A 288,358-nucleotide genomic window follows, 5' to 3' on the forward strand; every position below is an offset into this window, starting at 1 on the left:
ATAATGCCACTTTCTGCTTACATCCCTTCAGCAGTTCCCCTGTTTGCTTTCAGGATTAAGTTCAAACTCTTCATCAGGTTTGAAATGTGGCTGACCAAACTGATGTTATCAAGTGCCAGTGAGGGTGTGGAGCAACTGGAACTCTCTTACATAGCTGGTAGCAAAGAAAACCAATATAGCCACTTTGGGAAACAGTCTGGGAGTTTTGTTTGAATTCACATACATTTACCATATGACCCAACATCCTATCCCTACATGATTACCTTCAGAAAAATGAAAATCTGCATTCACACAGAAGTCTGTATACAAATGTTTATCACTCATGATTGCCAGAACCTGAAACAAGCCAAAGTCCCTTCACTGGTGAATAGATCTCAAACTGTGGGACACCTGTAAAATGGAATACTCCTTAGCAATAAAAAGAAACACATTTTTTAAATAAATATTTTATTTATTTGTGAGAGAGAGGGGGAGAGAGAGCGAGCACAGACAGACAGAATGGCAGGCAGAGGCAGAGGGAGAGGGAGAAGCAGGCTCCCCACCGAGCAAGGAGCCCGATGTGGGACTCCATCCCAGGACACTGGAATCATGACCTGAGCCGAAGGCAGCTGCTTAACCAACTGAGCCACCCAGGCGTCCCAAAAGAAACACATTTTTGACAGAAGTAATAACATGTATGAATTTTATATGCACTGTGCTAAGAAGTCAGGTTCAAAAAGCTACATACTTGGTGAATCCATTTATTCACGTTCTTGCAAAGACAAGAAGGGACAGAAAGATCACTGATTGCCAGGGACTGAGCTGGGAGAGGGGTTGATTACAAAGGGCATGGGGCATGTGGGGAGAAGTGTGGAACTGTATCCATATCTTGATTGTGGGGTGATGGTTACGTAAATGTATGTATGGGTTAAAATTCACAGAACTGTCTACTGAAAAGAACGAGTTTTACTGTGTGTAAACAGTTCCTTAATTTTCAAAAGTGAGAAAACAAAAGTATTACCCATATGTTCTGATGAGCCTGGTATAGTTCAGTTTTATGCTTGTTGTCCCAAGGTAATTTATTCTAGTTTCTTCCTTTTACTCTAAAAAATGTCCCAAAATTGCATAATCACAGGTGCCCAGGATAAACCTAGAAAGCAGCCCCTCAACTGAGGATTTGTGGATAGACACTTTGTTTTGGGAAGTGATTCCATGGAATAGAAATGGAAACTGGGAAAGAGTGAAACTGGGAAAGAGTGAAACAGGGAAAGAGGCAGAGCTAACACTAAAGGGTGTCCCTCTATCCTGTGTATAGCGGGGGCTTGTCTCCACAGGTTCTTAACCCTGTGTGGTTTGGAAAAGAAGAGCCTCTCTCCCCTGCTTTTCTCCTGCATTGGTCCAGCATGGCCCATGGAAGGCCATCTTTGAGGTTGTGCATCCTGCAGAGCAGGTGGGTTGATGCTGGCCTCCTATTTGGCATCAGAGAAGCCCTAGGAGGCAAAGGGAAGGTACAAGCAGAAGCTGAGACATGGTTCTATTAGGCTACATCTGAGTAAAGGCAGTCACTGCAGCAGTTGTTGGTGTAAAGAGTAGGCTGAGTGGACATGAGGTGGGATGCAAGAGATGTCTGATTCAGACATCTTCCTTAGAAGGCCCCTGAGCACTGGGTCCCTGATTTCTTTTCTGACCTGACCTCAAGCTAGTCCCTCACATGATCCCATTGCAAGCACCTGATCCTAGACACGCTGTGCTCTTCCTGGCCTGTGAGACCCCAAGCTATTTCTTCTTTAGGGCTGCCACCCACGAAGATACAGGTTGTACACTCTCCAAGGGCTTCTGGTGCAGGGGGCAAGTTAGGACTGACATCCAGCCCAGTCTCCACTTACTGAGCCAGTGTCTACAGAGCACCTGTGTTATTCCCAGAGAGAATAACGTTTTATGACCGGCACCAAGGCACCCTCTGGTCTGGAAACAAGCCCACTCCACATGGAATGTACCCTCTCGTTTCCACATGTCTCATTCCTCATGACTCATGTCCTTCTCTGCCTGCCTACTATCTATCCTCCCATAAATAAATAAATAAATAAATACATACATACATACATACATACATACATAAATATCTCCTCTGGGAAGTCTTTCCAGATCCTCCTCCACCTCAGCTTTAAATACCCCTTGTTATGGGTTGAATTCTGTTCTCTCAAAATTCATATGGGACTCTATTTGGAGATAGGTCCTTTAAAGAAGTGATTACATTAAAATAAGTCCCCCCCAGGGGGGGCTCTAATCCTTATAAGGATTATAAGGAGGAGGAGACACCAGACATGCAGGTGCAGAGTGAAGGCCACGTGATCCTACCGGGGGAATGTGACCTACAAGCTCAGGAGAGAGGCTTCAGGAGAAACCAACCCTGCCGACACCTGGATCTTGGGCCTCCAGCCTCCTAGACTGTGAGAAAACAGCTTGTGGGGTTTTGTTATGGCCACCTGAGCTGACAAATTCAACCCTGTTCTGCGCCCTTGTGATACCTTGAGCATATATCTATTAGCTTGTATTCCAGAGTTTGAAAATGCCTGGTGTCCCAGCTTCCTCTCCCCACTGGATCAATGGGCTCCTTGAGGGTGGTGTGATCTTGTTAGCATTCATTCCCTATCACCCAGTGCAGTGCTCCACATCAATATTTGTAGAATGAATGACTAGGCAGAAAAATCCTTATCTCATTTGGCATCCTGAGAAGACAGTAGCTGCTGGTGCCATTAGAGGCTCAAATGAAAGAAGCCAATTTTATGAAAAACATATTCAGAAACACAGTTTCATTCCATAAAATGTGTACAATATAGATAATACGGTGTCAGCAGCAGGAAATTATGGCTTCCCATTAGCGATGGGCTTGACTTCTATCTGTGTTCCAAATTTAACTCCTCTCATTCTTTACCTGGGTCACTGTGCTGTAACAAAGATAAACATTTTGCTGCTTCTCTCCCTGCCTCTCTCCCCAGCCACTGCTGTCCACCTACCACTCACTTCCTCAGCATGCTGGGTCAGATTACTTGCTGCTGCCTTGTGCTGCCCTTCTGGCTGGTTTCCCACTTCATTCTGACAGCTCTCATTCTCCTCCTAAGACTGTGCCAAGGTTCATCTCCTCCAAGAACTCTCCCATGACTGCTTCAGGCTAGATCAAACACTTCTGGATGCTGTCTTTACACCCAAGAATACAGCTTTCATATCTTTACCACAGTATATCACAGATACCCATTTCCACGGCTGTCTCCCCAATATACCATAAATTCCTTGAAAGCAAGGACCTTGTTCTCTTTCATTGAAAAATCCTTGGTGCCTGGCAGTATGTCCAGTTTATGTCACTCAACACGGGATCGCTGCTATGATCATTTCTAATAAAATAGTAGTAAATCATGGGAAGGACAGTTAGGTATCATAAAAGTTAGTATGAATTATTTATAAACTACATTTTTTTTCTTCTCAGTTTCGCTTCTTTTTCTTCAAATTGCTTTTTAACATAAGTTTTTTCTAACTACTGATCTTTAAGATTAGTGAGTAAAAATAGGAGAAAGAAAAGACAAAGTTAAAGAGAGTGAGGGAAAACATACGTAGACACACACACACACACACACACAAGTACAATTGAGCACAAGGATTTTATGTGCTTAAATACCCAGACTGTAGCACTGATTCCCTCAATACCCTAAGATAAGTTTATATAGTCCATAGTCTCCAAACTAGAGATGCAAAACGTATCTCTTTTAACAAGGGGCTGAACGGATTAATAAATGCTTACAAAGTTCTTTAAAAATGAAAATTGGCACACAAATCCTTATTAGTATTATTTATGCTCTGTGTAATAAGGCTTAGATGTGAAATTTATGTAAAAAAATCAAATAACATGGCTCAAAAGTAGGAAAGCATGTACAAAATACACATTCAGCATCCACATTAATCACCTAATCAACAACTCCCAAACGCTCCTTCCTGACTGAGCTACCAATTAATCCTTTGTGTACTTTCCAATGTGATTATTGGCAGTGTTGAGCTTTTTGAAGTATATTTCAATGTACTTTTAGAAGATTTCCCTTTTTTGTGTGGTAGATACATTAGAAAGACCCCATTCTGATCTTTCTTTTTTTCCCCCCAGTGGAGGAAAAAATCAACAGCACTACGAAAATTCATATATTTTATTTGATAAGATTTGAAATGCTGGGTTTTGCCATTATGCCTCTATTGTGCAGGAGACAACCAAGCCATTATAATGATAATGATTTCTTCTGTCACTTTTCTTCAGTTTGGATGAGAGTCCTTAAGCTCTTTATAAGAAAGAGCTACTTTTCACCACTCTGAAACAGGGAGATCCTTATAGGTGATGATACTCCTGTTTTATGGTAATTGCTTATTTAATGTCTGTCTTCTCCCTCAGATGGTAGCCTCACAAAGCAAGGAACTATGCCTGCCTTCTCACATGATATTTGGCACAGCAGGTGTTCAGTAAACATCCTCTACAAAGTGGAGAAGGTAGGTGCGGAGAAAGGGAGCATAGATATTAGTGATATCAATATTATCTAAGAGAGAGAGAAAGACATGGAAGAAGGGAGAGACTAATGGAAAGGACACCGTCTAGAAGGCTACAGAACAACGTTTTGAGATTGAGTAGAAGGTCCCAGTTTGCTAAGGTGATAAATCTGGATTCAAACTACTCAATTATGTACATATGGTTTTGCTAATACTTAAGCCTTATGATCTGAAGGAAAAAAAAAGATAACATGGTTTTCTCTGAAATTGCTTGCTCTAAAAGGCAGGTATATGCCTTATGATAAGTCAGGTAAAAGGTCGAGCTCTCTGGAATTCAGTCTTGCTCATTTGGTTGTGCCAACAGCACTTTGGTGGTATTTTGCCCAGAACTATTTCTCTGTGAGGTATGTGGACTGACTGTTGATGTTATCATTAGCTATCATTTATGGAACCCTTCCTCTTTGTCAGGTTGGGCTCAGAAATTCTCATTGTTCATCTCCGATTTTCACTGCTGTGCATCAGGAACCTCCTTAGAGCTATTTTACAGAATAAGGAAGCCAGAGCCCAAATTACACACAGATATTAAGAAGCAGAGTGTGGATTTGAACCCCCTTACTCTAATGATCTTTTCCCTACATTGTGCCGTGTTCGGGGGAAAGACTGCTTTCAGGACTTAAGCGTGTCATTTGAACATGTCATTTAACTTTTATGAGCATCCATTTCCTTGTCTGTAGTGAAGGTGTGAAAATAGTTAATCATTCAGGTCTGTTTTCCTCTAAAACTCTACAAGCAAAAGGAGGCAGGGAAGATACTCCCTGCTGTGTTGGAGCTGTCCACGGTCCTGACAAGACTGGAACCAATAAAGCCATAATCACCTTATCAAAGGAAGAAGCACAACAGGCCAGGAACGCCTCCATTAATAAAGATCTTACTCTTATTCTCTGGGTCTCTTAAGTAATTAAGCATGCTCTCTCTTACTGCTGAGCGTATGGATTATGCCAGGAGCCAAGCCACCGCAAATTAAAGATGCAGGTAAACATGCATACCCTCTTCCCCCCGTACACACACAACTGAAATAGTCCATGAGTTCCAGCCAAATGAGCTATGGGCTATCTTGTCTCCATTTTTTATTTTTTATTTTTTGCTTGGAATTACAGATTCTTTTGCTGGGCAACAGATGTTCTTGAGCCTGATTTTCCAAGCTTAGCCACCCTAAGAACCAAGTGAGATTAATTGAAGGAGTTATTTAAGAAACCAAGTAGGTTCATTTGTTTTAGTATATTTTCATTCTTTTTTTCCATTTATTCATAAGGATATGTATCTCACATGTATTTGTGTCAAGGGACATATATTTATTGTGTAAGCAGTAATTTGAAAAAAAAATGTGGTGGATACAAGGATGTGAAAACACAAGATGAGTACCCACTGGTATGTTTTCTCTGTTGATCATGGCTAGTCACTGAATTTTATATCATCACTTTTCATCATTTACAAGTTAACCCGAATGTATAATGTAACCTGTAAAATAGCATTAATAATAAACCTCTGGTATTTTGAAATCTTTTTACTCTCTGATGGCTTTGCAAGGTTTTTTTTTTTTTAAAGCTATATTTAAAGGCATAAGGAGTTCTCTCCAAACACAGTGTGTCCCATTGAGGATTAATTATAAGCTAGAACTGTGTTAATAAAGGTATATTGGGCCACAGTAAAAGTAAAATTCTAAAAACAACAAGAGGTAAAATTATAGCTAGGCACTACTTTTAGTGGCTGCTTGAGTCCCTTTTTGAAATCTGTGTTCATTCATATATCTGCATATATAAATATGGTTTTACATTTTCAAATACACACACATATATTTCCTTACACTCATGTATTAGTAAATATATATGGTAAATCTAAGCCATTTCCATATAAGGCCAGTGAGGATTCATTGTTTTCTCTTGCAAATTACCTTCCTGAGGGATTTGCAAGAGGAAGAGGGTCTTCAAAGGGAAAGTTTTTTAAGGTCCTTGAAGCAAATAATGAACAGGTAAATTCCTAAATTAAGCCAAAGGAAGGAGTCAAAGAGCCTGGAGCCAATATGGTGCTCATCCCAGCCTCAAAGACTAAGATAAATCTTAGGGAGAGGAGCGTTTCTCCCAATCCATGCATAGAAAGACAGACTCTAGCGCTGGGAGGTAGGAGGGGAACTGAAGTCTATCTGGGCTCCTAGAGAGTTTGCAGCTTTGGGGGTGTTGGAAGCAGCTGCCAGGGGCAGGGGCAGCATCACCCCCCAAGGCTTGGCAGAAATAACTACCAGTGATGAAGTTCTAGAACATAGGTGAGGTTCGGTAGGGTGAGGTCTGGAACCAATGGCCAAGAAGGAATTGTTGAGACATCTTTGGTGCAACATGGTGGCTTATTAAAGCACAGGGACAGGACCCATGGGCAGGAAGGGCTGCTGCCCTGGTATCCTGAGGAGCGGCTGATTATATACCCAGGAGTTGGGTAGGTGAGGACAAAGGGGGTGTTCAGAAGGGCTGTCACAGTAAAGAAGACTGTCAGGATACTGGAGGCCTGGTTATTGTCAAGCTGATGAAGTTCTAGAACATAGGTGAGGTTCGGTGGGATGAGGTCCAGGGCTGATGACCAAGAAAAAATTCTTGAGACATCTTTGGTGCAAAATGGTGGATTATTAAAGCACGGGGACAGGACCCGTGAGCAGGAAGAGCTGCTGCTCTGGGGATGTCAGGAGTGGTCTATTATATATCTGTAAGTTAGGGAGGGGATTAGGGATGGTGTAAGTCTCTAAGGAATTTTGGAAGCAAGGTTCCCTTGAGGGGCTAGCTATTGTCTGGGGAAAAGGTTATTCATCACCAGTAATAAATCCTTCTCATGAGACCCTTTAGATGTAGATCAGTGGGTCACATGCTTGGGAATGATTGTCGACACTATCTTGGAGGTTTAGAGATATAAAGCTTCCTAAAGGAATTGTTAAAGTAGACTTACAGGATCCTGGTTGGGGGTAGGGGTCAGTCAGGCTAGGATTGTCCTTTGCCCTTAGCAAAGCCTTAAGGTGGGGGTAGTTGAGTCCCTACAGGAGAGTCACTTGGCCAGTTTTAAGGGCTTGTCAGTAGGTAAGGAAATTTAATAATTATTCTTCTGCCTCTGTTTCTCACATCACCAAGACATGGCGAGTGGCCATCACCCAGGTGGCTGTGCGCAGGCCTGGCCAAGCAACAGCAACAGAGCGTGTACAGGCTGAGCGAATTCCTCAGTATGCAGCAAGGATCTAGGGAAGGCATCCATTCAGCTGTGTCTGGGGGAATCAATAGCAACCTCCAAATCAGTTCTGACATGTTTTTGCCACATTATTGTCTATACTTATTTAAATTTAATTTTTAAGTAAATTAGTAATGCACAAATATATGCATCCTTGGAAAATATTCACAAATAGAGAAAGGCTAAAATCTCATTAACCATCACCCCTAAACCTGGTTTCCTCTTCCTTTTTTAAAGAAAAATCATGATTTGGTCCTGCCATATTAATATCTATCCAGAAGAAAAATTATAGACCAGAAGTCAATGAGAATACGGGTTTTAATACTGTCTTTTTTTTTTTAAACTAAAAAAGACATGAAACATGAAAAAGAATATAGGGAATACAAACAGGGGAAGGGAAAAAAAAAAAGAGCTTCTGATAAGATGTTGGAGATATTTACCTCTGTTAGCCCAGCCTTACAAATACAACATTTCTCAAGGGGAAGGAAAATGTAGTGAAAGGTTTGGGCCCACATTGATTAATGTACCCCTCCAGTGTGTTTCTGGAGAGAAAAAAAAGAAGGAAGGGAGGGAGGAAGGAAGGAAGAAAGAAAGGGAGGGAGGGAGGGAGGGAAGGAGGGAGGGAGGGAGGAAGGAAAAAAACATATTACCGAGGTTGTAGCTACATAGGGCAAGCCTCTGCTGGCAATGTCTAATCATCTTCCTCAAAGCTGCCTCATCTTCCACGTTGATGATTCAAGGTAGTTAAGAGGTAAGAGGTTAGGCAGCCTTTCAGAGTGGCCTATTAACAATTTATTAAGCAAAATTCCCTGATTTGACATGTTTCATGGAGTAGACAGGATTCCTAAGGCACCAAATAAATAGTCAAGGCCTCCATGTGCTAGTTAATTTCTTATTCACATGTTTTAATGGAGCCATGTGATTATCATTATTTAATTTAATGAGGCAGGTGCTCTGATTACTGTGAAATAGTAATCTGGTAAATGGCACTTTCATGGCCTCCTAGAGTTAATGCTGGTTCCCTCTGGCTTACTGTCCAGGGGCAGAGTCCCCGCCTCTGGAGCATTCTGTTCTCTATCAACATGGCACATAACTGATGACAGATGACTTGGCGGTCCTCTGAAGTATCAGGCAGGTGAGGCAGGAGTCCTGTCCCATCTAGAGGAGATAAGTTGAAGATGAGTGAGCTGGATGCCCATGACCAATACATCCCTAGTTATGGGACATCTCCTGCCTTTGCAGCCAGCATCTCAAGATCACCTTGCAGGACACAAGGACGACCAAATCTTCACGGTCATCCCTTTCTGCAGGAAAATACTCTGTGGGCCTCTAAAGAAGAGGTCACCCTTGCTTTCTTTCCCAGTAACCGATGCCCAGGCAATGGTGTCATAACCCAGCTTATGATAAATGTGAGCAAGGTATTTTGTAGAAGTTATTTGGGAGCTGTGGCTTTTTGAGCTGATAGAATTTCAGCCCAAAGGGTTGATTCAAAGAGAGGATAAATTGGGGATTGTGATGGCCACACAGCTTGGGGGGAAATGGGTCCATGGCCTGTTGCCCTGAGTCTATTCTGGATTGCTCAGTTGTGTGTGGGCATCACAAATGATTTGGGAAGAAGAACCCCCCCACATACACACACACAACTTGGGTGAACCCACAAAGCTGGGGAGTGGGTCCCTGGGTGGGTGAACACTTTCCTAACCATTAGCCTTCAGACTGAGAATCAGGTCTATCTATTCAACAGCTGAGAGACTGTGAAGGATGAGGGAGGTCAACAAAGGAATAACCCAGTCCCTGCCCTTGAGGGAGTGACAGTTATGTATCCAAGCAGTCAGAGATGAATTGTTCACCTTGCTGTCACGTGCACACCACACAAGCCTAGCCAACACCAGGTACTCAGTACAGTTGTGCTCACAGCTGTAAGTATGACCAGGATGCTGTGAAGGTGGGCAGGCTGAAGCCAGAGTGTGCCCGCACATGACGGGTAGAGGTGATGGGATCGAGGATTCCATGTGCGGTGAGGAAGTGTGGGTAGTGTCTGAAGTGCAATTTGGCCCCGTGGACAGTTCATGTTTGAGAGCACTGGCATGGGAGTCAGGCAGGCCTGATCCAAATTCTGACTGCCACTTACTGGCTCTGTGACCCTGGGCAGATTCCTGTGTATTTCTGAGGCTCCGTTTCCTCATCTCTGAAATGGGATCAATGATACCTACTTTGAAGCATTGTTCTACAAGTGAAGAAAGATGACATATGGTGAGCTTTTAACCCAGTGCCTGGTTACAGTCGATAAATAGAAGTGCTTACTCTTCTGGGGAAGGTATCAAAGAGCGATGTGTGGAGGGAACAACCAGTAACTTAGTCAGGGTGGACCTGGACACAGCCAAGAGGGAGGAGCTGGAAGCAGCCATCCTGAGAGAACGCTGTAGGTCAGAGTGTGGGCTACGTGCAGAGAAGTGGTGGAAGGTTGAGTTAGGACAGGGGTGAGGTGTGGACTGACAGCCGGGGTAGTCAGGTGGTGGAACAGAGAAGGGAAGAGGGGTCTCAAGAAGTCCATCTCCACAGGCGCCTGGGTGGCCCAGTTGTTTAAGTGTCTACCTTCGGCTCAGGTCATGATCCCAAGGTCCTGGGATCGAGCCCCGTTTCAAGCCCCACATCACGCTCCCTGATCAGCAGGAAGCCTGCTTCTCTTTCTCCCACTATCCCTGCTTGTGCTCCCTCTCTTGCTGCGTCTCTCTCTGTCAAATAAATAAATAAAATCTTAAAAAAAAAAAGCCCATCTCCACCCATTACCCCTCAACTGATTGGAAGAGAGAAGCCAACAAGCCCAGAAATCCTTGCTGCCCAGTGTGTTGGCAGCGCCACAAGAACTCACAAACTTCTCTAAGCTCCTTGTATCGTAGCTTAACAACCAAGGGTATTTTCTTGTGCCGCGTTTTGATTAAATGCACAGAGTGAAGATCGGGCATATGGGAAGCTGGCCCGGAGCTGGGCACACGGTGGGCTGTCCTTTAATTGGACTCATCTCCTTACTCTGATTCTCCGACTTGCTCTCAAGAAGAGACATGGAGACACTAATTTTCTACTTACAAAGGTCCTGTAATCTTTTAAGATAACTAAAGAAATTGTGGGGAATATGAATATTGATCCCAGGCAGGGAGAAAAAGAACTTTTCAAAACGGGACTTCACCACTTATCAGCTCTTTGATCCTAGAGGAGTTTCCAGACCTCAGTGTCTCCGTCTGTAAAATAGGGATGATAGTGTCTACCTCACTGGGGCTCCTGGGAGGACTCAGGAGAGCAACAGCCTGGAGCTCCTGGCACCTCAGAAGCCTTCGGTAAACGGTAAGGGAGCAGGCCTGCCGTCCCGCGTAGGATGGTGATGGCGACAGACTCAGACACCTACCAAATGAGGATTCAGAGATGGGAGCTCCAGAATAGAAAAGCAATGACTACAACACATCTCTCCCTTCTGTTTCTGAAAAAGAAAGAAAGAAAGAAAGAAAGAAAGAAAGAAAGAAAGGAAGGAAGGAAGGAAGGAAGGAAAAAACAAAACAAAAAACCCCACAAAAACAGCAACAACAACAACCAAACCAAAAATAAAACGACAAAATATCATTCAGGGCCTGCTCAGTGCAAAATTTCAAAATGGGCAAATTTTATCTTTGGCTTTCACTACCCTTAACTTAAAAAAGAAACTGTAACAAAATACACCTAATGTAAAATTTATCTTCTTAACCCCTTTCAAGTGTATAGTTCAGTAGTCTTTTTTTTTTTAAGATTTTATTTATTTATTTGACAGAGAGATAGTGAGAGAGGGAACACAAGCAGGGGGAGTGGGAGAGGGAGAAGCAGGCTTCCGGCTGAGCAGGGATCCCAATGCGGGGCTCAGTCTCGGGACCCTGGGATCATGACCTGGGCCAAAGGCAGACGCTGAACGTCTGAGCCACCCAGGCGCCCTGATATTTGTCTTTTTTATCACTGGCTTATTTTACGTAGCATAATGTCTTCAACGTTCATCACCATAGTAGCCTGTGGACTGAAAAATCTCTCCTTGCGCATACAGACTTCATTTTGTTTATCCATTCACCTCTCAATAGATATCTGGGTGGTTTCCTCCTTTTGGCTATTGTGAATAATGCTGCCAGGAACGTGGGAAGACCCATAAGTCCCCTTCTTTCTCTCTCCCTCTCTCCGTTTCATAATCCAACCTTCGGATCGCACCCTATTCAACATTCTGCCGTCAGGAAAGAAGATGTGAGAAATCATTAACACCTTGCTGCAAATGTGCTTGATGTGTTACCTCTAAATGAAAGCATCTGAATTTTAAAAAGAGGACCAAAGGGAAAGGAACATAAGGGAATGAATATCAAATGGTAGAGTCCCTGGGTGGGCGCTCTGTGGGCTTATGGGCCTCCCAGCACATCTCAGAACCCATGGGAATTCTCTACCAATAGAAGCAGGACTCTGTTCCCGTTAGCCCAGAACTTTCTCGTCTTGGGAGCCAGCTCCAAACTGAGTCCATCTTTACCATGAAACGCACGGAGGAAATAGAAAAATTCAGCATACTCTCATCTTCAACTGTAATCATTTCATGTCGTGCTGGAAGAGAAAGTCCTTACACCGTGCTGGGGAAAGCTCATTCCTCACACTGTGGTTTCCTTCAGATCCCAGAACATGCCTTCCCACCGAGCCGTTCTTCTTCGCTCCAGAGTCTCTGCGGCCACAGCTTCTGCACAGCTGTAATCCTCCCCGGTGAGGGTTTACTAATCTCTATTATCTTTTCCTTATGACAGGCTCTTGCTCTGCTTTGCCACACCTGCCAATTCATTCTCCTCTCCAAGTTCACCACCACGCTCACACTGTTGCCGGAAACGCAAGTCCTCCCACATCTAAAGATATGCAACCTAGGAAATCTTTTTCTTCCTACAGACTTTACCCACTGCATTCTCAGAAAATGTTACTAAAGCTGCAAGAATGCGTGGCGGGTTGAATGGAATCTCTCTATTCTTTTCTTCCGCTGTAATGACGACAACCATGTCCTGTCACATCCACTCCGTTGCCCAGACCTATGTGCTTCCTTTCTGCAATGCTTCCAGCCTCTTAGCGGCTGGACACAGAAAGGGGGCTTGAAGCGGGACAATAGGGAAATACTGAGGCTGGTCTGGAAGGTTGATGCAGAGTTTGGAACCAAGCGGGATGCCTGGGTGGCTCAGTCCATTAGGCGTCTGCCTTGGTCTCAGGTCATGATCCCAGAGTCCTAGGATCAAATCCCATGTTGGTCCCCTTTCTCAGTGAGGAGCTACTTCTCCCTCTCCCTCTGCCACTCCCCCTGCTTCTGCTCTCTCTCTGACAAATAAATAAAGTCTTTAAAAAAAAGAATTTGGAACCCTAACCAAGGTTAATTTGTGAGCATTGCACTGAGAGACCGGGACTTAGGTGAGCGGGAGTAGCCAGCTGTAAGCAGGGGCAGAAGTGGAAGGGGAGAGGGATGGATGCCAGAGTAGTGGACCTGAATTCTGGAACTGCACAGAAGTGAGAGGGCAGGAACCAAAGAGCTAAGGAGGGTATGGAGAAATGAATTTAATCCTGGAAATAGCTTTTCACTGGCTGCTTTTCTTTTTTATTTTTTGTTAAGCGGGCTCTCACCCAACCTGGGGCTTGAGCTCATGACCCCAAGATCAGCAGTCCCATGCTCTACCTAGGGAGCCAGCCAGGCACTCCTTGATGACTGCATTTAAAAGATTAGGTATACCACTCAGCTATGCTTTGAGGGAATTTCCTTTCTTTAGGACTTCCAATTCCCACTTAAAACTCTCATGGTATTTTAAAAATATCTTCCTTCCTGAGTTAAATCAGAGTCTCTGAAGCCAGGCCTTAGGTATTAAATAACAAAACAGCAATTTCCCGGGTGATTTTAAAGAAGCCAGAATGAACTACTGCTTTATTTTTTTTTTAATTTTTTAAAAAATATGTATTTTATTTATTTGAGAGAGAGGGAGAGGGACAAGCAGGATCTCCGCTGAGCAAGGAGCCCAGTGTGGAACTCGATCCCAGGACTCGAGATCATGACCTGAGCTGAAGGCAGCCGCTTAACTGACTGAGCCACCCAGGCGCCCTGATCCACTGCTTTGGCCTCTCCCCAAGTATGCCTTTCCTCTACACTGCCTCTAGATAAATCTTTCAAAGTCTGGTGCTTTGGAACCCTTCATTTTCTCTCCATTTACTTCTGACATTGATCGGGTTCCCTGGCCTGTCTTTGGAGACACTTTGTGTTGTGGCAGCCCATAGCAGCCTTAGCGCTGTGACTTGCTTGCCTTCTTATTATGCCTCACGGCCTGGTTATCTCTCCTGGGTATCTCCTGGTCTCCTCCAGGGGCCCTGGAAGGGACAGGCCTGGGTACAGGTGTGGGAGGGAAATTCCATCTGGCAGGCAGAATGGGTATCTGCAGGCCATGCGTGCAAACATGAGGGAAGCCCACTGCATGGACGGGAGGGGTCACATGAGGCTGGGTAGTCATATTCAGAGGCTCAAGCAGACAGGAAAATCACAGACCAAAGCAGGCTCCCAGCCATGGATTTGTGGTCCTAGAGCCCTAGAAGGAAAGCTTATCAAACCCAGCTGGGCAATAAGATAGAATGTCAAGCCCAGCCCCAGTGCAGCTCTGTCCCCACTGTTCACAATAATGATCTGGAAATCTGTCATTCCTGTCCCTTCTCCAAGGCAACAGCATCTGCCCAGGATGGCCCCTAATCAGCAGGATAGGCACTGTCCTTGGTTGCCGGACTCGGGAGGCCCGGAGCCCAGAAGACCGGTGGGAAGACCAAGCCAGCCACCCATCTGGGCATGCTCTCCTGCCTCATTCCTGGCAGCCTCATTTCCTGGGCTCGGCCTGCCTCCTGCTTTCCCGCACCTCCACGGCCTGGAGCCCTGGGCTCTGACCCGGCTCTGCGTCTGCCCCTCCCATGTGCTCTGCTCTGCCCTTCTGAAGTCTCAGCTTAGCGGTAAGCCCTAGCAGAGTCCCCCCACCCCCACCCCCATCCCAGAAGGGTGGGGGCTTCTGTACCGTCTGGGAAACAGGTTGAACGGGTCATGTTCCCACTGCTCACCTGAGCTAGGTTTGTCTTTGTGATCCCTTTCCAAAGCTACCACTCGCTCCTACTTCAGCCTGCGTTCAGCTCCACCGCCTTCTTGCTTGGATCAGACCCCAAATGGCCCCTCCCCGACCTGTATGCTTTGCATCCAACTCCCTATCAGAGGGTAACGCTTAGAGGGAACAATTTAAAATCATGCTACAAAGAAATGTTTATCCATGTTGGTGTTGGTGTTAAGTGAAAAAAAAAAAACAGACTTTCAGTGTGCATTTTTTGTGTTCAGCCCAGCTATGGGGTTAGACCATGCACAGAGCAAGGGTATTCAGTGATGTGAATACTACAAGGGTACAAGGGTACAGTCTACGTGGGTATTCAGCAATGTGTTAAGAGTGGTTGTCTTTGGGGTGGAATTATGGAAGTCTTCCTGTTGTCTCCTTTTTGTTTATCTCTATCATCTAATTACTCTATAGTAAATGAATTGTTTTTTAGTAAGGAAAACAGTAAGAATTTTTTTTTAAGAATTTTTTACTTATTTGTCAGACAGAGATCACAAGTAGGCAGAGAGGCAGGCAGAGAGAAAGGAGGAAGCAGGCACCCTGCTGAGCAGAGAGCACAATACGGGACTGGATCCCAGGACCCTGAGATCATGACCTGAGCCAAAGGCAGAGGCTTAACCCACTGAGCCAACCAGGCCCCCCCCCCTTTTTTTTACAAATAAAAAACACAAGGTAACTTCATGGATCCTGGTTTTCAGAACACCGTCCAGCACCAGCCCAAAAGCAGAGTTCAGTTTAAGGACTAGAGGTTGCAGCTGAATCCCAAAGTGTGGGACCCACAATCCTGAGGGCAGGTGCTTAAGACTTAAGCTTAACACTGCTTAACACTGCTACTACTAGTATCTTGCTTGGGTTTGTATTCCAGCTCACCACCTGATAGCTGTGCAACTCTAGGCAAATTGCTTAACCTCTCTGTGCCTTGCTTTTCTGATACTGAAAATGAGATAAGACAGTTTCATGGACAAGCTTATAGGAGTATTTTGGAGCCAAAATGATCATATCATGTCACAAGTACTTCAAAAGGTGCCTGGTACACAGTTAGTGCACAATCAACGTTAGCTATTACTGGAAGGCCAACAGGGAGGTTGAGGGAGGTTGAGGGTTGAGGGGGGAGTAACACAGTTGCGTGTGTACTTGTTTCATTCCCTTTTTAGAACCAGACACCAGGAACCAGTGTCGTCCCTCCGTGCTGTCGCACACGTTCACTCTTTGAGTCGTACCACACGTTTTGAAGACGATGCATTTGTCCTGCCAAAATGCTAACTGCGACCTCTCACCTGGGCCCCTGGGAAGTGCTGAGATTTACCGCTTTAGTGGAATACTTATTGCTTGACACGTAGAAGGAAGAGTAACTGCACATTTAAAATGGTGAACTTCGGTGACATGGAAAGGCTGACTGTACCCAAGAGTGCACCCATTCCCATCTGTGTTATTTGCAAAGTAGGTGGCAAATAAGATCTCAGGTTGTTGGAGGAAACCAGTATCTGGCCACAAAGTTGCAAATGTCTGCGATGGCATCCAAGTGCTGAAGAGGAATGGCATCTCGTTCCCAGCCAATTTTAAAGGAGGAACTGTGCAAGGCTGTGTAGTTGGCCTATAGTCAGCAACATTCTATTTGGAAAAGAAAAATGCTAAACTTGCAAGAGTTTTGTTTTATATTTACCTCCTACATGTCTTGGCAAATAAACTACATACGTTGTTTGTTATTTGCCATCTAGACCATACTTCCTTCTCAAATGTTTCTCTATTACCTTTGCGGGGCAGCCCCAGTATCTGAACTGTAGTGTTGCATCAGCATCTGTCAGTGGGAAGCAGTTAGAGGGTTGAGCACCTCCTCGAACACAGCTGTATGTTAGCGGCGTACACCGAAGTGACGTGGCTACAAATGAGAGTTCAATGTCACAACACATTTGATCTGTGTTCAACGGCACGCCACACCACCTCCTGTTCCAAGCCCACTGAAAATTGATTAGCAAGCACTGTTGTTGCTTTGGATGTGGAATAGGCTCTCAATAAATGCTTATCGATGGGTTGCCTCGCAACGCTTGTTTAATGCCAATTTTTGAAAGACAGTGATTGTAGAAATGGTGTCTGCCCATAAGGAACCTGCCGTGTTCACCGGACAAAGAATTCCTGAATTGGGCTAGGGCGGTGGGAAAATACAGAGTACGTAAAGAGAATTAAAGGCAATGGTGGGTAGCACAGAGCTTTGGGACATTGTGTCCACTGATGTCCTGCCTTGAAAGGTTGAGACCTATCTCTCTAAGACTTTTCTGAGCAGCAGGATGTTGGGGTGAGGAGGAGGTAGTGGGAATGTAATCTGCCCCAGCTTTGACCTCAGGGTCTTTGTTTATCCAGAAGCATTCCTGCTTTTCTCCTTGGCTCTTGGGACTTCCTCTGCATGCGTGGGAGGGAGTTAGGCATGAATGGATAGATGGATGTCTGTTGAGTTTGAAAACCTGGGACATAATGTGGGCCAAAATGGGCCACGTTATTGGGAGGAGACATGTATTATTTATTGATTCAGAAAGATTTCAGCTTTCATTTATGATTTTAAAAATACAGCGGGGATCATTTTAAAAGAGAAAATGACTTCATTTTGAATCATTTGAAGAGAAATGTTACTATTACTATGGCATGTGGGGACAAGGTGGGGAGAGTGACAGATCAATGTTCTGTTGTTTCAGATCTAAAGACCCAATTCTAGGAAAAGGAAGAGAGGAAGACATGTGGGCACATGGAGGGGAGACAGGACAATGCTAAGCGAGCATAACTGCCCAGCACCCAGTGCCCTCACAGCCTTCACAGTACATGGACAACATATCTGTTGTGCTGTAAGTTTCATGGTGCTAGGCTGAAGGTTCTTTATCTTTCAGAAAACTGAAATTACAGAAAGATTGTGGGGCACTGTTAGTCTCCCTAGCCTGGTTGAGCTTGACCTCTTCTGGTTTCCACTGACAATAGAGTGGGAAACCGCTTTTAGCAAGGCTTCACAGCAAATCCATAAGTCATTAACTGTAGCTATATTTAAACCTACAAGAATCAATCTCTACGATCCCAGCAATTGTTATTGACATAAAGACAGGTTTCTCAAAAACTCCTTTAAAAACAATGATTTCAGATCTGGGGGCGGGGATTTGCACTACCCTGTCTTCCAGTCATCTTTGATTTGTTCCCTGGGGCTGGGATGCACACTTCCTCATGTTCTTAAGAGTACCTATCATTGGGAGGTCTCACAAGCAGGACTGCGATGTATCTTGTGTGTTGGGGCAGATGCAAAGTTAGAAACCACTGTATAAATATAAGTCAAAGCCAGTGTTTTCCAGGGAGGCTTTATTAATAATGCTGTTATGTGTTTAATTGTGCTCCCCCATTCATATGTTGAAGTCCCAAACCCCAGGCCCTCAAAGTGTATCCACGCTGGAAGATGAGGTTTTTAATGAGACAATTTAGTCAAAATGAGGCTTTTAGGGTGGGGCCCTAATCTGGTATGACTGCAGTCCTGATAAGAAGAGAATGAGACACCAGTGGGTGTGTGCCCAGAAGGAACACCAGTGAAGACATAGCCAGAGGGTGGCCATCTATAAGCCAAGGAAAGAGGTCTCAGGAGAAGCCTTGCTGGCACCATGACCTTGGACCTGCAGCCTCCTGAATAGTGAGAAATAAATTTAAGGCCCCAAGCCCATGGCACGTTGTTGGCACTTTTGTGTAATACCTCTAGCAAACTCATACAAAGGCTAAGTCACTTCTGGGTATGTTTATAGCTAAGTATTAGACATCATCTCATGATACTTATTTTGGACAGAAGCATATCAGGAAGTGTTTCAGATATAGTACTGTTAGAAGGAGATGGTTCACTCCGAGGATGTCATTGTTGAGTTTAAGGAAGGGATGATTTCCAGACGTGTGCGCAAGGTGGAAGGGACAGAGGAGGATGGGGTAAACCAGGGACTGGCAAACAGTGGGATGCCATTAGTATACGTGACCTGAGGGACAAGGGGAAGAAAGTGTTGCTGGAGCCCCTGGCTGAACAGGAGCTGTGGAAGAGAGGCAGCTGAATGGAAACAGTAAGCATAGTATGGCAGGGGTTGGTGGGGGTAGAGGGTAGATAAATAAGCTGCCCACTCTGTCCTCCTGGTCTCTTAACCTCTGCCAATGCCTCCCATTGCCTGAACTGTGCATTGATACAGCCCTTCAAGGTCAGGCAGAGAAGGGCAGGAACAGAGGAGGGTGAGCGCAGAGAATAGTTATTCCTCTCTCAGAACACCCACCCCAGAGAACCTGCAGCATTTAGAGTGACGCTCCTTCACCCTGTGTTTCTTTGCTTTCTCCTTCTTCTCTCACTTTTGGTATTTTTCTTAGTTGCAGTTTCTTCATTTTTTTAAAAGATTTTATTTATTTATTTGACAGACAGAGATCACAGGTAAGCAGAGAGAGGAAAGGAAGCAGACTCCGGGCTGAGCAGAGAGCCCGATGCGGGGCTCGATCCCAGGACCCTGGGATCATGACCTGAGCCAAAGGCAGAGGCTTTAACCCACTGAGCCACCCAGGCACCCCAGCAGTTTCTTCATTTTTAAAAGGGGGAGGTATAAATACCTTCTTCATGAAATTGTCATGAACGAAACAACCTATAAACTTATTGAAAGCCCTTGGCATAGAGGAGGTCCTCTGTTAATCTCATCCATTCTCTTTCACCCCAACTAGCTCCCTTTCCCACTTGTATCTTTTCCATGATCTTCTTTAAACCTTCCAGAGATCCACGCTAGATTCTCCTAGAATGGCTCTATCAGCAGGTCAGTGAACGCTACAAAAATGGGACAGGAATAGGAAAGGAATAAGTAAGAAAGCACTTTTGTGTAGTGGCCAGAATAGAGATAAAATAAATGTCCATTAAAGAAATGGAGAAAGAAGAAAAAGTGCAGAAGATCCATCACAAGAGAAGAAACAGGTGCTCTCTGGTTCTTTTTCTTTCCAAGGTCTGAAATCTCACTCCTATTGAGGGAGAAGGGGAAAGAGAGTTGGGTGGATGGCTGGGTAGATTGGTGTTTGGAAAGATAGACTGGTGGATGGATGGATGGATGGATGGATGGATGGATGGATAGATGGCTGGGTGTTTAGATGGATGGATGGTTGGTGGATAGATAGATGGTTGCATGGGTGAATAGATGGATGGATGGGTAGATGGATGGATGGGTGGATGGATGGATGGGTGGATGGATGGGTTGGTTGGTTGGATAGATAGGTGGATGGTTGGTTGGATAGACAGATGGATGCATGGGTGAATAGATGGATGGGTGGATGGATGGATAGATAGATAAGTAGATGGAAGCTTGGGTTCCTGCATAACATAAATGCTCTGTTCCAATAACAACATTATGATTTGGGAAGCACAGAAAAAAGTGCTAAAGATCCTAAGCCAGAGTTAAGAAGGAAATTTTTACAAGGGTATCTGGATACTGTTTTGCCAGGTAATCTAGTTGTCAAGAGTGGATGGGAGAGTGACAGGGGTGATAATATTAAAAAGAGATGTAAGGTGCCTGGCTGGCTCAGTTGGTAGAGCATATGACCCTTGGTTGCAGGGTCATGAGTCTGAGCCCCAGGATTGGCTATAGAGATTACTTAAAAATAAAATCTTTTTTAAAAAAGTCACAAAAAGAGATACAAAAACATAAGGTGAATTTTAGCTCTTGGTTTTATTTTTGAAATGAGAACCATAAATAGCCACAATCTTACCCAGTCTTCATCCTTCTTGGCTTTTCATAGGGAACTCTTACCTAAGTGCAAAAGATGCATAGTCAGATCTAAGCTTCAAATAAATTTCATATCAAGAATTAGGAAAACTAGCAAGAATGCTTCTCACTTAGCATGATGTCTTTCTTAGGCTATCCCACACAAAGGGGCATTTCCTGTCCAGGAGAATGTAACCCCATAGTGGGTATCCTTTGGTATCATCAAAAGAGTTAAGTGAACCTCAGTTCTCAATAAAAATGCCAAAATGTGGCTACTAGCAAGAGAAATTATGCTAAGGTCTCATTAGTTTTAACATGTCTAAGGTAATGTCATAACACAATTGTTTTTTCCCTAAGAATCTGCCATTGTTGGTCTGTGTTATGTTGCTGAGAGCAAGCAAGCATAACCATGTCCATTGGGTTGAGCATGCTACCCTGGGGACTGCCAGTTGCTTGATGATGTAAGCCCATGAATGAGGTCTCCAGTCTGTCAAGAGGAAGACCATATTCTGGAGCAGAGGCATCCCAGCACACAGTGAGTGTCCAGTGAAGCTCTGCTTTCTCTGTATGTTCTTCTGCTTGTTTTCATTTCTCAAGGGCAACCTGGTTATGCACAAATTCTACGCAGTTTAGACTAAGTGGTGTGTCTTCCACTGACAAGTGTAAATAACTGAAGGATGATTTCTGAGATTGAATTAGGCACCCTATAGGTGTTTGAGTTAAAGAGGCAAACCACCCCTGATTTCATATAGCACCCAAGAAGAGTCATGACTGTCAGGGAGAGGAGATCTTGTATGGGAGGTAATGATCATGGCCTTGCTCAGAGTCCTTCATCTTTTATATTTTCTACCATTGCATTTTTATTTTTTACTTTTCTAGATTTTATTTTTTAGATTTTATTTATTTATTTGACAGAGAGAGAGACAGCGAGAGAGGGAACACAAGTAGGGAGAGTGGGAGAGGGAGAAGCAGGCTTCCTGCTGAGCAGGGAGCCAGATGCGGGACTCCATCCCAGGACCCCAGGATCATGACCTGAGCCGAAGGCAGACGCTTAATGACTGAGCCACCCAGGTGCCCTACTTTTCTAGATTTTAAACCTAAATTATATTTACCTGATCTCTATTTCATTGTTTATACTTTTTTGACTTTCAGTCTTGATATGGCTTAATTAATTCTCTTAAAATGTTTAATTGATGTTTTAAAGTACCATGAATTAATCCTAACTGATTAGATTTATTCTTCTCTTAAACAGCTGCCTTCCCTTTTATTCTTTCCTTTCTTTTCTCTGATATTTTAAATACTTTGTGATTTCATTTTAGGGATCATGCATAGTTCAGAATTTGATTTGGGGGATCACAGGACCCCAGAAAGGAAACAGAAATATGTGACTTAAGCCAGATGGAAGACGACAGGGGGATTGATGGCACAGGTCCCTGGAGAGAGCACTTCCTGACTAGAAGATCCAAATATAGAAAAGCAACATGGATGCAAATATCGTGGATGAAAAGCAGGAGTTAATGGTGCTAGTTCTTGAGCAGGATTATAGTTTGGTTTTTTCCTTTTGGTTTGTCTATGTTTTCAACATCTTACAAATGTCAATTACAATAATAATGAGGGGAGAGTAAAAACAAAAGCAAAAGACAACATAACGGAAACACTATTCCAGCCAGATAAACACATCCGCTGGCTGTATATGGCCTGCAGGCTCCATGTGTGACCTTGATTTATTTTCCTAATGGCAGGACAGAAACTCACATTACAGAGGGGAGGCTGGAGGAGCTGCTTCTCATTGCAGCTACCCTCCTGCCCTCCTCCTCGGGTTCCATGCCTCTCAAGGAGAGTTCTCCCCAAATCTTTACTTGTCAGGTCTCCAAGCTCCCATCAGTAAAACTTCTTACTAGTGAAACTTAAGGAGTATTTTGTACATTCCAGTGCTCCTCTTTCTTCTGAGCAACTAAATTCTTTTTATTTAATAACTATCGGACATCGAATTTCATTCTTTGGGTTGGCAGCTAGCTCGGAACCAAATAGGACAGTTGCTGTTCATGATTTTAGTATTATCTCGCAAATATCCAACTCACATGTTTGTTCTTTGATTTTCTCATTAATCTGTAATCCTGTTTTTGTTGTCAGACACTTTAAATCTTTTTTGTAATAATATAGTGTATTCACAAAGTAACTAAATGAACATGTACTGCCTCATTCACTTCCTCAGTCTCATTTCTGTAAAAGTATTTTCACACTGCTCTTTTATACACACCACACATTAACACACACACACACACACACACACACACACACACACACACCCATATGCAGGGCTATCCAGAATTAATAGAGATATCTACCTGAACACACCGTACATCCTTCCTGCTTTGCATTTGGTATCGCTTTACCCCCGAGTTGGACCTTTGCTTACTTTACTGATTCCCACTCATTCTTTCAGAGTTTGAATCTCCTCCTTCAGTTTCCCTCTCCTGCCTTTCCACTTATGATACTGCTCTCAACGCTCATAGAACCCTCTAGAATAGTGTGTATCTTGACTGTAATAATCTCTTTGCTTCTCTTGATCTTCTCCACTAAACTAAAAATTCCCTGGGGGCTGGGACTTTCATTTTTTTGAACATTCCCTTTAAGTAAGTGCAAGTAAATGTTCTCCGGACACACGCCCACATTGAAATGAGTGATGAAACGTAAAATGGAAAGCAGTGAGGACACTTTCGGAGGTATGGGCCTTAGTTTGGGTGGATACATCTAGTCTATGTAGATTTGATCTCGTCATTTCATCATGCATCAATGTCAATGGATGACATTACCTTAAATTGCCTGGATCCCCCTGGAGAGAAAGGTTTCACTCACTCTATTAATATCTGTCATGATAGATCACTTGGTTTGCTACACACTGACCTTGCATTCAATTGTGTAGAGAGATGGTTCAGGTTTTCAGACTCTAAACCTTCACACAGCTAGTGTTTGTGCATTTCTATCTCTTCTTTTATACAGTACCCAGTACATTTCCTTAGCATTCACCATCCAGCTCCAGATGTTTTCCTTCAAACCTGCTCTTTCTCCGGTCTACCCTGTAAAAACATCCTCTTGCTCTACCCACCCCCACCCCCCAAAGCCTGAAAACTTGAAATTGGCTGACATTTTAATCTTCTCCTCTTCCAGTGCAGGGTCAAACCCTGCAGATCACTCTAGAACACACCCCCTGGGAACACGCCCCCTGTGTGCCCTTGCCCGTCCTCTCAGTTGGCACCTTCATCGCCTGTCACATACTCCTCTTTCTTCCGTGATCCACTGCAACTGGGTAAAAGGAATCTTCAAAAGCGCTGCCCCCCTGCCCAGCTCCCCGGCTCTCTGCACTCTTGTCACAGTGCTGGGCCCAGCCACCGGGCTCACACACCTTGTTGAATGGACAAATTGTCTTCAGGGATGCCTCACCATCTTTGTCTGAATTCTGTACAAGACTCTAGTGACCCCACAGAGGTACAACCTAATCTCTTCTTCCAGCTTCTCTGCAACTTTCTTGGCATTTCCCAGTTCTGCAGTTTCTCTCAACTCTGCCATTTCATACCCTGGGGGCTCTCATCCAGTTATCTCTGCTCACGCCAAGTGACATCTGTCCTTGAAGCTCAACTTGGTTGGTACTTCTTTCATGCTTCCACTTGGATGGATATTTTTTCCCTCTCCATGATATTCCAGTGGGATTCAATTTATAATTTACTTCTCTCCTAGAATCTACTACATTTTTTCCCTTGACTTACATTTTTGTTTGTTTGTTTTTGCATTTGAAAACATACTGAGTTTCCCTTTCTGTGCTGGAGGGATTCTCTTTGATGGCAAGAAAAACCATTATTCTTGGCTTGGCATCCTCCAAAACATCTTGCAACATATATCTCCTTTTAGGAATGCTTACTGAACATAATTAGTCCTTTGCATGTAGTAACTAAGAAAGCCTAATTATCTCTTAAGAGTGCTATAGGATAGGACATGGGGATCACAAAGACGAATAAAACATCCCCTCCCCCCCAGCAGAATGACTCCAACTGGGATCTAAGGTAATCAGGAAATCTGGGATTTGTTAAAATAAAAATTGTCTGAGGCCCAAGGCAAGTCATTTAACTTCCTTGTATCTCAGATAACTGATCTGTCAAATATCGCATCTTCAAGGGCTTTTCCAAGGAAAACAAACTTTTCAAAACTGCCCAAATCTGTTAAGATCTTCAAATTTTATAGGAAAAGTCTTTGCATAAATAACCCCCATATAAATGGGTTTGGTGTGTTTAACCAGCAAAATTTGGCGCCGATGGCCAGGGGGAACGACTGATAATGAAGGCAAGTTCTTCAGGTAGCTTCAGCCTGGGAGTTACTGCCCCGTTTGGTTTATGTAACTCTACCTGACCACAGCACAGAGATAAAAGCCGTCCTGGGCAATTGCAGCAGGTAATTCTGAAAACCATGCATTGCAAGACAGTGTTGTACGTCCATTTCAGGAGCAAATTAGGAACAGTAATAACCCAAGCAGTAGAATAAAGACTCTGTATTTTAATAACTGAATTTGGAGCAATTGCTCTTCAATTTCTGTAATAATCTGAAGGTAGGGTACATGTGGGTCTTAAAGCCGCAGAGCTCTCAGACAGGGATGAGCAAATCAGAGGAGGCTCTCTTTGGGATGGGCACAGGGCCATTCCTCTGACAATATCAGGCAACAGGGTTTGCTTTTAAAAATGTCCTATTGCAGTAGATCGGTGTATCCTATAGCCTACTGGCCATTTGCTTAAATGTGTAGAGTGAACTTCAGTTCACTTCCTATGCTCTGGGTTAGTCAGTAAACTTTCTGCATTGTTTGTAAAATACTGATTCAAAACAGATTTCCTTCAGGTGGTGAAGGACATGGATCTCATTCATCGACAAGCGCAGTCTGGAGAGGGAAAGGGTTGAACATCATTAATGTTTTCTGGACATCGGCAATTGCACAGGGACTTTTAGGTTCATGTTATGTGAGGGAAATGGACGGGGGCTCAGAGGCATTAAGTTCCCTTCCTAAGGAAATGGTGGATATGGAGCGTGAATCCGCAGTGGTTTCATTCAAGGGCTCATGCCCTTTGCATCCTTTCCCCGTGCCTCCTAAGGTTCTGGGCTTCAGAGTAAGCAGACAATGAATGGTGTCTACTTATGGCCCATGTTCATCTTGCTCTAACACTCTCTGCAGCCAGGACACTTCGGGTCCTGGAGTTCTTCTTCCCCTCTTCCCCCAGCAAGGTCAGGACTGTGTGTCTATTGGAGGAGGGTCAAGCAAAATGGACAAGTGTCACGTGGGGCTAGGGCAGTGTGGAAACAGGCAGCTTACACAGGCCATGGTGTTTGGGGCTGTGCCCGCTGCCCGGCCCACCATCACCGGGGCACCTTTGTTCTTCCTGATGCTATTGTCATCAGCTTCATGATAATAAGAAGCCCATGGAAATTTCTGAGCCTGATGCCTTGGAGCCCTCTGTCTTTAAGTGCTGTTTGGATTGCTTGCATATTAGTTTTCCCTATGATATCATGAAAATCCATTCAACAAATATTAACTATGTGCCTGGCATGTGTTAGGAGCTAGGAGTTCAAGATGAGTAAGTCTCTGCTCTCCGGGAATTGCCTGCCTGGTGGCGGACAATGAGATGTGGTAGGAGAGGAGGGCGAAGGAGGTAAGGGGAGTCCAGGCGCCGGTGTGAAGATCTGCACCGAGGCTCTGGAGAGGGTGGCATTTGAATTGCGCTGTGAAAAACGAGATTCCCCAGTGGAGAAAGGCAGGGACGGTATTCAGACAGAAAATGTCCAGGCACACGGGAAGGCAGGGGTGTGGGAGGCTTTGGGGAAATTAGTTGGAGCTGGGCATTATTAAGGGTTTTATTTGACTTACCTCGTAGACGGTAGGAGCCTCTGAGGTTTTGAGCAGTGGAGACATGCAATTAGATCTGCGTTTTAAAAATCGCCCATGAGGGGCGACTGGGTGGCTCAGTGGGTTAAAGCCTCTGCCTTCGGCTCAGGTCATGAGAATCTGCTTCTGCCTCTGCCTACCACTCCCCCTGCCTGTGCACATGCTCTCTCTCTCTGAAAAATAAATACATAAAGTATTAAAAAAAAAAAAGACCATGAAATAATGCAAAGACAGACAAGAGGGGAATGAAGCCATGGGAAATGTATTAGGAATGCTATTCCAGCACAGAAGATGATGGCAACACTCTCGGCCTGAGTGGTAGCAACATGAAAGGAGTGGGGGGACCAGACTAAGTGAAGTCCCAGCTGCGGCGTCAGAATGGTGTAGACACATCGTCCTGCTGACTCATTTAGCGACTTTCAGAGCTGTCCTGTCCACTGCAAAAACAGCCTTCCTGTGATAGTATCCCTTGAGCAGCCCTGATAAATAACAAACTTTCTCCATGTCTTATCTGTAAAATGGGCATAACACCATATATCCTACAGATATTGTATTAAATATAACAAGTAAAACCATATGGCAAGTAGTAAATTCTCAATTCACGTTCGTTATATTCACCTTCCCATTTTTTTTTCTCACTTAAAAATAAAGTTAGTACCAATAGACTGCCCTGCCCTCATGAGATAATTGGGCGAATATTCCAAGTTAAGAGGAAGTTCCTCATTTTTCCCAGGCAGACTTTATTCTTGGAAGATGTGGGTATGTAGATGTGTGTATTTATTTCACTCTGGTGTCATGATAAAAATAGATACTCTCCTTCAAAAGGAAGCTAGACTGAGTGAAGCATGTTTATAAAGATTTATGTATGGAGGGGCGCCTGGGTGGCTCAGTGTGTTGGGCCGCTGCCTTTGGCTCGGGTCATGATCTCAGGGTCCTGGGATCGAGCCCCGCATCGGGCTCTCTGCTCAGCGGGGAGCCTGCTTCCTCCTCTCTCTCTGCCTGCCTCTCTGCCTGCTTGTGATCTCTCTCTGTCAAATAAATAAATAAAAAATCTTAAAAAAAAAAGATTTAATTATGGAGCTAAATTAATTCTTGAAAACCGAGGTATTTGTACTCAGCATTTCACTTCATTCTGAGAACAAGTACAAACGAACATGTCGAAAGTATGACAGTTATTAGGCTTTTAATTTGGTTTCTTACATATTCTAATTATACTCTTTTAATCAGTAATCACTCTGGTTCTTTAGCTTCCCCAAAGTAGGACTGAACTCAGTTCCTAATGCAAAAGAGTTTGTAATTTTTATGTGCTATGACACGCTATTAGGTAAAAAGAACGGCAATTGTTTTTTCACCGAAGAATTTGGAATGGTAAAGGAGAACTTAAGCTAATCACTGGGCAAGTATCTAGTTTATAGAGCCTCTTGAAAAAGACAATGCATCATCACTACCCACGTCATCTGATTAACGTAAAGATGACACTAGGACCACTTTTTAACTGTGGGAACTTATCCAAGAGCTTGACCAGGCAAGGGTAAACAGGAACAAAGATGACACATTTCAAGAGGTTTTTAAAATATCGTTGGGAAGATCTTAGGAACACGTTTGAGAGCTTGTTCAGTTGTCACAATAACACTAGACATCAGGCATTCAGCTCGCTGGTGGATCCAGAACTGGCTGCACCTTGGGCTTCATGCAAATCGTTTCACGAAAACACGAATGATGGCTCACTCACCTAACAGCACCAGAAATCTCTTAGTGTGGTGCCTTACCACCAGCCTCCCTTGCCCCTGAGTTTGATTTTCCTATTTCCTCATGATACCGGTTCATGGGGATAAAGACATTCTATGTCAGACTGGACAGTTACTTACAGAAAACAAAAAGGGGAACAATGCGTCTTGAGTAATTAGACACACCTCATTTCCGTGGTCCCATTTGATATGCTCTGCTTGTCTTTTTTTATATACTAGAGCAATCAAGACATTTTTGCTCTTGGAGATATGTACTGAAGTATTTAAAGTGTCTTGGTGTCTGCAGTTTGCTTCAGTGGTTGAGTGAAGAAAAGTCATGTACACAGAGAGACAGAGACTCAATGAAGAATGAAGAAGCAAATATGGTGGTGCCTAGACATTCGGTGAATCCGGGTACAAGGTAGATAGGAGTTCATTGTACCGGTCCTTACATTTGAAAATTTTCAATGTAAAAATTGGGGGGAACCCCTAAATTGAAAAAATATATATGTAATAAACTTTTTAAGATTTAGACTTTTTAAGATTTAAATCTTTTAAGATTTAGCAATAGCTGAAGGGCAATAGAATTTGCCTGTAAATCCATTAAAAGCCTATAAATAAAATGAAGGTGACTTCTCCAAAAACAAACCTTATTTCCTTTTTATTATGTTAACTTCTGTTATTAACACATCTTCTGTTATTAACAGAAGTTAATTTTATTATGTTAACTTCTGTTATTAACTTCTTCTGTTATTAACACTTCGCATTTTTGTGGTTATAATTAATGAACCAATATTAACACGTTTTTATTAACTAAAGCCCATAGTTTACCTTAAAGTTCCCTTTTGTGTTGTATATGCTATGGATTTTGGCAAATATATAATGTCATGTATTCACCATTGTAGTATCATATAGAATAGTTTCCCTGCCCTAAAAATCCTCTGTGCTCTGCCTATCTATTGCTCCTCCCCCCAACCCCTGGCAACCACTGATCTTTTTAGTCTTCACAGCTTTGCCTTTTCCAGAATCTCATAGTTGGAATCTACAGAATGAAGCCTTTTCAGATTGGCTTCTTTCACTTAGCAATACACATTTATGATTCCTCCATGTTTTTTCATGGCCTAATAGCTCATTCTTTTTATCACTGAATAATATCCTATTGTCTGGATGACAACAGTTTGCTTATACATTCACCTACTGAAGGATTGGCTGCTTCCAGTGTTTGGTGATTATAAATACACATTTGTGTGCAAGTTTTTGTGTGGACATAAGTTTTCAACTCATTTGGGTAAATATGAAGGAGTATGATTACTAGATTGTATGGTAAGGCTATGCTTGGCTTTGTGAAAAACTGCCACATTATCTTCCAAAATGTCTATACCATTTTGCATTCCCATCAACAGTGAATGAACATTCCCATTGCCCCACATCCTTACCAGAATTTGATATTATTAGTTTTTTGAATTTTAGCTATTCTAGAAGATGTGCTATTTCATTGTTGTTTTAGTTTGCAATTCTCTGACATATGCTATAGAGGATATCCTTATTTGCCATCTGTATATTGCCATCTCTACCTCAGTGAGATGTCTGTTCAGATCTTTGGCTCAATTTTAAACTGGGTTGTTGGTTTTCTTATTAAGATTTGAATGACTTTTTTTTTTTAAAGTGTGTCATCTCATGAATAGAGTGAGTGTCCAATCACATATTCATTTATGCCACAACTATGGCAGAAACTGCATTCCCCTTCTCCTTTACTAACAAAAACCTGACATTGTTGCAGATAAGGTCCCTGGCCTTAAATGCTTAGTATTTCAGACTGGCATTGAGTGGAGGTCAGGGGCAGGTGGTGGGTAAACGGTCAGTGTGGCACAGTGCAGCCAGTAAGTGCTGGATGGGGCTTCCCAGAAAAATAGTTAAAAAGGAAGACCCAGCTGCCATGCACTTCTTTGAACTTTTGCCCTTTACCCATATCCCTGCCATTTTCCAGGATGTGCTACAGTACCCAGAATGGGAACAATCATCTTGTGAGGAGACAAAGTCACCTGACAAGGACAGCAGAACCGATGGATAGAAAGAATCGGAGGTACAATGACACCATGGAGGTGTTGCAGAAGCCCAGGGTTGTCGCTAGACTTCTTGCTGTGTGATGAGAAGCACCCTCTATTTGGTAAGAATTTAGTCAAGTTTCTGTTACAGGCAACCAATTCACTCCTGATATGGCAACGTTTTTTAAGCACTGTTAAGTGTGAGACGCTATCTCCCTAACAAGACTATTCTGAGCAATTTTTATTTAAAGGACTGGTTCACAGAAGTACCACATTTGAAAAAATTTCTGTATATTATAGACACAGTGCTAGGATGGAGTTATATTTACATGTTCAGCACTGCATTAGACATTATGGGGAAAGGAAGCAAGAGTATAAAATAAGGACCATACCCTCATGGAACTTACAACCTAGTTAGAGATAAGACCGACCTATGTGAAACAATCCTGAACGCTTCAGGACAATAAGATTAAGGGTTAATAGTGGATATAAACTGAGTGTAGCAGCAGTCACGTAAGGTGGGCTCACTGAAGAGGGAAGGAGCATGGGAAATGTGATTAGTAACTCTGAAAACATACTTTTTGTATCCTACAGCTTCCTATTTTTGAGTTTTTAAGTCAGTGACCTAAATACAGACATGGAAGCTATTGCCGGGGTAAGTGAAGACAAAATGAAGGAAAGTCATTTTAATTTGTATACCAATTCAGCTTTGAATTCAGAAGAAATTTATCACTCTAGTATCAATATTTCAAACACAGAACACTGTAAGAATTCACTACAGTTCTATTTACGTTATTAATTGTCAGTATATTTCATGTTGACATGAAATGGAAACTAAGTACATGTTACCTTAAAATAGGGCTTTTGAAATCGTTCCTTTGGAAGTAAGGTGGGTTAACAGATTAACATGAAGAGGGGCTGGGGATTTTTCTTTGGCACCTCTGGTGTTGCAAACATTGCTAATATTGTTAGCAACTGCTATTCATTTTTCCTAGCTGGTAGTTGCTGTAACTAGCTGTAACAGATGTGAACCATTATCACACGTCTGTACAGTCAAGAGCAAGACAACCTGAATTAGTTTTTTCTGGACTCTTCATTGGGATTTGAACTTTTTTCTTAAGTTTTTTAATTTAGTGATTTTACTTGTAAATCAAAAAGAATAAAAGCATGCAAACCAAAATATAGATAACATTTCTATCTAATGTTTTTAACCTTTCCTTCAGGACCTAGGAGAACATTCTAGGCTTTTCTTTCTTTTCTTCTCTTCCTTTCCTTTCCTCTTCCATTCTTAAGTTTACGCCTGAGTCATCAAGTACCACCTGGCTGCGTTTCATTGCTACGGGGTTTAGTTTCAATGTTATGTCATGTTTAATAGGCATTGTGAATTTTCTCACATGTGGGGTGGAGGGAGACTGGAGACAGGATGATTAAAAACGGAAGACTCTGCAGAAGGATATGAGGATAGGCAGAAACGCTAAGGGATTTGAGAAGGGCATAAAACCATCAGATGACAATGGCTATAATCCTCTCAAGGTTGCCTGAACCCTTAACCCCGCAGGACCTCTGACTACCTACAGGTAGATGGACGTTTTTGCAGGAGCCCTCAAAACCCAGGTAAGGTTTGGGAACGGGTGGAAACTCAAAGGGACTGCAATGGGTATATCGTCAGCAAAGGTGATGGAAGGGCCCCTTAAAATAAACTCGGCCCAAAGTATCCCTGCCTCTCCACTCCGGAGGCACTAGGGCCGAAGCCTCACCCGGAATGGGGGGCGGAGGACCGATCGTGAGAGCCACCTCCTCCGCAATCCCCCGCCCTTCGGCGCCGACGCTCCGCTCTCCTTCCGTTTTCCCATTGGCTGAGGCGCTCGCCAATCCTGGTGAAGCGGCTTGGTGAGAGGCCTCTGGTTGGTGGAGCCAGCGCTGAGTCCCCCTCTTGCTCCGGCCGGGCCCCCAGCCGAGAGGGGGCGTGGCCGCGGCCGTGGCCGGGCCGGAGGCGGCGTCGCTGGCGCCGCTGCGTGCGGTGTGCTGCGGAGCGGGGGCGCCGGGCGGCCGCGGTGCGGCGGGACCATGGAGCTCGGAGCGCAGCCCCGGGGCCGGCGGCGGAATCGCGGACCGGTGAGTGCGGGTTGCGGCCGGCCGGACTCCTCGGTCCTGGCCCCTTCGCTGCTTGGCGCCGGGCCGAGCGGCTGCCCCGGGGGAGGGGCGGGCGCGGGCCGGGCCCCCGCAGCCCCGTGGCTAAGTGAAGTTGCTGCATCGCGCCGGGCGCTCTCGGGCGGGCAGCGGGGCCCACTGCGGGCCGCGGCGCCGCCCCGCGCCTTGCCCTGCAGCCCAGCCGCATCCTCCGCGCTGGCTCCCGCGCCGGCTGGGGCTTCCCGCCGTCGCAGCGCGGCCCGGCGGCCGCTCTTGCCAGCGCCGTCCCCCCCAGTCCTCGGCCCCGGCGCTGCCCGGTGCGCGCTCCCCGGGCTGCGGGGCAGGCGCCCGCCATCCCGGCCGCAGGTGGCGCCCAGGCCTCCACTCGCGCCCCACGCACAGTGCCCAGGGCTACCCCGTGTCCGGGACTTTAACATCCCTCGGTACCGCGCGCCCTGCCCGCATGTGGCCCAGTCCCCGCATGCCCATCGCCCTGGGTCGGGCCCGCTCCATGGCTTCGCCCTCCCCAAGCCTCTGCGCCGGGTGCCCCCTCCCCGGGGGTGCGGGCCCGCGGGGCTCCCGGCCTCCGCAGCCAGGCTCGGCTCCCCGAGCGCAGGGCAGGTGGTCGTACAGCGGGCGAGGGGCGCGCTGCAGGGCGAGGGGAGAGGGCTGCGCGCCCGGGAGCCGCTTCGCCGGCATGGATCATCCCCGGGAGACTTTTCCTGCGCGGCAGGCGGGGGCCGCTGCGCCTGGCCTCTCGCCCTCCGCGCCGGAGCTCCAGCGAGTGGAAAACCTTCCCCTCTCCGTCTGTGGTACTTACAGGCAATGGCGATTTCTTCTTGGTTTAGCCTCTCTGCAAGGGATAGTTTCGTGGCGGAGAGTAGAGTTCTTAATTATTAAGAAGCTAACCGATGGGCTTACGAATGAATGGGAGCATCTCATTTTCTTAGCTGCTGTTACGCGTATTAGGAATTCTTTCTCATGTGGGGATCAATTTTAAATTCGCACTTAGTACCAGTAATAATTTTGAAGTTTTTAAAACACCGAGAATTAAAAGGTTTTTTTTTTTTTTTTTTTTTTTTTTTTGCTTTGTGATTGTCCAAATCAAATGCATGCTGGGGCATGAAATTTTAAGATTCAGGGCCCACATTTTATGAGGGGAGGGGCTAAGTATTTGAAATATTTTTTCATTTTATAAAAATTAGGTTTGTCTTAACTTAAAATGTCTCCGTCTCTATCAAAACTAAGTTTAGAGTGTTTTAATTGACTTATTTTTCTGTTGCCTCTAGGGCACATTCTGCTGAACCTTGGTTGCTTCTTTTTTGTATATGCTTTACTCAACTTTCCTTTTCTTGCAGTGAAACAATGCAGTGATTCTTGAAAGCAAGTTCTTTTATCTACGTGAGAGGTTAAACAAAGGAAAGCGAGATTTGACCTTTCCCATAGGCAGTTTTTATTGTGTCTGGTCTCCTTTCTAATAGGGTCCCCATAGTGCTCATTTTTCTTCATTTTTGAAGATCTTAATTTGTATTCTCTAAAGTCGTGTCCTTTTGGATGTTTAAAACTCACTAGGTTTGGGAAGTTTGACTTTATATATTTACAATCTGACCTATATTCACTGTTGTCTTCTAGCAGGGAAAAGAAGCTTGTTCTGGAACTATCCACCTATAAAAATTATTCTTGCTACTTCCAGTTGTTGACATGGAGTTTCTTTATAGCATTGTTTTATCTCTTTCCTTAAAATTTATGACTTTATAGTCAATGTTGTGCTACAGTCTTTTTAAAAATTCTGAAAATAAAGGTGGAATGCACTTGGCTAAGTGGTCATGCCAACGCTGTAGACTTCTGTCTATTCTAGCGGGTCTTTGTAGGTCTTCTTTACACTTCCTGTAGTAACCTGCATGTGGAAGTCACCTTTTGGTTTTTGGAATGTTCCACTAAAACAGTTGCTTAATATAAGTATTAAAAGAATTGTCTGCTCTGGCTGGCCAGTACAAGTTGTCTTCTTTTAGAGTTCCCAGAACTTTCTTTGAAGAATAATCACAGGTTATATTTTCCACTTATATACTGTTGTCATTCCTTATATTTTCTTGGGACTGCCTCCACACTGCTGTACAGATGTAGATGCTCACCTTCTCAGTCCTTTTTTTCTTAGAAGCCGGTTTTCCTCTTTAAGGTCAAGTTTTCTCGGGACCTGCTCTAGGGTGCATGGAGCCAAACGCTGCTTGCAAGTGTATGCGTTCTTCAGGACTGGTTCTTTACACAGGATACATTTTATGCTGGCAATACAGGAATAGTATATGGCAGTCATACTTAAATAAGGCATATTATAAAATCAGTGGAGTATCACTATAGAGATACATGGAGTAACAAATCTCAGTTCTCTTTACCTCCTCTTATTGGTGCCCTGCCCTGTTTCTTTCTCCAGAGGTAGCCACCCCTAATCCGATGGGGTGGGGGCATCCAGAATTTTTTCAGTCGGCTTTTTTCTTTAGAAGCCGTTTCGTGGATGCTTGCTAAGTACCTGTACTATTTTGATACAGGCATAGCAGAAATAAGAGAGAAAAGCTCTCAAGATGTTGATAGTCTGCCGAGACACACAGTTTCAGCATGGTGCAATCAGTGCTGTGATGGCGTTAGTAAGCAGAGAAGGATGTGAAGCATCACATGAATGACCTAGTCAGTTCATTCGCTTGCTTTATTGCAGAGTTGATCCTATGTGCTGGGGATACTAAGATAAGCAAGGCAGATACCTCTTGCAAAGCCTGTTCAGCTGGGTTCTCTTGGACAGTTTTAACCATCGGTTACAGTGCAGCATATGGTACGTGCCCTGAAAGGGGTCAGCTAGAGGAGCTCACAGGATGACCGCAAACCCAAGCTTTGGGACGATTCAGAGAGATGAGAAAGGCTTCCCAGAGCAGTAAGAGAGAAGGAAATTGGTCCGAGTCAGGGCTGAGGAGAGGCTTGATAAAGGCTGTCAGAGAGAGGGTGCATTGGGGCAACTGGAAACGTATGTGGCTCGGCCAATTGCAGAAGGGCAGGGAAGTGGCAAGAAACAGAGACACAGGTGACTAGGGGCCGAGCCATGGGGGGCGGTCTTGTGATTCTTGTTGTAAGGAGTTTGGACTCCTCTATAAGCAAAAGGAAACAGTTGCAGAATTCTGAAGCAAAAGGGCATGATCCGATTGCCCTTTACAGAATGGATGGAGGGGAGCAAGCGTGGAAGGCAAGAAGGTCAAGGAGGTGGAATTGCTGGGACTTGGTTCTTGGCTGGGGCTTGTATGTGCGGTGGGGGAGTTGGGAGAGGGAGGAGTTCAGGGCGGTGCTGAATCCTAGCTGGCCAGTTGGGTGGGTAATGATGCCTTTCTTATGGAGCAACAGCCATTTGGAGGAAAAAAAGACAGGTGCATTTGGCCTTGTTAAGTTTCAGGTGGCTATGGGACACAGTGTTTTAGGGATCTGGGTGTTGGGGGTGTCTGGACTAGAGACAGACATCTAAGAGTCCTTAGCACCACAGTTCCTAAACTGTGTGCTGATGTGGTGCAGTGAACTCACAGGGAGATGGCAGGATATTGAATTGTAGAAGGAAGCTCAGGGGTGGATAACATTTGTCCAACCCTGTGGGAAATGCTAGCTCAAAGTCATCAACAGTTTCTACTGTCTGTTGCGCTACCTTCCTTTTGATGATAAGTTTGTAAGGCTGGGTGTTCAGTGGTTGCATTTCCTATGAAAATCAGTGTGGAACAGGAAATGAACGAGGTGATGTCCAGTCCAGCTCCAAGGTTTGAGAAATTGTACCTGTGGTTTATTTAGTAATGACAGAAAGAGACTGATTTTTTTCTCAGTTGAAGTGTGCTTTTAAAAAATGGGTAATAAGTTGTTAGGGCAAAAAATACTTAAAATATTTGAACTTATCCAGTGTTTCAATTACTCAGGCATTCCTTTTGGAATGAACAGAGTGCAATGAACAGAGAAAGTCTCTTCTAGAGAAAGTTCCAGAACTTTCTGGAATCTCTGCCTTTGCCTGTATTTGTTAATGGAGGCTGTTGGAGTGGATGAAGTTATTCAAGAAGTATGTACAGAGTGAGAAAAGGAGTGGTGGAGAATGTGATCTGAGGAGCTTTTGTGTTAGAAAGATACGCAGTAGAGAATAGGCTCCTACATTGAGACTGAAGAGGGCAGTTGTGTGGTGGGGGAGGGGTCCATGAAGAGTGTCTTAGAAGCCATGGTCCAAGGGAACATCACTAAAGAGGGATGCTAAACCAGGAAGTTACTAGTAATATAGGTGGTGTCAGTGGTGACATGGTGATGGGGACATGGGCGGGATGGCCAGGGGTTTAATAGTGGGAGCCAGGAAGTGGTGCCAGAGTGTGCGCTAGCCAGAGATCCAGATAGAGAGTTGTTCCAAAGTTTCCATTGGATTTAGCCCTAGGATCAAATTACTGGTTTTCACAGGAGGAGTTTCAGGGGAGCCTTACTTCTGTGGACTAAGGAGTGAATGGCACTCAGGCAGGGAAGCTAATCAGGGTGTGCAGTGCTTTCTAAAACTTGGTTATGAGGAGGAAAGAAGGGCATTCACTAGAGAGGGACATCTGGTACAGAGTGAATTTTTTTTTTTTCTAACAACGACTTTATTTTATTAACTTCTTTTTAAAAAAGGATGCTTTTTTTCTTCTTTAAGACATGCTTTTCTTGGGACTCATGGGTCCTTGTCAGGGTGGGGTGCTCTGGGCAAGGCCGTGCCTCTTGCCAGCTCCTGGCGTCCCCTGAAGGTCGTATTGTCTGTGACTGTGCTGTCCTGTTTTCCTTTCTGAGTGGACGCTTTCTGCTGTCAGTGTTCAAGGTCAGTTTTGTTTTGCGTAAGAGCCTATCCTCCCATCTTAGCAGATGTCCTTAGATTAGAATAATTTTTCCGTACTCAGATTTCGCCCTTAATCTTTGGAGCCACCCTGTTTTGTTTCTTTTCCCTGGATCTGTGTCTCTCCTCTTCTCTTTCAGGTTAGCTCTTTTCTTCTGTTGATTTTTTTTTTTTTAAACTTTAAACATCTCAAATATCCCAGGGTAATTTCTCCTCTTTCAGGTCTGGTAGGAGCTTCTGGACCTCAACTCTGAGCTCAGTATCTGGGATCATTTCTCAGAGACTTTTTGCTTACGGAGTTTTCCCTTGGGCCTGTTCTTAAGGTACCCTCTGACCTCTCGGAAGCAATGGCCTTGAAATTGATCTGAAGATGTCTTCTGCTGTATTGTATGTTCTTGCATTATTGCAGAGTTTTATTTATTTTGTTATTTTTCTTTTATATTTTGCTTTACGGTTCTTTGCAGCAGTCCACATATTTGAATGCCTACCACAGATCACTCTGGTTACCAGTGATAATAGCGTTGCTAGGACCAAGCTCCTGTCCTCCACACCTAGAGAGAGAAAGCAGAGGTAAATTGTCTTGCTTACTGTAAACTCATTGTGGGCAGGCACCAGACAGTACGGTGCCTTGTATATAGCTAGCACTTAGTAGATGTGTTCCAGCTCTGTTAAGTAACCTTTTAAGCAGGTGGTCATGTGCACACTGTTGTTTGGGTCACAACCTTTGTGGCTAGGGGTAACACCCAGTGCCTCCTTCGCTCCAACTGGCCATTTTCCCATAGACTTTGTGATCTCTGGTACTTGAGTACTTCCTTTTACTAGTGACTGAAAGCCGTATTGGATTTTTAAAGTTGTGCTCCGGTGCATGCTGAAGATTTTATTACCATTCTGCTGCGGTTCCATTTTAGCTCATCTGGCTCCTCTCATTGCGTGCTGTTATCCATTTCGTGCACACGAGCGGTTTAGAGAAATTATATTGCAACAGAAGAGTATGGATGTGATTGACTGAACTACGAATCCATGTGGCCATTTTTTTATCAGCTAAATGGAAGAAATGGTCTATTCTTTGCACATAGTAGATACTCAACAAATACTTTTTCATCATCTGAACGTGTCCAGTGTTTTGATTCAGGACCATAGAATATAATAAGCAGAACACAGTCACTACTGGGTAATTTTTAAAAACCTGGCCTGAGTCACTAGGCCCTGTAAATATCACACTTTTGTTTTCAGCCCCTCAAAACATGTACAGGACACCCCCAGTCCCTGTTTTGTAATTCAGTCCTGCGTTAAAATTGTCGGCTCAGTTCAGCTCTGAACTGACTTTGTAACGTTTTGCCGGGCCATATTCTGTGCTGTTCAGAATGAACACTTACGGAGGAGTTCGCGGATTTAATCGCTCCCTTTGGAACATGGAAGGACCAATGTCTACACACTTAGGGGGTAACGTATCTAGTCCAGGAGGGGGATGACATTAACCAGAAGAGTGGCAGGAGAGAGAGGAGAGAGGGAGCAGCTTCTGTTATATTTGTATCATTCTGACATTCTGGGAGAGTCTTTTCACAGCTTACAATGAGGAGGAACAGGCGGACGTGACTTCCATCCCTTCAAAAGTAAGATATTAATTTTGTGGGGAAAGATTGTAGTTTTTCAATATAAGATTCATCCCCATTTTTGATAGAAGTAGAAAAATACATTTTGTTTATAACCAAACCTAGAGAATTTAAAACATATCTCAGTTCTTGGTTTTCCATAGTATTTCTTTCCTGTTCTGTACATCTTTTAGAATTAATTATTTTGGTTTTTGATTTAAAAACCAGAAATGCACAGAAACCCCTAAATTCCCCAGTCACCTGTCTTCAGATTTTAATTACACACTGCAAACAACCTTGTTTCCAAAGGCTTTACTAAAATGTGAATTGTCCTTTGAGATATGCCAGGGGGCAAGGTTATTAAAACATTACCTTTTTTTTTTTGAAGGGGCATGGAGCCCAACACAGGGGCTTGGACTCACAACCCTGAGATCAGGACCTGCACTGAGATCAAGAGATCACTTAACTGACTGAGCCACCCAGGCTCCCCAAAACATTACTACTTTTTAAAAGCTGTTATTGTAATATTGAATGATTGCGAGGCTTATCAATGATAATGAAGTTCATACCTGAGTTATAGTTAAAAATTTCATAGCTCATACGCTGTTTGTCTTTTACATTACATAGACTAATTAAAAAGTTCTTCCATTTCTGACATGTCTAGTTTTTTCCATACTACTTCTCAAAAAAAAAAAGCAGAAACAACATAGCTTCATTGCGTCACTTGATAGAATTATATAGGGATTAGGTATTACAGAGGTTAGAACATTTTTTCTTTTACGCTACATTTATGGTTACTTAGTCGCCCTAGATAGGAGTTTAGAAATGTATTGTTCCATTTCCTAGGCTATTTGGTTTCTAATGATTGTCCAATTCCATTTGAGACAAAATATATTGCCCTGCATTTTAGTATTTACCGAGTCTTCTTTCTTTCTGGACCCTGATACAGTTTATTCAACTGTTTATAAGTGAAAGTTACAAATAAGGTTTTCTTTGAATGTTTATATTTATCCAAATATATGTTTATCCAACTTTATTTTTTGAGATTTTTGTTGTTGGAGATGCTTACGGTTTTACTGAACACAAACAGTGGAGGTTTGTCCCTTGTCCCTCATTACATAAAGATTTGAATCAGCTGATAGGAAATACCCGTGACAATGAAGCTGAATATAAGTAATGAGAATTAAAGGTGTGCGAAGATCATGACTGAAAACAATAAAACCTATTCTTTCAACAAGGTTCCAGCCTCCCAGGTCAGTGTTTTAGTCCTAGAGAGCTAAGTGCTTTACTCATGAAAGATTTCAGTGACTCAGCACAAAAAAGCTTTGGGGTCCTTCTGGGGTGGTCTTCCACAGGGCCCTTCTGGTAGTCAGGCTTTTTCCACTTGTGACTCAGCCTCCAATAGGAAGTGGGAACTTCCTCCTGCTCAATTCAGCGGGTGGGTAGGGAGAGAGCCAAGTCCTGTGGGAGGTTTTATTGGCCAGCACACACCACTTGTCATCCCACTGGCTGTACTCAAACGTAGGCTGGCTCTGAACCCCCGAGATACTGGTGACATAACCAGTTTGCAGACTGGAACTTGGCTGAGTGTCCTGATGGCCAAAAAGAAGGGAAAACATCCTTAGTTCTGTGCTGTAGTTTCATCACCCACAGAAAACATACCAGTTTCCTTTCCTTAATATGTTCTCTGAACTCACACTTAAGGTTTTGTATTGGTTACATTGAAAGCTGAAGTGAGTGACATACAGCACAGAGAACATGTTTTTATTTTTATTTTTTTGAAGTAGGCTCCCCGTGCAGCACAGAGCCCATTGCGGGCTTGAAATCACTATTCTGAGATCAAGACCTGAGCTGAGATCAAGAGTTGGACACTTGGGGCACCTCAGTGGCTCACTCTGGTAAGCCACTGCCTTGGGCTCAGGTCATGATCCCAAGGTTCTGGGATCGAGTCCCATGTCAGGGGGCACCCTGCTCAGCGGGGAGTCTGCTTCTCCCTCTCCCCCTGCTCATGCTGTTTCTCACTCACTCTCTCTTTCAAATAATGAATAAAACATTAAGAAAAAAAAAAGAGTTGGACACTTATCCAGTTGAGCCACGGACCCCTAGGACATGGTTTATGAGGCTGATTCTTCTCTGGTTTTAAATGAATTGAAACACAACTTATTTAAAACGTTTCTGCAGAGGGTCAAACTAACTTTTATGTACTTTCTAGTCGTAAGAATAAAGGCATTGCATATCTGTCAAAGTAGCCATTCAGGACTATATATTAGCTTCAAGTGGATTTTTTGGTAAAAGATTTATAGAAGCTGGTTTGGAGTTACCTTTTCTGATGAGGTTGGAATGCTGGTATTTTATTTTGTCAATTAAAGGTAGCCTTAGAGACCAAGAACAGAAATGATTGATTAATTCAAAGTCAATGTACTGCATGCAAAGATTATTCTAGGACCGGGGTTGGTAAACAGTAGCATTTGGGCCAAACCTGGTCTTTTGCCTGATTTTGTAAAGAAAATTTTATTGGAGCATGGGCTTGCCAACTCGTTTATATATTCTCTGGGGCTGCTTTCGTGCTGGAAGGTAGAGCTGAGTAGTTGCGACAGGGATGGTCTAAACTACAGAGTACAAAATATTCACTATCTCTTTAGAGCAAAACATCCCAAAACACCCCAACCGCTGTTCTAGAGGGTGAGGTTCTGCCCTTTCTTACTGAGATCACATTCTAGTGTGGAGGTGGGGGATAATAAGTAAATAACATGAATATATGTAATGATGAGGGCTGTAGAGAAAATAATAAAGCAAGAGGATAGAGTATCAGGGACTGCTATTTGTCGTAATGTGGTCAGGGAAGTGGTCAGGAAAGGCATCCCTCAGATGACAGTTGACAGAGGTGTGATGAAGGTGAAGGAGTATACCAGGCAGGCAATTATTTTGGCAGCGAGCCTTGTGGAAGGAGGAACAGTAAGTGCAAAGGCCCTTGAGGTGGTAGGAAGGTAGTATGAGTAAGTGGTGTGTGTGTATGTGTTGGCGGGGTGGGGGGTGTTCAAAGGTAATAAAGGGCCAGATCCTGTAGGGTCCATGAGACTATGGTGGCACTTTGGATTTTATTCTGAGTGAGTTGGAAAGCCATTGCAAGTTTTTGAGCAAGGAAACAATATCATTTGACTTAGATTTTAAAAGGATCACTAGGTATACAGTGTAGAGAATAGATTGTAGGGGACAAGAAAGAGTATGAAGGAGTGTCTGCCTGCTAGGTATTGGTATGCTGAGGATATCAAGATGAATCAAATGCTTCCTTTCCTTGAGGGGCGATAGTGTAACAGCTGAGAAAAACATGTAAAAAGATCACCGTGGTATACAGCTTTGGATGGGAAAGCCAAAAGTGCCCTGGGATTGCATGGGAGGGGTGCTTGGTCCAAGTGGGAGATGACACCCTGACCTGAGAAAATGGGAGGACACTGATGAAGACTAATTTGTATAGTTGCCCATTCTGTACCCTAGCTTGGAGAGTCTTGGAAAGACTGCACAGACAGACCGTCAGAAATTTGACCATCAAGCAGAGGTGGCAGTGGGTTTTGGATTGTAACGATTGCTGTCTGGAGCACTGTGGGAGAGTGATTCTAAGATTGCATTGGGCCTCAATGGGATACCATGCAGTGGGCACTGAAGGAGCAGGGCTGATCTTAGCCTTCTTTTCCAGAGAGCAAGACCAAGGTAATTTTGGTTCAGAAAAATGGAAGAGAAGTCATACACTATGGAGTGTATTGTGGCACATTGCTAACCTTTCCCATGAACCAAGCAGTGTGAATTAGTTGCAGAATATACCTCTGAGTAATTAAACAAGTTGATCTGCTGTCTGGTGTTATTGGATCTGACCCAGGGAAATCTTGGAGGATGTCTATAATGATGATTTTTGAGATAGGTGCTATGAACTCATTTTGGATAATAATTGGCTGAAAAAATTGCTGCCGTTTTTACTGGCGTTAAGAAAGTTATTCACCTTTCTTTTCTCTTTTGTAGTGTGTCTAGATCATCTGAAGAGAATTTTAGTGATTATAATATAGGTTTTAATAGAAATAGGGAGATGAAAGAGATTCATTCATAATCATAGAGGGAGTTACTAATTTTTTTTTTTAAGATTTTATTTTATTTATTTGACACAGAGAGAGATATCACAAGTAAGCGGAGAGGCAGACAGAGAGAGAGGAGGAAGCAGGCTCTCCGCTGAGCAGAGAGCCTGATGCGGGGCTTGATCCTAGGACCCTGGGATCATGACCTGAGCCGAAGGCAGAGGCTTTAACCCACTGAGCCACCCAGGCGCCCCACTAATTTTTTTTTTTTACACAACGCTTGTATCAGAGTGAACAAACTTTAGTAAGGGTGTAGAAGATTTGAACAGCACAATTAATAAATTTGCCTTGCATGGCTAGATGTTGCCCCTAACAACTGCAGAATACAAAATATATACTAGTGTTTGGACATTCACCCAGGCTGTCAGCTTGTGGGACAAAAGCAAGTCTCAGGATACTTCAAAGGATTCGAGTCAAACAGAACAGTATAAGTTAAACTAAAATCAATAGCAAAAAGCAAACTGGTTTCTAAATAACCCATGAATCATAGAAGATATGTTAATTACCATGGGAATTTTAAAAGATTGACAAAATATTTTGATCAGAATTAACATAAAAATACTGCATACCAAAATTGGTCGGGGGCAGCTAAAGTTGTATTTAGAGGGAAGTTTATAGCTGTAGATATATATTAGGAAAGAAGAAAGACTGAAAAAAATTTAGTGATCTGTGCAGCCATCTCAAGAAGTTACGAAAAGAACAGCAGACTAAACCCAGAGGAAGTACAGTTGACCCTTAACATGGGGGTTAGCGGTGCCAATCCCTGGGCAGTCAAAAATTCACATATAACTTTTGGGTATGGATTTTAGGTCAGGGTCAGAAAACCTTTCCTTACACAAATGATTTCTTTAAGAACTTGGATAGTTTTCATTTTTTACATTTAGATTTCTGCTGTACTTGGAGTTTATTCTGATAAGTGATATTAAGAATGGGTTCAGTTGTCCCAACATTTCTGAAATCTATCTTTGCTCAAGTCATTTGAGGTGCCACTATTGTTATATATTAGATTTCTAAATAGTAGGTTGGGTCTATTTTTGGGATTTTGGTTGCATTTTTGGGGTGTGTCTGCCTATTCAGCTGCTACTACCACAGTTTTAATCATGGAGCTTTGTTCTAATATTTGGTGGAGCTAGTTCTCCTTCAATAGCTCCTCCTAGTCAGTGTTAATTGAGTGTCAACTTGTGTAGCTCCATAAAGAAACTTCTGAGTAATTTTTGTTGGAATTGCATTCTATTTATAAATTAATTTAGGGAGAACTGACAACCTGATAAAGTTGTGGTGTCTTGACCAAGAATAGTGAATTCTGGAGTCTCATTTTGTGTGCCTTTTAGGAATGTGTGAATCTATAGATTTCTTCATGTAAGTCTTGAACACTTCTTGTTAAGTTTATGTTCCTTTTTTGTTGCTGTTTTAAATGGGGTTTTCTCTTCCATTGTACATTCTAACCAGTTATTATTTGTGTATATGAAAGCTATTATTATTTGTGTATATGAAGGTTTTGTTTTTTATATCCTGCTGCCTTGCTGAATTCTCTTTCTTGAGTTATTTTCATCATTAATTTTTTTGGTTTTCCAGGTTTACTATCCTGTCATCAGCCAGTAAAGAATTTTATTTCTCCTTTTCCATTGTTTGCGTCTTTGTTTCCTCTTATCTGACTGTATTGGTGAATGCCTCCAGAACAGTATTAAATCATAGAAGAGGTAGTGGGCATCCTTGCTTGGTTCTTGGCCTTTGTGGGCATGCCTCTGGTTTTAGCCCAGTAGGATGTTGGTGTTCCTACTCATTCATTCCCTCTCCATTTCTCTCTTTCTCTCTCGGTAAAGTCATGTTAAGGATTATTCCTCCATTCCTGTTCATCCAAGAGAAGTTTTTTTTCAAAATTAGGAATGGATGTTGAATTTTGCCAGGGGCTTCTTCAGCCTTTTTGGAGGTAATTGTGTATTTTATTTCCTTCTCCTCCTCCCCCCGCTCCATCTCCCCCATCCCCTCCCCCCTTGGTAATTAGGTATTTTCATCTCCCCCTACCAAAATTCTGTACCAACTGATTACTCCCCATTGTTTTCTTCCCCCAGCTCCTGGCAGCCACCGTTCTCCTTTCTGTCTATGATTTTGACTACTGTGGGTACTTTAAAAAAAAAAAAAAACTTTATTTTTTTATTTGCGAGGGAGAAAGAGAGAGCTCTCAGGCACACAAGTGGGGGGAGGGGCAGAGGCAGAGGGAGAAGCAGGCTCACCTCTGAGCAAGGAGTCTGATGCTGGGCTCCGCTGGATCCCAGGACCCTGGGATCATGACCTCAGTGGAAGGCACAGGCTTAACCAACTGAGCCACCCAGGTGCTTCTAGATCTTTTACTTTTAGTCCTTATTTTTCTCCCCTTGACCTGTTTTATGTATTAAGTGGTGCCTGTCTCTTATTTATAGAGAGTTTCTATTTCTTTCTTCTTGGATTGGTTATAGTTTCTGTTACTAGGTTTACAGATGTTAATAAGATTTTTTTCATTGTGAAATAATAGCTTTTAGGATTTATCCATTCGAATACTTTTTGTCTTGAATTTTATTTTATCTGGTATGATTGCAACCTAATTGTCTTCCATTTGTCTGATAAGTTCTTGTGTGTCCCTTTATTTTTAACCTTTTTTGAATCATTGCATTTTATTTTTTTAAAAAGATTTTATTTATTTATTTGACAGAGACACAGCGAGAGGGAACACAAGCAGGGGGAGTGGGAGAAGGAGAAGGAGAAGGAGAAGGAGGCTTCCTGCTGAGCAGGGAGCCTGATGAGGGGCTTGATCCCAGAACCCTGGGATCCTCACCAGAGCTGAAGACAGAGGCTTAACTGAGTGAGCCACCCAGGTGCTGAATGACTATATGCTTTCTACAGTAGTTGTGGATGGATATTTGAGATTTTGATCCCTAGTTTTGATCATTAAGAATAATTGTTCTGTATACACTTTTGATGTAATGGTTAAAGGAATGGGATCTGGAGTCCCATGACTTAACTTCAGATCCTAATTTCAAAACATATTAACTGTGTGATCTTGAACAAGTTATTTAGCTATATTTGCCTCGTTTCTTCATCTGTATAATGGGTGATTATACTCACACTATTGGTTAATCTGTTTATTATGTTAAAGAATACAAAGTCACTGACACAGGGCCTAGCCCATAGTAAGAACTCAGTATCTGTGTTTATTTTCCAGTTACTTTTTTTTTTTTTTTGCCTTGAATTGTATTATCATTGTTGCCATTTCTATATAGGCCATTATTATTTCTGTAGTGCATTTTTGTCTGCTCCCTTTCTTTAACCAATTCTGTGTTCATCTTTTAAAATTTTGCGGGAGTATTTAGATGTGGAATTCTTTCAGAAGTTTTATGAATCATTGCATTTTAAATATGTCTTCTCATATGTACAGCATAGAGTTGGCCTTTGGTCTCTAAGCGAGTTTGAAGAATTTTCAAGTAGACAAGTTCATTCACATTTACTGTTATAACTGATATATTTGTTTTTACATCAGTTATTTATGATATAATTACTTACTGTTTCACTCATTATTAGGTGTATTTTCCTTGAGTTTAATAAAAAAAACTTCATATCTAGGAAGGACTAAATTTGTTCTAGTGGTTACTTCTCAATTATATATATTTGTAGTACCTTTAATCCCCTTCCCAGTTTTTAACCTATTCTTCTACTACCTTCTATATCACCTTTAAATGGCATCTTTTGATTTTCACCTGTAACCTATATAATAGTGACTTTATTCTGTTTTTTTTCTTTCTCTTTTATCTTCCCATTATTTCAGTCACAGTTTTCTACTTTGTCATAACATAGGTTTATATACCATTCATCTGCCCATGACCCCAGTTTTGTTTTTAGTTTTAGTTCTATAATTGAATACATAAACTGTTCACTTCTTCATCAGTCCTTTTGTGTAAACTTCTTCAGTCATTCTGTTACCCATGGGAGAGTCTGCATTGTGTGAATGGATGTCTCATTTCTTAGATTCCCTGTGTGAGATTTACGTTATGATCCACACAGTCGTGCTTGAATAAAGACAGCCAGAAGGAAAGTAGCAAGCACAAAGCAGTTTATTAAGGACAGTATACTCTCAAAATGAGAGAGTGGACAGGCCCAGAAGTGGCAACTGCACTGGGGTGAGTGGTGTCTCTTCATGTTTGCATAGGTTGTGGGTCATAGTGAGGTTGGTCTCTGACCGAAATTGATTCTAATCATCCACGGGACTCCTCCTACTGGTTAGGAGGGGGAGTTTTTGGCTCTACAAGGTTCTTGTCATAACTGTCATGGCCATCTTCCCCCATGGGGAGTTGAAACCACAATGTAACTATGCTATAATGAAGCTCTGGGTTACCCTGGGGCAGAAGTTGGAGAGAAGAGTGCATGTTCTGCACCTGCAGCTCTTGGTCTCTCAGCCCTGGGTGTTGGCAGCCATAAGGCAAGGGTATTGAAAGCCTCAAAATCAGATGTTGTGCCTTCAAGCTTCTACCTGTCACCTGTTTATGACCATCTTTGCCTCCAGCCCTGTCTAACTGCCTTGTTTAGATGGTTCAAGCCATAATGCATCCATTGACTGTAACAGATTAACTTCTTTCCTGTGCATCTAGAAGGGTATTAGTTGTGTATCTTTGGAAGAACTGAAAAAACAGTCTCTCAGATTGTTCTGGGGTGTACTGTGATTCAGATGATGAGCCTGAGTTGAGAAGGGTGATCAGGATGGGTGCACATACAAGTATTTTGTGAGTTCTTGCTTGTTCAAGTAGTTTTCAAGGCCTTGATACTTAAATGACAGTTTGGCTGGGTATAAAAACCTTGTTTTTGCTCATTTCCCTTACGTTTCTTGAAAATGATTTGCTACTTTTATGTAAGTCTGACATTCTGATATTGTAAGTTATCTTTTTTGTATCTTAAAGTCTGGCAGTTTATTAGGGTACATTTTATTTTATTTATTTATTTATTTTAGATTTTAATTTGACAGAGAGAGGCACAGCAAGAGAGGGAACACAAGCAGAGGGAGTGGGAGTGGGAGATGGAGAAGCAGACTTCCTGCAGAGCAGGGAGCCCGATGTGGGGCTCCATCCCAGGACCCTGAGATCATGACCTGAGCCAAAGGCAGATGCTTAACGACTGAGCCACCCAGGAGCCCCTATTTATAGAGTACATTTTAGAGTTACTTGTTCTTTTCAGTTTTCACTAATTGGCTCTTTTAATGTGTAGCTTCAAGTCTTTTTTAATTTCCAGAAAAGTATCTCTGATTATTGTTTTAAATACTCTCTTTCAGTATGTTAAATATCTTTTCCCAGAGTCTGGAGTATAAGTATCTTAGAATATATGTATCTTCAGTTACATGATGTTTGACTTTCTTTGCCTATTTTCTGTTTCATTCACTTCCTTTCTGCATACTCATTTCTTTATCTTTTTCTTTTGGTGGTTTTCTCATTTTTTATCAATGCCTTTCATTAAATTTTCATTTGTATTTATTCTCCTTTGGGCACCTTTTAATTCAGTCTTTTTTAATAAGATTTTTAAAAATCTCTTTTCTAAATGAGTTCATTTTGCTTTTGTTTCACTTCTTTTTCACACCATTTCTGATCTCAGTTTCTGTATTAGATTCGTATGTGCCTGTTGGAGGCTGTTCAGTTCCCTTTTGAGTGTTGTGTTACAGATTTCTTTGGTTTCCTGGCTGCTTTCGGGGTGGAGGGAGAAGTTTTATTAGTGAAATGCTTTGATTTACATTTTGTTTTCTTATAGCAGTTTTGTGTGGGTATGGGCTTTATTTTCTTTGAACCCCTGTTTATTTTATGAGTAGGTTTTTTGGTTGGAGAGCTTCTTTCCAGTTGTTTCTTCCCCAGCATTCCTTTTCAGTGATGTTGGTTTTGATGGGTGGATGATTTGTCTTCTTTTGCTTTTGTTTCTGCAGTTCCTTAATTTTTCTCTTATTTCTTTGTTTCCATTTTCTGTCATGTCTCCCAAGAAGTGCCACTCTCTCTAAATAATGACCCTCCCTCACAAACAGTGCTTCTTCAAGGCTGAAACTTCTGGTTTCATGCACTTTCATGCCCCTTTCCTATACCCAGTTCTGTGAACTTATTAAGCAGTGTAGTATTAACATGTATAAGTATAGCCAAACATGATTAATGAAACCGAGTAGAAAGCTCTGAAGCAGGCCTACACAGGTAGATGTTTGATTATGTTAAGTGTAAGGATGTAAAGGATGGTCTTTTTGATAATTGGTGTGTGATTGTTAAGATGGGTATCCATAAATTACATTTGACCCCTACCTTATATCACACACAAAAATCAATTCCAGATAGACTGTAGGTCTGAAGGTGAAAGGTGAAAAATAATATAGAAAAGTCTCTTGGCCTAAGAGTAAGAGAACCTTTCTTTAACAGAACACAGACTAATTAAATGACTAGATGCTAAGTTGAACTCAGTTAATATTAAGAACTTCTGTTTATTAAAACATACAACTGAGATTATAAAAATAATCTACAGGCTAGGAAAGAATGTTTGAATCACATGTGAACCGACATGTATCCTACCTAGAAAATTTAAAGAACTGGCAGAAATCAGTAAGACAGCCAGATAATCTAATAGTTAAATGGGTAAGAGACTTGAACTTGCAGTTTTGAAGAAGATGCACAAATAGCCAATGAAGATATGAAAAGAAGTTTAAACTCAGTAATCAGGAAGTGCAGATTAAATAGTAATGAGATATCAGCGCAGTCTTCAGATCAGCTAAAATTGAAAAGACTGGCAGTGCACAGTGTGGAGAATGTGGAGCAGCTGGAAGGCATACCCTAACCGATGGGGGTGTAAGTTGGTACAGACATGTTGCAGAACTGGTGGGGCTTGTATTGAAGTTGAAGATACCTTATGAACTAGAATTGGTCTTCTGCATATACACTCAATAGCTGTGCAGGCACGACGGTGCCAGGATATGTGTATGGTGGTGTGCATGGTAGCATTATTTGTAATAGCCCCATGTAGATAGAACCCAAATGTTCATCAACCATGGAGTGATTGTGTAAGTTGCGTTGTATTCGTACATTATTCAGTGGTGGAAATGAAGAAATGGAAGCTGCGTGCAACAGTAGTAATAATCTCACAAACTTAATGTTGAGTGGAAGATGCTAGACATAGCAAAATCCAAGCCGTATAGTTTTGCTTAAATAAAATTTTCAAGGGGTGTCAGGAACAAGGAAAGTGATTATTTTGTTGGGACAAGAAGGGATTCATAATTGACAAGGGAGCATGAAGGGCACTTCCAAGGGTGCTGACCTTGCCCTATTTCATGACCCTGTTGGTGGCTCCCTGGATTGGTCCAGTTTGCAATAATCCTTCAAGTTGGAATTTCTTTTAATCACTGGATTTATTTTATATATCACTTTTATACCAGTGTTTGGATGTAGTGTTCCTTTTCAGCTAGTGTCTGGTTTTTATCCAATTCGCTTTTAAGTGTTAATCTTTTCAGTGAAAATCAACGTGGTTTTTGAGCCAGCTCTCCCCCGCCTTCCCGTCTGATTTTTCTAGTGGAAGTCCTGCCTTTCTGGAAAGCCTCTGACAGCTGCAGACCTCATTAGTCCTCGTTTCTTTTATGCTTTATACCACCAGTTCTCTAAGTGTAGTACGGGGACTCCTGGGGGTCTCCAGGACCTTTTAAGGGGCCATTGAGGTCATACTTATTTTCATAATTACACTAAAACATTATCTGCCCTTTTTACTATCATTATTTCAGAGCATACAATGGGTTTTTCAGAGGCTACGTGACAGAGCCACAGTTACCTCAAAAGACTGTTAAAACACTTCTCTTTCCTACTAAGTATCTGTGTAAGACTGAATTGTCTTCATACACTGCAGTCAAAACAACATATCACAGTGGAATGAATTCAGAAAGCAGATAGGAAAATCCAGCTTCCTTCTTTTAAGCCAGACATTGAAGGAACTTGTAAGAATATAATGGTGCTGATAGTTTTTTGTCTTGAGAAAAAGAGTTAGTTTTTTTGAAGATACATTTGTTAACACATAATGAATTTATTTTGTCGTTTTCAGTGATATAATAAATATTGAAAATGTTTCTGTCTTAATTTCTAGTATTTGGTGAATATTGATAAGCAGTGCTTTGGAATTTTACCCAGTTTATAGTTTGGAATAGTTGTATATCATATGTTTATGTAACTTCTGTTCTTGAGGTCTTGAAAACAAATATAAGGTGGAGGGCCCCAAATGTGTACAAAAGAATCATCTTGGGGATCTTAATTTCATCATTGATTGTTGCTCTTATGTAGAAAAATTGATTTGTTTTTTTAAAAGATAACCTTTTGTTTTGAAACAGTTGTAGACTTGGAAGTCGTAGAAGTAGCACAGAAAGGTCCTGTGGACTTCACCCAGATTTACCCCCATGGTGACATTCTGTGTAAGTGCAGAATGTCTCCAGAAAATTGATATGGTACTATCTGTAGACCTTTTTCTGATTCCACCACTTTTTACATGCACTCATTTGTGTGTTTTGTATGATCACCTGTGTAGATTCGTGGAACCACCACATCAAGGCACATGACTGTTTCATCACTATGAAGGAGCTCATTATGCTTCTCTCTCTCTCTCTCTCTTTTTTTTTTTTTTTTAGAGAGTGAAAGGATGTGCGTGCATACAAGCCAGGCAGGGGGGAGTGCATGGCAGAGGAGAGAGAGAAAGAGAATATATCCCAAGCAGGCTCCAGGCCCAATGTGGAGCCAGATGCAGGGCTGGATCTCATGACCCTGAGATCATGACCTGAGCTGAAATCAAGAGTCAACCACTTGACTGAGCCACCCAGGCATCCCCCACACCTCATGCCTCTTCTTTTGGTCATTGTGGTTGATTTTGGTATATTGATTTGTATCATGTGACCTTGCTGAGCTTGTGTTTTCGTTCTAGTTTTACTGTGGATTCCTTAGGATTTTCTGGGTATAGGATTATTATATGTTCTAGTGATGAAATTGTTTAGCCAGTTTACTTCCTTTCCAATGTGGATGGTTTTTCTTCCTCTCTTTTTTGCTTTATGGCCTCGGGTGGAATAGAAGTGCTAAGAGTGGGCATTATTGCCTTGTTCCTGATTTTAGGGGAAAAGCATTCAATCCTTTACCATTAAGTGTGATGTTAGTTGTAGTTTTTTTGTAGATCACCTTTGTCAGGTTGAGGAAGTTTGTTGGGAGTTTTTAATCGCAAATGAGTGTTGGATTTTGTGAAACATTTTTTTCTGCATCTATTGAGATGGTCATGTAGTTTTTTCCTTTATTAATATTCTGTATTGCCCTAATTGATTTTTGGAGGTTAAATCAACTTTGCATTCCCATGATAAGTCGCATTTGCTCATGGTATATAGTCCTTTTTATATGTTCCTAGATTTGTTGTGTTTGTTGAGGATTTTTGCATCTGTATTCATGAGTGATACTGATCTGTAGGTTTTTTGTAATGTTTTTATCTTGGTCAGTGTGAAGGTTTGTCAGTTTTTTTGATCTGCTTCCCTCTAGGTAGGATTTAACCTCAAAGTTGTTTAAAAAATAACAATTATCTGATGTCTATGATTGTGTTTGGATGGTGGAATTTTAGGATGATGATTGTCTGGGACTGTCATTTGAATGTGAAATGGATATTTAATCCCTCTAAAAACATCGAGAGAGAAACTAGATTAAAATAAAAAAGTAAATAAAATACCCAAGCTAGAGAAAGGGGAAGGATACTGATGATTCATTATCAGTGAATTAACTATAATCATTTTTTTGGCTTATCTTTTATTGAGCAATTTTGGATGCTAGACAAGTGACACTCAAATATTTTAATGTTCCATAGATTATGTAGGTGAGTATCTAGGTCTCGACAAATGTTGAATTGAAGTGCCAAGGGTCGGAAATAAGGTTGAAAATAATATTTCTCCTGTACTGAGGAGACATTTGTATTTTGGGTTGTTTTGCACAACAAAATCTCACATACATTGTCTCCTTGTCCATTTTACCATTATTGTTTTTGGCTCTGTGAATTCCTGAAAAAAAAAAAAAAAGAAAGAAAAAGAAAAACAGCACTATCTTGCAACTCACCCCCACTGATTTACAGACCTGATACATACCCTTGCAATGACCCTCTTCTGCTGGGAGGTGACATTCCTCATTGGTGAGTGTGAACGCTGATTATGCATGCACGGTCATCAGAAATGAATGAACTGGCAATGCAAAGGCATGAATGAATCCAGAAAAAAATGAAACCAACTCATGGTGAAAAGCAGATGATTTCTAGATTGACTGCATTTCTGAAACCTTAGTTGCTGAAAACTGGCGATGTCTGCATTTCCAGTAATTACTTACTGTGTATTTTTGGCTTTCCGGTATATAAGATTTCATTTAAAAAACAAAATAGTCTCTTAAACTTTTCCTTTTAGAAGACTATTGGGACAGTTTCATTAATATGAATGTGTCTACCAGCGGGCTTTCTCAGAGGTGCTGTAGCATAACATGGGTTAAAAATATGTTCATTTTCCATTTCTGTCAGTAACGTTGGAAAGACTCTCAGTGAATGGCATTTATACTCTCCATGGGCTTTATATAAAACTGGCCGAGCATTAGATTTCATGTTCTTTTGTAGGTCTAATTAGCATTCAAATATTATTTCTTAACTGTCAGATTTCATATAGTTTAGTGCTTCTTGACATTTCCCCCCCTAATTTTCTAATGTCAGCCTCAAATTATTTCTAGTAATTTTGTAATTTCTTTTCTTACAGATGGCGTTTGTTTTTGCAGGCATTGTTAATGAAATGAGGAACCCTTATCTGGGAGGAATGGAATGTGATTTCTCTTCCTAAATTGAGTAGAATTTGATTTATCCTAGTCTTCTCACCAAAGTGCTAAAACAAATGATAAGATTTAGCAAATTACATTTAAATTTAAGTTCCTAGAATTTCTGAAGTGGTACAGATATGAACAATTAACTAGTTACAGCAAATTTGTGAAAAGTTGAATGACTGGAAGCCTAGGGTGGCTTGAGTTGACCAAAGCATTTTGATCTGTTTCCTTTCCCTCTCCCCCAGATGCAGAAATGATAAATACTACATCTTCAGATTTTATTTTAAAGCTTGCTTTCTGGTTGTAGGATACTGAAGTCAATTTAGCATAATTCTATAACTTTTTTGAGTCACTTATATTTTCTTGCTGCTGTTTATAAGTTGCCTCATTAGCTTCAGTTTTCTTAATTTGCAATTTTTCCTTTCTAGTGAGATTTCCTGTATGCATTTGTTCAATAGCTTTATTATCCAGAGTTTTCTTTTCGCCGATAATTGTTCCTTTAGGGAGGAAAGTAAGGGGCAAGCTTGATAAATTTATCTTGTGGTAGAAGAAAGCAGTAGGAGATGGGTTAGCTCTAAATGTCAGAGGACAAGCATTAGTGATGAGTCTTGTCTGGTTTCAGACCGGTTAGGGTGGAGAAATCACTTGGAACCCTTCCACTCTCATTCCCTTTGTAGCTGCTTGGCACTCTCATGGAAAGTTACTGTTAGCCTAAAAGAATGAAAACAGCGTTATTTTACCACCTAGATGGGTTTATTCGGGAGTAGCAGAGAATTGCCATTTGGGACCTGCAACCCGTGGCAGGCAAGTCCCACAAATGAAGGAGAGAAATGTTAGTTTATGGAGGAGGAAGTTGGGAGGGGTTGTTTGGAACCAAAGTTCCTTGGAGAGAAGCAAGAGTTCAGGGTGATGATGATTTCTCTTTGGCTGAGTTGCAGGCTGGCTGATTCCTTGTAGGAGATGCAATGTCCGTCTTTTCAGTTGGGGCCTGTAATTGGCAGTTCTTCCTGTAATTGATGTTGGGTGGACCGGGCTCTTCTTGCTGGCCTCCCTACTCTGTTTTAGTGAGGTTTCCTGTTACTCGTTTTCACATTACAGAACCACTGCTTTTGTGGGTAAGGGGCCCCAAGTTATGTTGTCAGTGGGCGAGAATCAGAACTTTCTGGCTTTTTGTTTTTTATTACCTCTTCCCAGAGGGTCTTTGACAATCATTTGCTACAGACCAGCCTTTTGTATTAGAAGAACAGATGGGGCTGTTAGGGATATTGAGGAGGAAGGAATATGTATTGGTGCTTTGGGATAAGGTGTTAGCAGGTGTGGACGGAAATATGTTTGCTTTGGGGACTTAGAATCAGAAGTAAAGGCATTGTCTCTGAGTATTTGGTAGGTTTGTGGCCGATAGACATGGAATTCTGTAGTATTTCAGATTCCCCTTTACAAGTTCTTCAATTAAATTTGTGTTTCACCTGTAGCAGATGTGTAGGGTGTAAGGGATGCTTTTTGCTCTTAACTCATTTCTAGCTCACTTAATGCTGCTAGACTTTTTTTTTTTTTTTTTTTTTTAAACTGACTCGCAACAAAGGAACACTATCTTTTTGGAACAGTGGGAGGTACATAAATGCAATCACATGTGGACGGCTCCTGATTAGACCTCCTTCTTTGCATGTTTCAGGCTCAGGGCCGGATGATTGATTGCCTCTGAGACTGGATGGGACAGAATGGCAGCTCAATCAAGAGCAGGGGCTCTGGGGCCAGACTGATTGGGGTTCAGGTCTTGGCTTTGCTGTCAGCAGTGTGGATTGGGGGGGCATTTGTCGACTACAGTGAGCCGTGCTCTAAGACAGTACCTACTACATAGAGTTATAAGGAGTAAAGGAGAGCATATAAATAATCAATAAAGGGTTGAGAGTAATGTGTCAAAACTAGAAAATGCCCAGTAGCCAGCAGACAAAGGACAACAGCAAGAGTAAGAAAATTCTTGAGAAAGTTTCAGATCTTTGTGTTTCAGATACTTTTGAAGAGAGGGACAAAACAGCCTAGGTGTCCTTTTTGCTATTAGAAGTAATAGGATAGAATTCTGAGGGCATAATTCATCAATAAGAAAGAGGATGACAGGCACCTCTGTGGATGTTCAAAACAGGACAGAAAGAAATTAATGCTGAGTTAGTCATTTGGGGTCTTGGGGCCAAGAGAGTGACAAACTCTGTGTTGTGGTTTGGGCAGAGTTAGCATGGGTAATTTGTGTTAGTTTTCATAAGACTGCCTTCCTGTGTGATGATTTATGGTGTCAAGAGTCTTAGTGATATGGTTGAATTTGATGTTTCCAGCTCAGAAGGTAACTTATTATTCAGATGATTCTGGTTTGCATGGGGGCAAGTTCCAGAGGGTGGGGGGGGGGAGCAAGCAAGGATGAGAAGTACAATTATTTTCCTTAAATGAGTGAGACACAGAAAGGTTCACATAGTCACACAGTAAGTCAGTGCATCAGGCTGGTAGAGAATAGGTGCTTGTAGTGCAGGGCTCTTTCTTCTAGAGCTTGTGTTGTTGTTCTCTCTGCGCCCAACATGGGAGTGCTGAAGGATGGAGAATAGTCACGGAGTAGACGAGGTTGAAGCGGGACCCCAGCTATCCTTAAACCCAAGTGGGAATTCCTTTCTGCCCGGCAGTATTTTCGTAGAAAATTCCTTACTCTATTTAAAATGTTTATTTTTTAAATTATGGATTTGGTTATATTCCTTGTGTTTGTGGTTTCTTTAGACAGCTTTCCAGAAAAGTGACCCTGAACACATTTATCCTGTGGGGTTTGAACTAGCTTTAGTTTTTTTTCATTGATTTTATTAATTTTTAAAAATTCCTTAATCTTTGCATGAGTCCCGTGTTTTCATTTTGCCTTTTCTTTCATTTGTTTGGTCTTATAGTTTATTTTTTTCCCATCATGTTAAGTGTGCTTTAATCCTCATCTCTTATTTCCCCCATTTTCCCACCCCCACACCCCTTTCTGGTAACTGTCAGTTTGTTCTGTATAGTTAAGAGTCTGTTTCTTGTTTCGTCTCTTTTTTCCTTTGCTAGTTTTATTTTGTTTTTTAAAATCCACATATGAATGAGATCATATGGTTTTTGTCTTTTCTGACTTATTTTGCTTAGCATTATACTCTCTAGATCCATCCTGTGTTGTTGCATATGGCAAAAGTTCCTTCTTTTTTATGGCTGAGTAATATTCCTGTGTGTGTGTGTGTGTGTGTGTGTGTGTGTGTGTGTGTGTACCACTTCTTTATCCATTCATCTGTTGAAGGACACCTGGGCTACTTCCATGGCTTGGCAGTTGTAAATAAAGCTTTATTAAACATGGGGGTGCATGTTTCCCTTTGAATTAGTGTTTTTATATTTTTGAGGTAAACACCCAGTAGTGCAATTACTGGGTTGTAGGGTAGTTCTACTTTTAACTTTTTGAGGAGCCCCCATATTGTTTTCCACAGTGGCTGCACCAGTTTGCATTCCCACCAACAGTGCAAGAGGGTTCCCCTTTCTCTGCATCCTTGCCAACACCTGTTGTTTCTTGCATGTTTACTTTTAGCCATTCTGACAGGTATGAGGTAATATCTCATTGTAGTTTTGATTTACATTCCTCTGACGATGAATGATGTTGAGCATCTTTTCATGTGTCTTTTTAGTCATCTGTAAGTCTTTGGAGAAAAGTCTGTTTGTATCTTCCACCCATTTTTAATTGGATTATCTGTTTTTGGGGGGCATTGAGTTTTATCAGTTCTTTTTATATTTGGGGGTATTAACCCTCTATTACATATGTCATTTGCAAGTATCTTTTCCCATCTAGTAGGTTGGCTTTTAGTTTTGTTGATTGCTTCTTTCTCTGTGCAGAAGCTTTTTATTTTGATGTAGTCCCGGTAGTTTACTTTTGCTTCATTTTCCTTGTCCCAGGAGACATAGCGAGAAAATGTTGCTATGGCCAGTGTCAGAGAGATTACTGTTTGTGCTCTCTTCAAGGGTTTTTATGGTTTCAGGTCTCACTCTTAGGTCTTTAATCTATTTTGAGTTTTTGTGTATGGTGTAAGAAAATGGTCCACTTTCATTCTTTTGCATGTGGCTGTCTGGTTTCCCTAATACCATTTGTTATAGACACTTTTTTCCTGTTGTATATTCATTCCTCTTTTGTAGAAGATTAATTGACCATATAATTGTGGTCTTATTTCTTGGTTTTCTGTTTTATTCCATTGATCTGTGTGTCTTTTTTTGTGCCAGTACCATACTGTTTTAATTAAGACTGCTTTGTAATATAACTTGAAATCCAGAATTACGATATCTCCAGTATTGTTTTTCTTTTTCAAGATTGCTTTGGCTATTTGAGATCTTTTGTGATTCCGTACAAATTTTAGGATTGTTTGTTCACCTCTGTGAAAAATTTGGTGGTGTTTTGACAGGAATTGCATCAAATGTGTGGATTGCTTTGAGTAGTATAGACATTTTAGCAAGAGTTGTTCTTCCCACAGTTTGGATTGTCTTTAAATTACGTTTCTGTATTACATTTATACATAAGTATCCTCTTTCTTCTTCTTAAAGCCTTGGCAGTCTTTTGAAGCCACTCTAGCTTTGTTGTAGTTTGCTTTTGTGATTAGGAGGGTGCATAAAAACCAGTTCTGTCTCTTCCAATAACCAGGTAGTAATAGGAGTCGCCACTTATGTAACCTGAAAGGTTTGGAGTGCAGAAGCCAGAAGGCTTACCAGAGACTTAATGTGCTCCAAAAGGTCCTGAAAACTCAATTCAGTAAAGTACATTTTGGGCTCATTGCATTGAATCTGTGACCTCCTGTGAGATACTGCCATTTTTGCTTAATGTTTACTTAAACCTCTAACTTTTAAGAGGTACCCCTTGTGCCCTCCCACCATCTCCACTTCTTCCTCCAAAAACACTCACTTGGTTTGGCAGGATTATGGAGATAATAATCCAGCAAACAGTTTAACAAAGGCATTTCCTTCTAGGTGCCTCTTTCTCTGGCATCATAGATGAGTTACTTAGTTGTAAGGGGCCAATAAATTAGAATGCTATTTTTTTTTTTTTCTGTTGCTTTTTCTTGAGGGCTGATGGTTTCTGCTGGAATGCAAATGACACATCTCGGAATTTTATGGATCTTTACTATGAAAATCCCTGGCTGTGGCAAATTGAGAATGTTTTATTAATTCCTGGGAAATACCTGCTAAGAGTACTTCTCTAGAGTGCTTATGTGTAGAGTAAAAGTGTGATTTTAATTTCCATTACTATGCAGTGAACATAATTTTTATATGAAACAGTAGTAGGATCTGGAATTAACACTATCTGGCCTCTGTTCACCTAATCTGTATTTGATACATTTAATGCAATTTATTGAGAGTTCTGGTTGTTAACCAGTGGAATTATTTGTTAGAGCAATTTATTAAGGACAGCTCATTGGAGTTGACTTATAATTTCATTCATTTTTTTCCATAATTAAGCAGGTAAAAAGATAATGTATTTTGAGTTCGATCACTTTTTAAAAAGACTTTATTTATTTAAGGGTGCCTGGGTGGCTCAGTGGGTTAAGCCTCTGCCTTTGGCTCACGTCGTGATCTCGGGGTCCTGGGATCGAGTCCTGCATCGGGCTCTTTCCTTGGCGGGGAGCCTGCTTCCTCCTCTCTCTCTGCCTGCCTCTCTGCCTAATTATGGTCTCTCTTTGCCAAATAAATAAATACAATCTTTAAAAAAAAGATTGTATTTATTTATTAGAGAGAGGGAGATTGAGTAAGCATGAGCAGGGGAACAGCAGGCAAAGGGAGAAGCAGGCTCCTCACTGAGCAAGGAGACTGATGAGCAACTCAGTCCCAGGACCCTGGGATCACAACCTGAGCTGAAGGCAGATGCTTAACTGTCTGAGCCACCCAAGTGCCCAGTTCAGTCTTTTTTTTTTTTTTTTTTTAATTTAAATAAGGAACTTGTGAAATATTCTTCAAAGTATTATGTTCAGTTATGTAGAGCACATTCACGGACAGCAAAGAAATGAATAATTATCCAGGAATTTCAGTTGCTTGTATTTGTGCATTGAAGGTACATAGGGGAATAAGAGGTTTTGTAATCTCTTTGTAAAGTCATTATTGCCTTGTAGACTGACCTTACAGAGAAAGTCGTAACCGTTTCAGAGTCTTTTAAGTGAAAAGATGAAAACAGTTATTACTCCTTTGGTAGTTGTGATAGCTCATGCATAAAGGCCAAGGGAATGGAGGAACACCACCATTCTGTACTACAAGTAAAGATTGTAGGATGGTGGCTACCTCCCTGCAAATGGGAGCTTCCATCATAAAAGCCATAATATAATTCTCCGAAGCAGTATTTTGGGAAGCAAAAAAGGAAGAAAAGCTTTCAAACAAATGGACTGAAGTGAGCTAGTGTATAATTATAATAAGTAATATGTCTAGGTCAAAAAGGAAAAATGAATTGATAAGAACTTGGAGAAATACCAGATATGGATAAAGGCAGGGGGAACTGCATGGAAACAAAAATAACCTGGTTTCTGGATCAAGGTAATATGTTAACTAATGACCTGAAATTTTATTTTATTTTATTTCATTTTATTTTATTTTTTGAAAGCAAACATGCAGGAGGTAGGGGTGCAGAGGGAGAGAGAAAGAATCTTTTTTTTTTTAAGGTTTTATTTATTTGTCAGAGAGAGAGAGTGAGTGCACAAGCAGGGGGAACGGGAGAGGGAGAAGCAGACTCCCCACTGAGCAGGGAGCCCAACATGGGACTTGATTCTGGGACCCTGAGATCATAACCTGAGCCAAAGGCAGATGCTTAACTGACTGAGCCACCCAGGTGTCCCAAGAAAGAGAGAAACTTAAGTAGGCTCCAGGTTCAGAGTGTAGCCCGACTTGGAGCTTGATCTCACGACCCCAAGATCATGACCTCAGCTGAAATCAAGAGCCAGACACTTAGGTGCCCCTATTAATCTGAATTTAAAGAGCAGCTGTTTACCCACCCCTGCAGGTGGCGTACCTCACTTAGCTGATACGCTGTTGCAGTAGTGCCTTCAGGTTTTGAGCTGAGTCATTTAGGTATACCTATAACTAGTTTCAAAAAAATCTCATGGTTAGTTATGACTTGCTTATAGTAAGAAGTTAGGTAAGTATTATTTTGCTTCATCAGGCAGTCATCTGGGGAGATTTGTGATTGAAGCGTAACATGTTATTGCTGTTGGTAAGCAGATACCCTTTCCTCATCGTTTCTTTGACTAATAAGCTAGTTTCCGGAAGGCAGAAGACTGGTTCTTTATCATCTTGGAGCCTGGCATAATACCTTCCGTAACAGTAGGTGCTCAGTCATCCCTGTTGGTGCTATAAATTTGGTCAGCATTCACTGCTGAACCTGCCTGTTGCCAGTCTGGCCATATACTCCAGAGCAAGCTTGTCAGGGGAAACTGTTAACCTCTTAATTGCTTTACCATGTTTATGTTTTGTTGAAATTAAACTGTGGTCCCAAAATGCATCACAAAAGACATTGCCTTATTGTATGTCTGAAAGTTTCTAACATGAGCGAAGGTGACAGCTGTGGGCGGTGCTGTGGAAGCCTCATGTCATAGGCCTAGGCAACGTTGGAGATTGTTACCATGCGTTCTGTAGGATTGGATTTTTTTTGTTGTTTTAAAACTTCCTAGTGATTTGGGGTTGTATGAAATACAGAAACAGTGCTGTCCTTGCGTGGCTTAGAACCTGGGTTGTGTGCTGGTTGGAATTGTAGTGCATGGAAGGGACTTCAATTAATGCCTCATTTTAACTTTGTTGATGGAATTTTCTGTAATGAAGTAATATTTTATGTTTTCAGGTAGTTTCATGTTTGGCTTCTGTTGTTTTTTGGTCAGGATTTGGAACACCTTGTCCACTATAAGATCATTAGAAAAACATCCATCTGTGTTTCTTGCAGTCCTTTAGTGGTTTCATTTTATATATTTTTGCTCCATTTAGAACTTCAGGTGGTATAAGGTGTGAGGTAAGGACTCAGTCTGGGGTATTTTTATTTTTCTCCTCCGACAGGATACTCCGATTTTGATACAGTAGCATTTAATGAGTACTTCTTACCCCAGTGATTTGAAATGCTACATCCATTTATACATGCTTTAGTCAGTTCCTGCACTTTTTCCTCTGTTCAGTTATTAGGTTGATTTCCTCAGAGGCCAGCACCACACTCTTTTAAAGTGTTGCTGTTTTATAATGTTTCAGTATTTGATAGGGATGTCCCCTACTCTTTAGTCTTTTTCAGACTGCCTTATCTATCTTTGCTTGGTTTTTCATAAGAACTTTAAAATCACCTTGTCTTGTCCCTAAAGGAATTATTGGGGGTGCCGAAAAGAAAACCTTCCTCATTGATGAATGACCCCGGATTCTTAGAGCCCTATCTGTATTGTAAGTCTGGAGACCTGGTTTTAGACCTAGTTTTGACATTAACTGGCTGTGCAATAAAAATTAGATTTATGTTTTACAGTTCTACAGATGTTTGCAGATGCTTTTAAAGAATTACTATGTATTTGCAACTGTTTTTCTTTACTTTCTCAATCCGTAGATACAGCTATTATAAGAATCCTCTAATTTTTTTTAGCATTTACAGAGAGGTCCTTTATACTTTCAAAAGTTGGAAACAACTGATTGAGAGTTCTCTAAGCTCTTTTCTGTTCTGAAATTCACTTCTAAATAATAAAAGGTGGTATATCATCATTCCAATCAAGGGTTGAATTTGGATCTTTGTAGCCACTGAAAGGGCTACTCTACCAAGAGAAGCTGCAGAAATGTTTCTTGGCAAGATCATTTATCTGTTTCTTTCTTTTCCTCTGTAGGCAGTTGGTGTTTTGAAAGGAAGCATATTGTCTAGATTTTCAAAGTTCTCTAAAAACAGGATGGAGGAATGCGTTATTTTTGGAGCCTGTAACACATGATTGCATCTTAAGCAGAATTAAGTGCTTTGAAAGCTTGAATTTGTGTTGTCATAGTTGAGCATTATGATTGAAATAACTGTGTATGTATCTTCTTCCATTTCTGAGAGTTCATTGTTAGGTCCTGTGAGAGCCTCTGGTCAGAATGATTGGTTTATGGGAGAAGACAATCAAGGTTGTGATAATTCTTAAAAGTCGAACTTTACATTTTGAAGGACAAGTCACATCTATAATTTGTGTAATTCTGTAACAGATTGGGAAATAACGGAACAAATGAGGAGAGAAAATTGGCCTTCATCTGTTGGTGAATGGCAGACACCACTAAATTAAAGTGAGTTTTTAAAATGAAAAATGACCTTTTTAAAAAAAGATTTATTTATTATTTGAGAACGAGAGAGAGCGAGTGCATGTGCATGTGGGGTGGAGGGATGGGGAAGTGGGGGGGCAGAGGGAGAGAGAAAAGTGCAAAAAGACTCCTGGTTGAGTGCAGAGCCCTATGTGTGGCTTGATTTCAAGACCTGAGATCATGACCTGAGTGGAAATCAAGAATCACATGCTTAACTAGCTGAGCCATTAAAGCGCCCCGAGAGACGACAATTTTTTTGGCTCCTTTTGGAAAATTACTTATAGATTTCATTGATTTGAAGTTGCTAATTTAAAAAAAAAACCGCAAAAAACAAAACAAAATGAAAAGCTTTAAAAAGATTTACCAGAAATCCTATAATTCTATGAAGAATAATATTCTGAAGTAGAGGGTGAGGTTTGGGATATGTTGAGTCTACTTCTACTAGACTCAGTCTATTTAAGAAATGTAAATAAGGTTCTTAAGAAGGAATGAATATGATAATTAGGTAAACTGATATAAATTACCACTATTGAAATTAGGAAGGTTGTGATGGGTTAGGAAAACAAAAATATAAGCAGAAAATAATCTTAAGAGTGAAAGTCGGTTCATTGAATCCCCAAATGTTGTTTGTGTGCTAAATAGGAATAGAGTATCCAAGTAAGCAGAGCAGCTCGCCGAGAGAGAGAGAGAGAGAGAGAGAGAGAGAGAGAGAGAGAGAGAAGCAGACCTAGGAGTGTGAGACTTCAGATCAAGATCTTGAGTTTACATTTCCTTTCTTGAAGAGTACATGTGACTAGAATAAACTAGAACCAGAGACCCAATTCTGCATTCCTGGGAGGGAAACTGGCCCCTTCTGGACCGTGTCTGTCTTGGACCAGTTAGTTGTGGCCAGGAGGTGGGGGTGGGGTCATGAAGTCAAGGGCTTCAGACAGTCACTGACCCCTCTTGTTTCTGCTAAAGGCAACCAGTACCCTGAAATTGATTTCCAGTTCAGTTGTCATCGCAGATTGCGTTTTGGGAAATATGAATTTTCTTCCTTGGAATCTATGTGATCTTTTGGATTCACTGCAGTCCTAAAAAAAACTTAATTTGCAGATTATACTTCCACCAGTAGAGTGTAAGAGTGTCTGTGTCTCCCTATCCTGGCCAGCCCTGGGGTTTTTCATGTTAATCTTTGCTAATCTAGTAAGTGATAGTGGTGTGACACATTGTGGCTTTAATTCGCACTTCTTCAGTATCATAGGTCAGGTGTTTTTTCATGATTGCTTTTCCGTCAGCCATTGGGGTGAACAGTTACTTAGTTCCCTGCTTTTGTTCAGCCAGATTGGTGGGCTGCGGGGAAGCTTCTGTTTTGTAGAGTATTGCGTTGGAAAAAGTTTCAGCTTGTTCTATCGGGCATCAAATTAGCACTACAAATGGTTCATCTCAGGACTGGTTTAGGTGGAGTGGAGTGGGCAAGTGTCTGCAGAGCATTAAAGAGAAGTGGTCACAGAGTGAGGTGTCATGGCAGGAACCTTCGTGATTGGTAGACAGCAAACTGTTACTGCAAATTGAGCGCAGCAGGGATCAAGGACTGTATGGTTTAGAAAGGTACTTATGTAGGCAAGCGGCACGGTCCTCTGAAGGCTTAGACATTTGGGCCTGGTGCAGCATTGTCAACAGGTGCCTTTGTATGAGGGGTCTTGCTGTTTAACATTAGGTAAATGTTCAATCAAATTGGTACCACAATACTGCTTTCAGAGTGATTTTGCATATACCCAGTATTTAAACCTTTCCTTGTGTTATTTCTTCAAAGCACAACATAGTTGGGCAGATTGATATGTGTAGTTCTCTCGCAATTAAGTTAACAACCATTGTGTTAGTGTAGGTTGGTTGGGGAGTAGGGTATTGTCTACTCATGCTTTGGATTGTCTTGAACACAGATGACTATACTCCCTTTGGCTGGATGTTTCTTCAGATTTTAATATTCATGAGGACCGTTATCACGCTTCTTCTTACATTGAATTAAAGCCAAGGTAGGGTTGTCAGAAAGCATCTTTGCATTTCTTTTGCATTACTTCCTTGACTGGCCTCTCTCCGTCCCTGGGTTTCTGCCAGTGCAGATGATGGTTTGCTTCAGTAGCTCTCAGTGTACAGGAGTGAATGGAAAATGTAAACATGCTTCTGTTCTCGTATGTCCAACTTTCCCCTTCCCCTTTGCAACCAGTTCCTTTGGGAAAGCTGAAACTGAAGACCCATGTCTGAATAGCATTTTAACAGTATTTCTCATTAATATGCTTTGTCCGTCCTCCGTTTGCAAGAAAGGCACTGTCAGGATGTTTTAGGTTTGAAGTCTGGACGCTTTGATTTCCGTCCTGTTAATTTCTTATCTGTGACCCTCTGCTGAGAAGTGTCCCCCCCCCCCATTTAATCACACTCAGAAGAAAAGGTAAAACTTCTGATATCTTTTTTTAATTGTGTTTCAATAAGATTGCTGCCTCATCCTCTCTGTATAAAGATGTAATATGGTATTTACTTTTGCTTCAGTATTTTTTTTAATTTTGACCTTTTTTATTTGAGAGAAAAAGACTAAAGGAAGGCATCAAGTGGAAAAGTGTTGATTATTCTCTTTAAATGTCTTTGCTCCTACAGATGTCATCTTTAAGAGTAGGTTTTAAACCAGAAATATCCCCTAGAAATTTACTTGCAGAAAGCGGTCTGGATGAGATTTAAGTGCTATGCAGATCTACATGAGATCACCGGTGAGGTCACCAAGGAAAAATTCCAAATAAACACATTTAAAATCTGGTAATCTCGTAATTCTCTAGTTTCGCCTAGAGAAAAAGTAAGAATAAAATGCCATACAAACTTCATTCTTTCTGCAACTAGTTATTGAATACCTACTATGTGCCACGTACTATTCTGCGCACTGGAGGTAAGTCTGTGAGCTAAATGCTAAAAAAATCCCTGCCCTTCCCTCAGAGCTGACATTTTAGGCAGTAAAGGAGATAATTAATTAGACACATACACAGAGCATAACAGAAGATGATAGGTACTATGGAGAAAAAAATCATTAAAGAACTTGCGATTTTATGTTAGGTTTGGGTCAGGGAAGATGGTATTCAAATAGAGGTTTGAAGGAAGCATGAGGGGTGTAAGGTGGGTGGGGAGGAACATTCCAGGAGAGGTCACAGCAAATGCAAAGGTCTTAGGGCTGGCTGCTGCCTTACGTGGAGGGAGAGCTGGAAGGAGGCCAGACTAGGGAGGTGGCCTGAAGTAGAATGAGAGAGATGGGGACACAGTGGTAAAGGGAGGGAAGGAGGCAGGTCCTGTAGCTCTCCTGGGTCATTGTAAGGGTTTTGGCTTTTATCTGAATGAGATGAACAGCCTTTGAAGAGTCTTGAAGTGGGGAGAGACATGGTCCGACTTCCCCTTTGGATAGAATTGAGAGCAAAGGGTAGAGGCGGGAGACCAGCTAGGTAGAGGTGTGAAGTGAGATTGCCTGACAGCCTAGGTGGGGATGGAAGTGGTCGAGGTGGGAGGAGCAGTCTGATTTGGGTAGATTTAGAAGGCAGAACCTTCTAAATCAGTAGGATTTCGTGATGGATCTTGTGTGATGTGTGTGAGGGAGAAAAGTTAAGGATGTGCAGGTTTTTTGACCTGAGTGTCTGTGACTGTGGAGCTGCCGTTAACCGAGATGGGGGCACAGGGCAGGTGGCAGTGAGGGTTCATTCCTGGGCAGGTTAAATTCGAGCGCCTATTCGACCTCCATGTGAAGATGTTGAGGTCTCTGTCGGGTATACCGCTTCGAAGTTCAGGGGAGTGTTCTCCGTCGGAGATGTAAATGGGAGCTGGCAGTGTACGTTCGGCATTAAAACCATGAGACTGGATGAGACCAGAAAAAGCAGGAGTGCGGATCATGGAGAGCAAATGTCCAGGGACTGTGTTAGGGTTCTTTAGGTTGGGGAAGCTTTAGGAGCAGCTGGGTGTTGATGCCTGTAGCTCTTGGTTACTCCTTGACATACTACTACTTCTCTACCTGGTTCACTGTTACATTTTAATCCCAGCTTTACTTCAGGATGGACGTCTGGCTGGAGGACATGTTAGGTAGTAGTTCTCAAGGACCTAGGAGGAGAGACGGAGTTTTACTCTTTTGCTTTCCACATCAGACTGATTCTGGATTGTTCTGTTTTTTTTCTGATCTTTCTACTGGTAAGCTTTGCTATTTTATGGTTTTAATGGAGTTTCTGATGTCACCAAAGTGCTTTATTTAACCAGTCTCTAATGAAATACTATCTCTTTCTGACAATTGACTTTTTTTTTTTTTTTTGCAAATAGTTAATATTATTTAAAGCACATTTACTTTTCAGGAAATATTTTGGAATACTAGGGTTATTTTTGTGGGTTTTTTTGTTTTGTTGTTGTTGTTGTTTTGGAGTGTATCCCAACAGTTTCTTACTTTACAATGCTTTCTCATTTCTCTGTCTCTAATACAAAGACATTCTTTTTTTTTTAATTTTTTATTTCTTTTCAGCATAACAGTATTCATTGTTCTTGCACCACACCCAGTGCTCCATGCAATCCGTGTCCTCTCTAATACCCACCACCTGGTTCCCCCAACCTCCCACCCTTTGCCCCTTCAAAATCCTCAGATTGTTTTTCAGAGTCCATAGTCTCTCATGGTTCACCTCCCCTTCCAATTTCCCTCAACTCCCTTCTCCTCTCCATCTCCCTTTGTCCTCCATGTTATTTGTTATGCTCCACAAATAAGTGAAATCATATGATAATTGACTGTCTCTGCTTGACTTATTTCACTCAGCATAATCTTTTCCAGTCCCGTCCATGTTGCTACAAAAGTTGGGTATTCATCCTTTCTGATGGAGGCATAATACTCCATAGTGTATATGGACCACATCTTCCTTATCCATTCGTCCGTTGAAGGGCATCTTGGTTCTTTCCACAGTTTGGTGACCGTGGCCATTGCTGCTATAAACATTGGGGTACAGATGACCCTTCTTTTCACTACATCTCTAATACAAAGACATTCTTATCAATTACCTGCTGCAGGGTAATTTGATGAAGATGAATGTTCAGCTGTGTGTGTGTGTTAGATACAGAGAAAATATTTTCACAGGGTGTTTCTGTAATATGTTGTACAACTGTGACAGTATTTTCAGTGCTTTTCTTCAGCACTGAAAGTTCAACCAGTTTTCACCAATTGGTTACACTAGTGTGATGTGTGCATTATGGGAAGTGGTCCTAAAGTGTCAATAGCACATTCAGTCATGTTTCTAGGGCCAGTGTGATTTAAGTGAGTCCCCTGCCCTGCTGCCGTGTAATACTGATTCACTGCATGAATGAATGCACTTAGGTGAATGTGTGTGTGTCTGTGGGGGCGGAGAGTTATACTATAATGAAGATGGAAAATGGAAAAAATTCCATCTTAGCTCATACAGAGAAGGCTCACATGGGAGATTTTCTACCTTCCGCCTTACAGAAGCATTCATTTTGGCCCAGAATGGCTCAACAGAAGCACAGGCTTCTTTATGCATGTTGCTTTCCTGTACTTTCTGAGTTACCTGGTTCCAGAGTGGGAAAGTGAGAGTTTTTGGGAAGTTCCAACTCCTGATGATGATGGAGGAGAAACCAGCAAGAGCGCAAGCACTTGTCGTTTACAATTACAATTTCATTTTTCTAGACCATTTACTAAGCCACCTGAAATTTGCTTTGTTTTAAATTTTTATTTTACATTATTTTTACTATTAATCTTGAGGCTTATTTAAGTCAGTTCTGGGTATTTTTATATAATCAATCATATTCTCTTATTATATCATCTTTTATTTGTTTTTTTAGCATTTATTTCACTTGAGATTCCCTTGCAGTTTTATTTTTCTACTCTTTCTGGGTCATTTCCCAGTAGAATCCAAGCTTCACAAACACAAGAAATTGTCTTTTACTGTGTTTGATGCCCTCTACCTGAGTAGTAGTACATAATCGGTATTCAGGAAATAGTCTCGTATCAATAAATACTGTAGACTCTGCTTTGTATGCTTGTTTGTTCAGTGTCAAGAATTTTATCCCATAGTTAAAAAGTCTTCTGAAGTGCTACCCAGGTAATTGCATAATAAGTTATTTTATATCTAGCATAAATTTGCTTTAAGTTCTTTTGTTTGTCATATTTAATTTCTTCTATTTTATTATTGGAAATAACATTAAAGGAAGAATATCTTTATGTATAGGTTTTTTGCTCACATTTGTGTTTATTCCTTTAATATATATTACTTAAAGAATTATTAGTTGAAATAATTCAAGTCTGAGCATGTGCTGACCACGGAAGTAGAACGATTTACACCCCCACTGGCATTTTAAAAGAGCCCCTTTCTTCTAGGATTTGATCTCTAATGCTGTTTCCTTCCTGTTTTGTGCTCACTCCCTTTGGCAGTCCCATCCGTTGCTGCTTCTGCAGCCAGTGCTGGAGATTGTGCCTCTTACCCCAGGCTCTAACTCTGTGTACTAGATGCTGGAGATCCCCCCTGTACCTCAAGTTCGCATTCTCCAGCAGTGTAATCATTGTCTTTCCATCAAAATCTGTTCCCAACTGCTCTGTTCCTTTTTACGATCAATAAAAGTAACATCTTTTCAGCACCCAAGTTGGCAGTGTGGGCGTGATTCTCAGTCCTTCCCTTTTGCTCTTTACCTTTAACTAGTTGGTGCATGCCCCTTCATGTCCATGCTTTTTGCTCCTGTTTCGGTTTATGCTGATTGCCACCTCTTTCCTGGAATGTTAGATTATTGTTCTAACCTCCTGTGTCACTTTTCTCCAATGCATCATCCTTACTGCCAAAGCTGTCTTCCTGAAAGGCCTGTCGTCTATTGCTGTCCCGATTAAATTCCTTCAGACTCTCCCAGGTGCTCACAGAGTGAAGTTTGAACTTCAGCCGGGATTGTGTGCTCTGCTTGCCCTGTGTGCTGTCTGCCCTTTGTCATTTCCTGTAATGAGGGCTTCTCCTCCGCCTCATTCTCCAGGTGTGTGAACTGTTGGAATTCCCCATTTGTGTCTTAACTCTTTTGTCCTTCGGTGGCTGGATGGACTCTGCCTAGAATACTGTCCCTCACTTGTTCATTTAACATTCATTTGAAAATTAGGCTCTACGAGGGCTTTCTTTCTGTTTTGTAGTGACAGCTTCCTTTCCTGTATGGACTATATAGGCGATGTTTAAGCGCTTTGATTGACAGAATCTTCAATATCAGTGTTGTTAATATTCATTTATAAGTTTGTGAGCTAGGCTGTGTGACTAAACATTATTTGTCCTTGACAAACAAACAAAAACAAGTAGACTCATAAATGCAGAGAACAAGCTGGTGGTTGCCAGAGGGGGAGGGGGAGGGTAATTAAGAGGTACAGATTTCCATTTACAAAGTAAGTCAGTCCCAGAGATGGAAAGTACAGCATAGGGAATATAGCCAATGACATTGTAATAACTTTGGTGACAAGAGTAACTGTACTTATTCTGGTGATCATTTCATAACATATATAAATGTTGCATCACTATGTTGGACACTTGAATCTAATAATAACACTGTATGTCAGTTATACCTCAATTTAAAAAAACAAAAAAAAAAACAAAAAAAACAGGGCACCTGGATGGCTCAGTTGGTTAACCACCTCCCTTCGGCTCAGTCATGGTATCAGTGTTCTGGGATCGAGCCCCGAGTGGGGCTTCCTGCTCAGTGGAGAGCCTGCTTCTCCCTCTTCTCTCCTCTCATGCTCTATCTTAGTCTCTCTCTCTTTCTCTCTCTCTCTCAAATAAATAAATAAAATCTTTAAAAAAAAAGTTTCACCAAACCCAAGATAATAAACTAATTAAAACTGACTCTGTGGGTATGACACTTTTTATTTAGAAGACTTGGTAAACAATTCTGTCTTCTCTGGAAATCCTGTTCTGCAGCTGTGATTGAAGATAGGAATAAGAGGTGAAGCGAATCATCTTGGCTCAGGGTGTCTGAGTAATATCATTTTGCAAGAAGGGCTCCATTGTAATTTATAGAAACACTTTTGAGTAAAGTCAAGTGAATTAAAAATTTTAAAAAGTGAATTAAAAATAAACTGCAGGAGTGAACAGATTCCCATTTCAAGAAATACTAACAATTGAAAGTGACATCATTTTTCTTAATTTCACTATATAATCCATAAATATTTGGGGAAGTTACAATAATAGTAGTGGTAATATTTGTTACCTTCCTAAATATTTACAATAGCACTTTTGCCCACCTAATTAAAAAATTTGCCAGAAATATACTCAGAATGTGCTTCTAGGAGCATGTTTGTGACCCATTTTTTGTAATACTGTTTCTCATGTCCTGCATCATAATAACATTTTATTACAAAAACAAAAACAATCCAAAATGCCCTTACGGCCCATTCAGATTGTTGTATGTATCGATACTCCTTCCTTTTTACTGCTGAGTTAAACCATGGTGTGGATGTAGGGTTTGTTCAGCCATCCACCCAAATAACATTTGAGCTGTTTCTAGTATTTTTGTATCATGAATAAAGCTGCTAAGTTTTAACTTCTCTGGAATAAATGCCCATGAGTGTGCTTACAGGGCCCAATGGCAAGTGCACATTTAGTTTTCAAGAACTTTTGGGGCACCTGGGTGGCTCAGTGGGTTAAAGCCTCTGCCTTTGGCTCAGGTCATGGTCTCAGGGTCCTGGGATCAAGCCCTGCATTGGGCTCTCTGCACGGCAGGGAGCCTGCTTCCACCTCTCTCTCTCTGCCTGCCTCTCTGTATACTTCCCATCTCTGTCAAATAAATAAATAAAAATCTTAAAAAAAAACAAACTTACAAACTGTTTTTTAGAGTAGTTGTACCCGTTTTACATCCCCATCAACAGTGTATGAGTGATCTAGTTTTCTTTGGATCCTTGTCAGAACTTGGTGTTATTACTATTTTTAATTTTAACTGTTCCAATATGTATATAGTGATATCTCATTGTGGTTTTAATTTGAATTTCCCTAGTGGCTAGTTGACCATTGATGTTGGCTATTAATAATGATTACCATCTATGTCTCTTCTTCAATGAAATGGTTCTTTATGTCTTTTGCTCATTTTATACTTGGATTGTTTGCCCCCTCCTTTTTTTAATTGCTGAGTATCATGATTCTTTATATATTCCAGATAGGAGGCCTTTGCTACATATTCAGTTTTCAAAAATTTTCTTCGTGTGTGTATCTTGTTTTCATCCTCTTAGCAGATTCTTTGTAGTTCAAGAGTTTTAAATTTTGATGCTTTTGTTTTTGAAAGTATTTTTGCTGGATAAAAACTCTGTGTGACTGTTGTTTTTTTCTTTCTTTCCCAGCATTCTAAAAATGTCACTCCATTGCATTCTGATTTTCATTATTTTTGATGAAAATTCATGTCTTATTGCTATTCCCAATATTCAGTATGGCTCTTTTTTTCTGCGGTGGCTTTGGATATTTTCTCTTTATCGTTGGTTTTCAGCAGTTTGGTTGTGCTATGTCTAGGTGTGGTTTTCTTTGTATTTATCCTCCTTCGAATTGGTGAGCTTCTTGGATCTGTAGGTTGATATCCTTCATTGCAATCTAGAAAGTTCTCAGATGTTTCCTCAGATATTTCTTTGTCCCATTCTTCCTCTCCTCGTCTTCCAGGACTCCCAGTTATACCTGTAGTTGAGCCATTTGATGTTGTACACTGATCTTGGGAAGTTTTATTGTTTGTTTTTAAATTATTGTGTTTTTTTTCCCCTCTTCAGATTTGCAGAACCTTCTGCTGTTTCCAGTTTGCTGTTAAGCTCATTGTAGTAGTTATTTTGGAAGTCATAATTTTCATTTCCATCTCTTCTGTTTAGCTGTTTAGTTTCTGTTTTATTCTGCTGAAATCCTTCCCTGTTCATGTTTATCTGTTCATCTTTCTCACATGATTCTTTAGTACATTTAACATAGTTATGTCTGCTGATTGCAGCATCAGGGTCATATATGGGTGTATGGAGATATAAACTATATGACTATTTTTTCCTCTTTTCTTTGAATAATGTTCTTCTCCTCTTATTCCATACTTTTTTATTGTGTACTGGTCATTGTGTGTAACAAATAGTAAAGACTGGTGAATATCTGCCCCCCTCCGTCACCCCAGGAAAGGGCTTGTCCCTTTTTTTGGTCATGCTGCTAATGTGGGAGACCAGGCTGGGCCTGGACTTTGCTATAGCAAGAGTTAGATTGAGTTCATCATTACCTTCAAATATTTTGAGAATGGGATCAGGACTTTGTTTTTGGCAGAGCTTCAGAATGATCCCAGTAAGACCTTGGAGATCTCTATGTTTTAGAGCGAGGCTGCCAACTTTCTGAACAAGGAGGGACTCTCAGTTTTATAGCTTAGCTGCTAGTTTTAGGGACACTAATGAATTTTCTTTGCTTTCCAGTCTGTGGCTTTCTTCTCCTCAGGAGATCTCTCTTTGTCCTCCTGTTTTTTTTACTTTTTACTTATTTTTTTAATAGAGCAAGTAAGAGAGAGCAGAGGGACAGGGAGAGAGAGAATCTTAAGCAGGCTCCATGCCCAGTATGGAAGCCCACACGGGGCTCATTCTTGCTACCCTGAGACTGTGACTTGAGCTGAAAGCAAGAGTTAGACACTTAACCAACTGAGCCACCCAGGCATCCCTGCCCTACTGTTTTTTTTTTTTTTTAAGATTTTATTTATTTATTTGTCAGAAAGAGAGAGAGAGAGCAAGCACAGGCAGACAGAGTGGCAGGCAGAGGCAGAGGGAGAAGCAGGCTCCCCACAGAACAAGGAGCCCGATGTGGGACTCGATCCCAGGACGCTGGGATCATGACCCGAGCCGAAGGCAGCTGCTTAACCAACTGAGCCACCCAGGCGTCCCTGCCCTACTGTTTTTTAGAGGAACTTTCTCAGCTCTCTTTTCTTCCTGCTGCTCTGTATCCAGGGAGATAGGGAGCCTGTGATAGGGAGTCTCTCAACTCTGTGTTCTGTCTCTATGTGCACTGTCTATATGTATTTGGTAAAAACCCAAGTGAAAGAGTTGGCTGGTGAGTGCAGACTTGCCATGTGGGGGGCTCCTTGAGATTCTGACCTAACACTTTGGCTCATGTGAAGACATTAAAAGTTGGTTAATAGGCACCTGGATGGCTCATTTGGTTAAGTATCTGCCTTTGGCTCTAGTCCTGGGACCTAGCCCCATATAGGGCTCTCTGCTCAACAGGGAGTCTGCTTCTCTCTCTCCTCTTCCCCTGTCCTCCACTTGTGCATGCACTCTCTCTTGCTCTCTCTCTCTCTCTCTGTCAAATATATATATAAAAAAAAAAGAGTTGGTTAACAGTTCAGCTGGTATTTTCTTACCCATATTTATGGCAGATTCTTCTTCTTGTAACTCTGCTAGGGATGAAAACAGTTGTGGATCACTGGTTTCTTTGGAAGACCTTGTAAATATTTGTATTTACTTCGATTCATCTTCTTTCTGTTCTGAGCTTTTTTTTATGGGTTTCTTTTTCTTCTTTTTCTTCTTCCTTTTTTTGGGGGGGAACTTGTGGTTTTATAGCTTTATTCAGCTTATTCTCATTGTTATGGAAATTGTTTACTAATTTTTTTCTTAGCTACAGATATGTTTAACATTTTACTAGTGAAGAATCAATAGCTTCTGTATTAATTTCTGATCCTTAGGCAATCTGTTTCCTTAAGCAGTGGTCTTAAAAACCTTCTGATTATGTATTTCATAGTAAAATGAGCACAGAAGTCCAATATATGTACATCTTACAAATTATAGATACAAACTACTTTATTGAACTGTTTTTTTCCCCACATTTTAAGACATTAAGCATTATAAGATTCTTGAAATTTTTAAAATTTTGTATTCATCTGATACTGTTGATAGTGGATATAAATGTATTTCAGTTCATTGCATTGATGACTGAAAAATAATTTAAGTTCTTGTAGATCTGTTTAGATTATGATTGTATTCAACTCATCTAACTGACGAGGACAGATATCAGCCTCACTATTTTCTTGTTAGCTTATTCTTGTATTATCAGTATTTAATCCTTTTGTTGTTCTTTCAGGAAACTCTTTTTTTTTTTAACACTCCTCTTCCATTTTGTGAGAATTAGTTTCACTCAAACTGGTTAAGATGGTTTGTAATTCTACTTCCCCAGGCCCCCATAGACTGAAACCCTGCAGAACATCAAGCCTGCCGGTAGCTATCCAAACCGGGACCCTGCTTTCTGTGTAGGGTAATTTTATACTGTGGGGGAGGAAGACTTTTCCTCTGCCCTTCGAGATCCTTCTGCCCTTCGAGATCCTTCTAGCAGGACTTAGAATCAAATTGACCTGAGACAGATTAATGGGAGAAAGATAAAATCCAATAGCATACATAAGGGGAATCCACACAGACATGAAATTTCAAAGACAGTGAGGCAACATGAATGAGCTAAGGAGAGGGGTAGGACCTGAGGATACAAAGGGGAGGAAGGCCATTAGCAGGAAGGTGAGAGATGTTTGGAAAAACAAAGATTTCCCTGTTATGCAGATCAGTTACTTAGGTAAAACCTCTGTTAATAGTTCTCTTCCTGATACAGGCTCTCCTTTCCAAAGTAAATTTAGGCAGTTGAGGGGACGGCTGAGAGCTCCCCCCACCCCATGGACACACCTGTGTCTGCCAGATTTTGATAACTTTTAACTCAAAATAATGTTGATGCCAAAGTGGCCCATCCTGGGGCAGCCTGCCCTTAGCGCCTATAATACCTTGTATGATGAATGACTGCTGACCTGTTGCCCACAGGAAGACCTATCTTACCTGTGTTAACTATGAATAAAGCTTCTTTTCCTTTCTCTCTCCCTATTCAGTCATTTTGTGTCTCCATTCCCCACTGCCTTTGGTGCCCTGCACTTTGTGGATCATTGTCCTACAGAACTAGAGCCAGTTAGGGATTCTGGGAGCAGCTCCTTCTTTCAGATTCTCAGAGCTGTCATTGCCTTTGTTCAGGCAACTCTCTTGCTGCTCCGTTAGAGTAGCTGTTTCCCCCTCAGCCCGTGGCAGGCAACATCTAGAGCCCAGCAGGATCCTTCAGGAAGGATGCTTCCTTGGTAAGTCCTGGGCGAGCCATCTCTGTAATGTTATAGAATGGAAGTTACAGTTATCCCATGGGATTCAATTCATTTAGACAAAGGAAGGCATCTCTGCTGTAGGTGGCCTGGGAGTTTAACCTTGTCTTTGCCTCTTAGAGGCTTGAGGTAATGTTCAGCTTTCCCTACTCTCTGAAAGGTACTCATTTGTTAATTGGGGTTTATAATACCTACCTCTGCCCTCCTCTTCGAGCTCTAAGGATTAAGTGATGTGCTGAATGTAGGAGTCCATGATAGACTTCCCAGAGCCTGAATGGCTTATGTAGGTTTGCTGTAGAGAGAGATTATGAAATTTACCTTTGATAGTGGAGTGCACAGTAACGTGAGTGGGATGGAAATTTGATGCTTTCCATTTCCCGAGTTTTCTTTACAGTAACATTCTTAATTTCAAAAGGAACGAGATGGACAGTAGTTAAAAAGCGTAATCTCTGGAAGCAGAGACTTTTTCAGTTAGAATCCCAACCCCATGATGTATTGCGTGATCTTGGGCCAGTCTCCTCTGTTGCCCAGTTTCCTCCTCTGTAAAATGGGGATCATGCTGGCATGTTTCTCGGAGGGTTGTCATGAGGATCAAGTGAAAGACGGAGGGTGCTGGAGCAGCGCGCCCGGCTTGGCCTTGCGGGCTCAGTAAATGTCAGCTGGCATGCTTCTCTTTTTTCCTTTCTAAATGCCCTGGTGCAATACAATCCTGGTTAACATTTCAGCCCAGCAGAGAATTCATAATACAAATCCTGACCAAAAAAGGTGTTTTAAATAAGAAATCTCAGCGGTGTTTACTGGAGCCGGGATTTTCTTTGTTTTGTTTGGGTGATTAGTTTTGGAGGCCAGATATTTTCAGCACTTTTTTTGCATGAATTTAATCTCCTTGTGTTCAGGTTACCAGCAAAAGAGGAGCAGGAGCACCCGCTCTGCGTCACTTCCGACCTCCGCGAAGCAGCGGGGCCACCCTGCCCACCGCTCCAGCGGATCTTGTCAGTTTCCCCTCTCCACATCTCTTCCCGCCTTCCCACTTCTGTCTTCCTTCCTTTCCTTAATTGTTGTAGGAAGGTGCTCTGTAGCGGTGGTGGTAATGATCTTTGTTGGTGGCAGGGGAGAGACTATCAATATGCAGTTCTTTTAGGTTGAAAATTCTTGAAGTTGCATGTTACATAGTGAGGGAGGGCCATCATATATCGAAATTGCATGATTTTGTTATTTATAGTGTCTTTTCAGTATTTTTAAATCCAGTAACTCACTAAGTTGCCTTCAGTGGATTTTGGCCACTTTGTCAGGAATATTTAAGGGCCATTTCTTTTAAGCATTGAGATTGATAAAGTATAGTATTTAATCTCATTGTATTTGTAACACAGGAGAATTGATACCGTTATACGCCTTTGGTTTCTGGATTATGTAGTATTTATTTTAGTAAATTTCCATGGAATTTCATTTCTCTCTGTAGTTGTGAAGGGAGAAGATAAAATTGGATATGAAACTTGCTGGAGTGTATTTTGATTTCAAGTCTTCTGACCATCCCTGAATGGGTTGTTGCCACTGAATTCTTTCAGTTTACTTTAGATGTGGAGTCAGTCGCTTAATCGGGTCCCCTGTGCCGAAAGGCTCTTTAGACTTGAGGTCTGTCTTTGGGAGAGTGGCCTTTTCTTGATTTGGAGAGAAGGCTGATGTCATCCATTTGGGATTATGGTGGGTGGTGGAGAGAACAGAACAGAATCTGGATCTTGGCATCGTCACGACTTCAGGGTTGCCAGATTTCAGGCAGAATTCAAACTTAACCAAAAACTACAAAAGCAAAGGAGCTTTTGTTATGTAAAATAAACACGGGGCTTTCAAATATCAAAATGCCTCCTGTTTGGAAGATCCACATTTCCATGCCCTTTCTTTCACTGGGTAAATTGGCCATCGTCTTTACTTGCAGAAATCAGACAAGAGCTGGGTGGGGCACGTCGTGTACATTGGCCACTTGCCATAGGCATCGGCTTTGTCCTTTTCGGACAGGTGGGTGTTAACTACAGTCACTTGAGGAGAATGAGAAAGCAGCCTTGCTTCTGCATTCACAAAGGCCTTGGTGTTTCCATTTCCCCTTTGCCACAGTGGCCTAAGTAACACTGCCCAGTTGTGGCAGGGGTTGTGGGGAGCGGGTGCTTCTGCCTCCTTGTGTAATGACAAGTACATGACAGGTGCCCAACAAGTGTGAGTTTAGCTTTCTGTAGTAGCTGCTATTAATTAAACATCTTTGCTCCCTGCCGTGTTCTTTGACAACATGGCTCTTCCTTCCCTCATGTTTATACTCTGAGGGGGTGGGGTGGGGTGGGGTGTTGCCGTTGACCTTATTTTATAGAGGCCCAGACAGTAGTAACTTCCCCAGAATCCATGGCTTCTGGTGGCAGATCCAGGCATGGAGTTCCCGTCTCTGAAGCTTACATCTCTGTTCTCTCCCCGTTATCGTGCAGCCGCTGGTCCTCACAAAGTGTTTTCTCCAAGATCCTATTGGATGCCACTAATTAAATGATTACTGCTAATTAAGAGCAGACAGAACATAATGCTAGAAATATTTTCAGTGGCAGTAAATTACTTTCTAGGTGACTGAAAGGTGGGCACTCATTTCGGGGTGGTGATGATTTTTTCCCCTTGTGTTGGTCTTCTGTCACAAACTGTGGTAATCCTATAGTCTGGTGGTGAGCCATTCAGCTCCCTGATTACTTTAGATATAGTGGACATTAGGGTTTGACTAGAGGCCTGTGGGGGTTGAGTGGAGATGTGCTATAAAATGTTGCCGCTGTGATTGTCAGTCTTCTTTGAGGACACAGGGTCCCCTGGGGGTGGAAGTTGATGGACCCATTTGCTACATTGGCTGGTACTATAATTTATCTTCAAGGGGGAAAACAAGTAACTACAGGAACTTGTTGAACGGCACATGGAATCTTTATGTCGGGTTTGATATTACAGAGCTGGCTTTGAAATAGATTTTGATTTTGGAATATGTAAAAATTGTCACGGAATGAAAAAAAAAGAGGCCTCTGCCACACAGCGCTTACATCTGCTGTTTCCATCCGACATTGCACAGATTTCCCAAGTACTTCTGGGCGTTTCTGTAACAATTCTCTTTGTCCACATTTAAGACTCAGCATATTTCATGAAACCGGACGGTAACCCTGATTTGGTTTTGATGTGTCTGGTTTCCAGCAGGATGTTGATTGCTGACTGTTTTGTATTTTGGCCTAGGTTGTCCTGACGTTTCATGTGAGTTTGAAGAGGAAGGATATAGAGTCATGGGGAGCTGAGAGCAGCTGCCGCTGGTACCTGTGTTACATTTGTCTTTCTCTTGAAATTGCTACGGAAATGTAGAACTCCAGGGATTAGCTAAAGATACAAAAATAAGGCACTCTCCCTCGCTTGACCACTCATGACAGGCCATCTGGTCCCTCTATAGGGGCCTGGGTGGGATCCGTGACAGCATTGGGCTGGGGCTGATGTGAGGATGGGTGAGAAAGTCAGGGTCAACAAAGCTTAGGAGGGGGCTGGAAGTTAACTGTGTGAGACCTGGCCTGAACAGAAAGCAGGTGAACATCGGAATCAAGGAAATAAAGACACAGTTAACGAGGGAGTCAGGTTCCCAGGTGCTCACAAACCAACAATGCAGTCAGAAACCAGGGACAGCTTATAGTACCGGAGAGCAGAAGAGACTCAGACCAGTTAAAGAGCAAAGCCGCTTTAATCATCGTTAAGAAAACAGCTTTTTAAAAATTTCTTTATGATGGCCCGGGAACGGCTTCCAGGAATTTCTCACCGAGTTGCAGCTCGGATGGTGGAGCCAAAGGGGAGAGCAGTGCCGTTGTTGGAAAGTTGGGAAAAGAGAGACATTTGTCTACAGGATGATTCTTCAATAGGTGGCATCATAAAAAAGAATTCAGTGTCTGCCTGTTATGTCCATGATTCTAGACATTAAGAAATGCGAGATTCAGTTTTTACCCTCCCGGGGCTTCTAACTGAGTTGAGAAGACAGAGCATGGACGTCCCAAAGCAAACCACAACGGAAGTAGATGTGTTGGGTAGCCCCCCTGGGTGGTACTCATCGTGAGCTCTGTTGGAGTTGTGGGGGAAGGGGTGACCCGGCTGGGCTGAGGGGGACAGTCCAGGCCACAGGCTGCGTCTTTGAAGGGGCTGAGTTTGGAGTACAGGGTGGGACTGAAGGTGAGGAAGATGGAGGTAAGCCTCTCCCCCGCCTTCAGCCTTCAGGTGCCGTTTCAGTCTTTGAGCTAACTTCCTGATTTGTAAGATGGTTAAAAAAATCCTGCCTCTCCCGTTTGTATTAGGATGGTTGTGGAGATTAAATGAGATGATTCATTCGAGAAAGCCCTTTGTAAGTGACACAGTGGGTTCAAATTGCCATTTGTAGTGGAAAGCCTGTGGGATAACAGGCTTTGTTTTAATTCATTTATCACATGTAAATGAGGTTGTACTCTTCAATCAGAGGCCTTCCATGAAGGTCACGATTGAATGTAAAGGGAAGAGGTTAAGGAACTGTTTTTAAGCAAGGTTAGTATACGTCTGAGATTTCACTTACAAACTTCTAAAGCATAATTAGTATTGAAAATTAATGTTGAATGTATATCTGAAGTGTTTTACATTTTTGGTTTATAAAAAGAGGAAATCTATTTCAAGAGTAAGTTACTGAGCTATGAAAAAAATAGAAGTCCATTTAGTAGCAAAATTACATGATGCCTCTCATTCTGCATTCTGAAATAAGACTATTTTTAGCATCTCTTTGAATCAGTGATGAATTCCAATTACAGGATTCAGTAATTAAAGCAGAGAAAAATATAACATCGTTTAGGCAAGAAAATCTCTCACTTGAATTGGATCTTTTTCAACTTTTAAGCTATTATGTTCAGGGACCTCCCCAGAATCATTGGTTTGTCATCTTTGTGGGGTCACAAGCAACAGGAAAAATGCCAGAACATCAGCCAAGGACACAGTGTCCCACTTTTAAGAAAGGAAGTTTAAAAAATTCTGGGATTCTGGGATGTCTTAATGGGCAAGTGTGTCGTAGCTCTTGTTTGCTAAATTCTGGAACAAATCTTCAGGGACCTCTTGGCCTTGCCCTGTTTTCCTGTCTTTCCTGTTGGTCAACTCACTCCCCCACTGGGACCACCACTGTCCCTCTGTCTCCTGCATCTGTTCTGCCTCCTCCTTTCTTTCTTGTGCTCCCAGGCTGTTTCTGAGTGTCGTGAATGAAACTGCCTGATGGTGCCAGTTGGTACCCCTCCACATTTGTATTTAATGGTTGTAGATTGTTCCATAATGTTGCTAAACAGCGTTTAAAAAACTTTGTCGAAGTCAGCAATCTTTTCTCAAGCTGGAAGCCTCATTTTATCTCAAGCAAGTTATTTATCTCTTTATGCCCCTTGCACAAAAGCTCATTAACCATTTGGCTGAATTGAAATAAGTGTTCTGTTGACCCAGATTCTCCTGCTCTTTGCTTGGTTGAAGCCCAGCACTTTAAAGCACTTAGAGTGGTGACCCATGGGGGCCAATACGAGGTCACTGGACACACTCAAGTTCAACTTTCCAGGTTGAAGTAGGTCAGGAAGAGGCATTGTGATTTTTCTTTTACCTAGGCATTCAAGAAAATTCACTTATTTGGCACATGTTTTTTGAATGTGGGCTGTGGGCCAAGCACTGAGCTGGGTACTAGGAATTTATGAATGAAAATGAAAATGAAAAAAATTTTCATAGTGAAGAGTAGAGTAAGGAGTCAAAAGTGTTAGGGCCCACAGGTGGCTGGCTGCCCAGGGCCAGACCTCTCTGCCATGAACATTAAAAAACCTCAAACAAACAAAAACCCCTTAATATTTGCTGCAGGCAGAAGCACCATACAACTAGGTAATCCATTTTGCCTTTGAAAATGGATTCCATTAACTGTGAATTTCTGAACATTTTAACCTCTAAATTCTTTGATCTCTTAGCCGCTCAGTGCATTGCTGTGATAATGAATAACTAGGCCAATTTAAGAATAGAATGAAATCTGAACTTCGATCTTCTTGGTTTTTTAGGTTCTTGTATACTCATGTATTCACTGTTTGTTTCCTTCTGGACCAGGAGGTTGTCGTGAACGATTCTCCGCAAAGCCCTGGGGGGTATAGAGATAGATGCAGGCCACCCTCCCTGGCGGGTGGATGTGAATGGCTGTGGAGGGGAACAGGTTGTAGTTAGTGGTGGTGGCAGAGAAGTAGTAAGTGGTAACAGCAGTGATAGGTGCTGTCTGTTGCTCACCCCGTGTAAGGCCTACGGTGTCCCGTGGGATAGCTCACATAACTCCCCCAGTCTCATTTTTGTAGTTCAGGAAATGTAGGCTTATATCACCTGCCGGAGTGCTGGAGTGTATAAGTGCAGCTCAGTTCCGGCTTGCGAGCCCACCGCACTGGGGCATTCGGTACTGCCCCTTTGGTTGGTGGGCACGGAGAAGGGGAAAGTGGCTGCTTCGGGGAAACTGAGCAGTGGTTTGTGGTGGAAGTGACCCGAGCCCGCTCGCGGGGAGGCCCAGAGAGCAGGGAGAGGCAGGTGCTCAGAAATGTGGGAGTGGGGGCACCTGGGTGGCTCAGTGGGTTAAAGCCTCTGCCTTCGGCTCAGGTCATGATCCCAGGGTCCTGGGATCGAGGCCCGCATCGGGCTCTCTGCTCGGCAGGGAGCCTGCTTCCTCCTCTCTCTCTGCCTGCCTCTCTGCCCACTTGTGATCTCTGTCTGTCAAATAAATAAATAAAATCTTAAAAAAAAAAAAAAAGAAATGTGGGAGTGGACAGCTCAGGAGAAGCGGCAGAGGCCGCCCCGCAGACGGGCACCCTGGGGATCCTATTCCAGAGTGGCAGGGCAGAGAGGAGTCTTTCCAGGGAAGACTGTGCCCAGCTTGGTGGCAGTGCCCAGAAGACAGAACCAGTGAAACAAACTGGCAGGCCCGTGGTGTCAATGGGCAGGGTGTGCTGCCTCCCTCGGGCCACATCTGGTATATGTTGTTCTGGGCGCTGCACCTCCTGGAAGGACAGGAGAGCACCCGGAAAAGGCTGGAGGGACGGGGACATCGAACCCTGCCTTCAGATACTTGGATGTTTGCTGAGCTGAGGCTGTGGTAGGTTCTCCTTGGTTTCAGTGGGCAGAACAGAGCGTTGGTTGGTTTGCAGTTAGAAAGATGTAAGCTTTCACTGAATATAAAGAAAGCCTTATTTCAAATAGTGTTTCTTAACAAGTGGGGTTCCAAACTCACAGCTTCCCTCTCCCTGAACAGTGTTCAGGCAGGTGGGTGCAGGGAGAGCGAGGGCGGAGGAGAGCTCTGTGCTGCCTGGGGGCTGGATTTCAACCCCCTTCTAACCCTTACCCGTGAGTTTCCGTTAGCTTCCCTGGAGACGGGCAGGCAGGTGCACACTTTGCATTTTGTGAGCAAGCGCCGGATCTGGTGCACTTGATCCTGACTTCCTCACGCTGTCCTAATAGTTAAGTGATGATACAGCACTTATCTTTATATTAAGTCTGTATACTCTGTGCATCTCACAAGGCAGTAATCAGTACTTGGTGTCACTTTGAGCCCCATGCAGATTTTTTAATTTTTTTCCCATTTATTGCAGCTGCCACTAACGTTCTCTTCTACCGCGCGCTGCCCGTATCTGTGGCCACTTAGCACTTTCAGACTTGCTGTGTGGTGTCTTTCCGGGCATGGGCTCACCTTTGTCTGACTCCTGGTTATATCTCTCACGCACAGTAGGAGTAAGTGTTTGAATGGACCAGTGAGTGGTTGACATGACCCAGAACTTTATCTGGGCTATTCGAGTCTTCGACCATTATTAGCCCAGAGGTGTGGACCAGCTGTGGATCTCTGCAAAACTCATATCAGGAATTGATCGTTTGTTCCTTGTATTTTACTAGGTAGTTACACAGTTCGTTAAGTTAAGGGGAAGAAAATATTATTTTATGATCCTTGTATTAAGGTCTGGGATAAGTATTTTTTTAATGAACAGATTACCCAAAACTGGGAGAATTTTTCATTTGCACTCATAATTAATGTGGTTTTATTAATTATTAAATACGTGAAAGTGAACCTGGCTGAGCGTGTGATACCTATAGGTGACCAGTGAACGTCAGCTAGCTGCAATTATTTCTGTTTTATTCACAGCAATATCCCTTCTGTGACTTGTTTCATATTTTTTGTATTTATTTACTCTTTCCCACCAGATAAAGCTTTCTGGAGGCCAAGACCTTGTCTTATTACTTAGTGTTTTTGTTTTACCTTCTACAAAAGAACTCACTCATACATTGAATTGAATTGTGGGGCCAGCTAAGTGTGTCCCTTCTGGCTCTGATTTCAGACACGTAGGGCTGATCCAGCCTTGGGAATTAGAACACAGATGTCAACCTGAGAGGCCAGGGAGGGGAAATGCCAGACTGCTGTTTTACTGTGTTGTCAGACGATTCTAGCTAAAAACATTCTTATTTGACATTCTGATGAGCTTTGTTTCTCTGAAGCTAACGGAGGCTGCGTGGTTCTAAAGTGCCTACCAGTCTTGTAAATAGAACTTTATATGTGAACAGTTAAGAACACTGATGACGTGGTCTCCTGGGGAGGGAGGGATTTAGAATTTGAGTCTGGTTAACAGGGTAGCCCTGGAAAGCATGGCAGGGGAACAGCTCTCTGAAACAGCTTCTCTTTGCAGAACTAGAATTGGGAAGCTGTAAGGGGATGACAAGGACCAAAATAGTAAACAAAGCCTTGTACAATCAGATTAGGATAACCTTGGCAGATTAACAGTGACTCATTTGGACACAACCTGTTCTCAGGTTAAACGTTTTCGTGTCCCAGAGTTATTTATCTCACATTGACTTGGATGTTGTGGATAACTAAGATAAAGGGGCATATTACTGGGGACAACTTTATTATCATTGACCTTTTAAAATGCTCTGGAGAACAAAATTAGGTGTTTTGTGAGATTAATTCAGTTATTCCTCTCAGCAGAGTGTAGAGGAATATAAATTGAACGTCAGCTGAACTGCTTAGGAGGTGAATGGGCTATAATAGATTTGTAATGACCGGAGCTCATCATAAAGCCATTTGGTCCTCATCCATAAATGTGTTTGGACACATTTCCCTAGAGAGTTACTTACCCTCGCTTGATTATTCTTGCTCTGTGATTATTCCTTGCAATAATGTCATGGTACCATTTTTTCTTTTCTTGCTTTTTACACTGAATAGCATAAGGAATTTTAATTTTAGCGGTATTTTAAGAATTAGGCTGCGGTCTGATGTCCTCATATTGAAAGTAGTGTTCAAAACCTGAAGGAGCAGGGATAAGTACTTCTTGGAAGGGAACTTTGTTTTATTTATTTATTTTCTAAGATTTTATTTATTTGAGAAAGAGCGAAAGTGAGAGCACAAGCAAGGCAGAGGGAGAGGGAGAAGCAGACTCCCCACTAAGCAGGGAGCCCAATGCTGGACTCAATCTCAGGACCATGGATCATGACCTGAGCCAAAGGCAGATGCTTAACCGACTGAGCCACCTAGCGCCCCTGAATGGAATTTTAGGGGGAGGAGTCCTTACAGATCATCCAGTTTGTTCCTCTGTTCATTGGCTTGTTCATTCATCTATTCAGCAAATACTTGAGTGTTCATATACCTTTCTCTTGGTATTCCTTTCCCCAGATACTGGTAATAACCCCTCAACTCAGTGTCTCAAGCCTGAATTGTTAAGAACTGCACTGTTTGGCACAGTAGCTGTTAGTCATGTGATGCTATTTAAATTAACATTCATTAAAATGAAATAAAATTAAAAATTCAGTTTCTCGCCACGCTAGCCACATTCCAAGTGCTCAGTCAAGTGCTCTGTGCAGCTGGAGGCTGCCATTTTGGATGGTGTTGGTCTATAAAACACATCCATCATTGCCAGACAGTACTCTGTCTTCCGAGAGACATTACCTAGCATCCCATCGACTTCATCACCCACCACCTATGTCTCTCAGGTTTGTTCCCTTTAAAAAATTCTCCCATCTTATTTTAGGTCATCATCATCTGTTCTCTGAATTAAGGCACCTATGTTACCATGGCTGTGATGTCTTTCCTGCCACTCCCTCCCCTCAGTGGCTCCGCTCCCTCCCTTATGGTCTCTTAATACCATGTATATGCCTTTATCTCACTGAATACCAATTCCTTGTTTGTACGCTTTTCTTCTGGTGGACCAAGAGGTTGTTGCGGTTGTAGGACTGGGCTTTGATCTTCCAGGGTGGGGACACACACGGTGCCTGACACATCACTACAATAAATAAGTGTTTATTGAGCAGATAAAGAGCTGAATGGATGGGGGAGGAGGCTGTATTGGTTGCATTCTGAAGGCTAGGCACAACAGGGATGCATGGAATCGAGAAGAAGGCCTTCATGCTGCGGGAGCATCATGGATGTGGGCCTGGTGGTAGGAAGTGACAGGGCAACCGTGCTCTTAGACTACGGCCACAGAGAAGCATTTTCAGCACCATCCAGAGCTTAACCATGGGACATAAATAGAATTTCAGTTCTGGTGTTGCATATAAATGTGTTTCCCTGACACCTCTAAGTAGAGGTGCTGGATTTCACACTTAATAACCTTAAACTGTAGCTTCAGAGGAGTTAAAGATATGCTCTACCCTGTAAAATTAAGCACCACACTCACAAAGTCTAGTTGATTCTTCAAGACTGTTATGGTTCCTGACTTAAGTAAGGCATGAGAGCAGCCGAGCAGGAAAGAAAAATGCACGTGTACATGTCCAGAAGGTGGCTCATACAGAAGAGTGACCGCAGCCAGACAGACCGATCCTGATCCTGCTTCATCCAGGCTCTGTCATCCTGGGCATGTCACCTTCTGGTCCTTGGTTTCCTCGTTTTTTGATGGAGATGGATATTACCTGCATTGTGAGGATTAAGTTAAAATGTATGTGACATGTGAGCGCTGTGCTTAATCCTGATTAAAGCTATTCATCAAGTGATAGCTGTTACCAAATTAATAGTACATAGCATTTTAGGCAAGTGGGAAAACTCACAGTTGTATTTCCCAAAGGAAGAATTGACATGATTGCTAAACACGGAAATGTTTCAGGTCATCCTGAAAACATGCGCGTCGGACCCTTTCCTCCACAATTAGCTAGACAGACCATCTCTAACGTGAAATGTACCGGGCTAGTTACTTTCAGAATCATGCAGATAAGGTGATCTGGTAGAGGTTAAAATTGGGCCCGGAGAATCAAAATCCTAGGGCTGATTCTCTGTTTGGAAATAAGGTGATCACTAATGCAAATTACTTAGGAAAAACTCACTTTTCTTTTACTGTGCATAATCAAGAGCATGCTCTACAGCTGCTCCTAAGGAAGGGGAAGAAAATTATGTGCTGCTTTTAATTTTAAATAAGCAAACTCGTGGGACGTGTGTAGATTAGAGGATCACTGAATGATCTGTTTTTTCCCCTACTTTCAAAATGGTAGTGACAGTCTCAACTGTGTATATTCTCATCCAACCGGCCTACGTATAATTCATGCATATCCAGAGACTCCTCTTAGGGAGATTCAGAGTTGCTTTCCCTTTCGGTAATTGTACACAGCTCCCTTCCTGTGCCTGCACGGCCTTTGCCTGGCCTTACTCCTCCCTGCTCCTTGTCCCCCGAGACTGTTGGATGTATCCCACTCCACCGCCTCGCTCTTGCTTTCACACAGCTACCTTATTGTATTATAATTACTGGCAGGCATTGGTCACCATCACAGGACTGTGAGTTCTCTGATGAGCAGGCATTTTCTTACTCATTTTTGTGTCTGCATTGTTGCCTTACAATGGGGATACTTACTCAAACAAGATGCTTGGTAAACTTCTGCTGAATTAACTAACGATAGTCACCAAATTTTTCTTCTGCGTATTCTTCCTAAGTGAACCATAACTGTGTTTGGGTAGGGAACTCTATCATCCTTTCTGGTACCGCCTAGCTCCAGAGCATTTATAAACAATATCAGATTGCTCTAGAGTCTTGCTGTTATGAATATCTGGTATTCTGGAAGCACTTCTTAGGGTAGATTCAGCAAGTATTAAATCTTTGATACTGCTTTATCTGCATACATTCTATTAAAGTATTTAGAAAGGGATCACCGAGATTTTTATTGAATTTAAACAGATTTTTAAAAAAGATTTATTTGTTTATTTGGGGGGTGGTGTGGAATAGGGGGAGAGAGAAAGAGTCATAAGTAGACTTTCTGGGGAGCCCAGAGCCTGATGCCAGGGCTCGATCTCAGGACCCTGAGATCATGACCTGAGCCGAAACAAGGAGCCCACGCTTGACCAACTGCACCACCTGTATTTAAATTCAGGCGCCCCTGAATCTAATATTTTTGTGTGAAAAATTGGTACAGAAGCTCTTGTCTGATAGAGTTCTTGTGTGAATCATCAATGTTCAGTTCATTGTGGGCAGTACTAAAACCTTAAATGTATGTGTGTTGAATCTATGAACTGAGCTGTTCAGTTGAATATACCTGTAATATGCTTGGCTTTTTGTTTTTCTGCCCCTAAGCTATTTACTCTGATTTCTTGATGTTAATTTCAGAGCTCATTCCAGGATAGGGAGTTGGAATTATACAGGAATTCACATACCTTATTAGCTCCTGGCTTAAACTAATTAAAAAAACTAGTTCTGGGACTAGAACTCCCTTGATGAAATCGTTTAAATGTGAAATTTGAATTTAAGACTTTTATGAAGACTTGAATGCTTTTTACTTACTGTTATTTAATTTTTTTTTTCAGTTTTAATTTTGATTGCTGTACTATTGTTATCTGAGCCAAAGTGGTGATGCTACCTGAGGGGAATTTCTGCAACCCATAGTCAGCAGTTATACGGTAAGGATGTGTACCTCTTACCCTTAAAGCCAATTAATTTCTTTAACATTGTAGTTCAGAATTTTAATTTGAAATGGAATACTATAAAATAGTTTAATATTTCAAAATATTACATATTAATATATTTTAATCTATAAATATTAATAGCAGACAATATTTTAGAGTTTTAACTCCTAATCAACAGTTCAAGAATTTGAAAGAGAAAATATGTAACTTGATATATTCATTTCATATTAATTTTTGTGTGAAAAACAAAAGTGGCTATACAGTTTATGACTTATTAAACTGGGGTCTCATTTTTCCTTCCTCATATTTTTCCCATTTGCTTTTTATCCCTGGGCTTTAATTAGTTTTTTATTATCTGATTTTTGTTAATAATGAATGGATATGAGCAGTCAAGATGATAAAACTTAAACCTCGTTGGATTTTACTACAACTTACTCTGAATTGAGGTGGTGTTGATTCCAACGGGCTGAAATGAGGTTTTGAATTATTTAGAGATTTAAATGATCTATAATAGCTTTATCTTCAAGGGCTAATTCAAGAGTAATGAAATATGGCCAAGCAGTAAGGCGAGTTACTCCTTTGAGCTTCATTTTCCATATACAAAATGTTTATCATTTGTTTTATAGAGTTGTAAAAATCAAATGAGATGATCTATGTGAAACTGTCTTTTTCTTCCTTTCATTTATTAATTTTTTTTGGAACGGTAGAAGGAAAATAACAAGTCTGTTGATTTTGAGATGGGCTTTAGAGAGAACATAATGCTCTTAATATCCTTTAGAGGAAAGGATGCTGGAAGACTTGATCTTCAGTTCTGTCTCACTTCGTAGACAAATCATTTCATTAATTTACTATCAGAAATTTGAATTTTGTTTTCATACTTTCACTTTCCAGCTAACTTTTCAAGAATATATCTGTATTTCTTGACTATAATGAAACTAAGCTAGAAATCATTATCAGATATCTTTGAAATCTCCAAACATTTTGAAATTAAATATCACATTCTGAAAGTCCCATGGATCAAAGAGGAAGTCACAAGGTAAATTAGAAAATATTTTGAATTGAATGAAAATGAAAATACAACATATCCAAATTTATGGGATTCACCTAAAGCAGTACTTCCAGGGGGAATTTATAGTGTTGAATGCTTATAATAGGAAACAGAAGATTTGAAACAATAATCTAAACCTTTACCTTAAGAAATTAGAGGGCAAAGAGCAACTTAAACCCAGAACAAGCAGAGAAGAAGTTACCAAAGATATGAGCAGAAATCATTGAAATAGAAAATAGAAAAACTGTAGGAAAAAAGATCAGTGAAACCAAAAGCTGAGTTTCTTTTTGAGATCAATAAAAATTGATCTACTTGTAGTTGTACTAATCAGGGAAAAAAAGAGAAAGCAAAAATTCCTAATATCAGAAAAGAGAGACCATCAATATAGATTCTACAAAAGGAAGCTCAAGGGAATATTATGATAACTTATGATAACTATGATAAATGGACAGATTTCATCAAAGTCACAAGGTATTTAACTTGATTTCCATGCTTTCACTTTACAGGTAATTTTTCAGGAATATGTCTTTTTTTTTTTTTTTTTTTTTTTACCTTATTGAAACTAAGCTAGAAGTCGGTATCATATTATCTGTGAAATCTCCAAATATTTTGAAATTAAATATCATATTCTAAAAATCCTTTTAGAAGGAATGGATAACACGCATAGCTTTTTATTCAAGAAGTTGAATTTGTAGTTAACCCCTCTCTTCCCCCAAAAAACCCTCAAAGCCTAATTGGACTCACTGGTGAATTCTACCAACTTAACTAAGAAAGAAGTAAAGCCAATTATATACAAAAGCTTCAGAAAATAGAAGGAACACTAATTTATTTTAGGATGCCATTATTACTCTGATATTAAAAAAAGAGGTATTTCTCAGAATACTAGTAACCTGAATAAAGTTTATATAAAAAGTATAATACATCATGCTAAGGTGCCATTGGTTCTTCTTTTGAAGATCAGTTATGTAATTCAATCCATATCAACAAACTACACAGAATTCTTCAAAGCTGTATGATCATCTCACTAGGTGTAGAAAGAGCATTTGACAATAGTCCTAATTTATTCATGATAAAAACTCAGAAAAGTAGGAGCTTTCTCAACTTGATAAGAGGTATCTATGAAAAACCTACAGCTAATAATTACAATTATTGGTGAAAGACTTAATGTTTTTGCCTCACATTGGGAATAAGGAAGAATGGTCACTTACTGTTCTTACTCAGAATTGTCCTAGTCAGTGCAATAAAGCAAAAAAAGAGATAAAATGCATATAGATACAGAAAGAAGAAAAATTAAAGTCCACGGCAAGAGACCTGAGAAATGAGCTTTTAGCCTTAGAGTCTCTGTAATATAGGGAAGGAGACAGTGGAGGTGGGAGTAAATATTGAATGCCTGTAGACAGTATCTACTACATTTTGGTTTCTGTGGTTATGATCTGAAAGTCATAAGAGCAAGGCCACATTTATATGACTTGTTGGTTTAAGTTACTGTTTTCTCTAAAGTTAAAAGTCAGCATGATCTTTGGGAGATGTCTCAGTTCAGCGTTTCTTCTTTCTTCTAATATAACCAGAAAGCTTTGTGTGGTACTTAAAAGTTATGCATTGGTTTAAACTTCATTAAACAGCTCTTGGTTTTTGATTTAAAGAAGAAGGCTATTTGAAACAATGCTAAGGTGTTTCTTTAAATTCTAAGGCAGGGTACGAAATTACTTGGTAAATCTATTATAACTATCATATATCTTTGGATGAGGTAAAATTACTTCGTATGCTTGTTGTCCGTATCTTAGAATACATTGACACGTTTTGTATAATAATGTAAGCCACGTATTATGCCCGTTGATTTGTGCTAAGTAATTTCCATATACATATTTTTATGATCTTTGGCAAGTAAGAATTGAGGAAACCCTGAGTCCTTGTCCTAATTGCCTAGAATAGTTGTATGGCGAGACAATGTGTCTCCAGATGGTGTTACTGGAATCATTCCTAAGTCTCTTGCAGTCATATAGTGTTTCAGCCTCAGTGGAATGGCTTACAAACGTAAACAAATATATAGTTTACCCTTGATCTTAGCCAAAAGGCCAAGAAGCTATAACAAATTTGTGTGCCTTTCCATTTTAATTGCAGTTGACCCTTGAAACAGTGCAGTGGTTAGGTACGCTGACCCCCACACAGTCAAATGCACTTAAAACGTTTGGCTCCCCCAAACTTAACTACTGAGAGCCTTGACTAGAAGCCTTACCAATAATATAAACAGTCAGTTAACATGTATTTTTTATATTATGTGTATGTATACTGTATTCTTACAGTAAATTAGAGAAAAGATGTTACTAAGAAAATCACAAGGAAAAGAAAATCCATTTACAATACTGTACTGTTGTAATAGAAAAAAATCCACTTACAAGTGGACCTGTGCAGTTTGAACCCATATAGTTCCAGTGTTAGCTGTGCGTGTTATCGACCATATCAGTTGGTGCTAGATACTAGGTATGGCAGAGTAGTGGTACAGTAGAGGGAGTGTAAGTTTAGGAGTTAATAGAAGATCTTGGGTTCAAATGCTAAAAACATACAGGCTTAAGCTCTTGAGCAAAATCACTTAAATCCTTGATCCTCCTTTCCCTCATCTAAAAGGAGGATAATCTTGACGAGCTGCTGAAAACATTAAAAAAAATACTCAGAGCTTCTAGCAGACAGTGGGTGCTCAAATGGTGATGCTAAAAGAGGGTCTTAGTTGCAGAAATGTTATACGACTTTGCTGTCTTACAGAGCTGGTTTTGAATTGGGTTGGAAGAATTAATGTTTTTAAAATACCTCTACTGCACAAAGCAATCTACAGATTCAGGGGAAACCCTATCAAGATTCCAAGTGTATTTTTCACAGAAATAGAACCAAATTTTTAAATTTGTATGGAACCACAAAAGATCCTGTCTGGATAGCCAAAGCAATCCTGAGAAAGAACAAAGCCAGAGGCATCGTGCTCCCCGATTTCAATCTGTATTACCAAGCTATAGTAATCAAAACATTATGGTCTTAATATAAAAGCAAATACATAGATCAGTGGACTAGAATAGAGAGCCCAGAAATACATCCATGCATATATGGTCAATTTATGATAGAGCAGCCAAGAATATACAATGACACAGTCTCTTCAACAAATGGTGTGAGGAAAACTGGACAGCTACATGCAAAAGAATGAAACTGGACCACTACCTCTACAGCATACACAAAAATTAACTCAAAATGGACTAAAGACTTGAATGTAAGATCTGGATCCATAAGAGTTCTACAAGAAAGTATAGGTAGTCTGGGCGATTATTTTTTGGATCTGAATTCCAAAAGCAAGGGCAACAAAAGCAAAAAAAAAAAAAAAAAAAAAAAAGGAACTACATTAAACTAAAAAGCTTCTGCACAGCAAAGGAAATCATCAGCAAAATGAAAAGGCAAACTACTGAAGGGAAGAAAATATTTGCAGCTCATATCTCTGATAAGAGGTTAATATCCAAGATATATAAAAAGCTCATACAACTCAATAGCAAGAAAAATATTAAAAAGGGGGCAGAAATTTTGAATAAATTTTTTTTCAAAGAAGACATTGGATGGGCAGCAGGTACATGAAAAGATGCTCAATATCACTGATCATCAGGGAAATGCAAATCAAAACCACAGTGAGATATCCCTTCACACATATTAGAATGGCTGTTATCAAAAAGATAATAAATGTTGGTGACAATATAGAAGAGAAGGAACCCTCATGCCCTGTTGATGGGAATGTAAATTGGGGCAACCAGTGTGGAAAATAGTCTGGAGGTTCCTCAAAAAGCTACAAGTAGAACTGCCTTATGATTCTGCAGTTCCACTTCTGGCTATTTATCCATTGAAAACGAAAATTTGAAAAGATATCTCTACCCCTGTGTTCATTGCAGCATTATTTTCAATAGACTAGATATGCAAACAGCTTAAGTGTCCATCAGTGGATGAATGAATAAAGAAGATATGGTGTGTGGAAACCGTAACGGAATACTATTCAACCATAAAGAATAAAATCTTGCCATTTGAGGGAACCTGGATGGAACTTAAGGAGATTATGCTAGTGAAATAAAGAAAAATGCTGTATGATTTCGCTTATATGAAGAATTAAAAAACAAAAACAAAAAACCAAGGTTATAGATGCGGAGAACAGATAGATGGGTGCCAGAGGCAGAGAGTCGAAGGTGGGAGAAATGGGTGAAGGGTTCAGAAGGTACAGACTTCCAAATAAGTCCTGGGGATGTCATGCACAGCATGGCAACTCTAGTTAGTAATACTGTATTGCATATTTGAAAATTGTGAAAACAGAGTAAATCTTAAAAGTCCCCATTACAAGAAAAAAAGTTGTTGTCACTACATGTGGTGATGATCATTTTTATATACAAATTTCAAATCACTCTGATGTGCATCTGCAGCTAACACAGTTGACCCTTGAACAGCACGGGGGTTGGGGTGCCAGCCCACACACAGTTGAAAATCTGCATATAACTTTTGACTGTTCAAAAGCTTTACTAATAGCCTTTTGTTGACGGGAAGCCTCACTGATAACATAAGCAGTTGATTAACATCTACTCTGTATGTCATGTTTATCAGAAATTGTATTCTTACAATAAGGTAAGTGAGAGAAATGTCAGTGTCACTAGGAAAATCATAAGGAGAGAATATGTTTACAGTACTGTACCATATTTATAAAAAAAAAAAAAACCCAAACAAAAATAAAAACCACATATAAATGGACCTGTGCAGTTCAAACTTTTGTTGTCCTAGGGTCAACTATATAGTGTTAAACCTCAATTAAAGAAAAAAAATTGGCATCTGACAGAAATCAGTTTTGAGTTTAAGTTCTTTTGTATTTTACTAGTGCTGTCCCCTGGGATAAGTTACTTTTTGAGCCCTGACCTCTTTAGCTGTTAAGTGGGTGCCATTAAGTTGTAGCATGTAGGACATAGGTGACGTACTATATATAAATGCTTCTGTATGCAAATGTTCCCATTCATCATCTGTAACTGGTCCACTACCGTCAGCTTTATGATTTGTGTTCTTTGGTTGATTTTTTATAAAGTTACCTAGAAACCCTGCCTGATCCTTTGGGTGGTGCTCATGACTTCCTTGCTGGAATATGCTCAGAAGAATGGAGTTGATAGGATGCCAGACTTGAAGTTTTGAGACCAAGGACATAGGTTGCAAATTTGAGAAATTTTACTCTCTCATATTCCTCTTCCTGCTTTCATGGCCTAAACAATTGGGAATAGTTAACTAAAATAGCCATTCAATTGATCTTAACTTTCTTTCATGAGTGCAGTTTCTTGTTGCCAAAAACATTGCCATCAGAATGCTTTTTGTTTCGAAAAACACTGAAATTCAGTGTAGTAGCACGTATGCTAGGGAAACAGTTGCTAGATTTCACAGCTTTATTATTTTAATTTTATTGCTTTTTAATTGTGTTCTTTCATGTGAAATTACCAACATTTGGCTGTTTTTACCAACAAAAGTGGTAATTTCATATGGTTCAACTGGGTATTTTGGGGTTTGGTGATAATATTTTTGTCACACGCTTGGCAAATTGTCTAATTTTGTATCTTATAGTTTGCTGTTTCCTCTAAGAACTTAATGAGTTTTAATGCCTTTTGGATTTTGTAAATTTGTTTGGTGAATGTCATTCTCAAATGATGTGAATGAGTAAAGTAGAGAAAAATAGGTGATACTTCTTAACAAAAAGAGGATGTGATGACTAATTTTTTTTTTTTTAAAGATTTTATTTATTTATTTGTTAGAGAGAGAGAGAGCATGAGCACAGGCAGACAGAGTGGCAGGCAGAGGCAGAGGGAGAAGCAGGCTCCCCGCTGAGCAAGGAGCCCGATGTGGGACTCGATCCCAGGACTCTGGGATCATGACCTGAGCCGAAGGCAGCCGCTTAACCAACTGAGCCACCCAGGCGTCCCTGTGATGACTAATTTTTGAAAAAACTTTTAATTTACGGCTAACTGGATAATTGGAAACAAAAACTAGAGCTTTTAAAGCCTTACACCTCATAGGTGATATCAAGTAAATTCTGAGTACCTAAAAATTATTTCTGAATTTTTAAAGTTCTTTGAGATCAGCGTTTTTCTGAAAGTTGTGTCTCTAGCACGTGTTAAAATGTTGATGTTTTTAGGTTCTGAGTGTTTACTGTTGTATTTTATGTTGTAAAAACAATGCCTTTGGGGCGCCTGGGTGGCTCAGTGAGTTAAGGCCTCTGCCTTCAGCTCAGGTCATGATCCCAGGGTCCTGGGATTGAGCCCCGCATAGGGCTCTCTGCTCCGGAGGGAGCCTGCTTCCTCCCTCTCTCTCTCTGCCTGCCTCTCTGCCTACTTGTGATCTTTCTCTGTCAAATAAATAAAATCTTAAAAAAAAAAACAAAAAAAACCAATGCCTTTTAGCTTAATTTAACATTCTATTTATAAAATGTATATAGTTCTCCTGTTTATTACTACCTTGAATGAGGAGCTGACGATTTGAGTTTTGTTTAAAAGGGCATTAATTTAACAAATACTTCGTGTGGATTAGAAGTAATAATATTGTGGTAAACTGTGTAGGAGCTTTTCATGTTCATCACAATGTGGTACTAGTTAATGGCTTCTCTTGCTGTCCAATTAAGGTGAAAAGGGAGGTAGTTCAATTCTTTTTTTATTTGTCAAAGAAGCATTTGTTTGTTTCCTAGGAGTAACATGTAGTGGCTTCCTTGCACTTGGTGGTGTTCCATGGGTCTGCAGGTGGGCTTACTTCTGGAAGCCTTTTCAGGCAAGCAGGCGGGGGTGATGGCTGCCGCAAGGACTCGGGTTTAGTGGGACTATGGCTCCCCCAGGCCTCATATCTTGAGGAATGAGGGTTTCCGCTTGCTGCTTCCCTGCAGGGCTGGAGAGCTGAGCTGCTTGAAGACTGTTTCGGGTAACACACTCCTTGATGAGGCTGGCGGGTTCAGAGCCCTCTGGGTGAGGGGATTGTGTAGGGAGAAAACTTGCCTTAGGGAACTGAGCTCATTGCTGCTTATGATGCCATGAACTGGCCCTTTGTAAATACTCTTGGAGCAGTGGCCGGTCTCTGTGCTAAATTTCTCTTGTGTGTCTGTCTCTTCTGTGGTGATACTCAGTCCTGTGTCTGTGGCTCACAATGGAGTCATCTTGGCTTGGCCATCATTTTAGAACTAAGTAGTAAAGAAATGTTCAGGGATCTCCCAGTTAATTTTCTGTCCTCATTTCGTATCCATCTCCACTGATCCATTTTTGGAAGTTTTATGGAGCCATAATTGACATACAGTAAACTGTGACTATTTGAAATGTACAGTCTCGTAAGTTCTGGCATGTGCGCACACTCATGACATCATCACCATCAACAAGAAAGTGAGTAGTGTGCCATTACCCACAGAAGTTGCCTCGTGGCCCTTTTTCATCCCTCCTTCCTGTCAGTTCCCCACCTCCAGAGCCACCACTGATCTGCTTTTTGTCTCTGTAGATTAGTTTGCATTTCCTGGAATGTTATTGTAAAAAAAGAACACTCTGTGATGTGTCTCCTGTACACTAAATTCTTCATGCAACACTTCTTCTTTTCTGACACCAAATGTGTGGGTTTTCCACACATCAGGCAATTTGACACCAGCTGGGTGTCCTGCAGTTTAGCTCAATTCTGACATTTATCTCCCTGGAGACAGCATCAGATCTCCCAGGTTAAGAGTTCTGTCCCATTGCACTGCCCCTCCCCCACAACCTGCCCAACTTCATTCTTAAGCCCAGACTGTTCCCTCCACTTCCAACTGGCTCTAAATTGGGCATTCCCACGACCCCCTTTTGGGGTTTATTAATTAGCCTGAGTGGCTTACAGAACTCAGGACACCAGTTTGCTTACTAGATTCCTAGATTATTACAAAATATTTTGAAGGATACGGTTGAATAGCTAGAGGTCTGGCACATCACATGAGCTTCTGTCCCCATGGGTTTTGGGATGCGCCACTCTCCCAACATAGCAATGCATTCTGGCTCACCAACCTGGAAGCTCTATCCTTTTGGGTTTTTATGTAACCTATTACATAGGTTGATTGATTAAATCATTGACCCGTGGTGTGCTTGAACTCAATCAAGTCCATCCCTTTTCCCCAAAGTTGGGGGTGGGTGGGACTGAAAGTTCCAACCCTCTGATCACATGGTAGGTTCCCCTGGCAACCAGCCCCCATCCTTCGTGGCTTTCCTGAAGTCACTTCAGTAACATACTCAGGTGAGGTGGGGAGGGATTTTATTACAAATATGAAAATCATAGCTCTTATCACTTAGGAAATTTCAAGGATTTTAGGAGCTCTGTGCCAGAAATGGGGATGAAAACCAAATATATGTGTCTTACTATAAATCACAGTATCACAGTTATGTAAAAGGAATATACTTTTTATTCAGTATATACTCTTTTTATGGTCTGTTTTTTATTCAGCATAATTATCTTGAGGTTCATTCATGTTGTTACATGTATCAATAATTCATACCATGTTATTGCTGATGAGCTGAGTTTATCTAGTCACCTTTGGTGGGTTTGGGGATTGTTTTTAATTTTGGCTCCTTTTGAGCTACTATCAGTTAAGCTGTATGAACATTCATGTGCAAATTTGCATGTGGGCGTGTGCTTTTATTTCTTTTGCATAAATACCTGGGAGTGGAATGGCTGGATCATATGGTGAGTGCGTTTAACTTTCTAGAACACTGCCACACTGTTTTCACAAGTGATTGTGTTAGTTTCCATTTTCTTCAGCAAGGTGTGAGCATTCCTGTTGCTCCACATCCCTACCAGCACCTGGTGTGGTCGGTCTTTCTAAGGCTGGCCACTCTCTTAGGAGTGTGGTTGCACCTCACTGTGGTTTTCATTCGCACCGCCTTCATGATGAATGCCATTGAGTTTCTTTCAGTTCATCCTCTGCAAAGTGTCTGTTCAAAACATTTGCTCATATATTTAATTGAATAGTTTGCTTTATTACTGAGTTTTGAGAGTTCTTTATGTATTCTGCATATAAGACCTTTAGTAGATATGTGATTTTTACTTCTGTCCATTTTATTAGCAATTTTTCCCCTTTTATTCCAGAATGTAACTTTGGGGAGTGATGTGTGATTCATTTATATTCTTATTTTTGGCACTTTCCCCTGTCAAGTGACACACGAACTCCTTGCCACCCTCTTCACTTTTTCCCTACCTTTTCTTCCCCTTTATGTCAATATATTCGGTCTGTGTTCTCTTTCCTTAGGACCAGCTTCTCAACCAGCTGTACAGAGTTAATCCCTTCCAGGGTGTAGTCCTCTCTTCAGAGCAGAAATGATTTTTAATTATTATTGAATGTGTTTGTTGACTCTAGGATGGTCAGTGCATTGTTTCTTGAGTCTGGAGATCTACCATTCTAGTGTTGATCAGTGTTGGGTTGGCCTGGCCTCAAGTACCCCAGACTCCTTGTCAGAAGCCAGAGCAGGGGTTCAGAATCAAAGATGGAAACCCTGGAGACAGACTTATCAATATCCCCTAGTTACTAAATGTTGTTTATTTTTAATTTAATTCACTGTGCTTACTGTGTGATTTAAATTTTTTGGAATTCTTTCACTTTTTTTGGTGTTACTTAGTTCATGGCCAAAGTTTTCATATATGTTTAAAAAGAATACATTCTTGTATTGTTATGTACAGATTTTTAAAGTGCTGTCAGTTAAAATTTGCTAATTATATAGTTCAAAATATGAATTCTTTTGGTTTCTGAAGTATGTTGGCATCGTGTACAAAAAAAGATAATAAAAATTCTCAATATGAAACATGCATTTGCCTTCATTTATTTTATTGCTTTTCACTTGAGTTTCTCTCATGTCTTATAGTAATATTGCTGTCCTTGTCCCCTTTTTGTTGATAGCATTGGCCTGGTATATATTTGCAGGCAAAATTTTCTGCCTTCTTGCTTATTTTGTTTTGGATATGCTCTTCAGCTTTTTTAAAAAAACTGAATTTGTGTGTTGCCTTTTTTTTTTTTTGTTAACAGTGATTTATGTACAGGTTTGAACTGCATGGGTCCATTTCTGTGTGAATTTTTTTTTTTATATCGTACAGTACTTTAAATGTATTTTCTCTTCCTTATGTCTTTCTTAATATTTTCTTTTCTCTAGCTTACTTTATTGTAAGAATACAGTTTATAATACATATAATACACAAAGTATGTTAGTTGACTTTACGTTACTGGTAAGGCTTCTGGTCAACAGTAGACTGTTAGTCATTAAGTTTTTGGGGAGTCCAAAGTTGTATGTGGATTTCTGACAGCGCAGGGGGGTGAGAGGAGCCCCTAACCCTTATGTTGCCTAAGGCTCTATGTAGTGGGTAAAAATAGTGATGCCGGGTCCATACTGCCTGCTTTTGAATTTAGGCTCCGCCACTAACTGTTATGAGGTGTTGGTCAAGTCTACCTAACTCTCGGTGCTTTAGTTTCTTCTCTGCCACAGGGAAGTATTAATAAATAGTTTCTACCTCAGTTTGTAAGAATTAAATGAATTAGTATATTTAAAACACATAATAATGCCTGACACATTATGTAAGTCTTAGCCACTATACTAACAGATGAGTTCATCAATGAACATTCATTAAAATTATGCAGAAGACCACTGTTAGTGCTTTTTATTTCATTAAAATTTTTAAAAATCCATTTCCTGCCCACTGCTGAGTTTATTCAGTTTTTTCCATAATAGTTTTTTATTGATACACCAAGTATTTTTTACTTGTTTGCACTGAATTAAAACAATAATTAAACATACAATACCTGAATATATTCTCTTTTTTTGAGAACTTGGAACCCATTTGAGATTAAAGTGCTCTTTGACTCTCATGTCCATCCATCCCCCTTAGAGGTTATCACTGTTACGAACTTGGGATGTTTTCTTCTAGACCTTTGATAGGCCTATCTGTATATACACACATAAAGGAGATATGTAGTCACTTTTGCACAAATACTGTAGTGTTATTGTGAACCTTGCTTTTTTCATTTATCACCATATTTTTGAGTTCACTCCATATATATTTACCTTGTTGCTTTTGACAGATACCTTTCCCTTTCGTAGTCATTTCCAGTTTTTCACTACAGCAGTGATGTAGTGAACATTATTGTACAGGAATCCCTGTGCACAAGTGAGAGTATTTCTCTCAAAAGAATAAGAAGCAGAAATGGGGGCGCCTGGGTGGCTCAGTGGGTTAAGCCGCTGCCTTTGGCTCAGGTCATGATCTCGGGGTCCTGGGATCGAGTCCCGCATTGGGCTCTCTGCTCAGCAGGGAGCCTGCTTCCCTTCCTCTCTCTCTCTGCCTGCCTCTCTGCCTGCTTGTGATCTCTCTCTGTCCAATAAATAAATAAAATCTTAAAAAAAAAAAAAGAAGCAGAAATGGGAGGTCAAGGATATGATATTCTTAGTTTTACTGGTTATAATCCTTTGGAAAGACAAGTTGCCATTATTTACACATCCATGAACTAACTCTACTATTTAACTTTTGGATACTTGATAGACACACTTAAATTTTCCCAGTATAGTAAGGGAGAAAAATCGTATTTCTTGTGGTTCCACTATCCTTATTGCTAGGGAGATGGGGTATCCTCCTATCTCTGGGTTGGTTGCTATTTGTGTTTTTCTGACGTGAGTTGTCTAGGTCTTCCCATTATGGTTCTCCAGCCACACACACTGATGGCCACATCCTCTCTGTCCTGTGTTTCGTTTATTATGTTCTTTAGTCCAGTATTTCTGCTTTTTAACTTCTGGAGAGTATCTATCATTTATAATTCTCTCATCTTACTGCATATATTTTAAGTGTAGATCTGTTTTTTCCATTTCTGGGGATTCGAAGCCTAAGGAGAAGCCTAGACAAGATGTTCTATTTATACCTTTTACCTAGACTTGTTTCTCTTTCTTCAGTCTTCCTGTTCAAATTACATATCTTTTGAAATGATTTCCTGTAAAGAGTTAATAGCAACACACACACCCTAGTTCTTATAAATGCCTCATTTTGATTGAGAGATTTACTTAGTATTGCTAGGGCCTAAAGAAGAACAATGAGTTACCTATTACCCAAGTCAAGGAAAAGGAGAGGGTCCCTTACCCTTGTCCCAAAGATTATGTTAAACTTTAGTTTTCCTTACCATACCCACACACTACAGCATTTCTCTGATTCCCCTTAGAGACCATATAACTTTCTGGCCGATGTCAAACGAGATTTGAGTTACCAGGCGTCATGCTGAATCATCCTCAGCAGAGATGGAGGTGGAATGCTTCCCTGGCCTGGGAGCTAGGATAGGACACAAATATCTGGCTTTCCAGGATGGTTAACCAAAGGCCAGCTACTTACAAAAACTCATGTGTATCAAAAATACAAACCAGAATAAGATTAGGAGCTCTATGGCAACAGTGTAGCATCAGGAGTTGGGGGACCAGACAAGACCACCTATTTAGTACAATAATAAGTTATCTTCTGTAAACAGAAATTTGGAAATGTAGATCAACTTCTTCCTTTCATGGTTGGAGTGGACCACTCACAGCAGATTGTCAAGTGCTTGGTTCAGTGTTGGGAGGGTACCTGGAAGAGGAGGGAATAGAAGCATCATATGGGAAGTTAAGGCTTACGTGGATACCAAGGCAGAGAATTGTTGCTGCCTTGGCTGCCTTTATATACTGATAGAACACAGAAATAAGGTTGCCTTGGCTTGGTGGCATATTTACAAATGCAGCTCATGAGGGAACATTTACAAATGGGAATGTGGTGGGCAGAGCACCAGCCAAGTCAGAGAGGAAGCCTCTCATGTCTCCTGGGTCCTTGGCAAAGCTCAATAATGCGGGTCATCTGGGATGTCTTTGTCTTGATCTCTGACTATAAAATGTGAAGAAGTTAGTCTATATCTCCCAGGTTCCATTTATCTAAAAAAGTTTATTTTATTAAATAGCTGGTTTTGTCTGACTGGTCAAAATAGGGAAGGAAAATAGTTCCTGGCAAAAGCATCTTCAGGGCTCCTAGAGTGGTACCATGCATCAGGATAAATTTGAATCACAGGAAAGAAACAGAAAACTGATATATGCTCAAGTATAAAATATATATAAAATATATTCTGTCATGTCAGATGTACTGAGTGTCTGGTTATATGGGCAGCAGGGCCTTATACAGGGACTTGGAAACAGAAGACGAAAAATGAAACATTTTTAAAACATTTCACATCTAATAAGAGCTTAGTAATTTATTTAAATAAAAAATCCATACTAAAGAAACATAAGAATCAATTTAGGTAAATTTGGATAAATAGAGATAAATGGTGGAAAGTTTTAGAACAGAGGCTTTCTTTTTTTTTTTTTTTTTTGTAGCACTCATCACCCTCCCCCATGATCCCCAGGAGGGAAGAGCAGAGGAAAGAGACCCAAGGATTGTTCTTGGTGATCGTTCTTTGCCAAGATTTCACTCTACTTCCATGTATTCTCACCTATGACAGATTGCTTTTCATCACTTATACTGGCTTTGAGTTTTCTTCCCTCAGCAGAGAAACTGCAGGACAGGAGCCAAAGGGGAAAACCTGGGTGGGGAAGAAAACTCAACCTAGACATCGAATCTCTGCCTTTTCAGTTAGACCCACATATCAGCTTCCACCTGAAGTGTCTTCCAGTGCCTTTTTAAAACCCACAAAAGGCAAGTGGTCACTTCTTACGTCAGAATGCCCTCATTAAATAGGTACTTGACAGGCTTTAGGTACATCACATTAGTCTGCAGACGTGAATCTGCTGTTTTGCCCTGGGATACTTGCATAGTTATTGAGGCTGCTTAGCAATTTTTAAAAGTGATGGAATGCATCCCTTAAACCTTGAGTGAGGACCTCCATTTTCCCATCTGCTGTGCTTAATGAGTAGCAGCCCCTGTGTGCCAGGCGTGGTGCTGCAGGGTCTGTGATGCTGTGTCCCCCTCCCTCGCCCACCACGGAGTCTTTCTAATTAAGTTAAATTTAAATTAATTTGCCAGGTACGAGAAATACCTATAATGTAGTGGTTGTCATACTGAGTTGTAACTTAATTTATACATCTTTGTCTCTCACTAAACCATTAATTCCTTGAGTAAAAGGATTGTGTCTTTTTTTTCTTTTAAGGATTTTATTTTATTTATTTCTTGTGAGAGAGAGAATGAGGAGGGGGAGAAAGAGAAGCAGACTCTCTGGTGAGCGGGGAGCCCAATGCAGGACTCGACCCCAGGACCCTGAGACTGTGACCTGAGCCGAAGGCAGACTCTTAACCAAACAAGCCACCCAGGTGCCCCTAAAGGGATTGTGTCTTCTTTTTCTTTACTCTTTGTATTGGTACTCGCTAAAGAATAGTAAGAATGCACCAAGTGCTTGGAGAGCAGATGACTCCAATATGGTAGTTTCTGAAAGGCAGTGAAATATCTAACTGAAAGGACAAAACAGCATATCGGAGCTGGAGGGAATGGAGGGAGCATATCTTCTTCTTAAGAGGAAACTGAGGCCCACCTTAACTGTGATACCTGCTCAAGGTCACGTGGTGTTAGTGACAGAACTGGGACTACAAGCCTGGCCCCCTGTTCCTAATCTAGCGTTGTTTCGCCATACCTTCCTGTGTCTCATCATGTAAAAAGATACAGACCGTGTTCTGAATAGCAAAATATAATCATTTATCCCAGCAAAGCGCTATTGATTAAATCTCACCCAGTTCCCCCCGCCCTCTCAGCCCACCCCTCCCAGTTATGATCTAAAGCTTAGAGCTAAAAGAGGAGGCGAGGCAGGAGAGCTCTAGAAGGTAATGTAACCGGTTGGGAGTTGATGAATCTTAGACTCTTCCGCTGGCTGTGGGAATGCAGTATGAGGGGCGAACATCTCCCGGGGAATGTCAGTAGGCAAGCAGCGTGCTGCGAGACTGGGGTGCACAGACATGGCCCTTGCCCTTCAAAATAAAAAGGGCCCAGTGGGAAGTATGGTGGGAAGCCGGAGCAAGGGCTTGGCAGCACTGTGTCCCCCTGTTCCATACGAGTGTGGGTCCAGGACCACCTCTGCTGGGGTCACTCTTGAGTACAAAACTCACACATTGAAGTCAACATGATTAAAAAGCCAGACATCTATTGCATTACACATGCATCTAGCTCGGTGTGGGTAATGTGGTCCGTACCGCGTGATTTAGTCCTACCTCGCACAGCACTTTGATTGCCTGGCACACAGCAGTCAGAGCAAAGGTTACCAGCACATCAAGAATAGAAAAGACAGAATCATTAGCACTGTCAGGTTCTGCTGGCCGTGCGTGCTCTCAGAACTCACAGGATGGTCTTTATGGCTGCAGAGGGGAGAAAGGAAGCCATCCCCAAATCTATTCATGCGATTTTGTACAGTCAGCTGTCACTATCAGTAATACTGTTTTAAAATATGTCATAAAGACTTAATGCAGTTAATATAAGTTACTCTGGATCCAATCAGCCCTTCCTACAGTTGCAGTCCAGGCTGGGGAGTGATCACAGTTGTGGGTTTCAATTTAATTTATACTGCCCGTTGCAGTACATTCCATGCAGGAAAGTGATCTATTACCCATACTAATGATCCACACTAAGTGTTATTCCTTTTTTTCCAAAACAGTTTGCTCATTTTGGGGTCTGCGTGCAAATACTTCGAGTACACTCAAATATTTAGTCCTTGAGAATATCAGTTTCCTTTCTTTTTGCTTTGTGATTATAGTTAGCTGTTTAAAGTCTTAACAAAAGAGGAAGCTGATATGTTTGTCTTGTTCTTACCATGATGACAAGGGTTTCTCTTTCAGTTAAGATGTAAAAGGTTTCTCTTTCAGTTAAGATGTAAAAAGTTGCAAACAAGCATTGCTTCCCTCAGTAAGAAAGAGAAGAAGCCATTGATCTGTGAATTATTAACTTTTCTTGAATGATGAAGTGTAGCAAGCCCTCTTGAGGACAGAGGGACACTTAAGCTATTTTGTGTTTTGCAGAGCAGGGGAGGAACAGGTGACTACCATAGAAGTGGCTAAAATGAGTTCTTAAAGGTTGAATGTGAGTTAACACATCTGTTTAGAATAACTAGGAGTCCAGATACAAGTGGGGGTTCACACTCACAAGCTCTTTTCCGCAGGCCTCTACCAAGTGCTCATGAGAAAGATGAGTGGCAAGCCTGGTGACTAGAAGGGACCCCACTGGTGGTACAGCCATGTGGGAGATGACCATATTGGGGGACTGGCAGGATGGGACGTCTATTATCCTGCCCCTTCTCTCCTTTGACACAGAAGTTGCTGGGAGGGCGGGAGATTGGCTAGCCCCCAAGACCCACATAAATTTTACTGCTTCTTGAGGAAGGCTTGGAAACCCTTTTTTGTCCACGCTTTGTAACCAGCAAAGGTCTGTTTCTGGGGCCAAGCATAGTAGCAAAAGGAGGACAACTTCTTAGCCCCATGATCTTTCACTGACAGAAAACAGAGTTCTCCTTGTGTTGCATGAGGAACAGAAAGCTCTCGTGCCGAAGACGGGCAGATGCAAGACGGAGTTTAGCTGCCATAGGAAAGAAAGGCACAGATGCTGAGGAGGCCCTGCTCCGTGGTCCAGGTCCATAGGCCCTTCCTGGGATACAGGCTGGACCAGGAGAACCAAGAACTTTCCCTGCCCCTACCATGAACTTCACATCTAGAAACAAAGCAATAACAGTTCTCTGCTGGAAGGTGAGAGTGTGGAGAGGGACTCCTTTATGACACAGGTGTGAAGGGACTGCTGGGTGGAGTAGGGACACTAAGAAAAATCTGGCATTTCAGACCCTACACCACATACAAGGTAGCAGCCCATCACTGGGGGATTTTCGTGCTTGCTACATCGGATAGCCGTAGGTTTATTCAACTCCTCTGTAGTATTGGCATGCTGGAAGACCACACAAGTCCATTTCCAGGCAGAAATACTGTTTAGCTAAGTTGCAGTGTTCTATGAATGATGACCAGCATTGAGCAAAAAAAATTATGCCACACAAGGCAAGAAAAATAGCCGTTGTCAGGAGATAACACTATCAACAGGAACAGGCTCAGAGATAACCCAGAAGTGGGAACTAGCAGAAACTTAAAAGTAACTGTGATTAGTGTATTAAAGAATATAGTAGAATAAAGTGGACAATATGCATGGACTCATAGAGAATATCAACAGAGACAAAACCTTTTAAAAAATTAAATGGAAACTACTGGAAACAAAAAACATGAGTTGAGTTTGTTAGCAAACTGGGCATAGCTGAGGAAAGAACCTGCTAATTGAAGCTTAAGTCAACAAGGTAAAATGAAATTATTGGATCAGGTGGCATTTTTTTTAATTTCTTGAGGAATCGCCATACTGTTTTCCACAGTGGCTGTACCAGTTTACATTCCCATCAACCATGCACAGGGGTTCATTTTTCTCCACATCCTCGCCAACATTTTGTCATTTCTTTTTTGTTTTTTTTTTGTTTGTTTGCTTGTTTTTATAATAGCCGTGCTGCCAGGTTTGAGGTAAGATCTCATCGTGGTTTTGGTTTGCATTTCCCTGATGATTAGTGATGTTGAACATCCTCTCATGTGTCTGTTTTTAATCTAATTATTTGTTTTAAAACTAATTTGAAATGATATGTGCACCCTTATGTTTATTGCAGCATTATTTACAATAGCCAAGATATGGAAGTGACCCAAGTGTCCACTGATAGTTGAGTGGATAAAGAAGATAGGGCATGGGGCTGAAAGTTCGAAGCTTCTAATCATGGTTTGGTCTTTCTGGTGATGAGTCCTCATCTAGGAATCCACCATTGGTCACCTCATTAGAACATAAGACATTCCTGTCACCAAGGGATTTAAGCCAGGATCAAAGACCAAGTATTACAATAAAAGATGTTCCTAGTACCCTTATCACTTACAAAGCTTTTGGGAGCTCTGTGCCAGGAACCCAGGGCAGATATGAATATACATCTTCTGTTATTTCACAGAGGGAAAAAGAAAGTACAGAGGGTAGCACAAAACCTCCAAGAACTATGGAACAATATCAGTAGCGTAATATACACATAATTGGAAATCTAAAAGGAGAAGAAAGTATTATCCAGAAGAAATACTTGAGGAAACAGTACTAAGAAGTATCCAGAACTAATGGAAGCAAAAAAAAAGAAAAAAAAGAAATACATACAGATCCAAGGATTTCAGAGAGCCCCAAGCAGGATAAGAAATGGGAACTGCTCCTCCAATTCTATAAACACAAGAACCAAGCTGCCAAAGTACCAAAGATAAAGAGGAAGTTCTTGAAGGCAGCCATAGGGAGAAGGAACATTACAAATGGAGGAACAAAGATAAGAATAATACTAGAATAACATCTTTAAAGTTCCAAAAGACAAAAGGCACAATCTTGTCAATCCAAATTTCTATACCCAGCAAAAAATATCTTTTAGAAAGTAAAGGGTGCATGGCTGGCTGAGTCTTGATCTCAGAGTAGTGAGTTCAGGCCCCAGTAGGTGTGGAGCCTACTTTAAAAAAAAAAAAAAAAAATTTTTTTTTTTTTTTTTTTTTTTTTTTTTTTAAATAAGAGCCATTTAAAGACTTATTCAGACAAACAGAAGGTGGGGGAATTTATTGCCAGGAGATCAGCCCTAGCATGGAGGACATGGGGAGTTAGGAGAAGGGAGTTGGGGGAAATTGGAAGGGGAGGTGAACAATGAGAGATTATGGACTCTGAAAAACAATCTGAAGGGTTTGAAGAGGTGGGGGGGGGTGGGAGGTTGGGGGAACCAGGTGGTGGTATTAGAGAGGGCACGGATTGCATGGAGCACTGGGTGTGGTACAAAAACCATGAATACTGTTATGCTGAAAATAAATTAAAAAAAAAAAGATTAAAAAAAAAAAAAAAAAGAAATGTTAAAAGAAGTTCTAAGTGCCAGATGGCAGTTTGGATCTACACAAAGAAATGAAGAGACCCTGATATGAAAAATGAGGGTGAATGTAAACACTTATTTTTTATTTTTAATTGGTTTATACAGTAATTGTTCAAAGTAAAAATAACAGTGTGTTGTGGATTTATAACGTTAGTGTAATGTATGACACCATAGGACACAGCATTGGAGGAAGAAAACAAGTGCACTCTTCCAGAGTTACTGTTCACAACTATGTTGAAGGTAGACTGTGGTACGTTAAACATATTTTAAGACCTAGGGAAACCGCTAAAAAAAAAAAGTTAAAACAAAAGTGAATAAAAGCCAGCTATAGAGATAAGATGACATAATACAAAATAATTATAAGAAAACAGAAAGAAGCAAATGGAGCAAAGAGCAGATGGGACCTATAGAAAACCACTGGCAAGATGGAAGGTTTAAATTCTACCATACCAACATTACATTGAACGTAAATGATCGAAGCACACCAATAACAAGCCAGAAATTGTCAGACTGGATAAAATAGCAAGACTGAGGGCACCTGGGTGGCTCAGTGGCTTAAGCCTCTGCCTTCAGCTCAGGTCATGATCCCAGGGTCCTGGAATCGAGGCCTGCATTGGGCTCTCTGCTCGGCGGGGAGCCTGCTTCTACCTCTCTCTCTGCCTGCCTCTCTGCCTACTTGTGATCTCTCTCTCTCTCTCTCTCTCAAATAAATAAATAAAATCTTTTTTAAAAAAAGGCAAGATCAAACTACATGGTATTTTAAACCTACTTTAAATATAAAGACACAGAAAGGTTAAAGTTGAAAGGAAGAACTTATATTGCATAAACACTGACCAAAAGAAGTTATGACTGAAGTAGACTTTGGGACAGTGATTATGTCCAGGGATAAATGGAGCATCACATAAAGACATTGGGGTTATTTCATCAAGAAGACTTAATAATCTTAAATGTGTATATAGACTCAACAACAGACTTTCCAAATACATAAACAAAAACTGATAGAACTCAAGGGAGAAATTGACAAATCTAACAATTATTGTTGGCAGCTCCAGCCCGCCTCACAGTTCATAGAACATGTTTACAAAGAATCAGTTCAGAATATCATATTGTCTTAGTCACCACAGCTGAATATGCATCTGTGTGACATCCTTGTGGAACCAAGACCCTTTTTTGGGGCCATCAGACAAATCTCCACAAATTTGGACAAATTCAGACAAAGCATGTCCTCTGAATACAATGAAATTAAACTGAAAATTGGTAACTGTTAGAGATCTGGAAAGATCCACCAATTATTTGGATTGCTAAGATGACTGCTTGTCCCAGATGGTTTGGTGTAGACAGGAATGGTTTGGGAAGGGACATTCAGAGAACTTTATACTGCTTTAAACATTTGTTGAGGTTGCTTTTATGACTTTTTAGAAAAAAACATCCAATTAATCATGCTATAGGAAAGTGTGAACAGGTATAGGTTAATTGTAGAGTTAATAAAATTGGGGGAAAATATTACATATCTTATTTTAAAGTAATAGTACCATTAGTATGTTACTTCCCCCACCCCCAACACACACATTCTCGTGTGAGCCTCTGAACCAGCCGTAAGGCAGACAGGGGAAGTGTAATGAGCACACACAGGGACGCGGGGTTAATTTGTTAAGGTTAATACATAAATCAGAGTAGAGTGTACGTTTATGCTATTTGCCTTCCCCATTTTTACCCACTCGATCCCTGTCATCCCTTGCCAGTCACCAATCCCTTTCGGTTTTCATGAAACCTCGTCACCGGTTGATGTGCATCACTGCTTGTTGTTCAGAGTTTGAGGACCACATCGGGGAGCGTTAGAGGAACAGGGAAGCATGATGCATTAACAGTGATGGAAGGAGAGGCAGAGCTCAGGCTGGGGTTCTTAAGAGCGTCCTCACATGTGATTCGTAGGCAGTGCAGTGAGCTACTCGAGTTGCTGCGAACTCAGACATGCTGGCTCAAGCCTAACTGAGAGTGTGTGCGTGTATGTGTGGGGTTTTCTTTAGACTTTATTTATTTGAGAAAGCGAGAGCTCAAGTGTGGGGGCGGTGTGCTGAGGGAGAAGCAGATGCCCTGCTGAGCAGGGAGCCCGATGTGGGGATGCGGGCTCGATCCCAGGACTCCCAGATCATGACCCGAGCTGAAGACAGACGGTTAACCCACTGAGCCACCCAGGCACCCCCCATGTATGAGTTTTTAATAACATTGCCATGCTGAAAGGAACACATTGGTAGCCTATCCATGGGTGTTGGAAGCTGTGGGGGTCTGGAGGGGGAGGGACACTGCAACAGGGCTGGAGGCTAGGTTCTAATGATGGCCAGGGTGCAGAAGTGTGTCTTGGGCCAGCCTGAAGCAGCAAGGTGGAACTGAGTCCTCCGAGTGAACGCTGGCATGTTCAGAGGGTTGTCAGAGCCCTTGAAAATGGAGTAGAAAAACTGCTCGCCAACCTAGAGAAATGGCTTGCCATCTGCCCGGGGCTCCAGAAGTCAGAAAAAACCTTGAATTCTCAGTGAGAAATTAGAACCCCGGTCCTGTGCCAGGGTCTCAGTAGAAGCAAGCGCAAAATTGCCCTGTAAGGAAACTTTCCTGAAACGAGGTGCAGAGAACAATCCCCACCCTGAGAAATAACTTAACAGTGATGAGTGATGAGTTAGGTGATCACTGGGCGGGTGATGGGTGCAGTGGATATGGGCATGCGTGCACACACATGAATTAGCCCACTAGGTAATATAGGTCATTCAGTGATCCGGATCCCAGAAGCGGACAAGATGGGCATCAGCCGGTCTCCACACATGTTCCTCCCTGCCCCTTGTGTAAACACAGCCCTTGCTCCTGCTCACAGTCAGCTTCCTCTGCCTTTATGGGGGACTCCTCTTGACTTCCTGGTCCCTGGCCCAGTGAGTCCAGAGTACTGTCCAGATCCAGAACGTGCAGTACACTGGGACCCTGACCATGCCTCTGCCAAGCGTGAGCTATCTGGGGGACTCCGACCCCTAGCCCTGCAGTGTCTGGTGGTGCAGGGTTGGAAGCACAGAACCCCTCAGTAGGCTCTTGGCAGTGATGCTAAGTGGAGCCATTCCTGGTTCTACCCCTTGGTTTCCTAAACTGGTATGTCATTCTTAGGCATATGGCACCCTAGAGAGGTCTTTGACGTAACAGACTGCGTGGGGAAGCACGGTGTCCGTCCTTTCAGGCTCTCCTGAGCTAGTGCTTCGGTGTACTTTCAGAAGGCTACTCCAGCGTTCACTGGGGCCATCCGCATCTGGGTGGTGGGGTGTATGATACTGCTGAGAAGTGGGGCCCTGGTCAGATGCAGCAATGTATGGGATCCCATCAGGCCAGTTCTGGGGGGCTGATGCTACAGCCCTGTGGGTCTTGTCCCCTTTGTATGCAGAACCTTTTCCAGGGTGGGATCCTTTGCAGTGAGGGTTGGCGTGATACAAAAGTCTTCACATGATGGCCATTCCCAAATTTCCACCCGCTTGCTTTTATCCAGACTGCCTTGTCACTGATATTGCTGCTCCTTTCCTACCAGTCCCCTGATCACACAGACAGGCAGCCCAGTATCCATATTTTCAGCCGCGACAACTCCGTCTCTGCAATGCAGTGTGAACTGGTGTATTGCTCACAGCCTCATGTGGGGGAAGAGGTTCCTCTCCAGAATCTTCCAGGTCCATCCCCAAATGCTGCTGTCCCAAAGCCATGTTTGTTTCCTCCCCTGCCACCCCCGCCTTGTCAGGCTGACCTGTCAACCCAGCTCATGTTTGCCGTCTTCCTCCCTTTAGATATACAAGTCAGGATATCACCAGAGGTACAGGGCATGGAATGCGCATTTGCTGTGATGAGTGGCTTGGAGGTGTGGACTTCCTGCTCATGGGAGTCAGCCATGCCTCTCACTCTGGCTTGATCTGGGTCGTGCCAGTTCCATCTCTTGATGGACCAGTTGACCTACAGTCTTCACTCACCAAGGGGAACCTTGGCTACTTGGGCCCTTCCTGCTCCATGATCTCTACCAGGGCCTGGTAATACACACACCAAGAGCTTTTTCTGAAGGTATGCCATTCTTTGCTGTGATGGCATGACCTTCTTTGGAATCCCAGGGGGCATGCATTTGATTTTCCCTGGGAACTTGCCAGGGGCTCCATATGTGCCTTTTACCATTACAAACACAGCCTGCACCATCCAGGGTCGCTGGGTCATATGGCCCAAACATCATGTTGCTTGTGCCAAGCCTGGCCCTGAGACAGAGTCTTTTTGAGCTCTGGGCCACACTCAGAGCTGGCAGCTGCTGTGTCACCCAGTCTCTGGCCAGGTTGCCCCGAGGACCCAACCTAACAGTCCCTGTGCTTCCTTCCCTGTAGGTTTGTCTTTTACTTAAGAGGGGCTATCCCAGCATGTCCTTACCGCCACACCCCTAGAAGCTTCACCAGAGTCATCAGACCCGGAACCTTCATTGAGTTTATCTCCCACGCTCTAGAAGCGTGTGTCTTATGAGGGCCTCCAGAACATAACCATCAACCATTGACTTGTCCGCCCCAGTCAGCACCTGTCAGTCTCCCTGCCCAGGCCTGGAACTGGGCACCCACGGGACATCGGGGAAGGGTTGTGTGCCACTAGTGCACCTGCTGACTGGTGGCGGGGAGGCCTCTAGAGTGGTGTGCTGACCGCTTCCGGAGGGTCCTGGTGGGCAGTGGGGAGGTGTTTGGAGTCAGCATCAGCGTGGGTGTCCATCAGAAGTCCCTGTTCCAGTTGTTAGGATTCCTGAAAGCCACAGCCTGGACCTGCATAATAATAGAGCACTTTGAGCACTTGAACATCCTGAGCTCCAGAGCTGTCACAGTTAGGTCCACAGTTCCATTACAGGTCACGATGAGGACCTGTTCACACCCACCAGGAAGGCTTGAATGTTCCCGCTTCTAGCTATTAACTCCTTGTGAATAGCTTTCAATACTTTGTTACCCTCTGGCATGCCACCAGTACACACTAGCAGTAGCTAGCCAACTCTGCTGTTTTTGTAGATGCTTTTCCTTCTGTGTCTTCCAGGGGTCTGCCTTATTATGCCCATCATGGCCTTTCTCTCTACCAGGACAGTTTCCGGGTCCCTTACAACAGAAATCTCTCGCCAGCGCACCACAGTCTCGTGGCAGCGCTCTCCATGCCTGCCCATTCAGACGGCCTGCTCGTTGCCTGCAGAGTGGTCTATGTGCAAGGCCCAGATCCCTGTCTTACCACTCATTTCCCCAGACCACTCTAGCAGCCACTTGGATTCGTCTGGGTCCTCAAGAGATGGCCCTCAAGATGGGATCACACCTGTGAGGATCTGGTTAGGGGAAATGCCTGTGTGGCAAGAAATAGAGGAAGCGAGAAAAGGCTGGAAGAGCCATTAAACTGGGAGGCAAGTCTGACCCCCCAGTGAAGGCGGGGAGGGGAGGCTGGGTGGAAGCATCTTCTCCTCATTGGCCGTGCCGTCTGAGGGAGATTGCACAATCTAGGGTGTCCTTGTCTGTCTCTTGTCTTTGCCAGTCTGTTATGTCATTCTGTTCCCTTGCTGCTAATTAACCCTGCCGATCTGCATTTCCTGTGGTGGAAGACTTACCCATCCCTGCCGTTCAAGAGAGCAGCTGCTGAGCGGGGTGTGGGGTCCCACTTCCGAATTCCAGGGAAAGGCTCTGCCTGGTTTCAGGCCGCATCTGGAATCTAGTTCACTGTTATGTGAACCAGGTTGTCTCTCTCTAAATTGAAACTTTCCCAGAAAGCTGGACAGACTGCAGTTTAATAGTAATGCCTTATGTAACCTCTAATAATCCTTACACATCGATTAGTAATCTTTGGGTGTTTTTTCTTAGCATACAGAATAACCTGGAAGAATGATCTGGAAGGGTCATAGTTCTTCTAGCGAAGGAGTTGAGAGGCGTACTTAAGTCGTCTGTTGGTGACTAACAGGGTTAGTCCATTACATGTCTGTTTTTGGCACTGCAAAGCATTTTCAAGAGTAATGACTGACCCAACATTTTCTCCTTTACCTCTACCCTGCTGTTCAATTTGTTCAAAACTAGATTAGTGTCCGATAAAATAAAGGCCATCTGGGGAAAATTACACGTGTCAGAGTACTTTTCACTGAATTGGAAAGCCATAAAAGTGATTGGTAGATAATTAGAACTTTAAAAAGGAGCCACAAAACAATTTGTCTAAAATTGGGAAGAGTACCATGGCCTCTCTCTGTTGTCATTTGTATTTAGACGAGAGTGGGAGTGCCAAGTAGATGCCTAACGGTTACGAGAAATGAAGGCTCGGGTTAATTAGAGCTGAAATGCTGCAACAACCGCAGACAAATTCCTGAGGAGAAGGCCAGATTGAGATGTGTCTGTCTACACATGCGGGTGTGTGTGCGACTGGCAGAAGGTTTTTCAGTGCTCAGGCTTTGTTGGGGAACCGTAAAAGTCAGTGTGGAAAACATGGAACTTGTAGATGCGGTCCCGGAGTTCAGAAAGCTCAGAGTCCACCCTGGGAGAAATTCCCAGCCTGGTTCCAGGCCCAGACACGGTGGCAGCTTGCTTGGAATAGTCAGTGGGGACACTGATGAGCAGCTGCCCTGGTGCCTCATGGGAGTCCGTCTCAGACTTCCCTGCCATTTTGAGATACAGTACATTAACAGAGAGTGACGTATGGTGAGGCCAACACATGGGGCAATGGCTGCCAGTGAAAAGATAAGTGTTACAGATGCCAGGAGGAGGGGTGGGCCACATCATGAGGGGGCCACATGGGGAGGCACCAGCTTTCGAGGCTACCTGGAGACAGAGGGAGCAAGAGAGGGAAATGGGGGCAAGAGCCTTTATTGTGGCTCCTGTGGGAAGGGATAGGTGAGGTGGGGCGAGCAGTTTTGGGATTGGCCAGATTATTACAGCGGGCTTTGGGGCATACTACTGTCCCTAGATGCCTGGTCCCTGGCACTGGGGTGGTTGGGGCGGGTGGACAATGGCCTGGGGTGTGAGAGCAGAGAGAGGAGATGGAGGCTCTGGGTTGGTAGATTTGCATAGGAAACATGAGCTCCTGGGTGAGTTCCCTAGCTCTGGGAATTGGCTAATTCTGGGATGAGCAATCTGTCCAGTCCAGGGACCTGCGTCTGCCTCCCAAGATGTCAAAGTATCAGAATCCAGGTGTAGGAGACATGGTTAATACACGTGTACGGAGTTAAGCTTTTCTCTTTTGTGTCCTAATAACATCCTGAGCAAGCCTCTGGGTCAGCACCTTCCGTGGGGCTGCCAGATACCCCCGGGGTGTTAAGTCAACGCTATGTGACACCAGAGGGGGATGTCCGGAATATGAAGCTGAAGGATGGGGCAGGCGTGGGTGGGGTATCAGAGCGGGATATGAGCCCTTCCCACTGAGAACATCAGCAAAGTCGTGTATGCATTTTCTAGACACTCCCTGTGTGGGAGACGGCCTGTGCTAGCTCCCACCGAGTAAGTACAAAATGAATGAGGAAGAGGGGAGTATTATATGCATAGCATTCAGCTCCTGAATCTTATATTTACCGCAAACTCTTATAAATCCCTCTTTTAAGAAATGATTTAAAAGCTAATTCATGCCTGGGCCAGTTACACAAACCAGCTTTCCAACTACCCACGAATTTGGATTCTCCTAGAACATCCGGGTCACTGGCTTTTCTGTGCCGTCTGTAGAGTGTTTGCCACCGTACGCTTCCCCCCGCATCGCTCTGTGCTTCTTTGTGGACATAATGATTTTTGTTGCTTAATTTTCTTCATTTCATTGCAGTCCCTGTCGATCAGTTTTCAGTATCTTTCTTTCCACACTCTATGCTTTTATTAAGTTTATCAGTGATATTTTTTCCTTTTGACAGTTCTGATTTTCTGATTGTTGCTATTGTGATTAGTTACCATCCTGTTGTTCTAATGCGTTCTCCCAGAAAGTCATGGCAACTCACAGTAGATCTTATATTTTTGCCTTGAGACTTGGAGATCCAGAATTTGCATGTTTTAGGACTCCTTCCTGGAGCGTGTCCTTCTTTCACATAATTTTTATACAAATATTATTATTCTGTTTTCTGTGGTCCAAATCATCAGCTAGTAAACTGTTCCATTTTTTATTATAATAGGAATAATAATTAACGTTATAATAACCTGTAGATAGCATAAAATGAATACAGTAGGTCACGTTGTTGAATGCCACTATAAGCCAGGTTGTTTGAAATGATTTATATGTGTAATAACTCATTAGATCCTCATTTTCTAAGGTAGGTAGTGTTCTTATCCCCATTTATAGGGGGGGGAAACAGAGGCACAGAGAGGTGAAGTGATGTACTGTAGGCAATGCACCTAAGTCAATGAAGTAGATTGAATTTGAAAAATATGGTCAGTAGATTGAGCTCTCACCTTCATGGACACAGACAGAAGTAGTCGAACATTGCATAATTGAAGAGAAATTTTCCCACTCTTGCTTTCCTTTGCTTCATTTTCCACATTATCATAGGAACCTTATTCACCCCTCTGATTTCAGTCAGTGGTCATGTCCCGCACCCACCGGAGGCTGCCCATGACTCTGCAGACAACTCAGCATTCTGCCCCCCAAAATGGTTTTCTGACCCCGAGTTCATTAATCTGTGTGTTTGGATCAGTGTCTTGCTTCCTTGTAGAATAGAGCTCCACTGGGGGAGGGACCTTGTCTGCTTTCAGTCCCCACTGGGTCCTTATGACTCGCCATAACACCTGGGTAGGCAGTAGGCGCTTGGTAAGTATTTATTAGATGCTCGAGCAAAAAGGGGAGAAGAAAGACAAAGATGTATTACATGCTTAGCACATTCCAAGTTTTTAGATACAGTATGCCATTCAATTATTGTACCAGCTGGGAATAAGTTTTACTCCAAGTAACCGAAATCTGACTACAGTAGTTTAAGCAAAAAGGATATTATTTGTCTGGCATTTCAGGGCTGATCTGACTGCTCACCAATGTCCTAGGCTTTTCAATTTCTGTTCCTACAAGTTGGGCAGTATGATAATCTTGTCAAAATGACAGTAAATCTCAGTCATTGGATTTTCTACTGTTGTATGAGCCGTAGATTGGTTACCTAAGCAGTAGGTTTGAAACTCCGTGTGCCTCCTTAAGAAAAAGTTGAGATTTTATGTTAGTTTATAATGTACTTCTTGAGGAGAGAAGTGAAAAGAATTGCTAGAACATTGGGGAAGGCTCTCCTGAAAGGTCACTGTCCATTCTTACTTAGATCTGAGGCATCAAAAGCTGATGGGAAATCGTGTGGGAGAGATTCTTGGCAGGTGTAACTGTAGGGTGACCTGGTTGGCATTTTCCATAGGGACAGGCCCTGGCTCAATGTCCATGTTTGTAGATCTTTTCTTTTCCAACATTCTGGGGGGAATGTCCCGGTCTCTTTGGATGGGGAGTGGAAAGGAGGCTGCCAGTGCTCTGGGAGCCAAGAGCTCGCTGGAGAAGTGAGCTAGGGAATGAGGGTATGGGGAGCAGCTCTGTCTTACATTCAGTGTAGACTTTGACTTAATACTCTTGGCCTTAGCGCATTTCCTACCATAATCTTTAGCCGTGTTTTGTGTCTCAAGTCCAAATTCTAGAATTCACCGGAAAGTAAAACAGCTGGCTGGGGTGGAGTAGGAGCAGCCCGGGAAGGGAGAAGGAGTTTGCGAATGGATTTTTGAAAGCCAGCCTCTTTCCTCTTTACATATTCATCCTTATAGATCCTTGTAGTACATCTGGTTTATTAGCTTATCCCTGCTGGGGATCCATTCTCCCCCAACCCCTGTTTCATGGATACATGGCAGCTCCGGCTCCTGAGCCTTTGCTGGGGAGGGTGGGCATGGTCCAAGCGGGCTCACTTCCTGTCTCCCTCCATTTCCACCTGGGTATGGCCTTTTCTGTGTCTTCATCTGGTTGGTTTCGTCCAGTTGGGGGCTGCTGTGTTCTTTCCTGCCGTTAGCACTTCTGGGCTTATGCCTTTTCTGTCTCTTTTCATTTTACCAGAGAGGAAAGGAACGTAAAAATGCGTGTATTCAGTTCATACTTTACTGGAAATCTTGCTTATGTTATCTTTCTATAAAAGTAGGATTGTATTCTCTATATATCTTTGAAATTGATAAAATTTATGTAAGTAATTAGGCATCTGTTGTGTATTTAGCTGATTCACATAGAAAGGGTAAAGAAAATTCCTGGGAAGGAATCAATTTTCAAGGGAATTAAAACTCTAAATTTGTTAAAATGTGAATATGAGCTTTTTTTAAAAAAAATGTCTTTTTAATTTTCAGATTGTGAGCCATGCCTTTAGTGAAGAGGAACATCGAACCCCGGCACTTGTGCCGGGGGGCCCTGCCTGAAGGGATTACCAGTGAACTTGAATGTGTAACCAATAGTACTCTTGCTGCTATCATACGCCAGCTAAGCAGTCTAAGTAAGTTATCTCATTTCTAAAGCACCTGTTTTCTGATTACCAATGGCATGTTGTTAATTTTACCATTAGCAAATTGATTTCAATTCAGTGGTTAATTTTGTCCGAAGAAGAGACCACAACTTTAAAGGAAAGAGCCTGCTCCTGCTCACCCAATTTTCCCAGTGTGAAATAAATCACTGGTCTCATGATACCAACTTTATGTGCTGAAGATGTAAAGTTAAAATTGACCAGTTTACGAATTATTAGATAAGACCAAATGTGTGGATTCAAAGTAGTGTTCGATTTTTAAAAGCTTATTAAATGAGGATAAAATGATTGATACTTTTTTTTTTTTTAAAATGTGAATTTTCGGTTAAGCTTGGACAGGACTAATTGTTTTTTTTTTTTAATGTGATAAATTAAAAAATTGTTAACTTTTGTAACATGCCTGGCGTAGAGTAGATGCTCAAATATTTGTTGATTAAATAATATTCCAAGTGAATTGAAGATTAAAGCCAAAAAATAGTGAGATTTGCTGATTTTAACCTAAATGCAGGTACTAACTTCTTAATTGAAGTCAACAGATAAGCTGATTATTATATATACACAGTACTGTGTATATATTACACATGTAGATTATATAAATCCAAGCAAATATAAGTATAAGAAAAAAAGGACTTTCTATTATTTTTTTAAAGATTTTATTTATTTGAGAAAGAGAGAACGCAGGAGTGGGATGAGAGGCAGAGGGAGAGAGAGAAGTATTGACTCTCCACTGAGTGGGGAGCCTGATGCGAGGTTCAGTCACAGGACCCTGAGATCATGACCATAAGCCAAAGGGACTCATGACCTGAGTCCCAGGACCCTGAGATCATGATTGAGCCACACAGGCGCCCCAGGACTTTCTGTTATTTTAATTTTGAACATTAATGTGAAATACCCAAGAAAAATAGTTCATTTATGTTTTTATTTTTTATTTTTTAGAAGAGGTGGGGAGGGGCAGAGAGAGAGAGGGAAAGAGAGGATCATAGGCAGGCTCCACGCCCTGCATATAGCCCAGCAGGGGCTCAATCTCAGAACCCTGAGACCATGACCTTGAGCTGAAATCAAGAGTCGGATGCTTAAGTAAATGAGCCATCCATGCACCCAGAAATAGTTCATTTCTGAAGACTCAGATGTGCCTGAAAATGCATTTTCCTTCAAAGCTTTTTGAAGTTAGAATGTTTTCCCCCTAACTTTTACATTTATATCATGATCTTGTTTTCTCACTTTGTCCCACTCCTTTCTGGTTTAGATGCATTTTGGATGACAGGTTTTCACAGTTAAGTTTTTCAAAAACTCTGTTAATAACTAGGAAAACCTCCATGATTTCACATACCGGTCGCCTCAACAACAAGAAAATGTTTGTTGAAAATGTTCAAGTGCTTTTATTTTAATTTTGAAGAAGGAACACTGTGGATAAGTATTTTTCTTTAAAGGAATTGTACTGTGTTGTTCCATTTTTAACATATAATCATTGGCTAAGGCAAAAGCAATTTGGAGATTGCTTAAAATGTGTTTTGGAATCTAAGCTAATTACAATTGATTTTGGCTAGTGGTTGTTGATAAAAATGTATAAATTGTGTAATTATAGCAAAATAGCTTATAAATTATTGAAGGGTAAAAATGTTGCTGTTTGAGTTCATATTGTTTTTAAAGAATGCTTTGGTCTCTTGTTTTTATGGCTGAAATGTCTATTGATGTGGAGTGTAAAAGATGAAAACTAACATAAATGATTAAAGTTTTAATAGTCAAGCTATATGTCATGCTGTAATAATACTCAGCCTGGTATTATGTTGGTCATGTTTATGGTGCTTGTGAGTAAAACCCCATACCCATTATTTTCCTTTCCATATAGTCTGCTCGTAGTAGGCAGAATAAGAATGGCTCCTCCAAAGATGTCCGTATCTTAATCCTTGGAACATGTGTGACATGATGGGGAAGTGAAGGTTACTAACTAATCTTAAAAGAATGGTGTTAGTCTGGATTATCCAGTGTAATCCCAGGGTTCCTTTAAATGTGGGAGGAGGAGGTGGAAGAGCCCATGTCAGAATGATGTGATGTGAGACTCAATCCACCGTTGCTGGCTTTGAAGCTGGGAGAAGAGACTACAGGCCAAGGAATGCAGACCACTTCTGGAAAGTGGAAAGGGACGAGGAAATGCATTTTCCCCTGGAGCCTCCAGGAGGAACACAGCTCTGCCAAAACTTTGATTTAACCCAGAGGAATCAATTTCAGACTTTTTTTTTTTTAAGATTTTATTTATTTATTTGACAGAGTGGGAGAGAGAGCAAGAGTGTGAGTACAAGTAGGATGAGCAGCAGAGGGAGAGAGAGAAGCACACTCCCCACGGAGCAGGGAGCCCAGTGTGGGGCTCGATCCCAGGATGTGAGCCAAAGGCAGACGCTTAACCCCCTGAACCACCCCGGGGCCCTCCATTTCAAACTTCTAACCTCTAGAACTGTGAGATAATTCACGTGTGTTGTTTTAAGCCACTAAATTTGTGGTCATTTGACACAATAAGGAGAAGCAGCAATAGGAAACTAATGTACCACCCAGCCTTGGTTTCCCTGCGTCCACCTAACCCGCTCTGCCTCATAAGTGGCTCAGGGATGGGCACCAGCCTCAAAGACAGTTGACCTTAGTGAGGCTTAGTGAGGCTTAGTGACCTTAGTGAGACCAGTGGGTCTCAACCCTGCCTCCCTTAGATCACTGGGGGAGCTTTAAAACAAGATGCTAGGAATCCCTCCAGAAAGGATGAATGAGCGTGCACTAGAGATGTGATCTGTAGAATGGGATACCATGTATCTGGATTGAAAAGATGAGCTGGGCCAGTCCTGTGCTGGCAGGAAGCTTGAACTAAGAAACACAATTTGTGGGTTTGTTACGGGATCTGCTGCTGAAACGTCATCGTCCAGGACTGAAGGACTGATGGCCCCCTGTAGGCCGAAGCGGGAGTTGTGGGCAGAGTGTAAGAGAAGGCGGAGGAAGCCAGCTCGCAGAAGGTGAAGGAGTGTGCAGGTAGAGACAGGAGCTGAGGGTGAGAGAGAGCATGAGATGTGGAAGCGGGGAGAGAGACCTGGTCCCTGGACGGGCGCAGGAGGGCTTCCCCTCCCATTCAGGGAGCAGCTCGGGGATCCGCAGAGCAAACCTCCTTTCTTCCTGTCCCTTGTGTGATCCGTGCCTGCAGCCCAAAGCGACTTACAGAAAGAAGAGTAGAGTGATACGGATGACAAGGATGTAATTGTAAGAAACCAATATACTTAGTTACTTATTAGAACAACTTACTAGAATAACACTTATTACTTATTCTAATATTACTTATTAGAATAACACACTTTTGGTAACCACTGATTAGTTCATGAGTGATTATTCACTCCGTGCCCCTCTAGGTACAGCATACAACAAATCAGTTCGGTGCCTACTTAGAGTTTTAAAAAGCATATGTAATTGACATTGATATGGTCATAGAACAGGAAATATACTGTGACATGCTACGGCACTCACATTGTAATAAATGTTCCATTTTGGGTGAATCTTTAGGTTTTGTGGGGGCTTTCCAATGAGTCAAAATATATTACAGGAGGTTTTTTTTTTATTAACTTATAACATATTATTTGCCCCAGGGTACAGGTCTGTGATTATCACTTACACAATTCACAGTGCTCACCATAGCACATACCCTCCCCAGTGTCCATAACCCAGCCACCCTATCCTTCCCTCTCACTCTACCCAGCAACCCTCAGTTTGTTTCCTGAGATTAAGAGTCTGTTATGGCTTGTCTACCTCTCTGGTTTCGTCTTGTTTCAATTTTCCCTCCCTTTCCCGGTGATCCTCTTCTCTTGTTTCTTGAATTCCTCATATCAGTAAAATCATATGATAATTATCTTTCTCTAATTGACTTAATTTCACTTAGTATAACACCCTTTGGTTCCATCCATGTCATTGCAAATGGGAAGATTTCATTTTTGATGGCTGTATAATATTCCATTGCATATACTTATACCACATCTTCCTCATCCATTCGTCTGTTGATGGACATCTATGCTTTTTCCATAGTTTGGCTCTTGTGAACAGTCCTGCTATAAACATTGGGATGCAGGTGCCCCTTTGGATCACTACATTTGTATCTTTAGGGTAAATACCTAGTAGTGTGATTGCTGGGTCATAGGGTAGCTCTGTTTTCAGCTTTTTGAGGAACCTCCATACTGTTTTCCAGAGTGGCTGCACCAGCCTGCATTACAGGAGATATTTTTTGATCTGATATTTTTATGATCTGTAATTGTTGGGAAGAATTAGAATTTTTAAAATGTTTTTATTATTATTTTTTTTAATTTTGTAGTCATTCATCAGGTTTTTTAAAGTGACGTTTTAGCAATGTATGTATCTGTCATATTAAACATCTTCTAAAAAATAGTCTTCTTTTACTGAGTATTAATTCCCAAGGTAAAGTCAAAATAGTATTTTTTTTACTCCTTTGAGTATCTGACCATTATGCAGTAGGTCCAGATAAGAGCGGACCATCTCAATCTTCTCCATTTCCCTGCAGACACTCCCACATGCCATTCACGCCACCCTCCATACCTCCACTCCCCAGATTTGGAGTGGGTGACACACACCATCTGAACTTTGCATGAGCAGTACAGAGAGAAGCTGGACTTCATCTAAAAGGCCATCTGGGCAGATAGCCTGGGAACTTGAAGGATTTGCCTTGACCATAGACATATCATATCTGCCTGAGCAGCAGAGACTTGCCCTGGGAGACCTTCTGTGATGGTCCAGGGGAACTGGTTCTCTGGTAAGTCCAAGGGAGGAAGAACAAACCAGGAGGCCACGGAAATTTCTTTGCTCTTCCAGAAAGGAAGACTTAGCCATCAAGGCCCTGATTCACCAGCTCATTCGATCCTTGCCACATCTCTAGGGGCAGTTCAGTGTTGTGCAGGTGCAAGTGACTTTGTAATAAAGAAGGGAATCTGGTCCCAGATACCAAATAGACCTCTGTAACCCCTAGAACTCTACATAACTTTTGGGGAATTTGGAGGTACCACGTTCCCATTACATCTAGATGAGATGTTCAACTTTAAAGGGTGAGATTCTTACCAGGCTTTTCAGGGAATTGAAATATTTTCAGTGAGAAAATATTGATTATTGTAATGAGTTTAAGAACAGTCATAGAAATGAAAGAGGAAATTTATAACTCGAGCAGCCGCATAGCTAAAGGACCAAAGCTTTCTCCAATAAAAAAAAATTAGTCTAGTAATTTTCAGATTTTTTTTCTTTGCATGTTTCTAATTTCTTTTTTTTTTTTTAAGATTTTATTTACTTATTTGAGAGAAAGAGAGACAAAGAGAGAGAGCACAGAGGAAGAGGGAGACAGACTCCTTGCTGAGTAGGGAGCTTGATGCGGAGCTCGATCCCAGGACCCTGGGATCATGACCTGAGCTGAAGGCAGATGCTTAACCCACTGAGCCACCCAGGCGCCTCATGATCCTGACTTCTAATAGGCTTGATCTGGGGGGAGTGGGAGGGGGACAGGGAAGCCATTTTTTAAAAAACAGTTGTGGTTAGTAATGTGTTATTTGGTTTTCTAGCTATGAAATATTGATTTTTTCTTCAAATGACAGTTTAGTGTAGCAATTACTCTTACATCAAGAGTGCTTTTTCATCATTTTCCTGGATTAATAATCTGAGTACTCTTGTTCCTATCAACTAGTTGCTCAATTAAAATTACAGTATCTTGCAGTCAAATTCCTACTGATATTATAATGTAATTTTTATATAATTTGTTGAAGAAAAGAACATGGAAGGCCCCTGGGTGGCTCAGTGGGTTAAGCAATGACTCTTGGTTTCCATTCAGGTCTTGATGCTCAGCAGGGAGTCTGCTTGAGGATTCTCTCCCCCTTCAGCCTTTCTGCCCCTGCCCCTCTCTCCACTCATACTTGTTCTCTCTCTCTAAAATAAAAAAGAAACCTTGAACAACAGCAACATGGGAACATAGGGCTTTTGTTCCAAGGATGACATACGTCCTCTTTAATACCTCTAGGGTGTTTTTTACTACTTTTCTCTTTGTTCTTGTGATAATAGATTATAGTGGTCTTCCTCTCCTCCCCCCTTATGAAGACTTCCAAGATTCACAAAGAAAGGGGTCTCCCCTCCCACCCCCAAGGTTTTGGCTCATATTAGATGGTATTGAGATAGTATAAAGAACTTTAAAAGCACAGGAAAACACAAAGGAGAAAAATTACAAAATTTTCATTAATGAGAGAAGATAATCTGTAATGCTTTATATATACCGTTATAAAAATGGTATCTCATACATATGTTTTTGTGGCCTGTACTCAATATAGTAAGCATCTTTGTTGATTCATCTAAGATACAATTTTTAATAGCTAGAGATTATTATAAAGATATACCATAATTATTTAACCATTTCCCTACTGTTAGATATATAAATTGTTTCCTTGTTTGGGGGTTGGGGAACACTATCATAAATATTCTTGTATAAACCACTACATACATCTCTGGTTCTTTTGGTATTTAAAAAAAATTCTGAGACTCCCATTAATTTTAAATATGTCTTTCCTTTAAAAAATTATTACAGGGGTCCCTGGGTGTCTCAATCAGTTCAGCGTCAGACTCTTGCTTTTCAGTCCAGGACATGAGATTGAGCCCTGTGTTGGGCTCCGAGCTAGTGGGGAACCGCGAGATTCTCTCTTTCTCCCCCTCTCCCTGCTCGGGTGTGTGTGAATGCTTGCTCGCTCTCTCTCAAATAAATAAATATCATCTTTTGAAAAATAAAAAATTGTTACAAAATCTATTTTTCTGTTAATTTGTGTTTTAGGTAATTGCATGAATAAGAAAGGAGCTGTGTTTTCTTCTCAAAGATTTTAAAAAGGGATTAATATTTTTGCTAATACTCCTTATGGTACATACTGTTTCCTATGACACTAAATGACAGGTCAACATAAAAATACTACCTTAAGGGCTTGCTCACATTTGCTGTTATCTAATCGGGTCTAAAATTTGCAGTTGTATTAATTGATTATACCAAGTGCTGTTCTACTCAGAATAGAGAGCTAAGTATTTTGAAGGCATGCCCTGAATAGATTTCTAAGATGTTTTTAGCCAAATGGGATTTGTGGGAGGAAGGGGAGATATTCAAACTCAGTGTATGCGCAGGAAATAGATCACAAGTACATTTCCATGCAGTTTAAGGCTGGGTTAAAAGGGCATGTTAAAAGAAAATGTATTGCTGTATCTGGACAGAAGTAAACTGGAAGAAAGAGTAAGAATTTTAAAATTTTAATGCTTCAAACTGAGATAAATGCTTGCATTTCTTGTGAACTAAAATAGAAAGCCAGTGAAGCGAGGTGAGTATGTATACATAGGAAAGTATAAGATAAAAGTCCTGTCAGCAAGCTGGAGGCAGATATAAGAGCCCCCTCCCCAAAAAGGCAGAAGTGTTGGGAATTCAAGCACTTTCTTGACCCATCCGTTGACCTGGAATATCAGATATACTTCCTTGAGGGCATTATAAAAGTAAATATGAGTGAGGTTGTTTTTCATTTCTCCTTTTCCTGGGTGGATCTCTACATAGCAGAATTTAAATGTAGAATAATTCATAATAGCACGAGTTGGAGAGTCACCCAAATCTGAATGTTTAGTTCTTCTTTGATTTATCCTCTCTATTCTTCCTATTTCATGAGTATATAGGTTTATGCAATTTATAGATGTTTTTCTAATTGTTTTGATTTACAGTGTTACTAAAGCAGACCATCTAAAAACTTCGAGGAAAGATTTTAGAGGTTCAGAGGTTCTTAATATTCTAAAACTTTACTGTGCTCACTCCCACATTAGGAACACAATTGATACTATCAGCAATCTAAAGTAGTTGTCTTCTGTAAAGCATATGCCTTAGGACTAAACATTCTCTATCTCAGTCTCTACTGTTCTTTTAGCTACATTGTTCAGTGAAAAAATAAAACTGTAAGACATATAGAAAAGGAGAAAAATGTGACTCATAATTTTTATTTTTTTTTAAGATTTATTTATTTTGAGAAAGAGAAAGAGCACACAAGCGTGCAGAGGGGAGGGGCGGAAGGAGAGAATCTCAAGCAGACTCCACACTGACTGTGGAGCCTGATGCAGGGCTCAGTCTCCAGATCCTGAGATCATGACCCGAGCCGAAATCAAGAAGTTGGACGCTCAACCCAGGCACCCCAAAATGTGACTCAGAATGAAGAGAAAAAGCAGTTGGTAGAAGCAGGACCCACAGATGACCCCAATTTTGGAGTAGCAGATAAGTACTTTAAAATAGCAATGAAAAATATATTGAAGGGACTTCCAGTTTCCAGTCTGACATTTAAGGAGCTTAGAAATCATTCCTGGTCCTACAGCAAGAAAAATAATGATCAAATTGAAAACCTAACAGTTTTTCTTAGATCCTTCAGAGAACTGAGGTCATAATTCAGACCACTGCCCCCAAATTTAGAGAGACTAGTGGATTACTGGGGGCTCAGTGAGAACAAGTTTGAGAGTGAAAAGCTCTAGGGGATCCATTCTTAGTGGGCGCTCCCACACTTCTGTGTTTTACTGTCAAGAGTCCTACCAGGTTCTCACAGTGCTTCCCTCAGAGAGAGGGGAAGAGAAGCCATTTTGAAATATAACCAGAGTGTTCTGTGTTTTCCTTAGTGCCTGCCCTCAAAGGAAACTGTTTCACTGGAGCCTAAGGTGGTTGGGTTTTATCAGAGCCTGACCAACCCCCCGGGGGCAGGGAAATACCTACTCCAGCCCCTTCTGTCTTCCTTTCTCATCTAAGGGGGAGGGGTGTGAGACCCAGGGACCTAGGCTCACTGAGAGTAGATCATAGCACCACCATAGATAGATGAAGGGCAAAGGAAGATCTAGAATATATGGAATATACAATGGAATATGGTTCAGCATTGAGAAAGAAGGAAACCCTGCGATTTGCAACATGGATGTGTTAAGGGACTTTACGGTAAGTGGAATAAGCCATACAGAGAGTACTGTATGACCTCATTTATGTGTGGAATCTTTTAAAAAAGTAATTTGAACACAGAGAACTAAGACATAGAATGGTTATTACCAGGTGAGGGCTATGAGGGAGGGAAGATGCTGTTCAGAAGATACAAGCTTTTAGTTATAGATGAATAAGTTCTGGGAATCAAATGCGTAGCGTGGTGACCATAATTAAAAATACTGTATTGTACATTTGAAATTTGCTAAAAGTAGATCTTGAGTTCACACATGCGCGCACACACACGCACAGAGTATATGAGGTGATGGTATGTAAGTTAACCCAATTACAGTAATCATTTCACAACCTACATACATGTATATCACAACCTATATATATGTCAAATCATCACATTGTACACTTTAAATATACACAGTTTTGTCAGTTACACCTCAGTACACCTGGGAAAAAAGGTTATAGGACTCCAGAACACTTTCCTTCCTGCCACACCTTCCCAACACGTCACTGAAGGCCTACACACCCCAGTTCCTTTTATCCAGTATAGCATGTCAGGCTTTCAACAGAAAAATTAAAAAGTGAAAAACACGGTTTGAAGAGACAGAGTAAAGCATCAGAACCAAAGTCAGATGTAGTAGGGATGTTGGAATTACCAGACCAGGAATTTAAAATAGGCTATGGTGGGGGCGCCTGGGTGGCTCAGTGGGTTAAGCCTCTGCCTTTGGCTCAAGTCATGATCTCAGGGTCTTGGGATTGAGCCCCACGTCAGGCTCTCTGCTCAGCAGGGCACCTGCTTCCCCCTCTCCTTCTGCCTGCCTCTCTGTCTACTTGTGATCTCTTTCTCTCTTTCAGATAACTAAATAAAATCCTTAAAAAAAAAATAGCTGTGGTGAATATGTCAGGGACACTAATGGAAAAAGTAGACAATGTTCAGAAATAGATGGGTCATGTCAGCAGAGATATTGAAATTCTAAGAAAGCATTAAAAAAACACGTTGAAGGACAGAGTAAAAAAGGTGAATGGCATACATGAAGAAATAGGGAATTTCAAAGAGAAATGAAAACTAAAGAGGAAAAAAAAAAAAGAAAGAAATAGAACTGAAAATCCCAGTAACAGAAAGAAAGGAATTCACTTGGTGGGCCCAACTGCAGACTCTTGAAGGAGGAGTAGCTTGGATACTAGCCAATAGAAATTATTCAAACGACTTTGCAAAAGAAAATGAGAAAGAAAAGAACAGAGAGCCCAAAATGTGGGACAATATCAAAGGGTCTAATACATAGGTAATTGGAGTCCCAGGAGAAGAGGGTAGAGCAAGAATAAGCCAGAAGAAATAATGAATGAGAATTTTTGAGTATTGGTGGTGGTTATCAACCAAAGGGTTCAAGAAGCTCATCAAATTTCAAGAAGTATAAATGAAACAAAATCCCATTTAGTCACCTTATAGTAATATTACTAAAAGAAGAAGGTAAAGAGAAAATGATAAGAGGAGGAAATTACATACAGGGTGGGCACAATGTTCAGAATGACTGCTGATTCTCATCAGAAACAAGACCCAAAATGAAATATGAATGAAATGAAGTGGAATGAAAATGAAAGAGACATATTTTTATTTTATTCAGCAAAATCCCAGAGAATTAAGTCTCCAGGAGTTCTGCATTACTAAAACATGCTAGAAAAATTCTCGAGGCTGAAGGAAAAAGATACCAGATAGTAGCCTGGATCGGCAAGAAGGAATGAAGAGCAAGAGAAAAAGTAAAAGTGGGAGTAAATATAAAGGCTCATTAAAAATTATATATTTATATCTATTTGTTTAGAAGCCTGCTGTCTATTCAGAATGTATCAGAGTTCATACCCTATGTGAAATTAAAATATATGGCAGTGAGAGCTGTAAGGATGGGGGGGTAAATGGAATGATACTGTGTTTTACTTTGTTTAATGAAATAGTATATTATTTGAAAGTATGTCATGATGAATTCAGAATGCACATTTTAATTTCCAATAACCTCTAAAGTAACACATAGAGGAGGTAAAATGGAATCCTAAGATAATCATTTGATTTTCCAGAAGGCAGGAAAGGAAGAAGAAAGGAACAAAGAACAAAAAGGACAAATGGAAAAGCAATGCCCAGGTGATAGAATTAAACCTAGCCCTATCAAGAATTACGTTAAATGGAAACATTTTGAACACCCACTTAAAATTTAAGGCAGAGATTGGGCGCCTGGGTGGCTCAGTGGGTTAAGCCGCTGCCTTCGGCTCAGGTCATGATCTCAGGGTCCTGGGATCGAGTCCCGCATCGGGCTCTCTGCTCAGCAGGGAGCCTGCTTCCCTCTCTCTCTCTCTCTGCCTGCCTCTCTGTCTACTTGTGATCTCTCTCTGTCAAATAAATAAATAAAATCTTTAAAAAAAAAAAATTTAAGGCAGAGCTTATCAGGTTAGGTAAAAAAGCAAGACTAAAATAAATGCATTTTTAAGGATATAGATACAGATTTAAAGGAAAGAATGTAAAATAGATACCATGTAAGCATAAAACATAAGCAAGCTGATATGGCTATGTTAATGTCACGTATACTATAATAAAGAAGGAGGTTCCATAGTGGGAAGAGTTCATTTGTCAAGAACTCACCATTTAAAATTTTAACTTAAAAGAATACAAAATAGAAATATAATCAAAAAGGAGAAATAGACATTGCAGAATCGCAATGGCAGATTTTAACAAAAACCTCCAGTGACTGATAAAAATAAACAGACAAAAATCTGTAAGAATATAGATGGCTTGAACAACACTACTAACCAGTCTGATTTAATTGACCTTAATAGAACACTGAACTCCCAAATTATAGAATATACATTCTTTTAGTGTTCCCATGGAATGTTCACCAAGATGAACGTAAGCCCAGCCATAAAATAATGTGTTTGAAAGATTGATATCATAAAGCGGATGATGGTAATGAGACAGTAATTATAATAATCTTTTTAGATAATTCTGATATATTGGAAAATGAAGCAATATCTTTTAAAATAATCCTTGGGTCAAAGAAGAAATAAAAAAGGAAATTAGAAACTATTTCTAATGTGTGATAATGAACCATGTATTTGTGGGATTTACTTAAAGAAGTGCTTAGAGGGAAATTTGTACCTTTAAATGCTTATGTGAGAAAAGAAGAGAGATTTAAAATCATGAGCACATTCCTCAGGTGAGCTCTCAGGGTTGCTCGGCAATCCTGCTGTAATTCCTTTGTTAATTAGTTTTCCTGCCCTTAGAGTGCCTATTTCATATCTTTCTTTCCACCTCAAATTTCCCCCCTGAGCTGATGACTTCCTTCTTATTTCGCTGGGAAAAGAAAAGCAGTCAGAGGAGAAGCAGGCATCTCCTTCTGCCAGATCAGTCCACTGATAAGTTCTGTACCGATGTGTCCTGCTCACCCTCCTTTAAAGTGGTGAGTGATGATGTTTCTGTCAAAAACACGGGACCCCACATCCTTGTGCTCACTCCAGGACTGTGTTCACGCTCCCTCTTTTCTGCATCATCTCCACCCACACTCCTTCTACATTATGCCTACCACATATTAGTATATGGAGAAATCTCTGGACTTAAAGTTCAGACCATCCTCTACCAGTTTCCCCATGTCTTGCTCCCCTTCACAGCAGAATATCGTGAACGAACGTTCATGCCCTCACTGCCTGTACCTTCTTCATTTTCTCTTATCCCCATTAAAGTTTTGTCCCATCCACTCTTAAAATTTGTGCTTGTCTGCATTACTGGGGACTGACTTCCCCATGGCCAAGTCTGGTGCTGAGTCGCAGGTCTGGGGAACATTTATTTACTTGGCTTCTGGGCCGGCACCCTCTGGTGTTTCTCCTCCCTCACAAGCTATTCCTTCTTAGTCTCCTTTGATGATCTTCCCAACCTCTGCATGTGGGAGTGCTCCAAGGCTTGGTCATTGACACTCTTCTCTGCCTTCTTCCGTTCACTGGGTGATCTCATCCAGTCCCATGGCTCGAAACGCCATCTTTGTGCTGATGTACGTCTTCTGTTTCTCCTCTCCCAAAGATTTCAAACTTGCGGATACTACTGCCTACAAGAGAGCTGCACTTGGATTCCTAATAGGCACCTCACACTCTACACCTGAATTCTTTCTTCCCCCTCTTCTCTGTTACCCCATGAGAGCTCTCCTCTTCCAGCTCTTGTTTGTGTCTTCTCTCTCTCATACTGGATATCTTCCAACTGTGCATCAAATCTGTACAGCTGTTGGCCCTTCTGTGGCTCCTGTTCTAGTCTGAGCCACCACCATGTCTGTGTTCAGCAGCAGCCTCCTGTCTGGTCTCCCGGCTCTACTCATCACCCCACTCCACAGGGAAGGAATTTGTCCGCTTTCTTCTAACCACTTTTTCCTCCATTCACTGGGTTCCAGCCATACTGACCTCCTGGAGGCTGCCTTCCCACACCAAGCGGGTTTCTGCCTTCTGCCTGGAAGGTTCCTCCCTGAGATATCTACATGGTTCCCTGGCCTTTTGTGACCACCTATGTACCACCCACTTCCTGCCCCTCTCTGTTCCCTCACTGTCTTCTTTTCTTCATAGCTCTTGGCATCATGTGACATTATCTGCTCATCGGTTGTCTGTGAAGAACATAAGCTTTGTGGCTGTGTTCACTGCTGTGTTTCTTCAAGCAGCTAGGATGCCACCCAGTGCACAGTGCGTGCATATTAAATATTTGCTGAGCAAACTGAATATGCTTAATAATCATCCTCTGTTTTCTTAGTTCTTACGAAATGCTAGAAAGAATATTGTTAAAGAAGTATACCAAAAAAGTTCACTATGGTTAACTCTGGGTGACATTTCTTACTTTTTATTTTTCTGAGTTTTCCAGATTTTCTGCCATGAGCATATATTGCTTTTATACTCACAAGCAGATTTCAGTAAGAATCAGGGCATATGTATGTATGTGTGTGTATATATATATATATATATATATATATATAATCTTACACAGACTCATAAACATAACGAAGACAAAAGAAAGAAATCAGAATGTTAGTGGTGGATGTTTTGGACTGGACTTTAGTCCATTTTCCCTATTGTTTAGCTTCCTGTGTTGTCTGTGTTTCTTCTAATAAGCATGGATTGCTTTCATGGTAGAAAAAAATAAAACTTTAAAAAGGGGGAAAAAAACCTAGGGTCCAATAATTATAACTTGCTATTTTATGGAATTCAATGGTAATTGGACTTTACTACAAACACTATAATAAAGTTTCTTTTTTTAACTTTCTTATTTTAAAATGATTTCAGACTTATAAAAAGGTCAGAACCAGGAGAGAATTCTCAGACTTTCACCTGCATATTATTTTACCACATTTTCTTTTTCTCAGAGACTCTTCCTCCTGCCCTCCTTTCTCCTATACACACATACACGTATATATTTAATATATGTTTACTATTTTGTATTTTTAATATTATGCATTTTAGTTTAGTTTAAACTAAATTAGCATTTAGTTTAGTAAATACATATATACTTAACTCTCTTCTTTAATCTGGAACAGTTCCTCAATCTTTCTTTGACTTTATAACTTGACATTTTAAAAGGGACCTGTTTATTTTCTGGAATGTCTTGGTCTGTGTCTTCCAGTGTTTCCTCATGATTAGACTTAGGATATCGGCAGGACTATGACAGAGTGATGACACCTTTTCCTCAGTGCTTTCTTCTCAAACTGCAGTCTCTGCCTGTCCCAGTACTGCCCATGGTGACTTTAGTCACGAATTGTTTTCAGTCACGGTAACATTTGGTTCTTTTTTTTTTTTTTTAAGATTTTTATTTATTTATTTAACAGAGACAGATCACAAGTAGGAAGAGAGGCAGGCAGAGAGAGCGGGAAGCAGGCTCCCTGCTGAGCAGAGAGCCTGATGCAGGGCTTGATCCTAGAAACCTGATATCATGACCTGAGCCGAAGGCAGAGGCTTTAAACCACTGAGCCACCCAGGCGTCCTCCCACCCCCACTCTGTGGGTTCTAATCCATTATCTTTATAATTTAATTTGATGCTTACATTTTCCCTGATTAGGCCAGTGGAAGCCCTTCTGGGCTGGCTCCTGTGTCCTTTGTGACATGTATCTGCCACTCTCTGAGCACTTTTGGACATTTCTAGAAAAGTACAGCTAAGTATGCTGAGCTCATGTTGTACTTTTCCACCCTCAGCTGTGGAATCAGTCCTTTTTCCAGGGAGCCTTGTTGCTTTTAGAGGAGAATGAAAAACCAAAATCTCAACGAATCAAGATCTAGGTGCTAGATGTGTCTGTTAAAATTTCTGAAGGACCTTGTTATGACTGTTTTCTTGTTCTACAGAAAGGACTCCTGTCAGACACAGTGGTTGTTTCCAGTAAATCTTCATTTTTAAGTAAAATTGAAAATCTGGGCATAATTTTGAATGCTTTGGCAGTTTAGAGGCATGCCTCTCAACCTGACATACTTGGACATAAGTTGATAATGGTACTAATAAAGCCGTAAGTGGATCCTTTGTCGGTAAAGAATGAGTAAATTGCACTTACCTCAGCATGGTTTTTAATTCAATTCAGAATTATTTTAGTTTAGCTATTAATGGACTTGCCATCGAAAGAGTGAGTAAAATTAAGCATTTCAAAAAAGTTGCTATTTGCAAAACGGAATACTGTAATTTGCAACATTTTATTCTTGTTCATCAGGAAAATATAATTTCTTCCATTTTCTTTAGTCACTCATTAGCTTTTAACAGCTGGCAAAAGATTAAGTATGAGTCCTTAATTTCTGCTTCCTTTTTTATAAATTGAGTACTTCCTATAGAAATAGAGTGTCAATTGCATGCTTTTTTTTTTCTTCAAATAGGGTTAATTTTAAGCATTGAAGGTAAAGGACACGTGTTCCTGACCCCTTTCAACTTGCATAGCATCTAGCAGAGTGTGTTCTCAACAGTGGCTGCTATTGCAAGAGGGGATGGTGTACACTCCCATATTCTTGGTGATATGTGCTGCCCCTATTAATCAGATTTCTGCATAACCGAAGGGGAAGGGAAAGGATTTTTTCCTAGGGCAGAGATATGGACTGGAATATGTCTTTTAAACTGAATGGGCAATTAGAGAAAAATTAGTTGGTTACATTTTTTACCGTGACTGATACTCAAAATAAACAACATATAGTCTTGGATATAAACTTGGAATATGGTACTCTGTCTACGGATCATCCAACTGAAGGGGCAATCATTCTCCTAAATGGATGTCATGAAACAGTGGTTCCAAAGGATGTTACCAGGTGTTTCCAGGCCCCCGTCAGTTTGAACACATGGTATGCTAGATGGTCTCTAGTAGGGTCCTATTGCACATAGAGTATTAAAGATTTGAGATACCCCAAGGCATAGAAGCATGTTTAATCTTTACAGCCCAGTGTTTTCCAAACTTACTTGGGCCGGGAGGATTTGTTGGTTGTGTTCTTGTTAACAAGAAAGCACTGAAAAGAGATCATATGTTTTTTATTCAGGAGGTACTCTCTGAACACTAACCCAGCACAGGCAATACAGAGATAAAAGACATCACTTATACTCTCAGAGAACTTACACAAAGACAGCATTCAGTTATGTGAAGAGTCCTGTGACTGAGGTATACTTAGGGTATTGTGGGGACACAGAGAGAGGCATCTGATCTTATAGACCCCTACCTGCATCCTGAAGGATTGATTTTAAGTTAATGCATTTTTATTCATTGATTGCACAATCTTTTTGAGCACCTACTATAAGCCAGGCATCTCCTAGACCTTGGGGATTGATAAAGCAGTGCACAGAACCGAAGAGAGTCCTTGTCCTCTTAGATCATACAGTCTCATGAAAGGAGACAGGAGACAAGATGAATAAGTAAAGTGTACAATTACAGCATGGTGATAAGTGCTAAGGAGAAAAATAAGTGGGTGGGTGGGGATGGGGGACAGTGTGTGTGCATGTGTGTGGTGAGGTAATGGCACTTTTAGCTAAGGTTGCTAGCTGTGTCTCACTTAGAAGGTCCCATTTGGGTATAGATCTGGATGAAGTGAGGGACCAAACCCTGTGAGTCTCTGGGACAAAACAGTCCAAGGAGAAGGAGCAGGAATACGCCCGACCGGAAGCGAGAATGATTGGCATGTCTGAGAAGGAACAAGGAGACAGTGTAGGTGGAGTGGAATATTCAAGGGAGAGGGTGATAGTTGCTGAGGCCAGCAGGGTAAAGGAAGTTAAATCACTTTATAAGCCTCTTATGGCCTTCGGCTTCTATTCTGAGTGAGGTGACAAGGCATAGAAGGGATTTTTGAAAGTGCAGTACCAGGAGCAGAATCTGTGGGAAAGGGGAAATGGGTTTAGACATTGCAAATAGTTCATTTTTACTGGAGCACAAATGATGGGCACAAACTTCTGACTGGGCAGAAGTGAGGTGCACAGGGCCTTCTGCGTCCTTCTGAGAGGCCTAGATTTGAGCTTGAGAATGATAGGGAGCAATAAAGAATTTGAGTAGGAGGGAGGGTCAGGTCTTCCTTTAAGAAAGATCATTTGGTAGCAGTGTGATGAACAGATTTGAGGGTGGGAGGTGAACCTGAAAGCAAAAAAAGCCAAAGCTGTTGTTCTATGTCATGCAGGAGGGAAACAGAGAGGGTGTGAGCTCAGGGGTGCTGGGGAGAGACAGGTGCCATTGGTGTTCCATGAGCTTTAGGGGGAGGCAGCAGCCACCGATGACTCCATTTCTGCTTGGGCTTCATTTCAGGTTGGTTGATGCCTTTCCACACAGGGATGCAGGGTTGAGTTAACGTGAAAATGAATTCCTATTGGAATTCCTGTTTGAGATTCTTAGAGGATATCAACATGGAGATGTTCATGAGCTAATTAGAAACACAAGTCCAACACTGGGGGAAAAGTTTATAAGCCAGTGAACAAACATTAATTCTGGATACCACATCTAGTTAGCAGAGTTGAAAAACATATGATTTGTGTGAAGACTTTATTTTATTCCTTTGCCTTTTTGGAAACTGCTTTATCTATTGTGGGAGTGGAAACTGTTGGCAGAATTTTAAGTGACTCCAGAGGACCATACAATAGATACCAGACTTACAGAGAAACAATTTACTACTCTGCTGAAATCAGTAGTCTTGGGGATCCCCCTTCCAGTTTCGGCAGGAGGGATGACTTTTTAGATACAAGATGTTTTTATTGATTTCTTTATTGCTTTCATTTTTTAAGAGAAAGCTCCTCTTGTTAAGACAGTTATACCATGAGGGGTGCCTGGGTGGCTCAGTGGGTTAAAGCCTCTGCCTTCGGCTCAGGTCATGATCTCAGGGTCCTGGGATCGAGCCCCGTATCGGGCTCTCTGCCCAGCAGGTAGCCTGCTTCCTCCTCTCTCTCTGCCTGCCTCTCTGTCTACTTGTGATCTCTGTCTGTCAAGTAAATACATAAAATCTTAAAAAAAAAAAAAAAAACAGTTATACCATGAGAATTTATGAAATTATATTGCTTTTAGATTCAGAAGAAATGCTCATCCATTGTCTTGGAGTGGCCATTTAAGAAGCAATATTTCAGTCCATTTCATTAATTAAAGAGGTAGTTAACAGTGAAATAATTCATGGAAGTTGCTAATTTCTAGACAAGTTCAGGGAAGTATATGATAATAAAAGCAAGGGATTAGAAGTTAGAAGACCAGAGTTTTGTTTCATCTCTTACTGCCACAGACTAGCCATGAGATTTGGACAGATCACCTTTCGATGGTCAGGTTAGTCACCTGGAAAATGAACGCAGTAACTCACTGTTGACCTCATGAGCTGGTGCATTCATCGAACAGGTGTTTGTCAGGAGGCATTGTTCTAGGGCTGGACTGTAACACTAAACAGGGCATGGTTTTTACTCTCCCAGTTTGCCATGTTGTGAATTACAGCAGTCTGGAAAGTGGATATCAGAGCACCATATAAATTATAAAGCACTGTGAAATGTCATGGTGATTCTTGCTTTAAGTATTCTTTCCAGAAGATTTAGGTTCTCTTCTCATTTGGGTGATAAACTGGTAGAAATGCAAATAAATGGTAGGTTTACACACAGACCTTAAACCCTTCCCAAGAATTAACTCAAAATGGAGCATAGTCCTAAATATAAAACTATAAAACTCCTGGAAGGTAACATGGGACAAAATCTAGCTGACCTTGGGAGTGGTGGTGACTTTTTAGATACAACACCAAAGAAAGGCACCACAATGAAAGAAAAAATTGATAAGCTAGGCCTCATTAAAATTAAAAACTTGGGCTCTGTGAAAGATACTGTCAAGAGAATAAGACAGGCCACAGAATGGGAGAAGATATTTGCAGAAGACATAATCTGATAAAAGCTGTTACCCATAATATACTAAGACTGCTTAAAATTCATTACTAAGAAAACTGACAACCTGATTTAAAAACGGCCAAAGACCTGAACAGACCTCTCACCAAAGAAGATGTACAGATGGCAGGCACAGAGCACATGAAAACATATTTAACTTCATCTGTCATCAGGGAAATGCAAATTAAAATGAGATAACCACCTCACACCTTTCAGAACGGCTAAAATCCAGAAAACAGACAACACCAAATGCTGATGAACATGTGGAGCAACAGGAACTCTCATATGTTGCTGGTGGGAATGCAAAATGGTACAGCCACTTTGGAAGACAATTTGTTTCTTATAAAAATTAACATACTTGGGGTACCTGGGTGGCTCAGTGGGTTAAGCCTCTGCCTTCAGCTCAGGTCATGATCCCAGGGTCCTGGGATGGAGCCCCACATCAGGCTCTCTGCTCAGTGGGGGGCTGCTTCTCCCTCTCTCTCTGCCTGCCTCTCTGCCTACTTTCAATCTCTCTCTCTGTGTCAAATAAATAAAATCTTTAAAAAAATTAACATACTCTTACTATATAATCTGGCAGCCTTGCCCCTTGGTGTTTACCCAAGTGAGTTGAAAACTCATGTCCACCTAAAAACCTGCACACAGATGTTTATTCATCACCACCAAACACTGGAAGCAACCACAATGTCCTTCAGTAGGTGAATGGGTAATCAAACTGGTCCATCCAGACAGTGCGACGTTATTCAACACTAAAAAGAAGCAAGCTGTCTTGCCATGAAAAAACGTGAAGGAGCCTGAAATGCATATTACTAAGTGAATGTGGTTAACTATAATTAATTATGATTTCTACTGTATGACATTCTAGGAAAGGCAAAACTATGGAGACATTTAAAAAATCAGTGGGTGGCAGGGAGTTGGGGGTGATAAATAATGTGGAACATAAAGAATTTTTATCAGTGAAACTATTTTGTATGATCCTGTAATGGTGGATACATGTCTTTATACATAGGTCCAAATCCGTAGAACATTTAACATCAAGAGTGAACCCTAAAAAAAAAAAAAAAAAAAGAGTGAACCCTAATGAAAACTGAACTTTGGATGTAATAACATGTCAGTGTGGGTTTATCAGTTATAACAAATGCATATAACAAATGTGTGAGGTTGATAGTGGGGGAGGGTATGGAGGGGTAGGAAGTATATGGGAATTTTCTGTGCTTTCTGCTCAGTTTTGCTGTGAACTAGAAAGTGTTCTTAAAATTAAGGTCTATTTTTTAAAAAGTGGTTCTTTCTGGCAGAGGAGATATGCCCTGCACACTCAGGATAGACAGTTATTAAATGTTTGTTGAATGAATAAAGGAATGATGTTAGGATTTGGAAATCCAAGCAGGTACTTAACTTCTATGTTTTCAGAAATGTTTTTTTATTACATTTTAAGAAAAGTGGGAGTAGTTATGTCTGGCATTTACAAGAATCCATACAGAAAATTTAACTCCGAATACAAAATACTGATTTTAGAGAGTGCGAGAGTCAGCACTGTATCCTTAGATTTCAAAATACAGATTAGAACAGTTTCATGCCGTTGGAGAGTGTTAGGCACAACGTAAGATATCTAACGTTTCTGATGGCGAATGAAGCAAAATCTCAAATTTAGAAACCAACATGATTTATTTATCTTGGGAAGTAAAAGGAAGGTTAAGGTCCCAAGATTCTATTTATTTGTAAAGTATGAAAAATGAGAGTCATTTTTTTCCCAAAGAAGTTTAATGGGAAACAACTTGGTGATAGTTCACGTAGCAATTAAATGAAAGTTCTGTACTCTTTGGGGTATTCTAAAACCATACAACTTTGGGTCAGTTTCAGATAGATGTTAATATCCACAATACATCTTCAAAAGTTCTAAAGGCCCTTGACTGTGACACTTTGTTTTTATAATCATTTGCACAAAATCCCACATGTTGACAGTAATTGGCATTAGCGAGAACGTGTGAAGGCTGCTTCAGCACTTCTTAACAGATGGCCTTCTCCATTCATTTTCTTCTCTAGGCAAACATGCTGAAGACATATTTGGTGAGCTGTTTAATGAGGCTAACAACTTCTACATCAGAGCAAATTCTCTTCAAGACAGGATTGATCGTCTTGCTGTCAAAGTTACCCAGCTGGATTCAACAGTGGAAGAGGGTAAGTAATTGCATGAAAGCAATGAGCTAGAAGTGATGTTGACAAGACGGTAGTTATTAATTGCGGTGTAATCACTGCTTTTTCCTTGGGGTAGTGTGCTGATATTTCATCTTGTCCTTTCTAGAAGAATATTGCGGGGGGGGGGGGGTGTGCACAATATTGGGTAAGGTAGTAATTAAAGAGTCTTATCTTGTCTACCTCATAGATGCCTTCAATACTCTTTTTTAAAAAATGTATCCATATAGTATTTGTTTTAAAGGATTCTTTGAATATTTTTGCTATTAGAAACCCTAGTTTATGTCATTGGTGGTTCTTTTAAAGATACTTTCTTACCTAAAAATCACAGAGTCACTCCAAAAATGTGGTCCAGCTATGAGGGAGGGTGGTACTTACACAGCGTAACTGAGGGAAGGCATGAAGGCATCTGCCTGCTACCCTTGTTGGGGTTGATGCCTGTAAATAATCATGGTGATCTGCGATTTCCCGTCTCAATAAATAGCATTTACTGATGGCCTTTAGGCATCATGGTTGTAAAATGAAGTTAATACTGGTAAGCACTGTGTAGGTAACTGATAATAATTTTGAGGATAGACCCTGAAATTGTGACAGTTTCAATAAAATGAAAATTCAGCAATTCCTTTTTAAAGATTTCCCTTTCTGTATCTTTTGGATGAGAGACTGAGATTACACTGGAAAAAAAAATATGCAAAAATAAAGTACAAGATACAACATTTCATATTTCCTTGAGAAAAATGTTCAGATTAACAATTATTTTTACCTTTATGTAGTGGTAGTTTTGATTTCTCTTGTTGCAGTAAAATGATCTTAGTATCTGATTTTTCTACTAGACTTACAATAGTTGTATTAATGAAAAAACTGGAAGTGTTTTTTTTTTTAAATGTAGTGTTTTAGGGAATTCATCCCTCATCATTTAAAAAAATATATTTACTCATGTTCAGGTCTTTTTCAAAGGTCAAATTAAATTTGTGAATTAGAAATTGGACAAAAATGTAAAGCATTGAAATTTTAATATCCCTTATGAACATTCTTTAATCTGATTTTTAAGATTTATTTTATTTGAAAAAGTAAAACCTTGGCTAGTTATTTGGCCTATTCAGATAAGAAATTTTAGCATCTTAAGCCAGTCATTCATTTTTCGCCTTGGTATCACAAATAATTTTTAGTATTTACTCATCTTCCTTCAGTTTCTTTGTGGGATCTTGTAATTGGAATACCAGTGATAAACCTTGTGCTCGAAAAGGTTAATCTGTACACTAGAGTTCATAAGATTTTACACTGTATCTCATATCCTTAAAATTCTATCCAATCAAGATTTACCTGATTACTATTTGGCATAGATTTTATAGTAGAAAAAAACATGTGACCAAGTTAGGAAATCTGTGTTCTATTTTGAGTTTGTCCTTTTTTGCTGGGTGATCTTGGAAGAGTTACTTAACACCCAACTCTCAGCTCTGTTGGTCAGGTGGGTTAATGGACCACGTTACCCAATTCAAAAGTGTCTGTCAAGGTTAGATGAGTTAATACATGAGATGTAAAGTGTTGCGCAGACACAAGAAGTAAGTATTATCAGCCCTGATTTTCTTACCTCTGAGTGTAGTTTAAATGCTGCTCCTTAATTTCTAGGACTATACGTATTTTGAAAAACCTTGCCATCTTTCCTTAATGTCAGTGTCAGGAAAACTTCATGTGTTTTTTACATTTGTATATATTTTTTGCAGACATATTTCCTACATGTATTATATTCAACCGGTATTAACTGAATATTTTTTTCCTCCAGGATACCCAAACCTTTGTATTTACATACCTGTTATGCTCAACTATATTCCTGTGTGGTTTCTGAAAAACGCTATTATAAAGAATGATGTTCTAATATTAGGTTCAAAGAAATAGATCACTACAGAAGAAGAAAAGACGTGATTCGTCTTTGTTTTACAGAGACAGCTTTCTTTATTAGAGGGAAGGAATATACATGCTATTTAAGCGTGGTTTTAAATGGACAGTATAAACATGATGTTGTTATTCTAGAATCATAAATTCTACTTATGACTGTGTCTCAAATGATACTCATTGCTGAACAGTTAAAATATTTCTATATAACTCAACCTGGGGGACTTTTTTCTAACTAGTGTCACTACAGGATATCAACATGAAAAAGGCTTTCAAAAGTTCCACAGTCCAAGACCAGCAGGTGGTTTCAAAGAACAGCCTTCCTAATCCTGTTGCTGATATCTACAACCAGAGCGATAAGCCACCTCCCCTGAATATCCTTACACCGTACAGGTATGGCTTCATGCATTCCCAGTGCCTTTTTAGTCTAGATAAGCTGAGAGAGGAGAATAGTGCGGTGGACGTATTTTTTTCAAACTTTGAAAGTAATTGCAGGTATTATATACAACGAAATCAGTTCCTAGTACAGAATTGTTAAAGGTTTCGAATTTCAAAATAGAGATTAACTCACCAAGAGAAGTGTGAGCTCTAATGTTAGCTTTGGTAGATAGCTATAGTAGATAGCTACTTTTGTAGATACCTGAGTGTAGATATCTGAAGTAGAATTTTGTTACTCTAGAATCAGAAATTCTACTTATGATTGTGTCTCAAATGACACTCATTGCTGAATAGTTAAAATATTTCTATATAACTCAACCTGGGGGACTTTTTTCTAAATAGTGTCACTACAGGATATCAACATGAAAAAGGCTTTCAAAAGTTCCACAGTCCAAGTAATTATAAAATTACACATTGTATAATGTTGTGTGTGGTTATGTTGTTCCTCATATTCAAAGTCAGTTTTAAAGGAACTGCATAATTCATTTATCATGCAGCGAAATACCTGTGTCAGCATTTCAGCGCTGCAGAGACTTTTGTCATTTAATTCAGAAAAATGCATGCTGCAGCTAGGGATTCTTAAAGAGTGAATAATACAGTCAACAAATTAACCTGTTACTGTAAAATAGTAGGACTCGGTATCAGAACCAGACTTTCCAGAAAAAAGAATGGAAAATCGGTGGTACAAAAAGTTAATATTAAGCAATTGAAAATACTTATTAAAAACACCTCTCCTACTTCTTACCACGTTAGTGTTTTCTTTCCATATTTTGTCGCCTTCTTTCCCATCTCCCTTTTCCATATGCCTTCTCATTGTCCTTAATCGTACAGCTTGTTCTTCTCCTGCCTTTGCCCTCCAGGTAAGCTCATTCCCTCAGCCTCTGATGAGCACAGGCTGTGTGGTAGAGGGTGTCCTGACGGCCCCCAGGACTAGCTTCACTGGGTAACAGACTCCCTTTACCACTGAATGGGTTCTCTCTTTCTGGTGCCGCCATCTTGGGCCTTTGGTCCTTCTCAAGGAGTGCTCAGAGTATTTTTGGTCTGAATTCCTGTTCCTTCTCAGGGTCCAAAGGAGATGTTTGGACCTACCTCTATTGCAGCCCTGCTAATAAAGCAGCAGTTCCAGCTACATTCTTTTCTTAAGCACGGACAGAAAGATTCTCTCAAAAAAAAAAAAAAAAATCAATAGAAATCCCATGGAAACTATGATGGAAAAGGGCCAATGGGCCACAGTTTCCTATGGAACAAGTATGCTTTTCTGGAAGTTTTAGCACACTCATCTAAAAATTAATAATCTATATGAATAGTAGTATTGTAAGTCTGATGTTTTACCTTACAATTTCACTTTCATTCAATAGGCATATTTGGGGGGGCAATTTCAGATTTATTTAGCACTAGAAGCCACAAGGGCAGGCCTGTTAAAACTGTCCTAAGACACCTCACTAAATAATCCTGTTCCAAAGGAAAAAGCTGAGAAAACTCAGTGGGCCACTTATCTTTGATGAATTGAGATCATGATTAGCTACTTGTGATGATAGAAAAATTTTACTTTTGTAAAAAAACGAAGTAATTTCATAGATATTGTATGTGTATATTCAGTTTTATGGAAAATAAAAATGTCTAACTCTTTAATAATGTGTTTAAGAGTAACAGTGCTAAAAATTCTGATGTACTTTTTGACAATAAATATTTGAGGTATATAAAACACTAAGGACAGTGTTAATATGAACACGAGAACATGACTTGAAAATGAAGTATTTGTTTGCTATCAACACCGGGCATTCCGGCTTATATTCTTATGTTGAGATTAATATTTGCTCACTGACATGAGCTACTGCCTTCATTAAAATATTAGCTCCCCTTTTTTAAAAAAAAAAAAGTATGCATTTTATATGTCTTAAATTTTGTAACAAATTACTGTTGAGTTTTTCTCTATCTTCATTCCATTTGGAAGGCCTGGCTTCTTTGGGAGACTCTATTTTTCACAGTCATGTTGTTAATAAAATCTCTGTAATGGAGGTCTCCTATCAGTTAGGAAATTTGGAAAGGAAAAGAAGGATTTCAAGTCATCATAGATGAAAGTATAAAGCAACTTGCATGGTTAGTGATTTTTAGACCGTCAATTGGGCCAGAGAGTAGCCCCCAGAGGAACCTGGGCCATAGTTTGTGATGACGAGAAGCTCCCAGAACATGGCATAGCAGGAGCATCAGGGAAGGGCAGGCAGGATGCTCCCCTGGGCTCATTCAGTTACTTTGCATTTACTGTTTGGGCATAAACGCTTTCTTATACTCATCTCACTGTGTCTCATCTCATTTTGCTTTTCTCTGGGCCTTAAATGACTTACTGAAACCCTGATTTGAAATGTAAATGCTCTGCTTCCTCCTGAAGATAGTCTACAGGCCAGATCCTTTTTTAAAGCATTAGTCTTAGAGAGCATTTAGTTCATGTTATGATTATTTTGAGCTTTATTTTCGATTTATATTACCACTTGGGATTTGCATTGGTTTTATGATAGATGAATAATTATATAAATCCTTGAAATAGTCTTTAGACCACAGTGGTTGTGGCAGGACTTGAAAGTGCAATGCCATGATTGAATTCTCTTTGTGAGTTACTTCCACTCCCATCACACTTAGTACGCTGGGAACTAGTTTTTGCATCTTTCCGAATTGAGTAGATGTTGGGCCAGTGTACTTAGTAATAAAAAGAAAAAGGGACAGCGTACTTACTAATTTTTATCCTAATAATATTGAAGCTCCAGAGTAGAGGTGAGTATCTGTACACACCAAGAACCCATTCATCTCTGTAGATGGCCCCTCTTAGAATAAACAAAATATTTCCTGACATAATTGAGGTATCAGATATCATTGTTTACGAGCCATATTGTGATTTTGAGGCACTTTCATACTTAAGTCTAAATTAGCCAGAGTACTTTTTACGTGATTATTCTAGAAAAAGCTGCTAAACTAAATGTTCACCTCTTTTTTTTCTTCAAATGAGGAGATCAGAGAGAATGTATAGGACAGTCAAAATGCCTCATGCAGATGTTATCATCTCATGAGTTAAATTAAGTGAATATTCACCCCACATGAAAATGTCTAACAGCCTCTTCCCCACACCCCCCGACTTGTGATACATTGATTTACAGAGATGATAAAAAGGATGGGCTGAAGTTCTACACTGATCCTTCCTATTTCTTTGACCTTTGGAAAGAAAAAATGCTGCAGGACACAGAAGACAAAAGAAAGGAGAAGAGGCGTCAGAAGGTAAATAATTCTAGTATGGGAACTCACAAATCGACGTTGAAATGAGATCCTGGTTTAGAAATAAGTCAGTAAGTCCTTTATGCAAATGGTTGGTATGTTGAATTTAGTGCAGAAGTAGAGGTTGCATTTTTTACATGATACTGACAATTCAGTCTAACACAGTAATACTATTTTTCAGTAAATACTTTCTGATTTGTTCCCTAAACTTGCTTTGCTTTAATAGAAGTAGTGACTAGAACTTTTGTTTGTAACCATGTTTTATAACTTTTCTCCTGCTCTTTAAATTTCACAAAGCAGTCAACATTTCATATCAGATATAATGACCTGCTCTCATCTCTGTAAAGCATTCCCAATTGGTGCGTTGCCACCTAGCTGTAATTAACACCTTGATGAGATGTTCATATTGGATCGAAAGGCATGTGTGATCTGTACATTTAGGGCATAGTTTTTACCAAACAATGAGGTTCCTTTTGGTGAGGTGTAATAGGCAGTCAACTTGTAAATCTGAAGGTTGCTGACCACATTATGACCACATAATCACTACATCATGAGCACTCTTGGAAGAATAATCATGCTTTGCCAAGAACTGCCCCTTTAGGGCCCAGAAATTCGACTTAACCTCCTGAGAGTTAATTCTCCAAAGGCAAATATTTGTCAAGACTTTTATATGTAAACTGTGTTTTTAAAAAACGAGCACCTGGTTTGCTTGACAAATCTTAGAGTGCTTTCTTTAAGACAAAGTCTTAGCAAGTTGTGGGTTAGTGGCCTTAATGTTTGGAGGCTTCTAAGATGTACTGGAACCATAGAAGCCACAGTTTGGGATGGAAGAGAATTTAAGATTTGAAAACGGGATTTAAGAAAGGGAACATGGAAGCAGTTTACAGACTTACAAGGGTAAGGTGTTCCCACTGAAGTCCAAGAAAGAATTCTAAAGGTTGGTTATTCGTGCTCTCTCCTTGTGCTGTGGGTGGGGAGGTGAATGGAGAAATCTTGGAAGGGCTGCTGAGAGTTGAAGTTGGAAAGTGTCCAAGTGAAGAAAGTATTAAGTATTTAAGTGAAGGAAAAACTGATCCTGGTCTCTTGACTGGAAAAGAAACATTATCTCAAGGCCCATTGGTCCCTACACCTTTTTATACTAACAGGGATTTAAGGGTATTTTCCTTTAAAACATACCTGTCCTTTTAAGTGGTCTTCTAGGTTTCCTTTCTCAGTGATACTTTTGGCAAAAATATCTAAGTTTTTTAGCAGTGTTCTTCAGGGGAAAACAGTCTTAGTGTATGGATGATTATCATGTCTTCAAAATTATACCATTTCCTTGACTGTTTTGTCTCATTACACATTCCTCCAACACATGAAATTCTGATAAGAATTTCTTATTCACTTATATAATAATGTTTCTTGAATGCCTTCTAAATGCTGGATAAACAGTGGTGAGGAAGGATTATCACCCTCACGGAGATTATAATGTAGTGGGGGAAACAAACATTAAGTAATCATGCAGCCCACTGGAAGTCATAAAGAGGGAAAGTATTTTGAAAATTCTAGCACGAAATCTCTTATTATGTAGGAATAGAAAATGAGACCAGTTAATCCTTTGTTTCCCACGATTTCCAAAACACAGGTTACTTTCAGTTTCCAAAACACAGGTTACTTTCAGTTTGGAGCTGAAAATTCTCTCTGAAGGAAACATTAGTTTAGAAGATTTGGGGATGAGAAATCCATTGTTTCTGAACTTCATTTCCTGAGTTTGCTGGTTTAAAAACATTTTTTAAATGATGCAAGTAAATATGTAGTTGTAAGTGTGTAGTTCCAGTGCCTAGTAAATGTTGTGAAGGGAAAGTACAGTGTGCAGTGGGTGAAGTGACAAGGTGGGTGGGGGGGTGACATTGCATATGAGGTGGTGTGATTCACTGAGCTCCAGCAGTGGGGAGTTAGAAGTCCACTAAGCAGAGTCCACATCAGTGCATATGTGTGCGCGTATGCATGTGCGTGTCTGTGTGCGTGCATGCTCGTGAGCCGGGATGCTGGAGGAGTGGGGGCAGAGGAGGTGCAGGGAGCTTCCGAAATGAGGAGCGTTAGAGGTAGAGGCAGCTAGGATCATCCCGGGCTAGGAGATGGTTGGATACATTCCAGGGACTTTAACAGAAGCCAGTATAGTTGGAATACAAACACTCGACTGTGAACACTTGGTCACAATCGGTTTGTGCATGTGTGTGTGTGTGTGTGTGTGTGTCTTGTGTGCACGATGATGAGTGGATTTGGAGGCTAAACCACTGTAAGGAAAGTCGCAGATGATCATAACACTTGATCTAAACGCATCTAAACACATACGTCTTTTAAAAGTAAGGGTGACAGTTACTGATGACTACAGTGGTTCTTAATCAGGAGGTATGTTGAAATCCATTGAACTCTCCCTCCTTTTGGTTTCTACAAGTATACTGGCAATGCGTGCTGGTTGTAAAATGCTCACATTACACTGAAGTGAATACATTAGTGTAGAAAATTTGAGGATAAGATTTTCCTTTCCCAGGTGTCACCAATCATTAGGAGTGACTCAGTGTGTACCTTTTTAGACGTTTTAAAAAGTATTCATAAATATATGCATACACTTCACAAAGCACTTGTATATGTATAGAATGGTACCACACCCGATGTCTACACAAGCACATGCAGACATATACATACATTGACATAATTAAAGATGTCCTGTGTTCTTTTTAATAGTTGTGTAGTACTCAAAGGTGTGCATGCTATGTTAACTGTTTGCTCCTTACTGTGTTAGGACATACTTTGGTTGCTTGTGAAGAGTTGCTTAACAGGACTATGGTACTGCGTGATCCATGTGCAGATAAGTCTTCTGGGCAAACTTCTAGAAGACAAATAATGAGCTTTAAATTTTGAAAGATACCATCAAATTGCCCCCTGACCATTAAAAGACTGAACCAGTTTACGCTCTTAACAGACCTCTTCCAGACCTGCATATCATTATTATTTTATTTTTAAGGACTCATCCCTCCCCCCTGAAAATCTCATTTGCACTACATACCTTTTCATATCTTTATTAACTGTTTATACATGTTCTGTGAATTCCATGTTCGCATCATCTACCAGCTTCGCCCGGGTACCCACCGTGAACCATCAGCCACCCTTTCACAGGATCTGCCTTCCCCCTTCTAATCTGTCCTCCACAACCTGGAGGGATCTTCTCAGATTGCTTCCGGCAGTGTGACAGCCCCTCCCTTCTCACCTTTGATAGTTTCCCATTGCCTTTGGGATAAAGAACAGCACCTCTGACCCGGCCTGTAAGGTCTGGCTTACCTTTGAGATCTCAGGAGCCATTCCCCCTAATTGCCCATTTACCATCTTTCATTCCTCCTGATGTGCTGCTGTCCTCAGAGCTGGCTCACATTCTATCCGCTCTGCCCATGCACCAGCCCTGCTCGCTGCAGAATGATACCTGCTCACATGATGGGGCTAGTCTCGGCCACTCCCTGACTTCCAGATGAGGCGCCATTCAGTATACGATGCATTTATGTTTTACCATGTTTTATACCTGGACATTGTTTGTGTCCTTTTCTGGGCCTCTCGCACTGGACCGCAAGCTCCACGGAGGCAGATTCCTTGTCTTTTTGTTTGTCTGTTTGTATCCTCAGCGCCTGACCCGGTGTGTAAGCTCACCTGGGTCTGATCACTTAGCGCTCGTGTGTCTTCTGTAAAGCTGTGTGTGGGAGTTCTTTAACAGGAGTCTAGGAGTTAAGAGCACGTAATTCTCATCTTTAAAGACTATGACCTCTTACTTGGGAATTATGAAAAACAAATACACATGTAGCAATAACTGTCCTCACCTTTGAAGAAACACCTGTGTAGGACCCAAGTTTTTACTGGATACATTTTCGCTGGCAAAGTAGGGCTGGAGCAGACTGATTCTCGGTATGGTAAGGTAAGTTCTTAGCATGTTTTTGTTCCATGTTAAGCTAGTTGCAGGATTAGCTTAAATATTCTGTAATAATCTTATTAGAAACTGGCAATAGGGTATTTTGAGTTATTTTGTGAAATATGATTGCATGTTAACCATTCAGTCACAAGTGTGTAGTGGTAGACATGATTTGTCTGTATCTCAGACAGTTATCTCTATCATGCAGATCTAAAAGATCTAGTACATTAAAACAAGCTAAAAGCCTAGTAAGGTGTGAATTCCTTACCAGAAATGATGGTAAGTGGTTCCTGGAGTTAGCTGCTGCAGAGTAGCTTCTGTTTATTTAAGTTAAATGGTTAAGTGTCAGTTACTGCTGCTGGGTCTATGTCAGGTAAGAGAATGTATACTGTGTTCGAATTTTTCAGAACGTCCGTGTGATCTGAAGTGGGAATGTCTCTTGTCTACGTGCCGGGCTTGTTTCCCGTTCATTACAACTGCATTTAACCTGCTCTTTTCCTTTCCCTTCTGTCTTGGCATGCTTACTTTCTCTTCCTGCACATCAGGAGCAAAAGCGTATAGATGGCACAACCCGGGAGGTGAAAAAGGTTAGGAAGGCCAGAAACAGGCGCCAGGAGTGGAGTATGATGGCATATGACAAAGAGCTTAGACCCGACAACAGGCTGTCTCAGAGTGTGTACCACGGAGCGTCTTCCGAGGGATCCCTGTCCCCAGACACTAGGTGTGTGTGCGTGTGTTGTAGAAAGCCTCTGTGTAGTAAATTGGTTTTATTATATGTTGGACATGCACCAGTGTCTTTGGTGTTTATATGGCCCATGATATGTTGCAAAAACTTTCCTTAAAAATTAATGATATGTATTTTTTTGACTTTGAAATAATACTTGAAAGTGGTTTCATTGTACATTGGGTTACTTTGTATGATTTTCCATCGCTCTAACTCATTTGTTGTTCCATTAACCTAGATGTAGTGTTTTTAACACTGATGCTATATTTGGGCTTAGTAACTGCCAATGACTTACATTTTTAATAATCGTTTACTCCTTTTTCTCCCTCTTTAGCTTAGAATGTTGAATTTCTTTTGCCACGTGATAGCTAAAAATAATTAGTAGGTGCTAATTGATGTGCCTAAGACGGAACTTCAGTATTTTTTCTGGAAAACTTTTCTAAGAGTGATGAGCCAACGAGTTAGTTATTTCTTCAGTTTACTAATCTTATGTATTCTAATTTCAGGAGAAGAATTCTGTTGGAGTTACTTTAAGAATTTGTAAGCATTTAAATAAAAATATTCCTTGCAGGTGCGAATGATATGGTCACTAAGTCACATTTGTTGCAAAAGGTACTCTTGGAACAACAGAGTCTCACTAGTCAGTTAGTACTTCAGCTTTAATTTCCCGACTCTGCTTGTGTAAGGTCAGGGTCTCCCACTGGTCAGAAGCCTCAGAGTTTTCCATCACCATTTCAGAATTTGAACAGAGAATTCTTATGTGACTCAAGAATGTTTCAAAAACAGCAACAACCTGTACCTTACGTTATATCTGTGTCCTTTTTTCTTAATTTTTCTCTCTATAACCTCAGTGTCTAGCACAGACTCTGCACATAGAAGATATTTCATATTTGGTACTTACCGCGCCCAGAAATATGCCCACCACAGAAGGGCTGTCAATCATTGGTTGGCTATGCTAGAAGACAAGTTCTAGGCAGTTTTTCTGTACAAGCTGTTATCTGTTCAGTACTCAAGAATTATTGGAGATGTAACTGAGCATTCACCTCAGGTGTGAATCTCTATGTCCATTTATGTCCATAGAAAATAATAATGATGATTCAGATTTGCTCACAGGTCTTCGGGTGAGGAGGGGTACTTGAATATTACAGATAGCCCCCAGGGTGCTCCCCCCCCAAGTAATTTAATTGTGATTATTTACTCATGTTAAATATATACTTTATTTTATAATACTCCATATATATTCTTATTTCAGTAGGTACAGGTGGAAAAATGAGGTTTTTTTGATCCCTCAGTTGAATGTTTGCTGTTCGTTCTAGCATCTGAGATTCACTTGTTCCATGTTGGGTATAAAATCAATGATTGCTGAGATCATTTAGTATTCTGCTTTTGTATTTATGTTGTTTAGATAGATCTTCATTTCTTTTATTTTTCAGAACACAAATCCTATTTCCTGTGGCCTCTTACTATCTGTAACAGATAAATAGATTAAAAGTTCATCGTTGTACTTGGATTCTGTGCCTTAATTTAGAATCTTTTATTTTTTATTTTACTGAAGTATATCACTTTTTTTCTTATTGTAAAATAAGAGGAACTTCTAATATTTGGAAGTTACAGAGAAAAATTTAAATCTTACCCATAATCCCATCACCCAGAGAAACCACCATTTGCTTTTTAGCTTATTTCTTTCTTTGGTCATTTTTCTGTACATATATATGTTTTTCTCTTACAAAATTGAAATCATGCTCTATGTTTTTTATCTGTTGACTTTTGTTATTTCATATTTATGTCTTAAGCATTATTTAGAAACATGGTCTTTAGTGGATGTATGGGGGACAACAGAGTAAATCTAATATCAGATTTCATGGCATGTATATGGTCTTTTCATGTAAGTAATCTGTTTTAACCCAATCCATATACACTAACCATAAAGTTTTGCTTTCTCTGTAAATCAGGAATGGTTTGATTGTAAGCATAAATTTAGAATGAGAATGGACATGCTTGCCTATTGCTCTCTCTCGCCATTATCAGGAGATGTGAGAACTCCAGCGCAAGTGTCCTTGTGCTCGTCCCCTCCTGTCCTGCGCCCTGTGCTGCAGCTGACAACCCACCTGTCCACCCACCTGTCCACCAAAAGACCCCAGGGGAGTCTTTTGATTCTCCCACTGAGTCTCCACTGCCTACACTTCCCTTCCTCCGTTTTCCATGTGATCTTCACTCTTACCAATGCTCTTTTCTGCAGCAGATAATCAGTGCCGATCATGACACTTCAGCCTCATCCCACTCATCTCCACGTTGGTACAGCGTCTTCTGTGGGTGACTGCTACCTTCCCATGGGGCTGTCTGTCCCCCAGCAGGCCCCCGACTCCCCACCTCTCCTCCAGAGCCCTTCCCTCTAGAGCCCTCCTGCTGGAGTTCTGGTCCTTGGATGCTCACTGCGTGTTCCTTACTCCCTCCTCCACTGGTCCTCCCCTTTCTCAGGCTCCACTGGGGCTCTGTCGCAGAGCCACTTACTGCGGTAAGGACTCTGAGTCCCGCCACAGTGTTTACAATCTCTGGCTCCTCCTCTCATCAGAAGCACTCTGTATTTTGCTAGATAACTTTGTCTCCTTGAGAAAGTCGTACACAATCTGTGACATAGGCACACGGAGTCAAGAGCAACTCACCAGTGACTGGAGAGTTTTAGGTATTTGTGTTTTTAAAATGCGTTAAACCTAAAGCTAGGTCAGGTTCTTCTCCCATTAAAAATTTTTAATTTTAAATATTTCCAACTCCCTTGCATAGTTTGCATAGTTCAGGAGACATACCCTTAGCTACACCGTAATCTAGAACTTATACTGCAATTAAGGGAGGGAAAAAGTGAGTTACCAGTTATTGTTGTACTGCAATCCGGGAAGAAAAAAAGCAAAAAACAACAACAACAACAACAACAACAACAAAGCAGGCTCTTGTCATTTAGGACAGTTTGCTCTGTTGTGTGATGCTCCGGTTAGGGAAGCTACTGCCTGAGTTTCAAAGATGGAAACTTGGTTGGTGTCTTCTCCACCCCGTCTCCTCCTTCCCCAATGTGTGTTTGCCTGTTTCCTCCAGAGAGAGAGACACAAGCTGACCCCTCACAGAAGCCAGCAAATACATGTGAGAAGAGTAAGGACAAGAAGAGAGGAGTGGGAGAGAAGGAAAATGGGCATTGAGTTCATGAGTGACGCCAAGGAGCTGGCGCAGGCAGGGGGCGCCACCGAGGATGCAGTGCCCAGAGGGTTCGTCACCTTGCTCTCCGGGACCCCAGCCTCAGCTTGCCCGCCCTGCTTTGGCTGCCCTGACAGTTCGCGCATCCCCGGAGCTGGCCTGTAGCCCGGGCCAGGGACACGCCACTGTCCTTACTAATACCTAGGTGGCTGCCACCCTCACAGGCCACGCTCCCTCCAGGCCCCCTCGCCCCACTGGCATTGTGGCCCCCGCATCTTCCCAGGCTCTGCTCATCTAATACCACATCTCCATTCCTTCCAGAGTTTCACGCTCTGCCGTGCAAAGAAAAGCCCTTTCCACATTGTACCGCGCGCTCTCTCTTTTGGCTAAATACAGTCCTTCTGTTTAAGAAAACTACAACCCACTGAATTACTGAATTGCATTCTTGATTTCTTCCGTTCTTCTTACTGTTCATATTTATCCAGCTCACCTGCCATTTTATAATATCTAATTATATGCTGTCAGTTCCATCGCCACTGAAATCCTGTCTTAGGCCCTGTGTTTTAATTAAATGGAATTTGCCTTGTAGCCTTCTCTCTTAGAGAAAAAGCACGCTGAAATATTGCGAAAATGGGGCTCTGTTGTCTCCTGCTTGCCGATCTGTCTGACTTACCCACTTCAGCGCGGGGACCCTGAAGCCACGTAACACTGGGGCTTGCTACTAAAGTAGTTGTTTTGTTGTTGCTCAGAAGCTCTCACGGGGCTGGACCGAGTCCAGAGTGAAGGAAATCAGTGTGTGATTTCTGTATATTGGCAAAGTTATTATTCAAATAATATGCTTATGGCTGCTGCGGGGAATCTTTTTAATTGAATTGGACTTTCTCCTCCCCGCCCCTTTCCTGAACATCAGGTCGCATGCATCAGATGTCACGGATTACTCTTACCCAGCGACTCCCAACCACTCTCTGCACCCGCAGCCCGTGACCCCTTCTTACTCAGCCGGGGACGCACCACCACACGGGCCAGCAAGCCAGGCCCCCGAGCATGAGTACCGACCCCCCTCTGCCTCGGCACGGCACATGGCCCTAAACAGGCCCCAGCAGCCACCGCCGCCACCCCCACCACAGGCCGCAGAGGGGTCCCAGGCCTCCGCACCCATGGCACCGGCGGACTACGGGTAACTCGAGACTCCTGTCTTCTACCTCTGTTTGCTTTTGCGTTGGAGTTTGCTATGTGTGGTCTAAAACTTTCTGCTGAATAATCATCCCTTAGGGGCCAGATGTGGCCAAGGATCTCTGGATGTAGACAGTACCAGTCATGACCAATTCTGTGTTAAAATATTCAGTGTCACTCTGGTCCCCTTTTTCTTACAGACGGGTCTCAGGTTTGGTCTCTCTATTCATGTATACACACACTCCCTCATACCTACTTTGAGGTGTGTGTGAAGGCATTGCTAAGCCAAGGCATTGAGAAAGGATGGTGTTGCTTTTGTGAACCTATCCCAAGCCCTCAGGTCTCTGTATATGTTCTGGGTGAACCACAGACAGTTTGTCACAAGTGAGAAAACTCTCCAGGGCTGCCCTCCAGGAGCCCCCGCTTGCACTTGGCCATAGGTGACTATACCCTCTCTTGATCTCTTGGTATGCAGACCTCCTACCCTCAGGCCCTTTTGTTTTCTGTCACTTGAGTAAAATCCAAACAGCTCCTAAAGAAAGAGCCCTGTGGTCACGTCTTTATTAACGTAAGAGTCTTTATTAACGTAAGCACTCACCTTTATTTTGATAGGCTGCCTTTTGTCCTCTATTTTCTGAATTAACTGTAATCTTTAAAGAGTTCATCCCTCCAAGATAGTGCCTAGGAAAGTTGAATGTGTCTTTCCATTAATGTGTGTGTTCTTCAGTCCAGAGCAGTGTGTGTCACCTTCTAAATGTATGTCCCTCTGCCTTCAGAGGTTCTCTTCCGTTGTTTCACCTGAAGGGTCCCCAGAGTGTGGGAGTGCCCAGAGAGTGAAACCCTAATTAAGGGTCCGGCAAAGAGAGGGTCTGTGGTCCAGTAGGATTCAGTGGACTTCTTAGGCGTAGGACTTTTCAAAGATTTTTGATATTCTAATGGGCCCTGTGGGCTTGAGGAATTTCCATGGGGATAAGGTATAAAATACAGAATTTTCCAAATCTGACTGACCACAGGACCCTTGTAAGACAAGTTTGCGAGCCACCCACCTTTGATGCCCCACTATGAAGGATAAATTTGAGTTGCTGTTCATAACCTTTGCAGTCGACTGTTTTATTTTAGCCTTCCACAGAAAGTTACTTTTTAAAAAAGATTTATTTATGCATTTGAGAGAGAAAAAAAGACAATGCAAGCGGAGGATGGGGGATGGGCAGAGGGAGGAGAGAGAGAATCTTAAGCAGATTCCACGATGAGCATGGAGCCCCACGTAGGGGCTCATTCTTAGGACCCTGAGACCAGGACCCGAGCCAAAATCAAGAGTGGGATTCTTAACCAGCTGAGCTACTCAGGTACCCCCAAAGTTGCCTTTTGAGTGGTTTTCTTTCTGGTTCATTTGTGTAGATGAATTTCATCATAGTGAATAATGTAGACGTGTAAAAATGACTGGCCCAAAGTGCGGATGTTTGCATCCTGCAGTGTATAAAGTGCAGAGGACGGTATATATTGGGTTTGGGGGAAGCCTCTGAATTGGACATGTTCGACTCTCTGAGGCTATGACTTTGTCACTGTTGTAATGACTCCGTGTGTTTCATCTCTTTGTCAGGATGCTGCCAGCACAGATAATTGAGTATTACAACCCCTCAGGACCTCCTCCTCCACCACCACCCCCCATGATTCCTTCAGCACAAACTGCTTTCGTCAGCCCCCTCCAGATCCCCATGCAGCCCCCCTTCCCTGCCTCTGCCGGCTCCTCCTACGCCACTCCTCCTCACCCTCCCACCGCTGGGCTTGTGGTCACAGCCCCACCGCCTCCAGGCCCACCGCCTCCTCCACCGGGCCCTCCTGGCGCAGGCTCTTCTCGCTCATCCTCCCCGATGCACGGCCCCCCTGCAGCTGAGGCGAAGCGCCCAGAGACAGCACAGCCACCCATAAGTGACGCTCGAAGCGATCTTCTCGCTGCCATTCGAATGGGTAAGTGAGCGCCTCAAACACAGCGTTCCTTTTAGAAAGAGACTTCTTTATGGCTCTAACCAGCTACAGCCTAGTCTTCTTCAAATGACTGCTCTCTCCACTGAACTTGTTTTTTAGAATAGGGTTAAAGGACACTTGTTTGAGTTTGTTTTCTTAACAGGAGACCTATTCTTGCCAGTGCAAGATAAATTACACAATAATAAAGTATTGAGAGAATTCGGGAAAGCTGTACTTGACTAGAAATAGATAATAAAGATGATCATTGGTTAACTGGGTCTTTTCTCTGCATTCTACTGTAGGGGTAAATGTCTAAGTGAAAGAAAGTGAGCTCGTAGCAATGATTGAGTTATTTTTATAAACCTAAGCTATGTCCTAGACTTCCCATATTTTTAGCTTGATGCGCGAAGCCAGTAAGTTTTTCAGCATGTATTTAGCAACAAGATTCTTTTGTCGGCTAAAAGCCCTACGCTGAACCCCAGAGCATGAGACATACAGAAATAGAGCCTCTCTGATCAAATCAGGATAGAGGAGCCGAGGCGCTCACCCGTTCTGGCATCCCTTCAGCACCACACGTTAACCATCTGTTCCACCCGTTTATTCTCAGCCCTGGGGCACAGCCCAGGCCGGGTGAGGGTCACTGACAGGATGTGCAGATGTCCTAGGAGCTCCTCATTCAGTGGGGAGCTGCACCATCTCTTGGTCACAGGCTTGTTGTTTCCGTCTGGAAGGGATTGAGAAAGGTGGCACTGACGTCCTTCACAGGACAGCTGGGACATTACTGTCTCTGCTTTTGGCTTGAGTGCCCCCAAATCAGACCCGAGTGTGGCACACGAGCCCAGCCTTCTCATATGTCTCCCAACGTCATTGACACACTTTAATTTTGTCAAGAAAAGAAGTCCCAGGGCTATGCGATCTCACTGATAACAAATTTAGGGTCATAGTAGGACAGTGTTTTTGTTTTTGGATACCTGTTAGCCCCATCCAATAAGAGTGATCACATAACCAGGATCTAATAATGAGGAAGCCTCTAAGAAGCCCACATCAAGGGACAGTCTACAAAGGAGCCGCCTGTGTTCTTAAAAAATGTCAAGATCAGAGCCGCAAAGACTGAAGAACTGCCCATATTAAGGGACATTAGTGAAAGACGACAGACAGTGTCATCAGTATTCCCACATTGGATGCCAGGCCTGGTGGAAAACTTTCTGCTGCTTTTAAGTCTACTGGCAAAATTTACATAATATTTATAAAAGAGATGGTAGTATTGTATTTATGCTTGTAGTCTGATTTTGATCATTGTTTTTTAGGAATTACACATTAAGTATTTTAGGGACAAAGGAACGTTACATGCTACTTATTCCCAGGTGGTCCAGAAAAAAGTGTGTGTCTATGAGCAAGAATGATAAAGGTTCCAAAAAAAAAAGTGGTCATATGTTATTAGTTGGGGAATCTGGGTATAGTTTTTATGGGAATTTTTTTTTTTAACTTGTCTTTCTTTTGGTGGGGAGAAGGGCAGAGAGAAAGAGAGAGAGAGAGAGGAGAGAGAGAGAGAGAAACTTAGCAGGCTCCATGCCCAGCATGAAGCCCATCTCTGGGCTCTATCCCACAACTGTGAGATCATGACTTGAGCCAAAATTGAATCAGTGGCTTAACCAACTGCACCACCCAGGTGCCCCATTTTTCTACGTCTTACAGGGAGGGACTCTATAAAATCTGAAATTCTTTCAAAAGAAAAATTAAAGAATTAACTTTAAATTATCTTTGTCACCTACTGTTACCTTATAAGAAAGTAGATGATTGTATTTTATATTCATTTTTAGAAGTAATTGGTGAAACACAGATCTCCTTTACCTCCCAGCACTAATCAAAAGCTATTAGCATAAAACGCTCCTTTCCAAGTCTTTGGATTACAGCAATGTCCAGGAAATTGTTCATGATAGAAGAAGTGCTCCATGTTTGTACATTCCAATATGGTAGCCACTAGGCACAATAAATTTATCCTTAATCAGCCACGTGTAGTGGCTACCCTAGTGGAAGGTGCAGGCCAGAATTTTCTTTCATGATGTTCAAGTGCACTGGAATTCAGCACATTTCTACAAACAGTGTCAACGACTTTGCCCTTTTTTTGGTCGTGACACTTCGATTTCCCAAGCTTTTCTCACTTCAGGTTTCCAAAACTTTTTACCTTTGAGGGTGGGGAGGGGGTGGTAAGGCTAAATAGACTTCCTAGTTTGTTTTCCTTAATTTGGAGCAAGCAGAGCGATTTAATTCTCCTCTCCGGGTTGCGTCCCCAGGGATTCAGTTGAAAAAGGTGCAAGAACAGCGCGAGCAAGAGGCCAAGCGGGAGCCAGTCGGGAACGACGTGGCCACGATTCTGTCCAGACGCATCGCCGTGGAGTACAGCGATTCCGACGACGACTCTGAGTTCGACGAGAACGACTGGTCCGACTGAGGCGGCGCGCATGCGCAGCGGGGCCACCAGTGGCCACGTGTCGGAAATGTATTGAAAATTTTAAGTGGTCCCAACACCCACATAGTGGTATTATAATCCTGTAGCGTAGCAACTTTTGTATTAATAATGTGATATTGCTTTTGCACATCCAAAAATTCTGGGTTTTTTCAGTATTTACTGTGTAATACTTAAGTGCCACTAAACATAGCAAATTGTGCTGCACCCGAGGAAATACGCTGTAACTATCGCATTGTCCTGAAAACAGCCTCTTGCTTCCTTTTTCTTGGCCACGAGAGTACTTCGTGCAGTTTGGGTCTCCTCTTCCTGATCACTGTAATTCCGCAGACTTGCCGTGTGTTTGTGAAGCTGCCTGGTGTTAGGTCTTTGCAAGATTAATGACCATGTGTCAGAGTGACGTCTTCCAGTCAGTGATACCGTTTCACCCTTTCTGTTTGTTTCTAACGTGTTTCCCAAGAAGTTGGCTCTAGGGGAAAGATTTAACAAGTCAGGGGCATCAAACATTGCTGCTTCCCGTTCCTTAGCTCAGCCGCCCGCGTGTGAATCGGAACGTTCCGTGAGATCCTTTTGTTTCCGTTGCACGCTCTGGTGAAACGTGAACTTGGAAGGCCCTTCCCAGGCAGGGTCCCCTGCGGGCGCTCCCTTGGTCAATGCTTGGCGGTGATTCCGGAAGGGGCTCTAGCTGCTGCGCAGTCACGAGTATGGAGAACAAGGTGCTCTTCCTTCCGGGGCCCTCGGGGCTGACCCTGGGAACCCCTGAGTCCCTAGAGCCCCGGGGGGCCAGCCGGCCGGCACAACACGACGGGCGGGGGTGGGGGGGTTGGGCACATGGTGCGGAGGAGCCCCCCACCCCGGCCTCTCCTGGAGTCGCGTCCTAAGTTCCCCACTCCTCAGTGCGCTCCGGAGAGGGCGCCCCACGGCCCCTCGCCCCACTTGGTTTGAATTTCACAAAGCTTAGATTGTAGGTGGAAATAGATGCTGACAGCTATGCGTTTTTCCTGGTGCTGTGGCCAGATTAGGGATCCATCACCCAAGCAGGGCCTCGGCCCTACTCCTAGAAGCACACGGTTCTCTTTTCTCATGGTGTCGTCGGCACATTAAACTGTAAAAAGTACCTCAGATTAGACGAGGCGTGTAGCTGTTACAGACCACGTTCCCTTCACCGCAGCGCTTCCTGCTGCGCTCCCCACACGGCAGTTCGGAGACCTCCGGGCTTTACCTTCCTGGCGAAAGCGGAGCCGCGGAAGGCTCACGGCTGGCAGCCCGGCTCTTGTCATTTTGGGAGGAAGGGTAGCTGCTTGTTCAGAATCAGTAAACGCCCCCAGGCTTCGACTGTAGACACGACTTCACAAATATACTGAGACACTTCACTTCCTGGGGATTGTCACCTACGTGCAGCATTTCAAACGGACCGGTTATTTGTGACTCTCAGTCATGAAGGAGGCTTTAGCTCAAAACAGTTGTCTGGGTCAAGGTAGTCGTCTAAACAGGACCACGGCCAGTGGATTTTTGTTAATGAGTCCTCCTGAGGACTTCCACGGGGACCCCAAACCACGTCCATGTGTCCCCTAGTGGACACCGATTTGGCTTATGGACGGTCATAAGATAAAGCCCATCGTTGGGTTTTAGTCACATAGATTTTGAAACTCTGAAAAGCCTAATGTCTGCATCCCCTTCCCGAGACCATGCTTCTTCTATCAGTTTACCTGAGTCTTTTCAGCTGTACTAGCTGTTGGGACACATGCTTCTCGGGTTTCTGTTTCCTGGAGCTAGTCACCATAATTTTATTGAATTTAAGTGGTAGTTATTGTGGACTTTCACATTTCTTTCCTTGATCCCCCCCCCCCCACCTTTTTTTTTTTTTCCCCCAGCATAAAGGCCTACTGTGTTGGCATTATTCTTGGGACTTTTACCATTTATAGTCTGATTTTATCGTTATTACAGTATTTTGTTTTTATTGTTACTTTTCAGTTAGGAATTCCTTGTATAATTCTAGAACATCTATTTGGTAACACTTCTTTGTTTTTTATGTCCCTTCTGTTCTCAGGATGAAGAGAACATATAAAGCTACTATCCATGTCAGGATTTCTTCTATTTATATCTTATTACAGTAAAATTACTGGCACTTTATTCATAAATATTCATAAGCCTATTAATTATTAGTTGTCTTCCTGTAGTTTAATCAACAAGTTATTTTCGACTTGATTTTCCTACTAGTGAAAAGTTTTTGCCCTAATGTGTTGCGTAGCCTTTAAAATGGAATGGAAAAGGACTAAAATTCAATTTAGATTATTTTTGCAGTATTTTTCTCAGCAAATCTGAATTATTCTAAAATAAATCCAGACTTTTTCTAATGTGCTGTTACATGAAAAGGAAAAAGTGAATATTTTGAATCTTCAGTTTTCGTTTTCAAAAAGTATTTACCGAAACAAATGGAGAAGGACATTTAAAAGCCTATTTCGTATCTACGGATTTTACATCTTAAAGTAGTAGTTATATTTTAAATTTTAATTTTAAATCTCTCAGTTTTTTCCCTCCATGTGTATTTTAGATTAATTTCTTACAAGCTTTTTTCTCATATCATAGATTAGGCAGAGGGAATGAGAAGGTTACTCGGTACCACACATTAGCTACACAAACATAATGTGATTGGTTTTCCATTGTTAACCCCAAACCATGAGATTTGGTACACCTATGTTTTTCTTTAATGGAAGTATATGGTTAGAAAATTAACATTTTCATTTCAGTAAATTTTTAGAATATCAAAATCTTTTCTGAGCACCAAGTGGCTAGGTTGTGAAAGTTTTTTAATAATTTGCAACTGGAATACATGATACATTTTAATCCATTAAAGACTAGTGGGAATGTATCAGCCAGAGTAGCAAGTAATTTTTGTTTTATAAATCAGAGTATCTGTCACCTTGCAGTATTACCAATGCTGTTGTAAATTGAATTTAAAGTGGTATTAAAAACACACACCTCCTGTTAAACAATTTTTATCTGTTTGTATATCTTACTATAGATTATGTACAAGTAACATCTAAATAAAATTACACTTTTAACCCTAAAAGGTTTTGTTCATTGAGAACAGTGTTGTTGTTTAACCTTTCTCGGAGGGGAGAAGTTGGGGTTTGGGCAGGGTTTTTACATATCCAAGAGTTCAGATTGGATTCTGGGAATGACTCGGGAAGCCCTGGCATAATTAGAAAAAGCCATTCTGGGAGCAGGAAGCCACATGCTCAGATGAGGCTTCTTGGCCACATCTAGTCTCAATAACAGTGATGAATACTCTGTACCATTTATTGCTTAATGGGATGCTTTCATTTAGTCCTTATGATAATCCTTTAAAAATGGACATTCTCTCTATTTCATATATGAGCAAACTAACATGAAGTTAAGTTGCTGGTCAAGGGCCTTGGTTCATGTCAAACTCACTCCGGGGGGAGGGGGGAGCCATGCACGTGGGGGCCAGTGGGAACTGACTGAATCAGTAAGTGTGACCACATTCAGGAAAGCAGCTGGAGTGAGCTTCTGGAACAGCTGCGTCTGAGTTGCCTGTGCCCACCGTGTCCACTTCCCACAGCATGTGTCTCCTGGGGTCCTAGCTGGAGTCTCCCCACCCAGCGCCATGTTCCGTGAATACAGTCTGCGTCTGCATTTTTGTATCCCGAGAACACCTGGCTAATCTGTTAGTCCTTGAGCAGCCCCTTGTTGAATGACAGGGAAACCAGCCATCACTCACATTGCTTGGGGCTCCAAGCGTGGTCTCTTAGTTCTTGAGTTTCAAACTAAGGTCTTTCTGTTCCCCAGTAGATCTCAAGAGTTAGGTAAACATCCCTCCCCTCAACATTTTATTATGAAAAAATTGAAACCTACAAGAACATTGTTTAGTAAACACCCATGGAGCCATATTGGTCTGTCTAGCCATCCATTTCAAAGTAAGTTGCAGTATACTCACCTCTGAGCACTTCAGTATACATAACATGGTGTGATATTTATAGTTAATTAATATTTTTAAGGTAAAAGTAAAATGCAACATCCCAAGTATACCATTTGATGAGTTGTAACCCTGTGTACACTCATGTAGTACCAATCCCATCGAGACAACATCGCTGTGACCTCAGAATGTTGTTTCATTTCCCTTCAGGTTCTGCTCTCCCCTGTCCCCGTCTCTGCAGCAGCCACCATTGTGGATTTTTATTTTTTTAAACTATAGATTGATTTAGCCCGTTGAAGAACTTCACATAAATGGAATAAAACAGTACCATTTTACACCTTTTATTTCTTTTTGAGATTTAATTTATTTATTTGAGAGACAGCGTAAGGGAGAGATCACAAGCAGCGGGGAGGAGTAGAGAGAGAATCAGACTCCCCGCTGAGTAGGGAGCCTGCTGTAGGACTCGATTCCAGGACCCTGGGATCAGGACCTGAGGCGAAGGCAAACGCTTTACTGAGCCACCCAGGGGCACAACACCTGCTTCTTTTAGCATAATGTTTTTTGAAATCCATTCATGTCATTACATATATCAATATTTTCTTACTTTTTGTCACAGAGTACTTGTATGAATCCATTGTATGAATCCATTGCATGATTCAGTGATTTTATCCATTCCCTTGGTAAGATTTAACGCAAGTCCTTTCTGGACACACCTGTTCATCTATCCTGGGTAAATAACCAGGAATGGAATTGCTGAGTCATAAGTAAGTGTATGTTTAGTTTCATTTTTATTTATTTTTTTAAAGATTTTATTTATTTATTTAACACAGAGAGAGAGATCACGAGTAGGCAGAGAGAGGGGGAAGCAGGCATCCCACTGAGCAGAAAGCCCGATGCGGGACTCGATCCCAGGACCCCGAGATCATGACCCGAGCCGAAGGCTTAACCCACTGAGCCACCCGGGTGCCCTAGTTTTAAAAGAAATTGACAGACTTGGTGCAGAGTGGCTGTGCTAGTTTAAACTCACCAACAATGCTGCTCCACATGCTGAGTTATGATTTTCTTTGTATTTATCTTGTTTTGGGGGTTCACAGAGCTCAGATCTATAAATTTATGTCTTAAATGAAATTTGGGAAATATTTGGGCATTACTTTTTCCAATATATTTTTCATCCCTTACCTTTTATCTTCTTCTTACATTCCTTTTCCACAAATATTAGACCTTTTGAGGTTGGCCCACAATTTCCTGAGGCTCTTTTGATTTGAAAATTATTTTTCTCTCTGTTCTGCAGATTGAATAACTTTTATTCATTTATCTTCAGGTTCACTGACTCTTTATTCCATCACCTACAATTTAGTCTAAAGCCCATCTAAAAAATCTTTTATTCAGACGTCTTTTTCCATTGTAGAATTGCCTATTTTTTTTTTCTCATATAACTTCATTTCTCTGCTGAGAGTCCCTACCTGTTGGTTTATTACAAGCTTATTTTCCTTTACATCTTTGAGCATGGTTGCACTAGCTCTTTAAAAACCCTGGCGTGCTAATTTGAACACGTGGATCTTTTCAGGATCATTGTCTAATGATTGCCTTTTCTCTTGAGTGCCTGCCCAGTAGTTTGGGATTATATCCCAACCTTTATAAATAATGTTTCAGAAACTCCAGATTTTGTTATGTTCCTCTGAAAAGTAGTGGTATTCAAGGGAGTTGCCATGACTAGAATTAAGCTCCCAATTCTCTCCTCCCTGCCCTGTGATGGATACCAACAGAACTCTCGGAAGTTCATGTAGCTTAGCCAGCTTGCTTTGAGTTTGCCTTTGCTTACATCTGGTTACAGGATCAACCAGAGATTTGGGCAGTTTTGCACAGAATTTTCAGATCCTACTCTCTGGCTCTCCTTTCTAGTATTCTCTGTCACTTTCTCCCTGTTCTGGTCACTCTGACCTCGGTCCTCTCACTTTTTTAAGCCAGTAAACGTGTGGGGTAAGCCAGCAAACCTAGGGGTTTTCTACTAAAGCGTAGCTACCCTGCTTGACAGGATGGAGCCTGTCTTCAGGCAAAAAGCCACTAAAAAATAGGAAATGCCCCTGAAGATTTTCCTTCTGAGCCTCAGCCCTCTGGTGTCCTTCAGATTTTGATTTTTCTCCAGTGCCTTCAATAGTTGCAAAGTGTATTTTTGTCCACTAATTGTTAATCTGTAAAGAATTGTTCTGGAGTGGGCTAGTGCTACATTCTCAGGAGTCTCATTCTATAAATATTTGATATAATATTTATTTTTAAAATATTTAAAAATGCAATTTAAAATGCAGTCTGTTCTTGAATACCAAATTACAAAGAAAGGACCACTTCAATTTCTCGGCCAGGTGAACTTGACGTTGCAGGGGCCCTGCATTAAAACTTGTGATATCTTTGGGGCTCCTGGGTGGGCTCAGTCGGTTAAGCATCTGCCTTCAGCTTGGGTCATGATCTCAGAGTACTGGGATCGAGCCCCATGTTGGGCTCTCTGCTCAGTGGGGAGCCTGCTTCTCCTCTCCCTCTGCGTGCTGCTCTGCCTGCTTGCACTCGCTCTCTCTCAAATAAATAAAATCTTAAAAAACAAACAAACAAACAAACTTGTGACATCTTTATTTAATCAAGTGGTGTCCAAGGATTTTGTGGTATGGTTTGAAACACTTGCTACCTTCATGTCCTTTGTTTAAACCGTCCTAGTAGAACACAGTACCTAACTAATGTGGAGAATGAGACTACTCTAACAACTGCTGGTCTTAACCCCAGGCTCAAATTTTTATATTCACTGCAGACCTTGGATGTTTTCACAGAGGGTTAAAAATTTAGATTTAGGAATAAATCTACACCGACAAAATAATTTTTATTTTTTGCTCTTTTTTCATTTGAAAAAAAGGGGTTTTACTACCTGAAAGTTTGAAAACCACTACTTGACGTCTTCACCATCTGATTCTTTTTTCTTAAGACCAAGACGTGTTCACGCTGTGCGAGCACATTGTACTGGGGTCCAATTCTGCCTTCTCTGACGACAGTACCAATACGGAGGCGTGTCAGGAGCTAGACAAGACTTACATATTTAATTTGGAGGGGTGAGTAACTTGCAGATGTATCTTGACAGGGACTTAGATGATAAAGAGATTTGCTTTCAAAATACACCTTCTTCACAGAGCTGACACGTGGACATTTATTTGCCAAAACACAATAGCTCCCTGTTGGGAATATTTGCATATGTCACGTTTCTAAATCCCCCACTGCATTCATCGCACTCTTGTGATTTGAGTAATTGGCTTCAAATATAGCACCATGATTAGTTAGAGGTGGTGAACTGGTAGATGATTTATCATGAAGAAAAATTAAGAAAATATGCCCTTTGAGAGCAATTGAAAACCTACCAAGTGGTACTTACCACGAAGTGACATTTAAAAGCATTTAATATTCTAGGATGTGCTTCAGCTGTTCTGGCCTAAAACCAGTTTCAACAGCAGTCAAGCAATTGGAGAGTATGTAAGCCTCCGGATCCTGGAAGTGTGAATATAACTTCGCGCCTCCGCGGATAAGATGTGGCGTACGTGACGGTGGCTCACAATGTCCCTTCTACCTTTTGAAATCAAGACTTCCCATCTCAATAATTAAGTTAGGGTGTCATCTTTCAGCTCCTTTGAAATGGCGTTTAGTATTTCAAAGACATTCATTTGATTTGCAAGCTAGGGTTTCAACAACCTATGCATTAAGGGCAGGGGCAAAGAGCAGCAGTTAAGTCATTACCACATGGATGTTCACCCTGAGAGCCCCCTGCGCCCGCCTGTGAGCACCCATCATTCATCAGCAGCTTTGTTTTGGGTCAATCTTGGCCGTTTGGCCCAGTTTCCCATCACCCCCGGCTGCGGCATTCCCGGGGCTCACGCCAGCCCTGTGCCCTGCTCCTTTCCCCATTTCTGAATGGCTACAGGTCACTTTCTTTTGCATGTTTTCTCCCACCTGCACCCCCCTCCCATGGACCAGGCTCCTTCCCCAAGGTGGCTGTCCGGGCCGCGGATCCTCACATCCTGTCACTGTCATATCATTCCATTGCCCCCGAGCCGCCTGCTCGCTGCTCCTCCTTCTTTCCATTTCCTGCCTGGCCAGATGCCATCATGCAGAGTTTAAGGCAATACTGCAGATGTAGGAACCAAGGAACCTAATAGGGGAGTGAGCCCTGTCAGAAATGGGTATAAAATTGTCTGAGCTGTGATTCTCCTGAGTGCCATGGACCAGAGTCCCCGTGCCGCTCACCAGCTGAGTCTGAGTTCTCCAAGGATGGTTCCAGCACCACCCACATCAGAGTTCCTGGGGATACGTGTTAAAATGGAGATTTCTGAGCCCCACCCCAAGCCTACTGCATCAATCCTGGAGCTGGGACCCTGGAATCCACAGTTTATCCCAGAACCAGGAGTGATTCTTAGGAACACCAAAGTTTCAGGAACATCATCTTAGCCTCTGACCTCGCATGGCTGCAGTGATGTGGGACTGGTCAGCTGACTGATGTCACTGCCGGGACTGTGCGCTAGACGCTGGACCCCACGGCAGTCTGGGGCCGTCTGTCTCTCCAGTGCCTGCTTGGTGGAAGGTGAGCACCCCCGGGGCCCACAAGGGTGAGCTGAGTAATGACCTAATCATCTCGGGACTGCAGCCATGTCACTTCTGCATCTGGTGGCCCAATTCCATGTTCCTTTCAGAGCAGCTCTTCCTTCAGGTTCAGACCTACACAAGCTTCTCACATTTGTGTGTGTTTGTTGGCGTGTGTATGTATGTGTGTTTAAGATTTTATTTACTTATTTGACAGAGACAGACACAGCAAGAGAGGAAACACAAGCAGGGGGATGGGAGAAGGAGAAGCAGGCTTGCCGCGGAGCCCAATTCAGGGCTCCATCCTAGGACCCCGGGATCATGACCTGAGCCAAGGGCAGATGCTTAATGACTGAGCCACCCAGGCCCCATACTTCTCACATGTTTATATTTCTGGGTTGTGGCTGCACAGTTCCTCTTCTAGCAGGTGGTTGAGCTGTTGGAGGCCATAAATACCCGCGGCAGGCACTCTAGCCCGGGCCCCCGTTGGGACAGGAGCATCAGAGGAAGCATAAAAGAAAGCAGAGCACTTCACTGATTTTCTCTGGGTCATGTATGCCTCCTACAAAGATGCTCTGGGTTGGGGCTGTCCACACTTGATGGCGCTGGGCAGTGATGCGGATAAGGAAGATTCCCTCTCCCCCATCTGTAATCAGTCTGTGGGGTGACGAAAGGAGGCAGGTCCCTAAGCAGTTCCCTGCAGGGAACTCCCTAGGAGTGGCCTTGCTCATTTTATTAAGGGACTCCAAATGGGAGGCAGAATAAACATTCTTGAGTTGGCTCCACATCTAGTCATCATGGCTGTCTGTCCTCTGCTAAGACCAACTGCTGGCGACCATTTGACTCTATGAAGGACCCTAGTGTGTGTTCACTCTGGTGACCCAGGACAGCATGGGAAGCTGTGTGGCCATATCCAACCCTCCCCTGCATGCCCACTGGACTCGTTCCCAGCCATGCACTGAAGAGGGAGAGACACTGTCTGTTCTGAGGCCATTGCAAGAAAGAGATTTTGAAAGTAGGTTAACACAAATGTCTCCCTTCAGGACTCATGAGAGCAGGAGGTGGGGCTTCCTGTGTTCGAACTCTTCCCCAGTTGTTAACTAGGGAGCAGTGAGAGGCCAGCCAGGGGGAGGAAAGGAGGGCAGTCCCACCCCTCTGCGACATGGGGCCACCAACACAGGACCGGGGGAAGCCCGAGTCCCATTTAATCAAGTGTAGGGTGACCCAGCTCTTAGCCCCACGAAGGAGATGGCACTCAGTGCCGGACGCTCAGACTGATCCCCTGAGGGACAGGTGATACCCAGTAAGCGGTCGCTGTGTCCCTGAGGGCCCCGTGCACGTCAGCCAAAGAAACAAAGTACACGCAGGGCTGCTGGAGGGATGCCCAGGACTGCCCCTCAGGGTGCGTGGGGCTGAGTGTCAGCCTGGCCCTTCTCTGCTGTGGGTGTAGCCAGAATGCCCACCTGTCCTGAGGGGAAGAGGGTTTCGGGGCACAGCCGCGGGGCTGAGGGCGGGGGGAAAGGCCCAGAGAGGTGGGAAGTGCCGCCTGGCTAACGCTCAGAGCCAGGCCTGTGCTAAGACTGTCGTATTTGCTGCACCTCTGTGAAGCAGGAACCGAGATCCATATCACAGGGGAGAGAACGGGGGCCAAGTCACCTGCCTGAGGCTCCTAGAAGGGTGGCTCAAAGCCAGGCCTTCCTGAAGAAACTCTGCACTCTGGCTTCTGTTCGTCCTTCCCAGGCTACTGCAGGAGGACAGCGGTCGGCTGGTCCGCCTAACCCCTGCTGGGACAAATCTGAGGGGGGACTGCGACTGGGAGAGGGATGGGTCAGGACCCAAGGGGACAACCATGAGTGGGTGAGCAGCAGGGCCTCCTAAGGGTAGACTGCAGGGTGGCCTGAGAGGCCTGCTGGCTCCCTAATTTGGGCTAAAAGTGAATGGTCAAACTTCAGAGGCTGGGTTCCTTTCCGTGTTCCTGACTCCACACCCCATCTGCCAGCCTTGCCCTAGATCTCAGTGCTTGAGGTGACCATCAGAGACGGGCAAGGGGGACATCTGCTCACCTCACTCAGTGTGTTACAAGGTTCGTGTGCAGGGTGGGGGGCAGGGGCAAAGTCTGGCCTGATACCCCCAGGATCTCACCCAGGGCCCTGGGCAGGAGAGCTAGGGCAGGCGAGGGGCGGGTCTCGGGAGCTCCAAGTCGCCCCTGGAGGTGACCATGGGTCCCATTGGAATGAGGGCGTGGGGAAGGGGCCATGGGCCCCTGGAATCACCCAGGGGAGGTGCCAGAGGGCGGGGCTCGGCTCCTGCAAGGCCTCTGCTGAGCCACTGTTCCAGGTCTTAGAACTACCACCGCTGGAGATGTGCCTTTGAAGGCAAAGCCTCAAGACCCTAAGGCCCCTACAGAGGACGAATCTGTTCTGAGCTCCACACGGGCGGGCGTCAGAAGCCTCCTGGACTGTAAGGAGCGAAAGGAACAGCGAACTGGGACTCCTGCTCCTTCCCTCTTCCGGGCTGTGGAGGACAGCCAAGTAGGGCATAATCCCACACCCGCACCTGGATGTAGGGAGTCTTGAGCCTCCCCCCACCCCCACCTCCCGGGCCCAAAGCAAAGGGCACTGACGTGCTCACAGACCGTCTATCCCACGGCGCCTCCCTGCGCTTCCATGGGTAAACACCGCCCCCCAGTGGCCAGATGATCAAGTGTTTATCTCCAGACCAGCTGCGCATTCATTCGTTCCGCCCACTCCTTCACTCACTCCTTCCTCCTTTCCGTCAATCTTTCCCTCCTTTGGGCAACAAGTATGTGCGTCTCATGCACTGCGGGTGGGAGTGAATTGGCAAAAACTCTGATGGGCAATCAGCAAACATCTATGGAAGTTAGAACTGTACACACCCGTCATGGGACAATTCCGTATCTAGAATGTATCCGCGACTGATCGGATTTTCCAGAAATGTGACAAAGCCAGCCTGTCTCTCTCAGAATGTCTTTCTGGAGCTCAGACACCATGTTGTGAGGAAGCCCAGGCTGCCTGCAAGGGCTCCAGGCAAGGGTCTGATACCCACTAAGGTCTCAGCCAACAGCCAGGATGGCTTGCTGGCCCTGTGGGTGGACAAGACTTGGTCAGAGGACTGGGTCCTCCAGGAACGGGCACAGCTGATGGCCAGACCTCTGTCCCCACTGAGTCCTGCTGGCCGCAACTGCAGATCTGTGAGCAAAGATGACTGTCATTGCCATAGGTTACTCTGATTTGGGGTAACTTGTTATTCAGCTTTAGAAATGGAGGCAGACAGCCCACAGGAAGTGGGACGGGTATCTATTTCATGGGCTTTATTTACCCATGTGCTAAATGATACATTCACCACTGGATTATTTGAAATCACAAAAGGTTGGAAATACCCTCCTGTTCTATCAAGAGATTGTGAAATTCTACTAGATGTCCAATGGAGTATCCTGCAACTATGCTAAGAATGAGGCTCTTTGACTTGAATTGGTGTGACCTTCAAGATATAGCAGTAAAGGGGAAAAACCAAAAGCAGTGAAATGTGCATATGTGCTATTCACTAGATAAAGAGAGGAACAGGGAACACATTTGCTTATTTATATGAACACAAGATGCTTTTGACAGGATCCACCTGAAGGTGAGAGCGTTAACTCAGGAGAGGTTCCCAGGGGGTGGAGGAGGGAGGGAGACGTCTACTGTTCACCGTTTTAGGACCCGTATGTTTTGTAACCAAGTGAATGTTCATGTCTAAAAAAATGGACTATTTTTAAATGTATAAAGCCTTTTCCATGTGCTACATGTGGTGACATAGAGACGAAGGACAGAGCTGCTGCTTACCATCATCACGCTTACACTATTACTCTTTTGCGAAACAAAAGAGTAAAGCATGAGGGTAGAAGGGAAGCTTCTAGAATCAGGCTGCTGGAGTTCGAAGCCTGGCTCTGCTCTGTGACCTTGCAAGTTACTCAAATGATGGAGTCTCTAGACTCCTTGTCTGAACTCTGGGTGGTGGCGGGGGGAGGGCTTAGGTCAAAAAGTTGTTGAGGTTTTGGCAACTGGCTTTTGATCTATGCAGATTTGCTACTTCTCGTGGCAACTGAACATTGAACATTGTTACAGAAATGTTTCTGTTTCTCCTTCTATTATTCTTTTACATTTTTGTTTATTTGAATCTCTTGAGTAGTTTTCCTGCTGGATTGTCTCTATGAGGAGACTTTTCAAAGAACCAGTTATGTGATTTTATTCATCTTCCACTTTTCTATTATTCCCTATTTTACCTATTCCAACTCTTCTCTTTGGGTGCTGTGTTTGCTTGTTCACTTGCTTGGGTGCTCTTATTCTTTTTGGAGCTTATTTTTCATTTTTCTTTTTTTTTTTTTTTTTCAAAGAGGGGGACAGGAGGAGAGAAAGAATCTTAAGCAAACTCTCCGCTCAGCATGGACCCCATTGCAGGGGCTGAAAACCCCAAGATCATGACCTGAGACGAAATCAAGAGTCTGATACTTAACCAACTGAGCCACCCCAGGCGCCCCACTATTTGGAGCTTATTAAATGAGAACTTAACTCATTTTTTGTTTGAAACTATAATTTTACCTCTAAATGTTACTTTAGCTTTGTCATATGCTTTTGGACATGGGGTATTTTTCATTTCAATGAAGAATACTTAATAATTTCCTTTATTATTTCTTCTTTATTCCAAAGACCATGTAGTCATATTACATTTTGTTTTCCATTTTCATTCTTAAGGGATTTTATAAATTGATCCTTTTGATATGGATTTATTTTATATAAGGTCAGAAAACATAGTCTAACCTTGCTGTGAATTCTCTGGAGTATACTGAGGTCTCCTCTGTGGCCTTATTTGTAGTTCACATTTGTGAATGTTCTGTGTGCACTTGCAAGCAATGTGTATCCTTTCTCTAATATTTAATTGATCAAGCTTTGTTAGACACATTAATCAGACCTTTTGTACCTTGGTTGTTATTTGTCTACTTGATCTTTCCAAAGAAAGTATTTTAAAATCTCTGACTCTTTTGTCTATTATCTTTTTATTTATAATATTCTTTCTGTTTCTTTCTGATTTTTAAAAAGTTTGGCCTTAAAACAGCTCTGATACTAAACTTGCTATACTAGCTTTCTTCTGCTTTATATTTGCCTGACATTTGTTCAAAAACTTAAAAAAAACTTAAAAAAATGTGTTTCTGTATCCTTTTATTCTTAAATATCTTTCACAATATACATACCACATATATGTAGATATTCATATTATTTGTTATTTTTCCTTCATTTTTAATCTTTATAACTTTTATATCATTTTCTTGCCTTATTATACTATACTATACTAATGGGTTACTATAGTAATGGGTTCTGTGATATTTACTGTGGGTATGTTTTTTTAAAAACGTCATAGATTAATAAAATTCCCTTCAATTTCTTTTTTCAATTTTGAAAAAAATCATAAATAGATGTTGAATTTTACAAATGACTTTCTGTACTGATTTCAATGCTTCAGTAATTTTTCACCTCTAACCTGTTAACTAACTATAGATTACATTATTTTGTTAATGTTTTGTTTAGAAATTCTGTTTACGTTCATGAGTAGATTATAATTTTTCTTCTTTAACTATCATTAGATTTTGGCATCAAGGTTATGTTTGCCTCATAAAATAAGCAAGAGAGTATTTTTCACTTTGTTTCTATTCTGTTGAAGAGTTTAAGATCAGTCCTTGATTTAAGGTTTCGTAGAAATCAAAAGTAAAGCCATGGGAGTCTGAGCCTTTCACTGAGGAAAGGCTATGGATTGCTGATTCAGTTTCTTAAATTTCAATAGGGCAATTTAAGTTCTTTATTTCTTCTTGAGTCATTTCTAATAAATTACTTTGTTCTAGAAATATAACTATTCCTTCTAAATTTGGAGGAAAAAGTTGCTCATTACATTCTTTTATCTTCCTTTTTTCCCCCAGTTAACTTTTTATATATTTATTTAACAATGTGTATCTTTAAAAATACACAGTATGAAAAAATATATATCTATCCACAATCTCAGTTGCATTATGCTATTAATTTCATTCTGTTTTTCCATTTCTGTGTCTTTGAGTTGAAAGAATCATAAATAAATATAGTTCTTATGATCTTTCTTAATGCAAGCAGAAACTGTAGTAATTTCCCTTTGTTCCATCACTGAAATAGGTGTATGCTGTCTCTCTTTTTCTTATCTGGGTCCACTGGAGGCTCGCCAATTTTACTCGTGTTTTCAAAAAAACAGCTGTTAGCTTTGTTGATCTTCTCTATTGTGTGCTTGTTTTCATTTTCTTTTATTTCCACTCTGAATTTTAGTGATTCCTTCTTTCTCCCTTTTTGAGTTTATTCTGCTATTCTTTTTCTAATTCCATGAGATGAGATCTTAGGGTTTTCAGGGTTATCTTTATTTTTGTTATTTTTCAGTTTTCTCTTCCCCCATACACATATTAGTGCCATGGTATTCCTCTATATTCTGCTAAATTAAATTCCATTAGTTGTGACATTGACATTTTCCAATGCTCATGTGTAAATTATCTAGATGCCTGTAGAAGCCTATTTCTTAATTTCCAAATGTATGAGGATTTTATAAGCTTTATGTAGTCCTAGAACATGATTTGCATGATTTCTTGCATGCATGCTTGAATAAATTGGATAAGACTTACTTTTTGACCCAGTATATGGCAAGTTTTGGAAAATAATGTATACGAGCTTGTTGGATACAATGTTTTATACCTGCCAATTAATGTAAGTTTTATGTATTGTCAACTCTTCTAGATCATTACTGGGCTTTCTTTTTAATCACTAGTAAGATGTATTTAAAATAGCCCACAAGGGAGCCCCTGGGTGGCTCAGTTGGTTAAGTGTCTGACTCTTAGTTTCAGCTCAGGTCATGAGCTCAAGGTCATGAGATGGACCCCTGTGGGGCTTCTGTGCTCAGCTCAGAGTCTGCTCCCTCCCTCTTCTTCTGCCCCTCCCCCTGCTTGTTGGGAGCCCATGCCAGATAAATAAATAAATAAAATCTTTTAAAAATATAGCCCGCTAAGAATTTGGACTAGTATGTCTCATTTTTGTATTTCCATTAACCTTTCCCACACGTATTTTGATGCATGTGATTAGGGTTTGTAATCTCATGCCTTATTTATGTGATGCTTCTTAGATACATATATGTCCAGCATTGTTCTAATCGCCTTAAATGTATACAGTCTCCCTTATCCTCACAAGCACCCTGCAAGGCGGGTACTTGTAATATTCCCACTTACAGGTGAGGAAACTGAAAACCGCAGAGACTAAGTACTTTGCTGAGGATCCCATACAGAAGCCGCAGAACTGGGATTTGAACAGGCTGACTCTGAGAACTGGTTTTTTAATTAGATTTTGCAGACCTTCTGATGCATGGGCTTCTGTCGTTATGACATAAGCTTCGTCCTGGTAACAAACTGTCTTTGCCTTAAATCTGTTTTGCTTGATCCACCATCCTCCACGAGCTTTCTTTTGATTAACATCTTCTTGGTGACTCTTTTTCTGTCCTTTTGCTGCTTTCTGTGCCTTTATGTTTTAGATTTGTCTCTAGTTAACAAATATTTAGATGTTACCCTCATTCTGACACTTCTTGTGTTTCAAAGGAAAAAAGTTAAAATGTAATACGACTTTCTAAATATGTTGTTTAGAGCCAATAGAGGATGGTTGTGCATTCTTTCATCTCCTTTCTCTTTTTCCTTCCTTTCTCATGTTCTTTTGGGTTGATTTCTTTGAATCACTGTGATTTTTTTCTTTGATAAGTTAGAAACAGATACTGTTTATATTTTTTGAGTCATTACGCTAAGAATTACACCAGGGAAACTTAATTTATCAAAATCTAGGGTTGAGCAATGATTTTTCTCAGATGTAATTAAAAGGTATCTTTTTAAACAGCCAGTGTGACATGCGCGTGGTCTAGTCAGCGCACATCATGGCTGATTCATTCCAGACAACGTTCAAGTACATACTGCCTAGATGTGAGCCCCATCTATCCACTCCCCGGGGACTGTGCAGGAGCCTGCAATCCATGTACCTCTGTCTTAGTCTGCTGGGGTATTTTGTGCCACCACAAAATACCATCTACTGGGCGGCTCAAACAACAGAAGTTCAGTTTCTTGTGGTTCGGAAGGGTTCCAGTGAGCTCAGGTATGGGGGAGCGCCTTCTCTCGGCTTGCAGATGGCTGCCTTCTCACAGGTGCCCCTGGTGCCTCTTCTTATAAGGACTCTAATCCATCCTGAGGGCCCCACCCTCATGGCCTTGTCTCAGCTTCATCACTCGTTCTTAAAGGCACCATCTCTAAATACCATGGCAGTGGGGGTTACGAGCTCAACGTGTGAAGTTCAGGGAAACCCAGTTCAGTCTAGCAGCCCCTGTCTGACTCCAATGTTCTTATTCTTTTTTTTTTTTTTAACCTCATAAGATACTATTGTTTCATGCAATCAATGGTCTTTTAGTTTATCCTGGTATTTATCATTATTATCTTAGATCATCATTTCTTTATATATTCAGGTCTTCCATTTGGGATCTTTTTTTTTTTTTTCTGGAAGGCTGTTGTTTTAGAATTCTCTTTCATGAGGATCTGCTCATGGAAAGCTGTTATGTTCATCTGAAAATATCTTTATTTCACCCTCTGTTCTAGTTAATGAGGGACTGTCTGTCAACTCCAAACACCACCCTTCTCCCCCCAGCACACATACATCCCACTGGAACTGTGACTCGGCCAGCAATGTCCCTGCTTTTGCAAACTGACTTTTTGTTTGTCTCTGCCAGGGGGGCTCTATTAGACAGGGTCCCTCAGGAACAGAGACAGAAACTTCGCCGGTTATTAGAACAGGGATATTTTAGCATAAGGAATTATGAAGGATATTTTGGGGATATTTTAGCATAAGGAGTTATGAAGTAGAGCAAGACAAGGTGGTTCTTTGCTAACAGGAGTTAAGCAGGGAGTCTGGAGGTAGAAGGTGCAAAAGAACAGCTACTATTTCTAGGGTGAGAAAGAGAGAACACTGGGGGAACTGAGGGCAGGACAGGGACCCCCTCCAAGGCCAAGAGGGAATGATGACTCCAGAAACATGCAGGGTTTCTATGGCAAAAACAAAAAACAAAAAATCTTGCCAGAGTGTGAGCTGGCGCTGGTCCATAGAGGCAGCCCACCATTCCTGGAGGATGTGGGCAGGCTGGAGCTTGTCTGTAGACATGGCCTGGCCCAGCTAGAGGATGCAGAACTGGTGGGGCTGTTCTAGAAGCAGCCCACTTTGGTAGAGGGTGTGAATGGCATAGTGCTGGTCTGTATAGGTCCAGAAGCAAAAGACCCAGAACAGCCAGCACAAGGTTGAAGAAAAAGAACAAGGTTGAACTGATGGCATTCAACTTCAAGACTTACTACACAGGTACAGTAATCAAGACAGTGTGCTATTGGGGAAAGAACAGGCACATAGATCAATGGAACAAAAAAGAGAGTGCCAGGGCGCCTGGGTGGCTCAGTGGGTTAAAGGCTCTGCCTTTGGCTCAGGTCATGATCCCGGGGTCCTGGGATCGAACCCTGCGTCGGACTCTCTGCTCAGCAGGGAGCCTGCTTCCCTTCCTCTCTCTGCCTACTTGTGATCTGTCTATCAAATAAATAAATAAAATCTTAAAAAAAAAAAAAAAAGGAGAGAGAGAGAGTGCCAAAAGGATCCAGTCAAGTTCTCAGAGTTCTGGAAGCTGGTTAGTCCAAGGTCAGGGCACGTGGCAGGTGCATGGTCTGGTGAGACCCCTCTTCTTTGTTCATAGATAGCGGTCTTCTCAGTGTGTCCTCATATGACAGAAGGGGCAAGAGAGTTCTCTGGGGTTTCTCTGATAAGGGCAGGAATTCCATGCAAGAGGACTCTACCCTCCTGATCTAATCACACACATAACCCAGAGTTCTCACCCCCTCAATTACCATACTGAAGATCAGGTTTCACCTAATCTGGGGGGACACATTCAGTCAATGGCACAGAATAGTCAGTTGATCTTTGACAAAGGATCAAAGGCAATACACTGGGGCAAAGATAGTCTTTTCAACAAACGCTGCTGGAACAACTGGAAAATCACATGCAAAAAAACACAAAAAAAACCAAAACCAAAACCAAAAACAAAAACAAATGAATCTAGACCCAGAAGTTATCCCTTTCACAAAAATTGGCACGACATGGATCATAGACCTAACTGTCAAAAGCAAAACAGTTAAACTCATAGAAGATCACACTGAAGAGATCAAGGTGACCTTGGGTTTGGTGATGACTTTTCAGATTCAACACCAAAAGCACCATCCATGAAAGAACATTTGGTAAGTTGGTCTCCATTAAAATACAAAAACTTTTGCTCTGCAAACTACACTGTTAAGAGAATTAAAAGACAAGACACAGACTGGGAGAAAATATTTGCAAAACACATACTCGACAAAGGATTTGGAAGATAATGGATAGTCATATTTGCCATGTGTTAATCAAATATTTGAAAATTTGCTTTCCGTTGTGGCTGGGGACCTGGGAGCAAAGCTAGGGGAGCTCTGACTCTCGGAAGGAATGCACGTCTTCTGTGATGGGCAGAAGTTTGTTATTCTTCCCACACTTAGATCTTGGCATTGTTCATTCAGACTTCCTGCCTGCCTTCCTCCCACAAGTATATGTGCATTGCTTTTGTGTTGCCAGCATTAGGCTAGGCCTGCGGAAACCCCTGGGAGCAAGTCCCCACGTGGAGCTATGAAGGTTCCTGCCCAGAGAGGAGGAAGATGAAGACCCTCCCACCCCTGGGCTGGTGGGGGTCGGGGGGCTGGAGAGCACTAGTAACTCTGCACAGGGGAGAAGGGGGGCCGTAACACTCACAGCCTTGGGGGACTGAGAAGGGTCATGCTGGCCCCTTCTCCTAAAGGTCTGGGTGCTGTACTAATGTACCATTGGCGTTTCCTTTTCCACAGCTGCTCGCAGATGGTCTGCACTATGGCTCTCTTGCTCTGGGCCACACCTACAAGAAAGTCAGGTTTGCTTGGCATGAGAAAGCCAAGATGGTCTTGGCTGAGAGTCTGGCCCAAGGTCACCCAGAGAGGAGGGTTCAAGCAAAGCCCCAAGTCCAGCAAAGGTGCAAGCCCTGAGTGGGTATGTGTATACATCACTTGGCACAAAGGCCCTTCAGGGTGACACCAGGGACTGTGGGGGGAGCACTATGCAGAGTGAAGGCCCCGGACCTTGGACAGAGCTCCAGTCACTCCTCTGCCTTCACTGACTGCACGACCCTGGCCCATGACTGAGGCTCGGTGTCCTCGCCTGTAAGGTGTTGAGAATGATACCTACCCCACGGTGTAGCTTGTGCGCATCAGTGAGCCTGAATTTCGTGACAAGAGAGGGCCCTACAAATGCTAGGCATTGCTTTAGCCCTGCCATTCTGCTTGTTACTGTGAGCTTAGATCACAGACAGGCCTTTCTGAGAAGCTAAGCCGCAGAGAAGTTCACAGGCTTTCCACAGGGTGTCAGTGGTGTCTCAGAGCGCCTCTGAAGCTTTCCAGTGTCTATGTTTTAAAGGACTAGGTGGTCTGGGCACCTGGATGGCTCAGTTGGCTGAGCCTCTGACTTCAGTTCAGGTTGTGATCTCGGGGTCCTGGGATCAAGCCCCAGGTCTGGCTCTGCACTCCGTGGGGAGTCTGCTTGTCTGTCTGCCCCTCACCGCTGTTCATGCCCTCTTTTGCAGGGAGGCCTCCTCCCTGCCTCGGCACCTCCCTGCCCCCAAGTTACCCGGCAGCCCTCACGCCGCCAGGTGGCCAGCAGCACACGGCCCATCCTCACAGAGTCTGCCCCCTGCCCGGGGTTCCAGGTCCCATTAGCAGAACCTTTTTAGTGAAGGGCACACAGTTAGGGTGAATCAACCTAAAACTTCTGTTTCCCAAGGCTTTCTCTCTGAACATAGGCTCTTCTTAATACTTGGGATGTCTACCTGACAGACTGTGGGAAAGGGGGGCAAGTGGCGGTGGGGAGCAGTAGAAGCTTTTTGATTCTCTTTAGCTATCCTACCTGGGTCTTCATTCCTCCTTGAGAGGAGCAGGAACTTAACAAATTGACCCCTTCCCCCCCACACACACATGCAAGGCCTTGGGTGCTGGATCTTAATGGGCTCAGATGCTGTTGACTTCCTCCATGAAGAGCCCACTCTGGAGGCAGAGGCTACTTGCTCACTGGGTGACCGGGCCAGCTGGCCCCCAAGTTGCTCTGGGTTACAGTTAACAACTGAGTCTTAAAACAGAGGATTGAGGGGCGCCTGGGTGGCTCACTGGGTTAAAGCCTCTGCCTTCAGCTCGGATCATGATCCCAGGATCCTGGGATCGAGCCCCACATCGGGCTCTCTGCTCAGCAAGGAGCCTGCTTCCCTTTCTCTCTCTCTGCCTGCTTCTCTGCCTACTTGTGATCTCTGTCTTTTAAATAAATAAATAAATAATCTTAAAAAACAAAAACAAAAAAACAACAACAGAGGATTGAGAAAGCCAAGATGCCATCAACACGGCATCACCCAGTGCAGAGAGGAGACATGCCCACGAGGGGGCAGGCTGGAACCCGCGCTGCCCCGGGCTCGGGGTGCACATGAGAGCACCAGGCAACGCCCTGGCACAATGTCTGGCATTAAGTGTGAAAGAAATGGGAACGCTCACAGCTCATGCTGCCAGGACGATTTCTGCCATCTTCTCCATCCCCAGCCTCTCCTGGCTGGGGTCTCTTTTGGCGCTATGCTTTCTCTGTCCCTCCTGCTGGCACACTCTTCTGTTGTATGGTCTACGTGTGTCTGCAGGATCATCTCCCCCTCCAGAGTCAGATGCCTCTGGAGCCAGGACTCTCTGGGGTGGAACCCTGCTCGGCCACTCACTTGTTTTTCAATCACAGGCAAATAACTTCATCCCAAGCCATCATCCCCGCGGGATGGGCATGGTGGTTGGCTCCTGTTTAATAGGGTGGGAGTGGGAATTGCGGGAGTTAGCGTGTCCCGTGCTTGCATTGGTGCTGACGCGTGGAAGGGTGAGGAGTCCTTACTACGGGATCAGGTGACTCCTCGGAAGCAGGATGCTGTGTCTCCGGGCGCATCACATGGCATCGGCATCTCGTGGGTGCTCTCTGAAGGCTGGCCGATAGGGCACGAAGGGTCCTTTGCAAGACCCGTGGCATGCAGTACTGCATGAATGGGAAACAGGGTGTGGCTGACAACTGGAACAAGGTGGCCAGGTTGTGGAGCGGCCTCTCCATCCTTGCCGGCAGTCTCACAGCATCCTCTCTGTGCCATGAACTAGGGGATTGCTCTGGACCCAGGAGAAGAAATCACAGAAAGCACAGGCAGTCCAGTGCTGGAGCTACTAGCTTCTTGTAGACACAAAAACTGAGGCAAGAGGAAGCAGAGCAGTGGTGGAGGCCACCCTGGCCACAGACTGGGGTGGAGGGGTGTCAAGTGAAGGTGAAAAGTCACAGATTTTTTTAAAAGACGTTTATTTATTTATTTGAGAGAGAGAGAGAGAGAAAATGAGTGGCGGGGAGGGAGAGAGAAAAGCAGACTCCCCTCTGAGCAGGGAGCCAAATGTGGGGCTTGATCCCAGGACCCCAGGTTCACAGTGAGCCAAAGGCAGATGCTTAACTGACTGAGCCACCCAGGCATCCTGAAAAGTCACAGACTTATCTGCCTTATGTGCTTTGGGACCCTGGAGACCCTCTTGGGCTCCTCTTGGAGAGGAGGGAGGGAGGAAGGCAGATGACGCCATTTCCCTCCTGAGGTCCTCTGCCCATGGCGGTGGGGGATTCTGGCTGTGGCTTCAGCCGCTTCCATTCCTGCCCCCTTTCCCTCACCTTCCAAATCCTGCACCCCATTTGCATTCCTGAGTAGACTGACAAGCCAGGAGACCATTCCTCCATCAAAGAGAGGAGCTGGTATGTCCTGGTACATCTGAGTCCCTCCTAGGCTCCCACTAGTTACATGGCCAACGGCAGTTCAAGTAGAAGAGCGGAGTGGCTCCCGCCTTCATGGGCCCCTCCTCTTTGGGTCTAAGAGACTCTTCTTTATACAGTGGACCTCAGTATTGTGCTTCAATTTGGTGAAGACATTGGAGTCCTTTTCTCCCAGAAAAGGTGGTGAGGTGAGTGCATCAATGCTAACAGGGAGCCGATGCTGGAGACAGGCTCAATTTATGAACAGGGACGCAGCCAGCAGGGTGACTGTTGGTTTGGGAGGATTTTTTTTTTTTTCCCTCTGTATCAGCAGTTTTGATTCTAAACACGTTACAGGGCGGACATCCCAAGTGAGTTGGTTCAATAACGACACAGCTTTGTCAAGAGCAAAGTGGACTGACATTCGCTTAGCAGTTTGCAAGATCTAGCCTCTTTTTTTCGAAGCTGAAATCCACCAGTGGAAGTCAACCCACATCAACAGGAGGTTGCCCTGCGTGGGTCTGTGAGTTCCGCGGATTTCTGCTGGCTTCTAGAGAGCGGACGTTCCTTTCTGCCCCTGAACGTGGTCTCTTATACTCAGCACACGAAGCCTCCCCGAGGTCTGGCCTTCTTCCTGGCTGAGCAGCCCCCTGATGGCCCGGGCCAGCTCTCTGCATCCTGGGAGCATGAGCGCATTCATTCTGAGCAGTAAATCCCCTCACGGAACTGAAGCGCACCCCTCCCAGTGGAAGCCTCCAGAACATTCTGCAGGTGTGAGAAGCCTTCGCTTTCTGTCCATGCTCGGTAAGACAGCCGGGGCAGGTGAATGTACTCGCTTCGCTGCGAGGAGACAGGCTTCCCTCCTGTGGTGGGGCACCAGCTGACCCCACAGAGCTGACCGTGATCCTCTAGCAGGCAAGGTCAGCATTTGCAGTGTGAGTAGCACCCTGCTGAAGGAAGGTCCCCACAAAGCTCCCCAGGCCCAGATCTCTCAAGTCCCAAGACCCTGGTGGCTGGAATGGGATCTGAGCAACCCATTTTCCACCACCCAGAGAAATAGGTGTGTAACAGCACGGGAACCTGCCCCACACAGGATCATTGCTAGTCTCCCCTTGTCCCTTGTACTAGTCAGGATTATCCAGAGAAACAGAATTAATACAGCCTTGGAAAAATGGTGTACATTAATCCCCATAATTTGTATTATTTTGTAATTGGAAGTTTATACCTCCTGATCCCCTTCACCCATTTCACCCACCCCGCAAACTCCCCTCCCTTGTGGCAACCACGGTCTGTTCTCTGCACCTATGAACTTTGTTTTATTAGTCTGGTTTGCTTTCTTTGAGTTCACATGTAAGTGAAACCATATAGTATTAGTCTTTCTCTGGCTGACTTATTTCACTGAGCATAGTATCCTGTAGGCGGGTCCCTCCATGTTGTTGCAAATGACAAGGTCTCTTTCTTTTGGGGGCTGAGTGATAGTTGCATGGACTACACCACATCCTCTTTATCCATTTGTCTATGGATGGACACTTGCTGGTTTCCGTATCTTGACTATTGTAAAATAATGCTGCTGCAATGAATATCTTTTCTAATCAATGTCTTCATTTTGTTTGGGTAAATATCCAGTAGTGGAATTACTGGATTATATGGTATTTCTATTTTTGATTTTTTTGAGGAACCTCCATACTGTTTTCCACAGCGGCCACACCAGTTCACATTCCCACCAGCAGGGCACAAGGGTTCCCGTTTCTACACATCTTCACCAACACTTGTTATTTCTTGTTCTTTTGTTTTGTTTTGTTTTGTTTTTTATTCTAGACATTCTGACAGGTGTGCGGTGGCATCTCTCTGTGGTTTGGACTTGCATTTCCCTGATGTCGAGTGATACTGAGCAACTCCCTTTTCATGGGTCTGTCACCTGTATGTCTTCTTCGGAAAAACATCTACTCAGGTCTTTTGCCCATTTTAAATTGGTTTATTTGTATTTTTGGTGTTGCTTTGCATATGTTCTTTTCATATATTTTGGTTATTAACCCCTTGTTGGCTATGTCATTTGTGAAATCTTTTCCCATTCAGTAGGTTGCCTTTTCATATTGTCAATGGTTTCTTTCACTGTGCAAAAAAGCTTTTTATTTTGGTATAGTCCCAGAGAGTTTATTATTACTCTTCTCTTCCTTATTTTTCCATTTTCTTAAGGGTTTTTGAGGTTTGCTTTTTCTTTTTGCAGGGGGCTGAGGAGCAGAAGGAGAGGGAGGCAGAGAATAGTAAGTGGGCTCCACGCCCAGCATGGAGCTCAATGTGGGGCTCAGGCTCAAGACCCTAAGATCACCGGGCACCTGGGTGGCTCAGTGGGTTAAGCCTCTGCCTTCGGCTTAGGTTATGATCAAGCCCGCATCAGGCTCTCTGCTCAGCGGGGAGCCTGCTTCCTCCTCTCTCTCTGCCTGCCTCTCTGCCTACTTGTGATCTCTCTCTGTGTGTCAAATAAATAAATAAAACCTTAAAAACAAAAAAAGTCCCTAAGATCATAACCTGAGCCGAAATCAAGAGTTGGACACTTAACCAACTGAACCTCCCAGGCGCCCCAAGTACAAATTTTTTTTAAATGTAAAATCTGCCAAAATATCCCTTTATGGTTTTTGCCTCTACAAACTTATAAAGACCTTCCAAAGCTGAGAGATCTTGGATTTTTTCTTTTCTTTCAGAGAGAGTATGTAATGATCTGTATGGTAAGAACTCTGCATTAACTCTCCATTCTGGTCATTGGTATGTTGTGCAGTAATGTGTAGCCAAAATATTACGTCTGTTATTTTTTTTTAAGATTTTATTTATTTATTTGACAGACAGAGATCACAAGTAGGCAGAGAGGCAGGCAGAGAGAGAGGAAGGGAAGCAGGCTCCCTGCTGAGCAGAGAGCCTGATGCAGGACTCGATCCCAGGACCCTGAGATCATGACCTGAGCCGAAGGCAGCGGCTTAACCCACTGAGCCACCCAGGCACCCCACGTCTGTTATTTTTAAACAAAGTGTTAACATCTTTTAACTTGAATTTTGTATCTGTTTATTTTCCCTCTTGCATTTCCAAATTTTGCTTCATGTGTTTTGGAGTTCTTTGGTAGATGTATACAGGTTTAGGAACATTGTCTTCTTGTCCAAGTGACTCTTTTATCACTATAAAATGTTCTTATTTAATCCTTGTTTTGAAGCCTACTTTGTCTACTATGAAGATAGTCATTCCAGTTCTTTTATGACTGGACTTTATATCATATCTTTCCCTATCCTTTTACTTTTAGCCTATATGTGTTTTTATACTTCAAAGGACATATCTTCTAGACAACACAGTTGGGTCCAATCTGATCATTTCTGTCTTCTAATTGGAGCATTTACTCTATTTATACTTAATATTTACTTGGAGGTTATTCCATCTTTTAGTGTAATCGTTGCTATAGTTAGCTTTGTGTCCACTGTCTTGCTATTCATTTTTATTTATCCCATCTATCTTTCTTTTTTCTCTTTCTCCACCTTTAAATTGGTCAAGTATTTTCAGGTATTCCATTCTCTATCTTCTGTTGACTTTCTAACTATACCTATTTGTTTTGTTTATTTTTGCTCTTGGCCCTAGAACCTAGGGATACCATATATATTCTCCTATGGTGTACTTTGAATTAATACACTTCTTCCCATATGAGAACTTTACAGCAATGAGCACTTCCATTTATCTCTCTCCGGACTTTTGTGCTATTCTCTTTGGCCTGAAGAACTTCTTTTAACCTTTCTTGTATTGCAGGACTTTTGTTGTATTTTTGTTTATTTTCTTGTTGTTGTTGTCTTTGTTGTCTTTTTCTGGAATTACATTTACTTCACCTTCATTATTAAAAGGGAAAGAATGTTTTTGCTAGGCAAAGAATTCTAGGCTGTGTGCTCACTTCAGCAGCAGAATACACTAAAATTGGAAGATGTGGAGAATATTAGCACTGCCCCTGAAGAAAGATGATATGCAAATGTGTGGAGCAGTTCATATTTAAAAAAAAAAAAAGAATTCCAGGTTGACTTTTTTTTTTCTCTCAGCACAGTTTGCCTTTGTTTCTCCCAGGAAACCAGGAGTTTTTGTTATCGCTATTTTGCTCTATGTACCATGTCTTCTTTCTTTAGAGACGGTTAAGAATTTCTCTTTCATTTGCAGCAGCTTGGTGATGATATATCTAAGTGTAGTTTTTTGTGTGTTCATACTCTTTGGGATTTGTTGAGCTTTTTGTGTATGTAGGTTGGTAATTTTCCTTAAATTTGGAAAGAAAAATAGCCATTAGTTCTTTGATTCTATTTTTTACCCCAGGGTCTTTCTTTTCCTCTTGTTGCACTCTAATTACATATTTGAGAGACTGCTTAATATTGTTTCACTGAGATTCTGTTGATATTTTCAATGTTCTTTTCTCTATGTTCTTCAGTTTTGATAGTGACATATCTTCATGTTTACTGATTTTTCCTTCCGCAGTGTTATAGCTACTATTAGCCCACTGGGTGACTTTTTCATTTCAAATATATTTTTTTGGCTCTAGAATCTTTACTTTTTAAAAGTAAGCTCCGTGCCCAACATGGAGCCCAACACAGGGTTTGAACTCACAACCCTGAGATTGAGACGTGAGCTGAGATCAAGAGTCAGATACTTAACTGACTGAACCACCCCGGCAACCTTCTTCATTTGTTTTTTTAAAAATTGTTCCCATTTTTCCTACTGATTCCTTATCTGTTCACTCATTATGTACCTCTTTTTCTTTAATTGCAATAATTGTTTTAAAGTTCCCATTTGCTATTTCCAGCATTTGTGTCTTTTCTGAGTCTGTTTATATTGACTATTTTGTTTTTCTGATTACATGTCATATTTCCTACTTCTTTGCATAATTATTTTTGACGTTGTGCTAGGCATTGTGTTAAAAGTCTGGATTTGTTTTCTTTCTTTAAAGAGTGCTGCATTTTGCTCTGGCTGGCTATTTATTCATGAGCAGATCATCTTGATTTTTCAAGACTTGGTTTGGGGCCTTCTACAGGAACTCTTACTCTTGGCCTGATATAGATCATTTCCTTTTTTAGTTATACCTGAATGCTTTTAGTGTTTAATGAGGTGTCTGCATTTTGAATGGTCAAATCTGTAACGTCTCTCAGCACTATGTGACCTCCAGAATCTCTATCCAACTCACACCTCTTTATATGTTTTTTCATGGTTTTAAATAACCCTGGTGGGACTTTAAAAACAGAAAATAGAGAATTAGTTGGAAAAGAACATATAAGCTTAAACCCAGAGACATAGTAAAATTCCCATGTCCCATGTATCCCTGAGTGTCTAGAGCCAGGGTTTCATGCCAGTTTCTGATCCTTGAGGGCTTTTCATTACTCTCTCTTTTCTTTTTCCTAGTTGTCTCCTTCTTGGGGTTCCACTAATGATACTAGCTTTCACTAATAAAAGTCCAACCCTGATCTGCCAAGATTAATAACAGAGGGAGAGTATCCAAGGGAGGGTGGCTAGGCCTTGTATATTTCCATTCCCCTTAGGGTTCTTTTGTTTGTTTACACTGCTAGACTGTGTTGGATTTATGGGAAGTTACTCTTCCTCATTCTACCAAGCACGTACTTATGAGACTATTATCTTCATATTCCCAGAGTGTGACTGAGACGGGGCTGGGTTTTAAAGAAGACTTTACCTAAGCCTAGAGAAGATTGAGAAAAGAAAAAAAAAAAAGTAAAAAGAGAGAGCAACATGAAAATGGACTTTCTGGATTACAAAATATGACCTGGTTCTTTTTCTTTTTTAAATATTTATTTATTTGAGAGTAAGAGAGCGTGAGAAAGTGTAAGCAGGGAGGGGCAGAGGGAGAGGCTGAGAGCTGAGAGCTCCATGCTGAGCATGGAGCCTAATGCAGGGCTTGATCTCACAAACCTGAGATCATAACCAGAGCCAAAATTAAGAGCTAAATGCTTAACTGACTGAGCCACCCAGGCACCCATGACCTCTCCTTATTTATCTCACATGCTTCTCTGCGCAGTTCCTGGAACACCTGCTTTAATGTGAAAAGAGCCCTTCAGTGACCCTTCAGTGACTCCTATAAAAATGTGACCAGAGGAGCAACCCAAGATGCTTTAATCTCCCTTTACATTGAATGACACCCTATAACTCCTAAATACCCAAGTCTCAGTCACATAAATCCTGCCTTTTGAGTTTAACATTCTGTATGAAGACAGTGTAAATGTTCTGTCCTTTCTTATAGGAGAAGCAGAAGAGATGTGTAGGGTAAGACCACAATAGGACAATTAACAGAACCCAAGAGTTGGGCTCACTGAGAGTGGTTCTACCAGAGACCCACCTGGCTGTGGACATAGGACTGTGTGCAGGAGTTCCTGACTTGTTGCTCAAGTCTGATAACACTAGTACCTGGGCTTGCTGTACTTCCTGGGAAGAGCTACTGTTTTGGCTCCTCCCATTGCTGCTGTTGCCCTGTCTCTCTGCCTTCTCCGAGCTGTGTGCTCTGTGATCTTGCATTGCTTTTCATTTCCCTTGTGTGTGCTTCCTATGCTGCTCAATCAACCCTTGGTCAAGGTCATACTTTTCTTCCCCCCTTAATCTGCCCTGGTCTCTAAGGACAGACCCTGGTTTTCTGGGCTTTCAGAAACAGTCAATGACATTACTAGTCACATCTGTCTCGCTGACTGCTGGCCACATTGTCCGTCCTGGCTACTCTGGCAAGTTACCAGTGTCACTAAGACCATTCACACTGAGGTTAAATGTATCATTAGACCTCTCACATCTCTCTGTTTCTCTGACTTCTCACAGTGAATAGTGAAGGGTCTATTTACTTATCACTTGGGAATGTCCATGTCTTTGTGGAATAAACTAGTCTAAGGGATCCATTTGGGAGACTGTTCTATCAAGGAACCAACAGTCTTTCTAATTTTCCTTCAAGATTTTTCCTGTGCTCATCTGAGCTCATAATTATCTTTGCAGCCAAATGCTTATGTGTGTTCATCCTTCCTTTGGTGCATAAATACCTCATTCTGAACTCTGACTCTAAAGAAGCTGATTCTTAGGTCAGCAGGTCAAGCGTCCTACATTGTGCCCAGCGTTGTACAATAACAGAGAAAACAACCAAGATGCCCACTCTTTCTATTATTATTCAATGAAACTAGGCAGGCATTTCTCATTCCAGAAAAGGGTCAGAAGAAGAGTTGTGGCTGGGGTGGAAGTTAGCCCAGAATTAAGCAAGTTAGCAAGTGGCCTGGCAATCCCTCATGCCCATTAGAACACCCACTCTACAGCCATTGAGTCAAGATTCCGAGGGTGGACCGTCTTTTTTTTTTTTTTTTTTTAAGGGGTGGAACTTCTAAAAGCTCTGCTGGTGATTCTAATATGCAGTCAAAGATTGAGAACACTACCTCTTTTTTTTTTCCTTCCTTTGGGCAAAAAGTTCTGTGAGTACAAAGGTGATTGTATTTTCCTTATGGGGAGTGATACATGCAGGTAGTCCTTAAATTTTAGCAGGCATCAGAATCACCTGGAGGGCAAGTTAAAACACAGATTGCTAGGAACCACTCCCTGAATTTTGGTGGGGTGGGACCATTACCCACAAGTTCCCAGGTGCTGCAGATGCAGCTGGGTTGGTCCTGCACAGGAGGAACCATTGCTTTATGCGATGAAGCATTTCTGTCCTCGGTCACTGTGTTTGTCCTCAGCCCAGGAAAAGATGAGTCCCTCCCCATGAGGTGAGAGGGGCAACTTGAAATAGAGCCCCCATTTTAAACCATCTCATCATAATGAAGGCAATCCCCTTTCTCATGGAGTTTGGAAAAATTCTTGAGCAGCTTCGCAGATCACTTGGCACGTGACATCAGGAGCTCTGGGTTTTCCCTCTGTGGAGGATGAATCCCTGGTCTCAGTCTTTGGTGGGAGTAGAGAGCTGAAGGGTTGGTAGTCATAGGCTTGGGAATTCCATTGCTTTTCATGCTGTAGAGTGGGTCACAATCCCTTTATTTGCTCATGGCTCCGGAGGTGACTTTAAATTTTTTAAATATATTTTTATTGTGATAAAGTATACATAAGATTTGCAGTCTCAGTCATTTTTAAGCTTACAGGTCAATGACACGAAGCACATCCACACTCCTATTCAGCCATCACCATTTCTAGAACTTGTTCATCTTCCCAAATGGAAGCGCTGTACCCACTAAAAACTAACTCCTCGCTCCCCCCACAACCCACCCCTGGAAATCACCATTCTACTTTTTGTCTCTATGAATTTGACTACTCCATGTAGCTCATGTAAGTGGAATCATACAGTACTTGTCCTTTTGTGCCTGGCTTATTTCACTTGGCATGATGTCATCAAGTCTAAACTATTTTTTTGATCTCAGCCAGAATTTTTCTACCAGAATGGAGCAGAGAGAAAAGACTGGACACAGAGAGATCCAGCTTTGAGTCTTATCTCTGCCTTTTCCAGTTGTGTGGCTTTGGATGATTTACTTAATACGGTGGGGCCTCAGTTTCCCCAAGCCTAAAATAAGACTAATGATATTTATCTCATAAAGCAGCTGGGAGAACTGAGAGACAGCAAATATAAGACACCTGGCCTGACACATGTTGGTAGTGAGAGCTAACAAGTTTCCTTCTCTTTCCCAGCCCAGGGAATCACAAGCTCCACAAGGTTAGCCAGCCAGGCAGGGGAGTGGCTACAGATCAGCAGGTCACATCCTGAGTGCTGCTGCTTCCTGGGCTTGTGTTTTCTGTTTCCTGCAAGGCTGAAGTCTTGTTTCTACAAAGTGAGCTTGGACAACACCCATGTCTGCAAGGCTGGCGTGTGTGAAGAACTGCTTTTGCCTTTTGGAGTATTTTAAAATGAGCTATCTGCTCTGTTCTTTTTTTTCCCCCCTCTCTCTCTTGTGTTTAAAATGCAGTGCTAACAAAATATTTTTGGCATAGTAAGCATAATATATTGAAAGATTTTTATAAAGGATTAATGTAACTTGGAATCCTATTAAGACCAAGAAAGCAGTTCTCATTAAGATTCCAAATTATGCCACGCAGTACAATTTTTATGATGATTAGGATAGGCAAAATAGCAAGATAGCAGAATTTTCTTAGCATAGTGCAGACTTGATGTTATGATCATTTAAAGCCATCTGTGGTTGTTTCCCTGTTTGTAAGGCCCTGGTTAATGGGAAAAGAGTGTCCTGGGTGCTCTGAGGCCATGGTTCCTAATGTTGGCTACCCATGAGAAACACCTGAGGGGATTTTGAAAATCTCAAATGCCCAGATAGTGCAGTTACACCAGAATTCCAGGGAGGAGAGGTTGGATCCAGGAATCTGTATTGTTTTTAAGTCTCCACGCCATTCCAACATGCAGCCACTGTTAAGAACTCTGCCCAACCCCCAGTAGTAACATATTGCCTTTCCTCCGGATGTCTTTTTATAGTCCTCCTCATACAGATCTTGTCCGTATTTTGTTAGATTTATACCTAAGTATTTAATTTGGGGGGAGGGTTAATTTAAATTGTATTGTGTCTTTAATTTCACTTGTTCATTGCTGATACATAAGAAAGTGATTAGCTTTTGTGTATTAACCTTGTATCCTACAACCTTGCTCTATTTATTATTTTCAGTAGTTTTTTTTTTTTCTTTTTTGACAAGTCTTTCAGATTTCTACATGGACAATCATGTCTTCTGTGAATAAGGACAATTTTTATTTCTTCCTTCACAATCTTTATGCTCTGCCTCCCTTTTCTTGTCCTACTGCATTATTTAGGACACGCTGTACGATGTTGAAAAGCAGTGGTCAGTGGAGATATCCTAGCTTTGTTCCTGACCTTAGCATGAGATCATGGGTTTCTCACCATTAAGGATAATGTTAGCTGTAGGTTTTTTGTAGATGTTCTGCATCAAGATAAGGAAGTTCACTTTTTTCCCTAGTTTGCTGAGGCCAGATGTACTTTTGTGTCCCCTCACATGATGTCTCCCATAGGCTGAACCAAAGCCATCACCCACTCAATGTGCATGTGTGTGTGTGTGTCTGTGTGGGGGGGACTTAGTTTGTTGATAGGCTCTATCTGTCAATAATCATACTTTCTTTCATGCTACACTCATTCATTTAGTGTCTGTGATGTAGGTACAACATTAAACAGGATAGAACACACACAACCTACACTGTTTGTTTTTTTTGTCATTTGTATGAAATAGTTTCATTACTTTTTTTCTGATTATAAAGATGCTACCAGCAATACGGAAGACCATAAAGAACAAAAAGAAAATTATTTCGTATATACCATCCAGAGGCAGCCACTGTTCATGATTTTTTTATTTTTTTGAAGGTTTTATTTAGTTTTGACAGAGAGAGCAGGAGAGCACAGGCAGGGGGAGCGGCAGAGGGAGAGGGAGAAGTAGGCCCCTTGCTGAGCAGGGAGGCCAGTGTGGGGATCATGGGATCATGACCTGAGCCAAAAGCAGTCGCTTAACTGACTGAGCCACCCAGGTGCCCCATGTTAACAATTTTTTAAACGTTGAGCAATGTTTAAGAGTTTTTAATAGCAAAAAGGAACATTAAATTAAATAAAATTGGGAACAGTAAAGGGGTCCAATTAAATTTTTCAGGTTTTTTTTTTTAAGATTTTATTTATTTGTCAGAGAGAGAGGGAGAGAGAGCGAGCACAGGCAGACAGAATGGCAGGCAGAGGCAGAGAGAGAAGCAGGCTCCCCGCCGAGCAAGGAGCCCGATGTGGGACTAGATCCCAGGACGCTGGGATCATGACCTGAGCCGAAGTCAGCTGCTTAACCAACTGAGCCACCCAGCCGTCCCATTTTTCAGGTTTTTTTATGGTGATAAAATATGCATTACATCAAATTTATTATTTTAAAGTATAGTATTTAATGGCACCAAGTACATTCACAGTGTTATGCAGCCATCACCACTATTCATGTCCAAAACTTTTTTGTCATCCCAAAGAAAAACCCCATATCTGTTAATCACCAACTCCTCACTGTTTCCATCTTCCCAGGTTTTGTAACTTCTATGCTACTTTCTGTCTCCAGAAATTCACATATTCTAGGTCCCTCTTTGAAGTGGGATATACAATATTTCTCTGTTATTATTATGACAAATAGCCACCCAGGTTATTTCTTTTATATGTGGTTGCACATGCACACACATAATTTTATATTTATTTAATATTTCAATTATATGATAATGTACCTTATCACACAATGATCTTCTGTCATCTTCATGTAGACAGAAATAGATACTGAAAGCAGTTGCAGAGCATTCCACCAGTGTCTCCTTGACATACATGTAAGACTCCTTCTCCTCATTTTATTAAACAATGCTTGCAATGATCATCCCTGGATTTGTATCACTGCAAACTCCTGGAAGTGGAATTATTGTTGCAAGGGTAGGAACTAAATTCTCTTACACGGAGTCTTCAAAGAAATGCATTTTCCCTGAGGCCAGTGACTCTAGAATGGTAGGAAGCTGTTATATTTGTTGACTTATCTTTAAATTTTTTATATAATGGCCAATTCAAGAAAAAAGTGTCTACAGGTAGCCGGGACTGAAGGGTGCAAGAGCTCCTGGCTTTGGGGGTCCCCAACAGTCCAGGTTGAGCCCCACTCACTGCTGACAAAATCCAGAGGCAGAGAATCTAGTGGTGGTGACACAAAAAAGGAACTGATCTCAGTGAGGCCAACACAGGGAAGCAGTGAGCTAGCATCTCAAGGACAGTCTCCAAAGTGCTGAAAATGCTTCCAGGTTTATATTAGGAAAATGTGGGACAAAGGTCAGTGATTATGTGCAGGTGGGCAGTGAAGGTCAAGTCATCATTGTCTTGGGGTCAGTCATGGGCAGGATCCTGTGGGCTCCAAGCAGTCCTTATTGCTTGAGGCGGTCCTTTTGGTTCCCACCATGGGATGATTTCCCTGCAGAGTCTTTGCCTGAGTTAAGAGATAAGTGGAAAGAAGAACCTAATCGCTTAGAAAGTAAAGATAGAAGTCAAAGTCGAGATAGTCATAGTCCTCTTTCCTACAGGCACATTTTTCTTGATTCAAAATCAAAATACTATAGTTCCATCAGTGAAAAGAGTATACATTCTTACAAGCAGAATATATGTTTATTGAATAGAAGGATGTTGATAAAAATGGATTAGTCCTTTTTAAAAAAAAAACAATAAAAGTATTACTATCTAACAGCGTGAGGAAAGTTTGGGAATCTTCTCTATGAAATCGGATTAAGGGCCTAGGTTTGTAGGAACAGCGTGAAGCCCTTGATGTTGTGGTTGGCTGTGATTTATTTATTCGATGTGCCAAAGGGAAGGTTATGAGGAAATGAAGACGTGTAGTGTGTTACAGTGGAAAGAGCACCAGCAAAAGTCGGACTAGCAAATTCAGGCGCCACCAGGTGTCGCTCTAAGGAGTTACATCCTGCTTCCCCACTCTGAACCTCCGTGTGTTCATCTGTCAAGTAAGGGTTTGAGCTAGAGGGGACTGTATGAGTCCCCATAACAAAATACCCCAGCTTAGGTGGCTTAAACAATAGGAATTTATTTTTTTCACTGTTTTGGAGCATGGAAGTCCAAGATCAAAGTGCCAGCAGGGATAATGCCTGGTGAGAGTTCTCTGCTCGCACAGCAGGGCCGCGTCCTTGCTGTGTCCTCACGTGGCCCTTCCATGGTATAAGCATGCAGAGACAGAGAGTGAGAGGAAAGAGAAAAAGTTCTCTGGTGTCTCTTCTTAGAAGAACACTATTCCTATAAAATCCAGGCCCCACTCTTAGGATCTCATTTAACCTTGCTTACATCCTCAGAGCCCCCATCTCCAAATACAGTCACACTGGGGGGTTAGGGCTTCAACATAAGAATTTTGAGGGACACAAACATTCAGTCCATAATATATCTCCCATGCCTACTCTCAAATCTGTGTTTTTTCTTGCATGCAAAATACATTCCACCCCAACAGCTCCCCAAATCTTAACTCATGCCAACATCAACTCAAAGATCTAAAGTCCAAGTCATCATGGAAGAGACTTAAGGTAAGATTCTAGCTGTGAACCTGTGAAACCAGATACTTGTGTCCTATGTGCTTCCAAAATACAGTATGGGGTAGGAATAGGATAGATAGTCCCACTCCAAAAAAAATTCAAAGGGACAAAGGGGTGACAGATCCCAAGCAAGTCCTAGATCTAACAAGACAAATCTCGTTAGATCTTAAAGCTCAAGAGTCGTCCACTTTGGCTTGATACCTCGTGTCCTGGATCCACTGGGGCAGGGGTCCTGCCTCATGGCTCTAGGGGGTGGTCCTGTCCCCAAGGCTTCAGGCAGAGACCCCATCCTTTGAAATGGGGTGGGCAGCTCAAACGACCTCTGAATTGCCTTTGGGTTCTTTTCCTCTCTCTAAGCAGCACACATTCACACCTGCACAGCTCAGATCCCACCACATAGAATCCAAGAGCCCAACCCACAGCCTCCCTTCGTCAGTTCCATCTCCTTCCACATCAGCTCAAACCACCAGTGTTTCTGCTCAAATAATCTCATCATCCCTTTAAAGTCCAGTCACACCCTTCTCTTCAGAACCAGCTTCCTTATTTTTTGCAAGATGGGCAGGGTGAGGATTTTCCAAATTTTGAAATTCTGGTTCCTGTTATGCTTAACATTTCCTTCTTCAAGTCATCTTTCTTTTATGGTGGTGAGCAGTCAGAAGGACCCAAGAAACACCTTCCACATTTTGCTTAAAAATCTCAACTAAATTTCCCATTTCATCTCTTAACACGTTCTGTCTTCCACAAAACACTAGAATACAGCTCAGCCAAATTTTTGCCACTTTATAATAGTGACTGCCCCTCCTCCATGCTCAGTAATCCGTTGTCAATAACCTGTTCCTCATTTCCAGCTGCGGTCTCCCAGAATGTTCTTAAACATCCACGTTTTCAGCAACGTTCTGTTCATGGCTATTCATTCTCTGAGAAGATGGGGCCTTTATCTCCAGCTCTCCTTTTTTGCTTTCTCAACAAAATTGCCTTTACCATCCATATCTACCAATAGTCCCATCATGTCACTCTAGGTTTTTTCTAGCATGCACCTCAAAACTCCTTCAGCCGGAACTTATTACCTGGTCCTAAAGCCACTTCTACACTTTTAGGTATTTTTTTTTTATAGCAGTGCCCTACTTCCTGATATCAAATCTGTATTAGGCAGGATTCTCCAAAGAAATACATCCAATATTTATTTATTAACTTATTATTTATTCATTTTTAAATGTATTTATTGTAAGGAATAATTTATTTATTAACTTATTATTTATTAGTTTATACATTTATTTATTGTAAGGAATTGGCTCATGTGATTATAGAGGTTGAGAAGTCTCAAGTTCTTTGGGGCAAATCAATAAGCCAGAAACCCAGGCGAGAGGGCAATGTAGTTCTAGCCTGAAGGTCAGCACACTTGAGCACCGGGAGGAGCCAACATTTCAGTTTGAGTCCAAAGGCAGGAAAAAAACTGATGTCCCAGCAGAGAGGCTATCAGGTAGGAGGAGCTCCTTACTCTGCCTTTTTGTTCCATTAAGCTCTCCAACTGATTAGATAAGACCCATCCCCATTGGGAGAGCAATCTGATTTATTCCATCTACCAATTCAAATGTTAATATCATCCATAACTATTCTCACAGACACACCCAGAATAATATTTGACCAAATATCTGGGCACCCCAAGGCCTAGTCAAGTTGACACTTAAATTTTATCATAACAGGTACCAAACTGGGTCCCCTTGGTGGGAGTGATGGTGTTGAAAGGTGATCCTACCACCTGCACTTTGAGCACTCCTTTTATTTTGGAAGTCCTTGGCCCTTCTGGCTGCCCTAAATCCTTGTGTCCTTTGAATCACTTGTTTGACCCCCAGCTTTCTTGTCTCTCCTCATTACAAAGAATAATTATATTGAGATCTTCTCCTCCTAAAAGCTGAGTTCCTGTCATTTCACAAAGCATGGTAGATGTGTTTGTGCCAATTAAATGTAATTTTACTTAGAAAAGAATGTAACCCCAGTAGAAGAGAATCTGTCATTGTTTTGCAATGACAGGCATCGTGGTCTCTCTGGGCTTCATTAACTCCATGGCAAGAGAGGGCAAATTTTTTTTTAGAAGTAGAGCTTTTCTTGTAATAAATATTGATCATGCACAATGAACTCAGCTTTTAAAGGAATGATAAAAAATATTAGATGTTATGGGGCGCCTGGGTGGCTCAGTGGGTTAAAGCCTCTGCTTTCAGCTCAGGTCATGATCTCAGGGTTCTGGTATCGAGCCCCGCATAGGGCTCTCTGCTCTGCAGGGAGCCTGCTTCCTCCTCTCTCTGCCTGCCTCTCTGCCTACTTGTGATCTTTGTCTGTTGAATAAATAAATAAAATCTTTTTAAAAAAAATATTAGATATTAGATCTCTGGCTCTCTGGCTTAAAATATGAATGTTCCCATTATTAATATAAATATTGAAAGGAGGGATTTGCCCATCTCTCAGAAGTATTTGTATATAGTCTTAGGAATAGTATATATATATATATATATATATATATATACACACACACACACACACACACCATATATATATATATACACACATATATATATATATACACCAACCTATAGGTTGGCCATGGCTTAAGGGTTGGCATATATATGTGCCAAAAAATATATATATATATTTTTGGCATATATATACCAAAATAAGCTAAAAGACCTACACAGTAATGCTGCTAAGGAACACAAGGAAATTCTTACATGCTGTACATATTAAGACAAATAATAAAAATAAAGAAGAAGGATCAGGGCGCTGGGTACAGACGCCTCCTCAGACGCACGGAATTATGTGGGTCTGCACTGGGTCACGTGACACCTCCTCTGAAACAGGTCTGGACTTCATCCCCTTCTGTCCATCTTCATGGCCTGCCCCCTTATCCACGTCTGTGTTCTCCTTCCCTCCCTCCTGCTCCCTCTCTCTCTGTCTCTCCAGTAAGGCACTGCCTTCCTGCTGGTCTCACTCTTCCCTCTATGTTCCTTGCAGTCTGCCTTTCACAGAGAGGCTGAGTGATTACAGGACCTTCCCGACTGAACCATTACAAGTAACAGTGCTGTTCGGGGAGTGGTGGGGGGCTCATAACGCAAACCACAAATGGGAGCCACGTGTGTAACTTTATAATTTTCTAGTAGCCACGCCGAAAGTTAACAGGAAGTGAAATTGATTTTAATGATGTATTTTATTTAACCCAACACAGTGTATACACCATAATATCATTTTCGTATATAAGCACTATAAAAACTTGCTGAATTGCTTGACATTATTTTCTCCCTACCAAGTCTTTATAAGCCTGCATGTATGTACATGTGCAGCCCAGCTCAGTGCAGGGGGGGTCTCTTGCCAAATACTCAGCAGTCACTGGGGACAGAGGCTCCTTTAGTAGACAGGACGGCTCAGGACCTCTGGCTTTCACCCACCGGCCATGACCCCAGGCTCACTGCGCTGAGATCCACTAAGCCTCTGGTCTTCACCCTTAAACTCATCAAGTTCTTTCCCACCCTATGGCCTTCATACACAGGGATCCCTTTTCCTGGGGACTTGCCGTCATTCATCACACCATCTAAATCGTTCCCTTCTGGGGCGCCTGGGTGGCTCGGTGGGTTAAGCCTCTGCCTTCGGCTCAGGTCATGATCTCAGGGTTCTGGTATTGAGCCCCGCATAGGGCTCTCTGCTCAGCAGGGAGCCTGCTTCCCCCTCTCTCTCTGCCTGCCTCTCTGCCTACTTGTGATCTCTGCCTGTCAGATAAATAAATAAAATCTTAAAAAAAAATAAATAAATCGTTCCCTTCTGCTGTCTGCTCTCATAGCACCGAATACAACTCAGAATTACCGTCTTTGTTTTTCTAATGCCCATCTTCATGCTAAAATATATACTTCATGAGCCCAGGGATTATTTCCTTTTAGTCCAGTCCTACAAATTAGGTGTCTCACCTGCAAGACACATCAGAAGTACTTGACATTATTTATTGAAAGAATGGATGAATTCCTAAGGCATAGATTGTCTGGTCTAGTATTTTTCATGATGTGAGTTGCAACCTATTCGAAAGCATGCAATCAATTGGGCAGGTTATAAGGACCGTTAGGTAGAATAAATAGAATAACGAGTATATGTGTATATACAGTTATGGTGGGTCATGTATTTCTTACTGTGAATTACTTTCAGAAATATCTGGACATGCTTGCTTTAATCTGTGCTGAAATGTAAGAGGAGAGTTTCCGTTCATCTGGGGGCAAACAAGCCCCCAGTTCTTGGGTCTGTGGGATCAGAGCTGGGTTGCTTTTTTTTTTTTTTTTTTTTTCCCCTTAAGCCATGGCTAACCTGTAGGAGAGAGGCTGCCGGACAGGATGGTGGTCAGCTTCCTCAGGAGGACATTCAGCAAGGGAAGGTGTTGGCCTCCGTATTCTGAATGTTCTGGAGACCGCTGAGTAGAGCAGTGGAGTCAGATGCAGGCCTGAGTGCCTGCTCATCAGACCTCTTTAGGGACCAGGATAGGCGCCCGCGTCATGTCTGTCCTGAGGGATGGCTGCCCTGTGGAGGACGAGAGTGATCTGTTTGCTCAAATTTTCAAAGGATTAAAATCATACAGAGGATATCCTTTTTCACTTCAATGCAATTAGGCTAAGAATCTACAACAAAAGGTAATTGTTATTTGTTTGGAAATTTAGCAATACTTTTTCTAAAAAACAAAACAAAACAAAACAAAAAACCCTATGGGGCAAAGAAGACATCAGAATGGAAGTCAGAAAACACTTTAAACTAAATTATGATTAAATACTATGTATCAACACTTTTAAGGATGTGGCCAAAGCCGTGCTTGAATTCTATTTGACAAGAATAAATACTGAAGATCAATGAGCTAAGAATCTATCTCAAGAAGTTTGAAAAAGAGCAGGAAAATAAAGCCATGGGAAGTAGAAGTAAGGATTTAATAAGAATAAAAGCCAAAAATAATGACTGAGAAAAATAAATGTACAAAAGAGCTTCAAGAAAGACAAAGATTGGTTCTTTGAGAGGACTAATACCATCAAAGCCTCTGGCAGATCTGCTAATGAAAAAAAGAAAGTAAAAAAAAAATGATATCAGGGATTATAAAGGGGATTTTTGCTGAAGATCCCACCTTCCTTAAAAAGATAGTAAGTATTATGACAATATATTTGAAAATATAGGTGAAATGGACCAGTTCTGGAATCACAGCTTGGGTTCAGCAATTTTTTATGAAGAATGAGAGCATAACTCTTACCCACGAGTGTTGCTCGCTTCCTGCTATGCTCTGGAACTCGATCTTGGCAATGACAGACATGTGCTTTAGAGAGGGACACTCACAGTTAAGTGTCTGCCTTTGGCTCAGGTCGTGATCCCAGGGTCGTGGGATCGAGTCCTGCATCAGGCTCCTTGCTCAGAGGGAAGCCTGCTTCTCCCTCTGCCTGCTGCTCCCCCTGCTTGTGCTTACTCGTGCTCTCTCTCTGCCAAATAAATAAATAAAATCTTAAAAAAAAAATTCATCCCGCAGGAAGGATGTGGTCACCTCTGACAGAGCAGGAGAGGCAGCAGGAGGACCCACAGTATCCCATAAGCTCCCCATAGGGGCTCTACCAGTCCCTGGATGGAAAGGGGGGCCTCCCTGAGGAACATAATCCCTCTTCATACCACTCTCACATCAGTACCAAAAACAGCTTAGTGAACCAGGCAAACCAGGTAGAACGAGCCAGCTCCAACCTCAGAGGACTTTCCAGGAGACACATATCCCTGGGACAAGGGCTTTTAGGTACCTTCATGCTATTTAAGGGAACATGGCCCATTTGCCTCCAGTTGCGTTAAGACACCACCAAACCTTCCTGGTGGCTTCAGGCATTTCCAGAAATTGGCTATTCAGGGCCTGGCCCCACCCCAAAGCCTGCTTGCAAAGAGTGCTAACTGAATGCTATTGCTGCAAGCTTCCTGCTGGGCCAGGGACATCTCGCTCTTTTGCAAACAAAACAAAACAAAACAAAAACCCTGAACATTCCAAGCAATCTCAGCAGACTCCCTGTGCCAACAGGAAGTATCACCTTGTGCCTGGGCCGCTTGCATCGATTCCTTCTTGCGGAGGAAGACCAGGGCGCAGGGGTGGAGGTGGGAGGCGGCCCTTTGCAGAGCTGCTGGCCCCGGTCGCCCACGGTTAGCTTCAAACGGCTCTCTCCAGATTGCATGTGTTCAGAAACACAGCAGACAGTGTTCTCGCAGTGGTAATGAGCCTATCAGCCGTGTGTGCCCAAGAACAGCTCAAACAGCAGAGATCAGTGCTCAACAATAGGACCTCACCCTTGGGGCTATTGTGGGCTAGCAGTCAGGGAAGGGTGGGTAGCTTGTACCGCCTCGACTTGCTGGTGGAGGGAACTATTTTCGACTATGCTTTCTTTTCTCCTAATCACAGTGTTTAGATCACCTTGGCTGTCGTTAGTCTTCCTTCACAGCCCTGTATTTTATTTTCATCTCTGTAAGAGGTAGAGATGTGAACACTCCAAATGCTTTATTCTTGGGAAATTTCATTTTTCTCCAATCAATGTAAAACAGTAATATTCTGAGCTCCTACTGTGTGCGAGTCCTATCAGAGTATCTGGCTTTGTGTGTCTCTGGCTGGTCATGAGTGCCTCTCCCATCTTTTGGAGGCAGGTGAGTTCAGAGGGTGATGCATGGTGGAAAAGATCTTTATGGTAAGAAGATCTGGATTCAAGTTCTAGCTCGGCCATCTCCCATCAGTGGGGCCCTGGGCAAATTAGGAAAGGCTCCAAGCCCAGTGTTCCTCACTTACAAGGGCTGGGTATTGCTGCTCTCGTGAAGAACATACCTGGTTGAGCTCTGAACACAAGATACTCTTGGTTTCTTTGTTTGAACCTCCCCAGCCCCACTTGTCTGGAAATGACAGATTCCATATATTTAACCAGATTCCATATCTTTTTTTTTTTTCTTTTTAAAGATTTAATTTATTTATTTGTTAGAGTGAGAGAGAGAGAGAGAGAGCACAGGAAGGCACAGTGGCAGACAGAGGCAGAGGGAGAAGCAGGCTGCCTGTGGAGCAAGGAGCCCGATGCAGGACTCGATCCCAGGACACTAGGATCATGACCTGAGCCGAAGGCAGCCACTTAACCGACTGAGCCACCCAGGCATCCCCCAGATTCCATATCTTTTCACCAACTTTTGTTTAAAAAATTTTTTTTTAAAATTTAATAACCTTCTCCTTTAGAGCATTTTTAAGTTTATAGAAAAATTGCACAGGAACTACAGAGAATTCCCATATACCCTCCTCTCCACCCACAGTTTCCCCTTGCATTGGCCCAGTTACATCTGTAACAGTTGATGAATCAATACTGATACATTCTTATTAATTATTCATGATTTACGTTAGAGTTCACTCTTAGTATTGTACATTCTATGAGTTTTGATAAATATACACACATATATCCATCATGATAGGATCATACAGAATGGTTTTCCTGCCCTAAAGATCTGTGCTCTACCCATTCATCCCTCCCTCCACTCTAACCCCTAGCAACAACTCATCTTTTCATTGTCTGTGGTTTTGCCTTTTTGAGAAAGCCAATTAGTTGAGATAATACAGTATGTAGCCTTTTTATTTTATTTATTAATTTATTAGAGAGAGAGTCCATGCTCATGTGAATGGTGGTAGGGAGAGGCAGTGAGAGAGGGGGAGAGAGAATACCAAGCAGGCTCCCTGCCCAGCGTGGGGCTCGATCTCACGACCCTGAGATCATGACCGAAGCAGCAATCAAGAGTCAGATGCTCAACAGACTGACCCACCCAGGCACCCCAGTATGTAGCCCTTTTAGATTGACTTCTTTCACTTAGCAGTATGCATTTAAGGTTCCTCCTGTTCTTTTGTGGCTTGAGACCATCACATTCCATTGCACAGATGTGTCACAGTTTGTTCATCATTTACTTATTAAGGGACATCTCAATTGCTTTCAATTTGGGGTGATTATTAACATAGTTGTTATAAATATTCATGTGCAGGTTTTGGGGTAAACGTAATCTTTCAACTCTGTTGGAAAAACACCTTGAAGCCTGATTGTCAGATCGTATGGTAAGACTGTATTTGGCTATGTAAGTAATTGCTGAACTGTCTTCCAACGTGGCTGTACCATTTTGCATTCCCACCTGGAACAAATGAGAGTTCTGTTTCTCTACTTCTCTCTCGCATTTGAGGTTTTCAGTGCTGTGGATTTTGGTTCTCTTAATAGGCGTGTAGTGGTATCTCATTTTTGTTTTCACTTGGATTCCCCTCGTGCCATAGGATGTTAAACATTTTTCCGTATGATTATTTGCCACCTGTGTGACTTCTTTGGGGGCGATGTCTATTCATGTCTCTTGCCAATTTTTAAATTGAGTTGTTTGTTTTTCCATTGAGTTTTAATAGTTCTTTGTATATTTGAGATACAGGTTGTTTTTCTTCTCATTCTTTAGTAGTATCTTTTGAAAAACAGAAGTTTTTCATTTTAATGAAGTCCACGTTCCTAATTTTTTTCTTTCATGGATTGTGCGTTTGGCGTTGCATCAAAAAGGTCATCACTAAACCCAACCTCACCTAGATTTTTTCCTGTGATCTCCTAAGAAGTTTTATAGTTTTGCACTTTGTATTTAGGTCTATGATCCACTTTGAGTTGATTTTTGTGAGTGGCGTAACTTCTGTGTCTAGATTAAGTTTTTTGTATGTGGATATCATCTACTACCTCTCTCTTCCCCATCCTCTCTCACTCACTTAATGCTATGGATTCCAGTTACTTCTTTGCCCTGAATTCTAACCTCCCTGTCTGGAGTTGTATTTTAGTGTTGGACCTCATCTAAGTTTGAGAATTCACGTTCAAGTTCAAGTTTCACTGAGATCCTGATTCAAACAAATTAGAATCAAAATTGGGTGGGCTTGGCTTGACTCACTGGGGCTGAGATGTATCCTGCCCATGAAGATACCCAGCCTGGGTGGACGGCAGGGAGGCCTGACCTTCAAAGCATTAGCCCCTCATTTCTCACTTGCTTTGCTCTGCCCATGATTAGCCACTTACCAGCACTTCATGGTTGTGTAATCCGTAAAACGCTGTTGCATGTGCCTCCTGCTCAAGGAGTACTGGATTTGTTGGATTTGTTCCTCCCGGCTACCTTCCACATTTCTAGAGGATAAAAGAAGATACAGAGATCAGACATAGAGTAAGAGTTCAGCAGAGGCAGGAAATCAGAGCAACGAGGACTTGATGAAACATAAACCTTGTGAGCATCTCCAGAGCCAAGGAAGGTGGGTTGAAGGAAGAGCATAGATTTTCTCTCATACATTGAGTGGGACTACTCTTGACTAAAACAAGGTGATATATGAGGGATAGGTAACAAAATGACAATGGTTTAAATAAATAGAGGATCATTGAAGGGCAGTGTTTACATGGTGGGTAGAACCATAATTTGGGATCTGAAGGACAATTTGTCAAAATCAGAGGAATCAACTCAATTGGTATAATCAATACAGACTGGTATAATACACCACATTACTGGAGACCCAGATCTTTCTACCATGATTCTCAGCACGTGGATTTCAAGTCATGGATAAGATAACGGCTGTAGCTCTGGCCACCTAATACGTATTCCAGCCAGCTGGAAGAAAGAAGGTGTGAAAGGGTGTGTTTCTTCCTTTTAAGGACGTTTGTAGGTGGTTGTAGATACCAATCCCACTTATATTTCATTGGCTACTTTAAGGTGCAATGAAGGTGAGTAAGTATAGTTTTATTTTGGGTAGTCATATACCTACCTAAAGTTTGGGTATAATGCTAACAGAAGGAGGAAAGAAGTCCTGTGAGACCATAACACCTTGTCACAGTGTCCTAAACGATTTTTAATATTTTTTTTAAAAAGTATAGAGAATGTTAGGAGATTCAGTTCATCTCTTCTCAAAGTGAGGCTGACCCAAAGTACCAGGAGAGCAAAACAAAGTCATATCTTAATAAAAATGCTCCATGGATGGTGACCTTTTTGATTAATTCAGCAGTTTTGGTATTTTGTGCCGCTGCTCCCTCTTAAAGCCTTAAGTACTCTTTGGAGGAAACGATCACTGAGTCATGGAACAATGACCGTTCAGTTATCCTGAATGGAGGCAAGGTGGCCAGACCTCTGTCCCCACTCTCTTCCAGAGCTGATTTCTGTTCTCTTTAGTGGGGGCCGGATGTGGAGTGTCACAGACAACCTTGTCACTTACATGTACACAAGGTTTCACAGTGATGAGAGTCTCAAACATTCATTTCCACCTTCTTAGATGGGGGGTTTGAGACAGAAATTGGGTAGATCTTGACCAAGAAGAGGCCACACCTTTCCTAAAATGCCATTCAGCTTTTGTTGCCTCCTGGGGTGGATCCCATGACTGCCCACTCCACTATCAGCAGCCACAGACCCCTTTGCCTCAACATACTGCTCTGGCTGCCGAATTTTTGTCCTGTGGAAATGGGCTGGCCTTCACCAAAGTGTGAATTCTGTTTCTCCGGATTGGTGAGAGCCCTGTATTCTGTTTCAGAAGTTCCCAGTGGCAGGGGGCATCCCATTTGGGTGTCTTGAGCAAATTATTCTTGACAAGAAAGGGCTAGAACTTGAAATATTTACTCTTTCAAACCCATGGAAACAGATCCCGGGTTATCTCCAGAGTGACCGTCACCCCATGTGTCTTCTTAGGTGAAATTGAAATGGGAGGAGTGACAACCCTGTGTGAGTGACAGGGGCTCTGGGGCGTCACCCAGGAGTGTCCGCCTCCGTGGGTGCTGAGGGGGTGCTCGATTTTTCTGACCGCAAGACCCAGTCTTACCTGGTGTTCTTTACGTAGAAATTGTCACCCCTTCAACAACCACCACAAGCAGGCGTGGTTCTCTGGCCAAACCAAGAAATGACAAACAGCCACGAGTGTGGACTGTGGACAACCTGAGACCGTGTGTGCCCCGTGTCTTATGTGACGTAGTGGCAGAGTCTACCTGGGACATGTGTTCTCAGAAGTGCAGCCTCAACCAGTGGCATACGTTGGAAATTGTCGAGGTCCACACTGCCTGCAGAATTACACGTGTGCACGTCTGCCTACATTCATTCGAACCCCCAGTTCTAGCTGGGTTTAGCCAAAGAGGATGCTTTAGAAAATGCAACTGCTTAACCTCTCTGATGAAGAAACTAATTTGGATATGCCATTCTGCTCTTCCACCAACCCTTCTTTTTCTCCTGACACGGTATGCACTTCTGTGGCTATTTCTAACCAAGGAGGGGGTCCCGAGCTTCCCTTCCCAGTCCAGGCAAACCGCCTCCTATTCTCAGCTGAACTCACTGACCTTCAGGATCTTGGAGGTTGCTTCTGCTCTCTCTCTCCGACAAATAAATAAATAAAATATTTTTTAAAATATTTTATTTATTTATTTGACAGACAGAGATCACAAGTAGGCAGAGAAGCAGGCAGGGGGAGCAGGGAAGCAGGCTCCCTGCTGAGCAGATAGCCCGATGCCCAATGGCCGGCTGGATCCCAGGACCCTGAGATCATGACCTGAGCTGAAGGCAGAGGTTTAACCCACTGAGCCCCAGGTGCCCCAAATAAGTAAAATCTTTAAAAAAAAAAAAAAGATTATTGGGCATAGATGCCCTTCGCAGCAGCTGCTATGAGAGTCTCCCCTTGATGACACCTGCTTTGGGAGGGGAAGGCTGCCATAAAATCTACAGAACTCAGGGTAGAGGCTGGGCTCTGGGGTGCTGGCGCCCTCTGCTGCCTACGACGGGACAAGGTGGCAGAGCTGGACCGAGCAAAGAGAAGAGTTCACTTCTAAAGGAGGTAGGAGAGGGGCCCATCTCGATTGACTGCTCCCTGGGAAGGGGATGTGGGGTCCAGAAGGTCTCGTCTGTTGGGGCAGGGGAGGGCAGGGATTAGGTCTGGACAAGAGACAGGCCCAAGGGGCATTTGGGGAAAGGACAATACACGATCCCACGGACTCTTCCATGGAATCATGTGTACTACATACAATATGCTTGGAGTGAGGGCTAATGATGGGACCAAGATTTATGTCACATTTGCAAAGGAACAGCTCATATCTGGGTTACACTGATGCTTTAACATGGATCAAGCTTTGACAGGACACTGGGGACAGTGTACCCCAGGGGTTCAGAGCCTGGGTTTTAGAGTCCAGCAGATTTGGGTTTAAGTCCAAGTTCTACCACCTATTGTCCATAGTCAATAAATACAGGTTCAGTGACAGATTCTTTTCCAGGCACAGTGCTAGGGGTCTGGGCATACCACAACAATTGCAATATTGACTGTGGACTCCTTAGCAAGTTGTCATTCCTTTAGAGTTCTGTCTACAAGCTGTAGACGCGGTATCTTCATCGATAGGTTGTCATCGGGGTTTAATGACAGAAGGTGTTTAAAGCATTTGCATTGTATCCAACTGGGAAATTCCTGTTTTAATATGATCTAACTTTCTTAGTCAAAACTCCATTCATAATGAGAAAAAAAAATACTCTCAAGTTCTTTATACCTTTAAGATAGTAATTAGGTCACCAACTGGCCTCCTTTTCTTCAAGACAAATAACCCCAGTTCCTTCTATCCTTCTTCATTGACTCCATTTCCTGACCCTTTAATCACCTTCTAAATAGGATTTATTCCAATTTGTCTGCAACCATTTTCAAATACGGTGTCCCTGAGTGGGCACGATGGACGAATAGAAACATTACCTGTACAGAGGTGAGTGGAAAGGGAGTTTCCCTCCCTCCTTCCAATTTCACTTGAAGCCTTACTCCCCACTAGACCCGCCTCTCCCTATGCTCTAGCTTGAGACCCCAACAGCTTCCACCGGGTTGTGACCTGCAAGTGCAGCCACTCACTCAACAGAACCATCAAATCTTAACTGTGAAATGCATCTAAAATAGAATCAAAAGTCTATGGAGAACATTTGTATGCATTTCTGGGAGGGTTACAAATTCTTACCTGGAAGGCAGTTTGGAAATATGATATAATAATTCTCGGATTTTTAAAGAAAAATCAAGTGTGGGCAAACAGATATGCGGAGATATTCCTTGAAGTGTATTGCCAATAATAAAACTGGAAATAGTCTGGATAGTCAATAAAAAGAAAATTGGCCGAATAAACAGCAATATTTCCATCGATATAATTCCGTGGAGTCATTTTGTAGTTAAAAACTACACTGTGGGTAAGTATGTTCACTGCACATCAAGGGACAAAGCAGCATGTTTAAAAAATTATGTTACAAAACAGAATGCAGGTAAAGCACTTAGGGCTTTGCGTGGCTCTGTACGTGTGAGCTATCATCATTTGTAACAACGTGATCTGAGGTTTTGGAGAAGCATTAATAAATAATGGAAGAAAATACATTACAACTTCAAGTGGTTATCAATGGGTAGAAGACTTACAGATTTATGTATCTTCCTTCGTGCCTTTCTGAATTTTCTGAAACGTCTGTAATGAACTAGTACTTTCACTTTCATGTTTCAAAGGATTCTGCAAAATGGCCCATCTCTGTTCCTTTAGGAAGTCTCCGACAAAGAGCCCTGTACTGGGGAGTGGGAGGAGCGCCAACCCTACTCTTCATCCTCAAGCTGTGATGTGAGATATTTCTGTTTACATCTCTGGGCTTTGTTTACCCGTTCGTGGAGTAACGTCTGACTTTTTGGGTCAGGGGATCTGTGCTTGTGCTGCTGCTGGGGAGAAGTGTTATTCATCATGATAAAAATAGCTCCATGTCTTCAGCCCATTTGGAGATGCTGGGCATACCCATGCTCTCACCAGTGGCACCTTACGCACAAGGACACTTACGCTTAGAGTAACAAAATGACTTACACTGAGGCCAGACAGTCAGAAAGTGGGAGCTCCAGGCTTTGGATGGGTCTCTCCAACTGCAGGCACAACCACCTTCCTTAGGACTAAAACAGCAAAAATCTGCAAAGGCAAAATCAGAATTCATTTTTGGTGACACACGTACGTTTTATTTACTTGCCACTTAATTCTGTGGCTCAATCCGCATAGTCTTTGTCTGTTTCATGTCTTGTACATTCTGCAAGTAGTTAGTGTGCCCAAAACCATCTTATCAGGATTCTGTAGAAATGTATTGAAATGAAATTTTGTCACCTTTTCAAGCTTTTGCTTTTCTGAAGCCTGAACTTCCAGAGTCCACCTCTGCTTTCTAGAGATAGGTGATCTCCTGTCTCTGAAGGGCCCTTGTAGATAAATTGCAAACAAACAGCTCATGTATCAATTCAATATGAAGAAATACACAACTTTTCAAGGAGCCAAATTTATGTATCATTCATCCCTCACAGACAATATTCTGTTTCTCACTAAGCTATCACCACATGAGCCAGAAAACTGCACGTTTTCAATTCAGCCTGGTGCAATTGTGATGCTTGACAAAGAATTAACTTGTGCCCTTTAAAACAATTAAATAAAATTAGGCACATTCATTATCATGCAAGTCATATGAAAATGGTTTTAAAACATAGGTGAAACGTTGAGGATATGGAAGGAAGAATTTCATATATTTTCCATATTCAGCATTTTAAAGATTGGGTTTCAGAGTGTCCCAATAATTTTTAAGAGGCAGGATGAAAGTTAATTACAGCATCTGCACATCATCAGCCTGTAGTTAGCATGACTGTGAAAAAGGGCCCCTTTGGAGCGCAGGCCTGGTCACACTTCAGGGGTTAGGCTGTTTGCTTTCATTAGAAGTTGGCGGCTCGTACAGTGAAGCTGAAGTCATTCCCTGGGATTAAAGTGAATTAAATTCCCTAGGGAAAGCTGTGTCGGAAGAATCATACAGAAAGAAGACCACTGTAAATTACCTTGCATTTTCCTCCTTCTGTTACTCAAACATCAATGGTTGTGGGGGAGGGAAATGCACAAGTTCAAAGATGAAAGTATTCTATTAGAATTGAGAAAATGTATTCCTCATTGCCTGTGATCTGGTGAGTGAACCTGAAGGTGACTGTATTCGTGATGACAGTCACTCTTTTACCTGCTGAGTGTCCAGTGCCCACCCCCCCACCCCCACCTCAGGGCAAGCAGGAACCTGACTACCCTGCTTTGCTGACTGGTCCCAGCTCCCCCACCAGTCCTGAAACACAGGGCTTTCAGACTGACCACACTATTTCTAATTCTGATCTAAGCCACCTGAAAACTGACCTGTTTGTTCTTTCTGAAGCCACAGTTAGCAACACTAAAATGCATCCTCATTCTCTCACATTCCTCCTGCCCTGCCCATCTTGCTGGGCAGGGCAGGGCGGGAGAAATAATTCATATATAATGAATTATATATGTTTTTATATTCTTGAAACTTTACTAGAATTGATACAATAAATTTTATTCATTCATTTAAAAACTACTTTATGGAGATATCATCGACATACAAAATCTGTACATATTTAATGCATACAACGTGATGCATTAAGTTTGGAGATAAGTATACACCTGTGAAACCATCACCCAATCTGAGCCATAAATCTATCCATTACCTCCCAAAGTTTTCCTCCCACATTCTTTTTCTTCCCCTTCTTCTCCTCTGCTCTTTCTTCTCCTTCTTTCCTCTCCTCCTCCCTCTTCCTCTTCTTCTTTTCCTCTTCCTCCTCCTCCTCCTTCTCCTTCTTCAACACTCAACATAAGATTTATTCTCAGCAAATTTTCAGGTATATAATACAGTATTGTTAACTACAGGCTCTATGCTGTATGGTCGATCTCTAGGACTTACTCATTTAGTATGACTGACACTTTATACTCTGACTAATTAAAGGTTAAATGAATTACATTTTAAAAGCAGCAGGAAAAAATACTATATGTAAAGCATTGTGAATTGTGGGAAGTAAGGTTCTTGTTCAAAGTGATAATCAATCCTAGTGTTTTAGTTTCATCAATTTATAACCTGCACACATTAGATTTTCTTAAAACAGGACATAGTGCCTAATTTAACGCTAGTAGGATGATAAAAAGGACTGAGAGGCAGAAATTCAAATATCTTCTGTGCTTACTTTGAAGAAATGGAGACTCATGAATTAACTTTGTATTTAAAGGGCCTGGGCTTCCCCAGCTCAGCAGAGTGACAGGGTGGAAGTGGGGAGGGGAGCTGTCCTCTGTTCAAGCATTTAACACAGTTCGCTGAAGTTGTGTTCAGGGGGTTCAAGCAGAGGCAAGGAACCTTCCTCCAGTGTGTGGCAGAAGACAGTCTTGTAGTTCGGGATGTCACAACCAAGAAACCCTGAGATGCCCTGTCTCCCAGCACTTGCCTTCGGGGTCATGTAGATGGCCCATTGAGACAGATGGGAAGGAAAAGTGTTCATGGATAAAGAGGGTGGTTGTGGTGTTGGGCAGGTGGAAGCTTGTGGGCACATTACTTAGCCCCCCCCCATCCTTGAATTCCTCCCCTGTGAAATGGATATAATAAAAGTGCCTATTTATCTCTGAGTCATTTGTAAAAACTGAAAGAGCTAATTTATGGAAAGTGCCGAGTACAGTGCCTGGAGCCTCAGTCACCCAATAGATTTTGTTATTTGCGGTCACCTTTAATAATAGTTCTATCATTATTATTTCCACAAGCTTGCCACCCTGCTTATCACGTGTGGGACTGACTTACCCCTTCTCAGAAAGGCTGGAAAAGCAGGCAGTGGCTACACACTTTCTGGCAGGACAGAAACAGGTTCCAGACCTCTGCCCATCCCTTTGTAAAACTTGCCAGCCTTCGTGTGAAGAAGACTCACAATGATTAGCATATTTGTTGAATCTTGTGCCAATATTTTGGGTATGCAACTGTCGTACAATCTGTATTAAAATGCAGTGACTTCTGAAATGCAGCACTGCTTACTAAGCCAATAAACCAGAGAATGTTGGCCCAGAAGTGTGTGAAGCTCCAGGATGTGTAGAGAACAGGATTGGGGAACCCAGAAGAAGGGCCATAAGACTTGCTTCCACTTTGCATTTGTGAACAACCCTCTCTTGAAGGTTAGAATGTATCCTTTCAAATATTACCTTGAGGATGTGAAGACCAAGTAAGTCAGTCTATGGAAAGCCCTTAAAATGGTGCCTGGAACCAACTGCCCGGAAAGGGTTAGCCTTTGCAGCAATAATTATTCTTCAAATTATCATGATAATTTCTAAGAGTGGTAACAGCAAATTATTCAATCATGGGAGAGAACACCAGACAAGGTTTTCACATTTCAAGCTTTTCCTTGGCAATAAACATCTGTCCCAGAACGAAGCTCTAGATGAGGAATCATGATGCTGGTTTCTCGTTCTGGGCCTGCTGCTTCCAAGCCCATGACCTTGGGATGTCAGCCTAACCTGAGCTTCCCCGTCAGGGAAGTGAGGTGCTTGCAAAGTCATCTTTAGCTTGAGAATGTGCTCTATGATTCCTAAGACATCTAAAGACTTAAAAAAACAAAAACCAAAAAACAAATTTGTGCTGTGTTTTATGTTTGAAAAGTCTGCATGTAGGTTAGCTGATTTTTGGAAACATAAATGTTTCTGAAGAACTTTTGTATTCATGCAAATGCATGTTTACAAACGCAAACTTTTGGCTGCTCAGCTCTTTTCCCGGACACTTTATGGATGTCAATAAACATAAATTTTTAAAAATCTTGTATTTAACAAGGTTTACAAAAGACCCAAATGTGAGCTTTGAGTGATGATGCAGAAGTTCATTTCAGTGCAGTTGTCAGAAATGTTTTAAAGAATTGGTCCCTAAGTTAAACGTCATTAAAAGAAATTCTGTGTAGTCAGCTCCAAATTATTTCCACTTTGCTCTTTTGAAATCCATCATGGTCGCTCCTCTCAGAGAACTATTTTCCTTCTTTACACTCAACGAGGTCCAGCCTAGTCTTTGGGACCTATTGGCTTCCAAATGCCTCCATGAAGCCTGTCTACACTGCAGACCACGCCCTTTGGGCCTCTGCCTGCCACTCCTCTGCCACTGAGCCCAGCCCACCTTCAGAGTCATCTGACCTTCCCAGGTACAGGCCACTCTTGGCTCCTCTGGGTGTCTCTTGGCAGGCACTGCCTATCTCTAAGTACCCTCAGTTCCTAGCACCGTGACCCACAAAAAGACGGTGCGATCTTAGGTAAGTCACTTAACCTTTCTCCGCATCATTTTCCTTATATAGTGGAGAATATCAGTACATGCATTGCTGAAAAGATCACGAGATAACATGTGTAAAGTTTTTATCTCGGTACTTAGCTAATTAAATAGTAGAAGTTGTATTAGTAGTAGGAAGAATAAAAATACTAATGAAGGGGCGCCTGGGTGGCTCAGAGGGTTAAGCCTCTGCCTTCAGCCCAGGTCATGATCTCAGGGTCCTGGGATCGAGCCCTGCATCCGGCTCTCTGCTCAGCACGGAGCCTGTGTCCCCCTGTCTCTCTCTGCCTTTTCTCCACTCCTTGTGATCTCTGTCTGTCAAATAAATAAATAAAATTAAAAAAAAAAAAACTAATGAAAAGGAACATCCAAGAAGGTTTGTGCCAAGCCCCGTATTGAACCCTTCCTATGTCGTTTCTTACCCAGCACTGAGAGGCATGTACTGGTATCACGCTTGTTTGTTGTTGTTGTTGTTGTTGTTGTTGTTTTAAGATTTTATTTATTTATTTGTCAGAGCAGGAGAGTGAGTGAAAGAGAGAGCATGAGCTGGGGAGCAGCAGGCAGAGGGAAAAGTGGGGTTTGATCCCATGATCTTGGGATCACGACCGGAGCTGAAGGCAGATGCTTAACCGACTGAGCCCCTGGGCATCCCCATCACGCTTATTTTGTAGATTCAGGACACAGAGGTTCAGAGAGGTTAAGCAGCAAGCCCAAAGCCCTGCACTGAAGTGACAGAGAGAGACCTGGATCCAGGTGTCTGTGTCTGGAGCTGTGTACCTTATCGCTTTATCCACAAAGGCTATGTAACTCTTGGTTTACGTCCTTTCTGCTTACAAGTAACAATTTCTTCTATTTTCACTCCAGTGGAAAAGACATCTATTGTCAACATTGCGTATTCAAGCCAAGTCACTCTGCCAGGTCTGCAGGTGGGTGGGGTAGGTACCCCAAAGTCGGTAAGTTTTCTTTTCCAAACTTCTTCACCCCAGTGGGGTCTCCTGAAAGAAGTCCATGGAAAGCAGCTAGTAGCTGAATGGAAATTCTGGGAAGTGGAAACTATCTTCCCATTACGAGCAAGGCTGGGCAGGGTGAATCTGGCTTTGAAATACACCATTGTAGAAAGAAACTCCCAGGATGTGTCAACTGTTCCAGGACTCAGACATTGACCTTCTGTAGGGTGAAGACTTTTGAAAGGGAGCAGCTTGCCTCAGGCTACCCTGTAGTCCCCAACCGGCTCTGCTTTCTCCTGTGTGCATGTCCTGTTCGCATCAGGTTCGCTGTGGGTGGGAGCCCAGCCCTTGTCCCTGGGACACACTTGCTGTGGAATAACAACACTCAGAGTGTGCAGGGGCCACTGGGCTCATCTTGCTGCTTTTAGCGGAGGCTCCTGGGTCAGTGCTCGGGGCAGCAAGACCAGTCTTCCCCGTGACTTTAGTCATAACCTCTGGATTCACATGTTTTGGAAATATCCAGATTTTCACTTGAAGACATCCCAAAGTCTCAGTGAAGATGCATCCGTCTCTGAGAACAGTCAGTGTAAGGCAGCACGGCACACTCTGGAATCATCTCTCAGAGGACAGTGTGAGGAATGCCTGGCATGGACAGAAAAGGCTAAACGTTGTGTTAGTGTGTGAGGATTCAGTCAGCGATACCATGAGCTTCTCAAACTCAAGAGTGCATCAGAACTATCTGGATGGCTTGTTAAAAGATTGTGGGTCCTCACACCCCGAGTTTCTGAGTCAGTGGGCTTGGGGTGAAGCCTGACACTCTGCGTTTTTAACACCTTTCTGGGAGATGCTGCTCCCACCAGGTGGGGCCCAGACTGGCAGGCTCATTGCTGCACAGCAGATGCTCAATTATTGTGTTCTAGAAAGCTCTATGTGTGGTGGGTTCAGCCTCCAAGCTTGGCTTTCTAGTCCTGAAGAGGTGTGCAGAGAAATGGTAGATGATATGGAAAAAAGGATCAGTGAAATAATCTCAAGGCTCTAAAATAAAATAAATCAGAGAAAAAATGATCGAAGTAATCAGGTTAATTGTATTTGAAAAGAAGAGACCTATATTGGTTCATCAGTATTTGCACTAGATAAATGTTGACGGGGACTAAGGTGCTCTCTGGGTCTCCAGGGGCTGGGGCAGCATAACTAGGATTTGCGTACAGTAAGAAAGACAGAATAAAAATGTTCAGACACTGCCAAGCGCTGAGGGAAAGTGAGAGGTTTTGGTTTCCAAAGAGACTTGGGCTTAGATGGTCTGGATTCAATATATGAAATTGCACTGCATACGTTTTCTGGCAACAGATAGATTCTACAGCATCCAACGAGAAATTTGCTTATAGCTCCAAAGCACCCTGGAAGGAGTAAGGATATTCAGTTGCATCAGAACCGGACCCCCTTAGCTTGTAGCCCAGTGACCACAACATCTGTGAAAGACAGGCCATTGTCCCTCCTCATGTGAATGGGTTATGGCAGCTTCACCAACCCAGTCAAGAATCTGCTCGATTCAAAGTATGGTGTCTGGTGAGGAACACAAATCCAAGCCTTGCAGAGAGTACCTTTAAGATGTTCTTTGACTTCTGGGGTTCCTTGGTGGCTCAGTCTGCCTTTGGCTCAGGTCATGATCTCAGGGTCCCAGGATTGAGTGCCGCATTGGGCTCTCTGCTTGGCAGGGAGCCTGCTTCCCCTTCTCTCTCTGCCTGCCTCTCTGCCTGCTTGTGATCTCGCTCTCTGTGTCAAATAGATAAATAAAATCTTTTTTTAAAAAAAGATGTCCTTTGACTTTTTAAAATAGTCTGCTTGTAATTATCCATTCAAACGGTCAACTGAAGGGAAGTCCGTAACATAGTAAATGTTTTTATTTCTGCTCCATACTTATTTCCAGTTGAAAGTTTGTTCGCAGGTGCTTGATGCTACCATTTGATTTTCAATGATTAAAACATTCCCAGATTTCTTCCGTAAATATTTTATACTATAGACATATTTAAGTTATATATTAAAATCCACTTCAGCTATGGACTTTGATGGGGCACCTGGGGGAACTTGGCTAAGCATCTGCCTTTGGCTCAGGTCATGATCCCTGAGGTCCTAGGATGGAGTCCCACGTCGGACTTTCTGCTCCGCGGGGAGTCTGCTTCTCCCTCTCCCTCATCCTCTCTCTCTCCACCTCTCAAATAAATAAATAAAATCTTTAAAAAACCCACAAAACTATGGACTTTGACATGCTTCTATTGGATCAAAAAATTCTCACCTTCTTGGGCAGAAAGGAAGCACAGTGGATATAATTACCACTGTTAATGATAAATATTAATAGTATTTTTGATGTTGGAAATTAAAAAAGATTACAGATAAACATCAAAGTGAAAATGAGATATTTTAAAAATTCTCTGATGTACTTGGCTAGGAAAAGGTTGCTTTGGGATGAGTTTAGCTGAACTGTACCACACAGAGAACAAAAGTTTCCTTTTCAATTATCTCAAGATGAATTTGTGCCTGTACACAAACCACATATATCATAGAGAAAAATGTCTTTCTTGAAGAGATGGTGATGAAAATGAATCTTTGTTGCTACTATTGGGTGTGTGAGTACGCAAATCCCTTTGTGTACTCACACACATACACAGAAACACGTTGCATGGATTTATAACGCTCTGAAAGAATTGCCTTAAGGTAATGGTAATTGGGATTTTAGAAAAAGTGAGAACACTAACATGGAAAAATATATTTATAGATCTTTACTAGATATGAGAGAAATTTGGGGTAAGTTCAAAGTTCATGTCCACTGAAAGACTAGTTATCTCTGAACTGCTGGCAAGAATAAACACTTTTAATTTATATATGTAAAAAAAATACATATACATAATATGTATGCATTTAAAAGTGTTTATTCTCCCTGGGGATAAAAATATATGTTTACAAAGCTGTAAAAAAAAAAAAAAGAAAGAAAGAAAGGATGAATCCCCAAGTTTTGTAGCAACATGGACGGGACTGGAAGAGATGATGCTGAGTGAAATAAGTCAAGCAGAGAGAGTCAATTATCATATGGTTTCAGCTTATTTGTGGAGCATAACAAATAGCATGGAGGACAAGGGGAGATGGAGAGGAGAAGGGAGTTGAGGGAAATTGGAAGGGGAGGTGAACCATGAGAGACTATGGACTCTGAAAAACGATCTGAGAATTTTGAAGGGGTGGGGGGTGGGAGGTTGGGGGCACCAGGTGGTGGGTATTGTAGAGGGCACGGATTGCATGGAGCACTGGGTGTGGTGCAAAAATAATGAATACTGTTATGCTGAAAAAAATTAAAAAATTAAAATTTCTCATCTCAAAAAAAAAAGTGTTTATTCTTATCAAAGCTTAATATATTATATATTATATTTTATATATAATATATTATATATTATATTTAATATAGATTTATATATAATAATATATTTTTATATATAATATATTATATAAATATATATTATATATTATATTTAATATATAATATATTATATAAATATATATTATATATTATATTTAATATATAATATAATATATATTATAATATAATTATAATTATATTACTATATATGTATATTACATATATAAATATATATATTATTATAAGTATAGTTTTGTTTTAAGAACGGGGAATGTGAGGGCTCCTGAGTGGCTCAGTGGGTTAAAGCCTCTGCCTTCAGCTCAGGTCATGAACTCAGGGTCCTGTGATCGAGCCCTGGGTCAGGCTCTCTGCTCAGCGGGGAGCCTGCTTCCCACTTTCTCTTTCTCTGCCTACTTGTGATCTCTGTCTGTCAAATAAATAAATAAAATCTTTAAAAAAAAAAAAATGGGAAGTGCGTGACAGTTACCCGTGTGACTCAAAGTGTTGCCTTAGACCACCAGCACCCAGCAACAGCATTGCCTGGGAATTTGTTAGAAATTCGGCCATGTCTCAGACCCACCGAAACAGAATCTGCATTTTAACAAGATCTTTGTGTGATTTGTATGCTTTTTTTTTTCTTTAAGATTTTACTTATTTATTTGAGAGAGAGAGTGAGAGAAAGGGAGCATACAAGCAGGGGGAGAAGCAGGCTCCCCGCTGAGCAGCGAGCCCAATGCGGGGCTCCTTCCCGGGATCCCGAGATCAGGACCTGAGCCTAAGGCAGATGCTTAACTGACTGAGCCACCTAAGCTCCCCAATTTGTATGCTTTTTAAATAATGACAATTTAAGGATCCTAGTCAAAATTACCAGTATTTTTTTCTGTATTGTTTGCCAGAAGATAGTAAACCTGTCTGCTGATTTAAACCAGGTTTAAATCCTTGATACACACAAACTACATCTGATTGTTCTAAAAGTTCTAAGCACATTTTAAGGTTCCAGTCGGATATCAAAACTACTCAGTAATCATGAAAATTTTTAAGGGGACAAGAGGCAGTTTGTCTCTTTATTATACCAGGCATGTATTTCAAGAGAAAAACATAAACATTGTTCAATGTAAGACCATAGTAGTATCTTATTTAATATGTATCTTAAATCTGAAATGGTAAGGCAACTTAATTTCATATGATATATTTATAAAACTGTGAAAGTCAATCATTATTTTAATAATGGATTAAACATTTCTCTTTTAAAAAAAGTTGGACGACAGATGTTGGAGAGGATGCGGAAAAAGAGGAACCCTCCTACACTCTTGGTGGGAATGTAAGTTGGTGCAGCCACTCTGGAAAACAGTATAGAGGTTCCTCAAAAATTGAAAACAGAGCTACCCTACGACCCAGCAATCGCACTACAGGGTATTTACCCTAAAGATACAAATGTAGTGATCCGAAGGGGCATGTGCACCTGAATGTTTATAGCAGCAACGTCCTCAATAGCCAAACTATGGAAAGAACCTAGATGTCCATCAACAGATGAATGGATAAAGAAGATGTGGTATATATATACAATGGAATACTATGCAGCCATCAAAAGAAATGAAATCTTGCCATTTGCGACGACGTGGATGGAACTAGAACTGAGCGAAATAAGTCAATTAGAACTATATGCTGAATGAAATAAGTCAATCAGAGAAAGACAATTATATGATCTCTCTGATATGAGGAATTTGAGAGTCAGGACAGGGGGTTGTAGGGGATAGGGAAGGAAAAAAATGAAACAAGATGTTATTGGGAGGGAGACAAACAGTAAGAGACTCTTTTTTTTTTTTTTTTTTAGAATTTAAGGTTTTACTTTTTAAATTTTTAATAAACATATAATGTGTTTTTATCCCCAGGGGTACAGGTCTGTGGCTCGCCAAGTTTACACATTTCGTAGTACTCATCATAGCACATACCCTCCCCAATGTCCATATCCCCACCACCCTCTCCTGTCCCCTGTGCCCCCAGCAACCCTCAGTCTGTTTTCTGAGATTGAGTCTTTTATGGTTTGTCCAGTAAGAGACTCTTAATCACATGAAACAAACTGAGGGTTGCTGGGGGTGTGGGGAGGTAGGGATAGTGTGGCTGGGTGATGGACATTGGGGACGGTATGTGATATGGTGAGTGCTGTGAAATTTGTAATCCTGGTAATTCACAGACCTGTACCCCTGGGGTAAATAATACATTATATGTTAATAAAAAATAATAATTAAAAAAGAACAAGAGCTTTCTAATCTTGAGAGAACGAATAATAAATATAATAAAACATGAGAATTCTCTTTTAAAATAAATAAATAAATAAAAATTTAAAAAGTTTGAAAAATCTCCCAGATACTTCATTGGCAATAAACATGTTCATCTCTCATCTGCTCTTTTAAACTTTTTGTTTGAATCCTGCTTTAAATTCCGGAGGGATCTAAGACCGTTCCTCCTTATCGAGTCAAGTGAGTGATTCCCCCCCCTTCCTAAACTTAGCTCTTTAATTTAGGTTTCCAGGGAAAGAGGTACTCTGCCTCCCCACTCCAACTCATTCATCCCTTTTAACAGCAGGAAACAAGGTTGTTGCTATAAAGTAAAAAGTTAAAGGAGAAAGGAGACAAAATCCTGGATAATCGCAGCCTGGATAATTAGCTTTGACTAAGGATTCTGCTAAGGTAATTGAACTGTCTTAGTTAACATAATCTCTTTGGTAGTTAAACATGTTTATCATACGGAGTAAAAGATTATCTGGTAGCTTAGGACTATTGGTGATATGAATGTTTTCCATAATGCATCTAGTTTTTTGCAAAGTTAATGTTATTGAACGCATATATGCATTCATATATGTATACATTTATACACAGACAGAAATGTATACGTATATGTTGAGACAGGTACACATTTCCTAATAATTAACTTCACAGAAACAAAGAAGTTTTGTAGGAAACCACAGAAACATGCCCAAATCTTCACAATTTAAAGTAAACAGTAAGGACACGTCATAGTTGAATTGAAAAAGATCTTAGCTGAAATCAGGTGTTTTAAAAACAGGGTCAAGGGGTGCCTGGATGGCTCAGTTGGTTAAGCGACTGTCTTCACCTCAGGTCATGATCCCAAGGAGCCCTGCGTTGGCTCCCTGCTTAGCAGGGAGTCTGCTTCTCCCTCTCCCTCTGCTGCTCTGACTGCTTGTGCTCTCTCTTGCTCTTTCTGTCAAATAAATAAATAAAATCTTAAAAAAAAAAAAAAACAGGGTCAAAAGCAACCCTTTAGTATTTGTAAGACCATTATAAACTGTTTTACGTATATAATATGAAATTCTAAAATAATAAATGAAGGAAAAATCTGTATAATGAGTGCCCTCATCTTATGGCACTACAATATTGCACTGTGCCCCCTGGGCCTTGGCGCCAAAGCAAGGAAATGCTTGGTGAAGAGCATGTTGAAGACAAACTTCTGTTACCCAGAACCATGTTGACAGTCACACCACGTGTAATTTTAAACAGGAAGCTTTGTCTTCGTTGTAGAACTAAAACTGGGTGACAATAACATGTTCTAAGTCATTTCCCTCAGCCTCCCTCTCCAGGGGAGGGATTGCAGGCAGCCTGTGCAGGGAAGGGGACAGCCCAGGCTTGGGAAAACCCAGGTTCAGATCCTGACTCTACTCTGGAGCTCTGTGGCCTTGAACAAATTTCTTAGCCTCTCTTTGCCTTCATTTTCTTACCTGTAAAAGCGTGTTCTTGTGAATCCAGCAACAAAGCAGATAAAGGGGCCTGGCACACAACATAGGGTGAAAAGCAGTACATATTATAATGATTATAGTTCTTACTATTAGGCAAATATGCAAATGGACTACCATTTCTACAAAGTCAGGATTTATTGCTTTACAAGCTCTGTATGGATATTTCCCAGCCCATGTCCAAACCAACTTACCTTAGTCATTGCTCACAAGGAGATGCTATCAAGTTTCATATCCTTAAAAGCAAACAGACCCATCGTTTCCAATCTACCAACTCCATCAAATGTTTAAAAGACATTTTTTAAAAGCATCAAGTTGATTAGATTGGTCGTATGGTGGTATGTATTAAAAACCCTTTCCCACTTCTGCAGTATTTTAGTCCCTCTCCTGCTCCCGTAAGTAACCTAGGGGAGGAGACCCAGATTTAAGTACGGTATTTAGTCACACTTGTGCTACGTACGAAGGGGCTTTGGAGAGACGGCATCAGCACGCGTGTTGCCAGAATGCTCTTGAGACCACCACCGGCATAACATTTGGGACAAACCAATGAGGTTAAATTACGACAAGTGATTCCCCCCCAGACCCTGAAATACTGGTTTTGCCACCATCTGAACGGGCTTAGTTGATGTCCCGTCCAGAAATTCTTCCACTGGTTGTACAGACAGAACTGTACATCCACGGCAAGTGGAGGGAAGGTCTCTGCATACAGAACATCTGTCCGTACTAAGAGAAATGATGCTCAGACACAAGGACTTTGCAATATATTTAAAATTCATTCTTCAGTGTCAATTCTTAACTAACTCTTTGCTCTCTGAAAACGGCAATACAGTTTTTATTGCATGTAAGTTGTTTTTTGGTGAAAAGGAGGAAAAAGGAATTCAAAGTTAGCTTTCCATGAACAGCCACAAGGTCATTCTGCTTGTGAACTTACATAATATAGCTAACATGTATCACAGTCAGATACACGGGTTATGCACTCACAAACTTAATCATTAAAATAGGAGACCACCTGTTTCAAATGCACTTTGCACCACAGACAATATGAACCAGAAATATTTGGCCTACAATATTTAATTCTATTTGTCTCAATCAAGAATCACTAGTAATACATTCTCAGATATAGAGAGACAGGAAAGTGATGTTTTTCATATTTTGTGATAGCTTCACATCGATTTATTTTTCAGAATATACTAAAATAAATGTAACCTACTTTTAAGAGCTGTTATTAAATTTTTTCTTTTGCTTTGTGAAAACAATCAGACTGTGGCATGGAGACTAGACTGGTGTGTCTGATCAGTCGAACTTCATACGCAGATCAAACAAATGTCATAATTCATTTTAGAGACACATTGAAAACCTATATGGAAAATGGACTCTTTTGATTCTGGATTTACATGGCAACATTTGAAACTAGTGGTCGAGCTAACACAGGCAACCATGCAGAAAGTTACAACATTCATAGAAATACCAAAGTAATTCTTGTGAGCAGTAATTGCTCAAAGCAAAGAAAGAACGAATAAGAATGGGTACATGGTTTCTGTGTTGGAACTTATTACTGAGTTCATGTTAATAAAACCAGGTCTCTTCCAAACATAATCATGTAAACTATTGGTGTAGGCTTGAAAGAGATTATATTCAGTAAGGTACATGCAGTGTTGAAAATCTCCCTTGGCGTTAAAAAAAAAAAAAGTCTGGAAAAAGTCATTTCTCCTCCCTTTTTCTCAATAGCTCGATTTTATGTTAAAGTCCAAGTAAAAACTCTCTAGGATCAGTTTACTTTTTATAACATCATGGCCATATCATATACTTTCTTTCCCCCCCTCCCCATGACCAAATCCTCTGAGTAAAGTATAAAACAAAAAACCTGCCTCCAAGTAAACAGAAAATAAAATCCCGAAACAGAACAAAATAATCTTGAGCAAAGAACTCGGTCATTTTTTTTCTCTTTTTTTAAGGTTGAAAACACTGGCAACATTATTTTCACTTCACTCACTTGACTCATCTACAATGCCTAGTGCTCCCGTGGCTCAAGATAGAATCCGAGAGAAAGAATTTAAGGACAGCAGTCTCAACCATTTGGCCGGGCAGTGGAAGTGCTTGGTAAATGCAGAACGGAGTGGGCAGGGTGTCCTCCTAAGGGGGAACGCTGCTACACATCGCTGGGTGACCGCGCTCTCTGTGAGAGGCTGGAGGGGACGCAGCCGCAGCAAATAAGACAGAGGGCTTTCTGGATCTCTTGGTTTCTGAAAGCATAAATGACGGGGTTGATGATGGAGTTGTAGGTGGCGGGCAGGAGGGTGGCGTAGGTGTAGATGGAGGGGTAGGTGTAATCAGCTATCAAGGAATAGAGGGTGAAAGGCATCCAGCAAGCAGCAAAGGTCCCCAGAATGATGGCCAGGGTGGAGACCCCCTTCCGGGTGGTCACGTAGTGGGACGTGGCCAGGAAGTGATGCTGCAGGGCTATCTGGTGGGCGTGCCTCATCACAATCTTGCAGATTTGGATGTACAGCTGAAGCATGAGCGCAAACATGAAGAGGAAGGAGACGGAGAGGATGGCCGCGTTGTTCTTGGTGAGAGGTCTGACCACGCTGCAGGTGGACTCGTCTCTGAGGCAGTTCCAGCCCATGACAGGCAGCAGTCCCAGGCAGATGGAGGTCCCCCAGAGCATAATGAGCATGACATAGGTGAATGTGACCGTCCTCTCCGAGTGGTATGTCAGAGCGTAATACAGGGAGAGGTAGCGGTCAACAGTGATAGCCAGCAAGCTGCAGACAGAGGCAGAGAAAGAGGCGACAATGAGTCCAATTGTGACCAGCTTGGTGGCTTCTGACTGAAGCAGGTAGGCAAAAACAAAATTGATGATGAGTCCGATGCCGGCCAGCAAGTCTGCAAGAGCCAGGCTGCCTATCAGCAGGAACATGGGTGCTCGCAGGCTGGGGTTATGGAAGATGATAAGGACCACAATGGCATTTTCACAGGAGATGAGGGTTCCTGAGGTACACAAGACAATGTCCCAGGGGTTGACAACGAGCTCTGGCTCTGGCTCTACAACAGGAACCTGGGAGGAGACAGCCGCCGAGACGTTCTCCGAAGCGCCAGCATCTAAATAATCCCGAGGCAGCCCGCTTAAATTGACCTTCAGGTCTTCATTCATTTTAACCCCCGTCCTCTTCAACGAAAAGACAGGCTTTTTAATGTTTAGACACAGCAGAGTGACAATCCAAGATCATGCAAAAAACACACAAACAGAAAGCCAGCCCCTACTCAGACACTACCATCAAACGCCACGAGCTTCATGAATTATAAAGTGTTATGGAATTAAACAAAAGGCAAAGTCTCCGTGGTTTCAAACCCACGACCACAAATGCCGTTTGGCGCTGGGGACAACACAGGGTAGGACTTGAAAACACGAGCGTGAGTGAGACAGGCACACATGGAACCGCGGCGGTCTGTTTGATAAAGTGCTGGGAACGCACATCTGAAAATCACATCCTGCATGCTGGAAACGAACCACTGTTTGACATCTGGGCTGCTGCGCCGCAGCGACAAGTCGCGAGCCGGGGGCCGCCATCCTCGATGGAATATTTAAATCGCCTATTTCCATCGACACCCCCCCCCACTCCAAAACAATCCCTCGCGCGCGTGCACACACTCACACACACACACTCCCCCAGCCAGAACAAAGAGGGGTCCCAGACGTCCCCCGTGTGCACAGGGCAGTCGGGCCAGGGTCACAAAAGGCAGGTGTGTGCAATGGGGGTGTGGAGACAGACAGACACACGCGCATGCACTGCCGCCGCTTCCCCGGCGGGGACGGGCGGAGGACGTGAGGGGACAGACACGGCGCCCGGACAGGCGGCGCGCGGGGGCGAGGGGGGGTCATCGAGGGGGTCACCTTGCCGCGCCCAGGCCGAAGGGGGTCCTCCGGTGCTTCCGAAGCGCGCGGGCTACTCGTGTCGCATGTCCGCGCCGGGGCCCGCGGCGGCGAGGGGCGGCGGCCGCGCCCGGGAGTGGGCGGGAGGGCGCGGGGCGCGCGCTCGGCGCCAGGTGAGCTGCGGGCGGCAGGTGAGCGGCGGGCTCGGCTCGCGTGCCCGGTTCTCCCCGCCGCGCGCCCGCCAGCCCGCCCACCCGGCCCACACGCTCCCCGCGCGCGCGCCCCCGCCCCCGCTCCCGCCCGCCCGTGCGCGCCCGGCTGCCGGCCCGCGGGAGCCGGGGGAGGCCGGCGCGCGCCCCCACGGGTCGGGGCGCACCGGCTGGCGAGGGCAGACCGCGCGCGGCTAGAACCCCCCACCCCTTCTGGAGGCGGAGATCTGCACCCTCCCGCTCCCTGCCTGCGAACCCGCGTCCCACCGCAGCTGGCGGTCTGGGGCTTGCACTGAGGCGGGGACAGAGGCTCACCGCCTGCGAACCCGGTGACCTATTTCATTCCTGAGGTCTCCCTGGGGAGTCCCAGTCTCTAGCGACCTGCTTCTCCAAGACTTTCCCTAAACTGTCACATCCATAGCCAAAAGAACTGCTTAAGGTGGCGTCCGGGATTAGCAGTAGGGATGCAGGGTGAGCAAGTGGGGGCGGGGGGTGTTGATCTTTAACGCAGCAAAATGATTGGCCAGCTATTTTAGAATTGCCATTGACCACACTGCATCCTGATCCCCAAGGGGTTCCTTTCTTTAGGTGTGTCTTAGATCTGGTTCGTTATTACTCTTCCCCTGGAACATTTGCTTAACTGCATATAAGGTGCTGTTGTGTGAATCATCATTATCGTCAAACTGGACTTACTAGTGCTCCTTGAGCTGTGTATTGAAATGGAAATCATTTACTGAGTTCCTGCAGAAGCATCCTGCAGATGCTGGCCAAAACCCATTCATTTAGTTACTGAAGGAGCAATGTTAATTTATTTTTTCATTTTAACGCATCAGTAGGTTCTAAGATTAAGAAACTGATAGCCGTCTGCTGTTATGAGCTCATGTCTCCTCTGGATACAAAACCTAGGGCACCTAGGAGACCTTAAGTTTAAGAATGATCTCCAGCTTAAGGATGGGAGAAAACAAGGCATGATGTTGGGGTTTTTCTTTTCGGCAGTGAAGGTTTTCCTGACTGCCTTTCTCCACGATCACAGAATGGGTCCTGTATGAGTAGAGATGGGCCGCAGAACACGGAACCCTTCCTACCACGGTATCAACCTCTGGCCATCCTGCCTCCCCCAATGCTCATGGTCATTTCTCACCCCAGCCCTGAAGATTCATCAACCCTTGACTTCTCCTGTCCCATTTCCTCCCATCCAGGAGCTCCTGCCTCCCCCTGCAGGCCAGTTCTCAACTACAGATTAGTAGTTCCTGGGTGGGGTCCAGCCTGCCTTTCCAAACCTCTGTCCCAGAGATTCCGCTCCTGGTCCATGGACTACGCTTTGAAAAGCGAGGTTCTTCTACCCGGTGGGGACGCATCAGAGCCGCTTGTACCCGGTGGGGAGGCATCAGACACCTGTACCTGCCAAGAACCATGCTAATTGCTGGGAGCACATATTCAGTATGATGCGATCTTTTACTCACAGGCCTGGGTGTGTGGTGGGGACAGACGCATAGAAAGGAGCAGTAATACAGGCAGCAAATGCTGTAATGAAGGGACGTATATGTTCCTGTCCGTTTCTCCGTGATGAATCAAAGGAAGTGTTGAAAAATCGTTGTTTGAACATGTATATAGCAGTTTTAGCACGGTACTGTTCAAATTACCCAGTAACACTTCGGAGGCTCACGCGGGCACTGCAGCTCAGGGCAGGCAAATGTGTGGTGCTGGGCAGACACTATTCGAGTCAATAACACGGAGACAGGCCCTGCCCTCTGGAGCTGACAGTGGTGGAATGCACTCCCTCTTTAATGTGCTTGGGAAAGTGTGGGGGAGGCAAGGAGATGCAAGCATTGGGAAGAGAAAAGGTAATGAAGTGGTTGTGTTGTCTTGTGGGTGATATCTGGAGTTAAAGGAAGAAACTGAGGGACCTTCCACCCGGGGCTGGATACGGCCACACGGCAGCGCTGAGGGGCTACAGCTGGGTCCTCCAGATTGCCAACATCAGCTGTGCATTCACAGTTCTGCTCTGTTATGCCTTCACCTTGAGTGATGACTTGTAACAAAACAAACAAAAAAAGAATTTAAACTTTACTGCAAATTCTACGTTTATTTGTATATTTGTTAGGACTTTTGTTGCCAAGGGGGCAGCAGTCCAATTCAAACTAACTTAATTCAAAAATGGGTATTCTTCCTGGCGTGGCATGGCGGGGGAAGAGCCTGGAGTGACTCCTGGAAAAGAAGGAGAAGCTACAGAAACAGAACTCTGTGTGCCGAGGCTCCCGGTCAGTCCCCATCTCTGGCTTATTTCTTGTCTTTGCTTCTCTGTGCTCACCAGCCTCAAACTGACCTTTCCTAGACAAGCGTCTCCCATGCAGCCGTGAAAGTGGCCCCAGGCGGCCCCCTGGCTGGCATGCTGAGACTGTCTTCCTAGCTGGGGAGAGGTGTTCCCATGGAGAACTCTGGCCCAACCTGCTGTGTGTGCCCAGCTCTGAACCGACTGCGAGGCTGATGGGAAGGTATGAATCTGTTGACAAAGCCTGGAGCATACATAGAGTCCTGCAGGGGTGGGGCTCCATCTGAACTTTGCTGAATGGACACTTCCCCACAGGAAAAGTGAAGTGGGAAGCCAGAGGGCCTCTGCAGCTTGGAATCCGGTGGGCAGATCAGGAGGGTTTGCATGGGTTTTAAAGTAGCGGTCTGCAAGGCTACCTTCTCAATTCCTCCACCCTCCATCATAGGACACTGGAGCAGATGCCTTCAGTAGGTGAGGTTTCCTGTCTTTTCATCATTTACATTTTTGTTGTCTTTTTTTTTTTTTTTAATGTAGCTTTGGCCAGAAACCTTAAGCACAACCTGACATTTTCACAACCCATACTAACAATTACTGTTCTCTGTGAGAAAGGCTCTGTGCCCATCGTAAATGCACACAAGGTCTTTGCTAAATTGGACCCTGTACCCACATTTCCTGGCTCTTCCTTGCGAATGAATTTACAGATTGTGGGGCTGTCCCAGATTACCGGCTGGAGCAAGTCATAAACGGAGCCAGGGCTGTATGGAGGACGTGGCTGTATGGAGGACGTGCCTGTATGGAGGACGTGGTCGGTTTCTCCACTGCCTGTGTTAATGACTGCGCGTCAGTTTCTATGTATTCGATTAACTGTTGCGCTCATCGGAACCGAGATGAGCTGCACCTCATTCTGCCCAGCCAAGACTTATATCACACCTGAGAATAAAACAGACTTCAAATTAAAGTTTAATTTTTATTTCTTTCTCTAACTTACCGTAAGCTTTTTTTTACAGTACAGTCTACATGTAGGAACTGCATGTCTCACAAACGTGCAGGTTGAGGCAGGGAGGCCAAATGAATTTATTGATGCTGTCTCTAACCAGCCTGAGAAATAGAATATCACCACTGCCCCAAAGCAGTCCTTCTGCCTCCACTTCTGTTATTATGCCCACTAGGAAAAGGAAACCACTGTGCTCAAGTTTAATGCCGTAGATTGGATTTGCCTGTTTATGAACACTCCATAAAGGGAATCACACAGTATGCATGCTGCTGTGTCTGACTTCTTTCACTCAGCATTATTTCTGTGAGATTTATTGATCTGTTATGTGGATTAGGAGTTGATTCTTTTTCCTTCCTCTGTAGTATTTATCACATACTGTGCCACAATTTCTTAATCCATTCTCCTACTGGTCACTTTGTGTTGCTGTCTGGTTTTGGCTATCGTGAAGAAAACCATGATGAACATCTTGGTACATGTCATCTATTTTTTTAAAAGATTTTATTTATTTATTTGACAGAGATCACAAGTAGGCAGAAAGGCATACAGAGAGTGAGGAGGAAGCAGGCTCCCTGCTGAGCAGAGAGCCTGATGCAGGGCTCGATCCCAGGACCTTGAGATCATTACCTGAGCTGAAGGCAGAGGCTTAACCCACTGAGCCATCCAGGCGCCCCTGTACATGTCATTTAATGCAGATATGTGTGCATTTCTATTAGGTATGTTCCTAAGACTTGATCAAAGTATATTTTAATATTTAAGTCTCTATTTAAACAAACTCTGACTGCTACTTAAGGGCAATGAGGGTTCTATAAAAAATCACAACATACCCCTCCTTTCCCTTTTATAAGACCCTCCAAACTTCCCATTTTAATAGAGGAGGAACATATTTTATGGGAATAACAAGGAGATAACAAAAGGAAGGACACACCCCAAAAAGACAATATTCAGTCTGAGATTCTGTGTGAGAAAGAAGATTCTGTTGTCAGTAGAAACATCGCCTCATTTCTGCACATATTTTTATGTTTTTAGAATTGTATTAATTAAAAAATAGAAGTCTTTTTCTGATTATAAAATAATACATATTCATTACAGAAAGTTTGCTGCCTGCAATTAAAACTAAAAAGTAAAATTACCTGTACTCTCAAATCCAGAGAGAGACACTATGAACTTTTTTTTTTATAATATACATTTTTAATGCATTTGTTGGAGTTTTCTTTTTTCCCAGAGTAACTCGAGGAATTACTTTCAAAAGTATTTTATACTCATTATTGTATGGAGAAATCGTTTTAAATGTTCTTTGGATTTTGAGCCACTGGTCGGTCGTCTCCACGTCTTATGATGTAAGTGGCCAGGCAGGGACACTTCCTGTTCACCCTCAGATGTCCATCGACCCTCCGTCTCCAGCACTGGCCTTTCCTGCAGGACCTCCTGCTGCCTCTCTGTCCCTGTGGGAGCTGAACAGTGGCCCCCCAAAGATATCCATGTCCTGACCCCTGGAATCTGTGAGTATTACCTTATATGGCAAAAGGGATTTTGTAATGTGGAAGTGATGAAGCATCTCCAGATGGGCAGATTACTCTGGATTATCCAGGTGAGCCCTAAATATAATCACAAACTTCCCTTTTTTTTTTTTTTTTTTTTTAAGTAGGCTCCACATCCAGCATGGAGTCCAACACAGGCCTTGAACTCACAACCCTGAGATCAAGATCTGAGTAGAGATTATTGACAGTCAAACACTTAAGCAACTGAGCCACCCAGGGGTCCCACAAACGTCCATTTGAAGGATATTTTTTGAAGACAGAGGAAGGGACCCAGGAGCCAAAGGGTGTAGACAGCCTCTGGGAGCTGGAAGGAGCAATGGAATGGATCCTCTCTGGAGGTCTAGAAAGAACACAGTTGTAAGGACCCACTTTTGACTTCTTACCTCCAAAATAAATTTAGGGTTTTTTTTTTTTTTTTTTTATACACACCATGACTAACTAAAGTCTGTCGTCTCTATCAGCGTTCACTTATAGTGTTGTACATTCTGCAGGTTTTAGCAAATTCGGAATGGCATGTCTCCATCATCATAGCATCATACAGAGCAGCCCTGAAAATGTCCTTTGCTGCACCTGTCCTTCCCTCCCACTTCCCCCAATCCCTGTCCACCACTGATCTTTTTACACTATCTGTGGTTTACCTTTTCCAGAATGTCATGTACCTGCAACCCTACCATACGGAGCCTTTCTGAACTAGTTTCTTTCGCCTAGTAACATGGGCGCAAGTGTTGGTCACGGGGTGGGAAGGAGGCGAGTCTGCACCTCTTGGTAGAATCCTGAGACCTTCTCTCAGTTGCGACATCAGAAGCATGGAGGGTCAGGAGCTGGGCACTGTGTCTGTGCCAGGGCCACCCCCTGAGGGGCAAGGCCAGCATTTCCTCCTAAGGTAGATGGGCATGGGATGAGAGGGAGGCTGAACCTGAGACATGTTTTGGGGGACTCCTCACATCACTAGAGGACACCTTGAGGTCATCTAAATTTTAACACTCAAGCCAGTAGAGGGCTACTATTTGGGTATAAAGAGGAGGTGTTCATGGGGCAACCCATTCAGGCTATAGACTGAAGAGAGATTTCTCTCCTCCAGCCTTGTAACAAGGACCGCCAACCCTGAGTTGGACCTCCTAGCCAGGAACAGTCCCATGTCGCTGGCTCAACGGTGTCATGCACCACTGGGCAGAGGTCCTGGAAAGTTCTTTTCTTGGGCCTTGACACTCTGGCTGCGTTTGCACGGGAACTCAAGGAGAGAAATGGAGTGATCAGGCTTGGTATTGATTTTTTTGAATCATTAAAGAGCGAGCACTGTTCACACAACGTAAATGCTTTGTATTTGAGCTGAAGAGTTAAACGTCTTTGCAGACAAGCTTGACAACACGCACTTTCTTTGCAAAGACGCATTCCTAGGGGACCTACCCCTGGATGCCTCATGAATCATGTGTTCTCAGCCTCTCTCTTTTCTTGCGACCTACATTTCATTGTATCTGATGGACTTCCCTCGGAGGTTTGGAGGAAATGTATGCTGTGAGCAAAGATGCAGCCTTTTCTTCTAATGTGGTTTTAAAATGCTGGCACGCTCCTACTGAATGCTCCTTCTTTCTTTAAAGGAAGTAATGGAAAGATCCTCGGCAGGTAGCTAGAAGTAGAAAAACAGTATTTTGCTGATGTGCTGCTTGGTTTCCAATTCTTCTTTTACTATGTCAGGAGGCCCCGGGAGCCAATTAGAATCAATACATCTTAGCCAAAACATGATTGTTTGGCATGTCCCCCATCCTGTGGTTCTTGAAATGCCGGCTGAAAGAAACAGGAGAAGGGACAGGAAGGGAGGAAGAAATAACCAGGCCCCAGGGCGCTGGCTCAACACCCCGCTCTCAGCTTATGTAGAATGAACTGTATCTTCCCCTCTATGTGATTCCCTCAGCAGCACAAACAGGTTGCAGCTGCTAAATTTACAGGCCGACTTCTGCAAGGTGTATACACAGGTGTGACCCTGTGTGACTAGGGCAGCTTTGGCAGCGGTCTCGGTAACAGTGAAGGAGAACGATTCGTTCTGAGTTGGTGTCTCTGCATGAGGCCTGCCTAGCTCAGGGTAATGTGTAGTGGGCAATTAATGCATGTTTTGCCTGGCAACAAAATTGACTTGTCCTAACTCTTGATGGTTCTGCACTGGAGGCTTCCATTTCTGACTGCTTTGCAGCCAACTGAGTTTATGTCAATTATGGAAGATCGACAGAACTTTGGATTCCTTGGGTTGGTAAATTTCACCACCAGCAGCAAATAATGACAAAATGGGGAGACCGACATGGGGTTTCCAAACTTTTATTTTGCTGGAAAAAGTTCATTTAAGCAAGCAAACTTTATTATTATCTTATATTAAACGGACATTTTTAGCATACACACACACAAATACATACACATAAAGATGAATCTCGAACACCAGGAAAGCGCTTTAAGTGAAATACATTTGGTTTAATGAAAACTCCCTGCATGGTTCTGATTTTTGAAGAACACCCATTTTCCAGATGGGTGGAAACATCACAGCCCAGACTGGTCAGAAGATGGCTCTTGAAAACCACTAAAAGACGTGATGGTTTTGTATCTACTCAAAGAAATCCTGGAAAGGTTTTAATACTTTCTGTCACATCCACAGGGAAAATGTACAGGTAGGGTTTCCAGATATACACAGTTTTCTCTTAGGCACTCAGGAACATTCTTCACCTCTCCAAACTCATAGCCCGTGTTTAGGGAACACCCAACCTGTGTCACGAGCTCTTCACTTTATGGGGATGAGAAGGACTCAGTCCCTGCCACCGTGTTCTGTGTTGTCATCAGTGAAATGGCCAGCTAGCTGCCTCCCACGAAGGCTTCCATAGTGACATTAATTTCTCTGTGAATGTACTGTGGTTTGGGGAGATCTACATTAACTAGACTGATGCACTTGCATTAAATGTCAGCTATCGTATAATAAATATTTACTGTCTCGGGACCCAAGTGTGCACAGACCCGCTTGACCTTGAGCAAATAAGCCACTCATCTATTTGTAAAATGAGAAGGTTTATAGCATCTACCTCCTAGGGCTGGTGTGTGACGTGAGATAAAGCACACAGTACGCTTATCCCAGCCTGGCACAAAGCTGAGGGTCTGTACACCAGAGTTATGATCACTGCCATGGCCATCAGCAGTGTATGTCACCTGCCTGTCCCCTGCGTGAGCAAGGATTTGGGTGATTCCTCTCTTTCAGCTGTCCTGGCCAGACACCGGGGCAGCCTCCTTGGAGTCATCGCCCACAAACCACCCCCAAACCTGTCAGGAAGTCCTGTTGATCCTCCCTTCAGAATACTTCCAGAATCCCTAAGTGTCAAAACTCTGAGGCAAGCGAGATGTCCTTCAGTAGGTGAAGAAATAAATAAACTGCATACATCCAGACAGTGGAATATTATTTATCTCTTAAAAAAAAAAAAGAAAGAAAGCTCCCAGGCCACAAAAAGACAAGAGGGAAATTTACACTGCACGTCACTCAGTGAAAGAAATCAGTGTGAAAAAGCTACATGCAGCCATATGACATTCAGGAAAAGGCAAAATTATGGAGACGTAGGAAGATCAGTGGTTGCCGAGGGTTTGGGGGAGGGAGAGATGAATCGTGGAAGCCCTGAAGATTTTTAGGGCAGTGAAACTACTCTGTGTGACCCTGCAATGGGGGATTATACATTTGTCCAAACCTACAGAATGTACAACACCAAGAGTGAATGCTAATGTCTATTTCGGACTTTAGGTGTTAATGACGTGTCAGTGCAGGTTCATGGGTGGTAACGAATGGACCACTATGGTGAGGGATGTTGGTAATAGGGAAGCCGTGTGCATGTGGAGAGGGGTATATGGGAACTTTTGGCTCAATTTTGCAGTGGACCTAAAACACCTCTAAAAACTGTCTATTTTTAAAAAGATTGAGAGGGCGCCTGCGTGGCTCAGTGGGTTAAGCCTTCAGCTCAGGTCATGATCTCAGGATCCTGGGACCCAGTCTGGCATCGGGCTCTCTGCTCAGCAGGGAGCCTGCTTCCTCCTCTCTCTCTCTCTTTGCCTGCCTCTCTGCCTACTTGTGATCTCTCTCTCTGTCAAATAAATAAATAAATAAATAAAATCTTTTAAAAAAAAAGAAATGTTACAGGAGATGAATTCAAGTAGTGAATTAACTATTAAGTGATCAAATAAAAATTATAAAAAAGAAAAAAATATGGCTTCTCACCTTCTCCTCCTTCCACTGCCATCACCTTCATCCAAATGACTGTCCTCTCTTTCTTGGATTTTGCCAAGGGCTTGGCAGTTTCCCACCCGTGTTCTCACTCTCTTGCAGCCTGTTCTTCATGCACCTCTGTAAAGTCATGTTCCTCCTCACCAAGCCCTCATTGGGGCCCCCGATCACCCAGAGTGAAGCCAGGTCCTCATGCTGTCCTTAACCATCCAGCCCTCGTGTCACCGTCCTTCCTGCCAGCACCAGGCTCTTCCGCAATGCCCCACCACTGGCCCCTGCCTCCCTCAGGTCTTCCCTCAAATGCCATATTTCAGTGAGGCCTCAGCCCTCTGTCCACACTGTGGGCCCCCAACACACCACAGTGGTCCTCCTCCTACTTTATTTCTCTCCTTTGCGCTGATGACCACTGATATGCTAGGCGTTGTCTTTCTTTCCCTCTTGTTTATCTGTGCCCTCCCCACAATATTACCTCCTCCATTTGGTTCCTTGTTGTTTCTCTGGTGCCTAGAAGGTGGCCTGGTGTGTGGAAGGGCCTTATGTCCGACGAGTGGATTATGGAATTGGGAGGGGAAGTTAGGAGACTTGGATGTTGCAAGGTGGGACTGAGATCTTGTATCCCACTGCAGGGCAGGTCTTCCCAATGTATTGGGGACACTAAATGTCTGATGACCAAGCAAGCCTCTCCATGGCCTACTTAATGGGCCTCAGCTGACTGAGAAATGCCCCCTCACAGTGATGTGTTCTTTCAGCCATGCCCATCTATGGGATCAGGTTTGAGGCAAGTCCTGCTGTCTTCAGAGGCCTTTGGTCTTTTTCAAGTAACTTTCCTTGATGCTAGTGGGGGAAAGATGGTGCTATGGGTTGGATTGTGTCCCTCTAAAATTCATATGTTGCAGTTCTAACATCCAGTACTTCAGAACATGACTGTATTTGGAGACAGGGTCTTTCAAGAGATGATTAAGTTCAAGTAAGGTCATGAAGGTGAGCCTCACAATCTGACTGGGCTTCTTACAAGAGAAGGAGACTAGGGCACAGATGCACACATAAAGAGGGAAGACCGAGGGAAGACAGGGAGAAGATGGCTACCTACTAGCCAAGGAGAGAGGTCACAGAAGGAACCAGCCCCACTGACACCTTGATCTTGGACTTCTAGCCTCCAGAACCATGAGAAAATAAGCTACTGTTGTTTCAGCCACCCAGCCTGGGGTACTTTGTCATGACAGCTCAGGCAGACTAATACAGATGAGTCCAAGCAGAGGACAGATTCTGACAGGAAAACAAGTTTTTCCAGAGGGTTTGAAACTGGTCTAGAACAGAGCTTTCTGATTGGTGTCAAGGACCCTGACTATTCCACATGGTACTAGTACATGCTTGGAAAATAAACCAGGTGCTGATGATGTCTAGACATGTCTCCTTGCCCCTCAGGCCCACTAGCCAACTCCCAGCAAGCAGTACCTACATCTCTTACCTGAGAACTTTCTTTGGTCTAGAGCCCGCATTGCCACCTGCACTGCAGACTGGAAGTGCTAGGAAGTGTATGACCTTGGAGCGGCCATCTGCAGATGACTGACAAGGACTGGGATATACACACCCCAGCTCCCTCCTCCCTGGGTCTCAGGTAACTCAGTCTCCATAATCTCCTCAGACTGAAGAAGCCACCACAGCTGGGATGACGGGTAAATGGCTGTGGTTGCATTGTTCACTCCGTTTCAGGTTTGTCAGGGACTCCTCCAGCACAGAGAGCTTTCTCTGGGTCGCCTTCTTGTTGGGAGATTTCAAAGTCAAGCTCTGTGACTTGTTTCCCTGTGGTTTAACCATGTCCCTGGTGCATGTTTTCCTTTGACTCTTGGAAGGTCTAAGCTCCAGACACTCACAGTGGGAATGCCTTAGTCAGCTGGGGCTGCCAGAGTGAAATGCCACAGCCTGGGTGACTGAAACACAAGTTTATTTTCTCACAGTTCTGGAAGCTGGAAATCCAAGTTTAAGTTCCTGCTGAGTTCAGGTTCTGATGAGAATCCTCTTCTGGTTTGCAGATGGCTGTTTTCTCACTAAGTCCTCACACGGCCTTTCTTTGGGACATATATGCAAGTGGAAAGAGTGAGCAAGCTCTCTGTGTCTCTTCTTACAAGGACACAAATCCTATTGGACTAGGGCCTCACCCTTATGACCTCATTTAGCCTTAATTACACTATGAAGGCTCTATCTCCAGATTCAGCCACACTGAGGGCTACGCTTCAAATCATGAATTTTGAGGGGGTACAAATGTTCAGTCCATGACAGGTAATGAGCTTCTAAAAACATGCTTATTGCAGTTTTCTCTTTCTTGTCTCACTTCACCCCTACGTGTTTCCTAGGAATAGATCCAAAATAAATTACTTATACTAAATCTTTGTCTCAGGGTCTGCTTCTGAGGAAACCCAAACTAAGAAAAGCTGAATCCTGCATGCCCTCCTAGGAATATCATAGCACTTGGTAGCATATCAAAGGCTGTAAGAAATCCTCCATAAAGAAACATTTCTTTGAATTTAACCCAGAGTTTTACAAGCTTTCTTCTCAGGGAAACCTTTCCTTATCTCCCTTGGAATGTTCTTGAACATTACCAGAATTTACCTGGAAATGCTGTTGTGGGGTTGGTGAAAGTCAGAAATGGACGTAGTTTGTTTATTTTATGACTGTTGCTGGATGAGCAGGGTGAGGTTGGGGTGGACCCACAGGACACCAAAGTCCTTTTAAGTTGAGGAATGTATCTGAGGGAAGAGGTCAGTGTCTGCACTGGGCAGCACTGGCCATCAGCATTGATAATTCATTCAGGGGAGCCTGGGTAGCTCAGTTGCTTGGGCGTCCGACTCTTGATTTCAGCTCAGGTCACGATCTCACGGTTGGGAAATCGAGCCCCAACTCAGGCTCCACGATCAACCCAGAGTCAGCTTCAGATTCTCTCTCCCTCTGCCCTTCCCCCTCCTCACTCTAAAATAAATAAATAAATAAATAAATTCTTAAGAAAATAATTCCTTCAAAGGCATTGGGCTAGAAGCTCCTCAAGAGGGCTCAAAGACCCTCAAGGCCATGACTTTCATCACAGGGCTCACAGTAGGGAGGGAGAAAGAAGAGCGAGCAGCAATTTCAGTGGTCACCTGCTGTGATCAGCATCATAACTGCTCCACCTGACTCTTGGGAACGTTAAGCATGGAAAAGAGAAGGGGTCACATATCTGCCTTGAGTTGAGCCCCCAGATGCTTCCGAGGTGCTTCAGCTCTGGTCTTCGGTCATGGGACAATGCTTTATTCATCCATTGTCAGATTTATTAGAATTTCAGTCAGCTACCTCTACGGCCACTAAAAATGTCTCCTTCATTTCCCCTGAGATGAATCAGATTAAATGATGTTGAAATAATATCTTCAGCCCAACAATGAATTGTACACATTCATATTCCAACTCTTTAAAAGTGTTATTTATGGGCTAATATTCTTCCCATTAAAATTAAATGGCATGAAATTTGAATTAGCTCAATTGAATTCATTTCCTTCTCTAACGTATTTATCTATGACTCAGAGAAGCGCAGGCAAAGGCCATCTTGGTTTTGTTCAGTAAGACACAGTTAGCTCCATGCTCCCTAATTTGGACTTTGAAAGTACCCCTGGGCCTGGAGGGAGTAAAAAAACCCCATCTACCACCCTGAGTCTACTTAGCTTGGAAACAGGGATAAAAATGGTACCAGTTTCATAGGGTTTGTATTTTAAAATTGAATTAATTAATACACATGAAACTCTTAGAGCAGAGCCTGGCATGTGATAGGTGCTCATGAAGTACTTGATAGTAAGATACTGTTTTTTCATTCCTGAGAATTTCCTTCCATTCAGGTGCAAGGATAAGTACCCAAGGATTGGACTGGGAGCCAAAGGACCCTATTCTGGTCCCTAACTCGGGGATAAGCTAGCCCTCATCCTTTTGCGTGAGTCTTAAACTTTCCAGTTCATAACAGCAGCAATGCCTTTCCAGGTCTTGGGAGGTGCTAGGCACAGCTGACATTCTGGGGTGTGATCTGGGCTAGGGAGCTTGATTTTCAACCCCAGCACACTGATGTTTGTTTAGGCCCCCAAGATACAAAGAAAATGAGCTGACAGATTTTCATATAATACACTTGTTTGAAGGTCTCAAAGGCAAGGTCTCTGCTGTCTTTCTGTGGTTCAGCCCAGCCCTTGAGTCACCCACGTTTCCGGTAACCCTGGACTGATGGGAGGGTTCATTGTCCAGGATGGGTGTAAAGAAGTCAGGAGGTCTCACCTCCTGCTCCTGAATGAGCAGAACATTTTCACCTTTCTCTGCTGACACCCATGAGGTTCCAGACCCTTTGAAAATGCCAGGTCATTTCAGACCTAAGGGCTGTAGGCACAGCAATTTACTCATAGAATATTGCAACTGGAAAGAATCATGGAGACCACCACTTCAATTGCCTTAGGTCACAGAAGAGGAAAGGATTCATTCCTCATTCCCATCTGCATTCTCTTCACTGCACACGCCTTTGGCTTGATTATGTACTACTGAGTGCTGATCCCTCATTACTCCTGATGTAAATTCTATGGTACCTAAAGGAAGGGGAAGTTTTAAATTAACCTCAACCAACCAGAATGGCTGCCACTCTAGAATTCTCAATGAGAAAGTGGGGGTTTTCACTGAGCTCTTTGAAGAATGAGTCAAATGACAAAGATAACATGACCTTTAGTTCTCAAAATAAATAAATCCCTGTGCATTTTAAAGGTTTATCCATACTCAGCCAGTTCTTTGTTGAGAATCACTAATCTGGGGCAAAAGTGGGGGTTTTCAAACCACCCTTGCAATCCATTAGTGGATCATGAAATCAGTGAGCAGAATTTCTTAGAAAATAATATCTGGATTAAGCTAATATGTATAAGAGCTCAAGAATGCTTCCCCAAGGGGTGTCTGGCTGGCTCAGCCAGTAGAGCATGTGACTCATGATCTCAAGGTCATGAGTTCAAGCCCCACATTGAGTGCAGAGATTACTTAAATTAAATCCATTATCATCATTTTTCAGACAAAGACACACGTGGTCCACATGGATTAATCGTCCTGCTCCCACCCACCAGCTGAGTCTTAGGAAAAAGGAGAATTTGTCCTGAGCTCACTGACCCAAGATGTTCTCTGCTATGTGCCTGGCTTTCTCCAAGTTCCCATTAAAGCAGAGCTGTCTCCTTGGGTCCCCACGAGATTCTATCCTTACTAAAAAATTTGGATTTTGTTTAGCAAATAGTACTTATTTTTGCAGGAAAGTGGGCTAACCCATTTTATATTATTTTTTTAAAGGTTATATTTATTTATTTGAAAGAGGGATAGATAGTGAGAGAGAAAGAGAGCGCCTGAGCAGGGGAAGGTGCAGAGGGAGAAGCAGACTTCCCAATGAGCAGAGAGCCCAACACGTGCTCGATCCCAGGACCCTGGGATGATGACCTGAGCCAAAGGCAGATGCTTTACCAACTGAGCTACCCAGGTGCCCCCATGGACTAACCCATTTTAAAAAGATTTATTGTGAGGGTTGAAATAAAAGAGGTTTTCTGGTGGATATTTTTGTCAATTAGGAATGATCATATCTATTAGAACACTCCCATCTCAGTTTCTGAGAATTCTAGTGGACTATTCATTTTCATGGCTTCCTATCCCCGTACCCCAACCCGTCCCACCCCCATTCTTTAGCATCATGTTGAGTACACATGTGAACTTGAATCTGTTTCAGAATTGCCTGAGTGGAGGGAGTATTACTATTGCCCTGCTGTTCTGGGAGAGGTCCCAATGAAGCTTGGGAGTTAGAGGAACTCATGTTTTAATCTAGTTTTGGGGAAGAATTCTTACATAGATACACCACATTTTGTTTATTGCTTCTATTTTTTTTTTTTAATTTAGGTAATCTCTACACCCAAGGTGGGGCTCAAACTCACATTATTGACCAGTTAGATGGGTTAGCCAACCCAGCTTAGCTCAGCAAATTATGATGTATTTTGACCTTTGGAGTAAAACATACCTGAGTTCACCTCTCAGTTCAACCATAAACTAACAACCTTGGAAACTTTTGTAATCTCATCAAGTCTCAATATTTCCATCATTCATCCAACAAATATTTCTTGAGAGCCTAATAGGTGCCAGGAATTGTGCTAGGGGAAAGAGCAGAGCAAAATAGTGCCTGCTTTCATGGAGTTAAAAATATATGGGAAAAGAGATTCATTGCACAAATAGTCATTTAATTATAATTGGAGTGAATCATTCAAAGAAATGTTATAGGGTTAATAAAATGGAAATATTCAATATCATAGGCTCATTCAATAAAGTAATACTATAGAGTTAATCAATAAAAAATATTTTAAGATTCTTTGAGACCAGGAAAACCCAATTGATTAACATAGGGAGGACAAGAGAAGCCACTTTGAGGAAGTGATTTTTTGAGGCCATCCCTGAAGAAGGTGACACAGACGGGTGGAGGTGGCAGTCGGGGGGGGAGGTTCTATGTGGAGGATAGCACATACAAAGGGCCTGAGTCCACTCAGGTCACAGAGCATAAGGTGCATAAGGGGAGAAAGTCAAGGCAGCCTATTGACTGGAGCTGGAGGAAGCATATGGTGAGAGGTGGAATCTGAGGGCTTTCAGGAACAGGAAACAATACCTACCTGGTAGGGCTGCTGTGAAAATTAATGAGTTAAGGTGTCCAATATACCTAAACTGTTTGAACATGAAAAATGAATAGCTATTACTAAGGGAGCCTTTACTAATTTACAAAGTATAGTTGGAAGCCCTTATTTTGGAACACGCCAAAATTTCTGTAGCCAGTGTTTCTCCCCCAGAGAATCAGAAAATAGCATGAGCATCACCTGCTTGGGCCCCAACCCCAGGAAGCACCCCTGCTTCCTCTTTTCCTTACAGCTCACATTGAATCCATAGCTCTACCTCCAACAGACGCCTGCAACCACTCCACCTCGCCCACCTCCACTAGTGGTGTCCTAATGTCCATCCCAGACTTGGGGCGAGTTCCCTGGGAAACTATCTAAGGTGGGGGTTTGCATTTTGGACAGTTATTGGAATCAACACATGCAAGGGTGGGGGCAAGGAAAGGAGGCCTGGACAGAGGGAGCCCTGAGGTTCAGTGATACCAGAAACTTCCGCCAATCCCAAGGGGAAGTTCTTGATGGCTCCGGATTGCCCCAGATCGAGGGGAGAAGACCTGGTCTTTGCACACTACTCTTCAGGGACCAATCACTGGCTATAGGCTGGCCTTCCGGGAGGCAGCTCCCCAAGAGGAACTCAACTGTGAGTTGTGGGCAGCCAGCTGGAAAGGATGAATGTTCTGGCCAAAAGGGGTACGTCTGCCTCCTCTAGAAAGTGAGCTCCCAGGAAGGCAAGCAAGTTGTCTGTTCACCAATATATCCCCAGGGTCTAGAATAGTAGGTGCTTAATAAATATATGTCTAGTGGAAGCCAATTATTATTTTATAATTCAACCAATTATTTTGAGAACTGGGAGTGGGATATGAGCTTCTCATAGTATTACTGGTGGAATTTTCAAAGGAAAGAGCACAAGAGAGGACAGAAAACAGAGGACATATTTTTTAAAAGATACTTTATTATTTTTTTTATTTGACAGAGAGAGAGAGATCACAAGTAGGCAGAGAGGCAGGCAGGAAGCAGGCTCCCTGATGAGCAGAGAGCCTGATGTGGGGCTCGGTCCCAGGACCCTGAGATCATGACCCGAGCCGAAGGCAGAGGCTTTAACCCCCTGAGCCATCCAGGCGCCCCCATATTTTTAAGGTGAAAACCCATGTAGTGTTATTACTCTCACAGATACTGTAAAAAGGATTATAGAGCTACTGTAAAACAGTGATCTCCACTGTGGATCTCAGCCCCAGGGATTCTGATTTTGTTTGACTGAAGGGCAGGCCTGGGCATTTGGGTTTTAAAAATCTCCCAGGTGATTCTGTGGGGACAAGGTTGAGAAACAGCGTAGGAAAAGGTGGAAAGGGCTTGACAGTTGCATTTGACTCAGCAGAGACTCCATCAAGGAATAATTGTGCGCATTGTGAACCCTCACTCCTGTGCGCAACAATGGAGTGGATGCCGATGCTGGGGCCAGAGGTATCAATAGGGCCAAGAAATCAGGGTGCACAGGCATTTGAGAGAAACTTGACCTTCATGGAATTTAGCAATTTGCCAACAGCTGTGACCAAAGACCCCTGGTTCATTTGACAATGGCTCCTGCTTTTATTTATCATGAAGAGAGTGGAGGGGGAAAATAAAAACCCTAAAGAAAAAAAAACCCCAAAGAAAACCAGTTGCACCTGTTTCTATAAATGATAACTGTGTCCTAGTTTTCTTACAGCTGAAATTCACTTGTGTCCCTCTTTCAAAGTCATTCCTGCTGTAAATTCAGAATGTTTACACACAAAAGCAAACTGGATGAGCCTGTTTTGAAGATTTTCTTCGAGGAGGGGATTGATCCCATTTGTTGTTGTTGTTGTTCCTCTTGCTTTTTAATTTTAGGTGTATGTGAACCCCTGGTTCTGTCATTTGGGGCTCCCATTAGTACCTGAAACAGAAAGCATTTCTGCCACCCAGGAGCTATCTTCGTTTGCATCAGCCATTCTTTGTTCACTGTGGTAGAAATACAGTATCCAACATGGGCCATTTTATCAGTTTGTAAGTGTGTGGTTCAGGAGCCCCGTGCGTACTCACTTTGTTGGGAGGCTGTCACGCCCCGCCCACTTCCGGAACCCCTTCGTCTTCCCAAATAGAAACCCCGCACCCATGAAACAACAGGTCCCTATTATTCCCTTGTCCCCTCCCTGGCTCCTGACGGCCAATTTTACTCTTTGTCTCTGGGAATGTGACTGCTCAGGGTTCCTCTTGTGAGTGGAACCGTACAGTATTTGTCCTTTCGGGTCTGGCTTATTTATATGTCCCCAAGGCTCATGCATGTTGTAACGTGTCAGATTTTCCTCCCCACCCCTCCGCCTTTTTTTGTTTTAGGAGCTCGTTTTCGTTTTTATTTTTAACTATGGTAAGATACACACAAGTTTTACCATCTGAACCCTCTTTGAGTATGCAGTTCACTAGTGTGAAGTATATTCCTCTTGTGCAAGGCATCTCTGAACTCTCCCATCTTGCAAAGCTGAAACTCTCCATCCCCATTCAGCCACAGCTCCTGCTCCCTGCTCCCCCCTGCCCCTGGCCGCCACCATTGGAATTGCTGTCTTCGGGAATCTGACAACTTTGGATACCCCATATAAGAGGAACCATATGCTCTTTGTCTTTCTAGGACTTCCGTATTTCACTTAGCATCATGTCCTCCAGGTTCATTCATGTTGTAGCAGGGTGGGAACTTCCTTCCTCTTTTGGGCTGAGTAATGTTCTATTGCATGCACATGCCATGTTTGGTTGCTCTGCTCACATGCCAGTGGACACCTGGGTTGCTTCCCCACTTTGGCTCTTGTGAATAATGCTGTTTATTTGGTTGCACAAAGAGATTACTAATTTCTGAGTGAATTGCCTGAGACCTGGAGCCACGGCCCACCGCTGAGGACACCAGAGTGGTATAAGATGGACACCTGCTGTTGGAAATATCCGATGACTTCCTGCGGGATGGTGTTCTGAAGATTTTCTCTCCTGGCAAAAACAGAGGATGGTATGTAACTCCAAGCTCCTTCAGAAAGTCGTCTGCAACCGGAACACAGCTCTCATGCAGCCTTATGAGATCGGTTGCTTAGGAACCGTTGGCTAATCCCTCATTGATTTAACCAATAAACGAGGGATGAGGCAGCAGCAGCACCTGGAATTTTAGTGTTAGCTCATCAAACCCCGAGGCCCTATATTTTTTAGTAAGTTGCTCAGGTTGTAGCTGCGAAGCTGTGTTAAGACAGAAATCTATTTTATAAGAAGCCTCCAAACCAAGTCCAGGCCACTTGTCTCTGTGCCAGAATGTTCTCTGTGCACAAAGGAGATTGCAACTACTGGACTCTCAAGTGAAAACTAGTTTGGTGGTTAGACCTGAGGTACTTAAGAATGATAAGACTGGGTGAGGACAAGGGAAAAAATTCCAACATCAGACCAATAACATGAACAAAGGAAGACATAAGCAGAAGGGAAAAAGAAGATGTAGCAACTGATTTTTATGGGGCAAGTCAAAACAATTGGGAATACAAATTCATGATGCATTCTCTACAATCCCAAAGTCCAAAAACTGAGGGTTTTTTTTTTCTTTCTTTCTTCCTCTCATTTGGTGGCAAAACCTGACCTAAAATGGTCTGAGGCAAATTAAGACCTTTCTTCATTCTTCGTAGGGTGACTGTTCAGAGTCTTTGCCACAGAACTATTAATGAGTTTAATTATGAGGTACTATCCTAGCCCCTGGGGCTGTGACATAACATACGATATTTGCACTATATTACCTTCTCCCAAACTGAACATTTCTGAAGCCTGAAACACATTCGGCCTTGAAGGTTTTGAGTGAGAGGCTGTGGATCTGTTCAGCATACCCAAGAGGCAGAGAAAAACATAGCTACTGAAAATGACAGAAAAGGAGGACCTCAGATTGCTTTCGGCATGTTATTTTATCTGCATGGTTCTCTCTTTGGGAAATGAAACAACCTAGTGATAATTAGATACACTCCTTTGCTTGTTTTCTGGATGAAAAAGGTTCAGAAGCGTGTTATTTTCCTGTGGCACGGAGTACCGAGCCGAAGTGTGGAACAAAGGGAATGACAAGGGAAACGTAGCGAAGCCCCGGGGTCCGTCAGTGTGTGGTCCCGCAGGGACAAATTGGGGTCCCCTCAGCCCCGCTGCACAGGTGCAGTTTGCAGCGTAGGGGCGCAGGCCTGGGTGTGAGCATGCACACACACGCATCTGGAGCTGACGGCTGGAGGCCAGGTGAGTCCTTTCCTGTTGGAATGAGAAAAAAGTAGGGGGTAAGGAGGTGGAGGGTGGGAGAGAGAAGGGAAGACCAATGACTGTCTGTCTTCCAGTGAGACAAAAAAGTGATGAAGCCCAACATAGCAAAAGGTAAGCGCCGAGTATGCACGCACCTGCTGGTTGCTGTTTATGACCTCCAGCAAACACCTGAAGCCAAATTAGAGCATCGCCCAACATAGGCATCACACACAGAGTCATCGGGCTTCAGCACAGTTCTCTGCTGTCTACGTCAATTTCAAATGACAAACCAATGCATCACTTGTCGCAGGACCCATGCTCAAGTTTCTAGCTGAGGGAAAGGAATGCTGAGAGCTCTTGGTTCTAAAGGAAAGTTCTAGACTTGTCGATGCAGTTAAAATAAGACCAGGTCAATCCAACAACCACCAACCGCAGACTTGTTGAGGAGGCTGGAGTTTCCCTGAGAAGAAGTCTCCGGAAGGAACTCCTGGACACAGAGTACAGTGGGGGCTCTGCTCCACGACAGAGCAGAGTGGAGAGAGCACTTCCTCTGCCCTCCTTCCCCCTGCTACCTCAGGCCACAGGGAGGTTGAGGGAGCCTCCACAGAAGGCTTCACAGAGACTGAGGTTAGCTCTCAGCAGCTCACTTTGTTGCCAAATGCTCACTGAACTGGGGAGACAACCCTTGGGCCTGACCCATGCTGCTACTAGAGCAGACAGTTCTGGAGAGAGTATGACAGGTGTCCCTGGACGTGTGGGGTACACCTGAATAGGGAGACTGCAACCAGCCAGGAGTGGGGAGAGAAGGCACCTATGGGAGCTGGCCACCCAGGACAGATGGCAGGGCAAGGAATGTCCCCACAGAGGGAAATGGGGCCCATGTCATCCTGAAGGATCCTGCCCAGGAGAGGTTTTTAGCCAAGAAGCTGTAGGTGTTATCAGAAGTGCAGAACTAGGGACGCCTGGGTGGCTCAGTGGGTTAAAGCCTCTGCCTTCGGCTCAGGTCATGATCTCAGGGTTCTGGGATCGAGTCCCGCGTCTGGCTTTCTGCTCAGCAGGGAGCCTGCTTCCCCCGCTCTCCGCCTGCCTTTCTGCCTACTTGTGATCTCTGTCAAATAAATACACAAAATCTTTAAGAAAAAAAGAAAGAAGAAGAAGTGCAGGACTAGAAGATTGGTCAAGACAGACCAGCCCTGGGGTACAGCTCACGAAGGGGAAAGCAAGGATTTGAAAGTCTTTTAAAACAGAAGGCCCAGGGTGCCTGGGTAGCTCAGTCAGTGAAGCGTCTGCCTTTGACTCAGGGTCATGATCTCAGGGTCCTGGGATCGAGCCCTGCATCAGGCTTTCTGCTCAGTGGGGATCCTGCTTCTCCCTCTCCCTGTGGCTTTGCCTACGTGTGTTCTTTCTCTCTGTGTGTCAAATAAATAAATAAAATCTTTTTAAAAATTAAATTAAATTAAACAGAAGGCCTACAGAGAGAGCTCTTTGCCTCTGTCCCTGTGCCCCTGCTCCATCCCATACCAAACATGGAGGCAGAGGGTGGGGGAGGGGCTGAAGTGAAAAACCAGACCCGGTTTACTCTTCTTTCCTCACCTTCTGGTTCCCTGGGCTGTAGGCTGGGCCCAAACAGTAGGGGAGCAGAGGTTGCTGGTCATCCTGGCTGAAATCTGTCCCATGTAATGGTCTTTCCTGGCTGGGACACAGTGTGCTAGATCAATGATTCACGTTTTTTCCTCAATCCTGGAAAATTCTCTCTCTCTTCTCTCCTGCCGCAATTCTGATGCGGTGTCTCATCCCTCTCTCTTATCACCTCTTTAATATCTTCGACATCCTTTCATTCCAGGTAATCAGGTACAAACCTTCGTTTATTGTTCTTCCTCCGACTGTCTAATCCCCCATTTGACCCTTCAGTTACGTTTTTACTGGAACTCTTATGGTATTTTTCTCATTTCTAGAATTTTGATTTTTAAAATTTCACCTTTCTCTTCCTAGTCATGTCTTGCTGATAATCTTCATGGCTGAATTTTTTTATTTCTTGTATCACCGATCTGTAGCAAGTCTGTTTTCTCTGACAACTCCAACGGCTACTGCCCCGGGCCGTATATATCTACTGTCCCTTGTTTCCGCTCACTCTGACTCACAGTTCCTTGCTCTCTTGGATTTGGTTACCTCAGACCATGAGGTCACTGTTTGATCTTAATCTGTGTGGATATTGTGGGCTTACAACCGGGACAGGGAGTGTGGACTCTCTCCCACAGAGAGCACTTGCTTTGTCTTCTGCCAGAAGCCAGAGAGCATCACTCATGGTTTTCAGCTCTTGTGGGGAGGACAGGCTCATTTAGGAGGGGTGCCTCTCCTTCCTGACCTTTGTCTGGTTCCATTTCCCCATAGCATTGCTGTTACCAGCAATTCCCCGCAGATGAGCCGTACCCCCAACCTCCCCACTCCCCTGCCCCCGCCCAGAATCACCTACTCAGCTAATTGTTGCTCTGTGAGCCCAGCAGTGTGTTCACTGCTATGTCTTTTCAAGGCTTTGTCGTCCTGTAGGGGGATGGTTCCTTGTAGCACCTAGGCTGTTGTCCCCATGTTTATAATCATAAAGAAGTATTTTAAACATATGGATACATCTTAGCACAAATTCCTCCCGACAAAACCATGGTATTCTCGTCTTTGCTATTGATGGTCGCTGCTACTTCGTGTGACTGGGGGCAAGTGGCTTAAACTCTTTGAAGCCAGAGGTTCCTCATCTGTAAGTGGGGATGTCGATACCTGCTTGCTAGAGTAATAAAATGGCCGGAGTAAAGCGGTTGGCTTGATGCCTGGTGCCCATTTCCCTACAGATGGAAGCCCGTTTCTGGTCATACGTTTGCCACTGTTGGCGAAGATAGAAGGTTTAAAAATCTGTGAAGACTTTAAAAAAAAAATCCAAATTACAATTAATCTCATCTAACAGATTTATGCAGCAAGGAATTGTATTTCTCAAGAAAAGTATTCACACTGGCCGGTGGAAAATGAACCACGGGCGTGGAAGCACGACTTGCTTAAAAACTATGCAAAGTCTAAGAAAACAAACAAAAACAAAACAAAAAAAAACCCATAAAACCAAAACTATGCAAAGTCTAGCATGATGGAGAGGAAGCAGGGCTGAGGGAAGTAGGGCATGAGTCTCGAGACAGGGCTGGGCGTGAATGTCACCAGAGAAGTTTCAGGATTGTTACCTCTGGCTGCACATTCCTTAGTCTCTGTCACGTGTGCTGTACTGTCCACCCCCCTCCCAAACCAGGCCCCCCCACCTCAGTGTTGCCGGAGCATGGGTGCCAACAGGGCTGGGTCAGGAACCAGGACCCAAAGCAGACCCCCGGGGGGCTCCTAGGATAAGCATGACCCTGGGTAGCTTTGGGGTCAGGTGGGCATGAAGAACAAGGAATGTCAAGATAGCCCAAGTCCCCAGCCCCACCTTCCCAAGGTCGGCAGTATGGGGAAGAGATCCCAGAGCATCTGGTTTCCAGGCCGGTGTTCTCTGCCCTGCTTATGTGTCCCATGGTGGTGGGGTCGACTCTGACCATCAAGGTGCCGAGCCCTGCAGGTGCAGCTCCCGCTGGGGCAAAGCCACAGGATGGGCGCACAGGCTCACTGCCTCTCTGTGCCCAGCCCGCTCCCCCTCTCTGGCCAGCCCTGTGACCTTGGCCTCACAGTGTGTGGGGTCCTGGGAAATGGTACCATGACCTGGAAAGGGCTTGCTGTGCCTTGTAACACTCAGTAAAACTGCTGCTGGGAAAATCTCCCATTGCCCCGGAGGATGTCAAAGCCTTCAGTGCAACGTCAAGGTGTTTTATTCTGACCCGAAGCCCATTTAATTAATTCCTTGGGGAAGCTGAGTATCCCGTTGAGTGCAGGGAACACGTGGAAAACCTGGGCTGAACTGGCCATCCAGCAAGGAGGTTGGAGCTGTGGGTCAGCCTGGGAGCTCTTGGGTTCACAGTGATTAGGGTCCCATGGTGCAATTTACATGTTCCAACAACTGGGCCCAAGTCCCTGTCAGAGAGTTACCCACATGACTTGGGGGGAGGTGACAGGACTCAGAGACCCCAAAACTGATGAATTCTCTCTGTTGTCCAAGCACATCCACATTAAGTATGAATAACTCGGTTCCAGAATGAAGATCTGAGTATTGACAATAAACGTGAGACCAAAACAATCATATGGATTTTAAGTATTGCCAGTGGGGTTTTTTTCCATCAGAAAGAAAATGTGTGAGCATGTCTGGAAATACAGCTTTCTTGCATTAGGACAGATGCACGGGAAACTTCAGCTCTTTTAACAGAGGGTCAGTGCTCTGGCTTTCCCAAATTTGCATATGCAGAGGCCAGAAAAGTAGAAATCTTGGGAATTAAAAATGCAAGAGTCAGCCACTTAAAAGCATTTCTCTAAACAGCTGGATTTTCGCTGATTTGGGGTATATTAGGACGGTTTGGTTTTTCATTTACTATTGGTTGCCTAAAACATGAAGTCTTCTTTTTCTTATGAAGCCTCTTTAAACTAATTTTCTGAGGATAATTCTAAAAGCCTTATTCCCAAATGTTGAGGGAAAAGCGCCTGCCAAGGTGGTTATTCTGTAGAAAACAGGTTCCTTAGGTATATACCGTGGCACGTTCAATTCGATTCAGTAAGTAGATACGAGAGCATGTTGGACACGAGGGACGCCACATAGAGGCTCCCTGTCCTCCAGAAGCTCATTACATGGTGGAGGAGCTGAGCATAAAACAAATGAACAAACAAGGATTGCAAGTGAGAAGTGCAATGAAGAAAGGAAATTTTTTTTGGCAGGGAAATTCTGATAGAATAGAAGCTTGCAGAGTGCTGGGTGGCTCAGTCGGTTAGGCAACTGCCTTCAGCTCAGGTCATGATCCCAGGATCCTGAGATCAAGCCCTGCATTGGGCTCCCTGCTCAGTGGGGAGCCTGCTTCACTCTCTGCCTTCCTCTGCCTTTGCTTGTGCTTGCTTTCTCTCAAATAAATGAAATCCTTAAAAAAAAAAAAAAAAAAAAGAATAGGAGCTTGAATAACTCCACAGCCCTACTTTTTGTTATCTGCTCTCCCAGGGCAGAGCACTGACACGGGTGGTAGGACAGGCTGGAGAGTGGAGGTGAGACAGAAAGTTCTGGTTGAGAAGCTCTGCACGGGAGTTCAGGACCTAAACTGGCTAGCAGAGGCAGGTTCATACTGCGGCAGGTGTGGCCTAGGTCTCCAATGTGTTATGGAGGGGGTGTTTCCTACCCTCCTCCGGCTTCTGTGTTGTCTGTTCACTCCCACACTTTGTGCGGCGACTGTGCTCTTTTAGGTTGCCGGGACCAAGAAAACCCTTAGGCTGCCCCAAGTGATATGTTCCCTTATTAAGGTACAAGACAGGTTAAAGGAAATATCAAGGCCATGCAATGGCCAGGAGTTGGCAGGTGCTGCTCAGCACCCTACAGGAGCCTGGTGGTCACTCCTCTCAGGTCTGGGGTATATGGGCACCCCAGTAGTTGGCTTCAGGGAACAGGCACCCATGGCTCCCTACCCAGGCCTCATCTCCACCGTGACCTGGCCATGCCGTCACTGCCACTAACCAGCTCCACTCCACCTTACAGCTCTCATGTACTCCCATATCTCTGTGCTCTGTCCCTGCACTGCTCTCTCAGTCCCTCTGCATCTTTTAAGATCCTACCTTATAGATCCTACCCCAGCTGGGGTACCCCTCATCCGGTATACAGAATCGGTCTGGGACAGAGTTTTGGGGGATCAGTCTCACCTCTGAGCAGATGTCCAGGTCAAGTGCCCAGAGCCCCTGCTCCCGCCAGCAGTGCCTTTCTGCAAAATAGAAGCAGACGCCCTGTCATGGAAAATGATTATAGAAAGACTGTCTCTGAGTGGGTGGATTCAAAAAAGGGGTTCTTGCAGCCCGGCTGGTGGAATGGCTTTTTGCAGCTGAGTGTGGCCTGGATCACCATGCCCATTGCCCCTGGGCCAAGTGTCCCGACCAAGGCACACCCGCACGGTCACACGCAGGGGCCCTCAGGTATGCATCCTCTGTCCAACCGGCTCGACTCCCCTGAAGAGTGGTCAGGTGGCGCAAAGGCCTCTGGGTAAGGAACCATGCCGAGAGCTGTGGCCACAGCAGGAACCCAAGTCTTCCCAACCTAGGCTGTGGACTCGGTGGCCATGGAAGTGTATCCTCCTCAAGGGAAGGGAGACGGCAATAGATGAGCCAAGCAGTACCAGACACAGTGTGACTCACTGATAAATTAATTAGCACCTCGGTTTTGTTTTTTTTGTTTCCTTTTTTTTTTTTTTTTTTTTCCTGCAGTGACAATGCAGTTTCATTCCCCAGTAATGGAAAAAGGTATCTTTCCTCTTCCCCTGGACCTTTGGGTTTCAGAGTTGTAGGCTCCTCTACCCTAGGGAAAGGTGACAGCTTTTTTCTGATCTAAGCAGAGTGGGGGTAGGTGGCCCCCCAAATCATCCCTAACTCCAAACGGCACAACTCTTTATATGAACTACCTAGGCTAATAAGAATTACGTAGCTGAGACGAGCAGGAGGTGTGAGGGGAAAGGGTGAACGTGTTTAGGAGAGGAGACACGTTTGTACAGTCCGGGTGGGAAATAGAGCCCTGCCCTGTGCTTCCAGCAGCGCCTGGGATGCAGGACCTCTGTTGGCAGAGGTCCTCTGCGGAGACGCCCGGCGCCTTCATCCTGGGAACTATATTGAGGGTTCTTCTGCATGGCCAAGCTGGGGTTGTGCGGGGGGGCACTGATCCCACCAGCAGAGCGGTCCACTTCCAAATGGCCTGTGCTGGGTAAGACACAAAGCAGAGGCCATCGTGAACTGACCAGCGGCTTTGCTATAGAAAAGAGACCGCATGTGGATTTGCAGGTAGGTTGTTCGGGTTTATTTTAAACCGTAGAGAATGCCTTCCTCTGGCAACGATTGGAAACTTTTATAGCAACTGAAAAGCCAGAAGCCAAAAGAGCTATAATTTACAAGCAATCTATTGCTATTTTGCGTGTGTGTGCACGCACGGTCGTGTGTGTGTGTGTGTGTGTGTTCAAATAGGTTGGAACAAATGTTTTCAAGTGTCCGTGCCTCTTATTATGGTTTTGACTTTTAGACAAGGACAGATGGCTGGCATTTTGGGTCATGCAGATCCAAATTCCTTTTAGAATCAAGTGATAGACACAGCTCAGCCTTCTCTAGATGGAAACAGACTGCAAGGCATGCAAGAATTCTGACATCCCTGCTCAATTTTTTTATGTGTGAGTACTAGAGTGATCCCAGAGATGGGTGGCCCTCCGTGACATCACATGGGGGCCCATGACAATGAAATAAAATCTGGCTCCATGTTGTCACTCCCTCTCAATCAGTGAGTGGTCACTTGGAGCCAACTATGGTTTGATTTTTAAAAAAAGAAATGGAGCATTTCCTGCCCCTTGGGAGTCACGAGGCAATTCATACCTGCTATACCTGCTTCTCTACCACCAGCTCCTGGGTCCACACAGCGTCGTGTCTTGCCCGAACCACTCCAATAGCTCCCTTGCCAAGCCCAACTCCATATGCAGTGCCCTCCAGTACATTCTCCACACTGTGGCCAGAGGGAACTTTTCAGGTTCAAATGTGATCCTCTCACCAACCCTGTGCTCCAATCTACTGTCCTTTTCCACGGCTTCCCATGCTTCTTGGCATGAAACCCCTAATGCTTAAAGGGGCTTACAGGCCCCTACCTACCTGCTTCATTTTGCTCCACAACCCACTTCATTCTCGGGACTCCATCCATCGCTTGCTTCCTTCCTCTTGAAAACACCGTAATTCCTCCCACCTTGAGGCATTTGCACTCATCATCCCTCCTATCTAATGCACACCCCTCTTTCAGGCCTTTGGTCCCATCCCGCTTCCCTGGGCAACCTTTTCTGAACTTCCCGGGCTGGGTCGGATCCCAGATCTATCCAACACTCATGTGAGATGTACCCCTGCTTCACACACGTGTCACAGCCGTAAGTCTACATTGGTGATATGGTTTCATTAATGTCCTTCCACATGGACTCTAAATGCCACATACACGGGGACCTCTGTGAACATTCAGACCTCTGTTATTTTGCTCACTGCTACATCTTCAATGCCTTGTGCTGCTGCTAGAAGAAGCAGATCTTCTACACTTTGTCAAATGAATGAATGAATACACAAAGAACTATCAACAGGTGACCCATGAGATCATGAGGTCATTTATCAACAGGTGACCCATGAGTCACTGCCAAGAAAACTTTGGATCCTCTGGTCTGGAAACAAAAAAGCTATATGATCTCTAAGGACCTGTCAGGCCATAAAATTCTATGGCAATGAGGGAGGATTTCTAGACAAATGACCAAAGAAAGGGAACACAAAAGAAACAAGCGTTCAGTAAGGAAGACCACAGAAAACATGGCTAAAGGGTACTATTTTCTCCCCGAGCTTTTTTAGGGATTTCCTTCTTATCCACCGAGGTCGAAGAGTATATCTTATTTATCTTTATATTCCCAGTGTTCCACATCTCACATGTGGCAAGTAGTAGGCACTCAAATATTTGTTGAATGGAAAGAACAATTCATCACTTAGAGAGGTATGAACATGGTGACATTATTCTCCATTATTAAATCAGATTTTACATTAATAATTGATTGTGGTCATTGAATTCCTGTATTATGATTTTATTTACTGTTCAGCAACGTTCAGGGTTTGTATTAACCTTCTGGCCTCTTTCACGTAATTGAATGTAGTGGCTAGAAAAGGTTTGTGATAACAAGGTTAGGAAGATTCCATGCCCTCAATTTGATTGTCCACTGTTCTGGTGTGTAGTGTGGGTGGGTTTGCCCATCTCAGGGCAACAGACCCTTGATTCCCTGCACTGCCTGTCTGCTCAGCTACTTCCTGCTCCCTTTGCTTCCTTCCCCTCAGCTGACCTCCTGTCCTGGTGGAAGTAACAGATTGCAGCAACCACTTCCGGTTAGAAACACAGAGAAGCTCTGGAAGCTACCAGGTCTGCTTCCGTGAAAATATATTGATTTACAACCCAAGGACTTTCATCAACTGTTCAGAAATGCCTATCACTATTTTCTGGATGGCTCTTTCAAAGAGTTTTAGTAGGGTTTATTTAACTGATTTGTTACCCAGAGACCCAGAGCAAGGGGTCTGAATTTACAAAGGGTCCATGTGCTAACTTCTGGTTCCTTAAGTGAGCCCTCTCTCCAGGCCTTTGCTCATGCTGTTCTTTCCTCCTGGGACTCCTCTCTCTTGCTCTCTTCCTGCCTGGATAAGCTCAGCTCATCCTTGGGTTCTCAGCTTAGACTGTCGTCCTTCCTTCTAGGAGGCTTCTTGGACCCTCTAAGCCTGAGTGAGGTGCTGCTCCTTTGAGCTTCCAGCACCTGTGGTTTCCCTCGAAACAGTTTCCCACACACCATGTTTCCTTATTTCTATCTTCCATTCCACCTAAAGCTGAATGAAGGCAGGGACTGTGTCTTAGTTACTGCCAAGTTCCCAGGACCTGAAATAATGCCTGGTACACAGTAGGGACTTAATAGAGGTTTTGTTGACTAGCAGATGAATAGGTTCACTGACCCTGGGAATAACGTCCCTGAAATACAGAGAATGGGTAGAGTTTAGCTTTTTCCTTGGGTCCAGAGGTCTGGCACTAGCCTGGAGTCGAGGGTTAGCCCAGAGTTTTCCCTACAGGTATACACAAGTGGTTCGGTAAAAAGTGGGTTTTTTTGCTTATTGTTTCATTATGATAATTATATTGTTTCATCTGTAACAAGTTTAAAAATCTTGCCATATACCTTTTTTAAAAAAAATATTTATTTATTTATTTGAGAGAGAGAAAGAGAGAGCAGGGTGGGAGGGGCAGGGGGACAGGGAGAGAGAATCTCTAGCAGACATCGTGCTGAGCCAGATTCTGGGCTCGATCTTACAACCTGGAGATCATGACCTGAGCCAAAACCAAGAGCTGACCACCCAACGGATGGCAGCACTCAGGTGCCCCCCAATTTTGCCATATACCTTGATGACCAGGTAACTGCTTCTTCTTGCTCATCATAACAAAAACAACACATACAGTCAATGATGAAAACACAGAAACCCTTCAGCTATAAAATGGCATATCAGTTTTGATTAAGGTAACCTTCTACGAGGATCACATTTCTTACTAGTCATAACTAGATTTTTTCAAGAAGAGTAATTCGTGCAGTTGCTGTTTAAGTCTATTTTAAGAGATAAATTATGGAAAAACCTCGTGTGTTTTCAAAAAACATTAGCCATCCACATTCAGTGTTTCAGGAAAACTCAGCTGCAGCAGTAGATCTTGTTGTGGAAGGACTCAGAGTACTCCAGTAAGGCTAGATCCGCTACGGGGTCCACAATGCCTTTTTGGCTCACCACAGGCTGCTAATACTTTCAATTCAACTAACTTGCTTGGAGGGTAGAGATCATTTTCATAGTTTGAAAAGGAAAGACATTTCTGTTCTTCTTCACATAGACTGATCGGGTTCTCACCTTCCAGGAGAATTACTCTTCTCATGATTCTGCCAACGGCACTGGAGTGTGGACAGGGTAGCTGGAGGAAAAAGTAGCTCCCGGAGAGAGCCTCGATCGGGACCCTGGTCCTGTGTTAGCATCCTTCTGCTTGTCACAACACAGGATGCAGACTGTTTCTAACAGTGTCCTTGCCCTTTCAACGTCAAGAGATGTGGACAGTATGCATTTCATTTTTTTGCATAAATGATTTTGGGTTGTTTGTAAAAACTTTTGCAAATCAGGAGGTGCTTTGTTCATAAGCACACAAACACGAGGTAGGCACCCTGGTGGGCAAACACACTGCCTTCTGGGGTCCAGAGGACTATCTTATTCCTAGGATTTCTTCCAGGAATTCTATCCATTTTATCTCTGAGGAGGGTTGGGAGGTTTTCACTGTAACCAGTAGAGCATCCAGGGAAATAAATTCACAACTCGCTCTTCTGGTCTAGAGAATGTTGTCATGGCCCCATTGCCCTTAAGAAAAACTGACCTGTGAAAATCCAGATAAAAGAATGGGGTTTGAACTACTGGAAATGAGCCTTTGCTTCTTCTGAAATTCTCCTGAATTTCAAGTGCATTTTTGTGTCGAGATTGCAGGTAATGAGCCTCATCATTCCCAGGGGGATAGGTTGTGAGCACAGGCCTCTATGTGCAAGGACAGGACCAGACACCAGGTTGTCAAGGTCTGGAAACTCCATCTCTGCTCTCTAGGGCTGGCCATGCTCATATGTACTGCAGAGAGCCATGGAGGGATTGGAAAATGTGAAGCTCAAATGGGAGAAGGAAGCTCCCATCACGGGAAACCAGAGTGAGGGGGTGGGGGGCTGGCCTCAGTATACCTCAGCTCCATCCCTGCACCAGGTCCTCCCCTGGGTGCCCTTCTTGATGCCAGACTCCTGCCTACCCTCAGATGTTAACAAAAATGCCATTCCTCAGACATCCATCCTGATGACAGCCCCAGACCTAAACTAGGTCCCCTTACTGGTCCCCATAGTGTCCACCTATCCCGGTGTTGTGCTGGGTTTAGGGAACCCTGGGCAGTGTGACTGTCCTGGGATCGACCTTTCTGGAATGTGTCTTGCATCCTTTCATTCATTCCACCATTGTTTGCAATGTTCTAATTTTCTCCCAGGGAATTTACTATCTGGAGGTGCCTTTCACCACCCTCCCCAAGCCTGGCTAACACTGCCTTGTCCTTTGAGACAGACCTTTAGGCAGCCACATCTGTCTTTATCCCTGCTCTTTGTCACCCCACTTAGCAAAATGAAGCATAATTATAGTCTTCTGTGTATGTCTGTCTACCATCCCCCTCCTGTGAACTCCAGTATGGTAACCCAAGACCAACCACAAAGTAGGTGTCCTGCTATTATTCTTGGATGAATGACATCACTTAGTCATTTTGGATCCAATGAGAGCATGAAATGTAAGGATGGATAGTTTCTTAATCATGGTTAAGTTTATTGCAAAATTCAGACTACAGGGTTATTCCCATGCCTTTTCCACTGTGTCTGTTGGTAATTAATTTCAGCATGTTTTAGTGTAACACTGTTTAAAGAGAGGCTTTAAACATTATAGAAATATAATATAAATATAAAGCAGACTGTAAGGAGGGTCCAAGCAAAGATTCATAATATGGATCTTTTCTGAGTCCTGAAACTAGCCCTACGGATCTGAGAACAGAATGTTATTCAGGGTTAGTAACTTGAGTGTGAATAAAAGAATGCAGAACAGCCTCTTTGTCAAATTGTGAAGCTAGGCTGTGAGAAGGGGAGCATTCATTCAGTTCATTTCTTCACTAGCTGCTAGTTTTAGATTCATTGAATGTCTATGTCAAGCCTGTGTTAGGCACTCACAGTCCAGGGACAGATAATTTAAGTATGTGTGTAAGATCTGTGAGCAATATGAGATGGCCTGAGCTCACAGAAGGGGAGGTCACTGTTTTTGAATTAATAAAATCAATTGGAGAATCAGCTGGAGACCAGGATGCTTTTAGGGGCAAGTGGGTGGTTACGAAGCTGGGCAGATAAGTGGAGACTAGTGCAGGAAAGTCCTTAACGCCACTGATGACCCCTTACAGCTCAGGCTGAACTCTGGTGACTTGGGGAAACTCCGTCACTCCACTCTGCTCCTAAAGGCTCTAATGTTAGAGGATAATGGCTCATTCTGTGTGTGGGCACCTGTGCACCCATCTGCGTATACGTGTGTGCACACAGGGAGGGAGGAGGGAGGAAGGCAGGGCAAGAAAGCCAATTCTCTCCTAGCACTGTTTTACTCTTCCCAATAATTAAATGTTCCTATGCAGAGGCTCACAAAATCATGTCATGCTGCAGAAGAACAATTAAATGGCCAAATGGTCCTCGATGCATATCCTTCATTAGCCAGCACCTGTTGTGCTTGAGTATAATTCAGAGGGACTGAAACGGGCCTTGTGTAAGATAGTCGTTACATAATGTTCATACTTTTAAAACACGTCTGTGGACTTCCCGAACATTTGCTCCTTCCTTTACGTAACTTCTTTCCTTAAAAAAATGTGTACATGCTAAAAAAAACAAACAAACAAACAAACAAAAAAAACGTGTACATGCTTAGAAACTATTGTTAAGTGGAAACTCATGACAGAAGTCACCATAAACCCTGGACTTACTGAGGCAGACAAGGCCACGCCATTCCCAAAATCTGCTCTTTCCAACTGTTCTGCTTCAGGGAGAAAGTGTGTGCTCTGGGCTGGTCTTTCATGCCTGTTGTGTTTTCCTTCGCTTTTATTTTCCCAGACCCAGGACGTACGATGTAATTTCTTTTAAAATCCTGAAAAGTTTGATTTTTAAATTGGAACAAAGTTTTCAGACATTGATTTCATAGCTTTCTGGCAAAGATTACTTAGATTTTTATGTCCCTGTGATTATATCATCAAATAGTTTTTGTTGTTGTTGTTGTTGTTGTTGCTGTTGTTTTTTCTGAAGCTCTGAATGTGAGTGCTCTGGGTTTGTCTCTCCCTTTCATAGCCAAACCAAATATTTGCTGCCTTCCCCGCACAACTGCAGCAAGCTCCATGTTTGCCCCCATGTTCTCAGGCTTTCCTGGGCAAGAGGCACCTGCAACTCGGGTATCATCTTGACTTTGATCCCCCTGTTGAGCTGGTTTGCCCCATTTTCTCCTTCATTTTGCCCTGAAGTGTGAAAGTTGCTTGGTCTCCTGCATTTAACAAAGTCCCATTAACACATGGTCTGTTGGTACAGCAAATTTTTATTACAGGTTTGGAGATAATGGAGAATTATAATAAAAAAAAACGAGTTAAACAATCAAACCAATGAAACACAAAGAATGCAACCCGAACCAGGAAACATTTTAAAACTCAGCCCCCTCATTTGTTGGGAGCTGCCTGTTCCATCCACAAGGGCTGTCTCTCACACCCCCTAACCGGACACATTTGCTCTTTCCCTTCCCCTTGTCTTCTGAAAGGATCGGAGCCCCCACTCACTTCCATGTCAGGGGACAATTGAATTCTCCTGTTAAGGATTCTACACCCAATTCCAATGCATGTGGGGCCCTCCCCCAGCACCCCCTCAAGCAATTCTCTGGCACTAGCCAGGTGTTCTAGAAATCAACTTAATCCAGACACTATCTATCTGGAGACAGCATCAGAGCCCACAGGTTAAGGGCTCAGTCCCACAAGCCTCTCATCCACACAGATCTCAATTGCACAAGGTTGTTACCTAAATCAGAGATTCCCGCCACCCCCTCTTGGGCTCACAGGACTCAGGAACCAAGTTTACTCCCTAAATCATTGGTTTATTACAAAGTATATTAAAGGATATGAGAAAGCCTGCAGAAGAGAGCCACAGGGCAAGGTATGTGGGAAGGGAGTTGGCATTTCCATGACCTTCTTATGTAAACCATTCTCCAAATCTCCATGTGTTCACCAACCCCGAAACTCCCCAAACCCTGTCCTTTGGGGGTTTTATGGAGGCTTTGTTACATAGGCACGACTGATGAAATCATGGGCCATTGGCCAAGGACTCAACCGTACCTTTCCCTCCCCCAGAAATGAGGTGCGACTGAAATTTCCAACCCTCTAAACAGATGGTTGATTTTTCTGAAGACACTCCCCATCCTTAGGCATAGTCCCAAAGTATCTTCATTAGCATAACAAAGACATCCTTGCCGCTCTCTACGTTTAAGAAATTCCAAGGATTTTAGGAGCTCTATGCCAGAAACAGGGGCTGGGAGAAAGACTAAACGTGTATTTCTTATTATAAGTCACAGGATCATACTTGCTGGTAGCAGTCGGGAGCTAGCAAGAAGCAGATGCAGCATGGAAGGGTTTGACCCAAGACAGTTTAGTGAAGGGGTTATCGACACGGGCCAAGTAACAAGAAATGGTGAAATCCCCAGAGATTAGCAATGGCGGGAGGATGTTATCACTGCTGGGTCTGACTAGTCTGGTGAGAATCTGGTGATGGTTGGAGCCTCAGAAGAGGGAGTTCCATGACGAGCTGGGGCAGCAGAGAAAGACAGCTGACACCGGACCCTTGGGGAAGTAGGGATTGGGATACGGGGTGGGGTGGGATGTGATAAACACATCTCTCTCTCCTCTCCTCCTCTTTTCTCCTGCAGGTGCCTCTCATTGACTGAACCCACCTGAAAGCCAAGGGGCAGGGGAACCTGGGTGGTGCAGTCCTGGAGGTCAGCCTCCCTGGGCACAGAGGAATGCAGCAAGAGGAGTACTAATGATAACCAGCCCGTTCTTTATACGGAGAAGTTTCATCTCCCTCTTTGTTTGAACTTCTCCCACTCGGATTAGTCCTATATTGGCAGTCATTAAGCAACCAAAATCTTACCAAGTATCTTTTCCCCTCAAACTGAAGAGCATTTCTCTCCCTAAGGAGAATTCTGCCATTTGTCTAGAACAAGTGTCTCAAAACCACCAGCATTAACAATAGTTGCTCCTTCATGGTTCTTAAGGTTTAGAGCATCAGCTCTTTACAGTCTTTTCTCTGTGAATTTTTAATGGTCTTATTGAATGCTCCCCACCCCCCCAACACACACACCCTCAAGCAGCACAGGGCCAGGCTGTCTTAGCTATTAACACACAACAGGTGATGTTCACTGGCACACCAGTGAATGTCTCTCACTGATTGTGTTTTATTAATATAGAAAAGGAAATATATATATATATATGGAGAATGGGGAAGGTGTGATACTGATAATCGTGTTCACAAATTAGTAAATGGTAGGTTGTGGGGATACCTGGGTGGCTCACTCAGTTAAGCATCTGCCTTCGTCTCACGTCACAGTCCCAGGGTCCTGGGATTGAATCCTGCATCAGGCTCCCTGCTTTGCTCCCTGCTTTGTTTCCTAAGGAGGCTTCTCTTTCCCTATCTCCCTCTCTCTGGGACTGGAAAACAAGAGACCCCATAAAGGACTGCTTTTTTGCTCCTTTCCCTGCTTCTGTTCTTGCTAGGACCTGTGCCCCCGCCTTACAGACGCCTTATAGAACAGATCATGTATGTTCTCCTTGTAAAGGGCAAGGAGTTAATGATTTCTTTGGAGTTTTCCAGCACTCTAAGGAGTGACCTGGCAGGATCAACAAGAGTGTTTTCCAAGACTACTGACTCACCAGGAAGCCTGGCTCCGGGGCATAAGTGACTTATAGTGGACCCCTAAACACGCCTCCTGTTCCGGGATGCCTGGGAAGACGTGTGTCCCCGACCACAATTCTCAGTAAAAACCCCAGACCCCAAGCAAAGACCAAACTCTGTCTCCTTTCCTTTCTTAGTTGCCCAGATGCTCTGTCTCTATGTTTTCAATAAACTCTACTCTCACTTCTTGTCTTGTGTTTTTGATTTTCATTTTGCTTAAAGCTAATGGCCATCTTGACTGGTCCTGCAGGACCCCCTCTGGGTCCTTGGACCTGCCCAGCTGGCATCACCTCTGGGGCCTGAACAGCTCCAGCTGCAAGCCCACCCCCTACCCCACGACCCCAGTACCCTCCCCCTTACTCTAAGAAAGACTGGTGGATATTCAAAGAGATGCGAAGGGTGGCTGACACCTAATTATCCCAGGAGAATTAAAGTAAGATTTCAAACAAAACACTGGTGACAAAGGCAATTTTCTCTCTCTTTTTCTGTTAGGAGTAATTATTTGCTGGTTTATCTCTCATAGTGATATTTTTATTTTGGGTCTAAAGGATAGACTGGTTGTTGGCTGCTTTGGTAATGATTGATCTGAAGGTTTTTAAGTGTCATTGTTCAGTTCCTGTGAGGAAAATAGTTAAGGTCAATTATTCAAAATAAAATAAATAGGAAAAAAAATTATCAGAGTAGAGGTGTGGCTAATGAAAATGGCTCCTAGCACAGAAGGATTTCCTCTTTCCTCCCTTCCCCTCTTAGAGTCCTAGAGGTTAGCCAAGGAAGATGGATGAGGGGGAGGATGGGCCTTGCTGGAGAGGAGGGAAAGGGGAGCACCCTCTCTTGGAGGGAGGCCAGGATGGCCCTTCTTCAATGGGCTGATAGCAGGATGCCTGCCCCAAGCTGCTTAATCTCCCTTTGCCCCTTTTATTGGCATGGGAGTGGGTGTGCGTTGAGGCTGAGGTGGGGGGCTGGTTCTCAAGGGAAATAATGTTGCATGTGAGGGACAGTTGTCCCAGGATCAATGAATTCCAAAAAGAAAATGCGTGCCAGGGACTTACCCTGGTCACCACTCTGCTGAGGGCTTCTAGTTCCTGCTATTGTGACAAGGCAATGTTCTAGGTTAGATTCCTTACTGTATCAAAACAGGTGTGTCCCCACATGCTCTAGGCAGAAGGTACGACATCTGGGGCGTGGTGCCCACCTTCTAAGACAGACAATGACATAGAAAAGGTGGTAAGAATATGCCATAGATAACCGCCTTTCCCCTCAGCATCAGCGGCTTCATCTCTGGGTAAAGATACTGCCTGATCTTCCCACAGGGACAGTGAGATAATTGCTATTAAGTGCTTTCTAAAGGGGACAGGTCCTCTCTTAATGATGCTCTGGGTTTTCTCCTTTAAGACTTGTATGACCTGCTGTATTCATTTGACACTTTGCAAGTTCTTTATTCTGCCTGGATCTATTTTCCTCCTCCACTAAAATAGGGATATTTACAGTCCCTACTTCACAGGGTTATTGTGAAGTCTGAATGACTTAATGTGCGTCAAGCACTTACAACAGTACTGTCACTGTTTATGTTGGTCAGAATGGTTGTGCGACTAAGCACTTCTACTTAACACTTAAGAATTTCTCATTCACCCAGACTCTGCTGGGGGTCCAAGGACTGCCTAAGGCTGTCCCCTACCATGGGGTGACTCAGGGCTCTAGGCAGTTTCCACCTTGTGTCTTCTTCACTTCATGATAGAGGAAGGTGAGCAAATGTCTTCAAAGAAGGGAGACACCCCAGGCAGCATTTATCCCTGGGGTCCCACTCCCTTTTCCATGCATCTGTGAGACAGGGAAGTGTAACCTACATGACCTTGGGCTTGACATGATTACACACTAACACCTAGTAGGCAGATGTCCAGGGCTCTTGCACAGAAAAGATCGTGACGTGTGGATTCTGGACTTGTTTTCAGTTCTAGGTCCAAGCAGGGGAAAAATGAGTTTCACCCCTTTCCCCATCACCCCCAACCCTCTGTCACCATAACAGAAAACACCAGTCTGGAAGGGCAGCCACAACGTTCAGAGGAGAAACTGCTGGGCATGGCCAAAGGAGCATAGGAGCAGACACAGGGTACTTGCAAGAGAGAGACTGAGGGGTCATGATCTCAGGGTCCTGGGATGGAGTCCCGAATCAGGCTCTCTGCTTGGCAGGGAGCCTACTCCCTCCTCTCTGTCTCTCCGCCTGCCTCTCTGCCTACTTGTGCTCTCTGTCTGTCAAATCAATAAATAAAATCTTAAAAAAAAAAAAAGAAAAAGAGAGAGAGAGAGAGACTGAGGCACAAAACTCCAGCCTTTGGAAGCATGCATCTAGGCAAAGAAAAACCTTCCTTAAAAATCAGTTAGGAAAGGGCACCCTGGGTGGCACAGTCTGTTAAGCATCCAACACCTGGTCTCAGCTCAGGTGATCTCAGGGTCCTGATCTCATTGTCGTGAGATCAAGCAAGCCCTGTACTGGGCTGCACACTCAGCAGGGAGTCTGCTTGAGATTCTCTATCCCTCTCCCTCTGCCCCTTCCCCACCAATGCACACTCATTCACTCTTTAAAATAAATAAATAAATCTTTTTAAAAAATCAGTTAGAAAAAATCTCAGTACTTCCGAATTTTACAGTAAGCGAGCATACAAGCAACTACTAAGGTTTAGTAAGTAGAATGCAGACTCCAGAAGCAGGTGTCTTGGCGTTAGAGCACCTAGAGACACAAAATCGGGAGTCCAGACTAGACCACAACTATTTCTCTAACCTTAGAGATGACTGAGTATTAGAGAGGTAGAACCGGAAACAGCATTTGCAATTCTCTGTGTGTTACCTGTGAAATCTCCCTTAATGTCCACACCATATGAGGTAGGGACCCTTTTATTCTTTTTTCTTTTTTTAAAGATTTTATTTATTTATTTGGCAGAGAGACAGAGAGCACAAGGAGGCAGAGCGGCAGGCAGAGGGAGAGGGGGAAGTAGGCTCTCTGCTGAGCAGGGAGCCCGATGTGGGGCTCCATCTCAGGAGCCTGGGATCATGACCTGAGTGGAAGGCAGACTCTTAACCGACTGAGCCACCCAGGTGCCCCAAGGGACACTTTTATTCTTAACTGAGGTTGACATTGGTCATCCAACTGCCCTTTAGTCTGGAGGAAGTTTGGACGTGATACCAACTTTCTACAGACTGCGGCTCAGCCAGTGTCAAGGAGTCCTCTCCCTCTCTGGGTCAGGGAAGTGAGAGTCGGGGCCTCCTAGCCCAGCTACAGCACGGGTGTACACCATGGATGGAGAGGCCCTGCAGGAGTAGTTGAGTCAAGTATTGGAGTATTTGAGTTCAGGCCTGGTGAGTTTCAGTAGCAGATTTTCCTATCTCATGTACCAAAGGCACAAGTTCTTAAACATCATTTCACAGGACAGAATTTAGTACAAATTATAGTTGCTTCCTCTGCCCTGGAAGAGAAGCTTCTGACTAACACAGCCTGAAGCGCTTTCCATTCAGCTGGACCCTAAGTCCCTCACTCACTGTCCTGTATGCCATCTTTACCATGGTGCCTGAAAGCTCTGGGTCAGTCATGTTGACACGGGATAGATGAGTGCATTCCCACCAAAATGCACATGGAAAACTCCACCAGGACCTAGAACGTATTGCCTCTCCCTAAAAGTCTCTTTCTGACTGAGCACAATTTAGAGACCAATTTAGGTCTGAGGAGAAGGCCATTCAATGCCTTCCCTCCCAAGCTGGAGTGGAGGGGTCTGGCCCCACAGCAGCTGGTGTTTATTGGGAGTTTCAGGCAAGTCTGGGCTTGTGTGGCCATTTATAGCACAGGCTGCCAGGTGCCTATTTATGTGACAGAACAAGGGGTCCATTGGGACAGAGCAAACCCAAAGGAAGGAGTTCCATGCACAGGGACGATGATAGCTAACTGAGCTGTTAGGGGGGCCAAGGGGGGCTCCTAACCCCATTTTGTCATCCTGCCCGGCCCCATGAACTTGTTCTACCCTGAGCCTGGGCATGGGGGTGTGTGCAAAACCAGGAAGAACAGCCATCCCCCAGATGATGGTGAATTGGGGGACCAACACAGCAAGAACAAGTCTCCATGAACCGGTAAAGAGCCCAGTCTGATTTAGCACACTGAGGACTCCAGAACATTCTATACAGCAGCACCGGCAATAGCAGAAGTTTTGTGCTCCAAGTGGAGGCTCGGCGGACAGCGCCATGTTGACTCAGCAGGAACAGGAGGCAGCAGCTATGGCTGCGATGGGAGGTGGCTCTCCAGGTAATTTTGTAGGGGCTCCAGTGGCTTTTTGGCATAGGCCTGGCATCAGAGGCCTCAGCAGCAGCCACTCTAGGCCCTCCCTGATGAGAGGGAAAAAATGGCCTAGGGTATGGGGAGAAGCCAGGGCGTGCTATTTGTATCATTTTTGTGATCTTGATTTTCACCCCTGCCTTGGGAAAACCCACAGGCTGTAGTAGTCCACATCCACAGGCTGAAGAAAACTTCTAGTCTCTCCTGGCTCCCAGGAAGAGTAGACACCCCACTACACCAAGCTACGAGGGACAATTATACCTCCCTAGGTCACCCTTTTTGGGATAATTAGGGCAAGACCAAGACATGAGCAGGCCCTGGGCAAGGCTCCCATTGAGCCTGCTGGGGCAGGGTAAATGGTCATCCCTTGTGGCCAATATTCTTTATACACATGTTCAACGTTCCCTTGGGAGAGAGACTGAGCTGCGCGTAGGGGATGAGCAGAGGCCTCTGCTGGCAGGAGTCTGCACCCCTCCTTTGGGTGGGACAGATCTCTAGGTTCCCAAAGACCGCTAGGGAGGCAGTTTCACGTGGCCAAGAACCCCAGCAGAGATGGCTGAGTGGAAGAGAAACTCTGCAGGTAGCAGGTCTGCCCCTCTTCCAGAGAAGCCTTTTACATTTTTTGAGGATGTCAAGGACATACCTTTTGGAGCTCTGGTCCCCTTCAAAAGTGGCTTTTGAGAACACTCCTTTTGCTTGTACCTAGTATGTACTTAAGTTAAGAGTGGGTCTGGAAAGTCGTATTTTCTCTATCTTGTTACATTTTCGTGCAAACCTCATTGAGGTTGGTTGCCTAGCAAATCCCCCTTTAATCTAGCTCTGGGAGTATTACTACCCTATCAGCCAGAAAGTGCTTTGTGGCTAATTTTCTGCTCACTTTAATTCTGCTTACTGATTTGTGAATATAGAACCTCACACAGAGGTTTTGGTTGAGGATACACATTTTTTTACTCTCCTTACCCTTTGTTCTCCTTTTCTCCCTCCAGTTGGTCAAACTTCAAACCTATCTATCAAATACATATAAAATAGTTTCCTCAAAGTTCAGATTAATAGTACCAGAATATTTGATTTTGTAGAACTACATATTAGTTTGATACCTATTTTTGCTTTACCTACTGTACAAACAGAATCTGAAAACAAGTTTTTTGTTTGTTTGTTTTTAAGAAACAGAGAGAGAGTGTGTGTGTGAGCACATGAGCATGAGCAGAGAGGGGCAGAGGGAGAGGGAGAGAGAGAGAGAGAGAATCCCTAGCAGGCTCCGTGCCCACCAGGGAGCCCAGCAAGGGGCTTGATCCCACGACTCTGAGATCATGACCAGAGCGGAAATCAAGAGTCGTGTGCTTAACTGACTGAGCTACCCAGGCGCCCCTGAAAACAAGCTTCTAAAACAAATACCAGCTCACATAGCTCTCTGTGTTTGTCCTCCTTTTATAGCTCCCCAATGTCTGTGTGATAGAAGTCTGTATTCTCTGGCTTGATATTTAGACCTTTTGTGATCAAACCTCACCTCCTTTTCCACCGTGCTCTCCAAGATACCCTCTCATGCCCTTTGACTTGTACCCATACTGAAAATTATAAGCATTCCAGGATTACAATAAAAAGCTCTTAGAGACAGACACCCAATTATCCAGCAGGCTCCCAGGACGCTGTCTGAACTTCCTGAAACATCAGGGAAAACAACGCAGTGACGTCTCCAGCATGATTCATAGTACTAAATACTTACAAATTCGGCATGCACCAGACCCATGGCACAGTTCAAATCAGCCAAAGTCTTCTCATTGCTCAGCTCCCTTCCATCACCACAGCAGCCCACACCCAGTAGTAAACAGTGAGGAACCCCAACAAGAGAAGGAAAACATTAAATTTCAGTGTTCATAGTTTAGAGTCTCATGTAGCTGTCCAGTTTTTCTCTCCTTGTTATACTATGATACACAATCCTTGAAAGTCCCATCTGACTCGGACAGAGAAACCTCCATGTCTTCCAAGCTGCCCATGATGGGGTTGTAGGATATCCCCAGCCTTAAAAACTAGCCAAGGAAATGACATGAGAGTTTCTTTTCATTGGACAATAGGCAACATAGGGCAGTAACCACTGAGAGAAGGGAAATAAATGAGATGAGACCTACAGTGGCCTCAATTTATTGCCCGTAGAGTTTCCAGGCTGATGTTCAGAGAGGCGAAGTCCAAACAGAGCTTGACAATTTGGTTGAATTGAGTTTGACAGAGTTCAAAGCTTAGAGATGCCAAAGTGGCTAGAATTTCCAGGGCAAAATACGAGAGAGGAGGGAGCTTCACAGAGAGCTCCAAAAATCTGCGGAAGGATCCTGTGGAGTATGTGGATGAGGACTGATCAGAGTATGTATGCAAGGACACTACCTGAGGCCAGGAAAAGAATCAGCAGAAAGGAGCAGGCAGGGGCGCCTGGGTGGCTCAGTCAGTTAAGCAACTGCCTTTGAAACCGGTCATGATCCCTGGGTCCTGGAATCGAGTCCCACATCTGGCTCCCTGATCAGTGGGGAACCTGCTTCTCCCTCTCCCTCTGCCTGCCCCTCCCCTGTTTATACTCTCTCTGTGTGTCAAATAAATAAATAAAATCTTAAAAAAAAAAAAGAGTGGGCAAAAAAATTCAATGGAGATCACACAAGGCTAGAAATAATTTGTGTTCCCATGAGCTAGGGTAGGAAGACCTTATAATACAGTGGGCATTGAGTGCAGATTTCAGAAGATATTGCCTTAATGGTGAGACCAAATTAGCCCTAGATCTGCCTTAACAAAATATGAAAGTCAGCCTTGAAATAATTGCTCCCCAGAACAAATCCAACAATATACAAAGGTAGACAACATAACCCATAAATTGTGTACTGTTTAGCATACAGCAAAAAATTATGAGGAGTGCAAAGAAGTGCAAAGAAAAGGTGACCTATAACTACAAGAAAAAGTGATACCACAAGTAGGTTTTCAAAAGACACAGTTATTAGAATCAGCACACAAGGATGTTGATACAGCCATTATAAATATACTCCTTATCTTCAAGGAGGTAAAGGAAAACATAAACACGGTGAGAGACATGGCAGATACAAAAAAGCCCCAAATCAAATTTTTAGAGATCAAGAATACTACATATTAAGTAAAAAATACACTAGATGAGAGTAACAGCTATTTAAACATTGAAAAAGAAAGATAAATGAATGTAAAGACATAGTAGTAGAAATATTTAAACTGAAAGCGAGTAAAAAGATTATGTCAAATTGAAAAAAACATCAGTGAACTATGAGATTATATCAAGCAATTGAACACACGTATAATGGGAGTTCCTTTTTTTTTAGTTAACATATAGCACAATATTTTTGGAGTAGAATTCAGTGATTTATCACTTACATACAACACCCAGTGCTCATCACAAGTGCCTTCCTTACTCCCCATCACCCATCTAGGCCATCCCCCACCCACAATTTGTTCTCTGTTGTTAAGGTCACTTATGGCTTATTTCCCTCTCTCCTTTTAACTTTTCCCCTTCCCATATGTTCATCTGTTTTCTTTCTTAAATTCCACATGAGTGAGGTCATATGGTATTTGTCTTTCTCTGATTTATTTCACTTAATATAATATTCTCTAGCTGCAGCCACATTGTTGCAAATGGCAAGATTTCATTCTTTTTGATGGCTGAACATTTAATGCAATTCCTGTCAAAATGCCACCAGCATTTTTCACAGAGCTGGAACAATCCTAAAATTTGTATTGAACCACAAAAGATCCCAAATAACCAAAGCAAATCTGAAAAAGAAAAACAAAACTGAAGACATCACAATTCTGGATTTCAAATTATATTACAAAGTAGTCATCAAAACAGTTTGGTAATTGGAGTTTTATGGGGAAATTTAAAAAAAGAGTGAAAAAGAGCGAAAAAGAAAAAATATCTGAAAAAATCATGACCAAAAATGTCTAAATGTGATGAAAATTATAAACCCACAGATAGAATAATCTCAACAGACCTCAAGCAAAAGAAACATGAATAAAACAACACGACGGTATATCATAATCAAATTGCTTAAAACAAATGATAGAGAGAAAGTCTTAAAAGCAGCTAAAGAAGAAGACATATTACATGAAGGGGCTAAAGACTGCAAATTTCCCATGAGAAATTAAGCAAATCAGAAGACCACAGAGCGATATCATTAAAATACTGAAAGAAAAACTGCCCGCATAAAATTCTACACTCAACCAAAAATCTTCAAGAAAATGAAAGCAAACTAACAGGAAGTTGAGAGAATTTATCATCAGCCTACTAACTTTACAAGAAATGTTAAAAGGAATTTCTTAGACAGAAGGAAAATGATACCCTTGACAATATACAGAAGAATGAAGAACGGTGGAAATGGTAAACATATAGGTAAACGAAAGTATATCTTGCCCCCTTGTCTTTCAAATCTCTTTAAAAGATAATTGACTGCTCCAAGCAAAAGTAGTAACAATGTACTGTGGAGTTTAGGACATAGGTAGAATGTTATACATTAGAACGTATGACAATAATAATAGCACAAAAGTCTGGAGGGGAAGTGTTGAAAGGTTCTTAAACCATATGTAAGTAGCATTACATTATTTGAAGACAGACTGTGATGAGTTAAAGATGTACACTGTGGGGGTACCTGGGTGACTCAGTTGGTTAAGCCTCAGACTCTTGGTTTTGGCTCAGGTCATGATTCCAAGGTTGTGACACCAAGCCCAGTGATGGGCTCCATATTCACTATGGAGTCTGCTTGAGATTCTCTCTCCTTCCCCCTTCCCCTCTTCCCTGCTCGCTCTCTCAAATAAATAAATATATAAAATCTTTTAAAAAAAGATGCACATTGTTGGGGTGCCTGGGTGGCTCAGTGGGTTAAGCCACTGCCTTCGGCTCAGGTCATGATCCCAGGGTCCTGGGATCGAGCCCCGCATCGGGCTGTCTGCACAGCAGGGAGCCTGCTTCCCTTCCTCTCTCTCTGCCTGCCTCTCTGCCTACTTGTGATCTCTCTGTCAAATAAATAAATAAAATCTTAAAAAAAAAAAAAAGATGCACATTGTAAATCCTAGAGCAACCACTAAAATAAGACAAAACAAAGAGTTATAGCTAATAAACTAATAATAGAGATAAAATAGGTTAGGATAGGGACATGCTCAAGGTCATTAGTACTTAACATCCATATATCAAAGGGAAATGAACAAAACTACAAAGCAAATGGGGGGAGGATAAAGGACCTGTATCTCCCTATGTAACTGTAGCCTAGTCATGAAATGCAACCACAAGGTATCCTAACATAAAAGATAACGTGGTTGTCATTGGCACCACTAATCTTAGAGAAACACACATATGTTTGTAGAGAGTGACATTAACTGACACAGAAGGCACTACCCAGGGATGCAAAGAGAGAGACACTCAGGCCAAATTGGTGAGACAGGTGTAAGGTACTGACTCCAGCTGTCCCCCTTCAGATGAGAACTCAATCTAGATCAACCCAATTCCATTTTGAGAATTCTATTTTTAAAACCTCTCTACCACAAAGGACTTGTAGTTACCCAAGTGAACATATGTTCTCATGTTCTTCTCTCTCCTCTGACTGCAACACCTTTCCCTGTCTTGTCACCCTGGCCAAGTCCCAATTGACTGGTAGGTTTCAGTTAATGAATCACCTGTCCTGCGAAGCACGGCCTGCTCTCTCCAGGTGATTGCCACTGGGTTCCCACAGCACCTGGAGCACAACTGTAGCTTAGCATTAAGATACAGTCTATCCAGGGCACCTGGGTGGCTCAGTCATTCAAGTGGCCAACTCTTGATTTTAGCTCAGGTCATGATCTCAGGGTCATGGGATCGAGCCCCACATCAGGCTCTGTGCTCAGAGTGGCATCTGTTTGTCCCTCTCCCTCTGCTCCTTCCCCCCAACACTCATGTGCGATCTCTCTCTATATATCCCTATCTCTATCTCTAAAATAAGTAAGTAAAACCTTTTAAAAAAAAAAAGATACCACCTACTGGCACCCCTAGAAATCATTATAGCTTCTTACCAAATAACCCTGCACAGTACAGTACTGATGTAAAAACCATCAAAGAAATATTAAAGTATTTGTCTTTATATCTTGTGGTCTTCCTCTCCTACAAAATCATGTTGAGATAATTTGAAAAGTTAGAACACCAGTAAAACAGGGAACTTCAAAATAAAAATCGAATAAAAATCAAAGCAAAGTCTCAAGAAGCAGATACATAGAATATTGGGGTACATTTCCGAAATCGAAGACAAAAATTAGCTCTGTGCTTCAGAACCTAACGCAAAATCAGGAACATTTTGGACAGCAGAGAGTTAAATAAAGAAGTAAAGGGAGAAAAGTGTTCAGAACCCTTTTATTGATTGTCCCAGGGCAGAGAATGAGAGCCCATGGTAACATCCTGCCATGACTCTCAGACCTTCCAAAGATTCTATAAAAATGCATATTAAATTACTAAATATTATTAAATCATTAAATATTTAAATATTATTACATATATTAAATTACATCTATTAAATTCTAATATGCTGAAATTGGCCAGAGTGGTTCCTGTTTCCTTTTTTTCCACAGCATCATGGTGAGCAGACACCCATGAACAGAAAAATACATATAATAGACGGGTCAGGGATTTCTGGGCTTCATGAAACCCATTGCTCCAAGAATCTCCCCTACAGATTTTCCTGGGCTGGGTTAGTGAGCATCGTCCCTGAAAGACCAAGTAAGTCCAGTTTCTGAAACCTTCCTGTAAGTGGCCCGGATGAGGCTCTGGGGAGTTGTCTCCTTAGATGACTTCTTGTTTTTCTAGCCACAAATAGTATGTTATAGATAACATGTTATAATAGGCAGTTACTCCTACTGTTAACCCTATTTACAGGTGAGACTACTGAGGGTTGGAGTGGTTAGTAATGCACCCATCATCTCAAAGGTGGTGAGACTCCACTGAGACAACTGGACCCATTCCCATGACCTCGGCTGCAGCCCAGCATCTCCAGAAACTGTCAGCTCTGACTGGATTCCAAACAGCATTGTATTTCTTGATGTAGGGATGCTGTCTGTCTATTTTTATGTCTATATTTGCAAGTCTGACAAACGTCAAAATAAAAAAACCACACAAAGAGAAATATATTTTTGAGAAGGGAAAAAACCATCCAATAATGGCAGAGACAGAACTGACTTGGTAAATTGTATGGGCTTTAAAAACAGTATTAAACTCCTCAGCAACTTTCGTAATAGTCATGTGCCAGGACACGGAGAAAACCATGTTTTACCATCTGTTACGCTCTCACACTTGGTATCTTGTGAGATGTCACTTTTCAACCAAAGAGCCATCATCAATTTCAGATCAGGCGAAGAGTAACAGGTGATTAACTCTATTTTTCAAAGAAGCTGTCGAATTTTTGCTTGTGGTATTCTATTCATAACTGGGTGGCTATGTATCAGAAAGTAGAACTAAGAAGATACTTGAAGGTATGTGTTTTCCGTTCCTCATAAAACATGTGCAGTGTTCTGACATTTCTATCGCGGGTTCTGTTAAGGACGAGGAACAGATTCTTCGCTCTCCTCCAGTGAGAGCAGCTCTCTTGCACAGAAGCAAGCTCTGTCTCCTGGTTGGGCAAATCCAGGCTGCTGGTTGTGTCTCAGCCTGCACCACCTCCCCCTTGATTAATGAAACTCTGCAGTGAGTCTGCTCTGTGTCAGCTGGGTTGAACATTTCAGGACATAATCAATTTCCTTTGTCAGTTTCTTTGCTTTATCTGATTACAAACTCTTTCCTCTCTAAATATCACTTTCCATAACAATCAGGCAGGAGATTCCATCATTCATCACTCACTCCCTCTGCAATAACTTTTATTCTGTAGCGTGATACAGGCAATTTGTCCCCCCAAAACCCCTCTCTGGGAGATGGATGAGCTAATCCTCATGGAGAATGCTCGCAGCCACTCTTCTGGAGAGCCCAGGAGGTGGTGGTGCGGGTGGGTGGGAGGGCATTTCGACCTAGACCACCCTCCTAATTTCCTTTGGCAACTAAGCAGAGTTTGTTTCTCTGTGAAGCTATTCTTGATGGTGGGCCTCTTAGGATCTAGGTCCTCTTCGTATATGATGTTGTCTGAAGTATTACAAGAGCCCTCCCAGGGAGCTATTACCCCGATTTTTACAGCAGAGAAATTTGAGGCTTAGTAAGGTGAAGTGATCTGCCGAGGGTCATGTGAGTTTCATCGATTCTAAGGTAAAAGCCCTTTCCACCTCCATACCTAGGTGTCCTCCTGGCTGTTGGTCCCTGTTCCCGGGGCTCGTGGGTCTAGGAATGGGGTTTCTGTGGAATCTCCTTCTCCCTGACCCATTTCCCCTCCCACCTATCTTCTCAGCCACATGAAAAGCTTCCTGAAGGCGCAGTCACTATGTGTCCAAGACCCCTGGGTGCACGCTGGGTGGTTGGTATTCAGGTAGTCGGATAGGCAATCAGAAAAAAGCATATGCTTTTTTACCCAGAGACTGACTTCGGTACAGTTATGTGCTCCCAGGGTGAATTTTACTTTTATTTACATTTTTAACTTTTCTGTTTTAAAAATGGCTATAGTTCCTTCCTGAGGTTTTGTGTTCTCTTTCTGGAGATCACCTTGAACCAGGTCCCAAGTAGGTCCTCACAAAGAGTCAGATGCACGGTCGTTTCCTCTGTGTGCTGGGCAGAGCGAATGGGAGCCCTCAGCATCGTCCGTCCTAGGAAACTCTGGGGATAGGGGCATCAGGAGCCTTCTGAAGAAACCAAGGGAATATGACTCACCTTGAACCTGGCTTTGCCACTTTCTTCCCCAGCAAAGAGTAATTTCCCAAAAAGGCTGGGTCCCTCTTTGCCCGCTACTCTCTGAGTCTCTCAGCCCTGCTAAGCCTGCCTGGAAGACAACTATGAGGTCACAGCCTTCTGTCCTCCCACAGGGATTCATGAACACCAGTCAAGACCTTGAGATGAGATCCCACTGCCGGCAAGGTCTCAGGGTTTTCTCAGAGAGGGCACCATGGGGCAGCAGCGCAAACACACACCACCGTGGTTCTCCATCACACAACAAAACAAAACGGAAGCGCAGAAGATGATGTTCGCCCCACTTACTAAGTGTAACCTCAGAAGTTGTGGGCACTTCTGATGTCTTCATCACATAGCCTTCAGAACTCATCATCACAGCCCTAGGGTAGAACATCATCGCTGCTGGGGGAACTGTTGGGGCAGCAGAGTGGCCAATGGGAAAGGGACCCATGTGTCTCCCCTGGCACCTGCCCGGAGCCAGGGCTGTGCAGTCTGACCTAGAGAGAAAAGTCCAATGGTGAAAGCAAGTTAGGGGTCAGGGCATGAAATGGGTCAGGGAGATGGTTCAGGAATAGGTGAACTTTCCAGGAGCCCCTCAGGAGACCGCTTCTACACGGCAATGGCCGCAGGGGACCACAAGGTGGTAAAGAGGCAGCGAAGGGTCACATGTTGACCTCTTGAAGGACTGGGGTGTGCTGGATGGTTTCAAAGTGTTCTTCAGTTCCCCGTCATTTAACACCCTCTTCATGAGCTCGTGCTATGTGCTAGGAGCTCGGTACCCAGTTGCCGCCTCCGAAGAGCTGACAGTTTTATGGTTAAGGGACAACATTTTTATAGAGTTCAAGAACAGTTATATTAGTTTTCTAACCACACGTATGTCCTTAGCGAGACAAGAAGCTAAAAAGCAGGGAGGCCATCAGCTGGATGCTAAAATTGCAGAACAGAATTTGTAAGAGTCAGCCTTCTGTTGGTTTCGGAACAAACAGCAGTGGGCTAATGGGAAGACAGGCGTGTGCGTGGGAGCCACCCACAGATGGGACTTGGATCTTGGTGTCACTCCCCACGTATCATGTTACCTTTAAGGAAATGTCTCTGTTTGTAGGCTTGGCTGATGCCAGCTGGTGGAAAGTTCATGTGTTGCTTGAGATTCAAGGCTGCTTGAATTTACAATCCTTAATTTATAGGAATTTGTATAACACAGCTAAATTGAATCCAGTGCGTCTTGTTGGGGAAAGCATGGATCTGGGAGATAGACACATCCATTACCTGTCTGGGTTCACGTGGCTACCGTGCCACTTGGTTTAGGAGGTTGGGCCTGCAGATTCTTATTTGCCAAATGGGAATAATAATAAAGACTTTCTTGAATTATATGAGGATTAGAGAAGATCATACACATTAACAAGGCTAGCCCAATCCCAGCACTTATAAAAACATTACCTGGGTTTGCACAAGCAAATGCGTCTGTCCCCATTGGGTTTTCACAAGAGTTTTGATGAGCCAGAGTGGGGAAGTGGGGGCCCAGGACAGGAGATTGGCTGAAGAGGGGGACAGGCTCAGAGAAGCAGGGCCGCGTGGAACCTCCCGGTGAGCAGGTCAGCAACATCATAAGAACCATGGTCAGAGTGAGGCCACAAAAGCAGGGAGACCGTGCTGGGCAGGTGCATCGACTTCCCAAATACCTTTTGAGTCCATTCATTTCTACTCATCCCACTGCCACTGTCAGAGATCTGGGCACCTGGGATCCTCCAAAGGCCTCCTAACTCATTTCTCCACCTTCCACCCCTGGTCCGTCCCTCTGCTCCTCCGCTCGGCGCTAAGTTCCACCTGGGCTTACAGCCCTCATGACTGCTCCTTGCCTTCAGTATGAAGTCACAGGTCCTCTCACGGTTTCTGACACCTACTGGATCTGGTCCCTCACATCCTGCCAGCCGGCCTCCTTCAGCCTTGCTGAAGACACTCTGTTTCTCCACCTTACCTTGTTCCCTGTGGTCCCTGGGTCTTTGCACATTCTGTTCCCTATGCTTAGAACACTCTGACCCTCTCCCTGTTTTCTGGTGTCTTCTATTCATCTTTTAGACTCCCGGTTCTACATGTTTCTTCCTCTGGAAAGCCCTCCATGCCTACCTGCCCAGCCGCAGACTGGGTGGATAACTACTCCAATCTCTAAGTTGCATAAAGGCACCTGACATGGTAGACGGCATTCAGTGGCATTCAATACATGTTTGCTGAGTAAATGGATCTCCCTGGCAGAAGAGCTGTAGGTTTGCAGGCATATTGTGTTGAGATCATTTATAAGATGCTCTCATCTACATTTTTCCCACCTGTGTCAGTCAGGATCCCACTCGGAAACAGATGACTAAATCCTGGGTGGCTCAGTGGGTTGAGCCTCTGCCTTTGGGTCAGGTCATGATCTCAGGGTCCTGGGATCAAGTGCCTCATCGGGCTCTCTTCTCAGTAGGGGGTCTACTTCCCCCGCCCCCTCTCTCTCTGCCTGCCTCTTTGCCTACTTGTGATCTCTGTCTGTGAAATAAATAAATAAAATCTTAAACAAAACAAAACAAAAAAGCCAGGGTAATCTAGAAGAGTGTGACCAAGGGACTTTTTATAAAGGTGTAGCCAAGTTCAAGGGAATCCAACAAGGGAGGGCAAAAAACACCCGCCCTGGGACTAAGGACAGTGGGAAGCCACCATCTCCTTGGGCCCAACCAGACAAGAAGAGATGGGAGTTACAGAAACTCAGAGCCATAGTCAGAGGAGAGGCCTATTTGGTGTGAGCTAGGGCCTTTGGCAGAGGAAGGCAGCCCCTGCCCATCTGGGGTCTGCCCCCCGCCCACCCTCCCTTCTCTTACTCACGCCTCCATTGGCCAAGACCAGCAGACAGCCAGGGATGAGGAGCCCTGTCAATGCAGTCACAGATCTGTGGGCTCCGAGCAGAGTGGAGCAAGGTGGTGTGTGACTGCAGGGAGAAACAGAAGATCCAAGTGTTCTGATCACTTATCGAATAACCTGTCCTAAGCCATCGTAGGGAACAGCTTCCACCTGCTGTTGTGAATGCTACCATCCCTCGGAAAGGAATGATGTTGACCTGCCAACTGAATACAGATTCAATAGAAGTGATTTAGAAAACACTTTCATTTGGGGCGCTTGCATGGCTCAGTCCCTTAAGCGTCTGACTCTTGATTTCAGCCGTGGTCATGATCTTGGGGTTGTGAGATTGAACCCAGTGTGAGGCTGCACGCTGGGCGTGGGACATACTTGGGATTCTCTCTCTTCCTCTCCCTCTGCTCTTCCACCTCTTAACTGAAAAGATTAAGATTTCTTAGGGCGCCTGGGTGGCTCAGTTGGTTAAGCGTCTGCCTTCGGCTCAGGTCATGATCCTGGAGTCCGGAGATCGAGTCCTGTATCGGGTTCCCTGCTCTGTGGGGAGTCTGCTTCTCCCTCCAGCCCTCTCCCCTCTTGTGCTCACTCTCTCTCTCTCTCTCATTCTCTGTCTCTCAAATGAATAAATAAAAAATCTTTTAAAAAGTTAAGATTTTTAAAACGTAGTTCTATTTGGACAGTCTTATTTGTCACTTAATGAAAGTAGATTTAACATTCTAGTTTCAGTTTTAAAAATCTGCCTTGAGATTTATCCCATACTGAGACATAACTCAGCCTCCAGTCTGCAGGTGAGCTTGCCCACCGCCAAACAGGCTAAGTTCTGAGCAAGGACCTTTTGTCTGGACTGAGAGGCATCTCTTTCTGCGGTATGAAACATCTCAACAGGGACAGGTGTGAGTTTCCCCACTGTCTGTCCATTGGTCATGCAAATCAGATGTCAGACCCATGCAAATTAGATGTCGGACCCAGAGAAGCTTGCAATTAGAGTATTAATATGTCATCCCCCGGAAGATGTCAGCACAGAGTCAGGCCTCTTCCTGCTGCAACAGACGCGAGCTTCTTCACTTGTGATTCCATAAATAGCTTCCTGTCTGCTGAACCCTGGTGTGCTGGGATAATTCAAAAGTCAGACAGCATGCAAAGGCTCCCCGGGTGTATGAAAGGCTTGCAACACCACCTGCTTTGTCTGTATTTAGGTTGCCTAGTTTGTTAGCTCAGAGTACTAACAAGTTAAGGGGTGGGGGCCAGATGCTACCCAGGACTCATTTCATCTAAAGGAACCATAATATTCAAACAGAATCAGAGGAACCACACCTGTGAGATTTTTGCGTTTGTCCCTCCTTCACTCTTCACCAAGCTCCGAGTGCTTTCCTGGAGGGGCTCCAGCTGTGAGTAGCCCCACATTTGTGGGATGTGGAGCCTGCTCTGTTTTGGGATGGCTTCAGCAGACCACGGGCACCCCCTCCCACAGTCACATGCTGAAACCCAAATCCCCTATATTATGGCATTAATAGGTGTTTTTTTTGCGAGGTGAGTAGGTCAGGAGACTAGAGTCCTCATGATGGAATTAGTGCCTTTAGCAGAAAAGACAGAAGAGAGAAGATCTCTCTTCACTGCCAGGGGACACAGGAAAAAAGTAGCCATCTGCTCGCAAACCAGGAAGAGGGCTCTCACCAGACAACTGGATCTGCAGATGCCTAGATCTTGGGCTTCCAGGCCTCCAGAACTTTTGAGAAAGAAGTGTTGTTCAAGCCAGCTAGTGCAGGATATCTTGTGAATAGCAGCTTGGACTGGCTGAAACAGTGGGTGTGGGGTAGGGGATATAAGATGGACACTGTGCTAAGCTAGTTTTCTCTAAGATTCTTTGAGTGAAACAGTTCGCATCTGGTTTGTTTCTCCCACAGCTGTAAAGAAACTGTCTATCCAGGAGAATTGGCTCAAATATGTATAAATGTTGGATTTCCTAGTCCCCTTTTGGCTTTTCATTCAAAATGCGGCTTTTGGAAGAACAACTTCGCTTAAGAAATGTTGGGAGCAAAGCTGGGGAAGGGAGAGGGAGGAAAAGAAGGGGGTTGTGTCAGGGTGCTCTTGTAGGCCAGCAGTGACGGGTCCATTTGTGTCACTGCCTCAGAGAGAGGTCAAGGCCATGTGTGTGCAATCTAGAGCATGGCAGATGCCACAGCCACAGAACAACAGGATGCAGTGAGCTCGGTCTCCCCAGTCGATAGGACGCCCGCCAAGTCAAGCAGAGACAAGTACAGGAACTAAGTGGTGGGAGTTTGCTGTCAGGACCCAATAGGTGTGTGGGGAGGGTGGGCACTGGCAGAACCTGGGGAGCCCACAGGCAGTGTGTTTGCCCCTTGTGAGGATCCCAAGTCTGAAACTAACCAGCATAAGACAAAACTGGAAAGGGTGAGGGCGACGGGGCTTTGGAGGCTCAGAGCCTGGACTGATCCCGGTTCCACTCTGCACTGTTGTGAAGGCACCCATCACTGATCTTCCATTTCTTCCTCTGTAAACACAGCCTTCCTCGAAAGCTTTCAGCAAGGACCACCAATGAGCCCATAGTAGGGTCTCAGGAAACAGGAGCAGTTGCCTTTATTAATGCAGGAATCAGTGAACTGGGTAGGGTAGATTTTCCCGAATCCACACACACAAAACAGATGTAAATGCTGCCAGTCATGTATTCTGGTGACATTTATTTTAAGTATCGTTGTGTTGGAGGGGCTGCCAGTACAAACATGACTAAGCCCTGGGCTTCCCTGGTGAAACTGGGGCACAGGGAGGGTCCTGGGATACAGGGAATGACATCCCCGCTCCTCCCTCTCCCCGCTCCCTCTCCCTCTCCAGAGTCTGGGGAGATGCAACAAGGAAGGCTATACATAGCTAAGCAAATCAATAAGCAATGCACCCAATTAAAAATGGTTTTAATTATATGAGCCTGCCTGGCCACCAGACACTCAAGTCAAACAGAGTAAATGTAATTTCCTTTAAGCATCATCTCCCCTAAGGTCAGAAGTTCATGGATCATCTCTAAGTCCCTCCAGAAAACACATCTCCGATCTCACTGGTCTGCCAGTGTTATGCAGCATGCCCCTTGGTCTTCCCTGAGGTCTCAGGAAGGCTCTGATTCTAGGCCAATGGGGGGTCAGAGATGCCTTCTGCAGTGCCTATCATCCACCAGCTTGAAATCAGCTAAGCTGGGCCTGGGCACAACTTGCCTACCAGCCAACACACAAACAAGGAGCCTCTGGTTATGGTCCTATAAGTATGGCGGGCGATGGTTTCCCAGACTTGGAAAGTTCCCCCAATCTAGCTCTTGAGAGCAAGAACCATGTCTCTCCACATTTTTGTGGGGCAGGTCAGTACAGTGGCGCTCTCAGACCAGGCGCCTGCCATGGGACCCTGTGTCAGGGGTCGCATTTAGAGAGACAATCAACTCCTTAAAGAATATGACACCTCTGTCACTCAGGACCCAGTGCTCTGGACTGGTTCAGTGCTCCCCACACCTCCAACCCCCCTTCAGGCCCCAGGGAGACACTTCACTCTCTTGCCCCACGACTCACATACTGAGCAGATCTGCATGCTGACACCAGAGAGGGGCACTTCCTTGGAGTCCAGGCAGAATCTGAACTGTGGAAGCTCAAGAGAACAGAAGAGAAAGAGAAATGTATCAACTTGTCAAATCCTTCCTCTTCCCATAAATGCAATCAATTCTTGCATAGCAAAAATATCATTTCCCAGAGGGGCTGATGCCCATTTCTTTGCTTCTCCTCACCTCTGAGTCCTAGCTCCAGGCAGGTGCTGGCTAGTATGGTGTTCGCAGTAGAGGCTGGGGAATGCTCTGCCTCCTAGGGCTCTCAAATGTGTATACATAAAGGTGGAAAATCAACACGGGCCAGATAATGACACGGAGTCTCAACCTTGACAATGAGATGGATCTTCAATGCTAGAATTGTAACTGGCTTTATTTTTATAAAAAATATTTAATAGGGTGTAACCACTTTTTTAAAAATATAAATAAAAGTTGCAGTTTCATTTAAGTAATTTTGACTTACACTTTTGATATTCATGAATTATAACCTGCCTGCTTTTAAAATTCCTAGATGACTTTGTAAACTTTAGGGGGACAATGAATGTTTTGAAAACACAAACTAATTTTAATTTACATTTTTTATGACCTGACATTCAGATTTTATATACTTAAGATACAATTCTCTATATTTTTCAATCCTTGGGGTGAATCATTGGGTATGAGTGTAATCAAGATTGTGATGGGTATAGAAAGACAAAAATAGAGCTTAAAAAAGAAAAAAAAGGTGAAAGGATAGAAAATCTTCAATCTGTTTAAATTTTTTAGAACTGGAATCAGTGAAATTTAGCAGACCTCTGGTGAAACTACCTCACAACAAATTTACAGATAGAATATACCCAATTCTTTATTTAGTGAAGCTTTAATTACTAATCAAAACAATGGAAACGAAAATAAGAAAACTTTGGATTAAATCGATAACTTGAAGAGGTCAAGTAAGATCTCTGAAACATACTCTCTACTCTCTGAAGATTTAATTACCAATCAAAACGATGAGGTTATAAGAGGGCTGTCGTTTCTGCTCTTGTTAGGGTCCCATCCATGTTCAGGGTGATCCTGGCTGCTCAGATTCTTGTCAGCCAGCGTGGTCCTGCGGGGGAGGAGGCGTTCATGGGCATAGCTCCCCATGTTCTGAACCTGAGCCAGCCGCCACCCATTGGATCAAATCCTCTCTAAGACAGTTTCCATACAAGGTTATAGAGACGCTGTTAGCCAATAGCACATTCCTTTAAGAATCAGGAGTGAGGTACAATCTCAAAGTTTCTAGCACAGTGGCTTGTAAGAAACAGACCTTAATAATGTTTTCTAAATTTACTTGGAAATCACCAACAAGCGTGCCCTTCCGTGGTCGGGAGGAGCTGCTCATTCTTTAAATAAGTGTATGTTGAGCATCATTGTGGCTCAATGGGGGACTGGAGGTGAAGACAAGGTCCCTGGCTTCATGAGATCTGGTTGGTGGAGAAGACAGATGTGATTCAAAGAATCAGGCAAGCTGACAGAGGACGAGGATGAGAAAACGTGACTTCTCATCACAGAGACTCACAGCCAGAGCCGCCTGGAGGAAGGAGCATGTGGTGACGACATCCTCCCCTCCACCACCCCAGGAACCTGACCTTCTTCATGCTCCTTTCCCCATTTCTGATTCTCCCTCCTTTCTTCTCTCTCCCTTCCTCCATAAGCCGCCCTGTGGTGTTATCTGCCAGAAACGTGACATCCTTACTAGGAAGTGCCAATATTCAAATAAATGGAAATTCAGAGCAGGAAGAATGCATCACAGGGGCTTATATTAAAAATAATAATGATGATCGTGATGAATGCCCTAGTCCTTGGAGAAACAGGTTTGTGTCTCCATGTATGAGAAATGGCTGCCTGTAGCATCAGGGCTGTAAACGTGCTTTCCTGAGATTCTAGTGGGTGCTGTAAAAAAAAAAAAAAGAAAGAAAGAAAGAAAAAGAAAAAAAAAGAAAGAAACAAGGCTGTGGGAAGACTGAGGAAAAAAAAAAAATAAGGGGCTGGAGCCGCAGATGGGAGGAAATCTCACTGATTCCTATAGAAATAGAGCATTTAAAATTAGCTTAGTATAAAAATAATCAGGGATGTGGGGTTGATTTACTATCTATATTCCCCACCGCTTGATTCAATTTCTGTTTTGAGAAATCTATCATGTATCCAGTTTCATCCAAAGACTCAGTCCCTGCTCTGGGCCTCCGGAACAGCAGCCATTGCAGCTTCTTGAGAGTCTGTGGAGCTCCAGCCTGGGCCATCAACCTGGTGCCTCACAGCCTGGGCTCTTGACCTCTGAGTCTTCTGTTGCCAGTGCCTGGCTGAATTCTGAGTTTCCTCCTTCACGGCATCTTGTTATATCCCCAAGTCCAGAAACCCTTGCGCCTTTTTATTTCATTGTATTTTATTTATCTCCCCCCTCCCCAACACTAACGCCTAGAGCCACACAAGGGAGCCCAGGCTCAGGCCCCAATCATTAAGAACCAGGTAGATAAATTTTTTAATAAAGTTGAAAGCATAGGGCAAGGGCTCAAACCAGAAGACTAAGAAGGCAGAAAAGACCTCTGCCACTTTGAGGGTGACCCATCACTAGGGAAACAGGAGACGCTGCTGTCCTTCGGAGAAGGCCCTGCCCTTCTTCTGTGCCTCTTGCCCATGAACCTGGGTACCTGCCAGGAAGGAAGTCCTGTTCAGGATCCATGTTGAGGCTCTGGTCTCCCCACAGGCCAACAGCCACTGCTGTTAGGGGCTCATCACCTCCACAGCCCCCCTGCAAGTGGGTTGGGGACCCCGCTTCATCCTCCCTGGCTTGGAAAATTCCACTGTCTTGTCACAGGGCTCCTGCCCCTCATGACCTTCAGAGGCTACTCCTCTGTGTTTATTAACCAAAACTTTAAAAAAAAGAGGGGGAGTGCTTAATGCCCACATGCAAAATGAAGTTGGGACAAAGGACGAAGGAGAGTGACTATTTAATGAGCACAGGGTTTCCCTCTTGGGGCACTGCCGAGGGCAAGGGGTCAGGGCAGTCTCAGCTTTGAACCCTGTTGAACCTTCCTTGACAGCTTCAATGAAACTCCACCATTTCCTGAGCTCAGCAGGGTCCTGACCACGCATCCCGCCCCTGCCCCTTGCCCCGACCATAGGCTCAGCTCCTTCCAGAGGGGCTCCTCCAAGTCCCAAGCCAGGTCTCACGGTGGGGAGCGAACAGAAGCTCCAGGCGGCGTCCACGGCACCCTCCATTTCTTGTCCCCTGTTTCCCGGTCCCTGGAGCTGGGATGAGTGCCTTCCATGGGGTGGGGGTGTCCTCAGACTTTCAGGACCATGCAGGGCCATGGCGAGTAGGGGACATCTCCAGGGAAACAACACTAGGGCCACCTGGGCCCAGCCTCGGCTCAGGTTTCCAGGGAAGGCATCTCTGCCATGTGGTCATCCAAGCAGGCTGCTGGCCTCCGTGAGACGTGGAAATGGGGTGGGAGATGGGGCCCAGCTGTGGAGTCACACACAAGCCCAGCCTCAAGGAGCGCAGAGCACCAGGCACTTAAGAAGAGTTGGCTGATGGTGAACAAATAATAAGGCTTGCAGCTGACCGGAGGCCGGCCGGGCCAGGCGGTCTTTCCAAGAGAGAGCGTAGGTCCCATCATCCCCTTCTACCTACGATTCATTCGTGGGCCCAGGAGCCCCTGTCAGGGCCTCAGACTGCCCACAAACAATGGTAAGGGAAGGCAATTCTTTTCCTCCATCTTTCATTCGATTTTATTTCCTCCTATGTTTATTACGGTGATGGAATTCCTGCAGAAAGTCCTGAAGATACGGAAGAACAAGAGTTAGAGGTTTAAAGCCAAAGCTCGTCTGGTGACTCATTCGGTGGCTCATTCGGTTAAGCCCCAGACTCTCGATTCTGGCTCAGGTGACGATCTCAGGGTGCTGAGACTGAGGCCCAGGCGGGCTCTGCACGCAGCGGGAGGTCTGTTTGAGTTTCCTTCCCTTTGCCCTTCCTGCCTGCTCACGCTGTCTCTCTCTCTCAAAATAAATAAATAAATAAATCTTAAAAAAAATTTAAAAACCCAACAACAACAAAGCTTTGTAGATAAGAAACAGGGTGGCAAAGGGTGCCAGCAGCAGGGTAGAGAACTTGGCCTTGGCCTGTAGTCTGGGAAATGAGCAAGGCTGTCATTAACCTAAGTCGCGGTAGTGTGGTAGTTGGGTCAATACCAATATTATCACCATTGGTAATCAGAAGATGCTACTACGGCAGGGCTGGAGGACCTCTCGGGATCTGGGACTGCCTCGTAGATACATGAAACCTGGACATCCAGCAGGGCAACAGGGTCCTTGAGAGACAGAGCAGAGCCACCGCAGGAGAACTTCCAGGCCTTGGAAGAAAGATGTATAATAAAAACCAGGAAGCACTCCGCCAACAGCACTGCCCCCCACGGCAGTGACCCGGGCGGTTCGTCCCCACGGCTGAGTCAGAGCTTGGGTTAGAGGACAGGAGCCTTTCCATGTCCTTGCTTTATATCTGAAGGTTGCTTACTTCTAGAACGCTCCAGCCCGACTGCGCCCTGGAGAATGTGGGCAGAAGAAGGCGGGCACCCCCAGCCCGGGCAGTAGCTACGTCACTTCCATCCATCTACAACTGATTTGCCCCCATGGAACCCTCAGGCACTTTTGGAGGGTTTTCAGACTTCAGTAAAGATCAACAAATGCTTTATTGATACAGGGTTGGCACATCACCTCAGTATCCCTCTCACAGGAGGACATAGGGCAAATCTGCCATTACCGTGGGTGATGGCAGAGACCAGTGTCTCCTGGGCCCGTGTGGGACCTCTGTTTCCTCATGACTCCGTTGGGCCAAGGACTAGTGAGGCCAAGGATACACACGCCAGGCCTGAGCTCAAATCCAACTTTGATTTAGATCTGTAAAATGTTGGGGAAAGTATTTAATCTCCCCGAGCCTCAGCGGACCCACATAACAATGTAGAGAACATCATAGTCACCAAAATTTCTTTTGGGGGAGAATACGTGGAATTTGTGTGGAAGATGCGCTTTGTGGTCAGGTGTGAACCCTCAAAAAAAAAAAAAAAATCTGCCCAGGGAAACTGCCTTCTGAAGAGAAGGGGTCTGGTTAAGGGGAAGCCAAGTTGTCTGTCAAGCCAGCAGAACAACCGGGCATGTCAGTACATCAGACACATTTGGGGGCAGGGGAAAATCTGCTGGGAGAGAACCCAAGGCCTCCCCGCTCCCCACCAACCCCGCCACTTGCCCTGGTTGTCCAGAAAGGCCTCCAGGGGCTGGACAAGCCTTTGGGGGAGTTTCATGAAGTTGATCAAGGGTATGTGAGATAAAGGCCTCCCTATTCAGTCTTCCCTCAGGAGCCCACAAACTTTCCCTACAACTCCCCAAGGCCCTCCCGGGAGCCAGCCCCATGTTCTGCTGCAAGGAGGGGCTTGCGGTATGGAGTAAGCAGGAACACGGATAGCCCCCAGACAGTTAGGGGCCCTGGTCTAGATCCCTGCAGGGGGACAGCGCTGCCCTCTGCAGGCAGTGTAAGTCCGGACCACACAAGGTGGGGGCTGCTTGCACGGCTGCTGCCTCCAGGCAGTCTACCCAGAGCTCCTAAACACCTGTACCTATTCTCTGACCTCACCACTCCTGGATGACAACTAGCTTGTCTGCTACACCTCCCGCGTGGCACTTTTTAATTGGATTTTGGGTTACGTTCATGCTTTTGAAATTGTTACTACTTCACCGTGTGTGGCTTGAGTTCCTTGAGAGGCGGGTCTCCCCATTCACCCCTGTACCCCTCACAGGCCTAGATGTGCGCTTCTGCCACCCTTCATGGACACACGCATAAAACCCCCCTCCCTGAGAGATTCTGACACGGGTGTTAGAAGCTCCGGTGCCCCGCCCACAAAGATACGCTGTGACCTGGAGTTGCTGAGGCCTCACTGAGCACAGATGGACATGGAGGGCTGACTGGCCATGTCCCACCCTTGTGGTTAGAGCCATGTATAGCTTAGTGCCTACACCGGGGCACACTGAGTGTGAGATGGGGGCACTCTTCGTAGCTGGCCAGGACAACAGACACAGGATAGGCTCTTCCCGGTGCTGGGGGTGCATGGGCACCTGTTCCTGCCACACGTCCAGCCTCGGGTCTCCCAGCACATGCCATCAAGCACGATTCTCATTGCAGCCCAAGCCTCTCAGAATTGTTCCAGAACTACATTAGCCTCTATAACAGAGCAGTGTGCTGTTACTAGGCTGGGGCGGGTTGGGGAGCAGGTAACGGCACCAGGATTAGGGATTCTGCAGCAAAGACTGAGCTGCTCCATGGTGGCTGATGAGCTGGACCCAGAGCAGAGCACATGGGGAGGCTGAGGGTGTCCCTGGAGGGGCAGAGACATTTAAGGGGAACCTTGGAATCAGAGTAGCTTTGCCCTGGCTTCAGTTCCAGCTTCTGGATGGACTCTCAGAGCCATTCCCT

At 43.0% G+C, this 288,358-nt stretch overlaps 2 protein-coding genes across 5 annotated transcripts; one reads left to right on the forward strand and one right to left on the reverse strand.

The window, feature by feature from the left end:
* The first annotated feature begins 32,298 nt into the window (after positions 1-32,298).
* On the forward strand, positions 32,299-163,176 carry WASF3 (WASP family member 3). Of its 4 annotated transcripts, none has more exons than XM_047722971.1 (10): positions 32,299-32,448; positions 89,079-89,171; positions 119,464-119,606; positions 141,008-141,142; positions 143,290-143,443; positions 146,638-146,755; positions 151,235-151,410; positions 155,507-155,773; positions 157,370-157,737; positions 160,029-163,176. In XM_047722971.1, exons 3-10 carry the CDS (start codon positions 119,474-119,476, stop codon positions 160,184-160,186), a joined length of 1,509 nt encoding a protein of 502 aa, XP_047578927.1. In that variant the 5' UTR covers positions 32,299-32,448; positions 89,079-89,171; positions 119,464-119,473; the 3' UTR covers positions 160,187-163,176. The 4 variants fall into 4 exon arrangements, with proteins under 4 accessions (XP_047578927.1, XP_047578929.1, XP_047578928.1 ...); XM_047722973.1 differs by lacking the exon at positions 151,235-151,410 and adding an exon at positions 154,501-154,667; XM_047722972.1 differs by lacking the exons at positions 32,299-32,448; positions 89,079-89,171 and adding an exon at positions 113,140-113,230.
* A 60,725-nt stretch (positions 163,177-223,901) lies between these two features.
* On the reverse strand, positions 223,902-225,976 carry GPR12 (G protein-coupled receptor 12). Its single transcript, XM_047721551.1, has 2 exons — positions 225,902-225,976; positions 223,902-225,175 (listed from the first exon to the last, which is right to left on the reverse strand). Exon 2 carries the CDS (start codon positions 225,158-225,160, stop codon positions 224,156-224,158), a length of 1,005 nt encoding a protein of 334 aa, XP_047577507.1. The 5' UTR covers positions 225,161-225,175; positions 225,902-225,976; the 3' UTR covers positions 223,902-224,155.
* Positions 225,977-288,358: the final 62,382 nt, after the last annotated feature.

Source organism: Lutra lutra, chromosome 3, assembly GCF_902655055.1.
Source record: "Lutra lutra chromosome 3, mLutLut1.2, whole genome shotgun sequence".
Lineage (NCBI taxonomy): Eukaryota > Metazoa > Chordata > Mammalia > Carnivora > Mustelidae > Lutra > Lutra lutra.

Coding starts and splice junctions, on each gene's coding strand:
- WASF3 (XM_047722971.1), top strand. CDS start 119,474: ATGCCTTTAGTGAAGAGGAACATCGAACCCCGGCACTTGTGCCGGGGG. Junction 141,143..143,289: donor GGATTCAACAGTGGAAGAGG/GTAAGTAATTGC, acceptor TTTTCTAACTAG/TGTCACTACAGGATATCAAC. Junction 151,411..155,506: donor TCCCTGTCCCCAGACACTAG/GTGTGTGTGCGT, acceptor CCTGAACATCAG/GTCGCATGCATCAGATGTCA.
- GPR12 (XM_047721551.1), bottom strand. CDS start 225,160: ATGAATGAAGACCTGAAGGTCAATTTAAGCGGGCTGCCTCGGGATTAT.